Source organism: Dermochelys coriacea, chromosome 24 (assembly GCF_009764565.3).
Source record: "Dermochelys coriacea isolate rDerCor1 chromosome 24, rDerCor1.pri.v4, whole genome shotgun sequence".
NCBI lineage: Eukaryota > Metazoa > Chordata > Testudines > Dermochelyidae > Dermochelys > Dermochelys coriacea.
The window spans coordinates 8,321,086-8,566,580 of NC_050091.1; the positions used below are offsets into that span (position 1 = coordinate 8,321,086).

General features: G+C 49.0%; 5 protein-coding genes across 16 annotated transcripts; 4 read left to right on the forward strand and 1 right to left on the reverse strand.

The window, feature by feature from the left end:
- Positions 1–203: 203 nt before the first annotated feature.
- SELENBP1 (selenium binding protein 1) lies at positions 204–27,369 on the forward strand. Of its 4 annotated transcripts, none has more exons than XM_038383050.2 (12): positions 204–515; positions 9,674–9,727; positions 10,417–10,529; positions 13,505–13,690; positions 15,031–15,151; positions 16,482–16,664; positions 19,288–19,466; positions 21,094–21,172; positions 23,213–23,334; positions 24,793–24,885; positions 25,337–25,455; positions 26,255–27,369. In XM_038383050.2, the coding sequence occupies exons 1-12, from the start codon at positions 512–514 to the stop codon at positions 26,415–26,417; spliced, it is 1,416 nt and encodes a 471-aa protein (XP_038238978.1). In that variant the 5' UTR covers positions 204–511; the 3' UTR covers positions 26,418–27,369. The 4 variants fall into 4 exon arrangements, with proteins under 4 accessions (XP_038238978.1, XP_043358173.1, XP_043358171.1 ...); XM_043502236.1 differs by lacking the exon at positions 204–515 and adding an exon at positions 8,098–8,185; XM_043502238.1 differs by lacking the exon at positions 16,482–16,664 and having other exon boundaries at positions 362–515.
- A 13,402-nt stretch (positions 27,370–40,771) lies between these two features.
- On the forward strand, positions 40,772–58,240 carry RFX5 (regulatory factor X5). Of its 4 annotated transcripts, XM_038382922.2 has the most exons (11): positions 40,772–40,958; positions 42,588–42,637; positions 42,863–42,997; positions 45,883–45,916; positions 46,453–46,535; positions 47,028–47,150; positions 47,998–48,114; positions 49,798–49,879; positions 50,830–51,028; positions 56,050–56,147; positions 56,705–58,240. In XM_038382922.2, the coding sequence occupies exons 3-11, from the start codon at positions 42,879–42,881 to the stop codon at positions 57,998–58,000; spliced, it is 2,151 nt and encodes a 716-aa protein (XP_038238850.1). In that variant the 5' UTR covers positions 40,772–40,958; positions 42,588–42,637; positions 42,863–42,878; the 3' UTR covers positions 58,001–58,240. The 4 variants fall into 4 exon arrangements, with proteins under 4 accessions (XP_038238850.1, XP_038238849.1, XP_043357832.1 ...); XM_038382921.2 differs by lacking the exon at positions 42,588–42,637; XM_043501897.1 differs by lacking the exon at positions 42,588–42,637 and having other exon boundaries at positions 40,772–40,947.
- Positions 58,241–70,721: 12,481 nt separating this feature from the next.
- PI4KB (phosphatidylinositol 4-kinase beta) lies at positions 70,722–129,782 on the forward strand. 4 transcript variants are annotated; one of them, XM_038382777.2, is made up of 13 exons: positions 70,815–70,966; positions 72,593–72,715; positions 83,220–84,189; positions 108,281–108,325; positions 115,261–115,488; positions 117,104–117,331; positions 118,320–118,429; positions 119,463–119,567; positions 120,314–120,437; positions 120,528–120,793; positions 121,529–121,661; positions 122,214–122,334; positions 126,132–129,782. In XM_038382777.2, exons 3-13 carry the CDS (start codon positions 83,248–83,250, stop codon positions 126,311–126,313), a joined length of 2,484 nt encoding a protein of 827 aa, XP_038238705.1. In that variant the 5' UTR covers positions 70,815–70,966; positions 72,593–72,715; positions 83,220–83,247; the 3' UTR covers positions 126,314–129,782. The 4 variants fall into 4 exon arrangements, with proteins under 4 accessions (XP_038238707.1, XP_038238705.1, XP_038238709.1 ...); XM_038382779.2 differs by lacking the exon at positions 108,281–108,325 and having other exon boundaries at positions 70,722–70,966; XM_043501752.1 differs by lacking the exon at positions 108,281–108,325 and having other exon boundaries at positions 70,862–70,966; positions 72,564–72,715.
- A 5,230-nt stretch (positions 129,783–135,012) lies between these two features.
- On the forward strand, positions 135,013–169,976 carry LOC119847697 (unconventional myosin-Ie-like). The gene is made up of 29 exons (XM_043501811.1): positions 135,013–135,165; positions 135,202–135,282; positions 145,454–145,591; positions 147,327–147,416; positions 149,554–149,648; positions 150,462–150,549; positions 150,687–150,776; positions 151,601–151,732; positions 151,832–151,966; positions 152,950–153,082; positions 153,679–153,875; positions 157,374–157,454; positions 157,874–157,960; positions 158,551–158,637; positions 159,152–159,319; positions 160,203–160,288; positions 160,823–160,904; positions 161,526–161,632; positions 161,970–162,068; positions 162,630–162,774; positions 163,190–163,304; positions 164,678–164,847; positions 165,244–165,389; positions 165,615–165,761; positions 166,405–166,562; positions 166,815–166,895; positions 167,360–167,555; positions 168,074–168,255; positions 169,451–169,976. The coding sequence occupies exons 2-29, from the start codon at positions 135,280–135,282 to the stop codon at positions 169,525–169,527; spliced, it is 3,315 nt and encodes a 1,104-aa protein (XP_043357746.1). The 5' UTR covers positions 135,013–135,165; positions 135,202–135,279; the 3' UTR covers positions 169,528–169,976.
- A 1,628-nt stretch (positions 169,977–171,604) lies between these two features.
- On the reverse strand, positions 171,605–222,848 carry ZNF687 (zinc finger protein 687). Of its 3 annotated transcripts, none has more exons than XM_043501810.1 (10): positions 222,827–222,848; positions 191,431–193,691; positions 191,210–191,245; positions 182,835–183,013; positions 180,595–180,771; positions 178,219–178,381; positions 177,109–177,408; positions 176,638–176,750; positions 175,991–176,132; positions 171,605–175,292 (listed from the first exon to the last, which is right to left on the reverse strand). In XM_043501810.1, the coding sequence occupies exons 2-10, from the start codon at positions 193,669–193,671 to the stop codon at positions 174,819–174,821; spliced, it is 3,825 nt and encodes a 1,274-aa protein (XP_043357745.1). In that variant the 5' UTR covers positions 193,672–193,691; positions 222,827–222,848; the 3' UTR covers positions 171,605–174,818. The 3 variants fall into 3 exon arrangements, with proteins under 3 accessions (XP_043357745.1, XP_043357744.1, XP_038238602.1); XM_043501809.1 differs by lacking the exon at positions 222,827–222,848 and adding an exon at positions 211,646–211,751; XM_038382674.2 differs by lacking the exons at positions 191,210–191,245; positions 222,827–222,848 and adding an exon at positions 211,646–211,753.
- Positions 222,849–245,495: the final 22,647 nt, after the last annotated feature.

A 245,495-nucleotide genomic window follows, 5' to 3' on the forward strand; every position in this document is an offset into this window, starting at 1 on the left:
TGTAACTAGGTCATGCATTCACTGCCTGCTGGAGAACTTGAAATATTGCCCAGAAGCAAGAGTTTTATGAACAGAATTGTTTCCTCTCCCTTTCACTGTTAAAAGCCTCTTTTTTCTCTGTGTAAGAAAGCTATTGGTGTGCCGCAAACATACACACATCTCTAGTATATGGGTAGAAGCAGGTGGGAGCTCCACCAGAACCAGCTGCATTACTCAACTTTTGGGGAAGGGAGCAGTAGAATCCTTCAGAGCCTTAATAGCTTCCCTGTGTATTATTAGCAGGGAGAAAGAAGGAGGTGGTGTGCTATTCTGGAACCTCCTACATGCTTTCCACCATTAGACCTCCCCTTTGCAGCTACCTCTTTCAAACCCTCCTGCCCGCCCACTGGACTGCTATATATGATCCCTCAATACCAGCCTTTGCTCTGTGGAATCTTCTCCTGTCACACTGCAAACGCTGCTTATTCCAAGTCATAAGCAGCTGAGAAGATCTGACCAGAAGGCACTCAACATGGGTAAGAAACTGTCCCCAGTCTGCAAGTAGCATTAGGCATGAAGATCCACAGTTTTGGCTGGTGGTTACAACCTGTTATCTTGCCGCTGTTGGTATTTGCAGGCTGCAGCATTTATCCTTTGAAACCTCCTACTTTTTCCCTAAGCAGGGACTTGCAGATTTGCTACTGAATAACCAGTGCAGAGTACATGTAAGGAGCACTGTGGGCTAAAGTTTTGTTCGACTGATAAAAAGTTTTTCTTTAAGCTACTTAAACTAAAAATAACATTAAGTTTTAAAATCTTTAATTGCATCTCTTGGTATGTGAGCAACAGCTACATTTGTTTGTTTCAGAATTTGGAAGCTGCATGAAAGAGTAATAACAGTAATCTTGCTGAGTGACTAATTCTGAACCTCCCCTCTTTTAAGGGAGACTGTCAGGTAGCTAAGGACCAACATATAACACTGTATTTACTTGCTTTCTACAAATCCTACTACTAATATAAACTCCTTTTGGAAACATTTTTTGGGGAAACAATGAACACAAATAGAGGATTTTTTTCTTTAGATATAAATATTCCCATATATTATTTACAGCCTAACTAGTATATTGTGCTTGTCATGTTACATTAAAAGGTCTTTGGAGACCATGGTAAAAAACCCTTATCGAGGCAGAACGCTAAACTGACTAGACTGGTTTAACTGTCCAATCTGAATATTTCCTTTTTGCAGTTGTGACAGCATAAATGGTGAAAAGTAAACTAGAGTTTGTTTATTAGGAGGATTTGATTAGTAACACAGATAAGGCTTCTCTCATAATGACTGCAGTGTACATGCCTAAAGAGTGATCCGAATACCATACATATAGAGAAAACTACGTCTCTGTGCCAACGTGGAATTGAGATGCTTCATGGATTTCTGATTAACCCTAAATCAATCTCCGATGCGGGAGGAGGAAGCCCTCTTGTGCAGGCTTTTAGAGTTGAGACAGAATCCTCAATCTCCATGATCATGAGTGATCAGTTTGTTTGGGTGGGGTCTTGTTTCGCTTTTTCACATGAGTGTTACTTTTGGCCCTTTCATACTGTTAATGCTTAGTTTGTGACTGCTGAACAATGGCATAATTACTGCTATTGTCCTCCAGGTCTGCTGTATATGCTCATCAGTTTAATGTGGGCAAAGTTATGTCATAAAACTAACTTATTTGACTACCTCTTTTTTAATATGTTACTGGATAAGTTAAACATAATCTTGTAGCTTGATAAGAGAATTGCCTGTTTGTTCAAACTAACAAGCAGATGATGTGCAAAAGATATTCCACTGCACCAATCTAATGCTTCCAATTTGAAGAGGAAAACTAAAGACTTAATCCCATTTGATTTTCTGTAAATGGGTTTCCCCCATCTCAAAAAGAGTATAGCACAGACGTGCTTTAATGTAAGCTAATTTACAAAGCATACTGTAGTAGTGGTGGGCTGTGTTGATCAATGTGAAAGGTCTGTTAGGCTCGTTATACAAGTTTTTGTTTTATGGGAGGCAGTTATAACTTGGCTGTAAGAATTTAATGTTGCTGAATCATGGTACACAATGTCAAACTCAAATTGTGCAATCATATACATAAAAGTGTAGTAGTTTAGTAGTGCAGTTAAACATGCTGTAATCTTTCATACTCTTTAACCTCAAACATACTGCTTTAAACTAAATTATGTAGCAAAGTATCTTGATTGTGCAAACGGCTGTTACATTGAACTAACTGGCATGCAATTCTCTATCCAGAAGCTGAAACAGTTTTTGTGATCATATTGCATGTTGTAAGTCTATAAAATCTATAGTCTCTTTAGGCAGACTTCCAACAACTCCTGTTTTATCTGAACAGTCTGCAGATTTACTGTAGCTGCCTCAATAGGCTTTATAGCTCAGCCATAATAATGTAACAGGCAGGTTGCATAAGCATAAAGGGAATGACCTTTTTATTTTTAAAATACTGTTCTTCTCAGAAATTATTCTTAAAATAGGCTACCACGTCCCATTTTTATCGCTTGCATGGTATCTAGTGTCTTTGGGCTTCTTTGTATTCCCATGGCACCTTTGCTCAATAAATCTGAAAGCATTTTACTGCTATTTATTAAAAGTCTACAGCCCCCTGGGACTAACATGATCCAATCGCTGGAAGTTGAAGCTAGACAAATTCAGACTAGAAATAAGGCATATACTTTTAACAGTGAAAGTAATTAACCATCGAAACAATTTACCAAGGGTCATGGTGGATTCTCCATCAGTGACAATTTTAAAATCAAGACTGGATATTTTTCTAAAATATCTGCTCTAGGAATTACTTTGGGGAAGTTCTATGGTCTGTGTTATACAGAAGGTTAGACTGGATGGTTGCAATGGTCCCTTCTGGCATTAGAATCTATGAAAGTATTATTATTCCCAAACAGGCACAAAGAAATGAAGTGACTTGCCCTAGGATCACACAGTGAGTCAGCAATACATACAACTAGAACCTAGGTATCTTGAGCTTAGTCCCCTGTTCTGACCACTAGACTAGAGCAGGAGTTCTCATCCTTTTTCTGTCAGAGGTCCCCCCAACATGCTATAAAAATTCCACAGCCCACCTGCACCCCACAACTGTTTTTCTGCATATCCACTAGATTAAAAGCCAAGGCTGGCATTAGGGGTAGCAAGCAGGGCAATTGCCCAGGGTCCCATGAAGCTAAGTTACTTGGGCTTCAACTTCAGCCCTGGGTGGCAGGATGGTGGCAGAGCTCAAGCTTCAGCTTTCTGCCCTGGGCCCCACTGAGTCTAAGCCCTGCTCTCTGGTTTATTTTGGCAGACCTGCTGAGACCTGTTTGCAGCCCTCCAGGGGAGCCCAGACCTCTGGTTGAGAGCCCCTGGACTAGAGGATACAGTCTTCACTTTCTGACTTTGTACAGCAGGTTCTCTCATTTAGCAGAGCTTGGTGTGGTTAAAACACTAGGGTGGGGATGAACTGTAATTCTCAGGGATGACCTTTGGTTGTATGGGGGTTCTTGGAATCATCAGAAGAATGGCCCTTTACTATTTCCATGAGGTCATGAAAACTGCCTCCCTCAACTTTAAACTCTGCTGGGTGGCAGGAGAGGAAGCGCTGCACGTCCCTGAGGTCTGTTCTTTCACTGTTCTGTTGGGAATTATGGTTCATATCTTCAATATACAATATATAAATGTTGCAGTAGGCCATCCATATACCCTCTTGTTAACTAGAACAGAGGTTGCCAAGCTGTGGCCTATGGAGCACTTGCTGGTGGTTGATTGATTATGAGCTGGCTGCTCACATGCGGCTGCCTCACCTCTTGGTTTAAGCTGTGGGAAACAGGACAGATGGAAGCTGTAGCGAAGCGAGGACTCACCAGCACGGCTCCTCCTGCTGGTAGGCTGGGAATTAACTCTTTTCCAGCTTACAGAGCCCTAGCAGTACCCCACACTCTGGGTCTCCCTCCCAGGGGAACCCCCATCCTCTAAACTCAGGTTGCCTCAGGGGCTACTGCCAATCATAATCTATCCCCCGCTCACTGGGGCAGACTGCCGTCCGTAACGGCCACTCATCACTGGCAAGGTGCCTGCTGCCTTTGCCTATCCTCAGGCTGTCTCTCTGCAGCCCCAGTACCTTTTGGCCTTAAACAAGGCCTGCAGCCTGGGGGTTTACCAGGCTGGAGCTCCCCAGCTCCCTTTGCCCTTCCCCAGCACTGCTCCACTTAAGGTACTTTCCTCTCAGGCAGCTAGCCCTTCCCACTGCAGGGCTAGAGCAAGACTCCTTTGCTTCTGGCCCACAGCCCCCTTATAAGGGCCAGCTGGGCCCTGATTGAGCTGGCCACAGGTGTGGCCAACTACTCCAATCAGCCTAGCTTGGCTGTTTTAACTCCTTTTCCCCAGCTGCAGCCCTCTCCAGGGCTGCTTTAACCCCTTCAGGGCCAGAGCAGGGTGACCACCCCGCTACAGACGGAGGTTGGTCCTGGCAGAAACCACCAGAGTCGGAGACGTCCTGGACTACGATAGGGGGGATTGGGTGGAGCCCCGTGCGCTCAGACGACGCATGGGGCTTTCCACCCTTCCAACCCCCAGGTGCATACTCCAGGAGGTGAAGGCCACCTTGTCACCCGATTCTCTCGCTTTCCTGCGGCAAGCCCTGCGAGAGGGCATTCCCCGCCCACCCCTCACCCCTGGCCCTCTGGACATTCTTCTCGGGCCCCAGTTCTGCGAGCCCCCCTGGCCTCCACGCTTCCACACTACCGTGCAGCCAATCCGGTTTCGAACCACGCCCAGAAATCATCTGTACACGCTCGTGCTCCATACATTGCATTTCCTCACCCTCGTGTCCTGCCCCGACACCAAATGGCGGGACTATCTTCCACCTAGAGAGGGTGAGGAGCCCCGGTGGGCCAGCCTTTATTCCACCTTGGTCTCACGGCCCACTGGGGACATTAGTTGGCAACTCCTTCATGTAGCCATGAGCACAGGAGTGCACCTGGCATGGTTCACCCCTACACCTGAGGCCTGCCCCTTTTGCGGCATGAGGGAGTACCTGGCACACGCCTATCTTGAATGCGCCAGGTTGCAGTCCCTATTCTGGCTCCTCCAGAACCTCTTGTGGAGGTTCTGGCTGCACTTCTCCCCACACTTGTTCCTCTTTGCACACCCTATCCATGGCCCCATGATGTTGCGAGACCTCCTCGTCAACCTCCTCCTGGCTCTGGCCAAAGTCTCCATCTATAATACCAGGAGGATGATGTTGAATGAGGAAGTGCTCTGCAACTGCGGGGCCTATTTCTGTTCCTCCCTAGTTTCACGCATCCGGGCGGAGTTCCACTGGGCAGCGTCTGCTGGCTCCCTCGACAGCTTTGAGGAGCAGTGGGCTCTGTCCGAGGTTCTCTGCTTGGTGTCCCCAACCGGTATCCTCATTTTGAACCTCTGACCTTCACTCTGATCCCTGTTTTTCATTAGTTGTCCCCCGCAATCAGTTGGTCCCTGGGTCCAGTGGTTCCTGGGCCTTTAGCAGTGGGTGGGCTTGCACTGGCCCACCTCCCAGGCTTTTCCAATACAACCCCGCTACAGAGACAAAATAAAGAGCAAAAGGAGACAGTGGGACACTCTACTTTCCTGCACCTAGCACTGGTGTAAATGACTGCAGAAAGAGAATGTAAAATGCTGCCAACATCAGAATGGCAGTGTCTTACCCTCACTTTGCACGGGGGCAAATGGCTGTCCAAGATATAGGGAAATGAAGAATCAAGTCTAGTGTGACATCTTGGTGAAAAAGGACAAAATACTCTGCACTAAAAATATAGCTTCCACATGAGCAATTGCTGTAATTGCCACAAGGCTGTTATCTTTATGGTGACTGGGAGGGGAGGTGGATTGCATGGCAGAGGAGCTTTGTCAATAAAGATATCCTCCACATTTTGGGGAGGAAAAAACCTCAAGTATTCCTGATCTAGCAGTAAACTGGACTAGCTACTTATCCCAGTCACATTATGATAAATGATAATAGTTTGCAAAAGAATGTTGGCCTTTTGCTAGATTTCTATTACAAATACAGTCCAACTTCAAGGTATTCTAAACATTCAGTCAGGCGCCAAGATAGCAGGGAAGCTGCATTTAATGACGACTATTAGTGTGTGTAATGACACGTTAATATCTCTAATGTAAACATTTTTAGCAACATCTTGCTACAAATAGCAGATTCATGACTTGTGTGTTCATGAAGAGCCTGACACAAAGTACAGTGAAAGCTATATGTCAACTTCAAACAGATCCTCAACATTTTATTACAACAGATTATTTGAACAAGTAGGGAAGGAACAGAGAGAAAGTGGGAAGGAAGGAAGAGGAGTAAAGTGGGGGAGGGGAAGAAGAAAGGTGGGGAATGTCACCATCTTGCCCTAGGTTATCTTTAGCAAACATTTTAGTTTAAGTGGTCTCTTAATTTATTAATCTGCAAAAGAACAACCTATTTGTGCAATACTAATCTAGTACTGGTCTAATCCATGTTTTGTCCCTGCTAATGTAGGTGACTAGGAAAAATAGGACAGAGTTTAATTATATGTATCCATTTTTAATAAAGTTTAAATTGTGCCTTACAGAGCTTAGACATCCAATGGTGTGAAATACATCAGATCGTTTATCCTTTTGCCTATTTTCATACAGTCTTCTTAGACAGCCTATTTAGTACTAAAACGCCCTCACTTTTTGAGGAAATCATATTTTAAAGTAACAAACCTCAGAAGGTAGTGAGTGGATTCTACAAAGTAATTTGTCATCTTTGTTTCCTAAAGAATAGTAACCTGATTTAATGGGGAAATACAGCTGTCACATCCTATTGAGTTGAAGGTATCGGATTCTGTAGGGTTTGTTTTGAAGAACTTGTTTGTCACTATATAAGATTATAACACAGTGGTGAAAATTCACAAAATGTCAAGTCATTTATCAGACACATGCATCATGTTCTTTGGTCCTGCTCAGAATTATCTCAATTTATCACATTGCTGCTGGCTGCTCATTATTTGTATAAAATGGGGGTGGGGAGCGGCAGTTCGACTCTACCTCCGTGTTGGAATGGGTTCAGCAGGACTGGAGCATTGTGACTATAGCAGTGCAGAATTGTATAGTCTGATAAGGTGTATAAACTTGCCACGTGGTGTTAATATGCTTTTAAACAGCGTGTCAGGATAATATTTTCTTGATCCTAGATGTTATTTGTTAATGTAAACCTTAAACACGAATCCTGTGACTGTCTGGAATACTGACGGTTACAGTAGCAATTGCTATACAGTAGATTTTTTATTATTATTTTATTTAACTGTCAACCATAGTGCTCCTCAGTGGTTAAAATGAATATGCTCCCACATTCATACAAAGGGAGCCAAGAAACCTTTAGAAATAAGGCTAGTAACTGTCCACTGTCTGTCCAATGTCTGTTTGCTGAAGAATGCACCTCTACTACTCCTTCTACATGACCTGGATGTGGTGTTTGTCACAGTCCTGATTTGAAAGTGATCAACAGCTCCAAATTGTGAGGCTTTGTACCAAACGAATGTGTGTCGTCCATGGAGCTAGCTTTAGCATTTATTTTATTCAGGAGTAATGTAAGGAACCTTCAGGCCTGTATCCTGTAAGACATTGGCTTCAGCAGTTACCATAAGGCTCGAGGCCTATGGACTTTGGCACAGATAAATGGCCTAGTGGTCACCCCTACATTTTGGGGAACTGAGAATAGAATGGTTAAGGGGGAAGCTTGTCCATAATGATACCAGCCAACCACAGGAACATGAGCAATACCAGCTTTTGGATATCTTAGGATGGGAACATCTGCAGATGTCTAACCACAAGAGTGCCATGTCAATGAATTGACATATATGATAATAAGTTGAGATCTTTAATATGCTAATCTATAGGAAAAGGGCACCCCAACATTAGTAGGGCGAGGAAATACAAATAAGGAATGGGGAGAAACCTCTGCTGAAAATGCCTTAGATATAGTGACATCAGCATACCATATTATAAAAGTTGTATCCCCGCCTGTGGGCAGGAAAAGCGAGAGAGGTAGCCCTTGGGAGGTGCCAGAATGATGACCACTAGTGATGAGGAGGAAGTTTATGGTGATGAGGAAGACAATGGCTAACATTTCAGGTTGTTCTGCAAGGGATGGTGTGAGTATGTACATGTTCAGATGTACGTTCTGTAGTATCTCTGTCTTTCTGGGTTAGAGTGTTTGTGAATATGCTAAATGTATTGATAAACTATTGTAAATACAAAAGGATTCCTAAAGTGTGAGTGCCACAACTGTAAACACTGGGGTTCTCAACTGAACTAATTTTAATAATACTGGGCCTGATTTTGGGACAAGAACCTATCAAATCTCAAAGTGATAACTGAGAATTCTTAAGTATTCAGTATAGTTAATGACAGGTTTCAGAGTAGCAGCCATGTTAGTCTGTATTCACAAAAAGAAAAGGAGTACTTGTGGCACCTTAGAGACTAACAAATTTATTAGAGCATAAGCTTTCGTGAGCTACAGCTCACTTCATCGGATGCATTTGGTGGAAAAAACAGAGGGGAGATTGATATACACACACAGAGAACATGAAACAATGGGTTTATCATACACACTGTAAGGAGCGTGATCACTTAAGATAAGCCATCACCAGCAGCGGGGGGGGGGGGGGGGGAACCTTCCATGGTGACAAGCAAGGTAGGCTATTTCCAGCAGTTAATGATTCATAGATCAGGCTACACATGGAATGCACATTGAATCCATTAAATTCCGCTTGAACCCTTAAAGCACAGAGGAACACTTGTTTTCAGTTCCTCTAGTGTTTTAATGTACCTTGATCTCCCCTAATAAAGGAACAAGCTCTGAGTCTCCAGCCAAATTTGAACTTCCCCTGCTGCTAGCCAGATTCCTCCACCGCCACTCATCGTGTTCCCTCCCAGTCTCTGGGAACATGGACTCGCAACTGAGCTGCCCCCACCCCCCCTTCTGCTGGTTGAGACTAGTTGAGGAGTTCAGCTAGAGATCAATGAAGGTTTCAGTTAGCAGGAAGGTAGGATGGAGTGCTGAGGAGCAGAAGCTGGGTAACTGAGTTTCTAGCAGTGAGAAGGTGGTACAGGTGAGGATTCCCCACTAAGCAAAACACTCTGCACTATTGGCTCCTAACCGGTTTCTAAATCCCTAGAAACAGCCACTCCAAGGGGTAATACACAGAAGAGGCCTGCACAGTTTTCCTATAATAATAAAATGGGTTGGTCAAATTGAGCAATCTGTCTAGCTGAGCTCTTGACAGTGCTTCCCTACAATCCCTAAGACCTTTCACAAATCAAGTCTTTCTAAATCCCAGATGTTTAGCTGACTGCTTATGATTCAGTCATTTGGTGTTAAATTGCAGGGTGGGACTTTTTGAAAACTAAGACCCAAACTTTCCTCCATTTTTGGATCTTCAACTTGACATGCTGGGCCTCATTGTCAGAGGTCTGGAGTGCTCTCAGCTTTTATTGGTCCATGGGATTTGTGGGTGGCACTTCTGAAAACTGGGTCTAAGATCTCTTAAGCTGAGCACCCAAAGTCTGCGACCTCTTTGGAAAATGTGCAGGTAAATAACTTGGAGATATCTAACCTTTTTTTTTTCCCCCCTCTTTCATCAGCAAAATGTGGAGCATGTGGTCCTGGGTACAAGACTCCTTTAGATGCCATGAAAGGCAAGTCCTGTCAACTGTGTTCTGAAATCTAGGTTACCAAAACAAGAGCTTTATTGAAGTACCCTCAGATTCAGTGAACGAGGTGCCTTTTGTGTGTAGCATTAGCTAACTCTATTCTGCAGCTGGCATAATGGAAGGGGAGACGAGCCCTTGAAAGGGGTAGGGAGATTCCCTGGGATCTCCTTCTTAAGGATAATTTTTTGAAAGTGTGTGCACTTCACATTCAAAGGGCCCTTCAGAAATATCTCTGATCCAAGGATGAGTCTTCCTTGAGCAAAGATGGGCTAATAGAACCCCAAACTGTGAATGGGCCATGCCACAGACAGGGAAATCCCCTTCAGACTGACCCCTGCCTAGTGTGCTTCCCTGCATAATGAAGACTCTGATAATATCTACCCCACCCCACCCCTGAGGAAGACTAAGGAGAAAGGTTCCCAACCTCCATTTCAGGGAGGCTGGAACAATTTTTATAGTGGGGGTGCTGAGAGCCATTGAACGAAACTGTAAAGTCTGTGTATAATGGAAACCACTTCAAGTTGGGAGTGCAGCAGTATTCCCAGCAGCCCTAGTTCCAGCACCTATGCTTCAGTTGGGCAAATCCAACCCAGTGAGAGATTCCTTCCAGGCTTGCTTTGGGGATAGTGTGAAGCTGATTGCTGTTGATCTAAACAAGCTCTCTGCCTTGCAAGGTCCCAGAGAGGAGATTGTGTACCTGCCCTGTATCTACAGAAACACTGGGATAGAGAAACCTGACTATGTGGCCACAGTGGATGTTGACCCCAAATCTCCACACTACTGCCAGGTACCCCTGTCAAGATTCTGGCTCTAATCTTCTGTACTTAGCCTGGGCTGACCCCAAGCATCTTTAGTGCCGTTTAGTAACACTTTAGCTGCAGCTCCTTGAAACCCTTCTCCAAAGGGAAAATTTTTCTGTGCTTGCCATTGGTGGCTAAATGGGGACCTGATGCACGAAAATTTGGAGGACCCTGAACAATCTCTCTCTCTCTCTTTCTCTCATATCTATCTATCCGATGGATTCTTGTCTTGTGCCCACTCCTAAGCCATTAATTTTCCTGCCAAATGGGGGAGGTCAGCTTTATGTTGCCATTTCTCCTTCTGCTCCACTTCTTGCTATCCTATCTGGGACCTCCTGAAATTAAGAAGGTTAGATCCCAAGGGTCCTGCATTAATCTTTCTTTGTCTGCTGTCTTCTTGGTATTTGACTCTGGTAGATCTTTCTCCATCACCACTTTCAAATAGATGTCTCACTATTGACTATCAATCTAACTTCATGCTACATTTCTTAGAGATGTGCAGCCAGTTCACAATGAAACCTCAAACCATGGATAACTCAACTTGTTTCCTATTTCATTAGAAACTCTAAACTCAACCCTCCTCCAAAAGGTTCCTCTTCGATTTGCCCGGTTTATGATTTCACATAAAAGCTATATGAAACTTGGTGGCTTAGTGGTGTGTTTGCTTTGAGTTTTCAGCCTCTTTCTAAACTTGGTCTTGGGAATCTTCCAGGGATTGCCGAAGGCTAATATTTACCTGTTGTTCCATGTCTCTTTCAAAGCCTTTTTCTGCTTAGTAAGCATTTGAGTAGCTCCCTCTGAAACCCCATTGTCAGTAGGCATTGGGCAAGATTACTAATCACTGCAGGATCAAATTTGTTGGGGACATCCAACAGGTTTGTCAGTTACTTGTTTGTTTAAGCTGAGTAGGGTGATCCTGTTTTAGGAACTCTATAAAACAAATCTGTTCTGTCATAAAATGGGAAAGCACAATCTACCTGGCCAAGGCTACAGCTTTCAGTTAGCAGGTAAAACTGTATTTTAGAACCAATTAGTACATGGTTAAAAAAAGTGTAATCTTTCTACCTTCCAAATATTAGATACATTTAATAGTACACCCATTAAAAACAAATGTTAGGATGTCATGATGTCCAAATTCACCTGTGATGTTGTCACAGGGCTCTCTACTCACTGTTAGAGTGCCTCTTTCTGGCTACATCTAGGGATTATCTCTGCCAAGCCAACACTCCTTCCTGCAGTTGCACTCTGTCACTCTGTCTTGCTCTCTCAGGACTCCTCATAGAATAGAATATCAGGGTGGGAGGGACCTCAGGAGGTCATCTAGTCCAACCCCCTGCTCAAAGCAGGACCAATCCCCAACTAAATCATCCCAGCCAGGGCTTTGTCAAGCCTGACCTTAAAAACTTCAAAGGAAGGGGATTCCACCACCTCCCTAGGTAACCCATTCCAGTGCTTCACCACTCTCCTAGTGAAAAAGTTTTTCCTAATATCCAACCTAAACCTCCCCCACTGCAACTTGAGACCATTACTCTTCATTCTGTCATCTGCTACCACTGAGAACAGTCTAGATCCATCCTCTTTGGAACCCCCTTTCAGGTAGTTGAAAGCAGCTACCAAATCCCCCCTCATTCTGCTCTTCTGCAGACTAAACAATCCCAGTTCCCTCAGCCTCTCCTCATAAGTCATGTGTTCCAGTCCCCTAATCATTTTTGTTGCCCTCCGCTGGATGTTTTCCAATTTTTCCACATCCTTCTTGTAGTGTGGGGCCCAAAACTGGACACAGTACTCGAGATGAGGCCTCACCAATGTCGAATAGAGGGGAACGATCACGTCCCTCCATCTGCTGGCAATGCCCCTACTTATACAGTCCAAAATGCCATTGGCCTTCTTGGCAACAAGAGCACACTGTTGACTCTCATCCAGCTTCTCGTCCATTGTAACCCCTAGGTCCTTTTCTGCAGAACTGCTGCCGAGCCATTCGGTCCCTAGTCTGTAGCGGTGCATGGAATTCTTCTGTTCTAAGTGCAGGACTCTGCACTTGTCCTTGTTGAACCTCTTCAGATTTCTTTTGGCCCAGTCCTCTAATTTGTCTAGGTCCCTCTGTATCCTATCCCTACCCTCCAGCGTATCTACCTTTCCTCCAAATTTAGTGTCATCTGCAAACTTGCCGAGGGTGCAATCCACACCATCCTCCAGATCATTTATGACTCAACTGCTCTCTCTTCATTTTTCGGCCATCCAGCTAGGTCATTGTGGTTTTCCCCTTCTGGGGAAATCATGTGTCTCAGGAATCACTGCCCCTTAATGGTGCCACTTCCCAGTGCTTGTAGGGGATCCCAAGCCATTGGGAAACCAAGGCCTACCTTCTACACTGGGTTGCAGCCCTGGGACCCTACAACAAGCTGTCAAGGTCTGCATAGTCCTATCCCTTACTGCTTTATCCCTGGGTGACCTCACCTTCTCTCACCCTAACAGTGTATGCATGGCTGCCTACCACTCTCAGCCACAGGCCCCTCCTGTTCCTCTCCAGCTGAGCTTCATCTCTAATTAGTCCTACTTGTTCCCTGGCTCCTCCTCCAGGTGCAGCCTAAGTATTTAATTGGCCCACTTGGCCACCTTAACCTCTTCAAGCCTTATGTGGGATGGACACCCAGTCACAGATGCACAGAGAGTGATTTGCCCAATATCACACATGATGGTGGTAGAGAGCCAGGAATAGGACTCAGGAGTCCTGTCTCCTGTGCTAATGACCCAGAATAGGATTTTCTTTAAAACCACCTAAAGGATTGAGCATCAAGGGATTCTTAAACTACTCTGAAAATATTGACCTAGAACTACTGCCTGGATAACAGCAACAATTGCCCTTGTGTTTCCTATGCTATGTCTGTATTTCTAAAGAACTGTTTTTCTTAGGACTGCCTGTCTTACAGACTGAATCCGAACCATGCCTTTGACTTCATAGGTGATCCACCGCCTGCCCATGCCCAATCTCCGAGACGAGCTCCATCACTCTGGGTGGAACACCTGCAGCAGCTGCTTTGGGGATGTCACAAAGAAACGGAACCGGCTGATTCTTCCCAGTCTGATTTCTTCCCGCATTTATGTGGTGGATGTGGGCACAGACATGCGGGCTCCAAGAATACATAAAGTATGTCTGAGGTGACTCCAAGAGATGTATCTCACCCAGGAAATGGGAACTAAAATTTCCCACTTATGAATGTGGATGAGGAAATCCAGAACAGGTTTTTAGGGCTTTTGGGGAACCTTAAGAACTGGTCAGTCTCAAAAGTCTTAGAATTTGAAAGAAAATTATTCTTTTTCCACAGCCAAAGAAGATTAAGTTCTTTAAATTCTTGAGTTCTATATGTAGAGCAACACCCCCCTCCCTCAACCTGATGTAAATTGGTGCCCTCAACGTACAACTTGTAGTTTAGCGTAACTTTGCTTCTTTGGGTAACAAGTGTGACTAAACAGTACATACAAGGGGATGAGGGGGGGGAAACCCTTTTCTAGAGCAATGATGTCTGCTTTGAACTAGCTCACCTGATACGCTAAAATTACCGCCTTTTTCTAAGTACCTAATTAAGCTGGCACCTGAAAATCAGGCAGTGTTTTCTTTGCCTTTAATACAATCCCCAGTAATAAAGATGTTGGAGTCACAATTTAGCTAACCGGTCTTGCTGATTCAGACAGACTAAACTCCATCCAGTGTGTCACAGACAGCTCTGACTTTCAGACATACTGAGTAACTCTGGGCCACTGGTTTCACATAACTTGTCTTTCGACTAGAGACATGCTTTCAATGTAGCAGCAGGGTACACGTTCTTCAGGAGAACCACTTAGTGACAGTGGAATTGATTAAAATGTATACGAACTCGTACCTTTGAACTTCAGGCAAGCAAAGCACTGGGATTTTGTTTATTCTCTCTTCATAGTTCAAACTGGGCAAACAAAAGATTTTTCAGTCTACTTGCAATTAAAAAGGAAATTAGTTTTAGGCTGAACAAAATATTTTTTGTTTAACCCAAAATAATATGTTTTGTTTTCATTTCAAGCATGTTTTAACTTTTTTTTTAATTTTGAAACAAAAATTCATCAAATGGGAAAAATATAAATATCTAAATCTTTTTCGTGAATAGTTTCAATGTTTCTTCTCCTTTCCCCCCCTCCCCCAAAACAGTTTGGTGAAATTGACATAAATTCATGAAATGTTTCGATGTCACCAAATCTGCATTTTTTGCTGAAAATATGTTTCGGTTGAAAAATTTTGCCCAGCTTTAGTCATAATTTCCTTCTCTCTGTCTGGCCAAGCCCAGAACACAGGGGTTGAGTTTTCAAGTGGAAAAAAATCTAACAGCCTAGAACTTTGAAGAGTTTTAAGATGTCAGGAAACCCTCCTGGATGGGGATAGGGATTAACACTCTGATTTTTGACTGAGGGTGGCCTGACCAAGGAGGGATTGACTATGTGCATATAAACTCTCCTTAGATGATTGAACCAGTGAATGTATTCTGGAAGTGCGGCTTAGCCAATCCCCACACAACTCACTGCTTGGGCAATGGTGATATCATGATCAGCAGCATGGGAGACCCATCCGGCAATGGCAAAGGTATTTATCCCCTGTAGACATTCAAGAGAAGGAATCCTTGCTACAAAAATCCAAGCTACAAAACTGGAAGCCTTGTTGAGAACTTGCAATCCTTTTGAGCTGCTGGCCAGCTTAGCAGCCCTGGAGTCAGAAGTTCTCTACTTCACCACAGAATAGGTACTTCAGGAGGCGTGGCAGGGCAAATTTCACAAACACAGTTCCCTGTCAATGTGATTCAGTCCTGATTTGGAGTACCCACCTCTGTGTTTATAGAGAAGTTCAGTATCTAGGGCACATTCAGTCCTTGAGAGCTTTGAGCCTAAGAAGGGGACAATTGTGAATATTTGTAGTTTGGACACTTGCCAACAGGTGTACTACGCTGAGAGTAATAGGGCTTTCTTATTGCATAGTTGCTGTCAGTTGTTAACTAGGATAGGGCTGATCCCCCAGATGTGCTGGCATTGCTTTTCAGAACAAAGGGAACTGAAACATTTTGGTTTAGAAGAGAATTCTACATGTCAGGCGCTCTGTGGCCCTTCCTTCCCCTCTACTAGGGGCTCCATGCCCGCCATCCAGATTCCTGCTTCCCTCATCACCACTACTCTCCCCCAGTCCTCCTCAGGCCCTGCTTCTCCATTGCACCCCTATAAACCCTCCTTGTAAGGCTCTGATTTCTGTTAGCCCAGTCTACAGACAACTTCCTCATTAGGCAAGTTTACCAATTGTCCCTGATACATGTTGGCGGCAGCTGAGAAATTCATCTGCCTGCAGCACCAGGCAGTCTGGGGCCCCTGGTTTTCCTCTGAATCAGGCTTTTACCGTTTTCTGATTTGCACCCAAATCCATATCTTGTTCCCATCGATGCCTAGATCATTCCCTAAATTTTGGAATTGATCAGATGCTGTGTTCCAAAGTTATCGCATACAGGCTAACGGAAATGCTGTTGAGTTGTATCATAGAATATCAGGCTTGGAAGGGACCTCAGGAGGTCTATCTAGTCCAACCCCCTGCTCAAAGCAGGACTGTGCTAGGCCTTACTTTGCTTGGCCAGTTGGCATATATGTCTGGTTAGCAGGACACTTATGTTAAGATACTTCATTGTTAAATCTTTGGGAGGAAATTCTCTTTGAGTTAATTTGCTTACTGGTAGAAATATTAATGAAAGCCCTTGCAATGGAAAGCACAGAAAAAACATCTCCTTCCAGAAAGCTTTCTCCTCCCTCCCTCAGAGTACATGTAACATGCTATTGTCTGTTAGAAGAAGAGTTCACTATTGCAATGTGTCTTATCCTGCTTAAGTTCTTAAACTGGGTGATTAAAATCAAACAATTTGTTTTGTTTTTGGCATCAGGTGGCTTTATCTTGCTGGATGGAGAGACTTTTGAGGTGAAGGGGAACTGGGAGAAAGGATCCAACATCCCTGCACTTGGCTATGATTTCTGGTACCAGCCACGACATAATGTCTTGATGAGCACGGAATGGGGAATGCCAAAAGTCTTGGCAAATGGGTTAGACCCAGCAGACCTAAAGACTGGTGAGAGTGTGTTTGTTTAAAATTTGGTGACTTTCTGGTCCAGTGTTCAATAAAATGAGGACTGCATCCAGGGACTCTCCTATCACCAATGAAGGCTGGTGATTTCAGAGTACATAGGCAAAATTGTCATATAAAGATGTCTGCTGAGTTAGTTTACACCAGTCATTAAAGATCACAATGTATATGGCCCCAAACAAGGCAGGCAAATCCTACTCTGAGTGTTCTTTAATAGTTCCAGCTGGTGACATCAGAAGTTCAGCAAAACCTTGGGAACATATGAACTTGAATGGCCACAAGGGCTGCTATAGAGCTGTACTCAGTGTCAGGATTCAGCTGTGAGGAGGAAGGGGCATCTCAGTTTAGTCTGACCTCCTCTCAAAAGGTCATCTTGTTCTTCCCTATCAGCTCCATGGGAGACAGTCACATAGCCAAAATGTTGGAGGCAACTCATACTGCTTTTGAAAAGACCCGTATGTAGCTAACCTGGGGTGTTCAGACCTGAAGGATCAATGGATTGAGACCCTCTGGTCTCCCATTGAACTCGGTCTTTCTCTGTTTTCTACTGCACACAGGCTAAGGTGTTGTAGTGTAAAGAATCCCACAGTCTGATGCCTGACCCCTCACCTATGATGATTTTTAAATGGGTGAAGATTTTTGGCATGATTATATAGATAAGAGGAAAGATCCATTCACTGTGCTATTAAAACCCTTGAAACCTTTCATAGAATCGTAGGCTGGAAGGGACCTCAAGAGTTTTTTCTAGTCCAGTCCCCTGCACTCAAGGCAGGACTAAATATTATCTAGAGTAGACCATCCTTGACAGCTGTTTGTCTAACCTGCTCTTAAAAATCTCCAATGATGGAGATTCCACAGCCTCCCTAGGCAATTTATTCCAGTGCTTAACCACCCTGAGAGTTAGGAAGCTTTTCCTAATGTCCAACCTAAACTGCCCTTGCTGCAATTTAAGCCCATTGCTTCTTGTCCTATCCTCAGAGGTTAACAAGAACAATTTATCTCCCTTCTCATTGTAACAACCTTTTATGTACTTGAAAACTGTTATCATGTCCCCGCTCAATCTTCTCTTTTCCAGACTAAACAAGCCCAATTTTTTAAATCTTCCCTCACAGATCTTGCTTTCTAGACCTTTAATAATTTTTATTGCTTTTCTCTGAACTTGGTCCACATCTTTCCTGAAATGTGGTGCCCAAAATGGACACAGTAATTCAGCTGAAGCTTTATCAGCACAGAGTAGGGCGGAAGAATTACTTTTATTGTGTCTTGCTTACAACAGTCCTGCTAAGACATCCCAGAATGTTTGTTTGTTTTTTTTTTTTTGTTTTTTTTTGCAACAGTGTTACACTGTTGACTCATACAATATTTAGCTTGTGATCCACTATGACCCCCAGATCCCTTTCCACAGTACTCCTTCTTAGGCAGTCATGTATGTGTACAATTGATTGTTCCTCCCTAAGTGGAGTACTTTGCATTTGTCCGTATTGAATTTCATTCTATTTACTTCAGACCATTTCTCCAATTTGTCCAGATCATTTTGAATTTTAATCCTATCCTCCAAAGCATTTGCAACCTGTCCCAGCTTGGTATCGTTCTCAGACTTTATAATTGTACTTTCAATGCCATTATCTAAATCATTGATGAAGATATTGAACAGAACCAGACCCAGAACCCATCTCTGCAGGACCCTACTTGATATCCCTTCCAGCTTGACTGTGAACCACTGATAACTACTCTCTGGGAACGGTTTTCCAGCCAGTTATGCACCCACCTTATAGTAGCTTCATCTAAGTTGTATTTCCCTAGTTTGTTTATGAGACGTTAATGCAAGGCCATATCAAAAGCCTTACTAAAATCAAGATATAGCACATCTACTACTTCCCCCCATTCGCAAGGCTTGTTACCCTGTCACAGAAAGCTTTTAGGTTGGTTTGACATGATTTGTTCTTGACAAATCCATGCTGCTGTTACTTATCACCTTATTATCTTCTAGATATTTGCAAATTGATTGCTTTATTATTTGCTCCATTATGTTTCAGGTACTTAAGTTAAGCCGACTCCTGGGGTTGTCTTTATTCCCCTTTTTATAGATGGGCACTATATTTGCCTTTTTCCAATCCTCAGGAATCTCTTCTGTCTTTCATGACTTTTAGAAGATAATTGCTAATGTTTCATTTATCTCCTCAATCAGCTCCTTGAGTATTCTAGGATGTATTTCATCAGGCCTTGGTGACTTGAAGACATCTAACTTGTCTAAGTAATTTTAAATTTGTCCTTTCTCTATTTTACCCTCATTTTCACTAGTATTCAGTATGTTAGATGTCCAGTCGCTACTAAACTTTTTGGTAAAAACTGAAGCAAAAATGTAATTTAGCACTTCTGCCATTTCTACACTTTGTTATTGTTTTTTTCCCCCTCATTGAGTAATGGGCCTATCCTGTCCTGGATCTTCCTCTTGCTTCTAATGTATTCTTCTAGTATAGGCTGCAGCTGCAATAACTCTCCTTGCCATTTAATTGTTTAGCTGTCTGTCTGTGCTCTTGGAATTGGTTGTTCTCCAAGGCTAAAATCAACTCTCCTGACTTTATTTTTGTTTGACTTGATCTCTCAGGGAGCTATGGCCGTTACATTAACGTGTGGGACTGGACCACTCATGTCTTCACTCAGTCAGTTGACCTGGGGGAAGACTCCATCCCTCTGGAAATCAGATTCCTCCACAACCCTGATGCAGCAGAGGGATATGTTGGCTGTGCTCTGAGTAGTGCAATCCATCGCTTCTACAAGACAGAGGTAAGCACTCTAGCAGCTGCCATGTGACAGAAGGCAAGGTAAACATGAGCATGTTTCAGAAAGCCACTGGGTCACTTAGACAATGGAATTCAGTTAGGATAGATTTGGGCAGCATCTGTTTTTTGTGTTGCATCCAGGTTGACCAAGCTGTATGGCTCTATGAAATGGCACACCGCCCAGAAACATCATGGATAGGCGCCAAATCTTTGCTCTAGAAGGCCCAAGAAAATACTGCTTGTTTCCAAAGGAAATCAATAGGCCAATGTCAACTTATATTGGGAGCTCCCACAAGCTCCTAACGTTCTTTGTCTTTGGCTGAGTTTCACTTGCATTATAGAAATTCTCAGTGTCCACTGAGCCCTGCTAGTGCCTTTACAAGCCAGTGGGCATTTGGAAACTAAGAGATAGTTAATAAATACTAAAAAGAAAAGGAGTACTTGTGGCACCTTAGAGACTAACAAATTTATTAGAGCATAAGCTTTCGTGAGCTACAGCTCACTTCATCGGATGCATTTAATAAATACTAAAACTTGCTATATTGGGAACCCAACAAGAGCCAATATCCCTATGTGAAATAATGTGCCCTCAACCTCTAGCCACTTTAAAATTAACACTTTGGCTCTTGAGAACTGGGTGGCTTGGAGAGGTCTTGCCAAACAACCTGTTCTTACAATAGAATTCTTGTTCGTGGAGTGCATTTGAGATGACAAGCTGAGTGAGGTAATATCTTATATTGGAACAACTTCTGTTGGTGGAAGAGACAAGCTTTCAAGCTTACCCAGAACTCTTCTTCAGGTCTGGGAAAAGTACTGTGTCACAGCTAAATACGAGGTGGAGTTCATGTAAGGGACATTCATTTTACATCTTACGAGAACAGCTTAAATGGAATTAAACTAATTTTCCTATATGCATGTATAATTATCTAGACTCCTTGTAGTGAACTAACTGGCCCAATGGCTACTGTATTTTCCCTGCCATGTTCTTTATGGCCTGTGCTAAAGGTTTCTGCAAGGTGGTTATGTTGGCGAGATATAGCCCCAGTTCCATAGACTGCACAAAGCCTCCTAACCCATCCTGTATATATCCCCCGTCCCTGGCCTATACCTAACAGTTAGGTTGACTTAGCTACATCACATAGGATGTGAAACATTCATACCTCTGAGAGACTCAGTTAAATCGACCTAAGCCCTGGTGTAGACACTGCTAGGTCAACTGATTCTTCCGTCAGTCTAGCTACTGCCTCTCATTGATTAACTATAGTGATAGAAAAACCCCTTCTGTTGCGGTAGCAAATGTCTACACTGCAGCAGCACAGTTGCAGTGCCATAGCTGTACCACCGTAGCATCTGTAGTGCAGACATAACTCCATGGCTGTGCTCCAAAACCTAGGCTATTGTTGAGGTCCAATGAACAATGCTTCTATTTTTAGTATTGACAGATATATAATCATTAACTCTGTGTTTCTAGCTAGTCACCTATTTGCCATTCACATCAATTGTTAACATTTATTTGCAGTACCTTTGTATATGCTACGTACACACTATCACATGCTTATTCCGCATCTCCCATGTATAATTGGGTTCTTGCTGACTTACTGCAAGGGAATATTATGTTTACTCTTGTACAGAATGGAGATTGGGCAGCAGAGAAGGTGGTTCAGGTCCCCAGCAAAAAGGTGAATGGTTGGCTTTTTCCTGACATGCCAGGTTAGTGTAAGCACATTTCAAAATTTTCCTTCTCATGCTTTGCAGCTGTGCTGTATTTTGAATGACAAACACTTTTTGCATGAAGCATATGGAGGAGCTTATCAGTTATACAAGGACTTTGGCATACCTTCAAAGACATGCATGTGTCCCTCCAAAGAGGGAATGGCTTAGAATTGCCAATTGCATAACTATTTGTGTTTAAAATCTCCCAATGTGTATTATGAATGGGAATCTGGCTCATCTTGACTGACGCTCTAAGGAGATGGCCCATGTCTCTTCCTATGAGAGATTCTTTTGCAGTGCCCTTTGGAGTACCCATGGGGAAAACATGGTGGGTGCGGAGCACCCACCGGCCGTCCCCCTATCAGCACCTCCCTCTCCCTCCACGTGCCTCCACAGCATGCAGGAGGCTGTGAGGGGTAGGGAGAGGAGCAAAGACACAGTGTGCTCGAGGGAGGGGGCAGGAAGAGGCGGGGCTGAAGGGCTGGGGCAGGACCTTGGGGGAAGGGGTGGAATGGGGGTGGGACCTGGTGCAGAGCCAGGGGTTGAGCACCGCCTGGTGCTTTGGAAAGTCAGCGCCTGTGACACTATGTATCTGCCTGTTATCACCATCACACAATAGTTGTCACATTCTCCCTCAGTTAGCTGGTTCCCCTGGAGCAGATTTCTGGGAATGGGAATGCCAACTAGTCCCTGTATTTGGGAGACCCCTTTCTGTATCCAAAGAGACTTGAAGGCCTCTCAATTGAGATCCCAATCATTGGTTGGTCAGGGGAGAGCTCATTTTCCAATTGGACCCTTTCCTTTAAATCCATGCCTCCGGTTCCCCCACCTCTCCAATTTAATGACCATAACATCTCCTCTTGCTGTTTTCTCCCCCGTCCCTGCCTCCAATCGCGGAAATTGTAAAGCAGTAGCTGGAAGCTATATGCTACTGGCATGTGTCCCCAGCCCATGAAGGACTCACTGCCACATTGAGTCTTTTCCAGGCACAATTTTATTCTCCTTACATAAAACTTAAGCAATACCTCAAAACAAGGCCATCCTCAGGCCATCCTAGGCTACAGCTCCCAGGGGCTTTCCCCCTTTTTCTCTCTGTCCCTCCTGCTTCAGGATTGGAGGCCATCTCCCTCTTGTCCTTCTTTAGCCCTCCTCCAGGACATTTGTCTGGAAGTTACCTTTCTCCAGCACCTCCCAGAGCAGCTAAGAACCCTTCTGCAGCTTCTCTCACTAGCAGAGCTCTCACCCTTTTTAGGCATCCCAGGATCCCCTCCCAGCTGGGCATAATAATTAAATAGCCACATGATCTCTAGCTGTCCGGGATCAGATGGAAAGGGAGCCAATGAGTCACAGATGAGGCTGGGCCTGACTCTCACAGATGGCCGGCTGGCCAGCCTGTGACAAACTGGTTGCATTGTTTTTGTCTCGACCTGAAGTTTGATTCAGAGCAGCACAGGGCTTCCTATTCCTTCCCAAAGCAGCTTAAACACACTGATCCTGGAACAGGGTTGGGTTTGGATTCTCCAGCATAGTACCTCTGGTCTGGGCCCATATGCAGCTTGCTATATTCTGTCACCAGCTGACTGGGAATGTTCTAGGTTGAAGAGTGGCTTCTGCTCAGCCCTGCTTGTAAACTACCATGCAGGCAACGGGGTTTGGCTCCTCTTCCCAGGTTGGCTGCTTGAAGGTTGACAAACAGTGGTCTCTAGAAAGAATGTGGGAGTCCCTGTGTTTTTCAACAGGAACTCACAATAGTTGTGTTCTCCAGGGAGTGGGTTGATCCTGGCTGGAATCCTGGTAATTAATGAGGGCCGAAAAGAGACCTGGAGAGGAAACCGAATAAATACAATGATATGGCTGAGACCACTTTTTGCTTTGGGCTTGGATTTCGTATCTGAACTAGGTTTGTCTGATCTGGGTCTGCACTGATGCTCTGTGACTGGGGTTCTAACAAAGACAGATCTATGGCCATATGATCCTTGTCATTGTCTGCTGATCTCTGTGTGTTTCCTGACTCCACCTTTGACTGCTCTCTCCAAGGTCTCATTACTGACATCCTGATCTCACTGGATGACAGGTTCCTGTATTTCAGCAACTGGCTCCATGGAGACATTCGTCAGTATGATATCTCCGACACTCGGAAGCCCAAACTGGTGGGACAGGTAAGCCAGAATTATAAAAGTAGCAAAGAGTCCTGTGGCACCTTATAGACTAACAGACGTATTGGAGCATAAGCTTTGGTGGGTGAATACCCACTTCTTCAGATGCATGAAGAATCATAAAGGCTTCTATTACTAGGTTGCGAAGCTGGGAAACCCCATCTCTTTAGGAGAGAAAAAGACAGTTTTCTATTGCATAGGGGTTAGATGGTCAATTTCGTACCCTCATGGCCATGTTCCTTTCATACGTGTGTGATGGGTTGGGTCACAGAAACCCCTTTGGGATTGTCACCTGATATGCTGGGACTAACTCTGAGCCCATTTTCCCTGCCACCTTGTGACTTCAGTACCTTGCCTTGTTTGAGCCAGACACGCTTGCCTGCTGCAAACACAGATCCAAGTTTGAAACACGTCCCCAACAAGCTGCAGGCGTAACTGAAAACAGCTTAAGAAGTGCTCCTGTCTCCAGAACTCAGATACCCAGCTCCCAATGGGGTCCAAACCCCAAATAAATCCATTTTACCCTGTATAAAGCTTATACGGGTAAAATCATAAATTGTTCACCCTCTATAACACTGATAGAGAGATATGCAGAGCTGCTTAACCCCCCACCCCAGGTATTAATACATACTCTGGGTTAATTAATAAGTAAAAAGTAATTTTATTAAATATAAAAAGTAGGATTTAAGTGGTTCCAAGTAATAACAGACAGAACAAAGTAAATTACAAAACAAAATACAATAAAAAATGCAAGTCTAAGCTTAATACAGTAGGAAACTAAATTCAGTCAAATCTCACCATCAGAGATGTTCCAGTAAGCTTCTTTGACAGCCTCTTTCTAGTCTGGGCCCAATCCTTTCCCCTGGTACAGTTCTTGTTCCAGCTCAAGTGGTAGCTAGGGGATTTCTCATGATTGCAGCCCCCTTTGTTCTGTTCCACCCCTTATATATTTTTTGCACAAGGCAGAAATCCTTTGTCCCTCTCTGGGTTCCCACCCCTCCTTCTAAATGGAAAAGCCCCAGATTAAAGATGGATTCCAGTTCAGGTGACATGATCACATGTCACTGTAAGACTTCATTACCCACTTCCCAGCACACAGGTATAAAGGAAGACTTACAAATAAACAGAGCCATTTTCAACCAATTGTCCTGGTTAATGGGAGCCATCAAGATTCCAAGCCACCATTAATTGACCACACTTTGCATAATTACAATAGGACCTCAGAGTTATATTTCATATTTCTAGTTTCAGATACAAGAATGATACATTTATACAAATAGGATGAACACACTCAGTTGATTATAAGCTTTGTAACGATTTCTTAGAAGAGACCTTTTGCATGAAGCATATTCCAGTTACATTATATTCACACTCATTAGCATATTTTCATAAAATCATATGGAATGCACCGTCACAAGACAGACACCCTGAAGTCTTTGTGGCACATCCCCTTGCTTGCAGGTGTTCCTGGGAGGCAAGATTCCAAGAGGTGGGCCAATTGTTGTGGTGGAAGACCAAGAGCTGAACTCTCAGCCAGAGCCTTTTGTGATCAAGGTGAGCAATGCTGGTTGTTTTTCCCCACTGCTCCATTAATACTTCTCTACTGGCAGCTGTCTCTTGGTGCATGCCAGCTTCCTATATGAGTGCCAGCTTCCTATATGAGTGCCAGATTCTGCACATCTTACTGAGGCAAAACTCCCATCCAAGTACAATAGGACTTGCCTGAGTAGATGCTGTGGAATCAGGCCCTTTCTGGCATAACCCAGTCTGTGTATGCACAGGTTAGCCAGGAGCCTGTATCATGCAAGCAGTCAGTCTCGGTTAGAACTGCTCCTTGCCCAAATGCAGGGGTTCACCACCCCATGCAGTCAGGAATGCTGGTTGTCTGATGTTCTGCCAGGAGCAGAACCTGCCATGCTGCTGTACTCCCTCCTGTTGCATTCTTCTTTCCTTGTGATGCCACTAGCAGCTTATAAACCCAGGTCTTGTTTTCCTGTAACACCAGGGGAAGAGGGTGCAAGGTGGACCGCAGATGATCCAGCTGAGCTTGGATGGCAAGAGACTATATGTCTCCACTTCCCTCTACAGTGCATGGGACAAGCAATTTTACCCAGACCTTGTCAAGTAAGAAAACTTTCTTGGATGGAAAATCCCAGGGCCAGCCATAGGCAGTGGGTGATGTTTGCACCACCTCCAAGGGCACATGGATGTGTGCAGGAGGACTGGCTTTATTAGCTCATTGCACACTACTAACCCATATCAGGGTTTCACACACTAGTAAGAATCAGCCCACACTTAATAGGCACAACAGCCTCTGAGCATCTGCAAAATTTAACAATGTCTGATATTGAAATCATTCCTCTAATGGTGTGGAAGAATTCATTAGATACTAGTATTCTGAAGATGACCTAGCCTACAGGAAACCTGTATTGCTTCAAAGCACCCGCAAATACATTATTTTTATTACATAAAGCAGATGATTTTCCACATGACCACATGAGGGCGTGGTGTGGCTTCCCTATCACTTGCAGTTAATGTATAACTGCACATCTAGTTGTAGTCACTTCCCATTCATTGGCAGCTCTAAGTCAAGGTTTTCAGTGGAGCAGTGTAACTCTCCATCCGACGCTTCTGAGTGTAACTCCCAGGCCTCTGTTGGGCGGTTCAGTGTACCTGAAGCCTTTGCCTGTCACAATGGGCACTACAGTCTGAGTCCCGGACCGAAACGCCAGTGTTCTAAACACCCCTGAATAGTGGTGTGCCCAAAGGTTAAAGTGGGGGGCTCGTCTCCACTCTGTCTAAAAGACCTTTTGGTTAACTAGAAAATCTGGAAGAGAAGAACAAAGTGTAGCAATCTCTTAAACCAGGACACAGCCTCCTTTTCCCCCTCCCCCCAATGTCTGCTTTCTTGTCCCTTGTTCAGGGAAGGCTCTGTCATGCTGCAGATTGATGTGGACACTGAGAAAGGTGGACTGAAGGTGAATAAAAACTTCCTAGTGGATTTTGGGAAAGAACCAGATGGACCCGTCCTTGCTCATGAGATCCGCTACCCTGGTGGAGACTGCAGCTCTGATATCTGGATCTAATTATTGTGTGTGGGTGCCTCTTTATCTCTCTCTCTCATCCTAACTACACGTGTGAAAAAGGCATAGGTGGGTCTGATCTGCTGGGGTTCTATGCACGACAGATGTCTAGATTTCCATGGGTGCTGAGCCAGAGAAGCCATTCACCTGCTTGCACACTCCTGGCTGAGGCAGCCAAGTGAGTGTGTCTAGCCATGAAACATGATGTCTCGCTTACTTCTCTGCCCTCTCCTGTGGCCTGTCTATTCACTGATGGTCATAAACTTCAAGGTGTACAACTCCCTGTGTTGTGGGAGTCCTGATAATCATTTGTAAAGAGGGATTCTGGCAGCTGCCTTCATGCCAATGTCTCCTAATGATGCTACAGACCTTAACATCTGCTAGACTTCCTAAATTGGCAGAGTTAATGGAGGGTGCAGAGCTACAATTTTGAGTGTATACAATTAGGCTTAGAATTAAATTCTTCTCCACTCCAGTCTCTGGGTCTAATAATAAGGAACCTCTGCATGCCCAGAGCTGTAGTCAAGACTAAATACAACAAGCCCCTGAGCCATCACAAGTCTAACAGCTCTTTGAGATGACTAGAGTTACCCATTTTAATCCCATACAAGAAAGTGGTGGGAACATTGGTTTTTCTCTTTACTGTAAACTTTAATCATTCAAGCTTTAGGGCTTGTTTATGCTCAAACATTAAATGGATTAAGGTGGGGTACAAATTTTAAGCACAATAACTGAATAACTGCATGTAGGGACATCCTTATTCCAGAACAGAGAACTTGTTTCTGTTTAGCTTAAATCACTTAGTCAATGCCCTATTGCACAGCACTATGTAAACAGGATTTGATTGTAGTCTGCAAATTGGTGTCTGTTTCCTGAAGCTGGATTGTATTTCAGTTCTCGTGCCGCACTTAAAATGCTTTAACAAACAAATAATAAAATTGTTCTTTGCACCAGCTAAATCTTCATGTCATAATTTTTAATTCTTCCGCATCTTTCAGGGAGCAGAAAAATGTAAGATGGTGATTCGTGAATCATGTGTCTGAAAATCAAGAAGACCTGTGTGCCTAAAATCTCCTATGGGGGAGACTTTCCAAAATCACTTAAAAAAAAAAATCCAGAAAGCAGCTGGTACAAGGTCTTCCTGTTCCCAAAAAACAAAGTATATTTGTGTTACTGCAGTCAAAGTCACTGAAACATAGCATTTGTCTAGTAACTATATTCTCTGTTCCTGATCAGTAAAATGAGGATAATGGCATTTTGCCATACCACTGTGAGAGTAAGGGATGGGGGCATAGACAGTCTTGCCTAGCAGTCATGGCTGGGCTGAGGTCTGCCCACTGGGCACAGGAGTTGCCAGGCTGGAGTTGGAGGAATCGCAAGGCCACATCCCATAAACAAGAGTCAGGGTTGGTGGCTGGGGTCCAAGACCGGAGATCAGAGGTAGTACCAGGTTAGAATCGAGAGGCAGGAATCAGGGTCGAAGTCAGGCTGGAGTCAAGACCAGAGGATCAGGCAAAATCTGGCATTTCAGCAGGCCAAGGTCTGTGTGGCTGCCCAGGCAACTTCCTGGGGCAACCCCTGTGGTTAAGTAGGGGTAGTTGGCCAACCAGAGGGCCACAGTGTACTATCACTCTGGGTCTCATGGGCAGTACTTCCTGCAGCGCCTACTCTCCACAGCTCCCTGGCTGTACCTCTGCATGGCCTCCTAGTGGCACTGTGGGATTATCAGCCGCCCCCGGGTCCTTACACCAGGGCTGGGAGGATCAATACACTAATGATTGTGAAGTGCTCAGATAGTACAGTATTGGGGGCCATATAGGTCCCATAGACAGAGGATCTAGCACTATCTAGTTGTAACTGTTATCTGCATGATCCCTTCAGTTCTCACAGGGTTGATCTTGACTAGGGTAAAAGGTATGTGTTGCTCTAGCATGGCCTTTAACACTGGTTTGCTGGTCAAGTTAATGTTAAAAGGACATTTGGACTTCACCTTGATCAACTAGCGCATCAGTCTAGCATGGGCAGGGCAATGTAGTGTTCGAATGGGATAATTGAAACCTTCTAAATACACCTTTTAAATCCTGTTCAACATGATCCCGGTCCCAATAAGGTATTTAATATGCTCTCTGCAGTTGCTCTGGTTTACACTGGTATAAATTAGATTAAACCCTCCATCTAAACAGGATCTAGTTTCTACTCTTCCAGCCCTTTGCCATGGGCTTCCTAGACAGTGATACTGAGCTCCCCACAAACTCTTCCACATTCCCATCCTAGCACCCACAGGTGGAGCCACATGCATGCTTTGCAGCAAATGCTCTCTGTGTATCTTGGACTCCCCTAGCTTTGGTTACACTTGTTCCAAGCCTCTTGATGGGATGACGACTTCTGGATGATTTTTTAGTTACAGGGTTTTTTGTTTCTGAAGTAAGATCAACTTTGAATTAAAACCTAGAGCAAACGTCAGCTCTTGCCAGCCTTCTTCTGTGGGCTCCTGGATGTGATCTGCTTCCCTGGGCCGTGATTGAGCTAGTGACAGAAGGAAAACACTTCAAAGAACAAAAGATCTAAAGCATACTTCTCGTTTAGCAAGCTGCCAAGGTGAAACCTACAACTGAAGTAAATACGAAGTCCGGTGTTCTGATGTGGAAAGTGTTCAGGAATTTGGGGGTGGGCAGGGAACAAAGTCTTTCACATTGATCTTAACTCGGGACAAATAACTTACCTGCCATTTAATATGTCAGCATTTGCCACTTATTTCCACAGAGATCTGCCCTAATGGTAGAGCTCAGTGTCTCAGCACACCAGTGTAACTATTGCCGGACACAGAGTATTCTTTTTAAACAGCAACCTATGTCCGCATGTCACCTGCTGCGATCAGCTGCTTCCTAACATTGCTCTTCAGCATCCTCTGCCAGGCAAGGACAAGTCAGTGAGGGCTGGAAAGACTCTGCAGCAACCAGCGAGGGGGAAGAACCCCTTTGGAGTTGGAGGCGTTCCTCTGCAGAGAACAAACCTTCGGAACGCTGGCACGCCCAAGCCTGTTGACCCTGTTTTTGTTACAGAGATGTGGTGGCTGCACTCCATCACCGCTTTCAGTTCCCCAAATCATCGTCACCTTAACCTTCTTGCCGGAGCTCTGCCAGCTGCTTCTTTCTTGTCAATTACGCTAGCAGAACACACTGCAATCTCCACTCCCCCTGGAAGCCTGGCATGAGTCTCGCGCCCCCCCCACCCACCACCACTGTCAAAAGGGAACCACTTCCCTTCTGCCTGTGGGTGATACGTAGGGGGCAAGGAGGCAGTTAGTTATGAGCTGTGTTCTGACAGTGCTCAGGGAGCCTACTCACGCAGCACGGCCCTACGGTGCTGAGTGCTGTGTGGACACGTAACCGTGATGGTCTCTGCCCCGCACACCTGACAGTTGAAGTATAAGATGATACAGCGGGTGCACGGAATGGACAGGCAGTGCACACAGCACACCATTGCCAAGCTTTCTGTAAGCATCATGAGAGAGGAGAGATTTGAAGGAGGCCCACGAGATGGCCTCATAGATTTTCTTTGCAGGGGGAACTCCTCCCATGCGTGAGGGGCAGTGTGGGTGAAAGCGGGACAGCACTTGTTCCAGAATTTAGCAAATAGGTAATGAATACCGCCATCCCTGGCAGAGCTGTTGACCCGTCAGTAATAAAAGAGAGGAGAGGTAGGTGGGGCTAGGCTGTGAAAGTGAAGACAAGTCATTTGTGTTTGATGCGTGGAGAAGGGGAGCCAGTGCAGAGCTGCAGAAAGAGGGGTGATGCAGTCAAAGGGGACAGGGGAGCCAGAAAAGCCATCTTCGCTGCAGCATTTTGAATGGACGTGCGCAGGGAGCAAGAAGGGATTCATCCAGGCCAGAGAAGAGGAGGGTGCAGTGGCTGGTGTGGGCCTGCACGAGAGCTCCAGTGGGGCAGATGACAAGGAAAGGCCAAATCTTAAAGTTGTGATGCAGGAAGAACTGGCCAGATTTAGACGCGTCTTGAATGTAAGGATGTAGGGAGAGGGCCGAGTTGAAGGTAGGGTGCCCAGGTTATGGGTCTGAGTTAGGGTTGCCAACTTTCTAATCACATAAAACCAAACACCTCTGCCCATGCCCTGCCCCTTCTTCACCAGCCTCTGGGAATGCAAGCACTGCCTCTCAGGCATGCTCCCACCCCCGGCTTCTTCCCTCTCTCGGTACAGGTCAACAATAGGCCCACACCAACCCCCGCATCCTCTGGAGCACCCAGCCTGTTCCACTTTCACAGATCTCTTAGCGTCTCTCCTCCCAAAGGAACAGCACACACCCACTGACTCGATTCACGCTGCATAACACACAGCACTCACATCTATTTATAATGAAAACAAGAATAAGTTTATTAACAAAGAACAGATTCAAGTGATAGAAAGTAAAACTTTTGGAAACAAACCATAACACACTTTTTAGAGCCTAAACTTAACTCCCAAGGCATTCCCCTGTCCCTATAGGATAGCATACCCCAAGACCTGGTGTTTCCTGGTGTTTTCAACCAGTTTGGGTGAGCTCCCTTCTCATAAAGATCAAGCCTGCTGGCAGCTTGGTCTCCCAGATGGAAGGAATACCTGGGGGCTCACCTGCACAGCAGTTATAGTTTCAAAAGTTCATTCTTACTCCTAACCAGGATCACCCCGTTTGCTTTTTCCTGCAGCCCCCACAATCTATTGATTAACATTTTGCTCAGAATGTAAATGTGGGGCCCTTGTGAACCATTCAATACTTACTCAATTTGTATGTGACCAGCCAGAGTGAGATAAGCCCCTCTTCCACACTGCCTCAGAGGAGTGTGTGGATCACCTTTGGGTGACCTGTCTTAATTCAGAGACCCGTAGAGAATAATTTTTAGCATATAGACATTGCTAAAGCCCTACTTAATTTGCAATACTGCAGAAGTTGCAGATCCCGCAATATTAGGCTTCCATCGCAATTTTGATTTTAATTAGCTTACTTTGCACAGTCCACAATTTTGTACACATTTTGAGGTTTGCAACACACACCTTCCCCCCCCCCCCATTAGTACAGTAGAATGCCATTTACCTGAGCTGATAGCAGCTGGAACTCCGGCTGTCAGCCCTGCCCATTAATGACTGTAATGTAGTTGCAGCAAAATGTCTGATATCAAAAAGATTAGCAGGCATAACATAATAGTTGAGAGTTTATATTATTCCAGCAAATTTTTCTTAAACAAATAGGGCTTCTCTGCCTTTGTCCAAATTACTGCAATTAATACAGGTCCGTTATTTCTTTTCTACGATTTTCCATGTCTTGTCCACAACTCAGCTGCAATTATTTGAAAATCTTCCTGCGAGTCAAGTAGGGCCTTAGGTATTTCTCTTCACAGATGTTCCATACATACATCTCACAATGATTCTGCTGACCAGTGCATAGGCACTGACTCTGTGGGTGCTCTGGGGCTGGAGCACCCACAGAAAATAAATAGTGGGGTGCTCTGCACCCACCAGCCACAGCTGTTTGGCAGCACCCCCAATCCGTTGTTTGGTGGCACACCCCATTAGGTGATTGGAGGCACCATCAAACAACTGTTTGGCAGCAGAGGAAGAGGCTTGGGGGAGGGTGAAGAGCAGCAAGCAGAGGTGGTCTCGGGGAGGGGGCAGAGCAGGAATGGGAAGAGGTGGAGTGAGGATGGGGACTTGGGGGAGAGGGTGAAGTAGGGGCAGTGCCTCAGGCAGAGTGGGGGTGGAGCACCCTGGGGAAAAGAGAAACGCAGCACCTATGGACCAGTGAGACACATGCTTTCATCAGAAACTTAATATTACATTCTTTGGTAGACTAGTATGTAAAAATCAGACACAGAGGATCCCTGTAACCCTTATGTTCCCCTCTGCCAGTTGGCATTAAGGGGTCCTTGGGCCACAACGAGACCAGCCCAGAGTGGGTAGGCAGATCTGTGGGTTATCAGCCTCAGAGGGTAAATTAAGTTCTGCTTGCAAATGAGATCACCCAGTGACAAGGTGTAGAGCAATGGCTCTCAACGTTTGCAGATTACTGTATCCTTTTCAAGAGTCTGATTTGTCTTGCATACCCCAAGTTTCACCTTACGTAAAAACGTACAAAATCAGACATAAAAATACAAAAGTGTCCCAGTGCATCATTACTGATCAATTGCTTCCTTTCTCATTACCATCATAAAATAAATCAATTGGAATACAAATATTATACTTATATTTCAGTGTATAGTATATTCAGCAGTATAAACAAGTCATTGTCTATGAAATTTTGGTTTGTTCTGCCTTCACTAGTGCTTTTTAGGTAGCCTGTCAAACTAGGCAAATATCTAGATGAGTTGATGTTCCTCCGGGAAGACCCCTGAGTACTCCCAGGGGTACAGGGACCCCTGGTTGAGAACCATTGGTGTAGAGGAAGAAGAGAAGGGGGCCAAAGACAGAGCCCTGATGAACCCCCATAGGAAGCTGGAGGGATGATGAAGAGACTCCTCTGAATTAACCAACACTGAAGCAATGCTATTGTATTTGCCCTTCTAGCAATGAGCACAGGCCTGGCACACAGGAAAGTTACAATGACGTAAGGTAGAAAGGAGATTAGAACAGAACAAATATGTTTGCAGCTTGCTGGAGGGAGAAATGGCCTTAAGGCTTATGCTCTTGCTGTAAAAAAAAAGAAAGAGCCTGGAATTCAAGGCCTGAGGCCTGAACCAAAGTCAGCACTAGCTAGGCTATAAGCAAGTCAGGGCCTGTCATAAAGCAAATGCCTGTTTACACGTTCACTGTCCGGTACATAAACTTGGCAAACACATGCCTGGCATTGCAAAAAACACAGGCACTCGTAAGAAGTCCTAGGCACTAAGTATTAATATAAACACGTTCCACAAGACACCCAACATAAAGTTGTGGTGTGGACACATTCCTGGAAAATGATACAGAAACATACCAACCCCAAAGATGAGGATGGGAGGACAGAAGTATGAATGGGGATGTTTTGTTTGAGCCAGCAGGTACAAGGTGTACAGTTGGTAAGTAACCGTGTCAGAGGTGTCATATGTCACTTGTTTGTATCGACGTATAAAAGAGAAATCACAGGAGGGGCACCTTTGTTCGGCCTAGGGCGCAGCAGAAAGTCCAGTTGCTGACTGAGGTGGTCTATTGTGATGGGTAAAAAGAAAAGGAGTACTTGTGGCACCTTAGAGACTAACAAATTTATTAGAGCATAAGCTTTCGTGAGCTACAGCTCACTTCATCGGATGCACTTGGTGGAAAAAACAGAGGAGAGATTTATATACACACACAGAGAACATGAAACAATGGGTTTATCATACACACTGTAAGGAGAGTGATCACTTAAGATAAGCCATCACCAGCAGCAGGAGGGGGAAAGGAGGAAAACCTTTCATGGTGACAAGCAAGGTAGGCTAATTCCAGCAGTTAACAAGAATATCAGATTTCAGAGTAGCAGCCGTGTTAGTCTGTATTCGCAAAAAGAAAAGGAGTACTTGTGGCACCTTAAAGACTAACAAATGTATTAGAGCATAAGCTTTCGTGAGCTACAGCTCACTTCATCGAGTCTGGTCACTCGATTACAGACCTAAGAGTGGCTATCCTTCAACAAAAAAGCTTCAAAAACAGACTCCAACAAGAGACTGCTGAATCGGAATTAATTTGCAAACTGGATACAATTAATTTAGGCTTGAATAGAGACTGGGAATGGATGAGTCATTACACAAAGTAAAACTATTTCCCCATGGTATTTCTCCCCCCCACCCCCCACCCCACTCCCCACTGTTCCTCTGATATTCTTAAAAAGAAAAGGAGTACTTGTGGCACCTTAGAGACTAACAAATTTATTGGAGCATAAGCTTTCGTGAGCTACAGCTCACTTCATCGGATGCAAAAAAAAAAAAAAAATTTCCACCAAATGCGTCTGATGAAGTGAGCTGTAGCTCACGAAAGCTTATGCTCTAATAAATTTGTTAGTCTCTAAGGTGCCACAAGTACTCCTTTTCTTTTTGCGAATACAGACTAACACGGCTACTCTGAAATCTGATATTCTTGTTAACTGCTGGAATTAGCCTACCTTGCTTGTCACCATGAAAGGTTTTCCTCCTTTCCCCCTCCTGCTGCTGGTGATGGCTTATCTTAAGTGATCACTCTCCTTACAGTGTGTATGATAAACCCATTGTTTCATGTTCTCTGTGTGTGTATATAAATCTCTCGTCTGTTTTTTCCACCAAATGCATCCGATGAAGTGAGATGTAGCTCACGAAAGCTTATGCTCTAATAAATTTGTTAGTCTCTAAGGTGCCACAAGTACTCCTTTTCTTTTTGCGAATACAGACTAACACGGCTGCTACTCTGAAACCTTTTGATCTTAATCTTGATGTGCCTCAATTCCCCATCTGTAAAATGGGGGTACTCTGTCCCCCTCACTTCACAGGGTGTTGTGAAAATAATGTTTATGAGGCAATCAGCTACAGAGGAGTGCCATAAAAAGCCCACGAAGAAATTAACAATTCTGTCTTCACAGTAGGGTTTGAATAGTGTGTAGTAAATAAGTCATGGGCCCACGCACTGAACAATAAGAAAACAAACCATTGAATAGATTTTCATGAACTGAAAACAAGCTATTAAATAGACATTCATGAAGTGATCACTGAGCATACTGTATACTCAGTGAGGCGAGGTCCTGTGGAAAAGATTGAAATTTGTTAGTCTCTAAGGTGCCACAAGTACTCCTTTTCTTTTTGCGAATACAGACTAACACGGCTACTACTCTGAAACCTGTGTGAGTATGTAATCACTGTATCCTAATGCATATGAATAAAGGGAACATTTCCTAACATTTGAGTGTTTGACTTTGCAACATTAATGTTTTAAAACATAACTTTTGTGTGTAATTTCCTACATTTTTGAAAAGGTGAACTAACCTTCCCCCCACCCCATAACATAATTCTGTTATGTGGCATCATTTTGATACCTATTTGGTCATCATCAGTGTTGGAACCTCTGCCACTTGAGCTAACGGAGTAACTGATAGCAGGAGAAGGTTGTCATTTTCTTTATGGACCAGACTACTTCTTTATGGACTACAGGGGGATGAGATGAAACTCTGAAACCTGTTATTGTGATGGGTGTACATGTGTGAGCATATCTGTAACCATTGAGCCGGGGCACTACAACTACGCTTTGTTAACACCTTTCTGATCCCACACACCATGTCAAATCTCTACTCCTAGTCTGGTTTCATCAGCAAAATGCAAGGCTAAGTGCATTTCAGCCAGGAGACAGTCACCTGAGCATAAGCCAAGGAGACAGGAGCTATAGTTCTGGCAAAGCTCTGTCTCCAGCTTTATGTTTGTTTGTTTTTTAAATCCTGACCAGTCAGCAGTTTTCAGAACAAGTGCCAGCTAGTCATGGAGTGACCTCCAGGATGTCTGGCACTCAGATAGACACCTTGGTAGTTGGATGAAGACCCCTCGCCTCCGCAAAATAAGGTGCCCATTTTTAACAGCGAGGGTGATTAGCCTTTGGAGCAACTTACCTAGGGATATGGTGAATTCTCCGTCACTTAGTCTTTAAATCAAGACTGGATGTTTCCTAAAAGGTATGCTACAACTCAACCAGAAGTTATGGGCTTGATGCAGAAATTGGATGAGGTTCTTTGGCTTATGTTTTGCAGGAGCTCAGACTAGATGATCTTAATGATCTGGCCTGAAAGTCTATCTAAATGGGGCTTTGGAGGGCAAAACTAGGACCTCTGTTTCAGGGGGTTTCTGATGCTCATGCTGGAATGAAAGAAAACCTGCAGGACAGTTCAAACATTTTTCAAACAAGGTTGAGTGAGAGAGTTGGGAAGATTCTGATTTTATCCAGACTGTGTTCACCCTAGTGCCGTGGGACTATGAATTTACTAAGGGGAATTGGTCAGCTTTAAGGTTGGTATCCATGCCAAAGATTCTGGAACCCATGTTACTTATTCAAATAAATTATCATCAATAAGTCTGTCACCTTCCTTCAAATCGAGCAGTGTTCCTGTCTGGCCACTAGTTATGGGAGGACTACAGAAAGGTTGTGAGGACCACTAGGTGGGTCATGCAGTTGTCTTTTTGATCTGACCCAGGTCCAGCGGCCTGATGTCTGGGGAAGACAAAGCCAAACCACCCAGGTTTCCAATTTTATACATTTTATTAATTAAACCAAAGCATAAAATAAAGTCCATATAAACAAATCCAATTTAAAAAAGTGAATAAAATCAAATTAATCTAGTTTGCAGGTTGTGGGAAGAAACAGTTCCTTGTAAGATTTGTGTAATAATTTACCAAGAGGGAGTTTTCTTTAGCCATCAGCCTCAAAAGCAATAAGGTATTCACACTCTCAATGCCACTTGATAGATTTATAAAAAGAAAAGGAGTTCTTGTGGCACCTTAGAGACTAACAAATTTATTTGAGCATAAGCTTTCGTGAGCTACAGCTCACTTTATCAGATGCATCCGAGGAAGTGAGCTGTAGCTCACGAAAGCTTATGCTCAAATAAATTTGTTAGTCTCTAAGGTGCCACAAGTACTCCTTTTCTTTTTGCGAATACAGAGTAACACGGCTGCTACTCTGAAACTTGATAGATTTATGTTTCAGCCAAATAGCAGATACAGGGAGGGTCAAATTGCTCCTAACTTGAAGGCAATATGGAGACTACATCCCTGGCAAATCAGAATGAAGCACTCCCCATTTGAAGTCATGGGCATCTCCTAGAGGGGTTTGATGTCATGAACCTCCTTATTCCAATAAATTTGGGCCCGAAAAGTCCACATATCTATAACTATATATAGTCAGTCAGTAGGTCTATAGGTAATCTGAGCCATGTGAGGTCATGTGTCAACCCATGGACGTCATCTCTACCACCTTACAAAAGCCCTGACTCAAAAATTATCTAAAAACTGCAAAATTAGCAAAAAATTGGAACTGAAATTGTAGAAAAAACACTAATCATACATTCCTTCCACCCCTGCACTGAGAGAGAGTTCCTGTTTCAGACAGATGCTTATAACTTCCTCTTGCATCTTTGAGTACACAGTAGCTCAACTTTGAACAGCGTTTTTGGCACATGCAATGTGGGTGAAAAGTCAGACTTTTGCTTGGTCAGAGCCAAAAGACTTTAAAATCAAAATATTGGGGTTTGATTTTTTTTAAATATATTTTTGCTATATAAGGCCAGTCTGCCTCACAGCCAACACTAACCCTGGGCTTATGCCTTCTCAAATGTCCCAAGAATCAGCACTCTTGAGTTGGATTTGGTGTCCCTTCACCGTCACTTTGATAGTTAAAGGAACCACAGCATTTTGAATTTCCGGCATGAGTTGCTTATTCTGGGACTTTGTCACACCTCCATCCTGGATTAGGGCCCAGGCAGGCCTCGGCTCCTTAGACTGCCTGACCTTAGCTGAACGTGCGCATTCATGTCTAGCACATGAAAAGTGCCTACGTTTTAGTCTTATAAATCTCTGGTGTTTGCACTGGTGTAATGTCCCTAGCTGGGTTCTGGACACAGAGGCAGCTGATAGAAAGAGATGACCTAGGAGCTCTAAATTCAGAGCCTGATTCAGGTTCTGTGGATCTGATCCTGACGTTCTCACCTGAGCGCTGGGCCAAAGCACCTTCCACTCCTTGTGTGAGGCGCTCTACTTTGGCCTGCCTTCTCTAACGTGGACCTGGAGCCACGTGGACATTTCAGAACAAATAATAACAAAACCCAAACAAAACAAACCACTTCAATGCACAACCGGGAGAGGATGAGCGAGAGGGAGCCGTGCACGACGGGTTAGTCATATTGCTTAGCTGGAAGGTGCTTAGATATGACAGCAGTGAAGGTGGGGTAAGAACAGAATAGACTGTTGTGATGGAGGTGCCGGGATATTCCCCGCTGTGCGCAAGAGGCCTAATGGGTGCCGCTCCCGGCGGGGTAGGGGAACTCAGGTCCTCTCACTCTGCCAGGTTCCGACCCAGGGGGGCTGGTTTGGCTTTGTTCACCCTGGTGGTGCCTTGCGCCAGCCTCAAGTCAGCTTCCCTGGATCACGGCTTCCCTCCCACTGCATCCCAGCCAGCCACCATCCATCCCTGGAGAGCGTTTTTGGACTTCCAGCCCTGGTCCCATTCTCTGGGTACTGCAGCTCCCCCGTTCAGCCTTTTAAATGCCATCTCCAACCCCAGCATGCTCGGTGTGGACAGAAGGGTGGGGCCTCCTTAGCCAAGAGTTTCTCCTTATCCTCCTCCTGTCCAGTGCAGGGTTTATATACCCCATCACACACTCCACAGATGTAGGTGCCAGGTTATTTCCCTGCCCCCCTAGATCTTGCTGGCAGAGGAAGGGGAAAATGAGGTTAGCCTGAGGAGCCACTGTTGCAGAGGGAGATTGGCTGTGGTCAAATAGCTTCTTCCCGGTCCGGTACCCTCTGCATAAGATCTGGAGCTGGTTTAGATGCTGGGTGCCCTCCTGCTCTACCCTGCTGATAGAAGGGGGCGGAGATGAGGGGCAGGGCCCCACCTAGCTGCTTGCTGGGGTATATTGAAAACAGTGTAAAACATTACAAGCTGTCACCTTAAATCCTAAGGGTTTTCCTGGTCCTGCTTGCCGGCCAGGGGGCTCTGTAGGGAAGCATGTGATCAGAGTCAGTTCTGTAGACAGACAGCCTACAATAAAGTGGGGTGAGGTGTTTTTAGGGAGCAGCCTGCTTTGTCTCTTTCTGTTTTTGATTCTTGTCTGTCAGGGTTCTGAATACCAAGAAATAAAGTCGTGTTCAGTGCAACCTTCCGGCAAAGATATATGTATGTTTTTATCTAATCTTTCTGTTTGTAGTCCATGACCATACGACTGATCTTGCTTGGGCCTGCTGCCCTGCTACCACACCCCCTTGGGGAGCCAGTCACACCAGCAGAGGTGCCATCTTCCTGAGTTTGCAGGAGGTGCTTGACCCCCCACTCCTTCCCCCCAGCGCCAGCTGCATGCCGCTGAACAGCTGATCGTGGTGGGCAGGAGGTGCAGGGAGGGAGGGGGAAGAGCTGATTGGCAGGGCTGCCGGTGGATACTGAGCACCCACTTTTTTTTCTATGGGTGCTCCAGCCCCGAAGCACCCAAGGAGTCAGCACCCATGCACAGCACCACAAAAGTGGGTGTAAAGCGCTGGTCCTTGCAGCCTGGCAGCACTTGCTTTGCACAGGTGTCAGTGCTTGTGATCTGTGGTCTTTCTCCTGAAGCACCAGCTCCCAGAGTCACATGACTGTGGGAGGACTGGCACTTCCAGTGTTGAAACAAATCATGGCCCTTGTATTTTTAGAGAAACACTTGATCTCTAAAGGCCAGAAACAGACAGACATAACCCCATAAGGCAAACACAACCCCACCCACGCTTTATCTTAAAAATCATGATTAAAAATACTCTCATCATTTTGGGGGCAGGGTTCTGATGTGTTTTTTTGTACCACCGTGCATCCCAGGCCTTCAAAAATCCTGAGTCAGGCCTCCAAAAATAATGAGATTGGCGTAAAAACAATGAGTTTGTTTTTTAAAATAATAAATTTGGGCCTTGCATTATTCATCTGCTAGCTTTCTGAGCTTTTCGCGTGCACTGGGGACACGTTTGCATGCCTTCCTCTGCAACCAGGAGAGCTAGAGATGGAACGAAAGCTGAGCGGCTCCTCTAATCACATGCCTCCGGGAGCTGGGGCTTTAAAAACAACTCCAGATAACGCTGGTCTTGGACGCACGGTGCTGTCCGTGGCGGGTCAGGCGTTGCTGGCAGGATCAGAGAGACCTGCTTTATAGTGGGGGAGGGGGTGGTGTGTCAGTGCCTGGCTTTGCAGACAGGCTCAGGCTCTGCCAGGGGGCAGGGAGCAGCCCTTGCTGCTGTGACCCCCCTCGCTGCTGTGACCCCCCTCCTCAGCAGCCCTGTGAGCAAAATCTCCCCACCGGCCTGCATTGCCACTTTCCCTCCCAGCTTCCTCCTCCAGCTGCCCCGCCCTTTACCAATCCGCAGCTTGTTACTAGGCAGAGTTGAAATCCAGCCGGCCAATCAACAGACAAATCGGATTTGTATCCGGGTAGAACAGCCAGCCCCAGCCAATCAGATTAATGAGCGGCCAAAGTCTCCGGGCAGATCAAAGGCGTGTGAGCCAATCAGAAAAACACAGCGGCAATCGGGGGGGGGGGCTGCAAGGCGAGTTGGTGCCGAGGTACTTTCTTTTTCTGTTTTGCAATTGGGGCGGCACGTGCCTGTCCTGTGCGCCGGGCAAGGCCGGGCGGGGCAGCAGCCCGGAGGGGCTGGCGATTGAAGGGCGGGCGCCAGGGCTCGGCACATGTTGCTGGGGCCGCCTCGCCCAACGGGGCAGCAAATCTGGGAGCGAAAGGGGAGGCTGGCCGCGGACTGAGCGGCTGGGGGGGGTGTTGCTGCTTCTCCCTTCCCGCCCAACGCACCTTTGGCCCTTTGCCTCGCTCAGGAGGGGGGTTGCGTTGACCCTGAGATCTGAGAGTAGGTGAGTTTCCATTGTTTTGTTCCCAATCTCTTTCTTGCTTTGCAACATAGCCAAGGGGGGGGGGCGGGGTGTTGCAAAGGGCTGGTCGCTCCCGGAGAGAGGAAATCGGTCTTGCAAAATCATCATAGAGGGACGTACAAGAATCTGCTCCTTTTTTTTTGTTTTCCCCTTCCAAACCGAAAACCGTCGCCTTGGTTGGGCCAAGCTGGGTCTGGGGCATGGCTCTCTGGACCTTGCGGCTGCTGTCAGACCTGGAGGTGCGACATTTCGGGCCCCTCCGAAAATAAACGATGAGATCTGGAAACGCATGTTGCAAAATAAAACCCGAGAGGCTTTTAAAGCCAGGAGGAGGAAGGTTTGCCCCAGCCTGGGGAGAGCGCGATTTGGCAGGTCCGAAGCTGCGGCTCCCAGTTCAGCTGCAGCTATTTAAATCTCCCTCTTCGTGGGATTTCCCCCCCACCCCAACTTCCCCCTGGGGCATTCCAGCCATTCATTGATTTCCTCTCAGTGGTAGCACCTCGCCCTGAAGAAGGAACTATAGATACAAGATCTATAACTTAATAGGCTACTCCGGAGCTGAGGTTTGCAGAATTGTAGCATTGCATACAAATTTCTTGTACAAACTAATAATTAATTTGGCTCCGGTCTTCTGTTGGATGCAGGGTTATTAATGGAGCCTCCTTGAGCTCTGCTGAATCCTCACTTTTGCAATTAAACAGGGGGGAAAATTCAGCAAAAACTTTATGGTCTTGCTAATTTAATTTGATTTATTTTTTGGGGGGGGGGGAGGGGAAATAGGACAAGAAGAAGAACAGTGCTGTCTGGCAGAGGTAGTCAGAGCTGGGGCTGAGTGTCAGGACTCCTGGGTTCAACTCCTGGCCCTAGGAGGGAGTTTGGTCTAGTGGTCAGAACAGGGGACCAGGCAGTGGGACTGAAGTGTTCTGTTCCCAGCTCTGACACCCACCAACTTGCTGAAAATCACTTGACAGAAGACAGTGTTATTTCTTTAGTGCACTTAGCTTGAGTTCTATATCAGTATTATTGACATATTGATTATTTTAATATTGTGATAGTGTCCAGTGGCCTCAGTCAGCAGTTGTGTTAGGTGCTGTACAAACTCATGGGAATGGTTTAAAATCCAAGGCCCTGGTCCTGCAATGAGCTCTAAGCACACAGACCCCATTGCAGAGTCAGAGCCTACCAGGAAAAGTGGGTGGGTGGGGGGGGAGATCCTGACTGCTTGGGGTCTTTAATGATCACATGACACTTTTTGCAAGAATCTGGTCCCTGGTGTCAGATTCCAGCAGGGGTTATTGCATTCATCCTCTTTCATGTCTGTCTGTGCTACTCTCCTTTCAGAATTAGGACCCAAAATTCCCTTTCATGCTTCAATAGGATTCTCCTCCCCTCACGCTTTCTCTCCTTGGCTCTGATCCTGCACTGCGATCCTCTAACTGCTCTAAGTTGATGGGAGTTGAGGGTACTGAACGCCTTATTTAGGTGCTTAAATGCAGAGGTGGGGGCCCTTGAGTTAGGCCCTCCAGTTAGATGGCATCAGCCTTTGCTCCCAGCTCTCCTAATCAACCTTACAAGCGTGAATTGTATTTTCACGCATTTATTTCTTTGCAGAATGACTACCTGTATTGTGACAGCATCTATAAGCCCCAGTCGCAAACAAGGTATGAGGTGCTGCACAAACGCAGGACACTGCCACTCTGCTTTTGGACCTCTGCCTCGTCAGTGACACCTGACTCGCCCTAAGCTGTCAGGTTTCTCCCCAAGCATCAGGGAAAGGGGCCAAGCACTCGATTGTAATAACAAATGGCACTTCTGCACTGGTTGGGTGGCTGTCTGCCGCGGAGCAATCTGTTCTGGGCTGCTTTTTCACCGCTCTTGTCTTTTAGGCAATTGCCGAATGTCATGGCTGACGACAAAGCTGGTCTCAAGGTCTCTAAAAAGGGAAGCTCGCAGTCTGGGAACTCCAGAGGGGATGCCACAGAGCCCAGCACCCTGCTGCAGAAACTGAAGAGCACCATCTCGTAAGGGCAACATCTCCCTCTTGCTTTTGTATGGCCAGCTTCTTAGCTATTTTCTTAGTGGTAGTGAAAAGCGCTGGCTGTCCAGCCCCGGAGATGTTGCGTTGCGTTGCACTGTACCTTGGGTATTCTTATCTCTTTGAATTGTGGTAGTGTCAGAATTTCGTGGGGCTAGGGGCTGTGTGTGATTGATTAATACAGGCCAACTCCAGCACCCGCACACTAAACCCTACAACTGAAACGAGACCAAAGTATCATAGCCCACAGGAGACTAGATTGCCACGGGCAGCAGGCAGAGATGAGGAGGAACACTGAGGAATACCAGTGTGAGAGGCGCCCTGGGAAATGATGAAGTGAGATATAGCCAGATAATCCTGGCAAGTGACCCGAACCCACACACTGCAGAGGAAGGCGAAACGCACCCCCCCACCACCACTCCCGGTCCCTGCCAGTCTGGCCTGGGAGAAAATTCCTGCCTGATCCCACATCTGGTTGTCAGTTAGATGTAAATGATGCTCAAGGTCTATAAATATTAACAGGCAAAGTGTTTTGCTGTGAAGCAATCAGGGTTGCTACCCATATGCAACATATCTGACTGAAACCCACATGAGCAAGGAAATGAAAAAATTAAGCCACATGGCCCTACATACCGGTCTGCACCACTCACATACACACTATTTTTCCTGACTGCTACCCCAGCCCAAACACGGTAACCTTAACTCTGCCCTGATACAGCCTCCTCTCCTTCATGCTGGCCTCCTCTGTAAAGTGCTTGGAGATCTATGCATGAAAAGCGCTATATTAAAAACTGAGTGTTATTTGCTAGGTGAAAGCCCCCGTTGTCATATGGATGCAATTCATGAAGATACAAACAAACAAACAAACTGAAAGTGGCTGAGAAATTAAAACTAGGAAGGTAACAGGCCGTGAAACCTGGTGATGATTCAACCTGGTGATACACTGAACAAAAAGAGCTGTCAGCCATGCTTGTAGCTGTGCCGTTGCTTCTCACCGACTCAGTGGTCCTCAGTAGACCCCGAGCGTGTGATGACTTGGTGACACTGACATAGCCAACATTCTAGGCTTCAGAGTGATACAACAGACAGACACAGAGACCCTGGACTCTGATTACCTAACTATCCCCTCCTGACACTATTTGTCGTGAGTGTTTGGTGCAGAGGTGTGACAAAGTGGGTAGTTTCTATAATATTTTTATAAATCCTAGGCATGCCTCAGTTTCCCTCTTGTTACTCAGTGCGTGCAAAAGGTTTAACGCTGCTCCTGGAACAGGGCAGGAAGGGTGTGCGGGTCACCTCACTGTCTGGAGGGGAATGGGTAGAGTCACTAAAGAACTGGCTCAAACCAACCCGAATCAACAGAGGGTCTCCAGCAAGACAGAGAGATGCCCTCAGGATTGAACACCTAACAGCAGGAACCCCTCTGCCCCGCAGGCTGGACTGGGGACTGAGCTGGAGAACAAGGTGACTGGAGGAAGGTAACCCTTTTGGAGGGACTCAGGAGCCCGGAGCTGGGCAGATAAAGGTGGAACACGGGACCAGAGCCAGAGGTGGAGTCCATCACAGCTTGGCTATCTCATCAGGGCACTGGTTTAACCAGAGTGGACTGACATAACTTCTGCCTCTCTGTGCTACCCCAAGGATGTTCGGATTCTGTAGCCAGGTGACTCATCAATGGCTCCCTTGTTCTGAAAAAGGCTGCCTGTGTCACTGTAAATACTCCTGGCGAGCACGGTACAAGCCTGCTACAAGCCTCCCGCTGGAGTTTGGCTTGGCTGGATTCTCTCCAGGGAGCCATGGAGAGAGACGGGGAATGCTAGGGCCAGAGGCCTGCCCCTGTGGATCTGTGTGGGTCCTTGGGGCTCAGCACAGTAAAGGGGTTACTCCCAAGAGGCTACTTACAGGCTGGGACATAGCTCAGACCCTGTGACTCCGTGAGAGGTGGTATGTTGGGGGAGGGCAGTTTGTTAAAGGGGATGACAGAAGGCTCACCCCCCAGCCCTCGAGTGTGCAGGGCCTTCTTAATGACTTCAGAGACCCCTGGGCACAGGGTATCAGGTGAGGGGCGGCGGAGCCCTGCCACATTACAGTAGAAAATAGATAGTAATTCTTGCCTATAAAATGTTGTTGGGAACTAAAACACAATGTAGCAGTAACAGAAAAAGTGTGAAATGTATTCTGCTGATTTAAAAACATCTGCAGGCAGCGAAGTGACAACTGGCCTCTGAAAATCCAATTTCCTGAATCCAGACTCCGTATTCATCATTGACTCGATTAACATTTTTTTTGTTACACATCACTGCTGGGGCCACCTTTCCGCTGGGGGCTCTGGGCTCATGCCCAGTTTGCCCATTCCTTAAGCTGTCCCCGCTGGTGCCAGCGGGGCAGAGTTAAGGTGTGTGGGTTGTAGTAGATGGTAACTTACCTATGGGTGGCGGACTAGAGGGGATGTACTATTAGGTGGCTCAACATTTCATTGCTCCTGTGGGTTTGAGTCAGGCAAGCTGTGTGTGTGTGTGAAGCAAGCCTAAACATTTCCCAACAAAGTTTTTTGCCTATTAATTTCCTGGTTTTTTAATCCTTAAGCGACTGCGTCTTTGTTTGGGAAGTGGATCTGTGGGCTGGATGTAAAAGCAGCTGCTGACTGAGAAGACGTTCTGTTACAGCAGCTGCGCATATGAAAGCTTTCTCTGTTATGCACAAAAGCTGAGCTTTGGCTCCAACATACTGGAGGCAGCAGTGAGGTTTGGCTGGGAACCCATGAGGTGTTTTCCATCCCTGTGGTTCTGCTTTGCACAGGGAGTGCTGTATAGTCCACGCTCTGTGGCTTGATGACTGATGCTTTATTTTTTTTTCTCCTGTTTTAAACAGCAAATCCGTGCAGAACAAAGTGGACAGCATTCTGGTGAGTGTCTTGAGCAGCTCTTAGGTTGCTTAAAAGCCCTGTAGCGTAGAGACCACTGAAGTGAGTGTCAACCCTGGATCATCTTTCAATGGTAACATCCCATGCTGCTCTGCCTCTTATCATATTGGCTCAGTCCCTCAGTTCTACCTAATCCAGTAATCCTGCCATAATGGATCCATTCAGTGGTTCAGTCAGTCCAGGATCCGATCTCTAAGAGGAGCAGTGAGCAATGCATGATCTTTCAGAGCAAATCAGACCATCTGCCCTTGACCAATTATGTATTGCTAAATAGAGGGGGTGGGAGAGGGCGTGCTTCCTTCCTGACCCCTTTAGTGGTCAAGTCATGCCCTGATGCATAAGATTTTATTTACCTTGCCTTGCACAGCAGCAGACATAATTACTGGTCATAGAATGATCTCTGCTAAGAAGTCTTTTTAGTCATTGCAATTAGCAAAGTAATTTAACATCTATTAGCTCTTTTGCTGCCTCCGTTGAATCTCTAACCATTTTGTCCCTTCCGTCCCTGCCAACAATAGCAAGATGTGCAGAAATTTTCAGACAACGATAAACTCTACCTGTACCTACAGCTGCCATCCGGTCCGAGTTCTGGGGAAAAAAGGTAGGGAACAGACTGAGATACCATTGTGCCTTGTCTTTCACTATAGCGCGGTTCAGTGGTTAGCGCAGGAGGAGATTGGAGATCAGGATTCCTGGGGACTGTTGCCAGTTCTGGGAAGGGGGTGCAGGAGTTCTGGGCAGTTGGACCCTTGGGTTCTGTTGCCGGTTCTTGGAGGGATTGTGGCCCGGTAATTTAAGCAGCATGACTGGGTTCTCTTCAAGCTGATGCCAGTGATTCCCTGTAACTCAGTTTTCCCATGTATTACCCCCCACCCATTTTGTATTACTTCCCAGCCTCATGGGTATGGGAGGGAGGAAGTCTCCAAATAATGCCTATGATCCTCTGAAAGTTGCTACAGAGAAGAATGTAACCCTGGCCTGGCAACCTCTCTGTCTCCCCACTCAACCCCTCACTGACGCTATCTCTGTGCTAATTAATGTTGTCTCTAATTTGATCATGTCTGCTTACCATGACCTGCCTCTCTTGGAGCAGCAGCCTGGACCTGAGCTCCTTGAGCACTGCTGAGCACATGCATGCGTGCAACTGGATCCGGAATCACCTGGAGGAACACATGGACACCTGCCTGCCCAAGCAGGATGTCTACGACACATACAAGTGAGCATGTGCACAGGGCCCAGCGTGAGTCAGTGCAGCCAGCGGCCTTGCATTGCGAGCGCTCTGGATCTTGCAGGCTAAGCAGGGACTGGCTGCATCAGGGCTTGACTGGGAGGCCTCCAAGGAAGGCCTTTGATTTCCAGCCTCAGTTCATTCATAGTCAGTTTGTACCCATAACATCCTGGATTACCAGCTCCTTGGGGCAGGGACGGTCTCTTTAGTCTGTGAATATACAGTGTCTAGCGCTGGTCCGTGACTGGGGTTCATAAGTGCTACTGTAATATACCTAATACTATACAGCACCTGGCGCAATGGGGTCCTTCCTGTTCCATGACTGGGATGCCTACCCACTACCGTAATACGCCTAATAAATAATCCTGACCAAATGCCAACTGTGCTAGTGATGCTCAGTGTTACGAAATTCCCTGTGGTGTTTCAGATACACACCCAGATATCATTCTCCACGTCATTATAGGACCATACCCTACTGTTCTTACTTGGCAAAAAAAATCCAGTGCCTGAGTCATTACAGCACTGGGCTGTAATGTGTTGGGCAGCTGTTAAAATGCCGTTTCACCCAGAGGTGGTCGCATTTCAGTGGCGGAGAGTGATTTCCCTCTGTACAGGGAGTAGATCATGTTGAGTTTGCGGAGGCTGAGTTTACAAAGACCCTCTGTGATATGACTTTAACTAGAAGAGGTGCTGGCACCCAGCATTCAGTACTGCTGGTGATAATCCACGGGGAAGCAATCGAATGCACGGCCAAGACAGCAGTATCAAGTGCAGGACCTTGGCTTTGGGATGAAACTCTCTCTCCTCTGATCCCTCTCTCTGTCTCACCCGGCAGGCGATACTGTGATAACCTATGTTGTCACCCTCTGAGTGCCGCTAACTTTGGGAAGATCATCCGGGAGATCTTCCCGAACATCAAAGCCAGAAGACTGGGAGGACGAGGACAATCGAAATATCCTTGTATGCTAAATAACCTCTGTCTACATCTCCGAGAACTAGCCCAAGCAAAGGGATGATGTCAGCTTAGTTTTGTGTGGACAGGGTTGGTGTCTTTTAAAGTTTAAAGAACAAGAATGAATGGAAATGATTTCTTTTTAATTGATTAGTCATTACATTTAGAAGCACCACAGGGGAATGGAGCAGTTGGAGCAGGGCTCCTGGATTGTATTCCCAGCTCTGGCAGAGAAGTGGTGTCTAGTGGTTAGAGCAGGAGGCTGGGAGTCAGGAATCTAGGAGGTGGTGGTATCGAGTGACTGAAATAAGAAACTGCATGTCAGGACTCCTGGGTTCTGTTACTAGCTCTTTTTAACTAAGTGCTGTGGGATCCTCTAGCACAGAGGTTCTTAAACTTAATTGCACCGCGACCCACTTCTGACAACAAAAATTGTTTCACGACCCCAGAAGGGAGGATCAATGCCTGAGCCCTCCCGAGCCCCACTGCCCTGGGTGAGGGGGCCAAAGCCCGAGCCTCACCGCTCTGGGCAGTGGGGCCAAAACTGAAGCCCACGGGCTTCAGGCCCAGGTAGGGGACCTGCAAACTGAGCCCCGCCACCCAGGCTTCAGCACTGGGGCCCCAGTAAGTCTAAGCCAGCCCTGGTGACCCCATTCAGAGGGGGTCATGACCCACTTTGGGGTCCCAACCCACAGTTTGAGAACTGCTGCTCTAGCAAAACAAACAATGAGGAGTCCGATGGCACCTTAAAGACTAACTGATTTATTTGGGCATAAGCTTTTGTGGGTAAAAAACCCACTTCTTCAGATGCATGGAGTGAAAATTACAGATGCAGGCATAAATATACTGGCACATGAAGAGAAGGGAGAACCAGTGTTGACAAGGCCAATTCAGTTAGCGTGGATGTGGTCCACCCCCAATAATTGTTGAGGAGGTGTCAATACCAAGAGAGAGAAAATTGCTTTTGTAGTGAGCCAGCCAGTCCCTATTCAAGCCCAAATTAATGGTGTTAAATTTGTAAATGAATTGTAGCTCTGCAGTTTTTCTTTGTCTTTTTTTTTGTTGTTGTTGTTGAAGGACACCTACTTTTAAATCTGTTATTGAGTGTCCAAGGAGATTGAAGTGATTTGAACAAGAGCAGATCTTTTACCAGAACATCCAATCTTAAATTGAAGATTCCCAGTGATGGAGAATCCATCCGGCCCTTGATAAATTGTCCCAATGGCTAATTACCCTGACTGTTAAACATTGATACCCCATTTGCAATCTGAATTGTTAACCTGCTAATCCAGCTTTGGACAGAAGTAGCCTCTTCTGCAAGTCCAGAGAGAATATATCCTTCTTTTCAGCTTATTCAACTGTTTGGGTTCAGTCAAAGTTGAGATTGGGAGTTGAAAAAGCAGCAAAGTTTATTTTCCTCTTCCACTCGTGGTGGGGGTCGAGCAGATCTGGGCTAGCTCATGGGAACCGAAAAGTGGACCGAACTAGTCCGGAGCACAGTGAAGTATAAACTGCATCGGCAGTGAAAAGCAAGAGGATTTGTGATTCCCAGATCTCTAATTGGATGTGGAAGGAGTCACACTAAGGACATAAACAGCCTCTTTTCAAGCTTTAATGTCTCACTTTTGCAGCTTTATTTAGTTCCTTCCAACTTCCCACTGAAATTCCTTAATCTTGCCAAACATATTGCTACAGCGGGATCAGGAGGAAGACAGTGGTCAGCATGCCACCCCTGCCCAGCCTGGACCTCAAAGTTAGCGATACCGTAAGTTCCCCAGAAACACAGCCTCCTAGCGTGAAGGCTGCTTGAGCTTTAGTGGGCCATCCTGGTGCTCGTGGGCTCTAAAGCCCTCCATGGTTAGGGGGTGTTTCAGTAGATTTCTGCGGTGTAACTGCCCCAGCCTTAGGTACCTAACACACCTGCTCTGAATTTTAGATCTAGTGATGAGTCTGTTTTGCCTTCATGCCATTGGCCATGGGAAGGTCCTAGCTCAGCCCCATTGGCTATAGGAATGTTGTGGGGAGGTTGTATATTCCCCCTACAATGGGCACTGGGCCCCCTACCATGTCTGGTGCTGGCAGGGGTGTAGAGGGGTTTGTACGTAGAGCTGGGAAAAACTCTTCACCCAAAACATTTTTTGTTGTTGTAAAAAATGCAGATTTGGCAACACTGAACCATTGTGTGAATTCATCTCTGTTCCTCCAAATTGTTACAACTGGAAAAAAAACCTTAAAAAAAAAAAAAAAAAAAGGTTAAGGAAAAAGTTAAACGTTTGACCTTTCGGTGTTTTGGTTCAAAATGATGTCGTCTCAAAATATCGTGTCCTGAATCTTTTAAAAATGGTCAAAAATGAAACATTTCGTTCAACCCAAAATGGATTGATTTTGACTTTTTTGGAAATGCCAGCACATCCATTGCTGGGAAAATTGGTTCTTCCCCCCCCTCCCCCCAGTTCTTGTATGTTGGCATATAACGTGACCCATCCGTGGGAACTGTCCTCACCATGACCTCCTGTGAGTTCAGGCAGGAGCGCTGGGTGTACATCGGGAGCGCGCCTGGGAGTTTTGGGCACTCGATTACTGAGCACTGGGCATACCTCAAGAGCGCCCTGGGAATTTTGGGTGCTCACTGACTGTGCCCGGAGAGGGGAGCAGAAGCGCTCCAAGGCCTAGTTCCAGTCGCTGACCTCCTGCCCGTCCCCTCCCCTGACGCAGTCAGAGCTGACAGACCTGGTGCAGTCGTACCATGACGAGCTGGTGGACGCAGCCTGCGCTTTGACCTGCCACTGGGCTGAGAAGATCCTCAAACGCTCCTTCAACAACATTGTGGAGGTGGCTCAGTTCCTCATCCAGCAGCACCTCATCAGCTCGCGCTCCGACCGCGCTGACCTGGTCATGGCCATGGTGGTCTCAGGTGGGTCGGGTGCTCAGAAAGGGGATTCCTCTCACAGGACCTGCTCCTGCACTTGTGGGGGGGGCAGGTGGGAGCCCCATAGCTGAGCGTGGGGCTCGGTGGAGTACTGGGACCTCCCAACGCAGCACTCGTTGCAGGGTTGGGGTTATTGAGGGTGCTGCAGGCCTCTCTACCCAGGCTGGCTTCAGCCTAGCTGCTGCCTCCCCGGTAATGGACATAGGGCTTCATGTGTTGAGAAACACTCCTTTGTGGGGCTGGGTTTATTCAGATTCACAAGGAAACTCAAGAACTCCCCAGCCTCCCGGCTGCCTCCCACCTCTCAATGCAGGGCTCTTAGGCATAGAGATCATCGAGCCTGACCACCTGTATATTGCAGGCCACCAACCCCACCCAGCACCCGCACCCCAAAAGCAACCAGACTGAGACTAAAGTATCCCAGCTGGTGGGAGTCTAGACTGTTTTTTGTGCCGCAGGCAGAGAAGGGGAAGGACCCCGGTGCACCAATGCCCAAGGCCTCTCCAATGGCAGAGAATTAAGAGAGAGATTCCCGGTCATGCTGCAAAGGAAAGCAAAAACTCCTAGGGTCCTTGCCAGGCTGACGTGGGGGAAATTCCTGCCTGACCCCACATATGGCAGCGATTGATTAGACCCTGAGCATGTGAGCCAGAGCCAGGCAGCTGAGGGGGAGAATGCTCGGAGCACGGCCCTTCCCGACCAGTGTCCCAGCTCCAGCTGTCTTGTCCCCGCTGTGTCAGCAGCAGACTGCTCTCCGGTCTCCCTCGCAGGCTCCTGCTGCCTGCAAGCTGCACTCCTGGGCTCTCTGGCTGGGAGCTGAGGGGGATCGCTCTGTGCAGAGCAGCTCATGCAACCCCCCTCATCCTTGGAGTCCTCCTTCTCCTTCCTCTGAGTCTTCAGTGGCTTTCTGCCAAAACTCTGTCTACACTTAAACCACTGCAGCTGCGCCGCTGATGCTCCTCAGCATAGACCCTCGTGACAGCGACGGGAAGGGTTCTCTTGTCACTGACATTAATCCACCACCACAATAGGAAGAACTCTTCCACCGACCTACTGTTGTCTTTGCCAGGGGCTAGGTCTGCTTCCCGGTGTGGATTTTTCACATCCCTAAGCAACGTAGCTGGCTCGACAGAACTTTTTAGGGTACCCCTGGCCTATGATGGCCAAGCACTGGACACCAGAAATAATGCAATTCCCCTTCCCCAGTGTCCTTTAAGAATTGCAGTATTGCTTTTAATAGGTCTCCATTTTCCTGATGCTCTTACTAGGTGTTGCAGTGAAAATTTGGATATTTAAAGATATTTAAAAGTTTTCCATATATCCCCTTTCAATGGTACACTGTGCACTCCCAAAGGAGTTGATCAGCTCTTTCCTGGACCTTGCCTGTTCTGTCTTCATGTTTGTTTATTAGAAACAAATTTATTGTTTGAGCCACAATGACTAGTTAAAATTCTAAATAGAGCCACTTCACTCCGTCTCTCAGGGCCTTGGAGTATGAGTATTTTCGACTCTTGGGCACGTTTCATAGGATTGGACGGGACCTCGAGAGGTCATCTAGTCCAGTCCCCTGCACTCATGGCAGGACTAAGTATTATCTAGACCATCCCGGACAGGGGTTTGTCCAACCTGCTCTTAAAAATCTCCAATGATGAAGATTCCACAACCTCCCTAGGCAATTTATTCCAGTGCTTAACTACCCTGACAGGAAGTTTTTCCTAATGTCCAACTTAAACCACCCTTGCTGCAATTTAAGCCCATTGCTTCTTGTCCTGTCCTCCGAGGTGAAGAAGAACAATTTTTCTCCCTCCTTCTTGTAACAACTTTTTCACCCGATGAAGTGAGCTGTAGCTCACGAAAGCTTATGCTCAAATAAATTTGTTAGTCTCTAAGGTGCCACAAGTACTCCTTTTCTTTTTGCGAACCTTTTCACAGCATCTTTCCCTCTTCGTTTCTTTGGGCCCATATTTCCTGCTGTTAACTCATTTTCAATTAGATTTTTAACCTAGTTTACTTACAGGGGTGTCTAAATCAACTTGCTTGTGTTTAACAGCAATTTTTGCCACTTTGTCGTTGCCCACCACCTCTTTGTGTGCTAGGATCTATGCTATCACTGCGATTACACCCAGCTTCATCAGTTCTGTTGTTAATGGTAACGTTTCATTACATGGAGCATTTCCGCTTCCGAAGAGTGGTTTCTGATCTCCTGGAGTCCTGATAAGGAATCAGACAGGAGGACCACAGTGGCTGGGCGAACATCTATGACCCAATTTAACGCCAGCATTTTCACAGCCAGTTCAGTCGTTGAAACGGCCCCAAAGTTTGATAGCGGTACAGCTTTCTTGATCCCGCATATAGGAACGCAGAATGCTGCTCCCAATTTTCCTGTTGTCATATCTTTGGCGGGGATACTATACAGACTTATCACAGACATATTGATTTGCTATGTCTTATATGCTTAACATGCCTTTTCCTCTTTGTTTCACTATACAATTCTGTATCTACCTCCGAAGGTATAATTTTCCAGTGTTAATGCATTTTCCCAAAGCTATAGATTTTTATCCTCTTCTGGATCTTTCTCTACACTAAGATCCTTTGTCCATGTTTTAACCCTCCTTACATGAGGCATTTTGAGTTTTTGCCCTACACGTCATCCATTTAAAAAAAGAAAAGGAGTACTTGTGGCACCTTAGAGACTAACAAATTTATTAGAGCATAAGCTTCGATGAAGTGAGCTGTAGCTCACGAAAGCTTATGATCTAATAAATTTGTTAGTCTCTAAGGTGCCACAAGTACTCCTTTTCTTTTTGCGAATACAGACTAACACGGCTGCTACTCTGAAACCATCCATTTAAAAGTGTATCTATTCACTGTTTCCAATTATGTTAGCCCCAAAGGTTACATGTAAAAGCTTCATTCTTAAGGTAATGGGCATTTCACCTACAGCTATCCGCCCTTCACAGCAGCGTTGTGATGAAGGCACCACATGCAGTATGCTACAGTCTGCTGAGCTTGGATTGAGTCAAGGGTTCTCAAATTGGTTTTTGATGCTGAACTGAAATCCTGGCACCGTAATCAATAACTGGTCTTATATTAGTGTTCTGTGCAGTGTTACTGCTGCTTTTTGCTCTGCACCCTAGGAAGTTCCAGAAATACTTTTGAAGTAGGCTGTTCTGCCTTCTCTCTAATATTTTCAATATGATCCTTCCGTGTGAGCTTGTTGCTAAATATCACATCTAAAAATGTGAAGCTTTTAACTACGCTTATTTGCGGCCCATATAGATACAATTTATAATCTCATTCAATTTTCCTTTTAGTGACTGTTGTTCCCTTAGTTTTGTCAGTGAGAATGTAAAGCCCCATGTTTCCCTGTTCCGCCCCCTTGCCTCATCTCTACCCTGGAAGCCTGATTTAGCCACAAGACCTGACTGTCATGTGACTTTCTCATTCTCCCCACCTATGGAGGTGAGCTATTTATGTGACAGGTGGGGCTAGACCCAGCTCCCTTAAAGGGGCCAGCCACCCTGTGACAGAGGACTGGGTCCTGCTGCTCCTGGGGAAATTGCAGGTAAAGTTCCTTCTGCTCTTAGCAGGGGGCCCCCCCTGTCATCACCTGAGATTAACCCTTTCAGTTGTAACTCGCTGTAGAGCTCCATGGGACATTCCCTTAGCGAGAGAATTTGAAGTCAGTTGCCCAGTTTCCATTAGTGCCTCTGCAGACCGTTTGCACCATGGGGAGGAGCTGTACTGTTCTAACTGTGCATGGCTAAGATGGCACGGCTGTTGTGTGTAGACAAAGCCCACCTCAATTAGGCTAACCCATAGCGGTAGCACTCTAATCATATTGGCCTAGTTAAAGCAATACAAAGCCCTAATGTTGATGTGGTAATACTGGTGCGTCCCTATTTATTATGTCTTTTTTATATGATCTGTATTTAGACTATAAGGTCTTTGAGACAGGCACCATCTAGGATCATTTATTAGGTGTATTACAGTAGTCCCTGAGAACCCCAGTGATGGACCAGGGCCCTATTATGCTAGGTGCTGTGGGTACACAGAACGCCCCAGCTCATTTTGAGTTGTGATGGCAACTCCCTCCCTGGGTGGATGGAGCGGGGCTGGATGTGGGGTGTAAAGGGCGGAACAAGGCTAGACATGGGTGGAGTTCCAGTTTTCTTGTGCCTGCACCAAACCTGCAACCTTAATAAACTGGGCCCACAACTTTCTGACATAGCCTTGTATGCAGCCTCTTGGTGCTTTAATGTCCATTTAATGCCCAAGTTGTACTGGTGCAACGTTCGCATGGAGACAAGCCCTCAGGAACTGGTTTAAGCGGAACCAGAATAAACCCACTCTGAAACTGAAGTAGGGGATTGCACCAGTCTTACTAAGGCCATGTCCTCACTGAAAACGCTGCAGCTGCTCCCCTTTACCACTTCAGTGTGTAGACGCTACCGTGATGAGAGGGGTTCTACCATCACTGTAGTTCATCCACTCCCTCCCCCCCCCCCCGAAAGAAGCAGTACCTAGGTTGATGGAAAAATTCTTCCGTTGACTTAGCTAGTGCCTCTTGGGGAGGTGGATTGCTTACCACAGTGGGAGAACTCCTTCTGTTGACGTAGGTAGTGTTTACTCTGAAGAACTGCTGTTGTAGCATTTAAAGAGTAGACAAACCGTGAATTAAACCAGTGTAGCTCTCTTGTATAGACCTGTTAAGCAGACCAGAGTTGGGGCTTTCCTGGCCTGTGACTATAATAAATAACATCCAGGATAGAAAGTAAATGCATTTTTCCCAAATAAATAATAATTAATAATCCCCAATGCTTTTCATCTGTGCCTTTTAAAGCACTAATAATTTAAGGAAAGGGACTTTTTATTTTTTATTTTTATTTTTTTTTTAATGGAAGGATAACTTTTCTAGTGAGGGTGATCTTTTAAGAACAGTCAAGTCCATGTGTTTGTTTGTGGTGTTTTTTTTTTTTTTGGTTGGTTGGTTGGTTGGTTTCTAGAAAGTTCAGAAAATATCCACCGAGACACTCGACCGCCACAGACTGCCAAGAAGAATGGGTTGGAAACATCGGACAGCACTGTCAAAACCCAGCTGCAGGTGAGAAAGTGTTGGGTGCTGGGGAGAAACCTTCCCGCCATGACTAGGGCCCTCCTCCCCTAAGAGCTGAAAGGCTGGTATGGTCAGCCCCTGCTTGGAATTCGGCTTACTGTTAATCTAAGGAAGAGTGGAGTCTAGTAGTTAGAGCTGGGGGGCACTGGAAGCCAAGACTTCTAAGTTCTAGCCCCAGCTTTGGGAAGAGAGTGGGGTCTAGGTTTAGACCAGAGGGAGCTGGGAGCCAGGCCCCCTGGGTTCTAGCCTCAGCTCTGGGAAGAGAGTGGGGTCTAGTGGTTAGAGCAGGGGGGCTGGGAGCCAAACTCCTGAGTTCTTCTCACACCTCTGCCACTGAATTCATGCTGTTGGCAAGTCAATTTTCTGTGCCTCGGTCTCCCCTATAAAATGGGGGTGGCAGTAGCCTCGGGAGTAGGGTTGTGGGCCCTCATCGCTGAACCCTAGTTGGGTGTAGGTGTATGGCAGAGGCTCTGGAGATGGGCGCAGCATGGGTGTGTGGTGATGCCCCTTCTGCCAATGTCCATCCGTCTGTCTTTGCCTGTCAGAACAAAAAGGAGAATAACTCGAAACCCTCCGTCCCGCCCCGAGCTGAGAGGAAGAAAACCCCAGAGACCTCTAAGCCGGTGAGCAGCCCCCAAGTCAATGCCCTGATGGCTCGCCTGCCTTTCCTCCTGCCTCGCATCCAGGCCAGCGAGAGACTGATGCCGCCGGGTGCCCAGGCCGTGCGCTCCTCCCCTCCCATCCTGGCGCCCAAGATCACGGCCACACCTATTGGTGGCACAGTCAAGGTGGCTGCCCTGCCGCTGCCGGTGGGCACTGCCTCCTCCCTGCCCATCAATCTGGCACCGGGCGTGAATGGGGCGGCGGGTCTGGTCAGCCAGCAAGCGGCAGTGCCGGTGATCAACATGATCCTGCCCAACGTGCCAACCGGCATGGGCATCCCCGTGGCCGAAATTCCAGCCAACCCCAAGATTGCAGCCGGCGGCGGCAGCGAAGGGCACAGCCCCGCCAAGAGCAGTGAGGGGCCAGCTGGCAGCCAGCGGGAGGCACAGGGAGCCAAAGGGGCCAAACGCCCCCCGGAATTGCATGGCGAGGCTTCCAACGTCAAGAGAAAGCGCGGTCGGCCCCGGAAGAGGCTGGAGGAGGCGGAGGCCTGTTTGCTGGATAAATGCAGCAGCACGGAGGAGGCGGGTGCCCCTGAGACTGGAGGAGGGGGTGACGCCAGCCAAGAGGATAGCACATCACGGGGCTCATTCATTTCGGGCAGGAATGGAGGGTCACCCAGCCTGTGTCCCAGAGAACCAGGAGGACTCTGTGTGGGAGGCCCAGACAGCCGGGCTAAGGGAGCGTTGCTCGGTGCTGACCGAGTCACGGGTACCTCCCAGGTGAGCGTCATCCAGGATGGCCGGTTCAGTGATCAGAGTCAGGTGAAAGCTGGCGCCCAGGAGCTGGAGGATGATTTGCAGGTGCAGATGAACCTAGGCGAGGCTGGGCCAGCAGTGGCAGGGGGGGCTTTGGCTTCTGTACCACGATCCCTAGGCTCCCAGGAAGGGAGACCTCACTCCTGCTCTCCCTTGGGAGACACCAAACCGGAGAGCATGGAAAAAAGCCCAGCCTTGCTGCTGCTATCAGCGATTTCTGCCCCCAGTGACTGCGCTCGGCAGTCCGACTCCAGGAGCTCTCCCGATTTGCTTTGTGACGTGTCTGGCTCGGAGGAGTCGTCGCCGGTGGCATCGGGTTTGTGCTCTGCCGGCGCTAGAGAGGACAAAGCCCCTATGCGCCAGCGCAGCCCTGCTTCCCAAAGGCTCCCCAGCCCCCAGTCTGCAGCAGATCGCCCCTGAGCACGCCCTGTGCAGCGCCCCTGCCACAGCAAGCCGAACTCGTTGTCTGCCCACGTCCAGGTTCGCAGCCAGGAGTTGGCGCTCTGCCACAACCGGATGCCTCGTGGGGAAGATTTAAAAATGATATTCATTTGCTAACTGCCTCCATCCCTTCCCAAGGCTGCAGAGTAACACCCCTCCTCCTTATTCCCTCCCCCTCTCCCGCCGTTGCCATGCAATTAAATAAAGCCAATCATTGCCGCACACGGTTTGTTTGTGATTGGCAGCCGTCACCTTTTGTCTGGCCCAGCAATTCGGTTTTGCTGCATTGGGAGGCCAGGCCAATGCATCATCACTCCTGCCCTCTCCATGAGGAAAGGGCTGCTGCTCCCAGGTGTGGAAAAGATCTGGCTAGAGAGTAGGAAGCCCTCAGGTGAAGAAATGACTTGGGTGGCATCTCACCACCTCAGCTACCAAGGGCATCTACACTGTTCACTGTGCCCAGGCTCTGACTCGGGTTTGAGCCCCAGCCCCCTTCTGTCCACACCAAACCAGTGACTTGGGTCAGCGAGCACTCAGGACCCTGCTGGGAGGTGGGTCAGAGTCTAAGTCCTGCTGGGAGTTGGGTCCAAGCCCTGTCATTTTGCAGTGGGGCTGCAGCTTGAGTTGCAGACCTACGTCAGAAGATCAGTGCAGTGCAGTACAGACACGTTAGCATGGCTGAGAGCTGGGTCCAACCATTGTAAACCCTGCTGTGCAGTGTGGCGGCTCAAACGCAGCCTGAGTCCACAAGCCCAGGTCCCACAGACCCAGGTTAACCGTGCAGTGCAGAGATAACCCAAGAGATCATGTTCACGATGCCCTCTGCAGACCGCGCTACTCTTGGATACTGGACAGCACGGCTGGTTTCAGGCCACTGGTGTAACTGCCCCAAAGCAAACCACTGGAGTTAATGCCATTCACCCTGACGCAGCATCACTTGCACTGCTGCAGTTACACTAGGGCTGAAATCAGAGGCCTTTGGGGCACACCGCCAGTCTTGCATCTAGAGGGAGTTTTTGCTGCTGCTCCTCTCCTATGTAGGGCTGCTTGCCCTAGCTCGTAGGTGCTAAGCACCCTGCAAAATGGACGCTAGTGTTCTCGCTGATCCCAGATTTGATTTTAAAGCTAAAACTTTTGGTGACTTCTTGTTGTTGTGATGTGTGTCTCCTTTAATTTGTCTCTTTGGTCTGTGTTTTGATCTGCCCACGAGCATTGCTAACCTAACCGATGAGCTGGATGCATGAAATTTTCTGGCCTGTGCCCCTTCTTGCCCTGGAAACTGTGAATTTAAGCCACCATGGGACTAGGGATTAAAGGCCTCTGTTTGAGAGAGGTGGCCTTTACAAAACTGGGTTCTCGTGCTGCTATCAGGGGTATAAGGGATTCCAAAGTGAAGTCAGTGTGACCATCTAAACTGGATAACACAGGCCCCAAAATTAATTCCCAGAGAAGGTCTGCTCGACACACAGCCAATCTTGATTTAAAAGAAGTCAGTGATGGAGAATCCCCCACAACCCTTGGTTGTGCAGAACAAGAGCGTAGAGAAAGCATCTCTTGTTTTTTCAATCCTGGAAACAATCAGGAATGTCAAATCCAGTCTGCCCAGGTTTTGCTGGGTGTTTCCGAGGAGGTTTCAACCTTAAGTGAAAGACCTGGGATGTTGGCTCTTTAACAAAGATGTCGTGTTTCCAAACTATTAGTTAGTCAATGGAGTTAAATAGGCCTCACCCCTTAAAAAAAACTGATTATACCCCCATCCCCTCTCACTAGCTCAGTGTTCGCTCTCCTGATATCCCTGTTTCACTGACTTTTGTGCCCACCCAGGCCCTGTCTACATTAGCATTTTGTTGATCTCCTAGCGTTGCCCTCATACTGATGCAGCTTCCCCAGCTGCATAGAACAGGAAGCGCTAGTACAGATGAACAGCTGGCATTTCCACTACTAGCCGGCTCGGCCAGCGCTCATAGCTAACAGCGGGAATAAGGAGGAACCTCTTGGATTCTCTTTGTCTGATATACCCTCCCCAGGTGTCTCATTGCTCCACAGGAGATTTAAGTCAGGGGCTGGCTGAGCAGTCGCTCTCCAAATGCATTAGACAGCCTCTAGCATTGCCATGCAGGGGGGTGCTTGGTATATGGTGCCCCGGACTTGCCGCAAGCCCCAGTATGGGGGTTACACCAAACCAGTGCCAGGGACATTTAGTCTGCATCATGAATAAAGTCCTCCATACTGTCCTGCGTGGGGGGGACTGGAAACTGTTTTTCCAGCATTTGCCCAGGCAGGAGAGCGGAGTAGCGGTGAGTAGGCTCCCCCTGTGGATCTGAGAACCAATGCTTATGGACAGCAGGGAGCCCAGGATCTGGCAGATGGAGTGACTTTCTTCCTCTTGTATGGAGTTTTCCCCTCTGTCTCACCACTCATCTCTGGGTAGAGTCTCAGACTATTGATCGGAACAGAGGCTTCCTTACTAACTTCCTCTGGACACTAGCAAGCTAAAGAATCCAGTTAGTTATCACAGGGAGTAACCAGCACAACCTGCTGTTGTCTCAGAGTCTGGCTACACATGAAAGTGAATTAGGATTAAAGTAGGGTGTGACTTTAAAACGGATTAACTATTTCTGATTAATGCTCTGTGTGGACACTCTTATTCCAGAATAACTCCCCATGTAGACAAGCCCTCAGAAGTCAGTACTGCACTTTGCTTCCATTCTCCCTTCCTGCCAGCAAATGATAAAAGTCACAGCTGTAGTATGATTTATTAGGTGAATTATGGGAGCACCTGGTCCCCAGTCACCCGTGGTGCTAGATGCTGTACAAATACAGGCGAAAAAGACAGCCCCAAAGAGTTTATAAGCTTTTGCTCTTTAAGGGTTTATAATCTGCTTTCTCTGAGATGGATTTATAGGTGAATTGGAAAATTTCCTGCACATATGCCAGACCCTGGCTCAGTTTGTTTGGTTTTATTTGCATTTTAAAAAAAAAATTTTTTTAAACGTATCTTAGAAGCTCATTTTCTGTGGGGCCCAGGTGGGTCAGAGGCTTGGGAATCCTTACAGCAGCACCAGGTCCAGCCTGCATGGTGTGTTTATGTGGCCCACATGGCCACATTTGCAGCATCTCCACTTTTATTTTAAGGAGAAAAGGTGGGAGTGCACCCCTTGCGGAGTGTGTCAGTAACAATCCAGACTTGAAGCGAGTGTAGCTGATTCTGCCCGCCCTGCCCGTGGCTGCCTGAAGCTGCAGCCAGCCTGAGCTCGGAGAGGTGTGAACTTCCCCACCTGCCATGAATCCCCCTGGGGTTATTGATACTAAAGCCGAGGGACTCTTTAAATGTCAGCATTAACTATTTCATTGTCGCAGTGCGACAAGGACGGGACTGGATGTGAATCCCACAGGGAGGGGAAGATGATGGTGGGGCTTCAAGAGCACGTTTTCCGACTGATGCCGACTTCATTATAACAGCTCAAAGTTCTGGTCCTCCATGACAGACAGGTTCCAACCTCGATCTTAGGGCCCAGGCAGCAGCTGTGGGTGGAGGAGAGGATGTGCTCCTAAATTTATACCCCCCGGCCCATGGACTTTAATTAAACAGTGCAGTTCCTCTCTGTGCAGAATGAGCTTTGCAATGGAGCTGAAACACAGGGCTCAATACTGCCAGTCCCCAGCAGAGGGCCCCTGCATCTGCCAGGCTGGGGCACCCAGCGTGGGAACAGGAGCCACCCCGGCCCCTTAAGGGCTGGTGAGGCCGAAGCGTAGCTGCTTTGGGAGGGTGGGGAGCAAACTGACTCTTCCTCCCCGGGTGAAAACCGTAAGCCGTGTGAGCACCTGGTCTCTGGCTGTGTGACCGGGGGGAGGGAGTTTTCAGGGGGCTGATAGCCCAGGTTAGAGCAACATGTGGGGTAGGTGGGTGCTGTTTGAGCGCCCCCTCTCCACCCCCCCAAAAAAACCCTTGTGCACGGCTCGGTTAATGCAGCTTAGTCCTGACCTCCAAATCCCGTGCGCTTCCCGGCCAGTTCTCCCCACACAGCTTTGCTGGTGCCACACTATCCCAGCCTGCAGCCCCTGTTACCGCAGCCTTGGGCTACACACACACACACTCCCCTGTGTCTGCTGATGCCCCTCAGTCCTGATCCACAGCCCTTCCCCACCATTCCAGCCCTCGATTACCTGCCCCCAATCAACAGCCCTGGCAATGCCCCTCAGTCCCAAACCCAACTCCCTACTATTTCAGTCCTGTGCTACCCAGACACAGCCCTACCAATGCCTCTCAGGCCTGATCCACAGCTCTCCTCCTCACAGGGAATGAGTGGATCTAGGGGTTAGAGCTGGTGTCTGGCAGTCAGGATTTTGGGGCCCTGGTCCCAGGTCTAACACTGACCTGCTGGGTGACCTTGGCACCAGTCACTCAGCCTCCTCGTGCCTCAGTTTCTTCAAAGGCCCAACGTGGATGATCTTCCCCTGGACTTTGCAAACACTAATTACTCACGAGGAGGGTCAGGAGCCTTGTTGCTGAGCCAGGCAAAGGGAGGCCCAGAGCTGTATTGGCCCAAGCCAGCCCACACCCAGGTGGGCTGAGCCCTCGGCCAAAGCCAGCCCAGGTGGGCTGAGTGACTTGAAGAACCTGGCTGACTTTGCCATGTCCACACAGGCAGCTCGATCTGCTCTTTTGGTTCTTCCAGTCGGGTGTTGGATTGTGCCAAAGGAATTTGCTTGGCTCAGGTGCAGGGAGAGCGCTTGGGTTGAGGAGGGGAATGTTGGTCATTGACCAGAGAAGCCCCCAAACCAGCTCTGGGATGGATCCATCACCACAGCCAGGCCCCATGCTCTCCCTGGTGTTAGAACAGCAGATCTGAACAGGTGACTGGCTACGATACAACGGGCTCCTCTGACCCTCCTGCGAGGAACGAGGTGCTGGTGAATGTGCACACACACACGTTTCCTTATCAGGGTTTCACCCTTCATTCACAGACTGTAGCTCACACTTTTGCGTTCCCGCCTATTCACCCACCGAGATGCATCACGCCCACCCAGCCCCACACACCCACACCAACACAGAAGGTTTTGAATGAACAATTCTGAGCAGAGGAAACGGGCTCTGCCGGAGGCTGCATTGCTTCCAGTCCCCAGACTGTTCACGAGTGGAACATCAGGAAGATGCCAGGGAAGCACCAGCCGCCATCAGGGCTCCATTGCGCCAGGCGCTGCACAGCCACCGAGTGAGAGACAGCCCTGGCCTTGGCGAGCTCACAGTCTGTATAGAGACAGGATGGGAGGGGAAACTGAGGCACAGAGTGGGGAAAGGACTTGCCCAAGGTCACCCAGCAGGTCCATAGCAGAGCCAGGAATAGAACCCAGGTGTCCTGAGTCCAGTCCAAGGCCCATTCCATTCTATGTAGGGTCTTACTCTGCCCTCATCACCGTCCTGGCTGGGTACCATCCAGTCGTGTATTAAGTCAGGTGACCAAGAGCGGTCAGGCGTGATCCATTATTTTCGCTCATCCTCTCATAAGAACATAAGAATGGCCATAGTGGGTCAGACCAAAGGTCCATCTAGCCCAGTATCCTGTCTTCTGACAGTGGCCAGTGCGAGGTGCCCCTGAGGGAATGAATAAAACAGGCAATCCTCAAGTGATCCATCCCCTGTCGACCATTCCCAGCTCCTGGCAAACAGGATAAGGACACTATCCCTGCCCATCCTGGCTATGAACTTACCTAGTTCTTTTTTCAATCCTCTCCCAACTCCCCTGTCCTCCCTGCATCTCCTATCAGCTGATTTATCCCACTGGGTGTCCGAGATCCATTCTACCCATTCCCCCTTGCTCCCTTTAACCTGGACCATCCCCAAATAACCGCCCCCTCCTTGGTTTTCTCCCCTCTCCATCCTGATCCCTTTCTGCAGTCAGGACTGCCCAAGAGTGTGTGTGTGTGGGGGGGCAACATGGACAGTTTGCCCAAGTCCCCCGTTTGAGAGGGCCCCAAACCTGCAGAAATTGAGTGAGTGACACACAGTGAGCTGGTGCACGGTGTTGCAGTGCTGCTCAGGTTTGGTCTGGCTGCCCCTCTCTGGGGAGCTGGGCCCAGCCCTGTGGGACAGGAGTCCTTGCTGCCGGGTGCGTGTGGGACGAGTGCCTCAGTTTCAGGTTTTGCCCTGGGCCCCTAAAAACCCCTGTGTGCCCTGCCTGCAACTTAGCCCTGTGGCTTTCCCAAATGCCTGGGGGGAAGGGGAGGGCACAGATCCAGCCAAGGAGATGCTTCCCCAAAGCAGCTGAGTGTGTGTGTGGGGAAGGTTGATTTGCCTCCCTGGTGTTATTTACAGGCAGATTGGTGTGTAAAGGGGATGGGGGGGAAGGGGCCGCTGTGGGGCATGGGAGGTTGGTAATTGTAGGTGCTTTACTCTCCTGCCCCGCCCCGTGGGGGTGATCCACCGTGGGAGGTGAATCAGTGTTTCCCCAGTGAGTCAGGTAGATTAGCAAAGTCCTTGGAGAGACCCGCCTTCTCTGATGGAACTCTCCCGGGAAGGAAGGTGGCTCTCCGACACCAGAAACCCCTCCTAAGGGCAGCCCGGGAGGACTCTCTCCGGCTCAGAGGCTGATCCCCTGCATCAGGCTAGGGATGTGGAGGGAACCTGAGGGGCTGGAGTGAGATGCTGCTCCTGGGCTCCCAATTCTGCTGTGAATGGCACACATCAACCACTGCTCTGCTGCTGGACAGTCCAGGTAGACCCACCTGTCATCCTTCTGGATGGTCCGGTACGTCCAGGTAGAACCCACCTGTCGTGCTGCTGGATGGTCAGGCAACGGGGTTTAATTTGTAATAAAAGAGGTGCCGGGCCCCAAGCAATTTTTTTACTTTCATAACTTATGTGGCAGGCCCAGAGGTGCCAGGTCTCTGATCTGCCTGGCCCAGAGGCGCCGGGGCTCTGACCTGCCTGGCCCAGAGGTGTCAGGGCTCTGACCTGCCCGGCCCAGAGGTGCCGGGGCTCTGAACTGCCCGGCCCAGAGGTGCCGGGACTCTGAACTGCCAGGCCCAGAGGTGCCGGGGCTCTGAACTGCCAGGCCCAGAGGTGCCGGGGCTCTGACCCGCCCGGCCCAGAGGTGCCGGGGCTCTGAACTGCCCGGCCCAGAGGTGCCGGGGCTCTGACCTGCCCGGCCCAGAGGTGCCGGGACTCTGAACTGCCAGGCCCAGAGGTGCCGGGGCTCTGAACTGCCCGGCCCAGAGGTGCCGGGGCTCTGACCTGCCCGGCCCAGAGGTGCCGGGACTCTGAACTGCCAGGCCCAGAGGTGCCGGGGCTCTGAACTGCCCGGCCCAGAGGTGCCGGGGCTCTGAACTGCCAGGCCCAGAGGTGCCGGGACTCTGAACTGCCAGGCCCAGAGGTGCCGGGGCTCTGAACTGCCAGGCCCAGAGGTGCCGGGACTCTGACCCGCCAGGCCCAGAGGTGCCGGGACTCTGACCCGCCCGGCCCAGAGGTGCCGGGGCTCTGAACTGCCCGGCCCAGAGGTGCCGGGGCTCTGACCTGCCCGGCCCAGAGGTGCCGGGGCTCTGAACTGCCAGGCCCAGAGGTGCCGGGGCTCTGAACTGCCCAGCCCAGAGGTGCCGGGGCTCTGACCTGCCCGGCCCAGAGGTGCCGGGACTCTGACCTGCCCGGCCCAGAGGTGCCGGGGCTCTGAACTGCCCGGCCCAGAGGTGCCGGGCTCTGAACTGCCCGGCCCAGAGGTGCCGGGACTATGAACTGCCAGGCCCAGAGGTGCCGGGGCTCTGAACTGCCCGGCCCAGAGGTGCCGGACACTGAACTGCCAGGCCTGGAGGTGCCAGGGCTCAGCCCTGGCAAGCTCTGGCACAAATTAAGCACTGCCTGCCACCATGGTCCCTGATCTCAGTTGGGGCATCTGGGTGCTACCGTAATACATTTAATAACATTGCAAATGATTATTAACGACAGCACTGGGCCAGTCTGAGCACAGCTCACTATAGGCTGTGAAGTGCAATCTGCAGGGAGTCATAGCCGAGGAGCCAGAGAGCAGGTTAGGAGCAGCTTCCTCAGGTATTTGCTCCAAAGGGACCCAGCCCTTCTCCTTGGGGGTTGCTGCGCTTCTGTGGGAAACCCTGGGACATTCCAGTGAAACGCCTAGTGCAGGTTTCTTGGGTGGCGTGGAATTCCCCTCTGCTCTCCGATCCCTGCATGAGAACCAGCAGAACGAGTTTTGAATGTAGGTCAAACCTGACCTCTCGAGTGGGAGGATAGGTTTGTGGCTTAAAGCACAGGCTAGGACAGGATGCCAGGACTCCTGGGTTCTGTTTCAATTCTGGGAGGTGAGTGGGGTCTAGTGGTTAGAGCAGCGGCTGGGAGTCAGGATATCTGGGTTCTGGGAAAGGAGTGGGGAGCTAGTGGTTAGAATATGGGAGCTGGGGGTCAGGACTGGTGGGTTCTGTTCCATGCTCCGGGAGGGAAGAAGAGTCTAGTGGTTAGAGCAGGGGCTTGGGCAGCTGGATGCCTGGGTTCTGCCCCCACCTCTACAAGGGAGCATGGCATAATGGCCAGAGCAAGAGATGAGGCACCAGGATCCATGGGTTCTCATTTCAGCTCTGCCACTGATGTGCAGTGTGACCCTGGACCAGTCGCTTCCCATCTCTGTGCCCTTCTGTTAAGCAGGGACCCCGTTACCACGTCACACAGGCTTTTTCCACAAGCCGCAGGGCCTTTACCAATGCCGTGTGACAAGCCAGCAGCCTCGGACCAAAATAAGAACGACTCCCAAGTGACTCTGAATAGAATCACTGCAGCCATTCATAAACATTAGCTAATGAGTCCCCGAGGCTCAGTACGCACTCCGGGGCAACGCCAGCTGCTGGCGTTCTGCTGGGGGTAAGTGACTCGGGAGGGTAACTAAGGTGGCGTGGCCGTTACTGGAAAGCACTGCGATGGCTGGCAGCTGCCTCTGCTGTTTGTGCGGCTGCCGCTGCCCATCCTATGGGGTCAAGCCCTGTTCATTCATTTAACTTGCCATGGAAAAGTTGCTCTGGAAGCCAGAAATAGCTGGGCTGGTTTTAACCCCCAAGCTGCCGGGCAAGTTTAGGCCAGGCGTCATTGGGTTTTTTTGCACTCACGTCAGCTGAGCAAAGGGCCTGGTGGGGTAGAGGTGGGGAGGTCCCATTCGCTGGACTCTCCAATCTCCTTTCCAAGCTCCCACCATCAAGGTCAGATTTCCCAGAGCTCAGCTCCTGTTTAGAGACCCAGGCAAGGGCCAGGTTTTCAGGCAGCAGCTCCCAGCGTGGCTGGATGGTCCTGGCGTTCTGAGCTCATTGCAGAGTCTGGCCCAGCTGGCTGATTGCTGGGCTAGGAGGTGCCACTGTACACCGCCTACAGAGCAGGCAATGAGAGCACCAGTTTCCCCCCCTTCCCAGCTCATCCAGGAGTAACTCCTTGGGCGGAGAGGGAAGTTTGGCCTCCCACGTAATCCTTGGGAGTCCCTGCAGAGCCCCCAGACAACAGGAACCGCTTTTCACCATGAACTGGGCTAAGACTCGCAGAACTCATCTCGCCCACAGGCCAAATGGACACAGATTCGAGTCCTGCCCGGTTTGGTAGCAATCGGCATCCGGATCACCAGCACTAAGGGCACTAACTGCTCCCCCACTCGCTGTCCGCTTTAGCAAAGGGGCCAAGGACAGACTGAGCTCCTGTCTCCCCACTAGAGAGGATCGAGGATGGGAATCTTCTCCCACAGAAAGAAACAGACCCCCACATTTGTGCACTCCGGACAAGGGAGACATGGTTCAGTCTCACCTAGCAGCTAGAATACTGGACTGGGACTCAGGAGTCCTAGGGTCTAATGACTTTGGGCAAGTCACTGCTCTGTGCCTCAGTTTCCCCATATGTAACAAAGGGATGAAGATAATGACAGTGACCTCCTTTAAAGCACTGTGAGATCTACTGATGTCAAGTACTTAGATGGAAGCTAAGTATTATTAGGAAACTTTATTGTTATTATCAGGCTCTTGAGTGTGACTGAATGATTCATGCTTCAGAGGGTTCACAGACATCTGAGAGTGAGTTAGACTTCCGACCTAATCCTGCTGGTTGTCCTTACACCTTTTATAAGGGCAGAAGGTATGTGGTTTGTGCTCTTGGACAGTTTCCCATCTCTCCTCCCCACGTCAAGTAGTCATGTTTTCACCTACCCCAAAGGTGGCTGTATTTCCATGGCTATGGGATTTTTCAGAGGTTGCCATCCTAACAACATACACACAAGGGTCAGCTTCACATAGTGAAAGATGTTACAAAGCAACTGTGGTTTGGTGTGTTCCTAGGCTACAAGGTAGGAGACTGAATCACCATGGCCCCATGTGACCTAAACACACATTTAAATCTATTCCTATTCAGCAAAACATTTAAACATGTGCTTAAGTCCCACTGGGACTAGACTCGGCCCATGAAGTTAACTCTGTGCTTAAATCTTTGCACAATCAAGGCCTTAGCTCAGTATTCTTCAGCATCCAGCATTGAACAACAAATATATTGAAATACCATTTAATAAAGCAATTCAAAGACCTCGGAGACCCACCACTAGCCAAGCATCTTTATATTTGGCTACACATCTCCCTATTCAAAAATAAATCCTGAGTTTGAGAAGGAGCAGTAGAACAATCCATCTCATCTATGTCTCATCTCTACTTACTTTCCGTGTGCCCATCAACCTGGTATATGAACTCAATTATTACTGCAGATCTGCTGCCACATATAGCCTTGCACAGGAACAAGAGGGGGAATATATATTTTCATTTGCCTCTACTGTCTTATCTTTTAGATTGTAGACTCTTTGGGGTATGGGCTATTATTTAATATTAATTCAACCCTTATGCCCAGTGGAATCCAACCTTGTGGATCTTTAGGCACTACCTACTGCTAAGTAGATGTGAAATCATAATATTCTGGCACTTGCACATTTCCAGTTCACCTTGCAAAACTCTGACAAGCACGAGCTCCCAATGAAAACTGCAGCAACAAAAATTAGATGTGGGGACAACCCAGCCTTCAACATTGTGGGAACAAATTCCTATTAAAGGTAAAATTTTCAAAAGCACCTAAGTCACTTACTGCCACTTCATGCATACTGCTCTAGGTGTCATTTTCAAAAGAGACAGACTCCTGAGGTACCAATCCTCAAGGGTATTTAGGCACGTAAGTCCTCTGGGCCTCAGGCAGCTAAGTGTCATTGAAAGTCAATGGCACATAGGTGCCTAAATCACTTAGGCATTTTGAAAACTTCACCCTGAGCTGAGACAGAACTAGGGACTCAGGAAATGCCAATTTAGCGGCAATCCAAAATTGCAAAACTGTAGAAAGTAAAATACTGTGATCCAAAATACAAATGAAAATGCACACCAGAGCCTGCAATATTCATACCAACCTTCACCATTCAAATAATAACTCCAAAGTTGATGAATAATAATAGAATAATAAAATTACAAATAATAATGACCAGCCAAACATTGCTGCAACTGGAAGTCAAACCAGCAACTTAGATTCTGATCCTACAAACATTTACACGCATGCTTTAACTCTACTTCTATCTGCAGCTTCACTGAGTTCAATAGAGTTAATCATCCAGTGATTAATTTGTGCCAGGGCGAAGCCCTGGCACCTCTAGACTTAGCCGTTCATAGCCCTGGCACCTCTGTGCTTGCTGCATCAGTTACGAATGTAAAAAAATTGCTTGAGCCCTGATACCTTTTTCATTACAAATTAAGCATTACATTCATCATAGTAAAGTTAAGCATGCATGTATTTGGAGGATCTGGGCTCTGGTTAGTGTGCTTAACTTTACACACTGAGGGTTGTGCTATTGAGTATTACAGCACCAAGCAGTGTGGCCTAGTGGCTAGAGTGCTGAACTGGGGTTGGGAAATGTGGATTTTATTCTGGGGTGTGCCAGGTGGCCTGGGGCAAATCACTTCCCCTCATTTTCCTGCTCTTTAAAGTGGAGGAAATGATACAGCTCTCATCTGTACAACACATTTAGGTCTATTGATGAATAGTACTAGATAACAAGTATTATTATTATTATTACACACAATGCCTAGAGCGAAGTACTGCGCAAGTCTTTGCAGGATCAAGGCTTTAGCTACCAAAAATACATCCCAACAAAAAACCTGCAAAATGTACGGTTAATGAAAAACCAAAATTATGCCCCCTTGAAAAAAGATTACAAATACTAAAAAGTGTAGAGTTTCTAATCCCACAGTCACCCTCAGTTACAAAAGTGGAGCAAACAACAACAAAAATACAAGGGGTGGGAGGGGAACCTGTTCCATGTACCGTGACCAAACCCTTCTGAAAAACTGTGGGTAAACCCCCCCCCCCCAACTAACATTGCAAAGTTTCTGGCTGCTGAAGAAATGGATTTTTTTTTTAAGTGCAATATTGAAACGTGCCCAAACTTGCACAATTTTCTTTCTTTCTTTGGCCACAACTCCACTCTGAGTCCCTGCAAAGCCCAGGGAGACGGGGACGCATCTATGCTGCGTTTATGTCACATGCAGTTTGTTTCCCTTCTGCAACGCCCCCAGTCCCCCTCCTACTGCCCCAGCTGCAGCCTGCCTGAGCCATAGACTCGCCTGGGCCCCTTTCTGATCAGGCAATGAAGTAGCCACCCCTGCAGAGCGCATAGGTTTCTATGGGTGTCCGGGGTCCTTGCGTCCTAGCACCCCCCCCCGCGAGGAGGAGGGTAGGGGGGGTCCCTCGTGAGCGGGCGGGAAGGGGACTCTGGGGCTTGGTAATTTTTGGGGCGCCTCTGCCCGTCCCTGTGGGGGGGGGGTGTGTGTGTGAAGGCCCCTCAGGCGGCGCGGCGGGCAGCCCCGGAGCTGGGGCCTGCTGCTGTGCGGAGGCTGCGGCGGCTGCTGCCGGCGGGTCCCGGCCGGGGAGGGAGCCGCGTCCCCCGCCGGCAGGTGAGCGACAGGGCGGGCTCCGCGGCGGGGGGAGGAGAGTTCTTCCCCTCCCCCCCCCCGGGCTCCCCCACTGGGGACCCCTCGCGGCCCCCCCCCCGCGCTTCCCCCTCACCCCCCCGCACATCCTGAGGGGCCCCCCCCAGGGCTCCCCACTCCTCACAGCATTCCCCTGCCCCCCCCCACTTTCCCCTCCCCCCTCTCTGGGTCCCCTCCCCCTTTCTCCCTCCACTTCCCCCTTATCCCCTTTCCAGACTCCTCTCGCGTCCCCCCGTCCCCACCCGCCAGGGTCCCCCTTCATTCCCCAGCCTGCTCGCCCCTTCTCACTCGGTGTCCCCCCTCCAGTTCACCCTACAGCCCCCTCTTCAGCCCCCCCAACCCCCCCTTCGAGCCCCTCATCATCCCCTGGCCCCCTCTCTTTGAGTCCCCCGTATAGGTCCTCCATCTTCCCCCCTGCCCAGTGGGACCCATTCCATCGGGGTCACTAAAACGCCCCCCTTCCCCCCCCCATGTTCGTGTCTTCCCGCGGCCTTCCCTCCAAGGTTGTTGCCGCTCTTGAAGTCTCTGTGCTGCCCCCCTCCCCAGCTAGGACATCCTGAAGCCTTTCCCCCAGTTTGCTCCTAACAGAGCCCCCCTGCCTCCTCCTCCCGTAGTGAAATCTCTCCTATTCTCCCCATTGCTAGGGCTGCCATCCAGGCCCCTTATGTTTAGCTGTCCCTTGTTGGGATTTCCTCATAACTAGCCCCTCCTGTCCCCCCCCCACCACCCCATTTACTCCCCTTCCTGGGGTATTCTCCGGTTCCTGCACTGCCTCCTGTGGAGTTATAGTTTCCTCCCTCTATCTAGGCAGCCTCTCTGGGATTCTTTTCTAGTGATTGAATTTCTCTGCCCTTGTGTAACCACCTCTGTTTTCAAAGAATTTTATCCTTCTCTTTTCTGGGGTGGCCCCCACTTCGTGTGGTTACCCCCCTTCTTCCCACTCAGTGAACGGGCTTGTAATTCCTTGCGGTGGCATAGCTGGTGTTAAGTCTTTTCCGTCTCTCCCCCAGTAAATGCCACTGACAGTAACAGCCCAGGGCAAAAAGAAATTCCCCAAAGCTGGGACTGGAGACAGGAATTGTTCTGGTGTCTCTTTAATTTCCTTTCAGTTGCGGGGAGGGGGAGGCTGTGGTGATTCTTGTGTTGGCATTTCTAGCTATTGCTTTGAATAAATTCTGCCCCCTTGCCCCCAGACCTATGAACTCCAGAAGAGTTTGTTCTCTGTGATGTGGTTAGCCCTGCCTTTTTCTGATGTGATTTGTAACCAGTCTTTTGCTGCAGCAGCCAAATTTCACCTTCTTTTGAAAAAGAGAAAACTTAAAGGGTTGGATGGAGCCTTAATTGTCTTGTAAAGCTGGGGAGGAGGGATTCTGCCCTGGGAGTACTGGGGGATGGACGAAACTGGTTTTCCAGGGGCCGTGGTTTCAACTGGGCTGCAGACTTGCACGTGTTGGTATTTATTATTCAAACAGCTATGGATTATTATCGAATGCAGCCAAACAGCAACCAGGGCTTGTTTGGTCTATTTCAGTTACAAGGGAATCTTTTTATGCCTGAGTAGCATCATTTTTTCTCCCCTCCTTCAAACAGCTGATTAGAATCATCTCTGGGAATCCACTTGAGTCCGCATTGTCAAAGATGAATAGCTCGATCATATTTGTGTGCATGCATTCAAGGAGGGAGAAGCTGCCGTGTTGGATATGATTGCACCAGGTATGCCACAGATTGATGGGTTGTAGTTTCATAATTCGTTATCCCCAAGCAATCAGACCTTCTGTTTTAAACACTTCATAATCTCTGAGAAATATATTTTGTGTGTGTGTGTGTGTGTGAGAGAGAGAGAGAGAGAGAGAGAAACAGGGCTCAGTAGTTTGAGCATTGGCCTGCTAAACCCAGGGTTGTGAGTTCAATCCTTGAGGGGGCAATTTAGGGATCTGGGGCAAAAATTGAGGACTGGTCCTGCTTTGAGCAGGGGGTTGGACTACATGACCTCCTGAGGTCCCTTCAACCCTGATATTCTATGATTATGAGATGGTGGTGCTAGTGAAAGATGCTGGATTGATTTGGTGCACAGAGACCAAAGTCCTGTGAATATCCCTTTAACAGGTACAGTATGGACAGCAGCAATACAAGTATCTCCTATGCTTTGCTTTAATCCTGATCTCAACATTAACCATTATAATGACTTGTCAGCCCTGACAGTCCTGTATTCCTGTCAGTCATTGACTTATCTGCTGCAAATCCTTGTAGTGCTGGGTCTTCTGATATGATAATAGATTTTTAGGAACTGGACTGAGACCTCCTCTCCCCCCAGCTCATTCTGTCGGCCCTCAGATAACATCTCTCAATCATTAATGACCAGGGCTGAATTTGAACAGCTTAGATGTGGAGGGTTTTGTAGCCCATTACCAATCCATTGAGCCATCTTGTCCTCCCTGCGCTTTGTAAATGCCTGAAAGAACTACTTAAGGATTTTAAAAATTATTTGATATGCTAGGCAAGTGGCCTTCCCAGAGGCAATTTTTATTAACATTAGATTTTCATGGTAGACAATATATCAGCAGACCTGATATCACCTGATTACCTCTGTTCATTCCCTCTGGGGCACCTGACATTGGTCACTGTCAGAAGACAGGATACTGGGTTAGATGGACCTTTGGTCTGACCCAGTATGACTGTTCTTATGCTCTTCTGACCTGTTCCTACAGAAGATGCTCCAAGTTGATAGTTCTGTAGGCGTTACAGTCAAATGGTCAATATGTATTGCCCTATCCATTCATTCATCTTCTGGTATCTAGACATAGGTAATACTTTGCACTCTCATGGCAGCTTCGGTCTGAGGATCTCAAAAGCGTTCTACACACAGTAAAATTTGAGGAACAGCTGGGTGAAATAATTTGCCCAAAGTCACAGAGCAAGTCAGTTGCAGAACTGGGAACGGGACCTGGGAATTCTTACTCCCAACCCCTTCTCAGGTCATTCTGCTCTCTTGTCTTAATGGTTTTGTTAATGTTTAGGAAAGCTGAGAGATTTCACCTACTCTGTCTTTATGAGCTGGGCAATGTGCTATATTTATATTGCCCTCTGTGCTAACTGTGGTCCACATCTAGTAATGATGATTGAAGTCAGTGGTTCACGTGAGTGCAAGGGATCTACCGGTGTGGATCCAACTGCAGGGTCAGGGCCTAAGACTGCAGCTTCCACTTGGTGGAGATAGAAAACTCCAGTAATAAGACTGACTTCTCTTCTGGAAATCCGAAGTTTAGTAGAAACTCCAGTCCTGTGCTCCTTAGATTGCTACTAAATTTGGGTCTCTATGTTTGGAACAGCTAAAGATGAGCCATTCCTGTCAGAGGCATTATAACAGTCAGATCAGGGGACTGGGAGCTTGATCCACTGAGTTCTCTTCCCAGCTCTTGGACTAACTCTGGGCAAGTCACTTCACCTCTTAGTTCAAATATTGATAACTCAGGATATTCTTGTTAAAATAGTAAATATATATACACATGCAAGAGCTTTGGAAGGGATATAAACTTCAAGCTTCAGGGCAAAAACAATCTTCTAACTGTTGGGGGGCGAGGAGGAAACTCCCTTTGGGGCAGGCTGAATGTGCACCAATATGGAAATGATGTGTGACACATCACCTTCATATTGGTGCACATAGCAAAATTCATGTGGTGGGGGTGGGGCCGAGGGGTTCGGAGTGTGGGAGGGGGCTCAGGGCTGGGGCAGAGGTTTGGAGTGCAGGGGTGTGAGGGCTCTGGCTGGGGGTGCGAGCTCTGGGGTGGGACCGGGGATGAGGGGGTTGGGGTGCAGGAGGGTGCTCCAGGGCTATGGCGTGGAGAGAGGACTCCCCGCAGCAGCACCTGGGCTGGGGGAAGAGATGCCTTTCCCCACCGCAGCAGCTCTGGGGCTGGGGTCACAGGATAGGTGCCTCTCCCCTGGCAGGTCTGGGCTGTGGCTATGTTTGGGCTGGGGGAGGGGCGTGGTGGCAGTGCTGGGCCAGGGTCTCCTGGTTGCAGCTGAGTTGGGGCTGGGCGCACCCCGGCTGCAGCAAGTCCCCGGGCGGGTTCCCTAAGCACCTGTGTGGTGCTAAGAAGGCTGCCATGCAGCCGCACAGCTTACAGGAAATTTAGCCCATAACTGCCTGCTGCAGGGTTTCTTCCTCTGAAACGCTTGGTACTGATCATTGTTGGAGACAGGCTGCTGCTCTAGATGGGAATTGCCAGACCAGATTACACCACTGTACCTTAGGGCTTGTCTACACTTGAAAAGCTACAGCAGCACAGTTGCAGTGTAGACACTAGTTATGCCGACAGGAAGGGTTCTCCCGTCAGTGTAGGTAATCCACCTCCCCGAGAGGTGGTATTCTTCCATTGACGTAGCACAGTGTACCCTAGAGTTATTAGTGACAGTTGCTCAGGGCTGTGGATTTTTCATACCCCATAGCAATATAGCTGGGTCAACCTAACTTTGGGTAGACCAGGCTTTGATTTATCTCTGTTTAAAAAGAGGTTGGTGATTAATGTTTGCAAAGTACTTGGAGATGAAGGAGCTAGAGAAGAGCAAATTATTGTTGAAGTGTTTTTGAGAGTAGCAAGTTGATAGAGTTGCTGCTGCAGTTAAATATGTTTATGGTGGGTCTCAAACTCTGCCTTGTGAGATGATCTGACTTGTTCATAATTTTGCTTAGTCTGGACATTAAGGTCCCATTTCTAAAGGAGTTGAGCCCCTGCAGCTCTCGTTGACCACTGTGAGAGCTGGGGTAGTGCAGTACCTCTGAAAATCAGACCACAACATTTTTTTATTATGGAAAAATTAATTTTAAAAATAAGTCACTGGATTTAATTGTTTTCCATTGCAAGTTATAACTCATGGAGAGGGAATGAAGGAAGGATGGTTTTATGGTACAGATCTGTGAGTCACGAGATGTGGCTTCCTTTGTGATCTTGGCCAAGTTGCCTCTGTTTCTCCACTCCAGCATGGGATCTTTCCTTCAGAGTGGGGTAGGGAAGCTAAATGAATAAAGTGCCTCAGTCCTCTGAAAAGTGCTACAGAAGGACAAAGCATTAGTAGTTTGCTATTAACAGAGATTTTGGGTGCCGAGGTCCTTGTGCAAGGAGTTTACTGCTAGTAAACTCATGTGATTGTGGATCAGCAATTTCTTAGTCATTTCTATAAGTCTTTGAGATCATTTGTCATTATTCCTTGCGGCATACCCTGCAGAGTGGATCCGTTTTAATCCAAATTTAGGAGTAACACCTTGTCCTGGTTGCATGAGCCCCAGACTTGTTACTATTTAAGTAATGCAGAGTTGGCTGAATCAAATCCAGCATAAAATGAAACCTTGCAGAACCGTGAAGAGATGTCAAATGCTTCTAACCCGAGCATTTTTATGAGGTCAGACTGTAGCAGAAACTTCAGCCCACTTGTCAAACTATTTGGAGCTCTGTCCTGATCTGAGGTCCACGTAGTGCAATATTAGTGCCAACTTGCAAAACCAGCCACTGTGCTTGTGCTGAAATGAGGTACCTGATGCTGAGTATCTAAGTGGGATCAAGCCACTGGTGAGCAGTCTCTTTAGCCGATACTCTGTCTGGCTCCTACAATAGAACATAAAACCCGTGCGCAATTATTGATTGAGAAAAGCAGCTACTGGGCAGATGCATTAGAGTTTTGGTGTACTGCTTTGATGCATGTGTGTGGTGACCCTATTGATTCAGTGGGAAAATAGCTGGATTAATTTTACATGGTGTCCACAGATCTATCAACTATAGGTTTCCTTTGACCTTGATGTGGCAGACCACAAAGGCTCAGAAGGACACATCAACTACGATTCCTATATTAAGGAGTCCCTGAGTACTCATTGACAGTCCATCCTTTACTTTTCCTGTCATATGTTTTTATATCGTACTCCCTGGGGTGCAGGCTAGTAGTTAGAGCAGGAGACTGGGACTCAGGACTCTTGGGTGTCATTACTGGCTCTACCTCTCTCTCATGGGCACATCCCATGGTTCTTAGCACCACAGCAAACTGTGCTGCACTGGGTATTGTGGGAGAGTCTGTCCTTCTTTTCTGCGGATTTATAGAAGTAAGGAACAAACTTGGGAATTCACACAATGCAACTAGTTCCAGGTAGCCATGCTCCTCATTTCAGCGTCTAGCCTGGACCTTACACTGTCATAGCATGGGTCACGCTCTGGGTAGGACCCCATATTGTAACACCAGTTGGGATGTAGGTCAGATACAGAAACGAGGAGGTGGCTGCCTGGAACCTAGTGGCCAAAGAGTTTGATAAATTAAGCCTGTACTTAAGTGCTTTGCTGGTTCAGGGCCAGAGGCAGGATCAAGACTCTTAATACTAGCTTCCTCTGCCCATTCACACTACCACCTTTGGTGTGGAAAGCCTTTCCTCTGTGCGTCTCCTGGTCCCCAGAATAGCCTCCCTTCATCTCTCCGCCTCGCTGACTTCCCATCTCACACAAAATCTCAACTGAAAAACATCTCCTCTCCTCCTTGTGCCTCTTAATCTTGCTCTCCCTCTGCTATTTATTATTTAAATTTATTCTTAGGCTTAGAAGGTTAGATTTTTATTGGAACCCCAATTCAATAAGTGTTGATTTAATTGTACGCACTGAAACTGATGGAAAAAATATTTCCGTCGATGATGAGAGAGATTGACAGCTAGGCAGAGTAGGTAAAATGCTGCTTGAGAACTTTGAGAGTTTGATTTAAGGATATTTACTTTGTATTATTTGATATGTGATGTCATTTTATGCTTTAACAATTATAAAGCTGTGACTTTTTGAATCTCGGCATCTACTGTTATTAAGTAATTGTCTGACCACTCATAATTTCCCACAATTGTGAACATTTAAATAAATAAAAATTGGAGAAAAAAATGCTTAAAACTCACTTTTGTGAAATTTTAAATTGATAAAAGTAAGGAAAAAAATGCTTAAAAATAAACATCAATATTATCCTTTGAAATTATGAAAGGATAAAAATCGAATTCTGCCAAGTTACATTTTTTGTGAGTACAGTTTGTGGGGGGGAAAAAAGCACAGAAAATGTTTTTTTATAGAACAGGGTGCAGCCTTAAGGGCACAATTTGTCCCTTGAGCATGTCTGGCTTTTGAATGGATGAGACATGTATATCGTGTTCAGGTTTAATCCAGTTCAGCCAGGTGTGAAAATGGATGGCAATCCATCTGTGTTGATGCCGAGAGAAGAATTTTTCTCCTACTAAAGGAATTTTATCCTAGATGGAGGAGGATACATTCTCAGATGAGAATAATTTATCATGGTCTTTGTTTAAATGCTGTTTATAGCATTCTGCTACAGCCTCCCTATGTGATCTTGGTCTAGTCACTGTCCCTCTGTGCCTCAGTTTCCCACTTTTTAAAAGCAAGAATAGCCTCTTCAGGGGGAAAGTTGCAAGGGTTAATATTTGCAAAGCACTTCATGATCCACTGAAAAGTGCAGTGGCAATGCAGAGAGTCTGTATAGTGGAAGCGGAGTTGAAAATGAAGTCTTGATTCAGTATATATTGAAATTGCTTTATTCCTCCCCCCCGATCCTGATTAGTGTGTTCTGAAAAATATCTGGAGCTGGAATGAGATGCAGTAAATCATGAATGCTGAGGAAAACAAAAAGCAACATAGTGTAATAGAGACCAGATGTCTTATTGACTCGCCATCCAGTATTCCTGTTTGCTTGCCAGTTCTAATGCTACAGTGCTAATAGTCTTTATTCAAGGCAGGCAGGACTGGGACATTTTTTTAAAATGCCAACACTGTTCCATTAGGTCTCCCTAAGCGCTTACAAGGAGTCACAAAAAACAATGCACTTCAAGAGCTTTAACTCTTCACAGCTTCATGTATGAAATTCTATATTCATTGGGCACTTTCCTTTCTTTTGTGTTAAATCGCTGATTTCTGTGGAGTTCCACCCGGTCGAAATTGTGGATGAAGTAGGAACCACAAGAATTCAGCTCAGGCTGCTTTCTAGATTATATTGCTTCATTGTGTGTTATCGTAATGAGCACAGTGATTTAGAATGGAGGAGCTAAACTAAGGTCTCAGAGCTGCAAACAGAGGTAAATAGCACATTGTAATATGTTTAACCAACTGTTGAGAACCACAGAAAAATATAGAGGAGGAATGAAGGCAGACAATGCATTTCCTAGTTGGGATATTTTAGAGCTTTTAGAGAGGGAGATGTTTCTTTGGCTTTCTCCAAACTGACTCGAAAAATCACTGAATAAACCAGGTGAGGGATGGTTGATCTAGATTGTGTTAGGGAGATAGTGAAAGAAGTTAGACAATCCTGGCTTTAAACCATAGTTCTAAGAACTAAAGAAATGCCCTGCACTGGTTCCAGTGCTAGAACTGCCATGGGGAGCGGACCCAGTAGGCCCGTGTGTTGCATTTGGTTCTGATGGCTCTCTAATCCCAGCTGAATCCACCGAGCGATTGCAAGTCTCTCGCCATCTTTCTCCTTTTGTTGCTGATTTAGCACCACTTATAAGCAGTGCCTCTTGTTGCGTTGTTCCTGAGCAAGCATTGCTTCCCAAAGAGAAGGCTTTTGGGGTATGTGGGGGTGATAAAGGATTTGGGGAATTCTTCTGGGCTTTGCAGCTGCTGCATTTTGAGATTTACACAGTGGTGGAAACCCCCATGTGCCTTGATGGGAATCTAGACTGCATGTATAAAGCTGTTCTAGATGACAGAGGGGGTGCAGTAGCCCAAGTCATGGAAGCTTTAAGGGGGTTTTATAGCTCAGCATTTAAGTGTGATTGTTTTCTTGTCTCTAATGATTCTGGAACATGACACAGGTGTTCTGGGCAGTTTGAATAAATTGAAGAGAAAATCTTAAACATTTCTATTTCTAATAGGGCCCACTGAGAATGCACACCTCCCACTTTTATGACCCTTTAACCAGGGACCATCTTATGGTTTGGGGAAGGAGGCGCTGCTGAAAGGTTGTAGAAATCAGACCATGGAGTTGCTTTCTTATCTGAACCTGTTGCTAGATGGTGTATTTTACTCTAATAGACAAGACAGATTTTTGGGCATTGGGGGAGGGAGATGGAGGGGGACTGAAACACAGGGAATTGAAGTGATTTGCTCAGGTTCACACACAGCTGGGAACTAAACTCAGATCTTCAGTCTCCATCCATAGACTTAACCCCATGGCCATGCTTCCTTCCTAGCGTTCATGTACTTAAGTTTAAAATAAGCGAGTGAGAAAACAGTAGTTTAATTGGATCCCTATAATATTTTCCATCTGCAACCTAACAAGGAACTTGTCAAAAGCATTTCTCTGCATCAAACCCCCCCCCCCCCCCCGAGAGTCTGGGACTATAAAAGCCCTCTGTGATTGTATGTTAGATTGTTATATTAGTCAGGGATGACTGGTTAGCATAGTATAAAAGGTACTTTTGTGCTCGGCGTGTGACTGACGATCTAGGGTTGGGCTTTAACAAATGCCATAGTTAATTTTTTTTATTAGTCGGTGTTTGTCATTCCAGTTGGCTTGATGTTAACATTTTAAGGATTCCAGCTTGCAGAGATCCTCTGGAATGGCTTCCCCCAGTTGTAGGCAAATTGCAATACTCTGTACCTGCTTTTGTACTACAGTCATAGTCCTTTGTTGAAATATAGAGGAAGAACTCTCCCTTGTCCATGTATTGGTAGCGTTGAGTTTTCATGGGGCAAAGCAGAGCTAATTAAGGAGGGAAAATAACTTTCTCGTGTTTTTTCCGGTTGGTTAGGATCTAATTACCACAAATGTTCAAAGCATGTGGGGTTGGCACCAAAGGAAATGGGACACACAAAGGAAAAGTAACTTACAAATGCTATGTATGTTATTTCTGTGCAGAAGGGTGAAAGATGTAGTTGCATCTCTTCAAATGATAGAAAGATTGATAGGACCTTGCTGAGGTTTGGTCAGACTTCATTTACCCAGAAGTTAGAACTAAAGCAGTTCTTCGGTTAGAAGAGAAAATCTTCATTTTACAGAAATAGAGAAGTTAATGGCTAAGCATCCCTATATTACTCGTATTCAATTCCAGTATTTGAAAAGAAACTCTTGGATATTTTTGCTGATTAATTCATTCCTCCTCTCTCATCATGGCAAGCTGAGGACAATAAGATAGGAATGTAAATGAGACGAGGATGGTCCAGTGGTTAGGGTACTAGTCTAGGACTTGGAGACTTGCATTCAAGTCCCTGCTCTGCCCCAGACTTCCTCTGTGACTTTAAGGGGTCACTTAGCTTCTCTGTACCTCAGTTCCCTATCTGTAAAATGAGAAGACAAGTTCTTCTCTATCTTACGGGTGTTGAGGATAAATGCAGACTGTGAGACTGAACTCAGATACAAGGGGACCTAATAAGTACCTTAGATAGAAAATCTTCCCAACAGCCATGGGATGGGAATAGATATTCCCATTACACAGATGGAGAAATGGAGGTACAGAAAGTTGAAAGGATTCTCCTGATGCTAATGGCGCAGCACTGGATCTCTCTTTCATCCCTTATAATTGGGAAAATCCAGACCTCTATATCCTTTTGAACAGACCCCCAAAATCTTTTTATTTACGTACTATTATCATTATAGTTTTTTATTATTATTATTTTCTCTGGAATCTGGACCTTGACTATATCTTGACCAAGAAATTTGGGCCTTGACAAAAAATAGACTACCTCTGCCTTAGATGTTGAGCTTTGGTTGGACAGTTACAGTAAAGAATCTGCCTTATGAAAACTAACTTAAGGCGCTATCATTAATTTGTTTCAGGATTATTTTCTGACTCTACAAATAGCAATGGCTTTTTTCTTAAAGGTGGGTGGGGAAAAAGAAGAATAGATCTTCTGGCAGCATGTGGAAGTAACCATGTGATTGGTTGCCCGCAAGTGGTTTATGCCATGGATTAGCAGATAAACATGGTATTCACTCTTAGAAATAAATACATAAACCAAGTAATTAAATTAGCAGAGAAGTCTCTTGTCCTAGACCATGTGCCCTGCCAGTAAGGATTTTGTAGGCTGTAAATATGGAGTTGGGGTCAGATTGGGAATGGATAGGCTGAAAACTTCAGTGATCAGTTCAGTTCAGTGATCTCTGTCCACAGCAAATAATTCTACTGGGTTTGGAAGTGACTGTGAGAGGGCGGGAAATACGAATCCTACTGAAATACTTATGCATTTGAAAAAGGTGGTGGTGTTGTATGGTGATTGTGAGCTATCTTCTTGTACAGAAAATCAAGGAAAGAAAAGTGGTCAGAACTGCAATAACAAAGTTTTATTGAGAGGAATGTCAGTTTAAAAAAAGATATTTCCACTTGGCACTGGGTTTCCTTATTTCTGGTTGACCATAATAGGATATGTTGCAGTTACGATTGAGATGACAAAAGTAGGAAGTATTTCCAGCTGTTTGGTTTTAGCTTTATTTAAAAAAAAAAAAGAAGAAAAGGTAATATTAAAAATGAGTATGAATTGTAGGGGGCGGGGCATAGCCCAGACATCTGAGTATAGGGCTTAGAGCAGGAATTCTTGTTCTAATTGTAGTTCTTGCATGTCACGTAGTCTCTATTTCTCAATGTAATAAAGGGATAACACTTACCTACCTCCCAGGAGTGTCAAGCGACTTAACTTTCAAAGTGCTAGGTAAGCGCTACATATTAATCTGTCACAAGGGGAAATTAAAATGATAAAAGCCGAGACGGGAGGGATTTATTACATTCTAGTTATGAACAAAGCGCATTGGATACACCCAGCTGGGCGTATAAAGCCATAATCCCATTAATGGCTACATAACCTTGCAAAATTCCTTTAGTGGGAGGTATAAAGAGTTTCCTGGTTATTTTCTTTTGCTTTTTGCAAATCAGGGCTGAGTAGAAAGGGCCTTGAGAAGTAGTCTAAAGGCCAAATGTGATCTACTTCAAGATAAGCCTCATTGCTGTAAATTGTGCGTATACTAGAGGTTTTCCCTATTGTTGTTGCACCAATGTGCATGCCATTCCTATGCAGATAAGACCCTAGTCAAAAAATGTTCACACCAGATTGTCTCAACTTTAAATATCTTCTGAGGTACATCCCAAAAAGAGTGTATCACATGCACCTAGTAGGCTCTGCAGCAGGTTAATAGGCAGATGATCTCTCTCCCCTTCCCAAAATGGTGCTATTGACTATCTTTCACGTTGCTTTCATTTCAGCTTTGAAGCGTGCAGACCTGCCACTGCTATGGGTGACGCTATTGTAGACGCAGCCCCTGGGACAGCGTTGGATCAGTCATCCGGCCCAGTGCTTCAGGGAAATGGAGGGACTCCTCTCAGCGTCATCAGAGAAGGCGTTGGGGAGTTGGCGGTTATCGACCCTGAGGTGGCGAAGAAAGCCTGTGAAGAGGTCCTGGAGAAAGTCAAGCTGATGCATGGGGTCTCCTCAGACAGCGTGGCTAAATCAGATGATGGCAACGAAACGGAGAGTGCTCCACGGACCAACCTGGAACTAGCCAACGGAGACATCAGAGATGGCTGTGAAATCAAATGCTTGGACGACCCACCCAGCTCGCCTTCCAGGATCCAGGAGGAGGACGAGACCATGGCCAACACAGTGAAAAGTGCCCGGAGGCGGCAAAAGAACAACTCGGCTAAGCAGTCCTGGCTGCTCCGGCTCTTTGAATCCAAACTCTTTGATATCTCCATGGCCATTTCATACTTGTACAATTCAAAGGAGCCGGGGGTACAAGCTTATATTGGAAATAGGTTGTTTTGCTTTAGGAACGAGGATGTGGACTTCTACCTGCCACAGCTTCTAAACATGTACATCCATATGGATGAAGATGTTGGCGATGCTATCAAACCCTACATTGTGCACCGCTGTCGGCAAAGCATCAACTTTTCCCTCCAGTGTGCTCTGCTGCTGGGTGCCTACTCCTCGGACATGCACATCTCAACTCAGCGACACTCCCGTGGGACCAAGCTGCGGAAGCTCATCCTCTCTGATGAGTTGAAGCCAGCTCACAAAAAGAGGGAGCTGCCGTCTCTGAACCCAGTGCCTGACATGGGGTTGTCACCTTCCAAAAGGACTCACCAGCGGTCCAAATCGGACGCCACAGCTAGCATCAGCCTGAGCAGCAATTTGAAACGGACCGCCAGCAATCCCAAAGTCGAGAGCGAGGATGAGGTAATGTTGGAGTCTCTTTAAAATGCAACCTGAATGTGAAGCGTGTGTCCACACAGGATATGTGCCTTTGGGCCTCATCTCATAACTCTTTCTCTGCTAGAGATTTTTATATTAACCAGTGCAAATGATGTAAATTTCATTTATTTTTTTCCCCAAGAAAAGTGGCATTATGTGCTGTAGCCATGGCTGGAAAACGTAGAGCCCATTCTTGCAGGAATTCTCTACTGTAATAAAAGAAAATACTTTGCACTTCTCTAATGCCTTTTCTCTGAGGGTCCTACAGGTGCCTTTACAAAGATAGGTGAGTATTGTTCCCCCACTTTACTGATGGGGAAACTAGGAAAGGAAGGGCGACCTTATGGTTAAGGTAGTGGACTGGGATTCAAGAGCTCTGGGTTCAGTTTCTAAACCACAGATTTCCTATATCACCATTTAATCTTCATCTTCATCTTGCTGTCTGTACAAAGGGAGACTACTGTTTCCTACCTTACAAGATTCTTGGAAAGATAAACTTCTTATTGTTTGAGATGTTCCAATTCAACAAGAATGGGCACATCTAAGTAGGTAGCTAAGTTATATAGTGATTTAGTGCTAGAGTTAAGAATAGAACCCAGGCTCCTATTCCCCAGCTCTGAGCCCTAGCTGGGCATGCTCCTGTAAAGGAAGGAAGTCCCCTGTAAATTTAGCAAAAATATACAGAAATGCTTTGCGCCCATTAGTTATAGCCACTGTAGATGGTCTCATGACCATTGTTCATATGAATGAGTCTCTCAATGATCAGTCTTTTCTCTGATAAATTGGTTAATAAATATGATCAGCACATCTGTAAAATACAGCTGGAGTTTTTGTTTTGAACTGGTGCATTAGGGCTTGCTATTGGTTACCCTGGGAGCTCATCCTGGGAGGAACATTGGTGTGAAATTGCAGCCTTGATGCAAAGCACAGAATGAATATTTCAAGCCTCTGCTGAACTTTCGTTCCCTGTCTCTGTCATTTGCATCAAGGAAGGAGTTGCAGAGAGATTCAGAACAGAGGGTTGTTAATATCCAAGATTGGTGGGAATTCACCTGTAGCTGAATGCGTCAGGCAGGAGAAGGGAAGGCCCCCGATTTCAGCACAAAGTGGCTGCCCTTCATAGTCAACTCTGAGGACGATTCCATCGAGGTATTCAAAAATAATCCTGTGCAAAACAAAACTGCCTCTGTGCAGATAAGCCCAGACAACTCCACGAGGTCTAGTCCCCATTCACTGTCCAAAATGAATGTCTGATGCAAATGCCCTTGGTTTTGAGAAGAGAGCCATGGCATTTTTATATTGGCTGACTTTCTTCTTCCACAAATTGCCTGTTGTAATGAGACCTTTTAATCGGTCCTCCTTTTCCTCCCAGCCGTAAAGCAGAGGGAACCCAAACTGTGTTATGCTGGAAGGGTTAGGCTGTTTGTGAGGCAATGCCAATTTGCAGTGTCTAGTGTTAATGCAGTTTAATCCTAAGCAGCATTAAATAAGGACTAAATCAAACTTGCATGCACATGTACATTTTTCCATGTCATACTTCTTCCAGACCTGAATGGCTCTCACAGGCCTTATGACTAGCTGGATGACACTGGTTATTTTTAAGTGTAAAAAAGTTATACATGTAGACATGGATTTTGTATAGCCTTTGCAATCATATTGTTGCGTCTACAGAGTGCTTTATCTGTTTGCCATATACTGTGTTTATTTCTGATGCTTTAGCTTGAGCTATATTTCTTACAAAAGGAATCTAGACTCCCCTACATCCATTTCACAGGTCTGGCAGATAGTTTTTCAGAACAAAAGGATAAAGCTGTACCCTTGGTTTTTGAGGGAGGGAGGGAAAGAAAAGGAAAAATCTGGTAATCTGAGGTTTATTACATTGCTTTCAAATGACCTTGATGTTTTCTCCACATGTTCTTTCGGAAACCAAGGTAATGAGTAGTGCAAGTCTTATTTCCAGTGCTACAGTGTTAGAGGGCGAAGGGACAGGGAATTGAGGTGTTAAGAGTGCAGATCTGTGAGCTGTGTTCAACAAATTGGAGAGAAGCAATGCATCACTTCCTCTGTTTTAGCTCAAACAGTTGAAATACTCTCTTGGGGTAGTGAATCATCTAACCAAAAGGGATGGTTTAGCTGGCAGAGAATTAGGCTTGTTACACCTATACATTACTCCACAGGTTCAAATCACAGCAGGGCTGACTCAGCCCTTGGTCTTTCCAAGACAGATAAATTTAATTCCATGCAGCTTTCTCTGGGTGTATGCCTGTTTTTCAAGGTCTCCTCTGAATAACAGACAACCAAGTTGCTCTCTGCTCTGTCTAGACACTAAAGATTGTGTGGTTGTTTCTGTAACAGCAGGGAGTTTAGCCGACATCCTTTGCTAATTATCCCCATCCCCTCTGTTATGCAGTGCTATGTATAGAACTTGTGAAAGCTTTTTTGTGAGCCTTCTAGAAAGAGAAACGTGAAGTATTAATTGTCAGCTGAACACAGCCTGGCCGATTAGTAGTTAAAAATGTCCTGTTTTCCCAACCCTGCGAATTTGCATGTCATGAGCCAAGGGGAAGGCACCACGTGGGTAGAGTAAGTGAATGTTTCATGTCCCTGACAGTTCACTGTTTGGTAGAAAACAGCTGGCTGACAGAAAGCAGGACACGTGGAGGTCTCCTTAGCTCATACTGGCTGCAGCTGCTCACATAATGGAAACTGAAGCTTTTATCTATAATTTATGTAAAGCTGCACTGAGAAGAGTTTCTCTTGGCAATGTTTAAAACATATTTTGGACCAGAGGCCTCGCAAGCCTTTTAAATGGTATATGGCAGTGGAGGAGGCCTCAGCTATCCAGGCTCTTTTAAAAACTTTCCCAGCTTCAGAGCATTCAAGAGGCTGGTTAAGATCCTCTGTTTGCTGTTTAAATTCCTAGAAACATTGTCTTGTGTTAAAACAGCTAAACTCCTGTGAAAACAAACTCTTCTGCAGACTGTCAGATAGTCTTAAGAGGCAGCTATTTAATGCTAAGTAATTCTCAGTCACTCCATCTTTGCCCTTGGAACAGTGTGGCGTGTGGGGGCTAAGGTGTCTCTAAACCTTTTTTCATCATTCCGCCCCACCCCCACCCCGTATTCTGGGGCCATGCAGAGCCCTGCCCTGCGGGTGCAAGTATGCTCTAACTTATGCTGTGCGTTTCATGGCTCCTGGGAAGCTGAGAATAGCCGTAGTGCAGTGCACTCCAACTAGATTCTCAACGTATGCTAGGTGCAGGGTCCCTGTGCAGGGGGATCTCAGTGTTTTTTTTTCCCGTCTCTTTGTGCCACTAGAACAGCATATGGCATTAGCATCAATGAGTATTGGGCCCAGAGGCTCTAACTGCCCCAGTGAATTGCTGCTATTCTTAAGGTTTGGTTAGGATAATTTGATCAGTACTAAGTGCCTCCAATCACTGACCAGGTGGATGAGCAGCAGAGGCAGGCAGCAAAGTCTCCACCAATATCATGACACTCTCCACTTCAGACCTTGCTGACCTCATTTAACTTGGTTATGAACCATAAGAAATATACTTTAATCATGCCCCAGGAGAAAGTTTCTCTGCCTTTTTCTGACTCCTCAAAATTCTTTCTTTTTAGAGATTGCGGAATTTGATAATAAAATGAAAACTTGTTTTGGGATTAAGATTAAGAAAGTGGGTTACTGGCAAGGATCATGACTAAGCTTTCCTTCAACTCTGATCTTATTGATGATGCCCTCATCCAAACATCTGGTCCTACACTGGCATCATCCTGTCAGGGACATTTATTAAATATTCAGATTTGCCTCGTTTTTAAACCTGTAAAAACTTCAGATGTGACCAGGCCAGGGATAAAGTATTAAACTTTCACCAGTTGTCCTATACTATTATCAGAACACTTCTGTAGCGCTATAAACTTACATCTGACTTTACAAATATATCTGACATGCTTGCATTTAAGAAAGACAAATTCAGAACCGCAGTTCAGGAGATGCCAGGCATTGGGGGGATGGAGTGGAGCGCCAGATTTTTGAGAAAAGTAAATCATTCCATTAGCTCTAATCTGGTCTAGGAGAATATTTAAACTAAAAACAATGGGAACTAACTAACTTCAGCACTAGCAAAAAGCCTGTAGGAATCAGGAAGAACTGAAACATTGGGCTAATTAATGTTGTCTTGTGGTTTGAGTAAGGATGAATCTATAATTTAAAGATTATTATTGCCCCGCCATCCTTGTTTATGGACCCTTAAATGAGATGCATGTTCCTACTGCTTCTGGTTCACTCAAGCCTTTGTCAGTACCTTCAGTTCTGGATTAAGATAGTCCGGTTTAAAGCAGGCATTAATACTTTTTTATTTTAAATGCATTCCTTTTAGAACATAATCGGGTGGGATGTTAGTACAATCCGATCAGTTGCCAAGCAGTCTGGTGCCAGCATGGTTCAGTGGTCTGGCTAGTGCGGGTTGAATGAGATACTGGAGTAGAGAACACTTCTGGAGCTCGGAGGCATGGTGCTACAACCCGACTGGTAAACAAGCATGTAGGAGTTAGCACAGTAACACTAGAGATAAGTTTCAGAGTAGTAGCCATGTTAGTCTGTATTCGCAAAAAGAAAAGGAGTACTTGTGGCACCTTATAGACTAACATATATTTATTTGAGCATAACTTTTGTGAGCTATAGCTCACTTCATCAGATGCATTCAGTGGAAAATACAGTGGGGAGATTTATATACATAGAGAACATGCAACAATGGGTGTTACCATACACACTGTAAGGAGAGTGATCACTTAAGGTGAGCTATTACCAGCAGGAGAGCGCGGCGGGGGGACGGGGGGATCTTTTGTAGTGATGATCAAGGTGGGCCATTTCCAGCAGTTGACAAAAACGTCTGAGGAACAGTGTGGGGTGGGGAGGGAATAAACATGGGGCAATAGTTTTACTTTGTGTAATGACCCATCCTCTCCCAGTCTCTATTCAAGCCTAAGTTAATTGTATCCAGTTTACAAATTAATTCCAATTCAGCAGTCTCTCCTTGGAGTCTGTTTTTGAAGTTTTTTTTCTTGAAGAATTGCAACTTTTAGGTCTGTAATCGAGTGACCAAAGAGATTGAAGTGTTCTCCAATTGGTTTTTGAATGTTATAATTCTTGACATCTGATTTGTGTCCATTCATTCTTTTACGTAGAGACTGTCCAGTTTGACCAATGTACATGGCAGAGGGGCATTGCTGGCACATGATGGCATATATCACATTGGTAGATGCGCAGGTGAACGAGCCTCTGATAGCATGGCTGATGTGATTAGGCCCTATGATGGTGTCCCCTGAATAGATATGTGGACAGAGTTGGCAACGGGCTTTGTTGCAAGGAGAGGTTCCTGGGTTAGTGGTTCTGTTGTGTGGTGTGTGATTGCTGGTGAGTATTTGCTTCAGGTTGGGGGGCTGTCTGTAAGCAAGGACTGGCCTGTTTCCCAAGATCTGTGAGAGTGATGGGTCGTCCTTCAGGATAGGTTGTAGATCCTTGATGATGCGTTGGAGAGGTTTTAGTTGGGGGCTGAAGGTGATGGCTAGTGCCGTTCTGTTATTTTCTTTGTTTCTATGTTCTTTTTGTTTTTCTTTCTACCTCTCCTGTAGTAGGTAAGTTCTGGGTACTCTTCTGGCTCTGTCAATCTGTTTCTTCACTTCAGCAGGTGGGTCTTGTAGTTGTAAGAACGCTTGATAGAGATCTTGTAGGTGTTTGTCTCTGTCTGAGGAGTTGGAGCAAATGCGGTTGTATCATAGAGCTTGGCTATAGACAGTGGATCGTGTGGTGTGGTCTGGATGAAAGCTGGAGACATGTAGGTAGGCATAGCAGTCAGTAGGTTTCCGGTATAGGGTGGTGGTTATGTGAGATAAGGGTTACCTTGATTTTTATGGTGAGACAATTGGGTTTCTTTACAGCGCTGTAATAAATCACCATTTCTGTCTGTCTTGGGATACTAAAGCACTTCCTGTTCCTCATCTTAAGTGCAAGTCTCCGCCCCCTAATGTTCCTTATAGATGAATGCCATGGTATCTTGTGAGCATGTCAAATAGGGCTATGGAGCCATGATGGAAAGCAGATGGGTCCTTTTGCTCCCTGGAATATAAACCACATACCCTGTTAATCAAGTGTCAGAGTCATCAAGAAATCCTGTAACTAGATCTTTGTTCCCTCTGTCTTCCTCTGCACTTCATCCCCCCAAAAAAGATTTTAGGAGGTTTGGTTCTTTAAAATATTTGATATTATTAAAATATTCTTTCCAATGATGTTGAACAGTCATGCAAACGGTTTTGAGGTGCCTTCTAAACTAGAAGGTTGGGAATTTTCCAGCACTGTGACTTCCTCATGCCTCTTTGCTGTTTAATCAGAACTGGCTCTCCCTTGTGGGAAAGACTTGCTTTCAAGTGTTCATTTGAAGATGCCTGATTGTTTCACTTCGGGCAAGTTTGAGCTCTGATGTAGTACATGCAGCTCCTGTTGAAGGCAGTGGAATTATACCAGGGATGAATTTAGCCTTTCATGTGCTGCTATCTGAGACTGTAGCATTTTATTACCCGCATACAACTCTTTCAGTTAAGATCTTCTTGTTCAAGTTGTCACCTCATGCTGCATAACCTCAGTAATAACCATACATGAGGTGCATTATTTCAAGTGCTCTTGCTTGTGTTTCTTTTTAATTCTTACTAGGTTGTACAGTCAAAACTGAACCTCATGAAAAGTTTTAATGGTATATGTTTTATCCTGTATTAGTTTCCCTTCAACGAGTGCATGGACTTTTGTAGTAAAAAGCTGCAAGAGTGAAATGGATAGCATTGTCACTTTGAATCCTTCTGGCTCAGGGAACAGACTGAGTTGATGTCGTCTTTTCTGTTCCTGGACTTTTTTCCTCAGCTTTCGCTATCAAGGTATTTCTGATCCTTTCACCACCACGGGGACTCTAGGTTTGCCTGGTCACCAGCTCAAGTGAGCATCCAGTGCTGTCTATATGAGGACACTGGTTACAGTTACTTAGCAACCTTAATTTTCCACCTGAGGAACTTGAGACCTGGACACATGATAACTTGCTGTAACTTGATTCAGAAGCAGAAACAGAAGACAATGGAATATTGTCCAGTGCTCCATTCATAGAAAATAGTCTGAAATGCCATTGCTGGGCACATGCAACCTATGAGATGTCTGAGAACATCCTGTAACATGAAGGATTCCTACAGTCTTCCCATCGAAGAAGCCATACAATACAGATGCCCTACAATTTCAGAGGTGTTGCTGTTATCTACCTCTTCACAATGTATGTCTCTGTTGGAGTTTTCCATTGGGTACTGGCTACAAAAATTCTCTCGAACAGCGTTCCATGCACCAGAGATGGATTCTCTGCTCCTTTTGCTTGAGGGGACTCTTCTTTCCCCCACTCCTTTCCTTTGTCATGGTCATCACTGTCCTTCTGTCACTTGAGTTTGCATCTGTGTTGTCTCTTTTTCTTCCTTTATGTCATGTCCAGAATTCCCCCCTTCCCCTTTATCCCTGCTGGAAATGGAGGTGCCAAGGCGGGGCCAGGAAGCAATGTGATGCACCCTCTACAAACTCTGAACCTACTAACCAGTTCTCGGTGCCAAATGATGATTTACTGATGGGCAAATTGTCCAGGGTCTACAGCACCTATAAATCAGCCTTGTAAAATTCTACTTGCTGAGGATGAGAAACTGTCTTTGACAGAAAAATTATATATTGTCATAAAGAGTTGGCAAGTAAATTTTATGCCTGGGCTGGAAAATGATCCTGGCAGTTTTGTTAGCACCAGAGCGCATTGTTGATAATGGAAAGAAATCCGTTTCTTTTGCATCACCCTATTTGCTGACAAGATCATTTCAGTCTATATTGAACACCATTTGGAAACCATGCTTGCTTATTCAGCCATGGCAATGGTTCTCAGAAACTCCACATCACAATTTAGGTCTAATTTTTTTTAAGGACCCCCCTCTTTTTCTCAGTTGAAACTTAAGGGATGCGTGTCTTGCAGTCTTTTCTGGCTTTGCAACCTTTGTACAGGGAGATCTGCTTGTGCCATATCTGGGAGAAGAGTTGCTGTGCTGACAGCTATTGGAATGATGTCACCATTCTGGGGCAGGGTAAAGAGAGGCTGTTGCTTGCTGACTCAGTGAATGTGTTGAGTTAACTGAGGGAGTAAGATCACGTCACCAAACAGTTTTCCCTGAGTAGCAACAAGGTGGATTTGGGCAATTCTGTTGGTAAAACCGGTCTGCACAAAAGGTTCTGGCCAGAGCTGACTGGAATGAAAGTTATGACTCTGTTTCTTAGGAATTTCTAGCCTATTGTACAAGGGTTTAGTATTGTGTTGCAGACAGCAATTACTGTTTGCAAGCGGAAACCAGCACGTCTCATGTCAGTTGATTAAATTTCAATAAGAGTCAGGCCCCGAATGAGCCACGAGACAGGCAGCTAGCCTGTCTTGTGGCTCATTCGGGGCTTGTCTCTTATTGACCCCAGTTAAGGCTCTATATTTTTTTGGGAGGTGGGAAGTTTAAATTTAAAAGTGAAGGAAGTCGTCTCATCTGCTGATGAGTTTTATTTCTTGGCTTTGTTTAAATAAAGAAAACAAGTTTTGTTTTCTCAAATCCCCGCCATAAGTCTAATAGGATTTACTGTAAAGTTGCAGAACATTCTCCTGAGTGCCCTTAGAATGGGGTTTGTTGCTAAAGTAAAAAATGCTTCCCTGACAGTATGTAAACATACCTGCATCAGTTTCCTTGTGAACTTCCGTGTCGCTAGAGCTGGCGAATACTTTGTGAATAGTATCAATGCTAGTGCTACATTAACCAGTTCCATAGCTGATGTCCTGCAGGTCCAGCCTGCTACTCTACAATATTTTGGTATAGGAGGCAATGGTAGGGCTCAGCTTTTGGTGATCTGCGTTCTGTGCTCGAAGAGAGGGGGCTGACAATGCTGTGCAGACAGTCCTCATTTTCAGCACCTCCTGATATTTCTACTTATCATTTATATATCATCTTTGTACTTCGAAAACACTGTACATACATTAATCCATACAGCTCCCCTCTGAGCAGGTAAATAAATGGACTCCATCTCTCAACAGCTGTGCCAGTTCTCTTGATTTTGCCAGTCCAGGGTCCCAACACAGCTCAGCCAATGCTCTGCTGTTTTGAGTTTGCAGCATCCACTGGGATTAAAGTTCTGATCTTCCACGTTAGCTCTTCTGGTGTCCCACAATCCTGACCCTCTGCAACCCTCTTCCATTCCAGTCTGCTCTCTAAACTCCCAGCCCTTCCAGTGTACCTCACTCCTGATTTCCACTAAGCTCTCTGAGAGAAGGACTTTCTTTTTGTTCTGAGTTTGTACAGCGGCTAGTACGATGGGATCCTATGAATCCTGGGCCCCATTGTAATACAAGTAATAAATAATCCATCTATATCGCACAACTGAATTGTGATACTTCAAACTTAGCAGTGATTTTTTTTTTTAAGGGGAGAGATATGGACATAAATCACTAAGAACATAGCTACTTCTTTCAGAGATAAGTTCATACAGGGTCTTTTTTTTGGAACGACAGTATGTTTTAATAAAAGAATAACTTGGGCTTTGTCTAAAGTTACTAAGCAGTATTTTGTCTGCAGTATCATGTGACATAATGAGAGAGCTCTTGTGATGGACAGTGCTGCACTTTGTTAGGCTGTGTAAAAGAGAGATCCAACTGAAATTCCTCCTAGAATCTTTGTCATGGAGAATAGCAGCGAAGTAATCTTTTTGTATGGCTCATTTACTCCGTCGCGCCTGTCCCTCCTCCTCCTGCCACCCCCAAGATTTTAAAAGCCAGAGAGCAAAAGGATTCTGATTTTTCATTCTAGTTCAGTAAATTAAAACCATCTAATCTAAATGGAAATTTTTTGTTAACCACAGACCTGCCCAAGCTCTTATTATGAATTTATTATGAGTTGATGGTTCTTGGGTCCTCACAGACTCTGCTCCTAATTCTGTTTGCTGCACATAAACAGAATGATTATGCTGGTTCAACTAGTAAAGTAAACATTTTAAGTAGAAAACTGCTAATTGAATAATAGTTAAGAATCTAGGCTGGCTGCCAAGAATAAGTATTGAAAACAAGAGCTTTTAAATGCCAGTTTCTCTGCAGCTGGTTAGAAACATTTCAGCTTGGGATGGCAAAGTAGCTCAGAGCTTTGGAGTGATACCAGTTTGAAACTAAATATGTAGGCATTGATATCAGTGTCTTAAGCAGCATTAGCAATATTTTAAGAAGTGGTGCTAGAGAGTTGTGTAAATACAGATCTCTCTGCACTTTATATAAAAGCTGATCCTCTAGAACAGTGGTTCTTAACCTTTACTGCAGCCTGCATCCCTTTGGTTCTCAAAATATGTTCTTGCACCCCTTATGAAAAATCGTTGAAGTAGGTCAGTTCTTTAAACCTAGATATATTTTTTGTTTGTATATTACAATAATGGTTAAAAAATTTATAATGTTAATAAATACATAGGTTTGATGAAACAAAGTAGTTGTATTTACGTGCCTGTGCTTAATTTTGTGTTTGATTATTTGCCTTCTAAAAAAATCTGGCATGTCTCGCACCCCTGGGGGGTGCATGCACCCCAGGTTAAGAACCACTGTTCTAGAAGTATTCTGAATCTAAAACCTGCTTTTTTATCAGTTGTAAATATTCTCTCCCTTTTCCCCCACCTTGCTGTCCTAGCATCCATGATCTGGTTCCCTGTCCCCTTTAAAAAATAAAAGTACATTAGTTTTGCATTGCATCATAAACATAACATGGAGCTAGTACAACAATAAAGGTTATATGAACAGTAAGGAAAGGGAGGAAGTGTGCCTTGGTGTTATGGTCCAGGAGAGGGGCATGGCAGGAGAACTCCGTTTTGTTCTGCTAGTGTCCGTGTGACCCTGGGCAGGTCATTCAGCTGCTCTGTGCCTCTGTTCCCCATCTGTAAATTGGGGATTCCCTTGGGGCTATGCCATACACTTGGTTGGAGCCTCTAGGCCACTACCATAATACAAATAATAATGGTCAGATGGCCACTTCCCTGAAGAACAGTCTAATTGGGAAGAAGATGTTAGAAGTACCTCTAGGGGTATCAAGTAAGATGACTTGGATACCTCGATTAGGTAGAGCATAGTTCTAAATGTTGTGAGAGCCTTGCAGGAAGGATTCCTGAGAAGTGAAAGTGTCTTTTAAATGAAACCAGGCATGTCTAGCTTTATATGTTTTACAAAGATCACTTAAATTATTTTTCACGATCATGATGAGTTGTGTTCGTTGGGCAGAAAACTTGTGCTGAGCATTATTCTTAAGTTTTGCAAAGCTCTACAAGTGCGAGCCTGATGCTATAAAATCATAAGAAGTTGATTAAAAATAAACCTAGAATATGATTTTGAGTCTCTCCTTGGTGCAGAGAGAAATGTTGTGAAAATAAACAGGCAAAAGGCACTTGTAATGAATGGTCAAAGGCTGCAAGTGTCCATGAATGTGCTATGAACTTCAGATTTTTATGAGACAGTGTAGTGAATTTAATGTTCAAGGCTTCTTGTTGCCTTGGTTACAAATGTGGATATTTACTAATGGTTCACATGTGTCACATCTATATCTCTGAGTTGCTAGGGCGAGGAGTTGGCTTTTGGCCTACTTTGAACACACTCATTTTCCCACTGTTTTGTTTTCTAAAGTAATTTCCTTGCAGGCTACCTGAAGGTAGGCTGGCAGCACATTAGCACAAACAAAGTGAAACTGACCAATATCGAACTGAAACACCGAGTAATAACTCTTTCACTGGTGGCTGAGCTGGCCATCTGCGAAAGGCAGAGAATTTCCCCTGCCTTTCTAAAAACAACAAGGAGTCCTTGTGGCACCTTAGAGACTAACAAATTTATTTGAGCATAAGCTTTCATGAGCTACAGCTCACTTCATCGGATGCATTCAGTGGAAAATACAGTGGGGAGACTTATATACATAGAGAACATGAAACAATGGGTGTTACCATACACACTGTAACGAGAGTGATCACTTAAGATCATCACTGAATGGATCCGATGAAGTGAGCTGTAGCTCACGAAAGCTTATGCTCAAATACATTTGTTAGTCTCTAAGGTGCCACAAATACTCCTTTTCTTTTTGCAAAATTTATTTGGGCATAAGCTTTCATGGGCTATAACCCACTTCATCAAATGCATATTGTGGAAAATACAATAGGCAGGTATAAATACACAGCACATGAAAAGATGGAGTTGCCTTACTGAGTGGGGGATCAGTGCTAATGAGGCCAATTCAATTAGGGTGGATGTGGCCCATTTCCAACAGTTGACAAGAAGGGGTGAATATCAACAGAGGGAAATTTACTTTTTGTAGTGCTAATGAGGCCAGTTCAGTCATGGTGGATGTGGCCCTGTCTTTCTCTGATGCCCCAAATGTGCCTGCCCTGCTAGAACCCACCATCCAGGAATGAACACACAGCTGGGACGTCGGATACAACAGTCAGTTCTGGTTGGGGTGCTTGCAATCTCAGGGCTCCTTTGTGTCCAGCGGCTGCACCCAGGGAGAGATGAGAATGTTGTGAGCATGGGATGTTTTCCTGCTAAGGTGCTGCTGAGCTGCAGGTGCCTCTTGTGAGCTCGTTTCACCTATGCAATTAACCAGCGAGGTGAGAGTGAGATCACTGGGACGCGTCAGTGAAGGTTGTTCCTGGATTCCTCCTCTCATCTCCCAAGGTCCCCAGTGACTGTGATAGAGGAAATGCTGCTGATTTCCGCCAGGCATGTTGATTCGGTTTGTTTGCGTTCAGGCTTTGTGGCACTGTTCACACCGTTTTGTGGTTGGGTGTGGGTTAGTAAGAGGGTTTAGGCCTGTACCCCACTTTTACTTCCTTCCATCTCATGTTCAGCAGCCTTCTAGAACTGGAGAAGCAAATCGTACCATTTCCTCCCTGTTAAACACAGCTGAGAACATTAAAGTTGAACGAGGGTAGGTGCTAAGACATCCTGAGCTTCTCAGGGTCACGCCTAAAGTTTGTACGGTTAGCAAAAAGCTATACATTGATTCCCACAGCAGTTTTAGTTATCTGCCGTTCCTGTCCAAATGCACTAGATCCCCTGTACCTGTTGTGGTGCTTTGACTAAGATCACAGCTTTGTGTCTCATTTCTAATGACACAAGCTAAGCCTTCCATGATCTTTAGCCAGCCAAATGACCCATCAACCATACCTTGCTATAACCTTGGTTCATCAGTCTAGTCACTTTGTCCTTTACTTTCCATTTGATTGTTACACATTAACTCAACATCATGATAAATTTTTGCCATGTGTGACACCATCAACTGATACTTGTTCGTCTCCACAGATAATTAGTGCTACAGGAATCCCATACTGCTCTCATTTCCGTAACTGCCATTACACTGTGTCTTGGGGGTTTTCAGCCTCCATACTAGTTTGGGAAGCAGAACCAGATCTTACTGGTGGCCTTGAAAACATGTTTTCTAACCCCTTCTCTGGAGGGGAAGATGAATCTATTGGTTTGTGCGTTTGCATATTTGACACAGGCCATCCTGTGGTTTATGTCGTCTGCTTGTCATACCAACGTGAGCTGCAGAGATGTTCAGTGAAGGGCAATGGCTTAATTAAAAATAAAATGGAAACTGAACCATTGAGGAAGTTGACTTGCACTGTGCAGTAGCTGTTCCTTCCCTGAACTAGCATTTGCTCGTTTTTCTGTAAGATGTTGCAAACATCTGTTGCATCAGTAAATAAGTCAAATTACGGGACAGTGCAGGAGTGCTCAGACTGACTTTCTGCTCCATTCTGTACTGTGCTCAGGACTCCTTGCTTTAAGGTTCTGCACCATGGCATGGCCTTGTAAGAGCAGTGATTGAAGTCAATGAATTGTATGACCTTTGGTAATCCTGACTTGGGTCAAACAACCATGGCCAAGAAATAAGGTTCAGTTCTTACCCTCACTCCCTTTTTATTACCCCGCCCAAGTGTTGGCTCTTACTAACTTCCCACTCATGGACTGTGCTCTGCCAACTCTGCCTTACCAAACCTGTCCCCTCCCACTTGTGACTCTGTACCTTCTTTTGTCATGCTGCTCCCCAAAGTTGGGAAGAGAGCCCATTCTAGTACTCCAAGCAAGACTTGTTCTTCTCCTTCAAGCCTCTCCTAAATCTTCATCTCTTCTGGTAACCTTTCTATAGCTAACAGTTCAACCCTGCTCAGACCTCATATCATTTATCCATTCATTAAGCTCTCATTACACTTTCAAGTATTTTTTAAAAATCTTGCAGCTAACAGAACACAAGCCAAGCAAGGTGTGGCCACTCTGCTTGTATGTAGTGTCCATTCCCTTTCTGCTTTGTTTTTACTATGTCGACTGTAAGCTCTTCAAAGCAGGAAATTTGCTCTGTTGTTTGTAAAAACCATGAGGCCTATACTAGGAGAACATATAAATAAGATTTTAAAAGGACTTCATGACCCACAGGTTTATATTAACAGAGCCCACATTGATTTGAGTTTCTTTTTGTCTGTATATGCGTGTATGTTTAATAGAAGCTGAAAATTGGCTGATAGATAATCTACACACTGTGCTGACAGTACACATGGTAAACTGGCTTTGCCATAAAACCAAAGGGTGAAACGTCTATCTAGTTTGCTTTTTAGAAGCACCTATTTGCCTGGATAGTTTAAAGAAGGCAGCAGGTAGTAACTGACTTATTTAATTCTGCCAGTGTGAGGTGATACTTTTATTACGATCATAGTTCAGTCTAAGCTAATAGAACCTGCTGATTTGTAGAGCTCAGGAATTTTCTCATTTCTTCAAGTGAATTGACTCTTAATTGCTTTCCTAGATAAGCATTAAATGGAATTGCCCATTATTTCTATCCAATTCTTTCACCCTCTCCCAAGTTTATTAAATTAAATGAGTTGGATCAGATTCTCTGTGAATATGCCTGTTAGAATAAGTGTGCTTAGTTTAGTGTGTCCTGGAATCCTGGATGAGTCCCCAGATTTCTAATCCTGAATACCAAGAGAATTGAGTTCCCTTCCTCCTTATGCAATCTTGGGCATCCCTTTTTTTTAGTCAGACTGGTTGAGTTTCCCTTCAGAGTTAGGAGATGTCTACATGGGAAATGTTTCAGAGTAGCAGCCGTGTTAGTCTGTATTCGCAAAAAGAAAAGGAGGACTTGTGGCACCTTAGAGACTAACAAATTTATTTGAGCATAAGCTTTTGTGAGCTATAGCTCACTTCATCGGATGCATTCAGTGGAAAATACAATGGGGAGATTTATATACACAGAGAACATGAAACAATGGGTATTACCATACACACTGTAACCAGAGTGATAACTTAAGGTGAGCTATTACCAGCAGATTGTGGGGGAACCTTTTGTAGTGATAATCAAGGTGGGCCATTTCCAGCAGTTGACAAGAATGTCTGAGGAACAGAGTGGGTGGGGGGGGGATAAACATGGGGCAATAGTTTTACTTTGTGTAATGACCCATCCACTCCCAGTCTCTATTCAAGCCTAAGTTAATTGTATCCAGTTTGCAAATTAATTCCATTTCAGCAGTCTCTCCTTGGAGTCTGTTTTTGACATGGGAAAGTTATAATTGTATAAACGAAGGTGTCAATTTAAACAGATAGTTATACTGTTATAACTGCCCATATTCTTAATCCAGAATGAGAGTGGGTTTTTGTTTGTTTTTTATGCCTCTTTGGAAGGGGTTTAACATAAACCAAAACAAGCCACTTTTATTCTGGAATAAGTGCTATAACAGTTTATAATTAAACTGGTATAACTGGTAAAACGTTCCTGTGTAGATAAGCGCTACATTATGTCTGTCCATCAAAAGGAAGCTACCGGGATTTGATAGAATAGCTCTTAATGCTAGGTAGTTACTAAATAAGAGTATATGTGTATCCGATGAAGTGAGCTGTAGCTCACGAAAGCTTATGCTCAAATAAATTTGTTAGTCTCTAAGGTGCCACTAGTACTCCTTTTCTTTTTGTGTATATAAACTAATTGTTCAAAGAGAACCAAAGGGACCAGTATCTCCTTTCAGCCCACTGGATTGAGAGTTGATATAGAAGAGAGCCTGACTTGGGGCTGTGAGAATTCGGATGTGGTTTGTAATTATCCAGTTAAAGTAGAATTTGTATAAAAACACCTGTTAAGTTATATTAAAAATTTTTGGTTAAAGTATAGCTTTTGTTTGAGCTTTAAAAATCCAGCTATGGGATTTACCCACGTAACGCCCATTTGAAATTAGTGGGAGTTGTGTGTTTAAATCCTACTCAAAGGTTGAGGTTTCTAAAGCTGTCTTTAAAACAGCTTTGAAAAGCACTCATTTTAAATGGTTTCCAATGAGATCTAAATGTCTGGTCCTAGAATGTTGTGTGAGACTGTCAAGAGGAGGACTCCTGTTGGCTATTTTATTACATTTCAATGTACTTTAAAAACAATGGGACTGATGCTCACATACCCTAAAGCTCCTTGACACTGCCATGGTGGCATTAAAAGGGTTTTAGGATGGATGGGGAATCAGGCTCATTGGTTTTTAATGACTTACGGTAACATTTTCAAAAGCATCTAAATGACTTAGCAGCCTAAGTCCCATTTTCCAAAGTGACTTTTAGTCACTCTGAAAGTCAGTGAGACTTGCTCTTTGTAAACAGGTGTAGTTTCTAACAGCTTGTAAATTACACTGTAGTTTTCATTCTTTGAGTGAGGAAATGGGGTAGCTTGTAAACCGTGTAATGCAATCCCAGCTGCTGTTGGCATGGGACAGAAGAGGCTGGATGGGAATTGAGTTTGGGTCTCTGGAGTGCTGGCCTGCTTTTCTTTCCTCTGTCTTTTACCCAGAAGTTTCTGAAACTCCACCATTCACCCTCTGAATATGTCTGTAGTTGGCATATTTGCTTCAGTTTATATTTGGTTTTAAAAAAATCACTTCTATTTAATTTTGGCTGGGATTAAGCAAGTATCGCCTTTAATGAGAAAAATTCAAAGCATCCCATCCGCTGACTCAACCATATTATAATTTTCATTGTCTTTGTTGACTCATTCAGACTCTGTCTGTGTGTCTCAACCTGGGTCACAGTTGCTGGAGTTGGCCCATTGTGTGATAGAAGGAGTCCAGTGTTAAACTCTGCAACAAAGGTTATCACTGTAATGTGGAAGAAATGCACTTTATGGCCACAGCCCATGAACAGTCAGCTATTCATACTCCAGCCTGCTTGGTACAGCAGAAATATTTCATTAATATATAATCAGTCATTGTGCAGTTCAGTCACTACTGGTTTTCAAATTGGTAATGTATTTAAGGTGTGGATAACAAACATTAGGGCTGCTTCACTGCAAAGGAACTATGGACCTAATCCTATGAGGTATGGGTGCATCTCAATGCCCGTTGGTCCTAATAGGGATCGAAGGATGTTCAGCGCCTTGCAGAATTGGGCAAAGCACATTGCGGCTTTGCTTTAGAGTTGGAGATCCCATTTTTCTGCTCAAAAGGAGGAGCATGACAGAATGGCATTTGACAGCCAAGTGTAGTGTACTCCCTCCCCACCCCCCCTTTTCTCTTGCACTAGCAGTTCCTGGTTTTCTGCTTATAAATGGTTACGTGGAGACATTTTTCAGTAGGAGGCAAGGTATCTTGTTTTGTAATCCCGAATGCGTTCAGTCTAAAGCACTTCTGTTTCCACATAAAACACTATTTAAACTCCTTTTCTTTGCAGTGGGATTTTCTCTTTAACATGAGAGCCTATTAATTTACACACTGGTAATTCCAGTCTGATTTTCTAAATCTTAATTTAAGTTTCAGTTGCTTTACTTTTGAAAATGCTTTTACAAATAAATAAATAAATAAATAAATAAAGCAAGCACACGCATAACATCGTTTCAGTGAAATCTTTCAATCCTGCATTACAGATCTCAAAAGGTGAAATAGACCCCTCTGCAGAAAGCCTGTGCAAAAGCTAAAACCATACTCTTGTCCTGCTCAGGACTTCCGCCTGGCCGTAATTCCATCCTGACTACTTGTGAGAGAGTATATTTATTCTTACTGGAGAAAGGTTTTATTTAACTCTAAAAGATCAAAAATGATTTGGCTCTGTGCAGTGCAGGTTGCTAGTTTGCAGTAGCTTGGTGGTACTTGTGCTAAGAGCTGCTTTAAGCAAGTCATCACCCAGGCTAGTTCTTACATAGGCATATCCTGCTGTGCTTGTTTTGATTTCAAACACTGTGGATAGTCAAGCTAGCAGTTCACAGTGGTGTCAGGCACCAGGGTGCCTTTTATAAAAGTGGTAATGTGTGGTATTAGGAAGGAATCTACCCATTACAGTATTTAGCTGGTAAGGTAAAGAGATGCTGGCATCTCTGACATGAAATTTCTGAAATAACGAATGTTTCCTGCATCTGGTATCTGAACAGTTATAGGAACAAAGCCCAACTTAATAATTTACTAGATGGACTGTAGCTTCTAGATCTTGTGGCACAACAGAGCATTCATAGGGGGGAAAGTGATGTTTTGGCGATAGGATTTCTCCTGTTTTGGGAGGTGCAGGACAAGAATCCTTTCTTTAACCTCTCTTAGCCCAGACAGCCCCTTCCCCACAATTACTAGTTGCACTGAGTTAGTAGGGTTGCCAGCTTTCTAATTGCTGAAAACTGGACCCCTCCCCCAACTTGCTCCTCCCCTTCCCCATCGTGCTCGCTGCTGTCCCCACTCTCTCATACCTGGTCACTGGTTCCTCTCCATCTCCTCCCACTGAACCGCCAGCTGGCCTCCCTCTGCTCTGGGGCTGGGAGGGGAGCTGCAGCCGGATGCGGAGCCTGTTGTCTGCCTACCTGCCCTCAAGATGCAGGCAGGAGGTGGCCCCGGCTAGTTGTGGCTGGCATGGGTTGATGACCTGGCACATCCCTCCCCCCCGCCCTCAGTAACCAGGCTTTTGGTGTCCAGGCACCTGGCAACCCTATGAGTTGGGCAGTAGTCCATTTGAGAGAATCTCAAGCTCCTTGTTCATTAATCTGAAAAGACAGCACACAAGTGCCATGGTAGAGTTAGAGACCAAGGACATATTCCAGTTGAAGGCCTTATTGTGCAGAAATTAGCTGTGTCAGGAGTGTCATCGAAGCTAGTGAGACTACTTGCGTACAGATAGAATGTGTGATAAGGCCTCTGTAGCATGTTTTCCAAAGTCTCCAGTGACACACAGCAGGGATCAGGTCAGCTCAGTATCTCAAGGCGGGTCAACACACTCTGCTGCCGTAGTTACCTAGATCTGACTTGACTTTACGCTGGTGCAACTTTGTGTGAAGCTTTTGAATTGATTTAGACCTGGCTTATATCAGTTTTAGCTTGTCAGTAAATTTACCCGGGCATGATAAATAGAGATAACAACTTTCCACAGATACGAGTGTGACCATTCTGGTTCAACTAAACAGATTTTTAAACTGTTTTGTTTAAACGAGAACAGTTTTTGATGTGCTGACAAGCTCAAACCTTCCGTGGTAACTATCCCAAGGTCTGTATCAAGAAACAGAATGGTACCTCATACTTTTATTATTTTTTCTCTACTTCTTTATGCAATTAGGAAATCAGTGGTAGAAATATTGAGCCAAAAAAAAAAATTGTGGAGATATGCAAAACTGTTGTAAAACCTGCCTGGAATTGCAAATGAAGCGCAAGAAAGAGGGAGGAGTATGGAATGATTTTCTTTGCTGAGTTTTCTTGTGGGGGGCCGTGGTGTTGAGGAATGTTTTATTTCAAACAAATGCAATTTACCTGGTTCTCTTGCCAACTTTTTAAATTTGCATTTGTGACTTCAGGGCTCATGTAAGGTCTTGTGTTGACAGCCCTGGAGATTGAAATCTAATTACAGCATGGAAGTGTCAACTTCTTTTCTAGGACAAGAGGGCCAACTTTGAGAGGGGAGGGAGTTCATTCTGCATGGTCCATTTGGTTCTTAATCTCTCTGGGTATGTCTTCACGGCAGACTTAACCAGAGCTATAGCTCGGGTGTTGCCTCTAGCCCTCATTCCACCCACACAGAAACATCTCTCACATGGGCTCCAGGATGCTTTTTGGTGCTAGCAGGCATAGCTGAGGGGAGGTTTCCTGTAACCACAGGCTGGTATTCCACCTGCTTTGCCCTGAGAACACCCAGGTGCTGTTAGTCCTCCAATCTATCCTACAATTCCACCTGGGCTGCACTTTCTTGTCTAAGTCCTCCCTTCTTCTGCACTGCACTTCAGCCCCACATTTGCCTGCTTCATTCCTGCTGCACTTCTACAGCATTTGAACAGAGATGCTACTCAAGAAATCCTTCTCCTGTGCTGCCAGTTGGCCAGAAGTTGGCCCCAGCCTTCTGGTAAAGCTGTGGTGAGCTATCAGTAAGATCCATAAGAGCATTTCTGCACAGGAGCCAAGGAAGGACAGACAAGTTTTCATACAGTACACTGTGAATAACTTAATAGAGTGGCCCAGTATAATGCACTGCTAAGAACCATGAAATATCCTAGAAATCTATCCCAGCACATGGGCTACTACAGCACTGTTGTGGATGCAGCCACACAGGTGTGGCACAAGTAGGGCTTTGTAGTAGGGATGCTCCCAAGCCTTAGTTAATCTTGCAATGAAGACATAGCCTTTGAGACTAAGAGGGCCAGTGAGTGCCGCTTCTGGGTTTTTTTAATGTGGACATTCATCTCTTGGGAACTGGACAGAGACACATGGCACCAGAAACAGCCTCAGATGGTAACAACTTTTAGTCTGCACCTGAATTAGGTGAGGTAGAGGAGAAACATACCATTGAAACATTCCATCACCAATTCGTATCCGGTTCTTCCTTTTCAGTTGTCTGCTGCAAAACAGTTATCTGCTTAATGATCTCTACCTCCCAACTCACCTGTTCATTTAACTTCATCCTGCAGTGAAGTTTGTCATGCTGAATGCAGGTCCACAAAATTAATTAATTAACAAGCCACAAACTCAGGGCTCTGACTCCTCTGTGGAATCCAGTGCAGGGAAAACTGCGTGATGAAAGGAAAGGCTCTTCAAATACAGAACTTCAAGTAATGCATCCGATGAAGTGAGCTGTAGCTCACGAAAGCTTATGCTCTAATAAATTTGTTAGTCTCTAAGGTGCCACAAGTACTCCTTTTCTTTTTGAGAACTTCAATAATCAGCAAGTGCAAACCACAGCCTTATGAAGTTGATTGAGCTCGGCTCGTGTGCATGTTTATCTGTGTGAAAATCCCTTGTTAATATTCATATTTGGATTGTTTACCTATTTTGCGCTTTGTTTGCTGAGTTTGAAAGCAAATAGTTGCTTCCTGATGAGTCTTCCAAGGCTGTTGCTTAAAATACATGCGCATGCACCCACCCACCATTGTGGCCTAAGAATTGGGAGGGTTTTTTTTAATGTGCTCATGAGGAAGTTATTAATTTAAATGTGATTATTTCTCAAGTAAGATTAAGCCTTGTGGAATTAGCATGTCCCTGTAATTAACATGCTAAAAACAGGTCTGTTTGTCTGTCTTTGGGAAATGAATTAAATCAATTACACACCAGTCTCAAGGGTGTGAGGCTTCAATATTATCTTTCTTTTTGCATGAAAATAATAGATTGAAGGATTTTAAATGAGGCACTACAGAAATACTGGCATGTTTTATTCAAGAAATCAGAATATTGCTGCCTTTGAGCCAGATGAAAACCAAAGGGGGGGGGAGTTTTGCTGAAACATAAATATTTATTATTATTTATTCAGATTTATACCATAAATCCTAGCCAAAACTCTCGGCATGTCTGCCACAAATTACAAACAAAAAATTAAATTACTGCTGTCGGACCCGAATCCCTAACAAACACAGAACTCCCCTTCCCCACACAAATCTGCACCCCATACTCTGCAGCAGTCCTTGCAAATTACTACTTGTAGTGTGCACTGAAAGTCAGCAGACCCAGGTTTGTTTCCAGGGCATGTGGTATGGAGCTCATCTCATGAGCCCTTCATGGAAAGTGCTCTTCAGGTTCCCTCCTCCCCCCTTTTTTTTAAATTAAGGGGGAGCCGGCTTTGCCTGTGGCAATTTTGGCAGCGTGGCATGAGGAAAGAGGTTGTGTCACAATTAGAAAGATCTCAGGCCATTTATGGATTTACAGGCCAAAGCAAACACCTTAAACTCAGTCTGGAAACCATTCGGCAGCCAGTGCAGACCACAAAGCAGTGGTGTCACATAGTGCTGCCAAGAAGCACTGCTTTTAAATAGGTCACCATGTTCTGCACCATCTTACATTTCTGGATTGGGTTATGGTGTCAGTACATCTTGGTGTAAATCACTTCTATTCTACAGGAATCGGAGTAGAGGAGAGGTTGCCCTGGATTTGGCCTCATGAGGCCCATGTTGATAGCATTCCAGGAGACCATGGGCTGCACTGAGTTTGTATGAAATGGTGCCAATTGCAGCTGCTTCCATTTCAAGTGTAGACACATGGTCTGGACACTGCATAGCTTAGCCAGGTTTTTAACAAGCTTCTATTGCAGCTGTCAGACATGGTTTGGAAGCTGTCTGGATTTCTGTCAAGCATGGGGAAGTCTCTCCAGTGAATGGGGTAAACTCTGGAGTGCCGTGACCATCTGCTGGGTTGGGTTCCAAACATGAAATTGTGTTGGAATTTCTTCCTGCGGTGTGAAGTGGAGAGAAAAATGACTAGGAGTTCTGTTCAGTTACCAGAACTGCTTGGTGATCTGTCGCTACCAGTGCCCCTTTTGCCTTGAGCACCCTTGCTCTGCAAGAATGTGTAATCTAGGCTGTATTTGCACTTAGCTCTGTGGGTAGAATAGTTGTTGTTCATTTATATTAACAGTTCTCTTCTGTACCCCTACTGCTGCCTCTTGTTTTTCACTTTTGGATATTGGAAAATTATGGGGACCATAAAACGAGTAGGGACCATGGAAATGTAAACTACAAGATTATGTGCAGACTGTGTTATGAATCTAAGGAATCAAACAAGCAACATTAAATTGAGGTCATCTATCTATTCAGGAATGATTTGTGATGGAACCTAAAATAACTATTACAGCAACTACACAAAATTCGCCTTTCTCCGCTTGCAGAGAAGTCTGATTAATAGTTTGCGTTTGCGGCCCTGCTGATTCAAAGAAGGTTTGCTGATAGTATGGTGAATCTACTTCTTCAGTATACTTGTCTCCTGATTAGAGTTCCACCTTGCAAACGTCATTGAACAAATGGCTTAGTTGTTGAGTTTTTTAGTCTGGTTCTAGGATAAATTACCATGAGGATAATTTTCTAGTGAAAAAGCTGTTCAAATTAAAGTACGCAATGGAAAATTATAGATGGATGCAGTGGGGGAGGAAAACTTTTGTAGTTTCGATTGTGAATTGTTGGGCCATGCTTGTTTTACATGTAGCACCTAGCACAGGAGGGCCATGATCCTTAATTTGGGCCTCTAGGCACTGCTGCGTTTTAAATAATACAAACTGATTTGGACACTACAACAGATATTTGATAGCACTAATATGTTTTGGAGAATCTGGAGTACTTTTGACCTTCATTTTTGTGTGATGAAGTATTTTGGAAAGATTTTGACCAATGAAAATAGTCATTTGACAGTGTTTACAAGATTTCAACAATAACAGACCTAATCTAATCAGATCTAACTTAGATTGTAAGATTTTTGGAGCAGGGAACCCTGTCTGTGTTTGAAAAGCTTCATGGACATATGACATTATAATAGTAATAAATCTAGATTCATAAAGTTATTGCCAGATCCCTTAACCCCTGATCACTCTAGTATTATCCAATGACCATCGTAAAATAAGATTCTCTTTATCAGATTTTGCAATTTCTTATTAAAGGTTAGCAAGCCTGATATTTTTTTAAATAAATGAAAAATGGTCTTATAAAATTGGAGCTAAACTATTGCCTTTTCTCCCCCTTCTTTCTTTCCTTATTTTTCTTTAAAAAAAAAAATCCTTTCATCCTTTTCCCAGGAATTCTCATCGAGTACAGAAAGTGTTGATAAATCATTCTGTTCCGTAAGTTTGGCCAGTTTTGTTCTAGTGGCTGGGTTGCCTCGCTTCCTTATTTTACAGCAGCATTTCCTCTGTGTCCTGAAATACTAATCTCTGGTCACCTGGCAATGGCCCTTAGACAGCTCTGATATTAAGCCACTCCATGTAGAACACTGCATTGCAAGAGCATTTCTATGCCAGCATTTTATGCCCAGTGCATGCATTCTATTGGCTGAGTCCTCTTGAGCTGTAGCAAAGTTCTGCTATCCTGTCTTAAGCAGAGGCAAAACAGAGAAGTTGATATCCTTGTGTTCACATCAAAATGTTAACATTTTTCCAGTTTATGCTTTTCAGTAGCCTGCAGTGGAATACAAGTTAAACAGAGCTTTGGGAAATTTTGTTTGTACAATTTTGACTAAAGCAAACAAGAAGTCATGAGGGGGCCTGCAAGTTAGATATTGTAACTCGTCAATAAATACCCAGCTATGGAGATATAAAAAATTTCATTTAAAAAGAAATTACAAGCTTTAACGCAGGTGAATAACCTGGCTGATGATACAAATTCTGAATACTCATTCAAACCCGTCTGTGTGTGTTCTCCCCCTAGTTAGAGGAAATGCTGTTTCCTTAAATTTTCTTACAAGTTGTCTGCCAGATGGGATTTAATTTGCTTTTTCCACAAAAATCAGTTTTCTGTCTGATGAAATTACTTTAGATCAAAACTGATGTTCCCATATAACTCTTCTCTTATTATGAAACATTTTTCATATTTAATCAAAGGCATCTCTCCTTAATTTGTACCATTTTCCTAACAGTGCACGTTCTCATTTTGGGATTCCTAATTGGCTTCCCATGTATTGAATATGTAGTCCATGATCAAAAATCACTTATTGAGAGCTGTGGGGTTTCTTTTTAATATAATTATTTACAGTGTTTTGCATGCCATTTTGTTAGTCAAATAATTTGAATAATGTTGAATTCCTCCTGTGTAAATGAGGTCTTGGAAATGTGTACCTGACTCTGTCTTGCTCCTCTAATGAATAGATTTGAAGCCTTATCGTGTTCTAGGATTATTTCCACAGTTGCTGTATGTGAAATAGTAAGAAAAGGATGGTAAATGAAACCTTACAGTGAGCTCATAAAGTGACTCAGTGCTGTTCTCATACAACCAGTTTAGAAGCAACATACTGAAGTGGGTTGGCATTTATTGATATAGTCAGCCAACCTTAAAATATTTGCCAAGGAAGATAGGGTGTTCTCAAAGAGGCAGTGCAAGCTAGCGGTTAGAGAAGTGGTGACTGGGAGCCAGGACTCCTGGGTTCGGTTCCTAGATCTGCCACTGTATTGCTGCATGACCTTGGTTCGCTACATTTTTCTATTTCTTATTTTTTCATAAAAAGAGGATAATACTGTGACGGGTTCAGTCACAGAGATCCCCTTGGGACTGTGACCTGATATGCTGAAATTACCTCTGAGCCCATTTTCCCTGCCAGCTTGGGACTCCAGAACCCTGCTTTGTTGAACCAGAAACTCTTGGTTGCTGCAACACAGGCCCAGGGTCCGGGCCACGCCCCCAACGCTGCAGACCTTAACTAAAAACAACTCACCAGGTTACCTGTCTCCAGCACCCAGACACCCAGCGGAATCCAAACCTCAAATAAATCTGTTTTACTCTGTATAAAACTTATACAGGGTAAATTTGTAAATTGTTCGCCCTCTATATCACTGATAGAGAGATATGCACAGCTGTTTGCGACCCCAGGTATTAATCACTTACTCGGGTTTATTAAGTATAAAAAGCAGGATTTAAGTGGTTTCAAGTAATAACAGCCAGAACAAAGTAAATCACAAAGCAAAATAAAACAAAACACGCAAGTCTAAGCCTAATACATGAAGAAACTGATTACAGGTAATATCTCACTCTCAGAGATATTCCAATAAGCTTCTTTCACAGACTAGACTCCTTCCTAGTCTGGGCCCAATCCTTTCCCCTGGTCTTTGTTAGATCCAGCAAACATCTCAAGTGGTAAGCAGGGAATTTATCATGACTGGCTGCCACCTTTGTCCTTCTCCACCCCCTTTTATAGCTTTGGGACAAGGTGGGAATCTTTTGTCTCTCTGGGTCCCCACCCCTCCTTCTAAATGGAAAAGTACCAAATTTAAGATGGATTTCATTTACAGGTGACATGGTCTCCATTCCCCTTGGGCTAGCCCAACCGTATACAGGAAGGCTTTCAAGTAACTTAGGGCCATTTACAACTGATTGTTTCTGGAGCTCTCTTAATGGCCTCCACTTAATATATTTACATCAGTGACGCAAGTTTATATCTTATTCTCCTAACTCTAGATATAGAAATAGTACATGCAAACAACTGGGATGAGCACACTTAGTAGATTACAAGTTTCCTAATGACACCATACAAGGGTTATTTAGCTTAAAGCATATTCCAGTTATGTCATATTCATAGCATACTTCCTTAAAGCATATGGAGTGCAATGTCACAAATACTTAAATACCTCAAAAGGGTTGTTGGAAGGCTTAATGTTTGTAAAATGCCTTCAGACCCTTGGATAAAAGGGGTATAGAAGAGCAAAAAAATTTCTGTATTTTATAGTGATAGTTGTTACCCTCATATCAGTGATTTGAGTTTTATAGTTCTCACATCAATGTTGCCTGAAGCATGAGAGATCCACTTACAGTTTAAATGGCTGTTCTGTAATCTGAAGGGACTTTGTGTGGTGTTGGCTTCTGCCTTTCTCCCTCAGGAGAGAAATCTGTTCTTCAGTCTTCACTAACCATGGTTATTCATGTCATGCTTGAACATGGCAGACCTTTATTATAGCCAATCAGACTCTTTGCAAATATTTGTCCTATTTATAAATGAGCTGCAGACACCTGTGCCTAGCTAAATTGCCTAGGTTTTTATACACATGCACATGTATGAGATATGTGGTATTCCTCACAATTAACACTTTTAACCTTGAAACCTAGTGGCAGTGTACAGCTAGCTGGAAGAGTCCAGATGCCCTGTAGAACATCTGTTTTAGTCTATGCAGCATTGCTCTATTTCTGTAAAGGCCTACAGCCTGCTTCTTGTGCTACACACCATCTGTAACTATTGTCTAGCTTTCAGTGCATCAGGTAAGAGTCTCTACCAGTTTAGTAGTGGAAGTGAAAGAACATGTAAGAGATGCTGAGAAACCGGGATATAAATGAGATTTTTCTGTGTATCGCTCTGAGACAGCACCTGTGGTGTTGCTCATTTCTGGCACCAAAAAGATATAAACTGAAGGGAGCTCAGAAAAAAGCAAAGAAATGTGGTGAGGGAGACAGGAGGGGGATTGAACTGAGGAAAGACTAAGCGTGAAGTCCGTATAGCCTGACTAAGTGGAAGCATATCAATCTACAAATGTTTGAATACATACGCCAAGGACCGTGAGAGAAGAATTGCTTACAGTGGACAGGATGGGGATATGAGGATGATATTGGAGACTAGGAAAATATAGATTGAATGTCAGGAAATGCCTTTTGACAATAAGATCTCTTAGATTGTGGAACATAAGAACGGCCATACTGGGTCAGACCAAAGGTCCATCTAGCCCAGTAACCTGTCTTCCAACAGTGGCCAGTGCCAGGTGCCCCAAAGGGAAGTGGGGAGACCCCTACTGCTTGGGATACGAAAACTAAACTGGGCAAAAACCCTGGGGAAGGGGCAACCTTCTGTGCCGGCTGAGAGGCTGGAGTAGATGATACTTATGTGAAATTAAAGATGAAAATGACCTTTGATTCCATAGGGAAGGCACATGCTTATGAGAGGACAGTTGCTAGAGAAGGTGACCCAAGCACTGCTCCCCAAACCACTCATCCTAACTCCTGAGCAGACCACAGGGCTTGCTCCATATCAAACCAAAATCATCCCCCCCCCCTACACACACACCACCTGAGCGTAGCAAATGCCTGGTTCTGATCCCTGCAAGATGGTGTACTGAACAACCTGAGGATGCCAGTTATCTGGGCTGTGTTCATAATTGGAGTAAGGCCCATTGTGGTTATTCAGCAGCATCCAGACCTAAAATGTCATGGTTTAACTTAATTTTTTTTTTAGGGGACGGAGTGATTTTAAAACATTACCAGTTAAATGTGGTGCTGTAGTATCAAGTAAGTGTTTATATTGGCCCAGAGAGTGCTAGAGTGATACTTAACTATGCTGAGAACCTGAATGAAGGAATAAGGTTTCACTTCCACCTCTCTCCGCTTGACCTCAGAAGTTAGTTTAATGTCATGATCCCATGTAAGATAAGCTTACTGTTAATTTTCTAATGCTGGAATGCAGGTCTGCATCGGCTTAATTCAATCTGTCGGCCCTTTCTGGGGTTCAGTGTCTGTTATATAGGGACATAGCTTAAGGTTGCCGGTACCATTCAAGGTCAGTGACTATGGATCCAGCTGGGTGTTTAAAGTTTCCAAAATGGCCTCTGTAACAGGACTCAAGATGGAGATTAATTTTCCGTACTGTGTTGGCACCTCAGCAGAAGAACAAAGTATATCTCAATGAGCTGCTTGGCACGCAGGAACTTAGCAACAATAAACAATAGGGAGGCTATTTCTTGGCAGTTCACGACTGATTAGAGGAGTAGAAGGCCTGAGGTGCCTCTGGAGGTCCATAATCCAGACAAACTTCCAGGAAATGTCTATGCAGTGTTGTTGTAGCTGTGTTGGACCCAGGATATTAGAGAGACAAGGTGGGGGAGGTAATATCTTTTATTGGACCTACTTTTGTTGGCGAGAGAGACAAGCTTTCAGGCTTATGTGGAGCTCTTCTAGTGAGAGCTTAGAACTTCTGAGTTCTATTCCTGTATGACAGTAGCTTTGTGCAAGTCACTTCCCTTCTCTCATTCTGCTTCCCTCTTCCTAAAACAGGGATGATATGTAACTTTGTAAATGCTTTGGGCTATAGATAAAAAGTAATTTAAGTGCCAAGCATTAGCTCACTTGAGGGGCTGTGAAGCTTAATTGGTTAATGTTTACGAAGCATGTTGTCAAGGAGAAACGTATGAATGCGAAGTATTAAACCATTAAACGGTTAAAAACCAAGAGAATATAGGATGTTGAAGTGATGAGCTGAATTGTGCGTTGCCCTAGATGTATGTACCAGTGCTTTCTTCCTAGCAGATCAAGATTTGGATAGTTCCCTTGAGAAAAGCAGGGTTTCACTGTTAGCATGCTGTTATGTTTATGCCTCTGAGTTCCATTCATTAATTATCCTGTTGGACACAATCATAAATCACTGTTGCAGTAACTAGGCTTTATTGAATATCTCAGTAGTGTGTGCAATGCATGAAAGTTTCAATATGCATAAATTATGCTGCTTGATTTTTGTATGTGAAATTATCAGATGCACACACACCAAAGATGAAAATTGACTTGAGCCATGAGGCACAACAAACTTTAAAACAGGAGCAATAATCATAATAAGCTATTGCAGCATTTTGGGGTTTTGGTTGAAAGAGCCCAGAAGATTCTGTGAAAAAAGTGAATGGGTTCAGTGTCATAGATACTTCGGGAGGGTCAGAATATTTGTTTGACCAGTTTGTAGCTAGCCCTGCAGTGAGTATGTTAGCATCAGTGTGGTGGTCAGGAACAAGAAGGAACTGAGTTACCAGAAGTGTGGAGAGGTAATTTCTGTATAGTGGACAGTGAAATCAGGATGCCAGTCTGAAAGGTAGCATACAGACAGGGTGGTTCTACTTTGGATGGGGATTGTTAAAATAGAAGATGGGAGCTACATGATGTAGTTCAGATGTGTGTATGCTAAAGGACAGAACATCGGATGGCGCAGGATTTTTAAACATTCATTCTATGGCTGGTGGTTGCAATTGATCATGCTGCCGTGGATGCTATGCAAACTTTTCCTCCTATCGCAAGGACACCTATGCTTTGTTAGCCAGCGTAGCTTAGTGAGGGAAAGCTGCTGTCTTCAGGAGGGTGACTATTGACTGCTTTATAGAGTCAGGTGCTACACTTACATTGAAGCATGGAAGCTTTTTGATGTGGACTACAGACAAAAACTAAACCCATCTGCTCTTACAGAGGATGGAAAAGGACATTAATGTTAACTAGATGGTTACTTTTCTTTTTTACCAACTTCACTTAGTCTTTCATAGGTTCTCTGTTATAAATAATTTTTCCTTTGCTCTCTTTTCCCATGCTACATAGCATTTGCATGTGCATTTCTAGCATGATCGGTGATGGGGGCACTTTACAGCTTTTAATTCTTTGTCTTTAATGGCAAAATTCAACTATAAACTTCTACCATTTCAAGTTACAGTTCTGCTGCTCAAAATGAGTAGAACCCTGTTTAACCTGCAAAATACAGCAGCCACATTCACAAATATGTTAATGGTTAAAAGCTTTAATCTGCACTATAATCTTGAGGTTTAATCCCAGCATAAAAAGGTCAGAATTCTGAGAAATATTCCCCAGATTTTGACTTAAAAAAACAACCCAACCTTGACAAAATAACTGTGTGAGGCTGGTAGAATTAGGAAAAAAAGATCTGGGCTCCCTCTAATGGCTCTCTAGGAGTAGAGACTTTTCACACTGTTGCCAGATATGTGGTGTTGCACAGATAGATGAGTAAGTGAACAAAAATAATCATGTTAAGTTAGCACCACAATGGGATTGTGATGTGAAGATTTTTATCCCAGTGGAAATGGCCAGTTTCAAGGTGAGTGAAATGCTTTAGGGAGGTTCTTGTGTTCATGTACATTTTTAGTGTCCTGTTTTACACCTGCTCCTTATATTCACAAGAGCATCAGACAGGTAGTAGAAGCTTCTCTTCCACGTGCAGTTTATCCCAACAATTTCAGACTGACTCCTAATTATAGAACTGTGGGTATCTTACACACACAACTGTTGCCTTATAACTCTCTTCTCCCGCTTCCTTAAAACATTTTAGCCTGTCAGACTTGCCCCAGAGAGAGAATTCATCAAATCCCTGATGGCCATTGGAAAGAGACTAGCCACTTTGCCCACCAAAGAGCAGAAGACTCAGCGTCTTATCTCGGAGCTGTCTTTACTTAACCATAAGCTACCGGCACGCATCTGGCTTCCCACAGCTGGCTTTGACCATCATGTGGTGCGGGTGCCCCACACCCAGGCGGTGGTGCTCAACTCCAAGGACAAGGTAAGAGTGGCCGAGCAAGGAAGATTAATTGTCTTGAAGCATTGTAAGATTAGCACTTCCCTTAAAAGCTGACTTCAGAGAACCCAACATTAAGAACCTAGCTCACTGCATCTTCTGGATATTAAGCTAAATAAATAATAATTCACCTTCTCTTAACCAGTCATAAATAAGATTCACCTGGCAGGGTTTGTCATCACCATATGGTACAGAGATGTAGCAGGTAGAGCGCACATAGCAGGCTTCCCTGCTGTCATTGTCTGGGCTGCATCACTTGAGAAGGTCAAGGACTCAAGAGAGTTAGGAAGAGGAGTCTATGCAAGGGTAGCTGGGAGGGGAGAGTCCAGAGAAGGCTTGAGCGAGAGGAAGTTTCCCCAAAGCTTTCTAATGTTGGATTTCAAATGTTCCTGGATTCGTGTCCCTCTTGGCCACTCTCAAACCCTAGCATCAGCCCTTCAGAAAAAGGGCCAAGTTTAATGGTGGCGTGGTTTCAGTGCTGTGTGATAAGGACTGGATTTCAAAGGTGCTGAGCAGCATAACTCCTGCGGAAATAAATGGGACCTGGAGGCATTCATCACCTGAGAATCCAGCGCAATAATGTCAGAAAAATTGACCAAAGATATTAGGGTAACATTCTTAGCTGGGTTATATGTGAGCTATTGGCATCTGGGGCAGAATACAAGGCTACTCTTTTAAAGGGTTGTTTCTGCATGGCTTTGAGCTCTCTGGCCCTGATCTTAAGCACACAAGTGCTCCCATTAACTCCAGTGACAATACTCACATGCTTCAAGTTAAGCATGTACCGATGTGCTTTGCGAGATCAGTGCCAAAATGCTCAGTACCTTGCAGGATTGAGCCCTCCAAGCTCAACGTTTTTTCTTCTGGTGATTGTAAATTAGTTTTGCATTGATGTGAACGTTACTGATGTCTCTTAAACATCAGAGTAAAATACGCACTTTGGTGCTACTCAAGGTAATTAGCATCTGATCCTAAGCCGGTCTTGTTCCACTTACCTTACTCTGAGCACGTGTCCTTGTGCATTAAACAAGATGAGATGCTTCTGGCTTTAAGATATTGCAATATTATTTTTTAGATCCTCTGATTTTCAGTATCAATACAAATGACTATAAACCCCTTCCTTCCTTCATCTGGAATGTAAATTAAAGGTATATTTATTAGTTACATACTTTAATCGCCTACCAGTCATGGTACCCCTGAAAATTTTGGAGTGTGCAGCAGGATCTAAGACTCAGTCAGGAACTCCCAAATGTGGCACTAACTTGGTCTGTGACACACAAACCTCTGTTTTCCCATTTGTAAAAAGATTTAGCGGATCCCCAGTGTATTTGGAAGACAGCAGTTATTATTAGTCACGGGATTCTGGTATCAAGTATGAGCCCTAGTCCTAGATCAAGACCAAGGAGAAGGGACCAATCTAAGGAGCAGATGAGAGAGCAGGTAGATGGATGAATGTTCAGGGTGGTTTGATGATGGAACAACTAGATACTGGCCATGTTAAAAATGAACTGCAAAGCAAGAGAGAAATGAAGAACTCAAATCCTGGCTAGTGTAAGTTGTGTCACCCTGTGTCAGTGACATTTGTTTCCACTTCCCTCAGGCACCCTATTTAATTTACGTTGAAGTACTTGAATGTGAAAATTTTGACACCACTAACGTGCCAGCCCGGATCCCAGAGAACCGCATCCGGACCACGAGGTCTGCGGAGAACCTGCCAGAATGTGGGATCACTCATGAGCAGAGGGCCAGCAGCTTCACCACCGTTCCCAACTATGACAACGATGATGAAGCCTGGTCTGTGGATGATATTGGGGAACTGCAGGTGGAGGTGAGGCAGCCAAACTCCCCGTCACTAAGACTAGAAACCCAATGGTGAAAATGAGTCCCAGCCATAGAACTGTGTTCCCTGTTATAAGGGAGAGGGGACATATGGTGCAGTCTGTTCTCAGAGGAACCTCCCCATCTCAGCCGGCTCCTGTTTTGGTGATTCCTTGCAGCCAAGGAGGCCTGGATGTTGTTCTCTGTGGGATACGCTACCAACATTGAGAGCAGCCAGAGCGGAGTCGCTTGAGTGGAATGCACAAGGGTTTGCCTCTTTGCCATGCTCAGCATGATGCCTCTATAGCTTTGTCTGTAATGTCTTACTCCTTCCCTTTTGGCATGTCCCTCAGTGAGAGAGCACTGAGCTAGCTGCAGCTTGGCAGCATTCTAGAACTAGTTGGTGAACAAGGGGCTTCCCAACTGTGATTGAGGTAGGAGTAACTGCCTGGCTTGTAAAGGAAAGATGTGTGCAAGAGAATTTCTCGTGAGCAGCCTCTTGTGCACTGAAAGCGTTTGTACAATGTAGCACATCCCAGGCACGGAGCGTAAACCGCAATGTGAAATCTGCATCCTAACACATTAAAATGCCGTGGCTCAGAGATTGAAATAGCAAGTCTGCCTGGAGCCCCGGATTCAAATCTTGGCAGGAAAGACTCAGTCATTCATCCCGCCAAGGTAGATAATCGAGTGCTGTGCAGTTCACTCTGTGCCTGTTCTTCTCTTTTGGATTAGACCTTAAAAATTGGAACTGTCTGCTTTGCATGGCTATTAGGTCCCATGGGACACTTTTCTCATAGCCAGGGTTCACCCTGCTCTTGGACAGTGTGTAAGCTCACCTCCTTTATCCTAGAAGTGGCTGCATTTCAGTAGCTCTGAACGTGATTAATGGATCCTTTGGACTGAAAGGTTTATAAATGTTACATTTTATCATTTTTCACTAAGGAGACAGCTGAGACTTTCTGGTCTGTAACTCAGCCTTGCGTCTCTCTTTCCAGCTTCCAGAGATGCACACCAACAGCTGTGACAATATTTCCCAGTTCTCTGTGGACAGCATCACCAGCCAAGAGAGCAAAGAGCCTGTGTTCATAGCAGCTGGTGATATTAGGTAATGGTGAGCTTATGTTATGGGTGGGAGATTTCCCTTACTGTAGCAGGGATTCTTCAAGACCACAGAGCTGGAGATGGGTTTCACTGTCTTTATTTAAAACAAGCCTTTGTGTTGGGTGGGGAAGAGTAACATCAGGTATCTCCATTAAATCTCTGGAGAAAAAGCCCGTTAGTCAGTACTCCTCATCTTTTCTCATCAGGTGCCCTGTATGTTCCTGGACTGGAGGTAGGTGAGGGCTGAGTAGTGGCTATGTGTAATGGGATGTACAGTATGAATTAATTCCAAAGCCTCTTCTAAAGAGATGCACGTATTAGCTGGGTAGTGGATTCTCTTTCACTTAAGCAAAGCTCAGTGTCAGGTCTGAGTATATTTGAAAACTAGGAGCAAGACCAAAGTCAAAAGGTAAATTCTTCATCAGGGGAGTCAACTGACCAATTAGTAGTCATTTGGTGATGTATGTGTTGCGTGAGCATGCATGTTACCACAGATCTGAGATCTCAGAAGCTAAATAGGCTTAGGCCAGGTCAGTACTTGAACGCACGATCTCCAAGGGAAACATGAAGTACTACAAGAGCTGGAGTTGATGGAGTTCTTCTTCTGAGAGAGTACTGATGCAACCTCTTAGCTCGTTTTAGGAGGTGCAGTGTTGCTGAAAACTGACTCACTTGAATGAGACTGAAGACTGCGGTTCTGCCTATGGGTGGTCCCAAAGACATAGTGGTGTAAGCCCCATTTTCCTAATTTGAAGGAGTAAATTCAGCCCATGGAAAATCAACCTCTGCTGTTTCCATCAGATACAGCATTTTTCTTCATCTTCTACATTAAACTGTTTAACAGTGCAACAACCCTACACAGCTGTTACGTTCCACTCCAAAGTGGGGTCTGCACGTCAGTGATGGGTAATGTGATCCCTGACAATACAAGCTTTGTAAGTGCTTTGGGCTGACGTGTGTATGATGGTATTGGATTGTCACTGAAACCTCTCTTTTGGGAAAAGCAGACTTGTGTTTTTAATGACTTTGCTTTCTAGACGGCGCCTCTCGGAGCAGCTTGCACACACCCCAACAGCTTTCAGGAGAGACCCTGAGGATCCGTCAGCTGTTGCCCTGAAGGAGCCCTGGCAGGAGAAAGTCAGGTATGAGTGAAGGAGGTGGGGTACATGGAAAAGCTGCATTACCCCCATTCCTGTAATAGGTCCGTGTTGAAATCCCAGCTTCGTCTATGTGGAATAGCTTCCCTTGTGTCTGCCTGTGCTGATTTGCTCTGTAAGTAAACGTGGGGCCTCAGCTTTGGGCGCTGGCTGCCTATAGGGAGCAAATATTGACTCAGATTCAATATTTCCAAAACAAAAGGTCTCCATACACAGCAGTGATTGATTTAGGCTCTGTGTTCCAGGATGCTCTGAGTCCCGCAAGTTTGGTGCTTGGCTTATTCTTTTGGAGGGGGTACGATTGTGGATGGGAGGGGAAGTGATAGAAAAGGGCCTTATTCCCTTCCAGTGCTGCTTAATTCCTCTGCTGTACAGTTTGGCATCTTCTCTGCTTGTTTAACACTGATTTATGGCACTTCGTCAGGGTCCCGTTGTGTCAGCGCTGTATAAACATAATAAACGACTGTCCCGGCTCCAAGAACTGACAATCCTAAAGCCCCAAGTCAGCAAAACACTGAAGACTATCCCGGTTTAGCAAAGCATTTAAGCACATGCTATCAGTGAAAGAGAAACATCCCTAGTCTAGAAATTCTTGAATCAAAATCCACCTCTTGATACTGACTTACAGCTGCTGTCTTGTTACTATGCTGTTGTGCTAGGCTCTTTCCAGAGATGCCCTGAAGCAGGCAGAGGCTCTCCTCTCTCTTTAACTCTTTGTGATTTCCACACAGGCGGATCAGGGAAGGTTCCCCTTATGGCCATCTTCCAAACTGGCGCCTCCTCTCCGTGATTGTAAAATGCGGAGATGACCTCAGGCAAGAGTTGCTAGCGTTCCAGGTCCTTAAACAACTGCAGGTAGGAAAGAGCAAGACACCTCCCACTAGTGTTGTGGGTCCATAAACGCAGCCCATTGGTGCGTTTGACTCACAACTCTTTCTCTTTCAGTCTATTTGGGAGCAGGAACGCGTGCCCTTGTGGATCAAGCCATACAAAATCCTCGTCATCTCCGCAGACAGTGGCATGATCGAGCCGGTCGTCAACGCAGTGTCCATCCACCAAGTCAAGAAACAATCCCAGCTCTCGCTGCTGGACTACTTCCTCCAGGAGCATGGCAACTACACGACTGAAGCATTTCTGACTGCCCAGAGGAATTTTGTGCAGAGCTGTGCTGGCTACTGCCTGGTGTGCTACCTGCTACAGGTCAAAGACAGGTGGGCCTTGTGTGTTGGAGTGAAGAGGCTGCAGTCTGAGCGCAAAGAATTTCCTTGCCCACCGGGCCTTGGGACCAACCACTGGGGGGCGGCAATCAGGGAATTGAGTCTTGAGTCTTGCCCCTTAGAGAAGTGTATTAAACCCCCCAAAGGGGGTAGTAAGGTTTGAAGGACTTTCCAAAATTGCATCCATTACTCAAGATGCCACTTACCTCATTCCATGTCTTCCCCACCAGTAGGGAATCCCTGAGAGCAGTGGCATCCTCTCGTGGTGCTTGCTGGGGAATCGGAACAGTGGGAAGTGGCTGCCGTATGAGCATAGGGGAACCTGAAATTTGAGTAGTGGGAGTTCGTTTGTGTTGAAGCCATGCTGCTCGGAGCATTCGCTGTGTAATTGCAGGGCTGTTTTGTAAGCAATAAACCCCCATATATGTACCTAGTTAAAATGTTATTTTTGGTAGTGTTGTACAAGAGGCAGAGAAAAGAGGCAAGCAGAGAAAATTGCAGCCCCGTGTGCACTTGGCATTAACAGGAGATGCTGCTGGCTTAAACTGAATCCAGTACCTATTTGCTTTGTCAGTGCTCAAGCAGTTGCTCCTCCGCATTGGGTGAGGACCTTACAGCTCTTTACTCTGTGGGCGCGTGATTCTCCAGCTCCAAGTGACTGGCAGGGAGATGGCGTCTGAAATAGGAGCTTGTTGACAGTTTTCTCTCTCGTTCTCTTTCCCCTTCAAGGCACAATGGCAATATATTGCTGGATGCAGATGGACACATCATCCATATAGATTTTGGGTTCATTCTCTCCAGCTCCCCCAGGAACCTTGGCTTCGAGACATCTGCCTTCAAGCTCACGTCGGAGTTCGTTGATGTAAGTGAGCTATAGCTAAATTCTGCCTGGAAGGGAAAGGGTCTTGTGGTTTGAGGCACAAGATCAGGAGCCAGGAAACCTGAGTTCCGTTCCCAGATTTGGAAGGGTGTGTGGTCTAGTGGTTAGAGCAGGGGACTGGAACCCCAGACTCTTGGGTTCTCTTCCATACACACTTTCTCTGTGATCTTGGACAAACCCCTTCTTCTCTATGTATCAGTTTCCCCATCTGTACAAGAGGGATGATTCCTATTTCTTGTAGAAGAGTAGTTATGAGAATTGTAATTGATTTCTGCAAAGCATTCAAATGAAGGGCACTATAGAAGACTTAGTTCTGATTCCTAAAGAACTCTCAGATCCTAGGAAGAAAGTTGATATAGAAGTGCCAAGTCTTACCACAAAATTAGATCCTTCAAATAAATGTGCCTTTTAAATCATTCCTGATGTGCTTTCCCAGCTGTCTTTGCTAGCACGGCTGCTGTTGGAATTTCCTCTCTAAGGAACGCTTTTGGCATGTCACTAGAACCCGTGCTCACTGTCTGATCTGCTTTCCAGGTCATGGGTGGTCTGGATGGTGATATGTTTAACTACTACAAGATGCTGATGCTTCAAGGCCTCATCGCTGCCCGAAAGCACATGGATAAAGTCGTGCAGATTGTGGAGATAATGCAGCAAGGTATGACATTGCTTTCCAGCCTCATGGCTCCAACCTGCTCTTACACATGACAGGATACCTATGGGCATTTCACACACCTGTGCTGGGAAAGGGGCGACAGCTATGACTAGATGCAGAATTTTGCTCCCTGTCTCTGCCCTCCAGATGGTCTTTCTTTTTATTGCGCAGCAGTGGGCAAGTGTTCCCAAATAGAAGACGGACATGAAACACCACATGAAAATCTGGCAGTTCAGACGATATTAGTCTCTGGGATCTTTGTGCGAGATCCATGTCGGCTGCATGATGCATCCACATAAGACCATTTGAATTGCAGCGATTTGAATATAGAGGATGGATGGAGGAGGTCTTGTGTAATGGTGAGAGCAGGGGATTGCGACTCGGGTCACCTGGGTTCTATTCTCTGCTCTCCCACTCACTCTGCATGACTTTGGAAGAGTCATTTAGGGCTTGATTTTCAGAAGTGCTGAGCAGCACCTGTAATCCAGCTTAGGTCAATGGGAGCAGCAAGTGCTCTGACTTAAATTTTCCCTTAAATGGGGTCCCTCCTTCTCTGAAGGCGTTGTGAGGATTAGAGTATAGAAAGCTCTTTAAGCTCCTGTGAGGAAAAGAACTAGAGGAGAATTATCATGATGCTCCTGAAAGCATTGCGTAGAACTAAGCATTCAGTCAAATTGCTAATGCTGGGAAACTGTAGCATGCTTTGATCCTATCTTATTCTGTGTATGTCGTCTAACTCCTATTTAACTACTGTGTGTGTGGGTTCTATGGAAAGATAAATAGGTTTGGCAGGACCGAGCTTCTGAAGAGCAGTCATCTAGCTTGCTGATCTTGACTCCTTTATTTAAAATGTAATTTGCAACATTGCCTGCCGTGGGGAGAATTGTTTGCCAATCATAATGCTCCTGCGGACACTTGAAGTGTGGAGAGAAGCAAGCCAATAACTGAGTGTGTGTCAGTTTGTCCTCTAGATTGCCAGAGATGTTACGGAGAAAGTCAGCAGAGCCAGGTCCATACGGTAGCACAGGTCATCTGTGAGTGTCAGGAAGCAGAATAGAATATTCACAGATAAGTTTTCTATTGTATGAGATCTTAAAGGGGCTAGCAGCCCAGTGCTCCCCAACTAGTAGCGTATGTACTGGGACTGGCACTCTGAGCTCCCCCCCATGCAATCCTCATGAGGGGAACCTCTGTGCAAGGATGGGGGTGCCACTGCTGCCTGCCCTCAATCTAGCTGTGCATGTTCAAACCTGCCATGGAGCTTTGCTTTTTCTTGCATGCACCAGGCAAGGTCCGAGCACAGTGGCAGGTTAGAGCAGCCCCAGTTGAGTGGGACGGGGTAAGCAGGCTGGGACAGCTGAGATCTTAGTCTGATAAATGTTCCACTTTATCAACCTCATTGCAGCATAATTATATTCACTACATTCCCCTTACAGGACCAGAGAAACTGTCCCTAACGCAAGCATTCAGGGGTTGCATCACCAAGCTACAGCTTTGCAGCTGGGATCCTATGGTCAGGTTGTCTAATGGTTAGAGCAGAGAGTATTGGGAATGTGGGTTCTGTTGCCAGCCTGGTCATAAGAGCAGGGGGAAAAGGAAATCAAAAATGTTGTAGATATTATAACTTTATTTCACTATTATACTATAACACATTTAGCTTCCTAAGTTAGAGGAGTGGAAATAACCATCCAATTTTATACCATGGCAAAGTGTAAGGTCACACCTAGCTGTAAGTGAATTGGGTCTGTTCCCCTTTAAAATTACACAGAGGACAATAACCAGTCTTAATCTATTTACCGTATGTACTCATCCATTAGCTCGTTCATTTATAAGCCGACACCCCAAGATGGATAGGTTAAAAAATAGTAAAAACTGTATGACCTTTTCATAAGCTGACCCTATATTTCCGGGGTTGGCAAACTTCGGCTCCTGGCCGATCAGGGTAAGTCACTGGCGGGTCGGGACGCCACATCCCGCAGCTCCCATTGGCTGGGAACGCACATCCCGCAGCTCCCAATGGCTGGGAATGGCGAACCGCTGCCACAGGGAACTGAGGGGCTCCGTGCCTGCAGGTGCTCCAGGTAAACAAAACGACAATGTATTAGATATTCAATTCAATGATTTCATAGAGATTAAAATCATCACATTTTGGTGTAGACCCGTTTATAAACTGATCTCCGCTCTTTGATGCATCACTTTTTTACTAAAAATATTCAGCTTATGAACGAGTATATACGGTAATTGTTTTGCTGGATATTAACGTCAGTGTTTTAATGATGTCTACACAGTGCCCTCTCTCTGCATTATGTTGCAGTCTCTTACTCCTAGTTAAATCGCAGCTCTCCCTGCAGCGGGTAACCAGGCTTGAAGCAGTTCATAGATTCATAGAGGTCAAGGCCAGAAAGGATCGTTATGACTACATAGTCTGGCCCCCTGCAGTCCTCAAACATAGTTACCACCCCAGTACATTAAAAACACAGTTTACCTCCACACATGCCCAGTTACGGGGAGAGTTACAACCTCATTCATCAGCTCTTCTTGCACGTTGACCTCTGCACCCCTGTCTGGCCGCTCAGGCTAGAGCACAACTAGCAGCAGCCTTGTTGGACCATTTCCAAATGACTTGTTGCTAGTGTGGTTCAACACTTCCTTTGCAGTCCAATAGCCCAGACTGTAAAATCCTCCAGCACCACGCAAGGATGCTGCACACATACAGAATAACTAGTTGGTAACCCTCACACTGAATCAGCAGCTCTTCCTCCCTCCCTCCCCTCTCCTGCTGCATTTGGCTGAAGTTGCACGGCAGGGTGAGTTGGGAAGAACCCGTGTAAGGATATTGTAGTTCAAAGTCTGTGTGGTGCAGAGGGGGAAGGAAATGGGGAATAACTCGCATACCTCCACTGGGCACCTGTTTCAAGCATCCACCGAAGTATTCCTCACCTGGCAGAGACTGGCTTTCAACTACAGATCAAGCAGTATTGTGTTGGGATCCAGGGGGGACTTTAATGTGGTTGCTTAAGAAATAGGGGCGGTTCCTTCTTCTGGGCTTTGCCTACTTTCCTGTATTAGAAGCTTTTTAACTAAACTACCTTAAGCGCCACTCAGCACACAACCATAAACATTGTGTTAGCCAGTTTGTTAACCCTAGCCTGGACGAGTTAGCCACCCCCAGATGATGGGTGAACGGTGTGTCCTTGCTTATACTGAGGGCCAGCTCTCCAGCTGCTGTGAATGGCTGCAGCGCTGTTGGAACTAGTGGCGCCAGATTCCCGGCAGGCATATGTCTGTGCAACTCCATTGGAGTTGATGGCATGATTCCATTTTACACCAGCTGATAATGGGGCCCAGTGCTGTGGTTGTGAACGCATGTTCCTGTCGCTTCCCAGGGCAGACAAGACCTTAATGGGACCCTCTGTGCAGGTTTCCCTGTTATTACTAGATGGCAGTTGCAAAACGTGCCTCCAAACCAGGCTGTTCCGACTCTCAACTATTCTGTGTAAAAAGAAAAGGAGTACTTGTGGCACCTTAGAGACTAACAAATTTATTTGAGCATAAGCTTTTGTGAGCTACAGCTCACTTCATCGGATGCAGTGAGCTGTAGCTCACGAAAGCTTATGCTCAAATAAATTTGTTAGTCTCTAAGGTGCCAAAAGTACACCTTTTCTTTTTGCGAATACAGACTAACACGGCTGCTACTCTGAAATCTATTCTGTGTAAGTTCTTCCCACTGCTCCAGAATTTGCTGTTAACTCTGCTCCTCGTCTCCTCCTCTGTCCCCATCCCCACCCCCGATGTGTTAGGTTCTCAGCTGCCCTGTTTCCATGGCTCCAGTACCATCCGCAACCTGAAGGAGCGTTTCCACATGAACATGACAGAAGAGCAGCTGCAGATGCTCATTGAACAGATGGTGGACGGCAGCATGCGGTCAATCACCACCAAGCTCTATGATGGCTTCCAGTACCTCACCAATGGCATCATGTGACAGCTGCGCCCCTACCACCAACTCAGGATGGCTTTTGCCGCAGCCACAGTGCCCAGCTGGAGACCTGCCACCTGGCCGAGGGAAAAGGTCTTGCCCCCTGTGGTGAAAGGAGCCGAGCAGTAGCATCTCCCGGATGCTTGGTTTATCAGACTTGCAAGCCACCACCAACAAAAAAACAGTGTTCAGAGAAGCAAAATCCACGTGTGAAATTGACTAAAACAAAAAGGATCATGTGACAACCATTGCGATCACGTTTAATGTGACCGCGGGGTCCAGGCGTTTGTGAGACAAAGCCATCAGTGCTCTGTGGACAACAGAGAATTTGCTAGACACCAGAACCATGTGTACATCAGTTCCTCCCACCTTTATTTCAGTATTATGCCTGTTGATGTCCTGTGAACTCTTCCACGATCTCATAAACGTTTAGGGCCTGGGGTGGAGGGGGCCAAAACCATCCTTCTCCCTGAGTCTGGAATTTGCCGATATTTTGAGCCTTCTGCTAGCACCACTTGAATGCAGTTGAGGTGAATCCCCATCAGCCCCCAACTCTGCATGTTCTTGTACAGCATTCTCAGCATTATTTGACTCTCCTGATGTTGGTTTGGCTTTTTTCACCCTTTGCACATTTTAATGTAAGTTTAAGTTGCAAGTTAAACAACAAACGTGTCTTGAGATCATAGGTCACTAGACACAACCCATGTAGCACAGTCTTAACCTTCTGGAGCATAGGGTTATTAGGGCTTAGATCTTTTTGTTTCCTTTCATCCACGTCTCTCATAGTCTGGCCATGCAACGGCATGCCCGTCTGTCTGTCTTTGGGCACCTTTTTGACTTTGTTCCACAAATCTGGGGCTGTGAAGCTTTCCCCTGCAATAATATCAGACTTCATGCTTCATGGGTTTGTGTCACCCTGAATGTCTTGTCCTTGGCTGATGATCCCGGTGATGCAGTAGCCTGGCCCTGAACTTGCACCGCCTTGAACTCAGCAGCAGGGCTGCATGTTGCTTTGTGTGTGGTATCCGCACAGGGGTTATATTTCCGTGGATGATGATGTTTTTACATCTACCTGGATCGGACCTCTATATGCAGAATGTTCCCCTGGAGGTTATAACCTGTCCCATCCCCCCTCGGTGGTGTACTTTGGAGTGAGCCAAGTTTCATGGCTCCCAGGGAGCGAGGCAAAATGTGGACTGATGTTGCTAGTTCTCTCCCTAGGGTAACTGAAGGCTAGTCTAGGCTTATCCATCTTACCTTGCTTACATCTTACCTAGCTAGAGTTCAGGAGACGGGTTGATTTTTAGTTTTGCAGCAAGCAGGGCATAGCTAGTGCCTTTTTTCAGTTTTAAGTAAAGAAGTGATCGTGCTAATTTTTCATCCCCAGAAACAGGTCAAAAGCAGATGCTGACAAGCACAAAGTTGCAAAGAACCAGTAGAACGCAGCTGTAAGTGCAGGCTGTTTGGCATATAGATCCAGGGCACGGAAATAACTCTATGCTGGGCTGATTTCATTTTTAAAACTCCCTTTCCGCTACTGTCTGGCTGAGAACATCTGTACTTTATAAAGAGCAACAAAGTTTGATTTGTTGAAGTTTCTCCATTTCTGTACGTTAATATAACTCTATTCACACACAAGTCCTTTCCCTTTTCCTCTCTCCCCTCAGTGTATTCAGACTTCCTGCAGCTGCTGATCAGATGGTGGAATCCCCTACTACCTGAGTGTGTGTGATTTGTTACCTCAGTCCTGGTCTCCTCCAACCCCCATTGTCTCCTGTATGTGGACTCTCATGTTAATAGGTGTTTGTTTAGTGCTACTTTGCCATGTTGATTATTTAGCCTTTTTTTGAACTGTATTTTAACATTATGGGATAGAGGTTTCTGGCAGGAAGAGGCAATATTTCCAAGTTTTGCAACCAGAAGTTCAAACCACTGCGTATGCTCCTGCAGCCCAACCGATGAACAGCAACCTAGGCTTCACTGTCTCCCAATTGCAATTAAAACATACAGGTCGTGGGGGGCATAATCTTCTGTCACTTCCTGATCTCAAAACTGGTTATTCTTGTTACCAGTTTGGAAATGGATTGGCAAAATGTAAGGTATGGCTTTTTACTGTCCACTGAAGGAATTATGAAAGGTCTGAAACATTGACTTTGCAAGGAGTGGAGAAAGCTTGGGTAGCAATATGCTGATCCTTGCAGGTGGGAATAGAAAAGGACCTAGCACTAGTTTCATTACAAAAAAAACACTAACCTAGTTGCTTTTGTCTGTTCGTCTGTTCCATTTTTTAATTTTTCCCTTTAAGTTCCTCCTTGTAACTGCTCTTGTGACCCAGCTGTTCCCGGAGCAGCCAGCAGGGGCTCGGAAAAGGGGCCGCAGATTTTAAGGAACAATCTGAATTTCTGTGGGAAAGACCCAGCATTGCAGGGCCAGAGGGGTGGAGCTAGAAATGATAGAATTGTTTGGATGATCACTGTGTGGGGCGGAATGGTATCACTCTAATATAAGGACAAAAAGTAACTATGAATGTCGGAAAAATGAGTGATATTTGTCACATGTTGTAGCTTACAAGCAGATTTGCAGGCTGCTGTGTTGAATGTGGTTACACTTCTATAATCCACTTGGCAGTGGTAATTGTGAGGGTAGCAATTATTTGTAGGAGTAGCTCATGACGTGTTGGTCATTTTGGCTACTACTGAGTTTCAGAGCAGAGAAAGGATCATTTTAAAACTTTGCAATTGGCTTGTTTTTTTGGTGGGGATCACTGGGATTTAACTTTTGGGTCAAATTTAGGCTTAGTTTACTCATTTATATGTCACTTAGCAGCCTGTTGAATTGTCAGAAAACTGCTTTAGTTGCTAACTTCGTGTTTCAGCTCCTGCCGCGACTCAAGTTTGTTTGGCTGTAAAAAGCCCTGAGAAGACGCTTCAAATGACTCCATCTTGCTTTTTAGCTTCCCCCTCTGCATTTATCCTGACGTGGAAATGAACTGCAACCAAGTTCCGCTTTAATGTAGCAAATAGCATACGGATCCCCAGTGATCGGATATACTGAACCCATAGTAGCAGCATTGCTACAAGTGGCAAATTAGCAAGTGAAATAGTGTCCCTGTGTACAAGTTACCCAGCCAGTTGGGTGACTTCTGCAGATTGTTGCTACTTAATCTGGATGGGATCCTTTGGAATGTAGTTTTCATTTAAAATCCTCATGGAGAGTACATTTTAACAGCTAAAAGGGGATGGGCTGCATGACGGCAAGAGGAGAGGGACAAAAATAAGATCCTAATAGGCCATACTAATGGCCTCTCCTTGAGCAGAAGCGAACACCCTTTCTGATAGCTGCTGCTGGCTACACGGACTATGTGTGAACCTTTCAATGTGTGGGGATTTTTTATTTTCCTATTCAATAAGGATGGGCCAAACTCAGAAATAAAATATACAACCAGAACTTGATTTCTAATAAAATGTCCTTTTTTTAAAAAAACAGAAAAGCTGGTGCAGAAATTGTTGATTGCGTCTCGTTAAGCCGTCAGCAATTAAGAAAAAGCTTAAAGGGGAAAGCTCTGGTGGGAAAGATTGCTTTGCATTTCCTACGTATTCCAAGCCTGCCTCTTTCTATCACACCCCTAGGCTTGCATAAAACAGATTAAATGCATGTAGGTAGAGTTTGACCCCGAAGGATCACTGTGGGCAGATCTTGAACTTAACTGTGGGTTTCAGGACAGATCTAGTTTTTTTAACCTCCTTTGAATACTAATCCTCATTAGGGGATTTCCAAGCACTATACACAGGTGAGTAAGCATTATCCTCATTTTACACGTGGGGAAACTGAGGCACCCTGATATGACTTGATGAAGGTCATGCAGTGAGTCAGTGGCAGAGCAGAAGGATGGTCTTGTGCTTAAGGTTCTGGAATTAGACTCGGGGAATGGAAATGTCTAAATGTCCCAACCTTACATGGTAGATTTTCTCCTGGTGGGTATTGGAGTCAGATCAGCTAGTGATGGGAATGAGATTTTACTTGAGTTAGCAGCCCTACCAAGCTAGCTTAGCTATGGCGGAATGGGAGTTGGGTTCTGTTCCCCCTCATGCATCATTAACAGAATGGTTGACTGAGGTCGAATCACTAATGCCTGTGCCACACCACTGGCAGTCACAGGGTGAGACAGGTCTCACTGAGGGAGCTTCTAATAGTCATGAGGATGCACGAGTGTCCCTGAGCGCTGCCTGCAGAACTATCGTTACCAGGGATGATGCAGATGAAGGATTGAGCCCCGCTTCCCATTTGGATCTCAAGGTGGATTGTTGAGTATGTGGGCGATGGAGTCGGAGGCACTGAGCCGGGAGCCCAGCGAGGTCTTTCGGAGAAGAACCCCGCCTCAACGTTCTGAAACATGTTTGTCAGTCGCTGCATGGCAGTTCCGGTCGGGGTGTAGACAAGGAGGCCGCGTTGTGCCAGCATGTGTCCACGGAGCTCCCAAACACCTGTCTGATGGGACTGATGCAGTCACTAATAACCTCTGCCAGCTGGAGCTCTCTGCTTTCCCAAAGAGCACCCTCATCCGTACCTCCTTGACGAAGAGACAGAGGCTCCTGGAGAGGAGACTTCCTCAGTCAGGCATGTCAGTAGCAGAGTTGGGGATCTTTACTCCCATCCTCTGACTCCCCATGCTGGGCTGCATTTGACCCAACACCCTGAAGATGGGGAAGGCTCTGTATCCCATTCCCATGTGCCTGACCCCCAGGCCGAGAGCTGTGAAACTGGAGGGTTTGATTAGTAGTGTGTGGGGCTGCCGCCCAGTTACCTTCTGCCTCGGGCTGGGATCTCTGCCCTGGCAGTGGCATACTCTGCAGTTTTTAAACTGGCGTGAAGCCCAGCTCTCCAGTGGCTGAGCGGCTTCTGCTGGGTCTGCGCAGAATTGGATGTGGGGAGTGGAGCATCGTAAGAAAGGGGAAGTATTCTGGAAAGCCAGGCAGCGCACTCACTGTTCTGGACAAGCACCCCAGAGTCTGAGATCGAGGCCAGAAGGGACCTGTAATAGTATGGACATTCACCCCGAGAGCTCTCCCTGTTGCCCTGGTGCTGTGTCCCTGCCTCAGTTTCCCCAATGCACTTTCAGTAAGTTCAGTGAAGTTCTTATGTAGCGAATGGAGCCCTTTCGGGGCTCTGGTTTATTTAAACAAAGGCCAATTAGCTGTGCAGCAAGGGTGTGGGGAGGGAACTAATCTTAGTCTGTCAGCCCCACCCAAGTCCCTCTGTCCTGGCTCATCGCCAGGAAGGCCCCATTTGATCATCTATTAATATGGAAATTCTAATATAAATTTAATATTAGTACAATGTAATAATGCAATTATAAATTAGAGTATATACAATATATTGTATGTACTAGAATTATAATTTATGATCATGCCTATATATACCTATATTTACCTAGATTTCAGTAAGGCATTTGATACCGTGCCACATGGGGAATTATTAGTTAAATTGGAGAAGATGGGGATCAATATGAACATCAAAAGGTGGATAAGGAATTGGTTAAAGGGGAGACTGCAACGGGTCCTACTGAAAGGCGAACTGTCAGGTTGGAGGGAGATTACCAGTGGAGTTCCTCAGGGATTGGTTTTGGGACCAATCTTATTTAATCTTTTTATTACTGACCTTGGCACAAAAAGTGGGAGTGTGCTAATAAAGTTTGCAGATGATACAAAGCTGGGAGGTATTGCCAATTCGGAGAAGGATCGGGATATTATACAGGAGGATCTGGATTACCTTGTAAACTGGAGTAATAGTAATAGGATGAAATTTAATAGTGAGAAGTGTAAGATTATGCATTTAGGCATTAATAACAAGAATTTTAGCTATAAGTTGGGGACGCATCAATTAGAAGTAACGGAAGAGGAGAAGGACCTTGGAGTATTGGTTGATCATAGGATGACTATGAGCTGCCAATGTGATATGGCTGTGAAAAAAGCTAATGCAGTTTTGGGATGCATCAGGAGAGGCATTTCCAGTAGGGATAAGGAGGTTTTAGTACCGTTATACAAGGCACTGGTGAGACCTCACCTGGAATAGTGTGTGCAGTTCTGGTCTCCCATGTTTAAAAAGGACGAATTCAAACTGGAGCAGGTACAGAGAAGGGCTACTAGGATGATCCGAGGAATGGAAAACTTGTCTTATGAAAGGAGACTTAAGGAGCTTGGCTTGTTTAGCCTAACTAAAAGAAGGTTGAGGGGAGATATGATTGCTCTCTATAAATATATCAGAGGGATAAATACCGGAGAGGGAGAGGAATTATTTAAGCTCAGTACCAATGTGGACACAAGAACAAATGGGTATAAACTGGCCACCAGGAAGCTTAGACTTGAAATCAGACGAAGGTTTTTAACCATCAGAGGAGTGAAGTTTTGGAATAGCCTTCCAAGGGAAGCAGTGGGGGCAAAAGATCTATCTGATTTTAAGATTCTACTCGATAAGTTTATGGAGGAGATGGTATGATGGGATAATGGGATTTTGGTAAGTAATTGATCTTTAAATATTCAGGGTAAATAGGCCAAATCCCCTGAGATGGGATATTAGATGGATGGGATCTGAGTTACTATAGAAAATTCTTTCCTGGGTATCTGGCTGGTGAATCTTGCCCATATGCTCAGGGTTTAGCTGATCGCCATATTTGGGGTCGGGAAGGAATTTTCCTCCAGGGCAGATTGGAGAGGCCCTGGAGGTTTTTCGCCTTCCTCTGTAGCATGGGGCATGGTTGACTTGAGGGAGGCTTCTCTGCTTCTTGAAGTCTTTGAACTATGATTTAAGGACTTCAATAGCTCAGACATGGGTGAGGTTTTTCATAGGAGTGGGTGGGTGAGATTCTGTGGCCTGCGCTGTGCAGCAGGTCAGACTAGATGATCAGAATGGTCCCTTCTGACCTTAGTATCTATGAATCTATATAAGCATAATCATAGTCCATTTGCAATTCATATAGTTATAAATCAATACAATTATCATTAATATGCAAATTATGATTGCAGAATGCAAGATTCAGCTACCAACAGATCTTTGATCATAATCATTAACTTTCTGGTAAAATGGACAGCAGACACACGAGGCGAAACCTTTTAAAATGTCATTTATTAACAGAGGAATTTCCCCCATCTCTGGCTGTGGTGAGGGAGAAACTGACGCGTGTGGATATTTACCGTTGAAAATTGAAAACTTCCAAGCTTAACTTGGCCGTCCATTTAACTTTGCCAGTGGCTCAACCGGTGACTTCCACTGACTAGCAAAGCAAAATAAGAATACCTAACTCTTAGGTATTGTTCATAAGTACGTCTCAGAACACTTCAGTTTTTGAATGTACTCATCCTCGTGACGCCCCTGTGAGGCAGGGCAGTGCTATTATCTGCATTGTACAGATGGGTAACCGAGGCACCGAGGGGCTAAGTGATTTACCCGAGGTCACCTGGGAAGTCTGTGGCAAAGCAGGGATGTCTCCCAAGCCCTAGGGTGTGAAACTGCCTTAAAGGTTCCCCAGTTGGCAGGGAGATTTCTTCAAGCATAGATGTTTGTTTCATTTAGACATTGAAAAATCTAGACTGGAAAAGAAGACACCCTCCCCCCCCCGAGGCTGCCGAAGTTCTGAACTAGCTGATCCTGCAGCGGCAGACTCGTGAACACCAGCGCACACAAGGGGGGAAAAAAGGCCCCTTGCAGCACTGAACTAAGGGTATGCCTACACTGCAGTGTAAGCCTAGAGTTCACTCTCAGGCTCAAGCCTAACCCCCCCCTTTCTGTCTACACACAAATCACACTAAGCTAGGCCTCAGGCGCAAGGTCTCAGGACCCCATGGGGGATGAAGGGCCCTAGCCTGAGTCAAGCGCTCTTGTTTTGCAGTGGAGATGCAGCCTCAATGAACTCATGCTCTGGGAGGCTGCCGAAAGTATCCCAGGGACTGAATTCCTTTGTCCTTGGGAGAGTCAGGTTTTCCTGCAGTGTACCACGAACAATGCACTAGAGTGGCCACATTTTGGGAAGGAGCTAGGAGGTCTGGGATATGGGGGTTGGACTCAGGCCCACATCACACAGCATAGACGATGGAGCCCCCTCTTGGGGCCCCAGGGTTCAACGGTTCCGAAGCTGGGGTTCCAAATGAGTGTAGACCCTCAATTAACAAACCCAGGGTCTACCTCGAGTTCTACCTACGCCGGGCTGCATTGCAGAGGGGTTGAGACCTTCGCAAGGGTCCCAGCCCTTCACAGGGGTCCCAGCACAAGTCCCAACATATACTCTGCAGTTTTATAGCCCTGCAGCCTGTCACCCTGAGTCCGCTGACATGAGCCAGCTGGAGGTGTTTTATTGCAGCATCGATCTATCCTAAGGGATGGGGTCTTGAACCTTGGGCCTTGGAATGACTCTGGCTCGGACCTTCCCACCTCGTGGGGTCAGTGTGAAAATGGAAGGGGAGTTAGGCTCAAGCCTGAGTTGGCAGCTCGGGGCTCTCGTTGCTGTGTAGACAGCCTCCCGCCCACCTCTGATCTATTCCCCAAGTCCAATGTTTCCAAACCCTGCAGTTCCCCTTTCTCCCAGCAGGGGCCAGGAGCGACGAGGAGGGAGCCCTCAGCTGCGCGCAGCTGCCTTTCCGCTCCACCAGGGGGCGCCCGCGCGCGCTCCTCCCTTTCCCCCCCCCCCCCCCCCCCACGCCTTGCCCAGCCCGGGAGCGCTCCGTGCAGCCAGCCAGACGCCCGGCGTTCACCTGCCTGTACCTGCCCCAGCCCCCGCCTTCCATCTTTGCCCAGCCCGGCTCCTCTCCTGCTGCCTTCCCCCGGGAGAGGCTCTGCTCTGGGGCGCCCGCCGCCCCCGGGGACGTGCCGAGCTGCTGCAGGACAGGACAAGCCGCCCCAGAGCCGGCGCCAGCCATGGGTCCCTGCTGAGCCACCCAGGGCGGAGGTAGGAAGTGGGGAAGAGTCACCACGATCCAGCCATGGTGAGTTTCCTGCTCCCCCTGGAGACGCTTCAGTCCCTTTAAGATCCAAGCCCCCTGCTGCAAATCCCATGAAAGTCCCGTCCCCGGTGTTCCCCAGTTTAATTATTAGCTACTGGGACGTTTGGAGAGGGGGTGGGTGGGGTTTTTTTTTTTGCATCTTCAATCCCTCCCCCCCCCCCCCGTGAGCAGCAGCTGCCATGAATCACCTTGCAAATGGGATAGAAAGAAGCTGGGTCGGAAGTAGCCTCTGGGGCTGCAAAGGACCCTCCTTGGCCTGATTGAGATTCCCAAGAAACCTTCGATGAAGTGAGCTGTAGCCCACGAAAGCTTATGCTCAAATAAATGTGTTAGTCTCTAAGGTGCCACAAGTCCTCCTTTTCTTTTTGCGGATACAGACTAACACGGCTGCTACTCTGAAACCTTCCTTCTCGCCTCACTCTCATTTTCCTTTGGCTTATTCCCCTGGGCTGGGGCTCTGGCTTCTCTTCTCTGCAGGAACCTCTGCACCTTCTGGGAGGGTTGGTTTTGCTTTTCCGAGCTAGACTTCTTAAAAGGGCCAAATCCTTGTTGCATCGCTATAGAGCACAGGGAGAATATTGCCAGACCCTAGCCAGCTGCCTGTGTAGTCCCCACACATTCTCTGTCTAATCGGGGTGCTTATGGCCCTGTCTGAGTTCTGCCCTGAATATTTACGCCCTTCCCTTTGTGAAGGTTTGAGCCCTTGATCTTGCCCGTGAATGTCTGCACTGAGTGCCCCCCCCCACCCTCCCAGCCTGTGCAGATCCCTTTGCAGGATCGGGGCCTTACAATGGACATTTAAGCTGATGCTAGGTGTCCTGGAGGAGTTTAGACAGGAGATGGTGATGTTTTTAAGGGGTGTGTGTATATGTTAAGGGGCTTGAAAGATGGGGGTGTTATTCCTGGCCATGTCGCCCCCGGGAGCCCCTGAAAGGCACCTGTTTCCCCTGCTGCCTGATGGTGTAGCTAGAATTTCTGCCAGAGCGCAGGCTGGAAGGAGGAGCTCTGAGTGCCACTGACTTTACTGGAGCTCATAAAAAACACCTGGGAGCTTTCGTGAGAGGCACTTTAGAAATGTTAGTGCAGCACCCGGCACAGTGAGTTCCAGGGCCCCTGAGCTCCTGGGAAGTAGGACGGTGTTCAGATCCCAGCTCAAGTTTCCCTTAACAGGACTGTGCTAGGAGAAGTGGTTGTTTCGAACCTGATGCTTAAACGGCTTAGCCATTCCCTCCCCCCGACATGGGCTGGGCTTTGTTTTAATAGCTGCTTTGGTTTCTCAGGGCAGCGGTGAGAGAGTGAGTTACAGATGGGTTTGCAATGGGATTTGGGGGAGCTCTTTGCGTCGAATTGGGCCGGGGTTCCCGTTGCACTGGGCATCGACCTGAATTGCAGGCCCCGGTCTGCACTGTCAGTGTTGAATAGATTTATTTTGTTTTTAAAACACCAAAAGGTGCTGTTCTGATCATCTGATCTGGCCTCCTGCGTAACACAAGCCAAGGACTCTCCCTTCGTCCTTGTCTCCATGAGGAAATTGATGGGTGTAGCAATTCCACAAGAGTTTACATGTGAATGCTCTATTCCAGAATAATTACTCCACTCACAAAGTGGAGTAATTATTCCTGAGTACAATCACTTTTATTCTGAAATAGTTTGTCTACATGGGGGAGTTACTCTGGAATAGCTATGCCAGTCAAGCTCCCCCATGTAGACAAAAATACCCAAAGATCCCCACATTCAGCCCATATCTGATGGTTGAAGTACAGTCCATCTTTTGGAAAGAAATGTCCAGTCTCAATATCAGTGACTCTAAGTACTGGAGAATCCACCCTATCCCTTGGGAATCTGTTCGACAGATGAAATTAGCCTACCTGTTAAATGAAGTTTTACTGGGTTCTTGCCTGAGTAATTTTGTAGCAAACAGGAGGATCTAAAACACAGGAGGAGCTAATTCTGCTCCTCATCAACCACAAGTGCACGAAAATCCGGAGTAAAACAAACCGACTGGCCATATGTGGGTGTTGGTGGTTATAAAGTTTTTGAGGTTTTAGGGTTACACTCAGGCTGGGTTTTTAAGCTTTTCTCCTTGACCATGAGGGTGGGAAACATGGTCTTTCCTTTTAATTTTGAGCAGAGTCTCTCCTGTATTCACATGACTCCAGCAGCTGGGGGCTTGGCGAAGAGTACCAGCTTGTGAGAGGTGGCAACACTGCCCTTTCCCAGCTTGGATCCAGGAGTGTCCTGTTTTCTCAGGACACTGTCATGACAGGCCCTGCCTGCACTCCTGTGTAATGAGGTTTCTGTCAAGCAAGCCCATCCTTGGCCTGGCCTGCTGCTCATGGCCCTGGCTCCAGGAGCCAGATCCCTCGGAGCTGCATAGTTTTCAAACCTTCCCTTAAGGTGCTTGGACTTATTGCAGAGCCTGCGTAAACAGCGGCTCTTGTGTGGTTCGTGTGGGCAGAGGTTTGAATTTTTGGTGATGCTTAAAATGTTCTGTAGAGAGCATCCCTGCTGCCCGGGGGGTGTGGCTGTCCAGCCTGGGGGAAGGGGCACAGCCACCTCTCACCCCTGGGGCAGGGGGTGGGGTGGGGTTTGGCAGACCTGCCGAGGCCCTGAGGGAGGGGCATCATGGGCACAATGCCCAGACCAGCATGGCCGGTTTCCTCTGTGATGGGGTTTTAGATCCTGGCCGTTCCTCTCTGCTGCCCCCACTTCCCATCCCCCAAATGCTGACGGGGCTGCAGTCTCTGTGCCGGTAACTTCCCTCCCTGCCCCCCCACCCCAAAGAGACTCCCCACTCGGCAGGGGGAAGCTGCGGGTTGATGGGGTGCCCGGCGCTGGTTCTAGCCAGTGGCACGGAATTGGGGCAGCCACACCCCACCTTTCAGGGCCAGCAAGTGCTGGTCGGATGCGGGGGTCACTGGCTGGAGTTGGCACGGGGTCTCCATCTGCGGGCTGTGACTGGGGGGGAGCACAACCACCCTGCTCTTCCCAGGTGGTAGGGAGTCCCAGCTGGATCCTGGTTGTCAGGGCCGGTGGTCATGACTGAGACCCACTGGGATGGATGGTGAGCATGGACCCTGCTGGCTTCAATCCTGTGTGTGGAACAGGCTTCCCCTCCAAGCTGTCCGTGGGGCGGCTCTGCTCTGGTAGGCGGCTGCGCTCAGCGGGTCACTGGGAATCTATTAATAGAGTGTGATTAATGCACGTGTGCGACAGTCATCTCTGCTGATTAGAGCCCCGAGTGGGGTTGGAAGGAGAATGGGGATAGAGCAGGGGGCTGGGAGCCAGGACTCCTGGGTTCTTTTTCCCAATCTGTCACTGTGACCTGAGGGGTGGGCAGTCCCTGGGCCTCAGTTTCTCTACCTGGCGTGGTGAGGCAATTTGAGAGCCTCAGACCAAGCCCTGCCTGTCAGTGATGTTGCTGGTCCCGAGCTCCTCACAGAGGATCCTTTCTCCCTGGGGTGCCTTGGAGAAGGGGGTGGCATGGGGAAGGGGGTCACGGGTGGCATGGGGAGGGGGTAGGTGCTGTGTGGGGTGGCATGGGGAGGGGGTCGTGGGGTGCTGTGGTGTAAGGGGGCAGTGTGGGGAGGGGGTTATGGGGTGCTGTGGGGGAGGGGCATCTCTGCTATGATCAGGGAGGGGCGTTTCACAGCACGACAGGATCAGGCTCCTCGCCTCCAGCCTGACCATTAATTCCCGCCCCCACCCCCCAGGCTGGTTCATCCTTAACCCTGCTCCCTTCCCCGGTGTTTGTGCAGCCGGGGGAGCCCTGTAGGCCCCACCGGGCCGGGACCCCTGAGGCAGGATCAGGCCTGTGGAGCCATATGCCAGCAGCCTCCCATGCCGAAATGCCTGGCCCGGTGCCGTGATTCAGCCCAGTTCCTCCGGCCGGGGCTATTCTTAGCGCCAGCCTCCCGGGCCCTGATGGAGGGATCCCCCCTTCCTCCCGGCTGGGCCCTTTGGGGGCAGCTCCGGCCCCCTGTTAGCCGGAGGGTGGGGGTGGCAGAGCTGGCAGTGCTGGCTGGGTCTGGGGCTGTGTTTGTGGGGATGCCGTGCCCTGTGCTGGAGGAGCCGGGAGCAGCGTGTGGAGGTGGGGTGTGCGTGCGTGGGCACGCCCGTGCATTGGGAGGGGCAGGAGCATGTGTGTGCTGGGGGGGGCACTGGGGTTATGCCTGCTGGGAGTGGGGATGTGCATGTATATTGGGAGGATGGGCATGTGGGTGGGGGCACATAGGGGACCAGATCTTGCCCTAAACCCCTCCACCCCCACGCACAGCGAACTGATGGATCTGGGTGGGGCCATTATTACATACACGAGCTGGGGCAAACCTTGGCCTGGTAGCAAAGGCCTGGCTTTCAGACCCCCCCCCCCCCGCAGCCGAGATGATGTGCTGTACCCCAGAGCTGCCAAGATCCTGGCTCGGGCAGTGCCCAGCCATGCTGGGAGAACGCTGCCCATAGTGAACCCAGTGCCTCAAACAATGGATGCGTTTGTCCCGGCCCCCGGTTCCTTGCTCTCACGCTGCCCTTGCTGGCTAGCGGGGGCAGCTTCGTCTCCGTGAGCCGGGCATGAATTGCCATGGCTAGTCCTGTGCCAGTGAAATCCCAAAGCCTGCCTGGTTCCCCCTCCGACAGCCCACCACAGGGGCTCCCTTTGCACGTCCCTGCCTGCAGTGGGGCGAGCACGTCCCGTGACGTCTGAGCATGTTAGGTTTGGAAAGGGAGTGGGACGTGATTTTCACAAACGGCCACGTGGCTTGGGACGTGGATTATGGTAGCATGTGAATGTCCCAATTGAGATTGGGGGACTCTTCATCGGGCCGGGCCCTGTGCAGACCCCAACTGAGATCGGGGGCCCTCAGTTGGGCCAGGCCCTGTGCAGACCCCAACTGAGATTGGAGACCCCTGTTGGGCCAGGCCCTGCGCAGACCACAATTGAGATCGGCCCCCCCATGTCAGGCCATAACCTGTGCAGATCCTACCTGAGATCAGGGGCTCCCGTACTCCCCAGTCAGGCCAGGCCCTGTGTGGACCCCAACTGAAATTGGGGGCCTCCTGTCATGCCAGGGTCTGCACAGCCTCCCCTCCCGCAGCCAAGATCAGGGCCCTCATTATGTGGGACCCTGCAGCGACCCCTCCCCACACTTGAGATTGGGGCCCTGTGATGCTCATGCACAAACCCCAACCAAAATTCGGTCATCCACTCCCCCCCGCCCCCCATTGTGCCAGGTGCTGCACACCCCACTCCCAACTGAGATGGCACAGATGAGTTTAGGTTCTAAACCCTTTGGGACAGGGAAAGTCTGTACAGTCCCTGGCACCAGGGCTTCTAGGCGCTATGGCAGCAAGATAACAAATAGTTCCAGACAGACACAGGGTAGGCGCGGAAACTGAGGCACAGAGCGCAGGTGGGACTTGCCCAAAATCACCCAGCAGGCCAGAGTCAGGAACAGAACCCAGGTGTCCTGAGGCCCAGCCCTGTGCTCTACTCACTGGACCGTGCTGCCTTTTGTTAATCCTTGTAGCGGGATTGGCCCTGTTGTAGGACCTCCCTAGGGTGTGGGGTTTTGCTGGAGTTAAGAACCCGCAGAAGCTGAAGCGAGGTGCTATTGGGGCTGATCCCTTCTCGGCCTTGCATCCCCGGGTAGGCGGGCTTGCACTCGCGGCTGTGTGGACGTGAGCCGCTCTGCATTTCAGGGACGCTGTGTGACGTTCAGGTTGGCACGTGATGCATTTCTTGGAGTGCAGTGAAATGCTCCTGGGAGTTTTCCTGAGCCGGGCTGGGATCTTGCCCACACGCCCAGCTCGGGTTAATGAATAACGCCACCGGAGAAGGCAGTTTCACAACCATACGATACTGGGCCGGCTCTTGGCTGAGGGAGTAGAGATGCTGAAAAGGGTGAGGCAGTAGGAATGCAGCATTGTTTAGTGGTTAGATCAGGGAGGGATGGGGAGGCAGGACTCCTTGAGGTCTAGTCCCTGCTTTGAGGGTGGGGTTCTGGTGGTGGAGGCTGGGGGTCTGGAAATCAGGACTCCTGGGTTCATTTCCTGCCTGTGGGTAGGAAGTGTGGTTGAGTGATTAGAACGCAGAGCCGAGAGAAAGGGCCTGTAGTTCTATTCCTGGCTCTGCCACTGACTCACATTAGAAGCTTGTGCAAGTGAGTCACTTCCTTCCTGCGTGCCTCAGTTTCCCCCTTGGCAGCCTGGCAATAGCACTTCCCTTCTCCAGGCCTACTGAGGCTTAACATGGCCAGAGCTCCAGATTGCCCCAGGGGGTGGGCCCGGCCTGAGATGCCCTCCTCACTGGGGGAGGCTGATACGCTGTCACCTAAGCATCCTATACCCACCGGTGGCCAGGCCACAGGCTCATTACGTGGCAAAGGGGTGGCAGGGCTGACGTCACTAGGTGCAGTCGCTAGCCCTGGGGTCTCACCAGCTACCTGTCCCACTCCGTGGTGGCACGAAGGCCCTTCCACCAGCCCTGCTCACGTGCCAGGCATATGCTGCCGCTCGGGGAAGCCGGGGCGCTCTGGATTGAGGAGCAGAATCCGTCCTGGGGCAGCACGTGTTCTGAGCAGCTCTCTGAGCTCAGACCACCTGGGAGGGCCCTGCCTGCCCTGGCCTCATCCGGGCTGGAATCGGAACAGGGCTGCTCCCTGCCCCAACGAGCTGACCCACTAAATTTAGGACAAGAGCAGAGCAAACCCAGGCACTGTCAGCCCACAGCTCCACCCAGCCCAATCTCCCGCCGCTGGCACCAGCTGGCTCAGAGGAACCCTGCGGTGACAGGCTAGCCCACTCCAGGGTGACTTTTCCAACCCCCCCCCTTTAATTAGGGCAGGGGTCCACCAAGTCTGGAATGCTGAACGCTGTCCTCCCCGTGGGAGAGCGAAGCTAATCGCTTCCGCTCCCAGCCCTGCCGTGCGTTCAAGTCTTATCCGCGTTAGATGCTTTCTGTGCCCTGGCCCAGCTTGTCCTTGAGACCCGTCCCGGCCTTTGGGGCAGAGCGGAACTAGTGCTTGGCTAGTGCCCACAAGGGTTTATATCCCCTCCTCCTGACGAGCTCTCGGTTTTTAGTTTCTGCATAGATGCTAAGAACTCTGCAGCAGGGCCTCTTTGTCTGCTCCCTGTTTGGCCGGCGCCGAGCGCCATGGGGCCCATGGGCACTGCCACCATCCGAATAGGTCATATTTTTTCTCCCTATTTACTCCGCATGCTCTAGAGCTGGGGCAGCACATGGGGAGAACGAGGCAGGGGTCACTGCACGCAGGCGCCAGCCCCAAGCATTCATGCACCAGGAGTCGGTCCCCAGAAAGCACCAGATTGGCTGTAAAAGATCTGCAGATTTAAAAAAAAATAAAAATAAACGTTGGGTTTCTTTTTATTTGCCACCAGCTGTTTGAGTCTTCAGGCCTCGTGCCAAGCTTTTCACAGGGAGGTGGGAGGGCTCCGGGGTTAGGGTGCCAGCCTCGGCCTCAGGAGTCCTGGGTTCAATGCCTTGCTCTGTCACTGACTAACCTTGAAACAGACACTTTGTGCCACAGCTTTCCCCTCTGTACAATGGGGATAAACACGCTGCCCTGCCTCCTGGGGGGCTGGGAGGGTAGACATGCTGAAGAGTGTGAGGTGTTTAGAGACTACGGAGATGGGGGACAAATAAGTTAGAAGGATTAGAAACTTGGGTTTTCTTAAAGTAAACAATCTCACGTGACTCGGGGAGCTGGGGATTGAATTAACCCCCCCCCCATACTGCGGGAGGGCTGGCAGCACCACAGCTATGATCAGCGTAGCAAGCAGCGATCAGCTCTGCTGTCTGACCCTGCTCCATGCAGGCCGGGGTGGCCCGGTCAAACACCCGCAAGGAGAGCATCGTCCTAGCCTTGGCCAGAGCCTCTGCAGTGTTCCCCCCGCGCTGCCCCTCCTCTCGCTGCCATCCCTTCCCTCCGCGAGTGCCACCGGCGTCGGTCGCGTAGCAACTGACCGCTCGCATTGTCTGAGTGGGCCGGGGGACGGAGCGCTTGGCAACAGCCAGGAGCCTGTCTGAAGTTTCCTCGCTGGCTCAGAGCGGGGATGGGGGGTTTGATCGCAGTCACCCGGCCTGGGGAGGGGGCAGGGCAGAGCCACCCAGCTTCTGTGCTGATGCAGCGAGGGAGTGTGGGGGGGGGGGGGAGAAGTGGATTGTGGGTTGTCTGTTTGGGCAGGGGGCAGTCGTGTGCGCACACATAGCCCAAACAACACACCCACACACACTCGTGCTCGCTCTCTCTCTCTTCCCCCCTCCCTTGCATCTCATCCTGGGGTACTCTGGATCCTCCCAGCTGTTAACCCAGGGGGGCAAGAATCGCAGTTCCCTTTGCCACTATCCTACATCCCAGCCCTCCCCGCCCACTGGGCAGGACCACTAGATTGTGAGCAGTTTGCACTGCCGGGAGGATTCTGTTTCCATCCATTTGGGTCAGTTTCTCTCCCAGCTGAAATCAAGGGCAAAGCGTCTCTGTCAATTAATAATGGAGACTGGCAGAGAGGGGAAAGTCAAACCCTCATGCTGTGCTCGGGATGGTAACAACACCTGGCAGGGCTGCAGCAGCCTCTGCAAAGGAGGGTCAGTAGCACCGTTGCTATTGTATAGGTGGGGAAACTGAGGCACACCCATGGAGGGGGAGGGGTGTGACTTGCCCAGAGCCATGCACCAAGTTCGGGATACAGCAGTTGCAGTGTTGCCAACTTTTGCCATTTTACCACGCGTCTTGCAATATATGGTTAGTTTTTTCTTCAAGTTCCTGGAGTCATACGAGTGCTTGAGAATCTGAGCTTTAATTTATTTCTTTTCTAAAGGCAGGTTTCTGGCCCCAGTGCTTAGGCAGAAAAACTTGGAAGCAAAACTCTCTAAAGGCTTAGAAAACATGGCCCAGCATTTCTTTGTTTATTAAATCTCATTATTTTTAAGCCAATCTCACAATTTTTGTGGGCTCGACTTCTGGTTTCCCAGACAGTGGGAATTCCTGGCCAGAAGAAGGAAAAGAGAGAGCGGAGTTCTTTGTTGGTGCCGGATGGAGAACAAGACCCCAAAGTCTTGCTAAAACGAGATAAATTTGTGTGTGTGAGAGAGAGAGAGAGAGAGAGAGACACACACACACACACACATGCAAGTTGTGCCTTGATGCTGGGGCAGAGGCTGATCATAGCTTTACATCCTCTTGGTCTTTGTAACGTCGTCATCCTGCATTTCTCTCTACAAGCTACAGACACCCGGGCATCATGCAGCCTCTTCTAGGGTGGAGCACGGCCAGTCATGCAGGACGAGGCAGAGTAGTTTGGCCTAAGGGCACCAGGCAAGCGACAAAGGGCCAAGGGGTCTCAAGTACTTGTGGAGACCAGACAAGGCTTTGGCTTTCATGGTAGCATCAACACTGCACGCCCTTTGGGGCAGGGACATCAGGTCTGTGTTTGTACAGCGCCTAGCACTCTGTGGTCCTGGTCTGTGACTCAGCTCCTAGGTGCAACCGTAATACACCTAATAAATAACATAGAACGCCTAGTGCCATGCCTTCCTGGTTCATGACTGGGGCTCCTAAGTGTTACCATAATACACCTAATAAATAATGTACAGCACCTAGCACCATGGGGTCCTCGTCCATGATAGGCTCCTAGGGGCTACCGTAATACACCTAATAAGTAATGTACTGTGCCTAGCACAGTGGGTTTCTGGTCTGTGACTGGGGTGCCCTGGCGCTACCGTAATACAGATAATAGAAGTCCCAGATGAGATTGGGGCTCCACTGGGCCAGGCGCTGCACAGACACAGAGACCATCCCTGTCCCACAGAGCCCATGATTGAGACAGACAAAGTGGGGGAAGGGGATCCCTGTTTTATGGATGGGAAACCAAGGCCCAGAGAGATCATGTGACTCTCCCAGGCTGTCCATGGCAGGGAGCTGAACCTAGATCCCCTGATTGCCAGCCCGGTGCCGGACTCTCATGGCCCAAACCACCAACGTAGCAGCCCGAAGCCATCCCCTCTCTGTCTGGAGCGAAACCTGACGGAGGCAGCCGAGGGCACCGTGTTTGCTGAGCACTGGCTTCCCCCGGGACCCCCCACCCTGAGTTTTGCCAGTGCTCTGACCTGTCCCATTGTGTTCCCCTCCCCGTGCAGGGCAGCAAGGAGCGCTACCACTGGCAGGCGCAGAATGTCAAGCACAGCGGGGTGGACGACATGGTGCTGCTGGCCAAGATCAGCGAGGACGCCATCGTGGAGAACCTCAAGAAGCGCTTCCTGGATGACTACATTTTCGTATCCTTGACGGGCCGGGCCGGAAGCAGGGAGGGCGACGCCGGGAACTCAGGGTGGGGTGGGGGGAAACACCGATTGCTCCCTGGCCTAAAAGGACAGTAGTTTGCAAAACTGAATGGGGATAAATGGGAAACGGGTGGGGGTCAAGCCCCAGCTTCCCCAGGATTGGCTGGTTCTGGGTCAGCCCATTGCCAGGATAACACATGGAGCAATCTAGGGGTCTCAGGCATCAGTGAGATGCTTTTAATGATCATATCAGTATCATGACGGATTATTAGTATAATTTGTATCTTGGTAGCGGCTCCAGTGAGATCAGAGCCCTGTTGGGGTGGGCCCGGGCAGAGCCGCAGACTGAGAGACAGTCCCTGCCCAGGAGAGCTCATAGTCTGAATAGGCATGACAGACAAAAGGTGGGGAGGGGACACTGAGTCACAGAGCAGGAATGTAAATGCCCAAAGTCACCCAGTAGGGCTGTAGAGACAGAAATAGAACCCAGGCATCCTGAGTGCTAATCCAGAAACTATCCCTAATCCGTGCTGCCTTGATGGGTAGATGGGACCAAATTCAGTATTTTATTCAGAGAATCCCCTAATTAGACCTGGTTGGAAAACAGATTTTCTGTCTCATGAAAAAATTGGAGATTTCAGGGTTTTGTTTCATCCCAAATTACGATGAAAAACCAAAATTTCAAAAAAATTTGCAAACCGAAATTCTGAAGGAAAAAAATCATTTGCGGTCAATGAAAACGTTTCATGTCGGTTTTGATCCTTTTACTTTTTTAAGATAAAATAGAGAAAATTTCAAAATCAACCGTCATTCTGAAACGAAAAATCGGAACTTTTCTGAAAATGTCCAAACAGGATGGGTTTGAGATTTTTGAAACATTTTCCATTTTTTTTCATGAGACTTAATCGAAATTGAGACGATTGTGCAAAAAAAAAAAAAAACCCTTCAATTTTGAGTAGATGGTGTTTTCCGATGAAATCTGGTCGAAAACTTTCCATCCAGCTGTACCCCTAATCTCGGCCTGGATCCAGGTCTCTCCTTAGTCCCCTTCCTGCTGGACCTCTTAGTTTCCGCTGTGCCACAAACACACACTACAGCCTTGAGCCAGGGGACTGGATAATGAAACTGACTAGGAGCAAACGCAAACTGGGAGCCGATCTCACTGCTCCAAAGGAGGAAAGTGGAGTGGAAGGGGCGGGGGTGATCAATCTGCATTGATGGAGATGAGTAACAGAGATGCTGCAAATTTCTTCTGTATGTTGAATAATCCTGGGTGCTTTTATTAATGGCCAAGTAGGGAGTTTAATGGTAAATGCAGGGGCTCTTGCTCGTCAGGTACATCTGCCTGATGGGCGTTTATAATGCCCGGGTTGCTGTGAGGTTGTAATGACCCCTTGTATGGGACTGAACCCACCACAGTGTGTCCCTCCACCACTTGAGTGAAAGAGGGAATTCTGTTAGCTGGTAAGAGGTAGTAGGCTATTACCCTAGAAAGGGACATGGTGCACATTTTACCAGCAGGTAGCAATGTCTGTGCATCTGCTGTTGTGTGGATTCGGTGGGGGGGTGATTGTGATTGTATGTAGTAACCGTGTGTGCCCCTTTAAATATGGGGTGGGCTGTGTGGGACTGGTGGCTCTGGATCGGGTTCTGAGGAACCCTGGGTTCTTTTCCATTGCTTCTTCCACTTCCTATTGTCGCTGGTCGATCCTTATCTCGGAAACTCCAGACGTACATCGGGCCGGTCCTCATCTCCGTCAACCCTTTCAAACAGTTGCCCTACTTCACCGATCGCGAGATTGACATGTACCAGGGAGCTGTGAGTAATGGCGGGGCGGGACGGGAGGGGAGTAAGTGGGGAAACGGCCTCCAAAACATCCCACCGGGGGTTCCAATTTCACTGTGACCCCTTCCCTGCAGCAGGGGCTGTCGAGTGGGAGCAGGAGTACTTCTATGCAGGGTAATTATCAAATAGCAGGGTGTGGGGACATGGATTTGATTCAGATCATGGAGATGGCAGGAGCCATTCAGCATCAGGCTGGCCTCCCCCACAGCTCGGGATCTCTGCCCTGTTATCCAGACCTTCACATTGTCCGTATCCTGCCCTTGTCCTGCAGCGTGAGTGTATCTTGTATCTCATTCTGGGGGACAAGGAAGGGAGGGGGGTAATGTGGCAGTTCGGGTAAATGGGCGTATAGTGTATGTGGCATGTGGGAGACCATTACTGTGTCCAGTTCTGGGGTCCACACTTCCAACCGGCTGTTAGCAAATAGGAGAAAGTTCAGAAAACAGCTAGAAGAATTATTCGATATCTAGAAAACCTGCCTTCTAGGGAGGGAGTTAATCTATTTAGTTTACCAAAGAAAAGGCTAAGGGACGATATGATCACTGTCTGTGAGTACCTCCGGGGGGACGAGATTTCTGATAGGACACCACTCTTTCAGCAGCCAGCCCAGGGCCGCCCAGCTCTGGTGTCTTCTGGAGCAGGCTCCAGGCAGATCCCCGGGCGTAGGCTGAGTGAAAACATTGGTTAAGCCTGGCTTGGCTAAACGGGTTGGCTGTAGTTTGAAGAAGGGTTTCCCCATCAGTGCCTGGCCTGCGAGGGGGTGCATCCAGCGGGGTGACCCACAAGGAGCCCCGGGAGTGAACCCCGGCTGGGAAAGGCCCCTTCTGCCCTTGGGAGGGGAAGATAATTCCTGAAGCTGGTGAGTCACCCAGGCAGGAGTTCCCAGATGGGAGCCCCGCCCTGCTGCCGGGATGCCGAGGGGTCATGTGCGATCCACACCCGCTCCAGCAAGGTGAGATCAGCAACTGGATCAGCTGGTGCCTGTAGCACCCCATCACCCCTCCCCTGGGGAGCTGCCTTGCTCTCAGCCTGCCCCCTAGTGGCAGGTGCGGAGACCTTCCCTGCTTGGTGTCCTAGCTAGATCCCAAAGAGGCGTCCGGTGCTCCAATTTCTTTGCTGTTTCAGCGGCAGCCGCCCTATGTTCACTGCAGTTCCTGATTCCCCTCCTGAAAACCCTGCAGCCTTGTCACTGTCCTAAGAGGCGTTGCAGTCCGGGCCCCATCCCAGCGGCGTTCACAGCAGAGTGCTGAGCCCCTGCAAGGGGACTGTGCGCCCGCCACGCTCCTGCTCTGCTGGCCACTCCTCTCCTGGGGTGCAGCTCGGGGCTCGAGATCTGTGGACGGATCCGTGGCAGGCGCTATCCCCCGGCGTAGCTGTGGGGGCACTGAGACGGAGATCTTACCAATGGCTTTGCAAGAGGCCCGGGGAAAGCTGACTAGATCAGCCCACTAGTTCCCATCAAGGCTGTTTCCAGGGACGCAGGTGTCTAGGCTGGCCAAGGGATGTGTGGGGAGTCTGACACAGGACTCCTGGGTTCTCTTCCCAGCTCAGCCGCTGACCTTGCGCAAATCATTTCCCCGCTCCGAGCCTCAGTTTCCCCATCTGTGAAATAGGGGTGGCACTGATCTACCATCCCTGCGAGGGTTAATTAAGGTCTGTGAAATGCTTTGAGATCCTTGGGAAGAAGGCAAAGGGATAGCAGGATTTGGGAGATCTCGTCCTCTGCCCCCAAAGCCCTGTGTCATTTCAAGGTCACTGGGTCCCCTAAGCCCTTAGCAAGTCTCTTGCGTATTTTGTTTGCCAAGCGTTCACCAGAGCGGGTGGAACGAAGGGAACCAAAGGTCCCTGACACTCTGACATCGACTGTACGTTCTTTGGGGCAGGAACTGTGTTCACTGTGTTTTTACAGCCCCCCCAATGCAATGGGGGCCCCCCAGTGCCACCCGAGACAAATAACTAGAGAGCTGGGGTTGCCTCCTGGCTTGGCTCACCAGTGTGCTGAGTTGAAGGGGGTTTCAGCCTAGCCCTGTCTCCTCCCCTGCCACCTACCTGTGTACAATTGTCCCGCACGGTGGAATAACCGAGTCTCCTGCTGGTGTGTTGGTTGCAGGCCCAGTACGAGAACCCGCCCCACATCTATGCCCTGGCCGATAACATGTACCGCAACATGCTGATCGACGGGGAGAACCAGTGTGTCATCATCAGGTAGGGCGGAGCCGAGAAGAGGGGCAGAATCCACTGGGGCAAGAGGGAGGGAGGGGGCAGAAGCAGGGTCCACATCTGGAGCCCAGAAGGAGTGGGGAAGACGTAGGGTCAACATCTTGGCATGTTCCAAGCTTTAGCTCTAAGAGCTTTCCTGATGGCCAGGTCACACACTGGGGGTGCCAGCGTGGCGTGGCTCTGTGTCTGGCTGGCCGTAGCCCTCCAGCGCAATGGCAGAGACTGCTGGGAGAGCCCCCTTCTCCCCCCATGACAACCTAGTGTCGGTCTCTACATTTTACTGATGGGGAAATTGAGGCACGGTCCTGCAGTCCCTGCTGCCAGCACTGGCATGGTGGGTACGGACGCGGCGCAGGAGCTGGTGCCTGCTGGGGCGGGTCCCGACACCCACCCTCCTCGCCCACATTCGGGGAGGAGGCTCCGTCTCTGGCTTGTTACCAGAGTACCTGAGCACCTCCCAGTCGTTACCATATTTATCCTAGTAACCCCCCCTGTGGGGCAGGGCTGTTCCCCGCAGGCTAAAGACGGGCATCTGAGGAACTGAGAGAAGCTAAGAGACTGATGGAGCAGAGAGCTGAGCCCGGGTCTCCCGAGTTTGAGGCTGGTGCCCTGACCACTGGGCCATCCTGCCTCCTTTAAAGGAGAGTCGCTATCTGGCTTTGAGCAGGACAGCAAAGCATAGATGCAACCAACCAGCTTCTCCTCCCAGGTTCCCTGACCTCCAGAAGGGGCTGGGTTAGGGTGGGGTGTCCTCCCTGGCAGGGCTGAGAAGCCAGTGTTCACCCTTCTCTCTTGCAGCGGGGAGAGCGGTGCTGGCAAGACTGTGGCGGCCAAATACATCATGAGCTACATCTCCAAGGTGTCCGGCGGGGGCCCCAAAGTGCAGGTACCACAAGGCGTGACAGGGCGGGGGGAAGCAGTGGGGATCCAGGAGCCTGGGCTGGCTGGGAGCAGTTGGGCTGGGGGTTCCCGGAGGGCCGGAGCCGACGGCCTCATCTAACGAGCGCCCTGCTTCCCCACCAGCACGTCAAGGACATCATCCTGAAATCCAACCCACTCCTGGAGGCCTTTGGAAACGCCAAGACCGTACGCAACAACAACTCCAGCCGCTTCGTGAGTGCCTGGGCTTCCAGGGGCTTTGCCAGTCTCTCCTGATTGGGGCGTTCAGCAGCGCCTGCCGGGGCCTGGCAGACAGCCTGCCTTCTGCCCCCTGCAGCCGGCCATCGCTGAGCACTCCACAGCCATTACCCAATGCAGCCTCGCAACCCCTCCCTGCAGCTTGGTGCCTATAGCTGCACTTTACCGATGGGGGAACTGAGGCACAGAGAGGGAAAGGGACTTGTTGCAATGCGTCAGTGGCAGAGCTGGGAGTAGTACCCAGCGGGCTCCCAGTTTCCTCCTGCAAAAGCCGCTAGACCCTACTCTGCTACCAAAGCTGGGGAATAGAACCCAGGTCTCTGTTCTACCCACTAGACCCCACTCCCCTCTCTGAGCTGGGAACAGAACCCAGGAATCCTGACTCCCAGACCCCCCGCTCTAAACCACTGGCCCCCACTCCTCTTCTGGAACAGAACCCAGGAGTCCTGGCTCTCAGCCTCCTCCAACCCACTAGGTCCCACTGCCCTCCCAGAGCTGGGAATTGAACCCAGGAGTTCTGGCTATTCCCCTCCCCCCCCCACTCTAACCACTAGCCCCCACTCCCCTCCCAGAGCTGGGGACAGAACCCAGGAGTCCTGGCTCCCAGGAGTTGGCTTGACCACCGGATCTTGCTCAGCGAGGGAGGAGGCCAGATGAACTCTTTGCCGCATGGGGCATTGCTGTCGTTAGGCTCCAGGGTCTCGAGCGTGTCCCGGGTGGGGGGGTGCTCTGGGGTGGTGTCTCTGCTGTGGGGACCTAGCCAGGGGGTCCGGCTCACCTGGCCTCCCCTCCCGCCCCAGGGCAAGTACTTCGAGATCCAGTTCAGCCGTGGCGGGGAGCCCGACGGGGGCAAGATCTCCAACTTCCTGCTGGAGAAGTCGCGGGTGGTGAGCCAGAACCCCGGCGAGAGGAGCTTCCACGTCTACTACCAGGTGCGTGGGGGGGCAGGGTCTGTGCTGCGCCCGGCTCCCCCCCACCCGCCACCAACTAATGCGTGACCCCTCCGGCCTCTGTCCTCTCTCCCTGCCCAGCTGCTGGAGGGAGCCTCCCCGGAGCAGCGGGAGAACCTGGGCATCACCAGCCCGGATTATTATTACTACCTCAACCAGTCGGCGAGCTACAAGGTGGACGACATGAACGACCGGCAGGAGTTCCACGAGACGCTGGTACGGGGCGAGCCAGAGCGGTACAAGGAGCTTGCGTCCCCCCATGGTGTCCCCAGCCCCCCCCATCCTGGTGCCCCCCTCCCCCAACCCACTTCCTGCTGCCCCACCCCCATCACAGTGCCCCCAACCTCTTCCTGATGCCCCTCCATCTCAGTGCCTCAATCCCCCAACCCACTTCCTGGTGCCCCCCCCGCCACCCCCATCACAGTGCCCCCAACCTCATCCTGGTGCCCCTTCATCTCAGTGCCCCCATCCCCCAACCCACTTCCTGCTCCCCCCCCGCCACCCCCATCTCAGAGCCCCCAACCTCTTCCTGGTGCCCCTCCATCTCAGTGCCCCATCCCCCAACCCACTTCCTGGTGCGCCCCCCGCCACCCGCATCACAGTGCCCCCAATCTCTTCCTGGTGCCCCTCCATCTCAGTGCCCCCATCCCCCAACCCACTTCCTGCTCCCCCCCCGCCACCCCCATCTCAGAGCCCCCAACTTCTTCCTGGTACCTCTCCATCTCAGTGCCCCATCCCCCAACCCACTTCCTGGTGCCCCCCCCACCCCATTACAGTGCCCCCAACCTCTTCCTGGTGCCCCTCCATCTCAGTGCCCCCAACCCACTTCCTGCTCCCCCCCGCCACCCTCATCTCAGAGCCCCCAACCTCTTCCTGGTGCCCCCTCCATCTCAGTGCCCCCATCCCCCAACCCACTTCCTGCTCCCCCCCGCCACCCTCATCTCAGAGCCCCCAACCTCTTCCTGGTGCCCCCTCCATTTCAGTGCCCCCAACCCACATCTTGCTGCCCCCACTTCTGCACCATAGAGCCCCAAACCCCAGCTGTTCCCCAACCCTCATCTTGGTGCCCCCCTCCACACTGTGGTGCTCCCCATCCCTCCCAGTCATCCCCCCATCTTGATGCCTCCCTGAGCTCCCATCCCCCCGCTGCGCCCTGCCCCCATTCCCAGCCTGACACCGCCCCCGCTCCTTGTCCCCAGACGGCCATGGAGGTGGTGGGGCTCTCCGGGGAGGAGCAGGCCCTGGTGCTGCAGATCGTGGCCGGGATCCTTCACCTGGGCAACATCAGCTTCCGGGAGGAGGGCAACTACGCTGCCGTGGAGAGCGAGGACTGTGAGTGGGGGGCAGGGGACACTGGGGTGGGGGTCCCTATTGGGATCTGGCTCAGAGTGGATCTGGAATGGGGGGGTCCGTCAGGCCTGGCTCGAGGGGGGTGATGGGTGTAGGGGGGTCCCCATCAGGGCCTGCGTTGGGGTCTGGCGAGGTGTCACAGCCTGGCTCGGGGCCTGGGGGAGCCCCCTTCGGGTCCTGGCTTGGGGTTGGCGTGGCCCTGTCAGGGTCTGGCTCAGAGTGGATCTGGAGTCGGGGGGGGTCGGGCAGGCACCTGATGCTGGGGGGTGGGACCTGACTTGTTTGCCCCATGGATCTGCCTCCATCCTTTGGGGGGCCCCACCTTCTCCTGTTTCCTTCCCCGCTCCCATCCTCTCCCTCTGGGGAGGAGCGTCCCATGGGGATGTGGCTCCACCGGCCCCTCTGGATGTGCGGGGACCGGGGAGGCTGATACCCCACCCACCTTGAAGGCAGGCGGGGTGGGGGGAGGCGAATCCAGCAGCCGGGGTTGGGGAGAAAGGAGGGGAGCCATGCTGAGAGGCAGACAGGGTTGGGGTGTTGCCCCTGACACCCTCCCCCCTTATCCTTGCCCTCCCCAGTCCTGGCTTTCCCCTCCTACCTCCTGGGCATCGACCAGGGCCGGCTCAAGGAGAAGCTGACCAGCCGCAAGATGGACAGCCGGTGGGGCGGCAAGTCGGAGGTGATCGACGTGACGCTCAACGCCGAGCAGGCCAGCTTCACCCGGGACGCCCTCGCCAAGGCGCTCTACTCCCGGCTCTTCGATTACCTGGTGGACGTGAGTCACCTGCCCCGGGGGCTCCAGCCCTGGCCCCCCAGCTCCCTTCAGCCGGGAGCAGGGGGGCGCCTTGAATCATAGAATCATAGAATATCAGGGTTGGAAGGGACCCCAGAAGGTCATCTAGTCCAACCCCCTGCTCAAAGCAGGACCAAGTCCCAGTTAAATCATCCTAGCCAGGGCTTTGTCAAGCCTGACCTTAAAAACCTCCAAGGAAGGAGATTCTACCACCTCCCTAGGCAACGCATTCCAGTGTTTCACCACCCTCTTAGTGAAAAAGTTTTTCCTAATATCCAATCTAAACCTCCCCCATTGCAACTTGAGACCATTACTCCTCGTTCTGTCATCTGCTACCATTGAGAACAGTCTAGAGCCATCCTCTTTGAAACCCCCTTTCAGGTAGTTGAAAGCAGCTATCAAATCCCCCCTCATTCTTCTCTTCTGCAGACTAAACAATCCCAGCTCCCTCAGCCTCTCCTCGTAAGTCATGTGCTCTAGACCCCTAATCATTTTTGTTGCCCTTCGCTGTACTCTTTCCAATTTATCCACATCCTTCTTGTAGTGTGGGGCCCAAAACTGGACACAGTACTCCAGATGAGGCCTCACCAGTGTCGAATAGAGGGGAACGATCACGTCCCTCGATCTGCTCGCTATGCCCCTACTTATACATCCCAAAATGCCATTGGCCTTCTTGGCAACAAGGGCACACTGCTGACTCATATCCAGCTTCTCGTCAACTGTCACCCCTAGGTCCTTTTCCGCAGAACTGCTGCCGAGCCATTCGGTCCCTAGTCTGTAGCGGTGCATTGGATTCTTCCATCCTAAGTGCAGGACCCTGCACTTATCCTTATTGAACCTCATTAGATTTCTTTTGGCCCAATCTTCCAATTTGTCTAGGTCCTTCTGTATCCTATCCCTCCCCTCCAACGTATCTACCACTCCTCCCAGTTTAGTATCATCCGCAAATTTGCTGAGAGTGCAATCCACACCATCCTCCAGATCATTTATGAAGATATTGAACAAAACGGGCCCCAGGACCGACCCCTGGGGCACTCCACTTGACACCGGCTGCCAACTAGACATGGAGCCATTGATCACTACCCGTTGAGCCCGACAATCTAGCCAGCTTTCTACCCACCTTATAGTGCATTCATCCAGCCCATACTTCCTTAACTTGCTGACAAGAATGCTGTGGGAGACCGTGTCAAAAGCTTTGCTAAAGTCAAGAAACAATACATCCGCTGCTTTCCCTTCATCCACAGAACCAGTAATCTCATCATAAAAGGCGATTAGATTAGTCAGGCATGACCTTCCCTTGGTGAATCCATGCTGACTGTTCCTGATCACTTTCCTCTCCTCTAAGTGCTTCAGGATTGATTCTTTGAGGACCTGCTCCATGATTTTTCCAGGGACTGAGGTGAGGCTGACCGGCCTGTAGTTCCCAGGATCCTCCTTCTTCCCTTTTTTAAAGATGGGCACTACATTAGCCTTTTTCCAGTCATCCGGGACTTCCCCCGTTCGCCACGAGTTTTCAAAGATAATGGCCAAGGGCTCTGCAATCACAGCCGCCAATTCCCTCAGCACTCTCGGATGCAATTCGTCCGGCCCCATGGACTTGTGCACGTCCAGCTTTTCTAAATAGTCCCTAACCACCTCTATCTCTACAGAGGGCTGGCCATCTCTTCCCCATTTTGTGATGCCCAGCACAGCAGTCTGGGAGCTGACCTTGTTAGTGAAAACAGAGGCAAAAAAAGCATTGAGTACATTAGCTTTTTCCACATCCTCTGTCACTAGCTTGCCTCCCTCATTCAGTAAGGGGCCCACACTTTCCTTGGCTTTCTTCTTGTTGCCAACATACCTGAAGAAACCCTTCTTGTTACTCTTGACATCTCTTGCTAGCTGCAGCTCCAGGTGCGATTTGGCCCTCCTGATATCTTTCCTACATGCCCGAGCAATATTTTTATACTCTTCCCTGGTCATATGTCCAAGCTTCCACTTCTTGTAAGCTTCTTTTTTATGTTTAAGATCCGCTAAGATTTCACCATTAAGCCAAGCTGGTCGCCTGCCATATTTACTATTCTTTCGACTCATCGGGATGGTTTGTCCCTGTAACCTCAACAGGGATTCCTTGAAATACAGCCAGCTCTCCTGGACTCCCTTCCCTTTCATGTTAGTCCCCCAGGGGATCCTGGCCATCTGTTCCCTGAGGGAGTCAAAGTCTGCTTTCCTGAAGTCCAGGGTCCGTATCCTGCTGCTTACCTTTCTTCCCTGCGTCAGGATCCTGAACTCAACCAACTCATGGTCACTGCCTCCCAGATTCCCATCCACTTTTGCTTCCCCCACTAATTCTACCCGGTTTGTGAGCAGCAGGTCAAGAAAAGCGCTCCCCCTAGTTGGCTCCCCTAGCACTTGCACCAGGAAATTGTCCCCTACGCTTTCCAAAAACTTCCTGGATTGTCTATGCACCGCTGTATTGCTCTCCCAGCAGATATCAGGAAAATTAAAGTCACCCATGAGAATCAGGGCATGCGATCTAGTAGCTTCCGTGAGTTGCCGGAAGAAAGCCTCATCCACCTCATCCCCCTGGTCCGGTGGTCTATAGCAGACTCCCACCATGACATCACTCTTGTTGCACACACTTCTAAACTTAATCCAGAGACACTCAGGTTTTTCCACAGTTTCGTACCGGAGCTCTGAGCAGTCATACTGCTCCCTTACATACAGTGCTACTCCCCCACCTTTTCTGCCCTGCCTGTCCTTCCTGAACAGTTTATAACCATCCATGACTGTACTCCAGTCATGTGAGTTATCCCACCAAGTCTCTGTTATTCCAATCACGTCATAATTCCTTGACATCACCAGGACCTCCAGTTCTCCCTGCTTGTTTCCAAGGCTTTGTGCATTTGTATATAAGCACTTGAGATAACCTGTTGATCGCCCCTCATTCCCAGTATGAGGCAGGAGCCCTCCCCTCACAGACCTTCCTGCCTGTGCTTCCTCCCGGTATCCCGCTTTCCCACTTACCTCAGGGCTTTGGTCTCCTTCCCCCGGTGAACCTAGTTTAACTTGAATCCTCTAGACCCGGTGTTGAGCAGCTCAGCTCAGACACCGGGCCCCACCTGCTCTCTCTCTCTGGCATCTGATCCCCCTTAATCCCAAAAAGAAAAGGAGGACTTGTGGCATCTTAGAGACTAACAAATTTATTAGAGCATAAGCTTTCGTGAGCTACAGCTCACTTCATCGGATGTAGATCACAAAAGCTTATGCTCTAATAAATTTGTTAGTCTCTAAGGTGCCACAAGTCCTCCTTTTCTTTTTGCGAATACAGACCAACACGGCTGCTACTCTGAAACCCTTAATCCCACTTCATCCCCCCGACCAGTGACCCTTCCAGGTCTCTGTCACCCCACCACACACGGGGGCTGGAGTTTTGGCCTCTAATTTTCCAGGCAAGACCCTGAATTCCCCCCCCCCCCACTTTGTCTGCTCTGCCCCCAGGCCATCAACAAAGCGATGCAGAAGGACTACGAGGAGTATAACGTTGGGGTGCTGGACATATACGGCTTCGAGATCTTCCAGGTACCGTGGGGCAGGGGCGCAAGAGAGACCTTCCTGGGCTTTCGGGTTCCTAGGTCCCCTCCTGGCTCCCCAGCGTTAGGGGGCTAGGGCCGGCAGAAGAGGAGAAACACTTTGAGAAGATCTGCAATCCCCACTCCACCAGCCATTTGCAAACCCCTTCTCGGCTGGGGGCCATGGGGGGGATGACAAACAGCACGTGAGCTGGGTACCAAGGATGCCCTGTTGCTGCTCCAGGCCCTTGGCCTGTCTCAGCTCTCTGTGACACCCCCTTCCGCTGCTCTGAGCAAGCCAGAGCCCCCCTTTGGTGGCGCTCTGCCTCCCACAGGGGCTGGACCCTCCATGCCAGCACGGCCCTGCCCAGCGGGGACCCCAGGTGCCTGATGGATCTGTCTGTCTCTCTCCCCCTGCACCCCGCGCAGAAAAATGGCTTTGAGCAATTCTGCATCAACTTTGTGAACGAGAAGCTGCAACAGATTTTCATCGAGCTCACGCTTAAGGCAGAGCAGGTGAGGGGCAGAGGGTGAGGTGGGTAAAGGGAGGGGGCAGGGGAAGAAGCAGGTAATGGGGTCGGGGTGGGGGCAGATGAGAGTCAGGGGTTGCATAAGGGGAGGGATGGGGTGGGGATGGAGCAGGTGGTGGGAGAGGGGACAGATGAGGGGCAGGGGGAGGAGCTGATGTGGGGTGTGTGGGGGAGCTCAGCCAATGGGGTTGCGAGGCAGCATGGCCCAGTGGACGAGGCACTGGGCTGGGGCCCAGGGCCCTGGGTGCTGTTCCCAGCTCTGCCATTGACCCTGGGCAAGATCCTGCCCCTCTTTGTGCCTCAGTTTCCCTTCCCGCCTGTTGCCTACTGGGCCCTTCGGTGTCACAGCGCAGCCCCCACCCGAGTTGGAGCCTCCATGGGCTGTGCAGTCTAAGCGCTCGTGTCTGCCGGTGGTGGCCGGCACTTGCAAATACCACCACCTGCGGCTGACCTGCAGCTGGGCCCCCCCCCCCCGGAGTTCGGACACAGGCAGAGCCCAACCCGTGCTCCCACACAAGATCTGGGGCTGCCCCGATCCCAGCCCCCTCTCACAACAGTCCCCCCCCCCCCCGCCAGGAGGAGTACGTCCAGGAAGGGATTCGCTGGAGCCCCATCGATTATTTCAACAACAAAATCGTCTGTGACTTGATCGAGAACAAAGTGGTGAGCGAGCGGCCGGGCTCCCCCCTTCCAAACACCTCTGGTCTGGGGGGGAGACAACCTGTGTGACCCCCTCCCACAAGCCTGGGGCCTCTGCCGCCTTGAAACCTGGATCCCCATAACTGCCCCTGCCCCCACATCCATCTGAGCTTGGTGGGGGGCTCTGCCCCCCCAGATCTCCCTTTAATCAGGGTCTCCCTTGTGACCTAGGGTCTCCCTGGTGACCTCTCCTAGTCTCCTTCTTAATCAGGGGCTCCCAGCAATGTAGGGGACCCCCCCCCAGCTGCCTCTTAATTGGGATCTCTCCAGAGCCAAGGGTATCCCCAGTTCCTCTCCCTTAATCGGGGTCTGTTCAGTGCTGTGGGGGACCTCCCACCGGGCCCCAAACCCTGCCTCATTGCAGCGCCAGAGCTGCCCAGGAGGAGGCGCCGGCTCTCCCGCAGGCCAGCGTTGGGAGTGGGAGGGGCTAGGAAGCGGCGCCCCCTCCTGGCTGAGCGATCCGGTGTCGTCCCCCCAGAACCCCCCGGGGCTCCTGAGCATCCTGGACGATGTGTGCGCCACCATGCACGCCAAGGGCGAGGGCGCCGACCAGAGCCTGCTGCAGAAGCTGCAGACGGCCGTGGGCACCCACCAGCACTTCAACAGCTGGAACAAGGGCTTCATCATCCACCACTACGCCGGCAAGGTCAGCGCGGGGGGGGGGGGGTCCTGGGGAGGGCGATAGGGGTGAGGTGGGGGAGGGATACATTAGGGTAGGGGGAAAAGGAGAGGGAGGTGGTGCTGGGGACAGGGTAGAATTACTATAGTGGGGTCAGGGAGGGGGATGTGGGGGTGCTGGTAGGGTAAATTAAGGTGGAGGGGGAGGCTGGGGGCGTATGTGGGGATGCTGGGGAAGGGGTTGATTAGGGTGGAGGGGGAGGCTGGGGGAGAGGGATGTGGGGGTCCTGGGGGGAGGGATGTGGAGGAGTAAATTAGGGTAGAGGGGGGAGGTTGGGGGAGGGGTTGATTCGGGTGGAGGGGGAGGCTGGAGGAGGGGTATGTGGGGGTGCTGGGGGAGGGGTCGGCTGAGGGAGGGGTATGTGGGGGTGCTGGGGGAGGGGTCGATTAGGGTGGAGGGGGAGGCTGGGGGAGAGGGATGTGGGGGAGTAAATTAGGGTAGAGGGGGAGGTTGGGGGAGGGGTTGATTCGGGTGGAAGGGGAGGCTGGAGGTGGGGTAGGTGGGGGACGCTGGGCGGGTGGATTAGGGTGGAAGGGGACGCTGGGTTGGAGGGTAAAGGGGGTCAGGGTTGCGGGGGGCTGTCATAGTTGGGGAGTGGGATTGGATGGGGGGTGAGGACCTGGTGCTTGGCCCCCGTAGCTGCGTATTCTAGACCTTTGGCGCGTCCTGTCCCCCTGCCCCAGTCTGGCGCTCCCTGGCCGAGGCTGGCCTGGCTCCGAGCCGGGCCCCTCTGGGGGGGACGGTAGACATGGGCTCTGTGATGGGGAGGCTGTGAGGGAGCCCCCCCAGCCCACCGGCTCCAGGCTGTTCCCTGTAGCACTGCCTGAGACCCCGGCTCTCCGGCCCGCAGGTCTCCTACGACGTGGAGGGATTCTGTGAGCGAAACCGCGACGTGCTCTTCACTGACCTCATCGAGCTGATGCAGAGCAGTGAGCTGTGAGTGCCGCTTCCCCGGGCCGCGAGGGCAGTGCAGGGCAGTGGTTAGAGCGGGGGGGGGCCTGGGAGGCCGGACTCCTGGGTTCTGTTCCCAGCTCTGGGAGGGCAGTGGGGGCTAGTGGTTCGAGTGCGGGGGTTGGGAGCCAGGACGCCGGGGTTCTATCCCCGGCTCTGCTGCTTTAGGACGTGGCGCTGATACGAGCTGAATGTTTTCATTGCTTTGGGTTATGTATCCGTTACAATAACCCTGCCCTGGAGGCGGTCCTTGGTGGGGGCGGGGGGGGTGGCAGTCCCTGGCCCCTTTGCCTGGCTGCTGTGGAGGTGGCTGAACAGCACGGTGGGTTTTGTGCTGTGGACGATTATCCCCTGGGAGCTGAGCTGGGGCCCAACAAACTCGTCCCATGCTGGGTTGCTCCTGGGCTGGCCTCCAGCTGGTGACGGAGAGGGCAAAAGGCTCCATATCCCAGCCAGTCCCTCCCCAAACCTCCCCACCCCACAGGGCACTGACTTAATTTCCCTCTCTGCCCACCTTAGCCCCTTCATCCAAGACCTCTTTCCTGAGAACATCAACGCAGAGAAGAAAGGGCGCCCCACCACAGCTGGGAGCAAGATCAAGGTACCGGATGGGGATTTCGGGGGGGACCAGCCCCATCCCTTTCCTTTGTGGAAATCTCACTGCTTCATCTCCAGGCCTCTCTATAGCCGCTTGGAGCCATCGGGGGATTATTCTGGCTCCTGTTCTGGAGGGGCTGGGGCAGGTGCTGGTGAATCTGCTCTGGTCCAGCTCCACTCGGCAGATTCCCCCCACCGTTCGGCTGGATTTTGGCTAATGATGCTCAGCTGTCTTATCTCCCACTGTCCCCCACAACCCCCCGGCAGTTTCCATTGGACACAGGGTGCCTAGCACAGCCAGACTGTGGCCGTGCCCCACCCCAGAGCCAGCTGCATTTCAGCGATCCCTGGTGGGGCTGTTTAGTAAGGGGGCGGGGTTTGAGAGATTGGACAGCAGATCTGAGCTTTATTTTCGTCGCAGTGGGATGTCTGTCATCATAGGGGTAATACGGCCGCCCATCACCCTGGTATATGAGTGCCTAACTTGGCAGCCGTATTAGCTGTGACCCCATTTAAAGGATGAAGGCAGGTGGGGGGTGGATGAAGGTGGGGAGTGGGTGGGGGTGTCCAGTTATCATAGAGACCCTCCATCTTTTGGGGCTTAAGTTGATTTGTTCCTTTGAAGAAACAAGCCAATGACCTGGTGAGCACCCTGACGAAGTGTACCCCCCACTACATCCGCTGCATCAAACCCAACGAGACCAAGAGGCCCCACGACTGGGAGGAGAGCAGGTGGGGACCAGGGCCAGAGGCCGATCCACCCTTCCCCCTTGGGCAGCTGTTGTCCCTGCCCTCTGCCCCCCAGTCCCCTCACTCCTAGGCTTCGGCTGTTCCACCCTCAGCCCCTGAGGCGTTTCCCCTTCATTCCTTTCCAGACTGTTCCCTCCTCTGTAGGGCTGGTCGGCCTCTGCGAGTGCCTCCAGCCCCCGGCTCTGGGGGTGGCTGGATCCCCATCTCCCTACGTGGACGGGATCTGCTGCCCAGCCAGGAGCAGACGGGTCGGGGAGTGGGGTGTCAGGTAGGTCTGAGCAAGGGAGGGGTAACCAGTCTCCCCTCCGGCTTCCTCCAGGGTGAAGCACCAGGTGGAATACCTGGGCTTGCGGGAGAACATCCGGGTGCGCCGGGCCGGCTGTGCCTACCGACGGGTCTTCCAGAAATTCCTGCAGAGGTAGGAGCCGCCTTCCCTTGGGCAGGGGAGGAGACGGGGCACAAGCCTCGGCCTGTTGCCGCAGGCGCTAGGGGAAGGGGCACTGGGCGGAGGAGCCGGGGTCCCCCCTAGCAGGGACCCGGGAGGGAGGCAAGTATGAGCCATGCTGGCACAGGGGTCCCCCCACCTGTGGCTGCTTTAGTGGCCCTGGGTCACCTCTGCTTCCTGTGGCTGCTCCGTGTCAGTGGTGGCTGAGTCCGGGGCCCCTCAGCGCAGAGCCTCGTACTGTGGGCTCTGGAGGCCCCCGGTTCGATCCCAGCGCCGGGAGCCAGCCCACGAGGCCGGTGGCTGCTCTGGTGGTCTCTGTGGTGCTGTGTGGGCTCAGCAGGGAGGCTCTGGTCTAGGAAACATGCCGGGGGCAAGGCCAGGGTTTCCTTGCATCGCACCCCGTCTCGTTGGGTACCCGGGGGGCTGCCCCCAGAGGGCAGAATGCCAGCTGCTACCTCTGGGAGATGTCCCTCCGCAGCTCCTCCAGCCCGCTCTCTTACTGAGCCCCTAGGACAACCCTCCCCTCCCCCCCAGGTATGCCATCCTCACCCCCGAGACATGGCCGGCCTGGCGGGGGGATGAGAAGCAGGGCGTGGTGCACCTGCTGCGTGCCGTCAACATGGACCCAGACCAGTACCAGCTGGGCCAGAGCAAGGTCTTCATCAAGGCCCCAGAGTCGGTGAGTTGGGGGGGGGCAGTCCCTGGAGCTGGTGAGATGGGGGGGGGCTGACCCCCTGAGTGGGCAGGGTGGGGTGATGGAGGGGAGAGTCCCCAGGATTGGTGAGTGGAGGGACCAATGGGGGGGCCCAGTCCCTGGAGCTGGTGAGATGGGGAGGGGGGCTGACCTCCTGGGGATGGAGAGTCCCTGAAGTTGGTGAGTGGGGGGGAAGGGAGAGGCCGATGGGGGGTGGGAGCACTCCCTGGAGTTGCGGAGGGGACGGGCCCTGATGGTGAATGGGGGAGGGGGATTGTCACTCTGCAGAGAAGGGGGCTGGTTCCCAGTCGGGGATTAGGGAGGCTGGGCCTCGCATGCACGGGGGAGGAGGGGGGATCACCTGGTAGCCCCCCTAAGCCGGTGCTCCCTGCCCCCACAGCTGTTCCTGCTGGAGGAGATGCGGGAGCGGCGTTACGACGGATACGCCCGGGTCATCCAGAAGGCCTGGCGCAAGCACGTGGCCGTGCGCAAGTACATCCGCATGAGGGAGGAAGGTGGGTCCCGCACACACACACCCCCCGATTGCCGAGCCCTGGGGAAAGCAGAATGGGGCCCGGCCCCCTCCTGCTGTTGCGTAGTTATCAGGTGTATAACGGTAGTGCCTAGAGGCCTGAACAGAGAGCAGGGTCCAAAGGGGCCTGGCGCCGCACGGACACAGGGCAGGAGCCAGTTCCTGCAGCTTGGCGCTCACGCACTGAATAGACCCAGGCTGGGAGAAAGGACGGAGCATTGTCCTCACGTTCCGGTTGGGGAAACTGAGGCCTGGAGCTGCAGTGACCTGCCCAGAGTCATTCCCATAAGCCCGTCGTTCCTTCCTTCTGCTCCTGGGGGTGGCAGCGAGCCTGACGTTTCCCCACTGAGCGATGCAGCCATCCCCTCCCTTGATTGCTGTGCCTGGGGGTGCACACACACGAACACCGGCTTGGGTATGCCGGCATGACCCCCCTGCTCTGAGGCTGGGGTAGAGGTGGCTCCTGTTGGTAAGGGACAGGCTCCAGGCGAACGGTTGCCAGGTGTACTGAGAGGGCCCAAGCATGGGACAAAGGCAGAAGGGCTTGTCCATCCTGGAAAACTGCCCCCCTTCCCCCTGGTAACCTTTAGGGGTACGTGTGGCAGTGGGTGTAAATTGAAAGTGGCTCCACCAATGCTCCATCACCGCCCACCCCTGCTATTGCTGTCTAGATCAGTGATTGTGGAATAAAATTTGTCGCCTGCCCCGAGATACCAGCTGGACTGGGCAGGACTCCAGTTCAGAGTCCAGTTCTGGTGCCCACCCCTCGAGAAGGAGGTTAGTAAATTGGAGAGGGGCCAGAGAAGAGCGGTGAGGAGGATTCAAGGATTAGACTGAAAGACACAAGGAGCTCAATCGATTTAGCTTAACAGAGAGGGATAAGGGGCGACTGGATCCCAGTCACTAATTACCTACATGTCTTTAACAACGGGCTCTTCAGTCTAGCAGAGGAAGGTCGAACACGCTCCAGGGGCTGGAAGCTGAAACGAACGTGGGTTTTTTAGCAGTGAGAGGAATGAAGCCTGGGATCAGTTTCCTCAGGGTCCGGGGGATTCGGAGTCACTGACAGGTTTTCAATCCAGATTGGCCGTTGCTCTCTGAGCTCTGCTCTGGGAGTTAGCCGAGGGCAGGGCTCTGGCCGCTGGTCAGACTGGCTGGGCACCATGGTCCCGTCTGGGACCCGAGTCCAGCACTTGGAATCCAGGCCCAGCCTCGCTCCAGAATCCGTCCCCGTGTGGACAAGGCCTGAGTCAGAGGCAGGGCGGAGGGAAAGGCGGGGGGGAAATACACCCACGCCTCCCCCGCTCGTCAAGGTTTAACGAGGTCTGACTCCGAGTCGTCTTCCCCCTCCCAAAGCCTCCAACATCCTGCTGAACAAGAAGGAGCGCCGTCGCAACAGCCTCAACCGCAACTTTGTGGGCGACTACATCGGGCTGGAGAACCGGCCCGAGCTGCGGCGCTTCGTGGGCCGGCGCGACCGCGTGGACTTCGCCGACACCGTCACCAAGTACGACCGGCGCTTCAAGGTGAGCGCGGGGGCCCCCTCCCCCCCCCCCGGCTGCCCTCTCTGCTGCCCAGGGCAGGACCGGTCTCTGCTTCCCCCGTCCCCCTGCCCCAGGGCCAGGCTCGGCTACCTCCAGCCTCCCTCTTCCTGCCTGTGGGCTGGGCTCTGCTCCCCCATTTCCTCTCAGCCCTACCCCCTGCCTCTGGCCCCACGTACTTGTCTCCAACCTACTCCAGGCCACAAGCCAATGGGTGCTGCCTCCCCACTCCCTCATGGCCCCCCGGCTCTGCTAGGCTTGCCCCACCTTCCCCTCAGCCCCCCCACATGTTCCCTGCCCCACCTCCCTCCAGTGGCGCCCCCCACTCAGCCCCTGCCTCCCTCCAGTACCCCCCCGATCAGCCCCTCTCCCCCCACGCAGACGGTGAAGCGGGACCTGATCCTGACGCCCCGGTTCCTGTACCTCATCGGGCGGGAGAAGGTGAAGCAGGGCCCCGAGAAGGGGACGATCAAGGAGGTGTTGAAGCGGCAGGTGGAGCTGGAGAAGATCCAGGCGGTGTCATTGAGGTAGGAGCCCGTCGGCCGGCGCCCCTGGGGGCTGGTTCAGCCCGGCCCTCCCACAGCTGCAGCCGGGGCTGGAGTCCGCTCTGCTTTGCACATCTCCTCTGCCCCGGGCAGGGCCAGTGCCCTGAGCAGCCCCTGGGCACCGCCCGCAGCTGGCCCCGGCCTCGGAGAGAGCCTGGCGGGGGCACTCGCGGCTGACGCAGCCTCTGCTTCCCCCACCCCCGGCAGCACCTTGCAGGACGACTTCCTCATCGTCCATGAGCCGCAGTACGACAGCGTCCTGGAGTCCATCTTCAAGACGGAGCTGCTGAGCTTGCTCTGTAAGCGCTACGAGGAGAGGACCCGCCGGCAGCTGTCCGTGAAGTTCAGCAACCAGTGAGTCCACGCTGCCGCCAGCAGGGGGCCCCGCTGGGCAGAGCTGGCCCAGGCAGCGGTGTTTGGTTACTAGCAGGTTGGGAGGGGGGGCTGGGAGAACCCGGACTCCTGGGTTCCATTCCCAGCCCTAGGAAGGGAACAATTCCTATTAACCATAGACCCTTGCAGCCTTAGCCTTGGACCATGACCCCATGGTGCTAGGCGCTGTACAAATAGAGCAGAGAGACAACCTCTGCCCCAAGGAGCTTACAGTCTAAAAATGGGGTCTAATTAAAGGAGGGAAGATGGTGCGGGAGTGTCAGGACTCCTGGGTTCTATTGCCAGCTCTGGTAGGGGCATGTGGTGTCATGGGTTAAAGCAGGGGGTTGGAGTCAGGACTCCTGGGTTCTATTCCCACCCCTGGGTTGAGTGTGGGCTCCCGGTTTGAGTTGGGGACTGGGTCTCACATGATCTTCCAACTCACCTTTGTGATATGCTGCTGGTTGCTTGGTACCAGTACCAAGGGCTGCCTGGATCCAAAGCCACAAAACTTCCTCGAGCCGGTGCTTGGGCCCCTGTGGTGTCGTGCTGAGCCCAGTGCTTTCCCTCCTGCTTATCTCAAGCTCCGATTTCTCAGCTGATTTCTCTCTCCCTCCCTCCCCAGGCTGGAGTTCAAGGTCAAGAAGGATGGCTGGGGTCCCTGGGGGGCAGCGGGCTCCCGCCAGGTCCAGTTCCAGATTTGCCAGGGCAATGTGGCACTGCTTCGGAACAATGGGAAGGTGCTGATCGTCAGCATCGGGCCCGGGCTGCCCAGGAACGCCCGTGAGTGTCTGCGGGCAGCGGGGAACAGGCTGCAAGGAGCAAGCCCTAGCTGCTGCCTTTCTCCATTGGCCCTGGGGAAAACTGCCCGGAGGGGGCAGAGTCCCGCTGCGGATGGGACCTGATCTCGATCAGACAGAGCTCTGGGCAAGATGCTGCAGGGGACAGCCCTGCCCTGCCCTGTAGGAAGGGAGTTGAGGGAGGTCTAGGGGGAAAAGCACACGGGAGGTCTAATCACAGTCGTTCCCACTGCAGGGCCCACGCGGAGGGACACGAGGAAGAGCAGGTACCTAAATAGCAGCAGCATCCCCGACCGGAACTACCCGCCTGCAGCAGGTACAAGGCTCCTCTTGCAGCATGGGGGTGGGCTGGGGGGGGGGAAATCGCTGGGGCAGATGAGTCCAAAGCATCCCATCGCTCCACACATACCATCCATCACCCTACCGCAGGGGGAGGGGGGGAAGAGACGATATGGCCACAGGGTGCCTCTGTCAACTTGCCCACAGGGCCAGCTCAGCTGCTTTCCAAGGGGGCCTACAGACACACACACGCTGCCACCCCCAAGAGCTGGACTTTGGCCAGGGCCATGTATTCAAGGCTAGTGGGGCACATCCTTCCCTTGGTCAGCGATGCCTGCTTGTACGGCACAGGAAGCCCCAGGATGTGCCGGAAATGAAAGGGTTAATTCTCTCTCTCATACACACCCCCCCAGGCTGGCCTCTGTGTTCCAGATGCAGGATACCTGGGTTCCTTCAGCTCCAAGTGATTCTTCTCCCCCACCCCGCACCCTTCCTTTCCAGGCAGAGAGAGGAGCGACGCCAGTTGGCGCAGCTGCCCTGGGTCCCGGCCCCCTCTCCAGCACCGTCTTTCCATCGCCCGCCAGGGCAGCATGGAGCAGCCCACCCTCCCCAGGCATGGAGCCAGCCCCAGGGCCAAAGCCTTACCTGCCCAGCTCAACCTAGACTTCATGAACGTGCCGGACCAGGGCGCCGCCGGGTAAGTGCCCCAGGCTGCTGGGTCACCTTGCGGGGCTCTGGCCCTCTGAGGGTTAACCCCGGCTGCACCAGACAAGCAGTAGCCTACCCCACCCTGGCAGCGGAAGCCAGTGGCGCAGGGAGACTCCAGCCCCGAATGCCTCCCGCTCCCCTTTCCTCAGGCCAAACCAGGTGCCTGAGATCAGCAGCCCCCTGCCTGGCCCAGCTGTGGCCTTTTCCTGAGCTGTGTTTTTGGCTTCCCCCAGCACCTGCTAGATGGTAGCCTCACAGAGCTGGACTTGCTCCGGGCTGGGCTAGTCCAGAAGGGACGGGAGAGGCGCTGCCTTTCCCCTTGCTGGTGCCAAGCAGGGGTGCTCAGCCTGGGGCTGCCCTGTCCCCACTCCTGCCCCAGCGTGAGCCCTGGTTCCTAAGGGCTCTGCTGCAGGAATGCTCTGCTGGAGCACCTGTGGGTTTAAAGCACCAGCCCTCGAGTCTGGGACCCCGGGCCTGCAGGCTGATTGCCTTCTCCCTTCAACTTAGCTGGCAGCGGAGGCTCTCGAAAGAAGCCAAGCCTGTCCCCGGAGGCGGCCGGGCCAAACCCAAACCCAAGCCAAAGCCCCAGCCGCGCCTGCCCCAGTGCCGTGCCCTCTACGCCTACGATGCCCAGGACACAGACGAGCTCAGTTTCAACGCCGACGAATACATTGAAATCATTAGAGAAGGTAAGCGGCCTCCCTCCTCCAGCAACGAGGGGAGGAAGCACTGGGCTGTACTCCTCAAAGGGAATAAGGGTGGCGGAGGGGTGTGACTAGGCTGGCACAAAGGGGAGTGGGAGCCTGGCCTCCAGCCTCCAACTCCCAATGTCTCCCCACCCAGCTTAGGGCATTGATCTTGACCTACAGCCCCAGTGGTTGGGTTAACGGACATGCCTTCCCGGAAGGGGCAGCCTGGGCACAGGGCCTCCTCAACTTGTCAGTGCGAAGAGACGCTGCCCAAGGTTAAAACACACCCCAGTGAGAACTTCGCCCATCACGGGAGCACGTGTAGCTTAGAGCCCTCTGCCCTGCACCCTCTGAACCCTGCGCCCCCGCCACTGCATGGGGCAAGCTAAGGAAGCGATGGGCAGACGCCAGCCCCCAGCAATGCCGTGCTGAAGAGAGGGGTTTGCATGCCCAAGCAGCTGGCCTGGTGCTGTCTGACAGGCCCTAACTCAGGCACCCAGAAACTTCAGCTGCAAACCTTCTCCTGGAGTTTGGTGCCTAAGCCAGGTTAGCCCCATGCCAAGCAGCTGCCAGGCTCTCTGTTGTGCAGGCCCTGCTTGTGAGAGAGGCCTCCCCTGCTCCAGCTTGTTAGGGCTCAGGCCATTAAGCTGCAGCTTTGAAAAACATCAGGGGTACTGCAATGCCTACAGCTGGTGCCACTAAAGATCTGGGCCTGACCAGCTAGTACCCTGCCCTTGTGCACTAAGTGCTGGGTGTAGCTCTTAAAGCTACACTGGACCATTATGATAATCTAGGCCGAGTTCCTGGGTAACACAACTCACGTCATGTTAGGCCCAAATTCCTGTTTGAACTAGAGTATAGTTTTTAGATCCCTCACAGTTCAAAACATGCAGTTTATTTCCAATCAGATTTTATCTAGCTTCCAGCTACTAGCTCTCCTCCTGTCTTTCGCTACAGGGTTAGAGGTGCCTACTATCAGCAATCTCTCCCCAGGCTGTACCGCAGCCTGATCACTGTTGTGAGTGTAAATCACTCCCAGGCTGTCTGGGTAGCATTTTATCTGTACTTTGCATGGGGCCAAGCACCAGCTCTTGGTATAACATAACATGGCAGCAGCTGCTGCCCCATCATGTTTTTGAGACCAGCTATTGGTACAGCTGCCTGTGACTGCTGCCTGTCCTCTTTTCCTTTTCAGACCCCTCAGGCTGGTGGCAAGGCAGGATACGGGGGAAAGAAGGGCTGTTCCCAGGGAACTACGTGGAAAAACTCTGATGGCCGTGCCAACTTTATTGCTCCAATTCTGACCCGGGAACCTAGGAGGGAAGAGATGTCTGCAGGACCCAAAGGGGAACAGCATGAAGCAGCCTTGCTCCTGGATTATACATTGCTGAAGGGCTCGATTGAAGCCACTAATTTAAGGCAACTCAGTGGGAGGACAACGATTGGATCATGTTGAGAGCCCTCTTCCTCTGAGGTCTTAGCCCCCCCACCAGCGTTGTGTCTTCCTTCTGCTCTAGGGTGCACGGGGGAGGCGGCAGGTAAGCCGGCCTGTCCTCCTGACCGAGGAACAACTCGGCAGGCATTGGGCATCTCTTCTCAGAAACCAGCACCTACTGCTTGGACTCACCAGGACAAGACCAGCTTCTCGGTCTTGTTGTGCAGGGTAAAAAAAAAAATCTCCTTCAACTGTATAAAAAGAATAAATTGGTTTATTTTCTACACTAACCTCTGTACTGCTTTCAAAAACAGCTGCAGATTTTTAACATCAATGAGGCTTGCTCGCTGTGTCAGTATTCATTGGCTCCCATTTTGCACTGGAACTGTAGAGCCAAACCTTCTCAACCATTATTGGACAAGGCCAGCAGGCACTAGAAGGCTGCCTGGCTACCTTAAGGAGATTTCCTTGAAACCCTACAATTCTTCTTCTTTAATAGTTACTACTGAAGGAAAACTGCCATGTAATCAAGTGCACCATTTTGGCAGGCACAAGAGGACACAGGAAACTCATCAGTGGAATGATGGAAGAGCAGGTTAAGTTCAGCTGATGTGGTGTGGTTTTTACCTTAGCTACCTGGGAGTGGAGGGGACACCTCCGTGCTAGGTAAGTAATAGTTGGAAGACTCAGATGCTCCTAAAACCCTAGGTAAATAGTGGAATGAGTTTTCCCTTCAAACAAAGGCAACAGCAAGTGGATGGCAGAACTGGGCCGGTTTGGTAACGGAAGAGCTCCAAGTCCCCGACACTAAAAGTGCCTATGCTGAAGCCCGTGTCGGGGAAATGGACACTGCTGCCTTTTAAAACACAAATGGCTGTGGCTGGAGCATTGTTCTTATCTCATCATTTCCTCTTTGCTGAGACTGCAGGGAGCTTCTTCCCCAAGTGTTTGCTTTGAAGTATCTAGCCACCTGATTAGAATGAAAACCCATCTCCTTGAAAGAACAGTTCAAGTTTCCTATCCCGTTATGCGTCTGAAAGAGGGACTTTAACGAGCCTCTTTCTCAGCTCAGTCCTGGACAGCATAAATCCTCTAGTTTTGTCTATGCTGTAAAAACCAAAGACAGCAACTTGTATAGTTCTGACAACATCTCCCTCCGCCTCCCGGTAATAAAGTGCTGTCTAAAGGAACCTGCACCATCTTTTATCCAGCTTCATACACAACCTGTCCCGTCCCTCTGGGACCACATTTATGTACTACATTCGGACATGTAGACAGTGCAAATGCCACATACCTGGGTTAAAGGGGAAGTTTCAAAAAAAATCCTGTAAGCAGAGAGTCTTTAACAGCTCAGCTGAGCCTTGCTCTGGTGTCAAAAGTCAGCGTAATTGCTCTGCAGCTGGCGATGCACCAGTAGTTCAAATCCAATTTTAACAGTAGTAGCATAGAGGGAACGTTGGCCTTTGTAGCAAGCTGCTGTACTAGCCCTTAAAAAGCACGCCTACTTTTTTGCAGGCAAATTCATCCCTCCGTTTATCATACTGCTGCTCACTGGGAGATCCTGCAGCCTATACAAAAAGATGCAATTTTTAAACCCCGATTGCCAGGCAAATACAATCTTCGCAAGATTACCGTATTGCCATCAGATAACTCACTATGAAAGAACCTGGAGGGATGTTAAGGAGGTAAGACTGCTCCCCACTCTATGCCTTAATACAACACAAACCAAGCCACTTTGGCTGTGAGCCATTTGGTACTCAGGCCCTGTGACACACACCAGACAGGGGTATAACCACATTTCGACCCAGCCTAGAACCGGCTGCAGAACCAGGCCCCCAAACAAACTCCATTGAACATGACTGTCTCTAGTTAAACTGTGGCAACCATTTAATTAACACAAATGTACAGCAGAAGTTAAACCACTAAAAGTTTTAATTGCATTATTACTACAAGAATAAAGAATACCTGAGAGCCTTTTGCAGTGCCCATATTTTTAATGTAGCATAATCATCAGTTCACAAACCCCCTCTAAAAACAAAATGCCGTCTCACTTTTTTTTTTAAAACAGAAGTCAATCTAAAGGCACTGAAGTGCATGGGAAATAAAATCACCAAAGATTACAAAGCAATTTGTTCTTCTTCTTCTCTAAAACTGTAGAAACTTTAGGTTCGTCTATATTATTGAACAGCATTTACACTTTCACAGCTCCAAGCTAATACATTTTTTTTTAAAAGTGTAGGGTTTTTCGGGGGGGGGGGGGGAGAAGAAACAGTTAAGACAAAGCAAAAAACTGGGAGGAAATTTAAAATATGTAGTTACCTTCATTTCAGCTTGGTTACTCTTGCTAGTGGAACTTAATGGCTTAAAAATATAGTTACCACTCCACTGCAGACCATGATGGAAAGCAGGTTGTAACAACAAGCCTTGGGAATATTGGATTGCAGTTTTATACAGTAAAAGGTTCGAGGTTTTTAAAAAAAACCCACATGCTGCTGCATAAACATGCAATTGGATCCAAAAAAATTGTTTACTATGAATTAAAAAAAAACCACCACCGCATTTGTTCCTTTCAACCAAACCATCTTCGGAGGGGGAAGAAAGTTTATCCCACTGAACTTAAAAACAGCAAATCCTTTTTCCAAAACAAGAAAAAATAAATCACGACAGTAGTTTTTTTTTTTTTAGTGTATGTTACAGAACTTTTTACAGTTTAAGAGTTATTCACCATTAAAAAAAACCCCAAAGTTAAGTTACCAAAATAATTACTCACACAACACCTTAATTGAAGCACAGAAGCCAAAGCAACAAACGAAACAAGTCGAAATTGTTTTTCCAAACATGATTTAGGGATGCAGCCATTTGCACAAATTTTGAAAATTCTTGTGGATGCTGCTGCAATACTGACGGTCCAAAACTGCTATTACAATGCTTCCAAGCCCTTAACTTGGCTGTGATCTTGGTCATGTAGTATAGGAATGTGCTATCGGTGAGGTGGCAAGTGCTGCACTGGCAGATGAGGGACCCAGAACCTGAAGTGGAGCGGGGGGGGAGATGAAAGCTGAACCCAAAGGGTGAGTTTCAGGGCAGTGCTTGCTCTGATCAATGAACATGGCCTGGGGTGGGGTTTTTCCTGTGGATCTTGGATCACGGCCCTGCAGAGGTTGCAATGCCAGCTCCCATGATTTAAGTGTGTGCCAGAACAACAGGCAGAGCCCACTGCTGCAGCCAACGGGCCTGTGTGCGCGTATGGGTGGGAAATGAAAGCATCTAAGTTAGTCTAAGAACTGAATTCTGCATAATTTTTTTTTTTTTTTAAAAGGAGGGTTTGGTTTCCCCTTGTGCTTCTAACAAAGCATGATCTCTTACCCTCTAAATTACCCTGGTTATTTACAACCAGCTGGGACTTTAAGGATGTGGTAGGTTGGAAAACCCTGGCAGAGGTGCTTTGAACAGACTATTCTCAACTCCCTTGGATTCAAGATCCAAGCTCTCCTGACAGCCCCAAGCAAGGAAATGGGGTTGCTACCCTCTTCTGTTGCCAGATCCTTCTGCTTCTTCACTACTCAGCCTGGGCAAACAGCATTTCCAAGCAGCAGCAGAGATGAGGGGCCCATGGATTCCACCTCATCCCACAGATGAGATTAAAGCCCAGCTCTCAACCAATAGGACCTGGGGGAAAGGGGGTCCGGGTACATCCTTTTGGATGCTGATTCTCTCCCCCCGCCCCAAAGTAAAATCCCCACCTGCAACAAAAATCTCTGGTTTTGATCAACTGTTCTTTGACCCTCACGGCTGTAAAGAGATTTGCCGATAACTTGGTTCATTTTTTGGTAAAGAGAGAAGAGCTCACAAGCAGAGACCATTACAAACGCTAGCAAGGGGGTGGGGGAAAACTTAATCAGGACGAATCACCCCTCTGTGGTTTCGAGGGATGGCCTTGGGAGGTAGGCAAGGATCAAACTAAACTGTTTCTGGCTTCTCAGACACCCTTTATATAGTACATGCAGGGTTAACTGCACTGCCCTGGCTCTCGGTCCATTTCCCTGCCAGACCTCACTTCCTGAGGTTATTGCTTTCATTTTCAAGACACACACACACACACACACACACACACACACAGAGTTGTGCAGCTCTGCTTGTCACCTGCAGCTTAATAGCCAAATGTTTCTATTTAAATCCAGGCCACCTGCAGCCGTCAACCCTGCACAGATATTTCAGTTAGTACAAAACCCAGAATCGCATTATGTTAGTGCAAGTGAACCTGTGAAGAGGATTCATGACACATGCATTCAGTGGGTGAATATGGTTAGTGAACAAACCACGAAATCTCAGATCGATGCTGTCAGTTAAGATACCAGACAACTACCCGAGAGTCAGGTCAAGATTGCTTCCCGGAGCTCCAGATGAAAATACAAAATAAGCAACATTACCCCCACCCCCCCAAAAAAAAAAAAGAGTTGGATCCTGCTGTGAACATCCCAGCCAGTTCCCTATCCTGGGCAGCGGCTGGGGGCTTCCCCCACATCAGCTCTCCTGGAGAGAAAGGACTCCCTTCGGACAAGTCCAAATGCGGCAGAAGTATGCTCCCAGTAAGCAGGGGAAGCTCCCACCAGAAAGAACAGAAATGGGCCTCAGGAAAGGTGCGACATCCTGGCACCGGAGCCCTGCCCTTGAGCTGGGAGACAGCGCCCTGGGCTACAGAGCACGCTGGGTAGGGACGACTAACTTCCCTGTTCCAATGAGGGGAAGCCACCGCCCTTGACAATCTGAACACTTGCTCACGTACAGAGCGGGCCGCATCCCTTGTTATCATTCAGAGCAGCATACGAACCATTTGCTTGCCCACGAAGTCTCAGAGCTAGGCTAGACCTGTTGCTTCCCTACACTGTAAACCAGCCCAATTCCCCACCTCGCATTGGGCTCAGCCGGGCCACTAACCGAGAGAAGCCAGAGAGCAGATCTGTCTGACGTTCCTCTAGGTTTATAAATAAGGATCTCGTTTCTCTTCACAGCTTACATATCCAACCTACGTACTGAAACGGTGCACAGAGAGGGGAGGCCCAGCTGGGAGCCAGCCCTACGAGCTCTGTGCAGAGATTATATACACACACTGCCCACTCCATCGCGCCTAGTTCTCGGGGCTCACGTTCTGCCTGGCTCTGATGAAGGCCATGCCATGGGTGCGGAAGTGCGTCTTCAGGTTGAGCTGGGTGTCAAAGCACTTCCCGCACACCTTGCACACGAGTTTACCATCAGCTGAGCGCTGGGCCCCTCCCTCATGGCCGCTGCGGGGGCTGGGCTCCTCCACGTCCCCCGCCCCCTTCTTCTTCTTGTGGGTGATGAAGCGGTGGCGGTTGAGAGAGACCTGGGAGGTGAAGCAAAGGCCGCACTCCCGGCACTGGTGGGAGCTCTCGTCTGTCCTGTGCTGGGGGATGTGCTCCTGGAACTCGGCTGCGCTGCAGGCCACGTAGCCGCACTTGCGGCAGCGGAAGGGGGCTTTGCGGTCCACCTTGGGGTTCTTGGAAGGCGGCGTGGTGCTGTCCGGCTCCTCGCTACACGAATCGCCCTCGTCCGAGGAGAGTTTCCGCTTCCTGCTGGACACCTGGGGGGAGGAGTTTGGAGAGGCTTGACCCCCTAATGCTGGGCAGGGCCTGGGCCCTGTGTGCTTAAACTGGCTGTGCCAGACAAAGGCCTGCCCTACGCAATGAACACGGCCCTCCCATGCCACGCGGCGGGGGACAGAGCAGCTCCAAGGAGCTCAGACAAGATGATCCTTTGGCTCCCTTCTAACCGCAAGATCTCTGGCTGGATGAAAATCCCAACACAGGATCAGCCAGCCCTGGCAGCGGACTCAGCCCCGCCCGCATCCACTCCTTGGCCTAGATACACTCACTGCACAGCCTCCACTCTGAAACGCGGCTTCCCTGCTGCCGCCGGCCTTTCAAGCCGGCTAGTCAGACAGCAAACCACCAGCCAAAAGCCAGGGCGCCGCACAAAGCGGTGCTGGCAATTCAGCTGGGGCCGGGCCAGGATTCATGCACTAGTGGGAACGGTGCTGAGGGAGAAGTCCCATAGCTATCCCGCTAGTGCTCAGCGACCTTCTACCTCTGTAAAAACCCCCTGGAGACAAGTTTCTTTGCTTCCTGCCCTGACCTATTGCACTATGTTGCTGTGGGTTGTTCTAATGGCAGCCATGCTCCCCCCGAGAAGTGGCTGCATTGGTTGTAAGTTATTTTAACCCCTCTGCCCCCATTCTCTCATAGCTGCGAGCGTCCATCCTTGCAGTCATCAACCCTATACCTGCAAGCTTCCGGGTCCCATCCGGGCAATGACGACCTCTTGGCTCTTGGTCTGGTCGGTCACCTTTATCCCGTGCCGCACCTGAATGTGCTTCTCCAGGATCAGCCGGCTGCTGAAGGTGCGTTTGCCTTCGGTGCAGTACCTGGGAGGGACCAGAGCCAGAGAGGGAATGAGGCTCCCCCGGCACCTCACCCACTGGAGGTGGAGGTAAACAACAGACGATCCCTAGACCTGGTCTACTACTTCCATCTCAAAGCGCTCTGCAGGCATCAAGCCCACTTCCCACAGGGAAACTGGCTTGGAGAGCTGATGTTACCTACCCAGAGGTCACACAGTAAGGCAGTGCCAGAACCAGGCCTAGAACCCAGGAGTCCCGACTCCTAGTCCCCTGTTCTAACCACTACAGCACACTCTCTCCCCAACAGCAGGGCAGGAAACTCAGGAGTCTGACCCACCCAGTGCTCCCAATCCGATCCCTTCTGGAGCTGAGACTAGATCCCCAGGAGTCTGAGCTCCCCACCTCCCCCAGCTCTGAAAGTCTTGCAGATTGCATGAACACCTCCCACCCCGAGCTTCAGATGGAAGGGAGGGGTGAGCTAAATCGCTTTCACCCCTTGAAACCACAAGGCATGGAGGCTGCTCGGTACCGGCAGGGATAGACTCGCTTGATCCCCTCGTGATTCACTCGCACATGTCTCCGGAGGCTGGGGGCAGAGCAAAATGAACGCTCGCACAGACGACACGGGAACTTCTTCACTGACTGGAAGAAACAAGAGAACAGGTCATGCCACATGCCCTGCCATTGGGTCAACTCATTCTCAAGATGACCCCTTCTCTCATTGCATGGGGTTTTTATTGGGTGGGGAAACTGAGGCACAGAGACTGCTTGCCAAGGTGACACAGCAAGTCAGGAACAGAACCAGAAGACCCAACTCTCCTGCTGTAACCATTAGACAACACAGCCTGGAATCCCAGTCTGCAGGCCTCTGCTCTGTACAATATACAAAACACTACCTTCCCCACCACCTCAGTGTTTCAACAGGGCCAGGTTCCCAGAGGATAAACTCCACCAGCTCCCCTCCCGTTGGGCCAGCAATCGCCCTGGGATTCCTTCTCACCTTCCCGTGATCCTTCTTCATGTGCGACACATACTCGTCCCTCTCCGGGAACCAGGAGTGACACATCCCGCACGTCCAGCCGCTGCTTTTCGACTTGCTCGCATCCGTCTTGCGCTGAAAGCGGGTCCGCTTTGCCTTGCGCAGCTCTGGGGAGCTGGGCGGCTCGTCTTCCTCAGAGGACGAGGATGACGACTCGGATATCTTGGAGACCGGGGCTTCCACGGGCTCCTCCTTGGGGGTGAGCAAGGTGACTGGCTTCTTGGCGAGACCCTCCTTGGGTTTCTGTGGCTGGTGAGTATTCTGCAAGACACAGACAGGGCGTCAGCCTGACAAGGCTAGGATCCGGGTTCGAGCAGCAGCCCATGCCATGCAGTGATCCCGGGGGGGAAGGCAAGCCATCTTCCCCCAACTCTGCCATGCTGGAGGGGAAGGGGGAAAACCTGTCCGTCCTCTCCAAGGCCACCAGCTTGCATCTGGGAGACAGACTCCCATTAGCCCCACACAAGCCGGCAGAGATGTCGCTGGGCTCTGGGATGGGGAAAGGCAAGAGGTGGACAAGTCAGCGAGAGTGAGAGTGTTCCTAGCACCGCAGGAGATGGCAGTAGCACTCGGTGGCCCTGATCAGGGCACCCCTGTGCTAAACAGACATGTACAGACAATGAAGAGGCAGGTCCTTGTCCCAAAGAACTAATCATCTATGGACATACTGGAAAGGGCTAGCCTGACAAATACTAAAACCACTGACACAGGCCTCTAGGGACCAGCATATAGATACAGGCCTGAGCTGGTTCACAGGCCAATCCCAGTGCAGGTAGCGTCATGCTAAAGAGAGCTGAATACATCCGGGCACCAACACACTGCCCTGCCAGACTGCTGCCAGGTGGAGAACGTCCAGGCTAGGCCTGTGAAAAGCTGGGGTTTCAGTGAACAACAGCATTGTGACAGCTCCGCAACATGGTTAGGATCATCCCTGCTTTACAGGTGGGGAAACTGAGGCACAGGGAGGGAGTGACTTGCTCAAGGACACGGAGTCAGGGAATAGCGCTCGTGGGGTTCCTACTCAGATCTCACCCACCTCTCTAGTAAACAGGGCCCTAGTGCCTGACTCACCTTCAGATGTTCCAGCATGGTGCGTTTCTGGGCAAAGAGCAGCGGGCAGTCAGGACACTTAAAAACGCTGACCCTCTGGTTGAGCAGGTGTTGGTCAAAGTGAGAGGAGAGCAGGGGCTTGTGGGTAAAGACTGTGTCACACATTGCACATTTGTAAATCATCCTGAAAATCGGGGGGGTGGGGGGGCGGGAAGAAGAGGAGGGGCAGGTTAGAAATAATCAATGCAAGTTTCTCTGAATTTGGTTCAAATATGAAAGCCCCCCAAGGAATATTATTTACATACCAAGGGCCAGCTGAGATCAGGGCCCCATAATGCTAGGTGCTGTATAGACAGTGCCTGTCCCAAAGGGCCGACAATCTAAGACAGAGTCAGAGCGGAAGTGACTTGCCCAAGGTCACCCAGCTGCTCAGTGGCAGAGGTGGGGATAGAACTTGGGTCTCCAAGTCCTGGGCCAACATCCTGCCCACCAGGCCACGCTGCTCATTAAAGATAATTCAATCTCTTGAGTTGCTTCCCTAATCTCAGCAGCACACTGGAGGATACCGGACACTGTGTGCTTCCAAAGGGAAGCAGAGATCCAACTGAGCTACCCTGAGGAAAGTTTCCGATTATTTTTAGCTCCTCTGATGGAGGGCAGCAGAGTGCTGGGTAGGGAGAGAGACTCTCTAAAGAGCTCTTATCCAGCACCTTTCATCCAAGGATCTCAAAGCACTTTCCCCTCGTTACCACTCAACCCCCAAGCCCTGACGTATTTAGACCCATTTTACAGACAGAGCCACAAAAAAGATAAAGTTGAGTGGCTGCCTTGGGCCACCCGCAAGTGACTTGGGCTTGTCTACACTTGAAACAGTACAGCATCACCACAGTGTGTTAGGAGATAGATATTTAGGCCTGTCTGTAAAGGCCTATACTCTAATTTAGGTGTATTCTTATCACTTAGCTAGTTCTAGAGGTATAAAAGAAAATCAAAATCACTGTCTGCTGGTGTAAGGGCCTTGTCTCACTAGGACAGTCTGAGGCCTTGTTCTTAGGCTAAGGCCTTTGGCTAAGTAGCAGGGGCAGCCATAAGCTGGGAAGCGACCGGTCACCTCCTCACATGCCAAACTAGTCACATTGAAATAAGGTGCTATTGGGCTGTTCGGAATATAATCCTGTCCTGATAATGCCTGTCGCCTCCAGAGAAAGGGAAGTGCCCAGAAGATGTAAAAGGAAACTTAGTTTGATAGCATCCTGTCTGGCAAGAACTCATTTATCAACAGCTGGGATGTGAAATCCCCATTTCTTTGTTGTTCTAAAACTGTAGTCCCCATTTCCCCATTGTTTGTCTGTATAATCTGTCTGGTTCTGTGATTGTTTCTGTCTGCTGTATAATTAATTTTGCTGGGTGTAAACTAATTAAGGTGGTGGGATATAATTGGTTAAATAATCATGTTACAATATATTAGGATTGGTTAAGGTATAGCTAAGCAGAACTCAAGTTTTACTATATAGTCTGCTATAGTAGGAGAGGTGATGTCAGTCAGGAATCAGGAAGTGAGGGGGGAAATGGGAACAGGGAATGGGGGAAGAAACTGGAATCATGTTTTGCTAAGGGGGGGAAATGGGAACAGGGACACAGGTAAGGCTCTGTGGTGTCAGAGCTGGGAGGGGGGACACTAAGGAAGGAAACTGGAATCATGCTTGCTGGAAGTTAACACCAATAAACACTGAATTGTTTGCACCTTTGGACTTTGGGCATTGTTGCTCTCTGTTCATGTGAGAAGGACCAGGGAAGTAAGTGGGTGAAGGAATAAGCCCCCTAACACAGTGCTTCAGTGTAGACCCTCCCTACAGTGACGGGAGGACTTGCAGTTAATCTGCATCCCAGAGAGGTGGTAGCTAGGTAGACGGAAGAATTCTTCCATTGCTGTCGCACTGTCTACACTGGGGTCAGGTCAGCTTAACTATGTAGCTCAGTAATGTGGATTTTTCACACCCCTGAACACTGTAGCTGGGTTTATCTAACTTTTGAGTGTGGACCTGATCTTAGGGGTAGAAACAGAACCCAGGAGTCCTGGCTGTAAACTCAAGAGCCGCTGCTGCTCTCCAGATCAGGCTGAGCACCATCTAGTTTTGCAAAACACACCGTGGGCTCTTTAATGACAAATTGTCGGGGCCTCTGGTTTTCCCTCCCGTCTGGCAGATGGCGGCCTGAACAGCACAGTGCTCCTAGCAACTAGCTACCGTACTTATTGAGGAACGGTCTTTCCTCCACTCCCTCCCGGAGCACCAGAGTTTTCCTCAGACGTTTCCCCCTCCAGCTATTGACCAGGTGGGAGCCGGGGTTTGCTCCCCAGATCCCAGCTCGTGGTGGTACCCGGCTGAGGTTACTTACTTGGACTGCTGATTGCTGAACCCCGGGTGCTGCGTGTAGATATGAGCGTGGGCGCTGGGGGCCGACTTGAACGCCATGGGGCAGATCGGGCACTTGTGGAAAACCTCGCAGTGTGAGGTCTGGATGTGGGACTTAATGGAATTCACCCCTCCGAATACCACGGCGCAACTGGGGCACCTGGAGGCAAGAACACATGGTAAGGTGGTAGGATTAGGTCAGGGACTTCCCCCCACACCCTCTGGCACCAGTGAGCAAAGACGGCCCACGCTGGCTGTGTGCTGGCAGAGTTCAAAGCAGGCTTAGTGGAATGTGCCCAGGTAGAATTCGTTTGCCACTTTCTAGAGGCAAGTGCATCTGCTGCTCTTTGGTCCACCTCTCCCCCGGCCCTGGATTTTAGCCCTTCAGTGGGGGTCACTGTCTAATGGTTAACAGAGTAAGAGCATGGGGGACAGCTACACAGTATAGTCAGCTAATGCATTCCTATCTGATCACAGTGTTTAGAGAGGAACCCGAAGAGATACACAGGGGCGGAGGGGAGCGGGAATCAAAATCAGCCCTGCTGGGAATGAGACACGTGGCCCTATAGGCAGAGAGAGACTTTCAACTCAAAAGCAGTCAAACAGATTTCTATGTGGAAACGATTGGCCGAATACAGGGAGGTTCCCACAAGCTGCTTGTCTGCAGCCAGCTGCAGTTCTCCGCTGGGAGATCTCTGCCCCAGAGAGCCTGCGTTACTGCCCAGGAATGGGCTGACTCACTATAGCGTTTTGGATCCTTCCTGCAAGGTACAGGAAGCTGTTCAAAGAGGGAGAGAGCAGGAAACAGCACCAGTTCCGAGTTCTGCTGAAGATGACTAATGTGCATGGAATAAATATACCACCTATTTCTCAGATAGTGCTTTCCTCAAACCGCTTCACAATCTGAAATGTATTTTTAAGAACGGCCTGACTGGGTCAGATCAAGTGTCCATCTAGCCCAGCATCCCGTTTCCAACAGTGACCAGGACCAGATGCTTCGAAGTCAATGAACAGTACAGGGCAATTATCAAGTGATTCATCCCCTGTTGTCCAGTCCCAGCTTCTGGCAGTTGAAGGTTTAGGAACAGCCAGGGCAGGGGGTTGCATCCCTGACCACCTTGGCTAACAGCCGTTGATGGACTATCCTCCAGGAACTTATCTAGTTCTTTTTTGAACCCAGTCAGTCATATTTTTGCCTTCGTAACATCCCCCTGCAATGAGTTCCATAGGTTAACTATGCATTGTGTGAAGAAATTCTTCCTTATGTTTGTTTTAAACTTGCAGTCTACCCTCAGAACACCCCTGCAAGGCAAGGCAGGCCAGGGCTATTCACCATATTGTACAGATAGGCCACAGAGGCTGCCTTGGCCAAGGTCACACAAGGGTATTTGTGGCAGAACAGGGAACTGAACAGATCTCCCATGTGTAGGGCTAGAGTCCTAACTGCTGGAGCATCCTTCCTCTCCTAGCTGCTGGCAACAGGAGACCGGCTGGCAATCCTGGATCCAGAAGGCCTCTTTATTAACAGGCCAGATGCACCACGGGATGAGTCAGATTCCTGCCAACAGTCGGCCTGCCGTGGTGTCTCAGCCCTGACCCAGAAGGGCCAGGCTCCATCACCATTCACTCCTTGGCCTCTGAGATTGATAATCCCAGGGGCCAATTTGTGCCAGCTGTGATCGTGGGGCAGGCTGGGGACATCTGCCCAGAAAGAACTGGGATGAGCCTCACCCCATCACCCCAAGCCCCCTAATTTCACATGGCCACCAGCCATCACATGGCTCAGTTGCAGCCAACCAGGGATGGATTTGAACTGCTGACCTAGGAGCTCTTGCCCCTTCTTACAGCAACAGGAAAATTCTTCATCAGCAGTTGAACGGATGACAGCCAGAAGAAGGGAGCAAAGCTGACAGTTCATCCTCCACTTTGCACCAGTGACCTAGCCAAGCAGAAAGAATCTGCACGGAAACCTTTCCCTGCGGCATCTGCCACCCAAAGCCTGTGTCATCAAGCCCGGTGTTTCTCAACTTAACCTGACTGGGACCCCTCCAGGCTACTCCTACCTAGCTAGGACTGAGTCAGGACCCATCCCCAGCCCTGCGGGAAGGCCAGGGTGATCACAAGCCCCCCAATACCGGTTTATGCTGCCAAAGTTGAGACCCGCGTAGCTCCTAGTGTTGCGTAATAAGAAGCTGAAAGCACGGCAGAGCTGCAGCGTCGTACCTGTATCCCACCCTCCTGGAGAAATGCAGGCAGGCCTCCTTCAGGTGGGCCTCGAAGTTCGCCAAGAGGAAGTTCCCGCCGCACTCGGGGCACACGTGAGGGGGTCGGTTTTTGTGCATCCGTTGATGAGCGTTAAAGCTGCAGGGATTGGGCATCATCATGGGACAGGTCGTGCACACCTGGGGGGTGGGGGAGAAAAGCAAGTACAGGTCACGTGAGTGTCCATCGCGCGGCACCTCCTGCTGCCACCGACTTCACTAGGTTGTACAAGAGCAACACACTGGCCACATGTCCCCTTCCCTCCCGGCTCTATTCCTAGCCCTGGGAAAACCTGTGAACATCTAACCAAGCCCAACATACAGTATAAAGAAGCGGTGGGTGCGTGGTTGAATTAGGCCTGGCACAAGTTTTGATTTTACAAAGAGGGGGCTGTTTTTAAACTGTTTTCCAACCCAGCACAGGCAAGCAAAGGTTAGTATCCTGGTAGCGCCTAGAGCAGGGGTGGCCAACCTGAGACTGAGAAGGAGCCAGAATTTACCAATGTACATTGCCAAAGAGCCACAGTTATACATCAGCAGTCCCCCCAGTGCCTCCTGCCCACTGGTAGCCCTGCCAATCCGCGCCTCCCCCTTCCTCCCAATCACTCAGCTGTTTCGCAGCATGCAGGAGGCTCTGGAGGGGGGAGGAGTGAGGGCACGGGCAGGCTCAGGAGAGGGGGTGGGAAGGGGTGGAGTGGAGTGGGGCAGGGCTTGTGGCAAAGCCAGGGGTCGAGCAGTGAGCACCTCCCAGCACATTGGAAAGTTGGCGCCTGTAGCTCCAGTCCCAGAGTCGGTGCCTATACAAGGAGCCGCATGTTAACTTCTGAAGAGCCGCATGGGGCTCTGGAGCACAGGTTGGCCACCCCTGGCCTGAGGCCAGCTGAGATCAGGGCCCCATGGCACAAGATGTTGTATAAACTCATAAGGTTGGATTGAGAAAAGGCCCTGTTTGTTACTGCCACTAGGTGCCTCAATAGCTCTGTACCCAAACCATGGTAACAGAATTCATGCCCAAAGAGCGTATGAGCTAAATGGAAAAGACACACAGGGGTAAGAGGGGAAACTGAGGCACAGAGATTTGCCCAAGGTCACTCAACAGAGCCAGGAAAAGAACCCTAGCCTGCAATATACATTAATATGCAACAGTCAGTGTGAACCAGACCAGCCCAAATCCAGCCACCCAGCCAGGTTGCTTGGAGGGCAATGCTTAGCGAGGGCAGGGTATGTCGATTGCATCGGCACTGCAGCACTGGTTCAGTGACTTGTATCCCGTGGGCGGCTGCTGCTTGTACTGACTTGCTTTCCGATGGCTGCTAGGAGAACACAAAGCATGGAATAAAAGTGCCTTTTTCTGCTTCTCAAAAGCGTAAATAAAACAACAGATGGAAGAGCCCCGTTCAATGTAAGCCAGAGCGGTCTGTTAGGAATTTCACTCTGCAGTGCATCTTCAATCCAAACTGGTTCCAGAACCCACCCCCTCTTCTGCCATTGTACAAGACTAAATTAGAGGGGAGACAGACATTAAGAGGTACAGACAAGGGAGGGGAAGGGGCTCAGCTTCAGCTCAGATTAAGAGAGAGATTCAAGGAGGCAGTGAGATACCAAAAGCCTGTCCCAAATGGCAGGAGCTGAGGAGGAGCGGACTCGTGAAGCTGTAGCAGACGGCCAGAGAAGCTGAAGGTGAGAGAGTGAGACACCCCTACACTAGGTCTGTGTGAATCCATAAAAACAGAGGGCAGTTTGGAACTGGATCCTAGAACGAACCAGCAGGCTCGGCGGTAGAGCTGCAGGTCTTTGTACGTGCAAGAGCTGTGGTCGATCGGCATGTGCCGGGACTCCAGAAGACCACGCTTTGGGGAGCTGTGGTAGTTAAGAAGGAAGCAGAAGCCTGGATAAGGATTTCAGGAGGCAGGGGGGCCACAGGAAGGGTGATGCTGGGGAAGGAGCTGTGGGAGGAGAAGCCAAGGTCGACAGCTGGAGCCAGTGGATGGAAGGAGAAAGGAGGAGAGCGTGCAGGAGTCTGGGAAGGACAGAAACGCTTGAATTAACCCTTTCAACACTGATGGCTCCCCATGAATTTGTAATGTGATTTGGACGCATCTGGAATTTAAAGGGTGCTGCATAAATCCACAGCCTAGAGCCAGGTGCCATATACCTCCTTTCCGGGCCCCTGACATTGCTTCCCCCAGATACCTCGCCCTGTAATTACTCAGGCTTGGGTCCAACGTGCTAGGAGGAGTACAGTTTAGCAGCGAGAAAATAGCAGGGACCAATGGACTGGACAATAGAAAGCAGCGAAGACTAGTTCAAAACAGCCTAGGAATTACGGGCTTGGAGCGGTTTGTTGTATGCTGACTGGCGAGCCTCTCTCTCAACAATGGAGAAAAGGGACTGCAACTCCCTGTAGCTAGGGTAGACAATCAGAAATCAAGGGGGCCCAGATTGGCACTCCATCGCTGAGTCCAGGCTTGCACGCTTGGGAGAGCATTTTGCAGGACATGCCAGTCCTGGCTTTTCCTAAAAGAGACAGGGAAAAGGCACGTGTGTCTGAAGTGCACCCTTATTTAGATTTGGCAACCAAAGCTGCAATTAGATCAAGCTTCCAGAGCTATGTGTGTATTCACTCCAGCTCTGTCCGATCCTAGGAGTCACTGAAGCAGAGAAAACTCTGCTGACAAATTCAGGCAGCACAAGAGATTTAAACAACAAAGGAAAAGCAGACAGGAGGGGCTGGTTGGGGGACAGGCCAGTCATAACCAGATCTGGGCTTTTGAGATCAGACATCAAGGACATAACACAGGGAAAGAAGGACAATACAGTAGCCTTGCAGTTCTAATGGCCTCTTGTTAATTCACTTTGTCAATGCAGAGTTAAGGTCTCACCATATCTTGTGCCCTTCCAGAACATTTGAATTCAGCTAAACTTCTGAAAGCCAGGAAATAAAGAGGTAAGGTACATGCCATCTCCGCAACATGACCTTAACTCTGCCCCCTAGGGCCTGGCAAGTGCCCCTGGAAATCCTTTGGTAAGGGTGACAGTAATAAGGGGACATGAGGAAGTTGTATAGGTCATGTCAGTAGCACTACATGGCTCTTTCCTGCCATGACGATTGGCAGACGCAGTCTGTGGGGTTAAGGAGGGGTAAGTGGAAGTACAGTGCTAATTGGAATCCTAAGGTAAAGTTGAAGAGCGTGTAAGAGGGGGCTATGGCCTTGTACAGTTCAACCATTGAGGCCTTGCACCTGTGGAGCAGACTCGGTGCGAGTGCCAGGCACGCGTAGGTAGCTCCTGCTGAGAACGCTGGATCTAAACACATGTTTTGCATTAGGCCTGGTCTACGCTGAAGCATTATATAGTCACAGCTGTGCCAGCCAGGACTGAGAGAAAACCTTCCCTCCTGCCCAATGCCGCTACGCTGGCAAACAACCTCCCCCGCATATAGACGAAGAAGAGCGCTTCCGTCACCGCAGCGGGGAGGAGGGGTTCCCATGCTGTTGGAAAAACCCTGGCTTACGGGGCTATGCAAACAGTGTCCGTGGCCCAGACATGCCCATAGGTGTTAGAAGCCGCTCCCGTGCTCAAATGCCCTATTACCCAAGTGTTCTGTACTCTGCAAGGCACAGGACTAGGATGCATGTTGGCCATTGTGCAAAGATGACAGAGTTACGGTTGCGTTGTGCAGCTGGTGTCTCTCTTCATTCTAGTTCCTGCTTTTCAGAAGTTTGAGTTGAGCTGAACTCGATGTCCTGGAAAGGCACAAGGTACCTCTGGGCACCCTTAACTCTGTGGGACCAATGCTTCTTGGCAGCGAATTTTTTTTTTGGAACCAGAAAGAGCTGTTCTTTGCAGGAGACAGGGTTAGGGAAGGGAGGCATGATTATCAGGTGGGCTTGAAGGTAAGGTGCTCCTATGGCAAAGGACGTGGTGTGATTCTCAAAGGGTCCTTCCCCCTCCTGTGCATTTTATTGCAGTGCAGTGGTGAGGGTGGCCCTGCGGGGAAATGTCTGGAGGGCGCGGTTGCTAACAAGGCAGGGAGAGAAAGCACAGGCCTGGGTTATTTCACAAGGGGTTGAACGTTTCATTCCATGTGGGTTACCATAACTAAGCGTTCGTGAGAAGGCAGGTGTGCATCTCCCCTTCTCAGCCCCTCCCTCCCCAGAGCATATTTTCCCTCTCCTTTGCCCCTTTATCTACCCTTCCACCTTCAGCTTACAGCAGATCTGGTCGTAGGCTGTGCCCTGGCTGGCTAAGGAACATGACTGTCCAATCTGTGACATGCCCAGCGTCCACTCTCAGCAGCTATAGAAGCCAGGGGCATGCTCCATCCCTCCCATGTCTGGTAGCAGCACTCGCCTGTTCACCTTTTCTCAGATACTTTCAAAGGGTACCTCAGCCCAACAGTCCTGGAAGAGGAATCTGCTTGCTGCAACCCTGACAGACACCCTAAGAATGTGGCCCCACATCTTGGCAGGCACTGATGACAAACTGAGGGGCACGCTCTGGCAGACTGTTTGGGGGCGGGGGGAGGTGGGCAAGCGGTGACACCAGGCAGCCTGTGGCAGGGACCCTACAGAGGGCAGGGAAGGAGCGCCACCTCCACCCCGTCTCAGCTCAGTTGGCCACACAACCTAGAGGCAGTGTTAAAACATTGGGGGCCCTAAGCAACTAATTTCCCCTCCCCCCCAAAATAGATAACCCAAGCCCCCCCACTGGCTGAGGCTGACAGCCTGAGCTGGCTGAGGCGCAAAGATTACATAAAGTCATGAAATCAGTGACCAACTGGAGCCATAACAACAAAAAGTGACTAGGGGGCCCCCTTGGGCTGCTCAGACCCAATCAATTGCTTACTCTGCTTATGCCTATTGCTGGCACTGCCTTGCTTTTGCAGAAATGGGGGTGGGTGGGGCATGTGCAGATTCCGTTAATGAAAAGGGGTGTGTGTGCGACTGGAGAAGTTTGCACACCACTGCTCTAGGTCACTTTAGGTCTTTTCAAGGCTCACTCCCTCCTGGGGCAGACAGACACCAAGTCCTTCCATGGCTAGCCCCTCCTGCTGCTATTTAACATTAGCTTAATCACAGCTCGACCCAAGCTGGCAATTCCACCTCCGGCTGCAGTATCCACCACCCACCCCTCCCCAAGAGCCACCACCTCTCCTACAAAGGCTACTCCTCACTAACAGCCCTTGTGTCTCAAGGAGCTTTCCAGAGCCTTTGAGAATCTCTACATCAGACACCCACAGCCTTTGTAACCTAGCGAGGCCCCGAAAGGCCAGCCTTCCCCATGCTATCCGTAACTCTAGCTGTATGAGAGCGCTGCATCAGCAATTCAGGGCATACCCTGTTCTCCAGGTACACGATCACTTCCCCGCAGAATACTCTGCACAAGTCACATTAAGACACCGGGCTGGAAATTGTATCAGCTGAGAAAGCGGTGCCACCCGAGCTAAACCTAGCACCAGGGCCCAGCATTCGTTCTCAAAGGCCTGCTGAGGGCAGGACTCTACCTCACGGTCTAGGAGTTATGCCACCAGAGCACATCGCCCGGAGCAACTCCACGACTGACGTCAGATACACTTTCACGCATGCCTCCCCCAAGCCCATCCAGGTCCCTCTGGAGAGGAGTCAGGGTGGGTCGACCTTGGTTTGCAGAATTCCCTGCAGTACACTTTGCATGATCCAGGCACGGGCATCATACACGGCATTGCAATATTCAGAGCAGCAGTACATTCAAGACACTAACAGGGCCTTCTAACTTTGCTGGGATACTAGACGCTACTTTCCAAACAGTGTAAAGGCTTTTTTACAAGTCGGCTTCTTTCTAAAGGCAGAAATAGCCGACTGCCGGGCTCGAACCCCCGGTCTATGAGGATGGCAGGGGGTCATTGACTATAGCACATCCCCCTGGGCTACTCTGGGACTCTGAATAAGCAGAGCCGATGACACACTTAGGCACATTTCCACATCCTCCCCCTAATCCCCACGCACGCACACATCAGTTTGGATCTGTTCTCTAGGTCCAAGTTCTCAGGTCAATAACTTTTTCAATATTGTGTCCCAACAGGGTGATGGGTGCCGTGCACGAGGTAGAGTAAATGCCAAGTGACAGACACAGTAAGCGCCCCACACATGTGCAAACAAGTGTTACAAGAACCAACTGGATTTGTCCCATGCTGGTTTTTAAGAGGGCTGTATCTCAGGAACCCCTTACTCAAATAGCCCCAAATTTGGACTGCTATCCCCACTCTGCATCCTCATGAGGCACAGCAAGTTCCAAGCCAATTGCAGTGAGCAATAGGATTTTAGAATCAACCTTTAAACAAGGAGCAATGCTCAGCCTTAACTACAGCGTCGTAATACCTGAATTTAAACAATCAATCATCGGGCTGTAACAGTGCTCGGAAGTAAACAAACAGTGAAGGTGCAACAGTCAATCCCTTTCACAGGAAGGAAGCCAATGAGCCTAATAATTTAAAACAACAAAATTAAGGTGGACAGTATTTGTAGGTCCCCTATGGGACTCTGGATATCAAGGTATGAATAAACTGTATTCAAGCTCATTCTGCCTTTTAAAAAAAATCAATCTATACTCCACTTTAATACTGAGGCACTGCTGGATGCCATTATGCCGAGCGAACCAGGATGTGTTAGCAGCAAAGAGGAAGTGGATGGGATCTCAGGCCTACCTCTCAAGCAGGGAGCTAATACATCCAGGTTTCTCCACAGATTTAACTTGATGATTAGCGCCAACAAACCAGGAAGCAGCAACCGAATCAAGACTCTAGCAAGAATCCTAATCTTTTATTAGCATCTTTATTTAATTCTGCCCCGCCCCCAGATTTATATAATATACAGATGCCTATTACAAGGCCCTGGGTGCCTCCGCACATAATTAATGCTACAGGGGAATCCCACAGCGCCATTCATCGGTCTAAGGCCAGAAGGGACCACTCTAATCATCTCATTGGACCTCCTGTATAATGCAGGCCACCGAACTTCCCTGAATTAATTCCTCTTTGAACTAGAGATCTTTTTGATTAACCATCCAACCTTGATTTAAAAATTGCCAGTGACGGAAAAATCTACCCCACCTGGACCACCATAGAATTAAACCCTAGATCTGGTGCTTCCAAGAGATTTGCTACTTTCTGAGTGATAATACAAAGAAATGTGTTTTTTAAAAGTGCAACAGAGGATTAATTACTTGCTAATCGTTAACATTCCATGAAAGTGACAGAAACTGGGGAAATTGTCTGGTATCTCTGAAATATACATGAGTTGAAAGGGACCAGGTGTAAGTGGGTTACATAGAACTGAACGTGCAACTTTATGCTGTTCTCTAACCAGACAGATACTGGGAGCATGTAGGACACTAACTCTGAACTCTCTTGTGAGCTGCATATCTATGTAGCGTCATCAGACCCTGAACTGTAGTGACAGAGCAGAGACCCCCCCCCCCCAGTCAATTTAATATCATTCCTTTTCAAATGGTTTTTCAAGGTTTCTCCATTTCAGCTATAGGCTTCCCTACGAATTATCCCCCAGGCTAACTAACAGATCCGGTTGTCTGAGATTACGTTTCCTGCGCCACTCTCAGCAATCTTCCTCACCTTCTGCTCCTTCCAGTATTCAAACTTTGTACATGGTTACCTCCCCTATTTCACTAAGTGCAGCACATTTAGTCTCCCAGGTCAATTCCTTCTCCTTTACAAGAAAGTTTTTCAACCCGTGGTTTGCAACCCAAAATGGACTACCAGAACATGTCAACGAGCTGTATGGGAGTCAGCTCCCTTGGCTCCAATCCTATGGGGCTGGCCAGGCTCAGTTCCATGACGACAGGGGCAAGCCGGGCCAAATTTGAGTGGCACCGTGACTCCATTTATCAGGTTGCAACGCCACTCTCACAAATTTTGCCTGGTCGTCCAGCCAGGGGAGCTAGGCCAAACTAGTGCTGCAACCCTGCAGGTTGCGGGAAGCCGAGCCCAGCCAGACGCGCAGTACTAAACTGCTATGGTATAAACTGTGTACTTACTACCTTCACGTGTCTCGTATATTGTGGGTAAGATTTTTTTTTTTTTTTTTTGCACTGAAGCTATTTACTGGGTCGCAACAGGCCACCAAGCTTTACAAACGGGTCCTGAGCCCCCAAAGGTCAAGAGCCGCTGCTCTACAACGGACTGGTTTCCTGCAACAGAAGCTACCTCTGTGAATAGAAATTTTGCAAATAGCAGCTGCATGATACAGGAAGTAATCACGTACGAGGCAGTAGAGAGAGCTGCTAACACAACACAGTGCATATACCCAGCGCCTTTCATCTCAGGATCTCGAATGCCTCTACCTGTGGGCAAATTGCCTCATTCTGCAGATGGAGAATCTGACACAGAGGGGAAAGGACTTTCCTGAGTGAATCCGTAGCAAAGTCAGGAGTAGAATTCAGGTCTCCTGCCTGCTATGTTCCCTCTCTCACCATTAGGCCATGCTGCCTCCCTCAGGAAAGAGCTAGCAGCCCAGCAATAAAAGAGGGGGCCTCTGGCAGAAGGTTGGAGCTGTTCTACATACCGTGCTGGTGGTTGTTCCCGCGGTCAAAGCCTGCTGGAAGTGCGCTGCGAGCCCAGCTTTGTCCTTGCATTGCTCCTTGCACTCCAGACACCGGAAGCAGTTATAGCTGGTTTGCTCTGAGCTGCCGCTCAGGGGCAGGATGGGTTGGTCCTGAGTCCCATTCGCTGTCCCCGTGGCCTCCTGAGGCACTCCAGCCACTTTGCCAGCGGTGAGAGAGGTCACTGACACTATGGGGGTGATGTCCGGCTGGCCAATCATTTGATCCAGAGCAATAGGCCTCATGACCAAGTGAGAGCACTGCATCACCAGACCTTTGTCCTTGTGCTCCCGGGCATGCAGGAGCAAGCTGCACTTGTTGAAGAAGACAAGGCGCTTGGTGCAGTGGTTGCAGGTCACTTCGATGCGCATGCTGCGTCGGTCGTAGTGCCGAGCCAGGCTCTTCTCCAGGGCGAAGGAGTCCCCGCACTCCAAGCAGCGGTACCCGAAGGGCGGGAGAGCCAGGCTGGAGTCTGCCGGGGGATTCAGGTTGGGTTTGTAGGTTGGCAAGAGGTTTTTACTGTTCAGGATCTTGTTGAAAGCCTCCACCAGGCTGGACTGGCTCCTGGAAATGACCGTGCCGGCAATGGTGGGCGAAGGTTTCTGCGGCTGCACCATCACCACTGTGGTGCCATTGACCTTCTGGTTGGCCGTGGTGGTGACGGTGGTGGTCTGGGTCACTGTGCTGACGTTTGTTCTGGTGTCGGCTTTGGGGAGGGTCTGCGGCACCAGGTTGATGATATTCTTCGTCACAGCCTTGCCCGGCAGCACCACGGATTTCTGCTGGGCCACGCTGGCAGCGATCAGCATGGCGCTGCTGGCATTCTGGATAGTGGTGACCGGCAGGACAGTCCCTTTGATTTTGGTGCCATTGCCGAGTTGGACACTGACAATTTTGGGCCCTTCTATGACTTTCAGGGGGCTGGAGAGCTCCATTTTCTTTTTGGGCACCTCCAGCATGCTCTCCTCTTTCACCACTGCAGCCGTGAGCACGGTGCCCTCGGTGGCAGTCTCCTGAGAACCTGGCTCCGAAGGCAGCTTGGCAGCTCCCGGCTCCGAATCCGAGGAGACTCTGGTCACCGTCCGGGTGATGCTGCCGGAAGACGTCTTGATGGTTTTAATCCGCACCTTGAGGGGCCGCGAGGAACTGGAAGAGGGGGAGTCATTGCTGCCATCATCGTCGTCGTCCTCTTCCTCCTCGCCGCTCGACATGCTCCGTGGGTGTTTCTCTAGAGACTCCTGCTCTTCCTTGAGGGGGCTGCTCCCCAGCAGCTTGGGGGAGCCAAGGGGCCCGGGGCTTCCCTCTGCCAGCGGGGAAGGTTTGAAGAACGGCTCCTGAGGGCTGGTGGGCGAGTCTTTCACTTCAGGGAGGTTGCTGGTGCTGCTGTCAAGGTTTGGATCTGAGCTGGGCCAGGATGTGACGGAATCATCTGTGGAGTAGCGGACGGTGACTGATTTCAGGTGCCCCAAGGGACTGTCACGCAGGGCTGCAGCCAAACCCTTGGGGCTGGCCCCATGGTCTGGCTCCTCTGAGTCGGATTCCTCTTTCTTGATCAGGGGAATGGTGGCAGGGGAGCCATTCATGGTCCCCGCTTGACTGGTTTCAAAGGGCTGCGGGAAAGCTGGCGGGAGGCTCTCTGTGCTCTCTCCAGCTGACTCTTTGCAGTCTGGCGATGGGGCAGGAGACGGGGTGGGGGATGGGGAGAGAGAGGGCACAGAGAGGGCTTTCTCTTTCTGTTTGCCCTCCCGAGGCCCGTCTATCAGATCCGCAGAGTTCTCCTCGTGGGGATCGGGGCTGAAGTGGGAAAAGATGTCCAGGGGTTTTGCCCCTTTTTCCTTTGATGCCCAGCAATCTCCATTGGACGATGCCACCACTTCCCCCGGCCTGGAGGTGGGGGACCTGGGCAACTCAGGGGCACCAAAGCCATTCTGCAGCAGGCGGGGCCCGAGGCCGTGCCCATCTTTGCCGCGGCCATCCAAGGGGTCGAGCTGCTCGGGGCAGACTGTGTTCTTCACTATCACGCTGACGGCGGTGATGTCCGTGTGCGGGAGGACATGTTCAGGAACCACGGGCTCCCCAGGGACCTGCTTGATGTGAGCCTCAGCCTCCTCGTGGCCAGAATGGATGGCCTCATTGGTGTCGATGTCCGGAATATCGAAAGCTGCCAAGAGGTCATCGAAATCCGGGGTCTTCATGTCACCCATGGTGAAGAATGTGGAAGAGTCTAAGAAAAGGAAGACAGAGGATTTAATATCACAGTGCAGGAAACTTTCCTGGACTGACATGGACCCTGCTGGCATCACAGAGCAGCAGACCACGCACAGGACCAGAAGCTCAGACACTGTAACCCCAGCTGTCTGTGTCTCAGGTTCTGACCCCCGTCACCATACGGGCCTTAGTGTATTTATCCTCACAATCCCTGGGTGGCAGGATGTTATCCCCATTGTACAGAGGGGAATCTGAGGCACAGAGACACTTAAGGCATGTCTCCACTGCAGCCCCAGGGTGTGATTGCAGCTCACAGGACACATACATGCTAGCCTTAACCTAGCTAGCTTGGGTCGTGCAGTAGTGAAGCTGCGGGGGGGGGGGTTTGGTACAACCTTCGCCAGAGCCCACGCTTTCCGGGCTTTGCTACTCCGGGACCCGATCTAGCTTCCATCTAACCAGCTCGGGTATGTCTACACGAGCTGCAGTCACAGCCTAGGACTGCCGTAGAGGCATAACCTTTTTGACTCACCCAAGGTCATACCGGAGGCCTGTGGCAGGGCGGGGAATTGAACCTGGTTCTCCCAAGTCCCAGACCAGTGCTCTAACCACTAGGCCATCCTTGCTATCTAGTCCCAGCTCTGATCCCCTTGGGCATACATCACTTTAGCCCTCTCTGCTGCATCTTTTTCTGTAAAATGGGAATAAGCACCGCCCTCCCTCCCACAGGAGTCATGAGCGTTTGTTCGCTGTGTGAACAGGATTCATAGAGCTCAAAAAGCACACAGAGGCACCAACGATACGTCTCCAAAAACCACGTTAGCAAACCCTGAAATCCCATTCTTCACAACTCTAGTGTGAACAGAGCCAAAATTCTCTGTGGACAGCCGGGGAACACTTTGTTTAGTCAAAACCCCAATTTTTCTATCGAAAAGAACAAACAGTTTTGATGTAAAATTTTCAACCAGCCCAAAAGATGAGAACAAAACAAATCCACCCATCTCCATCATAAAGGAGCCGTACTGCCTCTGTGGGTGGAGTTCCACGGATGTGAATGGCATTGCACTGCTTACACCAGATCTGAATGCGACTTAGGATTCTGAAGCCTGCAGAAAGACTGCGAATAGAAAAGGATCCAATTTATGCCCCAAAGAGTGGATTATCTGAAACAGACACAGGACACCTTCTAGCAGTAACCTTCAGATAACCCATTGGAATATTGTGCTATAAAACCACATCTAACCCCTTCGCTCCGTAAGGCATTACAGAAATATACATGATGAAGTTTACTAGAAGAATTTTCCCTTTGATGTCATAGATTTGTATGACTAAGTGGCAAAATATCTGGCAAACCCCAAAACACTTAAGAAACCCAATTCTAAGACAGTGTATGAAAGATCTTCCATAATTTGGCCATATATTTCCCTGTCTCCTTAATGATTGTTTACAACCTTGTAAGAGTTCTACGAGTAGCTGGGCTTTTCACCCCTCATCTTAACTGTGACGCTTCCAGGAGTTGGTACTTTAACTAGCAGGCTTTTTTAGCTAGACGGAAATGTCAGGTCAACCCAGCTACCTCACTCAGGGGTGACACAAATCCACACACCTGACCGATGTAGTTAAGCTGACCTAAATCCCGCTGTAGCAGCACTAGGTCAATGGAAGACCACTGACCTACTGCCTCTCAGAGAGGTGGACTGCCTATGCCGATTGGAGCATCCCATCAACATAGATAATGTCTACGCTGCAGCACTACGGACAAGCCCTATGACTATCTGTCAGCAGCATGCTGTTCTGAGTCCCCACAAACACATACGTGAGCAAAACCATTCTGTCTTGCTAGGTTTATTTGGGGAAGGACAGGACAAGTTTCTCAGAAGAGCCCTTGTTAGTCTGAATACTGATGTTCTGTTTTAAAATTGGCGCACACATGCATGTGGTCTACACGACCAGTGGGAAGCAACAGCTATTCTGTGGCAGTGGGGATCAACGAGGGAGTGGTCTCTCAAAGCACACCAAGGAAAAGTGTCCTAAATAAGAAATGACAGCATGTTTTCACAGATGGCAAAGTCGCATCATACAAAGAACGCAGCTACAGTGCACGCACACCCTAGCCTGGTCTGGTCCTGTTATTGCAGCTCTGCACAAAACAGATTGTGGAACGATACTAACCTAGATTAAGGCTGCATCCGTTCCAAACTTTTGTAGAACAGTGATTCTCAACCAGGGGTATGTGGACTCTGGGGTTACTCAGAGGTCTTCCAGGGGGGACATTTACTCATCTTGCTATTTGCCTAGTTTTACAACAGGCTACCTAAAAAGCACTAGTGAAGTCAGTACAAACTACAATTTCATAAAATGACTTGTTCATACTACTCTATATACTATACACTGACATGCAAGTACAATATTTATATTGCAGTAGATTTATTTTACACTTCAATGGTAAAAATGAGAGTCAGCAATATTTCAGTAATAATGAGGCTGTGACACTTTTGTATTTTTATTTCTGATTTTGTAAGCAAGTCGTTTTTACGTGAGGTGAAACTTGGGGGTACGTGAGACAAATCAGACTCCTGAAAGGGGTACTGTCATCTGCAAAGGTTGAGAGCCACTGATGTAGAAAGCCATCACAAACACTCCTGTGTGATGGCACCAAACCAAAGGCTAGAGCCAAAGCTTGGTCTTTATGGTGAAGGCATGTGGCTAAGCGTAGCAGGTCACTATCTATACTAGCATAACGCATTTCCATGGTCCACTACCGGGAAGGCTACATTGATCTGCAGTGTTCTAAGAACATGGGAGTGGCTGGGTAATTACACAAATTGAATCTATTTCCCCCATGTTAAGTATCCTCACACCTTCTTGTCAACTGTCTGAAATGGGCCACTTGATTATCACTACAAAAGGCTTTTTTCCTCCTGCTGATAATAGCTCATCTTAATTAATTAGCCTCTTAGAGTTTGTATGGCCACTTCCACCTTTTCATGTTCTCTGTATGTATATATCTATCTTCTTACTATATGTTCCATTCTATGCATCTGATGAAGTGGGCTGTAGCTCTAATAAATGTGTTAGTCTCTAAGGTGCCACAAGTACTCTTGTTCTTTTTACGGATACAGACTAACCTGTCGCTACTCTGAAACCTGTGACTAAGAATGATGTAGACACCGCGGAAGCGAATGCTTTAACATGGTTCAGGTGGCCAGTACATATGGGGCCAAACCAGGCTAAGAAACCTAGTTCTGAGTCTCAGCTAGACCTGTTTTTATACATGGTTTGGTCTCATTCGTGTCAGCCAGACCTCATTAGAAACCTGTTACACTATGACTGAGCTTAAGCAGGGTTTTAAAAACCACTAGGAAAGCCACTGTAGACAGCTTAGTAAGTAGGTTTAGTCTAGTTATATTTTTAGCCCTCACAATAGGTCATTCCAAGGGGGATCTTTGTTCAGTCGATTGACAACCACCAGATACATCACCATACTGCACCAGTGACATCTATCGTACCATGCAGGTGAGCTTCTCAGTGGTACTCTTCCAATGCCCAACCAAATAGCTCTGACCTGCAAAACAGACCCTGAGAGTGTGTCTACACTGCAATTACACCCCCTGGAGGGTCTGTGCCAGCCCACACAGGCTCAGGCTAAGGGGTGGCGATGTAGTTGTAGACTCTGGGACACTCCTACCTCACATGGTCCCAGAGCCCGAGTCCAAATGGCTACAATTAAGCAGTTAATTGCTCCTTAGCCCGAGCCCGCTGGCACTGGTCAGTCATGTGTTTATAATTGCAGTGCAGATATAGGCTAGAAGGAGGCTAGTGAGGCAAACAGAGTTTGTTCAGAGTCCTCATTACACTTGGAGGAGAAAGTATGAAAAGCTGACTCTGCAGGGCTGGGAACGGGACTGTTGTCTACAAGATTGGGACGGGTTTCGATAGGAGGAAAGGAAACGGCTGGGAGGGCACAAAGGGATAAGTAATACAGAGAATGGGCTGAAATTACAAAAGGGAAAATTTAAGCAACACTGAGACCTATTAAGGCTCTGGCATCATTTCCCAAGGGAAGAGGAGCCCTGTCTCCTGAGACATCGAAAAGCAGATTTGATAGAAGATACTGGAGGGAACAATCCTGTGCTGGACACCTGAGTAGGAACAGAGGGGATTTTATTTGCAATAGAAGAGACCTCCTCTATGATTAAACCCCGTCCTACACAAACAAGTTTCAAGAGATCACATGATGTTCCCCCAGCCATGACTGGTGACAATGCAGAGATGTCATAAGTGATGTGGGAGGAGAGGCTCCATTAGACTTCTCGGCAGAAGGGCTATGATGAAAAGAAGTGGGATTTCAAAGAGTCGGGACAGAGGACCTCTGTACGTTATGCTCAGCTCCAGCATTTGCCATCTGTTTTCCCAGCACACTCGCCTGCTTAGCCTCACACACGATTCTGCAGGGAAGTTGTTTTTCAAATAATTATTTTTCCTCACCCCAGTTTGGCAGGGTATGACTATTTACAGTCAAGAGAGGAGACAAGCAGGTTGCTGCACACAAAGATGCCCCGGCAAAAACCAACAGTTTGCCAACAAAGCAAGGATTTGTTTAGGGAAATTCTCCCCCCGGAACAGATTCAACATGCTCCCTGAATTTCTAGTTTACCTGTGCACACTCCCTCCAGTACTAACATGGAGGTTATAGACAGTGCAAAGGATTTTCCCCTCTATGCACAGCTTCCTTCTCACTAGGAACAGATTCGTCTGCATGTGGGCATGGAGAAGAGACAACAAGGGGGGATTTTATGAATGCCAATTGACATTGGGGAAGCAGATCAACCTCAAACAATTTGAAAAGCAGCATTGGACACTGCTTCAGTAACAAAAATGACCTCATGTTTGAGCAGCAAAACTCGTCTTTGTCCAGACCGTCAAAGTGCTCAATGGCCCAGGCCCAGCAAATTTAAGACAACGTCTACACTGCGGCTGGGAGCATGCTTCCCAGCCTGGGTAGACAGACAGGTGGCAGCTCTGCTTGAGCTAGTATCACTGGGATTGCATGGGTGGCAGTTTGGACTAGCCATCGGAGGGCAAACACACCCAGGATACGAATTCAGGCAGCTAACCTGAGCCACCGCCAGTGTTATGCCAGCTACGTGGCTATTGTCAGGGTGCCATTAGCGCAAACAGAGCTAGTGTGTTGCTACCGACAGCGGGAAGCACTTTCCCAGCTACATAACCTAAGAGAGCCTCAAGTTCCAGGATGGGGAGCACAGTGGGCAGCTCTGTTCCTCAGGCCCAGAGGAACTTTCCACTCCCAGGGTACAGCTTGGCTGGTGTCAAACAGAGCTTCTTTTGGCTGTGGAACGATCTCCCGTGGGAGCAATCCCAGACCTCCCCACCTCCTGCTACAAGTGCCAGGTGCACTCCTTCAACCCGCCTTTCCTGACAAACACAATGCAGCATCTAACATTTGAAAACAAAACCCTATCAAAACAAAACACTCCACATAAAATTCTCCCTTGGGATGAGAGAGAGTGAACGAGCCACCCATGACAGCTGATGGGCACATCACAATCCACAACTGGAAGGTGCTCCGAAACTACGGTGACAAAGGCAGGATAAGAGCCCCGACAGAACAGAATCTTTCAGTGGCAGCCTCCGTAGAAATGCCCAAGATCTGGAGGAACCAGAGACTGAAACTAGCTTGGGAGCGAGCACTGCCCATGAAACACCAGTTCTGGTATACTGGACACACCAATCTCGAGGGCTATCATTTCTCACCTGCAGTGAATTCTCAATCAAATATGCATATTTTAAAGAATGCTTATGAAACACTGAATGTAGGTTTTTATGCTGTTGAGACAAGCCCCATCATTATGCAGCCTGGTGTCACATGCAACCTGCACGGTGCTTTTTATTTATGCATCAGACAAATTATTCAACATCTGCCTTAACATCCGGCGTTGCAGTTTACTCCCACTTATTCTACTATAAACAATTTGCATTTATGTCTTTGTACAAGCAGAGGCCTGTGATCTCCAGTGAGGGAAAAAAACAGACATTTCATTTCTCAAATATAGGGTTACATCAAATTCTGCCCCTTGTCATCCTGGTGTTTCCATAGATTAGTTGTTTTCTCCTCTGCCTCTTCTGATTAAGTTTCTTGACTTTTTTTTTTTTTTTTTAAATACACCCTGCCCACCACTGTAGGAGACCAGACCCCATTTTAACCTCCTTCTGTTGTCTTTGAAAACCTCACCGTTTTAAAAACAGAAAGTAAGAGGCATTTACAAACCGTTCATAGCTTCCAGAGACACTCTTCAACTGATCACTCCCTGAAGAAATTGCTTTTTAGGGAGGATCGTTGACTCTGCACAGGGCTGATTACATGAGCGTTTCCTCGTGGTTTCGTGTCAATGGCAAATTCTCCACCCCCACAGGGGGGTTTGTGTGTGTTCTTAGAAGTCACTATTCCACAGAGATCCCATCTGCACCACAGCAACCGTGCCTGGGTCTTCACTAGGAAAACAGGCGGTGTTCTTAACTTGAGCTCACACACGCATAGTAAAATCCTGGTGAAGATAAGGCAGTTTGTAGTTTCCACATGAGTTAGCAGGGCACGGCAAACTCAAACTGTCATGGGACAGCTACCGTGACCTGCTAACTCATGTGGACACTACAAACTGCCTTGTCTTCACTAGGACTGCAGCAGAGTTAGTTAAACATGAGACTAAAAAATACACTTTTAAAAAGGTTGATCATTTTGGGGGCACTCCACTGCCATACAGTTTGGTTACTGATGGAACTGAAAAGCATTCTACCTAGGCTAGAGTGTGACTCAGGAACCAGTACTTACTGTACTATTTAATCTGCAGATATCTAAGCACTCTATAAGGGGGGGGGAAGAAATCAATTATTTTTTCTCAAGGTATAGTCAAGGTCCAGACTTCAGAGAAAATCATACAAAAATTATAACAATGATAAGCAGCTTAGAATGATTATGACAAAAAGATTTTGCAGTCCATTCAAAAGTGTGTGGCAGTCCGGATTTGGCCAGCAGTCTGCCTATCGACTACTCTGGTATAGAGTCACTCTTATTTGACAGTAGGAAAACAGACACAGAGTGGGGAAGCTGTAGAGTGACCTAGAGGCAGAACCAGGATTAGAACCCAGATGTAGGCCACCCCAACCCTGCTCAACTACTATCCCAGTTTTAAAATTAACTAGAGATCAATGTAAGATTTCAAATCTAAAAGTTCATGGTTCTGTTATCAAACTACCACCCATCCACCAAAGAGCACAGGATACACAAACACCATAGACCAGTTTGTTCTGGCTATGTCTGGGACAAGATGTTGTGTTTTTAAATGGAGATGACCTCAGTGTAAAGATGCACCTCTTTTTCCAGTGAATACATAGCCTCTGTCCCCAGTGCCCATGCTTGGTTTGGATATTCTGGAACTCAAAAGCAACACAGCCATCAGGGTCTCGCAAAATGAGGAACCCTTAATGGTGAGCCATGCTCATAATCTAAGGGAACATTTGTGCTTTCAATTTCAAGCCAAAGGATATGGTTTCTGGTGAGCCCCCATGCACATTAACCGTGAACCCTTGCCATTACAGGTTTCAGAGTAGCAGCTATGTTAGTCTGTATTCGCAAAAAGAAAAGGAGTACTTGGGGCACCTTAGAGACTAACAAATTTATTTGAGCATAAGCTTTCGTGAGCTACAGCTCACTTCATCGGATGCATTCACTGGAAAATACAATGGGGAGATTTATATACATACACAGAGAACAGTTGACAAGAACGTCTGAGGAACAGTGGGGGGGAGGGAAGGGGGAAATAGTTTTAACTTTGTGTAATGACCCATCCACTCCCAGTCTCTACTCAAGCCTAAGTTAATTGTATCCAGTTTGCAAATTAATTCCAATTCAGCAGTAACCCTCAGTGGGATCAGAGTGTAATGGCTTCCATCCACAGCCTCAGAAACAACTCTGACATCATAATCAAAAAGGCTGACAAAGGAGGTGCTGTCGTCATCATGAATAGGTCAGAATATGAACAAGAGGCTACTAGGCAGCTCTCCAACACCACTTTCTACAAGCCATTGCCCTCTGATCCCACTGAGGGTTACCAAAAGAAACTACACCATTTGCTCAAGAAACTCCCTGAAAAAGCACGAGAACAAATCCGCACAGACACACCCCTGGAACCCCGACCTGGGGTATTCTATCTGCTTCCCAAGATCCATAAATCTGGAAATCCTGGATGCCCCATCATCTCAGACATTGGCACCCTGACAGCAGGATTGTCTGGCTATGTAAAAAGAAAAGGAGTACTTGTGGCACCTTAGAGACTAACACATTTATTTGAGCATAAGCTTTCGTGAACTACAGCTCACTTCATTGGATGCATCATGAGCTGTAGCTCACGAAAGCTTATGCTCAAATAAATGTTAGTCTCTAAGGTGCCACAAGTACTCCTTTTCTTTTTGCGAATACAGACTAACACGGCTGTTACTCTGAAATCTGGCTATGTAGACTCCCTCCTCAGGCCCTACGTTACCAGCACTCCCAGCTATCTTCGAGACACCACTGACTTCCTGAGGAAACTACAATCCATTGGTGATCTTCCTAAAAAACACCATCCTGGCCACTGTGGATATAGAAGCCTCTACACCAACATTCCACACAAACATGGACTACAATCTGTCAGGATCAGTATCCCTGATAATGTCATGGCTAACCTGGTGGCTGAACTTTGTGACTTTGTCCTCACCCATAAATATTTCACATTTGGGGACAATGTATACCTTCAAATCAGCGGCACTGCTATGGGTACCCGCATGGCCCCATAGTATGCCAACATTTTTATGGCTGACTTAGAACAACTCTTCCTCAGCTCTCGTCCCCCAATACCCCTACTCTACTTGCACTACTTTGATGACATCATCATCATCTGGACCTATGGAAAAGAAGCCCTTGAGGAATTCCACCATGATTTCAACAATTTCCATCCCACCATCAACCTCAGTCTGGACCAGTCCACACAAGAGATCCACTTCCTGGACACTACGGTGCTAATAAGCGATGGTCATATAAACACCACCCTATATCGGAAACCTACTGACCGCTATTCCTACCTACATGCCTCCAGCTTTCACCCAGATCACACCACATGATCCATTGTCTACAGCCAAGCTCTACGATACAACCGCATTTGCTCCAACCCCTCAGACAGAGACAAACACCTACAAGATCTCTATCAAGCATTCTTACAACTACAATACCCACCTGCTGAAGTGAAGATACAGATTGACAGAGCCAGAAGAGTACCCAGAAGTCACCTACTACAGGACAGGCCCAACAAAGAAAATAACAGAACGCCACTAGCCGTCACCTTCAGCCCCCAATTAAAACCTCTCCAATGCATCATCAAGGATCTACAACCTATCCTGAAGGACGACCCATCACTCTCACAGATCTTGGGAGACAGGCCAGTCCTTGCTTACAGACAGCCCCCCAACCTGAAGCAAATACTCACCAGCAACCACACACCACACAACAGAACCACTAACCCAGGAACCTATCCTTGCAACAAAGCCCGTTGCCAACTCTGTCCACATACCTGTTCAGGGGACATCATCATAGGGCCTAATCACATCAGCCACACTATCAGAGGCTCGTTCACCTGCGCATCTACCAATGTGATATATGCCATCATGTGCCAGCAATGCCCCTCTGCCATGTACATTGGTCAAACTGGACAGTCTCTAAGTAAAAGACTAAATGGACACAAATCAGATGTCAGGAATTATAACATTCAAAAACCAGTCGGACACTTCAATCTCTCTGGTCACTCGATTACAGACCTAAGAGTGGCAATTCTTCAACAAAAAACCTTCAAAAACAGACTCCAACGAGAGACTGCTGAATTGGAATTAATTTGCAAACTGGATACAATTAAACTTAGGCTTGAATAGAGACTGGGAATGGATGGATCATTACACAAAGTAAAACTATTTCCCCATGTTATTTCCCCCCCTCATCCCCTAGTGTTCCTCAGACATTCTTGTCAACTGTTGGAAATGGCCCACCTTGATTATCACCACAAAAGGTTTTCTCCCCCCCGCCACCTTCCTGCTGGTAATAGCTCATTTTAAGCAATCACTCTCGTTACAGTGTGTATGATAAAACCCATTGTTTCATGTTCTCTGTGTATGTATATAAATCTCCCCACTGTATTTTCCGCTGAATGCATCCGATGAAGTGAGCTGTAGCTCAGGAAAGCTTATGCTCTAATAAATTTGTTAGTCTCTAAGGTGCCACAAGTACTCCTTTTCTTCTTGCCATTACAGGGGCGTTTTCATGGCAACTCAACCATGTAAACTACTGCTCAATCCTACAGGGGGTATTAAATGGGATACAGGATTATTTAATTGCAATAATCAGTCCAACATGCTTATTAAAGGCAGAGCAGACTCTCAGTGGGGGTAGAACAGTCACTGACCGCGTTGCAAGTGGCCTCCTTGCAGAAGGAGGAAGCAGCCTTTGCAAGTTGCTCTGTAAGGAGAATCAAGTTTTATTCTCCCTCCCCCCAAAGCCCGTTGGCAAAATGAGTGGCTTGTCTAAAGATGGCCTGTGTGCAAAGGGCACAGTGCAACAGGGAGACAAACGAGCTCATGGGCTGCCGCTCTCTGCTAATTGCAGAGCTGGAAAAATTTGCCAGATTAGAGGCCAACCCAATGGCAGAGGGATGGGGGTGGGGCAAAAATAGATAGTAACTACCGTGGGATCTACACTGAAAAGTGAGGTGGACCCTGCCATGTCGCTCAGGGATGAGGTGAAAAAACCCCACTGCTGAGTGATGTAGTTAAGCTGACCTAAATCCTGGTGTAGATGGCGCTAGGTCAACTGAAGAATTCTTCCCTTGACCTAGTTACTGCCTCTCAGGGAGGTGGATTAACTACAGCCATGGGAGAACCTCTCTGGTTGCTTTAGTGAGCATCTACACTGATGCGCTGCAGTGTTTCTAGTCAAGCCGTAGCTTAAGTTCTCAAACCCAGACCATATGGAGATGCCCCTCTTCCTCCCCTGCTCAGTCAAAAGCACTTCCTATCTCGCAGTATCTCCTAACTCTAGGACATCTCTCTTCAGGCATGGGTGGGGTGTAATGGTGGTCACAGCCCAAAAGGGGTGGGGGTGGAGAGTGGGGTGGTTGGGGAAGTGAAAACTTCATGCCTGCCTTGGGGATGTCCTGGGATCCTGAGTCTTCTATGTCTATGTTTTTCAAACCGTGGGGCACGACCCAGTACTGGGTCATGGCTTGTAAGGCGTTGGGTCGCCTTGCTCTGGTCAGCACTGCCAACCGGGATGTTAAAAGTCCCATCAGCGGTGCTGCCCAGCTAAGACAGGCTAGTGCCTACTTGTTCTGACACCATGCTGCGCCCCAGAAGCGGCCAGCAGTAGGTCCAGCTTCTAGGCAGGGGGGCCACGGGACTCTACGCACTGCCCCCGCCCCGAGCACCATCTCCGCACTCTCACTGGCCGGAAACTGGCCAATGGGAGCTGGGGGGAGGGGCGGTGCCTGTGGGTGAGTCACACGCCTCCATCTAGGAGTCAGACCTACTGCTGGCCACTTCCGGGGCGGTCCATGGTGCCAGGACAGGTGGGAAGCCTGCCTTAGCACCTCGACTGCACCACTGACCAGGGGCTACCAGAGGTAACCCCAATTCTCTGCCCCAGCCCTGAGCCCCCCCCACAAACACTGACCCCTTTCTGTATCCCAAACCCCTCATCCCCAGCCCCACCCCAGAGCCTGCACCTAGAGCCTTGATCCTCTCCTGCACCCCAACCCCCTGCCCCAGCCCTGAGCTCCCCCCAAACCCAGAGCCCCTCCTGCTCTCCAAACCCCTCATCCCCAGCCCCACCCCAGAGCCTGCAACCCCACCCCAGAGACCTGACCCCCTTCCACACCCCAACCCTCCTCCCCATCCCACAGCCCCCTCCCACACCCTGACCCCCTCATTCCTGGCCCCACACTGAAGCCCTCACCCCCATACCCCAACCTCTGCTCCAGCCCTGAGCCCCTCCCCCACACCACAGCTTCATTGGGTCGCGGGCATCAACAATTTTCTTCAACTGGGTCCCAGAAAAAAGGTTTGAAAACACTGCTCTATGTTGTTAGGAGGCAAAAGTCCCCATGTCTCTGCAGAATGGTGTACACCCAACTGCCCCACAAGCTAAATGGAGTTTCAAAGATTTGAAGAACAGAACAGATCATCAGGATGGTCTTGTCTGAGCTCCGGCAGAACATGGGCCAGAGACTCTCACCCCAAAATTACTGCATCAAGCTGCTAACTTTTGGTTGAGCTACAGCAGATCTCTTAGAAGACAGTCTTGATTTAAAGAGTCCCAAAGCAATGAAAAATCCACCACTTCCCTGAGTAAATTGTTCCAATGGTTAATTATCCTCCCTGTTGAATTTATCTAGTTCAGCTTCTAGCCTCTGGATCTTGCTTTCCTTTTTCTACTAGATTAAAGAGGTCTCTCTCGGGAATCTTCCCACATAGGTACTTGTAGACCGTGAACAAGTCACCCTTTAAACTCCTCTTGGATAAACTGAAGAAGCGGAGGCCTGGTCTACACTAGAAAATGAAATCTGTTCCCTAGAAATGAACCTTGGATCGTTCTTGTAGCTCTTTTCTGAACTCTTCCCAACTTAACATCCTTATTTAAATGCGTAAGTGCAGGCACTAGAACCGGACACATTCTCACTAATGCAGGGGTGGGCAAACTGTTTGGGGTGTAGAAGGGTGTTCTGCGCTGGGACTGAGGGGTTTGGAGGGCGATCAGGGCTGTGGCAGGGTGCGGGAATGGGTGCAGGCTCCAGCTGGGGATGCGGGCTCTGGGGTGGGGATGAGGGGTTGGGAGTGCAGGAGGGTGCTCTTGGCTGGGATCGAGGGGTTAGGAGGGGGGATCAGGGTTGGGGCAGGGGAGAGGCTCAGGGGTGCAGACTCCAGGTGGTGCTTACCTCAAGAGGCTCCTGGAAGCAACGGCATGCCCCCACTCTGGCTCCTATGTGGAGCTGCAGCCAGGCAGCTCTGCGCACTGCTCTGTCTGCAGGCACTGGCGCTGCAGCTCTCATTGGCTGCAGTTCCTGGCCAATGAGAGCTGTGGGGGCAGCGTGCAGAGCGGAGACCCCTGGCTGCCCCTACACATAGGAGCAGGAAAGGGGCCATGCTGTTGCTTCCGGAAGCAGTGTGGAGCGGCCCCTGAGCCCGCTCCCTGGCTGGAGTGGGGCCATGCTGCGGTTTCTGGGAGCCGCATGGATCGGCCCCTGACCCTGCTCCCAGCTGGAGCGCCAGAGCGCGGGGGGGGAGGGGGGGGAAGCACCAGACCTTGCTCCCCAATGGGAGCTCAAGGACAAGCTTAACACAGCTATACGTTACATAAGAAGGTAACGCCACTTTCCTACTTCTACTTGATACTCCCCAGTTTATACAGCAAAGAATCAGATTTGCCCACTTAGCAACAATACTGCACTCTGAGCTCAGGTTATCTACCCCAACCCTCAAGTCCTTTTCAGTATCACTGCATTCCAGGAGACAGTCCCCCATCTTCCCCAGGTGGCCAACCCTTCTTCATTTCTAGATGCAGGACCTTGCCTTTGGCCACATTAAAACATGTTCAAATGAGCCCCCGCCCCAAGTGATCCAGATCTTTCCATAGAACTGACCTGTCCCAGTCAATATTTACCACTCCCTCAGTTTTTGTGCCACCTGTGAGTTTGTATCCTCATCGTACAGAGAAACTGAGGCACGATGAAGGAAGGAATTCGCCCAAAGTCACACAGCAAGTCAGTGGCAGGGCTGGGCATGGAACCCATCCTCTCTGCTCTAAGTACTACCACTTCCCGAAGCAAGGGCTAGAACCTTGGACTTCAGAGTCCCAGCCTTGGATCTAACCCCTAATCATCACCACTAATATTAGGCAGCTTTCTACGCAGATGCACTCTAAAGCTTCCAACATCCCTGCAGCTGCTCCGCCTAGGGGTTTAGTGCAGGTGCAAGTGGCTTTATGCTTAACTAGGAACCAGGACTACTGGCTGGAGGATACCACCCACTACCCCCACTCCCATTTAAAAAAATACCAATAGAGGAGAAAAGGAGTACTTGTGGTATCTTACAGACTAACACATTTATTTGAGCATAGGCTTTCGTGAGCTACAGCTCACTTCATCGGATGCATCCGATGAAGTGAGCTGTAGCTCACGAAAGCCTATGCTCAAATAAATGTGTTAGTCTGTAAGATACCACAAGTACTCCTTTTCTTTTTGCGAATACAGACTAACACGGCTGCTACTCTGAAACCTGTCAATAGAGGAGGAGTCCTTGGGTCTATCAACAGAAGCCATCTTTGTGCACTGATGCTCTGGAATTGCTGGGAGTATTAAGTCCCCACTCAGCACACTGAGAACACAGACCGCGCCGGAGAGTCGGTGCCAGGAACAGCCAGAAAGGCACACAAGGCTCAGACAAAAAGAGGGACTGAATAGTGGGACTATTTAAAGGGCCTGCTATTTCTAAAAGCTGCTTTTCCTGTTCCCCTTCCTGACCAGTGCAGGGTTCTGCCTCCCAGGAGCATTTAAAAACAAAAACAAAAACAAACAAACAAACAAAAAACCAACCCTCAGAAAAGATGACTTCTTAATGAAGTTGTTAAACGCCATTTGAAACGTTTCCCTCCCACCCCCAGGCCTTCAGTCCTGCCTGTCACTGCGTCCAAGGCCAACTGGAATGGCTGAGCTCCGAGGATCACATGACAAATGGATTAGCTTCCGAGGCACAGCTCTCCCTGGCCCACTGCTCCTTCTAGGCCTCAAGCGCCCACCCTGGGGAGGGGGTGGGGGGGGGAAGAGGAGGGAGGCAGTCCCAACGAAAATGATAGATTTACCTGGCAAGGAGACCCAGATTAGGAGCTGGGCAAAGCACTCCCTTCTCAATCATTCCTAATGCTGTTCTGAACTATTTTAAAACCATTCCCCTGCTTTAAAAAAAAAAACCTCCAGCCTTTGTGGGCCCTTCAAGAGCAACTGTTTTTAATGAGCAAAACTAGCGCCAGGTGTTCTATAATCTCTCTCCCCAGCTGAGACATCAAGCCAATGTTTTAGCAGACAGTCTGCAGAAGGCCTTGAACTGGGAGGGAGGGCAAGGGAGAAATCTCGGAGCAGCACAGACCCGGAGCACCTGGCCTTGCTATTCCATATTTCACTCCTCACCCCACACATGTACACGCAAACAAAATCCTGCACTGTTGGCAACCGGTTTAAAAAAAAAAAAGAAAAAAAAAATCAATGGCCCTACTTTTTTGTGCATTACTTATGCAACAGCTAGTGCTCATCTGTTCTAATTCCCTCTCTGGGGGTAGATTCCCCCCCCCCCCCCAAGCTGTGCTCACATGGAAGATCAATGCTAATTGTTGACATGATTCCCAGTTGGTGCTGACAAGGGAGTGGGGATTGAACCCTAGTATATGCAACAGGATCTACCAGCTTAGCCTTGTGTTTGGGGCACATCTGCCACCACAGCAAAGAGCTCCTCGCTTTGCCAAACATGCAATTGCAAATGGTCAGCAACAATGGGGCGCTGAACGCTTTACAGAGCAGATACCTGGATTCTGCGGTGAAGGCAGATCATTCAGATCCAAAGGAAGTGCTATGTTTATTTTAAAACCAAAGAAGTTTTAACAAGTTTTCACAAAAGCAAGCATGAAGAGATGCGGCTTTGGATTGAAACCTTCCCTCACAGCTTGCAAGAGTTGGGAAACTTTGACTGCTCTAACCATTCAACCTCTCTGCTCTCCAGAAACAGCAAGAGAACAGGAGTGAGATGCAAAAGGCCGTTTTAGTGGGTTTTCCCCCCCCCACAAAAAGGGAATCTATAGGATGCAGTAAGATCGGAGATTTTGAACACTCCAGCCTTGAGACACAGAGTATGAAACTGACAAAGAAAAAAATCAAGTGAAATTGAACAGTATAATTTTACAAAAAGAAAAGGAGTACCGGTGGCACCGGTACTCCTTTTCTTTTTGCGAATACAGACTAACACGGCTGCTACTCTGAAAAGTATAATTTTACTGCCCAAGTTGAGTGAAATCCAAGAATTAAACAAGATCTCCAGAAGAGAAGATTTATTAAAAGCTATTAACCTGACAGCACCCCAAAAATAAGAAAAAAAAAATCAGTTGTTCAATAAAGACAGGTTGCAGCTGTGAATTTATGAGAGAACTATAGTTTTATCCCACATCTGAGTGTGTGTATATTTTGTGGGCTTTCCTCCTCTCTAGAGGAACCGGCATTTCTAAATAGCATTTTCCTCTGAAACTAAGACTTTCCATGTACACAGGATTGTTAAGCTCTCAAGCACTTCACAAGGTTGGATATTATCTCCCATTTTATAGATGGGAAAATTGAGGCAATGGGAGGGAAAGTGATCAAACAGTGAGTCAATGGCTGCGTACAGAGTAGGATTTAAAAGGCATGGTATTATCTAAACCACATCTATGCTCAATTTTTTTTAGAACAAGACAGTGTATACTTTAAACTGCTCAAGTCAAAAGCCTGAGTTAATTTGATCAGTTTAGCATACATTAAAGTAAACGCTGTCTTGTCCATACTGGACTTTTACAACATGGTAGCTAATGGTAGGTACTACCACACCTGTAAAACCTAACATAGAAAGAGCCAGGAGCAGAACACAGATGTCCCAACACCTCGGCCTAGTATACTTTCAAAAGTTTTACCAGCATAGCTGTCGGAGGGGCAGGGGATGTGATTTTTTTTATTTTTATTTTTTTTAAACTGACACAGCTATTCGGAAGAGCCCTAGTGAAGACAAATGTTATATCACTTAAAAAAAAAAAGCGTTTATCAATATAGCTTATGCAGATGTAAGCACTTTTATACCTACAGAACTGTGTCCACAGTAGAGGCTATTGCCAGCATAGCTCAGTGTAGACAAAGCCCTCATCTCCAGCTCTGAGGACTAGACCATGTTGCTTCTATTTCATTACTCAATGACTCTCACTTCATTGGCAGGCACTGCAAATCTCATACCTGTTCCTGAGCCATATTTTCCTCTCTGCCAACTAAAGCATTCCAAGCTTTCTGCATTATGCCACACCTAGGTTGACTTCTCTGGGAACATAGCATTGACTTATGAGCCTATTTCTTCCTGCCGGACAACTTCTAAAGATCTCCAACTTCAAAGTTCTTCCCTCCCCACTTTGCTCCGTTTGGGCACTATAATTATTTTTGCTACGATAGAAAGCAGAAAGATTCAGCTGAGCTTTGGAGGACACACACCGTTTATAAACAACCTTGTGCATCTAGAGTGTCTTTAATTTGGGGATTTACAAACATTAAGTCTCACAAACCATGTAGGAGCAGAGAAATATTACACCCCATTTAAGGATTGGGAAACTGAGGCACTTGCCCAAGATCACAACAAGTCAGGGACAGAGTTGGGTACAAAACCCAAATCCCAGTTCCCCTGCTTTGACCAACAGAGAACAGTCTTAACTGAAATTTATCAGCGCACCTTCAATGCCATGCATGGAGTCGTGGTGAACCATTCTCACTTGCTGTTCAGCTAAGGGGGACCTGCGTCTTTGTTCTGTAGAGCACCGCGCACGCTTCAGATGGCATATATGCGATGCCACATCTACACAATGCTCCAAATTCACTCACAGCTTCCCCCAATGATACACCCCCGTTTGTTTGGCAACCTATTCCAAAACCACAGCACCTATGCCAAAAATCCCCGCAGCCGAGAGGTTTCCAAAACACTGCATTTCTTGCTTTCGGCCTTCCTGATCTCATCCGAGTTTGCTTATCTAGCAAATCTTCAGCAGTGTGATTTGCCAACTCAGTCACCCTTCAGTTTCCAGAGCCAGACACCCGGTGCAGTACTAACCTGCTAAAAGGGAGCTCCGTGGAGGAGTGCAGCAGGCCGGGGAGCAGGCTCCGGTTTCACATGGAGGAAAGGGATGATAGAAAGCCACACTGGTTAAACAAGCAGCAGCAACATGTTCTACGCCCAGCGTGACATCATGAGGTCAGGGCTCAGCAGGGACAGCTGCAGTGGGAGGGGAGGTTCAGCAAAACAAGCCCCGAACTCCTCGGCGGCCGCGCTGGCCTTTTGGGAGGATGGCTTTGGCTAGGAAGCGTGGTTTAAGGCAGCAGCTACCCATCTGATGCTTGGTGCAGAGGCGTAAATCCTAGGCCCCTCCACTGCCACCCTCTCTGCCTTGCCCCCAGCAACATTGACTAATTCGTGGGAGGAGCGCCACCTCCCTTGCCATCTGCCAGGGCTGGGATCAGGAGCTCACCGTGTCCATCCTGACGCAGCCTGGCAGGTTCAACACCACACTGAGGGGGAGGGGAACACAGGTATTCCAGTTCTCTTGGCTTCAGATTCTGTTCATCAAACCAGGGAGCCAGCACCAGGAAAAGGGGGGAGATGGGGGAGGAAAGGGAAGACTGGCAGCAATTACAGCAAACACCGCTGGACTCCTGGGTTCCATTCCCAGCTAGCAAGGATTTTATCCTGCCGCCCATCACCACAGCATCTGCGCGCCGCCCGCATCAGACCGCCAGCAGTAGTGAAGTCCCTAGTGGTCTTTATAGCGTTCCCCCAGCTCTTCTCCTTGTTCAGGGTGAAATCCCAGCTGGGTTTGGGGCAGGGGCTGTGCACGTGCTGGTTGCTTTGTTTGTGCCAGGTTTATTGAAGGCGGAGGTGGGGTGGGTAGATATGGGTGTTAGTGTTGAGATGGTCATTCTTGCCATAAGGAAAGGCTTTACTGAAGAGGAAGGTTTGGTAGCATTTCCTAAAAGATGGTCAGACTCTGGATTCGCTGTGGTAGGTTAGACAACAGTCAGAATGCCTGTATTCTGTTCCCCAGCTCCGCCCCACTTCGCTGGGCGACCCTGAGCCAATACCATCACCGCTGTGCCTCAGTTTCCCCACCTCTAAAATCAGAGCCTCACATGGAGGTCATGGGCTTTCAAATGCTTTGAGATCCCTAGATAAACAATGCTAGAGAAGGGCAAAGCAGTGTGTAACCCAGAGGAAAGAAACAGCTGGCAAACAAGATTAGCATGGGTAGAAATACAGGAGTGAGATTTTGGTATTAGAACCACAAACCCATGGCAATGTCTCATCAGCACAGTGCAAAACCCACACCGAAAGGGTGGGTGGGCAGAAGTGCTGCTAGACAGATATTGTGCTAAAAGATTCCTAGATGTCTTGCAGGAAAAACAAACGTTAGCAGCAACCCCAAAGGCATAAGCTGGCCCTTAGTCACCTTGATGGGCAGTATTAAGCCTCAAGAGGCTAGTTAAAATGCAAGCATTGTTAACTTAGTCTATGACAAAGCAACTCAGCAAGTGTCCAGGTGCTTTTATAAGCTGTGACCTTTATGCCAAGCCCCTGGCTCTTCCTGCGTTGATGGAAAACACAAACACACAAAAGACCTGGAGTTCCCCTACTTTTGGGGTTAACCTGCAATTTCCTTTTTCTTCAAACACTAAAGTTACTCTGAAGAAGAGCTCTGTAAGCTCAACAGCTGGGCCAGTCATCAAAGATATTCCCTCCCCCACGTTGTCTCTGCAATATCCTGGCATCAACACTGCAAACAGGGAAAGCTTTAACAGTGATACTGAGCTCAAACCCCTTATAGGCATTAAGGGATGAAAGCCTCAACCCTGAGAGATAGGGAAGAATCATTCCCATTTCATAGATGGGGAAACTGAGGCATAGTGACGTGACAAAGGACACATGGCAAGCAAATAGCAACACTCCGAACAGAACCCAGGAGTCCTGACTCCTTGGTCTGTTCCAATCAGTTTCTTGTACTCTCTGGCCCCAGCTACCCAATAAATCAAGCCCAAAAGATATAGTCAGGCCCTGTCCCCAACCATGACAAAGCAGAGGGTGTAGCTCTTGCTGCTAACTCAATACAAAATTCATAATCAATCGAATTGTCACCTTAAAAGACGCTGGTCACCTGCTCTGTGAGGCGTGACTTCCAGGTGCTAAGTATGACTATCAGCTGTTTCATGGGCTACTGCTGATCCACATGGTCATTTCCAGTGAGGTGCAGATGTCTCCCCCGCCATCTCCCAACAAATGAAATAGACCCAGAGAGAGACACTGAGCTTTCCACAAAAAAGCTCACCCCTGGGCTGAGACCAAACGAGGAAAGGATCAGCCCCAGAGGAGAAGGTGTCAGAACAGCATGAACTGATCAGAACTGAGCTCTCTCTGTATGCTGGAGGGGGGCTGTTTGGGGCAGGGCTAGGAGGGCTTCAAAGATGGTTTATCAAGTGGTGGAAAGTCTCCATCCCCAGCTGTTTCCAAAGCAAAGCTACAAAAATGGCCAGCAAGGGGGCCCAGTTGAGGAGCATTTGGGGGTACAGGATCCAAGTCAGTGGCAAGGACATTGCTACATTTGCCCTGAATCTCTGGGTGTTTGCAGCTTACAGAACATAAGTGTACATGGCTCCCAACAAAGTCTGTTATTGTTGAAACGGTTTCCTGACATGGAGATGATCAGATAAGCGACTGTCTTACAAGGGACTGTTTGTAAGGAATGCCTCAAGGCCGCACCTAATGTGCTGGTGCATCTCGCAGCAGATGGGCAAGTGACCGAGCGCTCCTCATCGTCCCAACTCTGCAGACCCCAGCACGTGCTGCTGCTGACCTCACCCAGCCATGGCAACAGGGGCACGTTCACTCCCTTCCTCTGGTATCTGGACCAGCTCCAGATTCGTTTCAGGAGCCTGTTGTGCCTCGGTTTCAAATCCCTCTGTGGATTAGCACCAGCTAACCACCCTGATCCACTCTCTCTATGCTCCTCCCTGTTTGTCTAGCCACAATCTACCCTTTGTTGGTGCAACAGCCTTCTCCTGTGCATCTCCTGCCATCTGAGACATGTTCCCTGAACACACAGCCCCCATGTTCCCTACCACAGCCTCTCCGTTTTCTCTGAATTTCTCCCCTGTTCTCCACCTACTGTGTAGCTAGCCAAAATTAACGTCTTTGTCCCTTCTGACGTTGAGCCTACTGTCACCCAGCACTTGTATGATTTTGGTGGGGTTACTCTTTTCCCTACTGTCCATGGAACACCCTGTCTCCACATCAGCAACCGAATCCTCTCTGGGCTGGAAGGAGGACAGGTAACCACAGCGCTCCCCAAGAATGGTCTGGTCAGCATTCCAACCTCCCACTGCACCAAACCCACCTGATTCATTCCGGATAGGGGTGTTTTACAGCACAGCCAAGAAGAAATAAAAGCAGCAACTAACATCTAAAACCCTGCTAGGTGTAGCTTGGCCACTCTACAGCGTCAGTTACAGAAAATTATTAATTTACCCTGGTGGAATTCATGGCTGGCCACTCTCTCAGTGAGGACAATCCGGTACTTCATAGGTTTCAGAGTAGCAGCCGTATTAGTCTGTATTCGCAAAAAGAAAAGGAGGACTTGTGGCACCTTAGAGACTAACAAATTTATTTGAGCATAAGCTTTCGTGAGCTACAGCTCACTTCATCCGATGAAGTGAGCTGTAGCTCACGAAAGCTTAGGCTCCGGTACTTCATAGAATCAGTTCCCTTGTGTCCATTTATCTTGGGAAATGGACCCCTATCTATTCCCTGCCCTCATGCCTTCCTGTCTCTGGAATGCTCAGTGATGGCTCCTTTCACCTCTCCAGGGGGCCAGGTAGGAAACAATACTCGGCCACACCTATCGATTGGATATTTGAAGCCATCCGGGGTTGTTTCCCCCTCCCTCCCCAGGCAGGGGTGAGTGATTGGAACTTGGCCATTATGCATGTTTCTTTGTGCAGCCCCCACCCCCAGCATAGACATGCACCCTACAGCAACGGAAGTCTACAGCCTACACCACCTCCCCGAGCGGTAGTAGCTAGGGCGACAGCAGCATTTTGTTGACCTCTCTGCATCTACCCCGGGGTTAGGCTGGCATAGCTTCCGCGCTCGGGGGTCTGGAATCTTCACACCCCGGAGCGCCGGAGCCTATGACAACCTAAGAGCAGCCCAGGGTTAAAACTTGTAAGGACTTTCAAACGCCACTCCCCCGTGAGGCAGAATCTGAACACAGTTGGCTGGCCTGCATGGAGATCAGACAGAGGGACTTGTGTACATGGAGAAGTTATTCTGGAGTAAGGGAGGTGTCAATTTAAAGCATGAAAGTTATTCTGAAATTAAAATGGCCATGTGTAGAGGTATTCTGGTCAATTTCCGGTATAGTAAATCCACCCACCACAAGGAAAACAAGCCATACCAGTAAGAGCATAGCTGTTTGCACACTAGGCCCTACGGGCTTCTGCTGGCACAGCCATGCTGGTCAGGGATCATACCTCTTCATAGCCCACATAGCTGGGCTGGCAGAAGTCTGTAGTATAGACACAGTTTAATGCAGTGATACTCACACCTCAGTGGTTCTCAAGCCAAATCCATATATAAATAAATAAAATTCGGACCAAGTATTATTTTATTTACTACAATTGGTTAACAACACAGTAAACGCATCCTGATTGGTTGGTAACTTAGATTGGTTGATAATTAAATCACACAGCCTTTTAATATCGTGTGCTGCAAAGAGCTGCAGGAGACCCATTAAAGAGCCACCTGAGGCTCAGTCTGAGTATCACTGGTCTACGGTCTGATTTACGCTTAAAACGTAGACCAGCATAGCTATGCCGATTAGGGGTGTGATTTTTTTTTTGCTAACGCAGCTATGCCCGTACAAGCCCTAGTGTAGACGCACTTATAGCAGCATAAACCTGCTTTTGCTGGTATAGTTTGTCTCTTGAGCCTAATTACACCACAACATTTTGCTGGCACAGCTGCATCAGGTAGGAGAGACTGGTCTACGCTACAGAGTTAGGTCGATGTAAAGCACTTTACGTCGGCCTAATTACATCAGTGTATATACAACAGCTTTGCTCCCGTCGATGTCATTGTGTAGGGCACTGACATCAACTCCGCCTCTACGAGGGGCGTAGGCCTTATGTCAGCATAGTTGGGGTGACACAGGGCCCATGTAGACACTGCAGGTTGAGCTCTTGGCTGTCACTCTCTCCCGGCTGCTCAGCAGCCTGCGTGGAATGCGTACGGCCAAATCGCAGCCCCGCTCCTAGTGAACAGGGATCCATGTCGCAAGCACTTCTGACGCTAACTGGCCCCCTTGTTGGCAGATTCAGCAGAGAGGGCGAGGACTGAACAGGCCAGAGGGGTTAGACTCTTTCTCGCATAGGGGTGGCCCCTTCAGATCGAGCAGAGGCAGACGGGTAGAGGATAAACAGAGGCATTCCATCTGCAAAGCTGACAATGATACAACACCTTCTGCTGGCCATGAACTCTCAGCCACGCTCAGGATTTCAAGGCAGAGCTAACGGTCAAGGCTAAATTACTTTACAGGGCCACGGGAGTGTTTTTGGAGGAGGGAGCCAGGGGGCTCGCTCATTATAACTACTGTTCTCCTGTGCTTCCAGGTCCTTTCATTCAATCCCGCAGCCCATCAGCATCTCTGCTGAGGAAATCGAGATCTGCAGCATCTAATGCTTTGCCCATCATCCAAGGAGCCCTGGAATTAAGTTTCACAAACCTCTGTACAGACAGAGGGATGGAGGCTGCAAGAGGCGGAAGTGACTTATGTAAGGTCACACAGCGAGTCAGTGCAGAGGCTAGGAAGAGAACCCAGGAACCCTAGTCCCTTCACTAGCAGACAGCTCTTTTAACATTGCCCATGACAGGCGGGAAGATTCCACCCTACTCAGTTACCCACCCGTGCAGGTGCCTCAACATGGGCCTTTCCTAACAGCCTCACTCATCAGAAAGATACAGCTAAACCAGCTTACAACGATCTCAGATCAAGTGGAGCGCCATTTATTCTGACAAAAGCTAAGCCACTTCCGCGCTCTGTGCCTTCATTTCCCCCACCTGTGAAATGGGAACAACAATACTCCTTGATCACTGTAAAGTGCTTTGAACTCTCTGGAGGAAAGGCAACTATATTACAGGCCTCTAGTTAGAGGGACACCTCTGCAAACACAAACAAACGGCTTCTTGACAGTGATAGGGAACGGAAAAGGACCTAAACAAATGCCTGCCTGAAGATTTTGTACCTGCTATTTTTTTTAAACAAGCCAGACTTAAGATCATGGTAAAAAACAAACAACAAAATCCCTCTGTTTTTCCAGGTGTTTCCTTTGTGCATTTAACAGCACTTGTTTGTGCTTTTCCCCCTGTGCCTTAATAAGCATTCTGATTACACAGGATTAACAGAAAAACTAGGCACAATTTCCCTTTTTGCTTGGGTAGGTGCTGCTGTGGGAAGGAGAACAATATTTAAAAATAAAGAAATAAGGAAGTGTGGCTGTAACAGCACTAACTGACAGGAGGACTGAGGGGCAGATATAATCACTGAAATCTTAGCTTATTTTTAAAAACTGACGAGAGCTCCCAATGGCAGCACACTTTAAAAAAAAAATCATTTCAACTTCTGAAACCAAATCTAGGAGTGGAACCCAGCGGTTCTGATGCCCAGTCCCCTTCGCCCATCAGTAGACAACACTGTTTTTCGTGAATCCACACCCAGTGTACATATTCCACCCCCACCCCAGGAAATTAACTACTGATGTAGCTGAGAATTCCAACATGAACCATTTTATAACACTTAGAACTGTTGTACGAAGCTTGGGCAAGTTCCATTCTCCCCATGGAGCAAGCAGGGAATCTAAGGAACAACGCAAGACAGCAATAAATTGAAATGAGAACCTGACTTGCAGTCCCGTACTCCATCTACTAGCAGATCACAGCTGCCCTTGCAGGGGAGAAGACATAAAACCTGACTAGAGGCTGGTTAGTGATTAAATTCCCATAGGTTTAACAGAATTAAGTCTCTACCATCTGCTAATTTCTGGAGACACCAAACAAACAAGTGGTGGCTGAGATCCAGGGCTGCTTAGAATTTGGCCAGCCTGGAAAATGAAGTTTTTAAACATTGGCAGGCTTTTGTTGAGGTTGTTTTTAACACAAACCAGTCCCAACATCAACATGAGGTAAAAGAAGTGATTCTGTTAAACAAAACAAAACCCTACAGAGTCTGAATAATGGCCAGTCTGAGGTGGAAAAAGAGATCCCATGGGGCAATACTTTGCAGCATATACTCTGCACTCAGGGCAGTGTCTACACTACAGGCTTCTGCCAGCATAGCTCTGTCAGACAGGGGTGTGAAGAGTGAGATATCTGACTGATAAAGCTATGCTGACAACCCAGCGCCAGTGGAGATACAGCTTTTTTGCCAGGGTAGCGTATTTCACTCTAGGGGCTGGAATAAGCTATAAGTGAGTGCAGTTTTGCTGGTATAAACTTCAAACACACTAGGAGCACTTTGCTGGTTTAGTACACTAGTATACCTACACTAGCAAAGCATTCCTGGCATAGACAAGGCCTACACGGTCTTCTCATTTGGATAATTCACTGAGATCTATGCGAGCACTAAGCATTACAACCCCTACCCCTGGTATTATTTCCATTTTACAGGTCGGGAACTAAGGCCTGGAATCTAGAACCGACTTACCCCAAGGTCACAGTGCCGGGACTTGTCTACTCTAGGAAAGTGCCCTGATTTCACACATCTGTGCAGTAGCAACAGTTCTAACCCCTGGTGTAGACAGGGGAAGCTGCATCAAGCTATAATTTGCATTTGCGCTCATTTAGCCAGCCGTCAAGTTGCACAGATGCAAGTCGCACTTCAGCCTGGCATTGCCAAATGCAGCAGGCATTGAGGCAATTCCCCAATGCAGCTAAGGCCTGATTTTCCCGGCAGAGCAAGGAAGAAAAGCTGCTGCTTCTAGTACCTCTAGACAATGCTGTTTAGTGAGTAAGGCAGTGCTAACGTAGCTACCGAACCAAGCCACCAGAATAGCACAAACAGGTTAAAATGAACATGTTGTTGTTTTATGAAGCAATGTGTTTTATTACATTCTTCTCCAGTAGTAGTTCCAGTAGTGGCCTAGAGACTTCAATCACCATTTTGCTAAGCGTTCTATATACACATAGTATGAGACAGAAGCTACCCCAAAGAGCCTGTAATCCAAGCAAGACAAAGGTGGGAGGAAAGGAAATATCCCCATTTTCCAGATGGGAAATTGAGGCACAAAGAGATGAAGCGACTCACCCAGAGGGTCAATGATAGTCAGCAATTGAACCCTCTTGTATTTCCTGAGACCTAGTTCAATGTTTTAACCACAGGGCAACGGAGACTTTCCAGACCTGGAAGTCTGCAAACCCCATTACCATCTACTGGTGCATTTCTAACATACCCTCACCAACTCATCTGGTGCCAAATACAGCACCTAAATTGAGGTTCTGAAGTTTCTAGAGGACCCTACTGTTATCTTTATGCCAACAGAATTTCATGCTATTTTCACCACGTTAAGTTTTACAATGTATGTTTCAAACTCAGCCAGGATCTCTCCTTTCATTCCAACGCTGGAAATAGATGATCTCACACATATATTGCAATGCCAAGGGGGAAAAGGAAGGAGATACATAGTTCTCTCACTCTAGACTCACACACCAGTGACCCTGTGCCATAAATGCACACAGCTTCTATTAGTACATTAATATTTTTACAGTATCCAGAAGTGTGTTTAGATGATTTCCGGTACAAATAAATTAAAGCCTGCAAAACATATTGTAAAGGATGATTTTACATTAGCAATAACAAAGATTAAAATAGATGACCTAGAAGAATTTCAGAAATCAGAGATGGAAGAGATCAAGGAAACTGTATAAGGTCCCCGTCCTTGCAAAATGCTGAGCGAACAATGCAAGACGTGCACCGCACAAAATTAGGCCCCTAAAAGGAACAAAAAACAACACATCAGCATGAGAATAACCTGCTATTTGTGTGATTTTCTGAAATGCTTCCACCATTGCTAACAAAGAACCTGATGTTACAATCAGCTGCAGGCAGACACCTGCATCTTTGCAGAGCCCTACAGGTTTCACTTGGTCTCCATACAAAAGTAAGGGCCCTCATACACAGCTGAGACTGCAGGATTAAGGCTAAAGGTGAAAGCACAGGTAGGTATAGCTCACTGGTGTTTATACCACTGTCCTCTACACCAGAATAGGAAGACAGTGGTAAAACCCCCTGCACATCTGATCTATGCTGGCAACGGTGGGACTGTATTATAGAACAGACAGGCAATTTTTCACACACCCAAAGAATAAAAAGAGCCAGCAGTCGCGGATGACACATGTTAAATCCTGGGACACTGCTTAGATCAGATACAACCTAAACATCAGAAGAAAGCAGATCTTACTTACACCCCACAGCTCACTACAGAGAGAATTAATTCTGTTTAAAAACCGGATCATCTTCCCACAAACAACTTGATTTTACAGAACCACAAAACTGCACTGCAAAATGATTCCACAGAGACATAGAGTAGCAAAGAAGAGGTTTTCTGGGGGAAGATGCCCAGCAGGCGGTAACTGGTCTGAAGCAAAACACCAAACGCCCAGGCTGTCTAACAACCCTTCCTCCACACAAACAAAAGCCAAGAGGCCACAAAAGGAAGTGACCGAAGCCCAGGATAGACTGTGGCAAAATGTGTACAGTATTAAAATGTAGCTGTTACAACTTCCTTGTAGAACCCATCCCCCTCCCCACAAGGTTCAACCCTTATCCTCCATTACCTTGTATTCATACACCCCACACACAGAGTTTAGGGAATAAAAGGGTCTTGGAGCAGGACCACCTACCCCACCCCTTGTTTCCACTTCAGGAGTTTGAGGGGCTTTGTAGGGAGACACCCACAAGAGCTCAGGGGGTGGCCACAGAGAGGGCAGTCCTTGAGTGCCAGAGAACTCCTAATTGCTTCCACTGAGCTGGGGGGTGGGGAAGGACACCCCCAATCCAGAATTCACTCTCCATAAATTGGGGACCCATAATGACATCACCCTTTAGTCACCTTCTCAATAGTCCAGGGTCCCAGAGAAATACCCCTCTATTCAAACAGCCCTCCCCAGGCACTGGGGAGCCCAGGGAGATCCCAGGAATTGGGGAGTCCCACAAAACTCCCATTATTCATTTCCCCATTTGGGAGCACCTAGAGATCCACCTTAGTCACTCAATCCTCCCCAAGATTTGGGGGGGAAACCCGTAAAACCCTCTTGTTCACCATCTCCATATTTAAGGAGGACCAGAGAGACACGCCACCTTATTCACACCCTCCTTCCCAGGAAATGAAGGGGCACCAGAGCCTCCTATTCACTCTCCATGTCTGGGGGTACCTAGAGAGACCCCTAAAAACCTGGGGGGGGGCTTGAGACCTCTTTTTTATTTTCCCCATTTGGGGGATTCTCTTATTCACACCTCTTCCCGGGGAATTAGGGGGCCCTTAGGAGACTCCTTTATTTCCCTTCCCCTTTTGGGGACAGAGAAACATCCCTCCCCCTTCCTCACTCCCCACGCGCTGGGGGGGCGGGGAGGACCCCCCCCAGGAATTGGGGGGGCCCATAATAAGATTCCCCCTTATTCACTGCGTGCATTTAACGGGGTCGCCCCCAGGAATTGGGGTGGGAGCCCCCCTGCTCCAGGGCCGGCGAGAATCGCGGGGGGGGGCCCCGCGGCCGGCGGAGGGGGGGCTGCGTGGCTCCGCAGCGTAGCGGGGGGCTCGGCAGGGGGTGGGGCCCCAGCGCAGGGGGAGGCGGGGGGGTATTTACCTGCTGGCCCCTGGGCTCAGGCGGCTGCTGCGGCTGCTCCGCCCCGGCCGGCCGGTCGCTGCGGGGGAGGGTCCCGGCCCCGGCCCAGGCTCCAGTAGAAACGGGCGGAGTGGGGCGGCTCCGATCCCAGCCCCAAGGCCCCTCTCCGGCTCCAGCTGCTTCCCAGCCACTTCCTGCTTCACCCTCCTCCCACCGCCCCCTGCCCGCTAGCGCTTGCTCCCGCCCCTTACACCGACACCATTGGCAGGCGGGCCTGGCACTCAGGGACTGTCCCCGCCCTCCTCCCTTTCCATTGGATGCATTGCCTATCACTCAAGGACTTTCCTCTCTTACCTCATTCCCCATTGGCTGGAAAACAAGCAACTCTGACGCTGACCCGCCTACCCTGCCCTCTTCCCATTGATAGCCGCTTCTGCCACTCAAAGGCGTACCCCCCCCGCCTACGTCATATCCCATTGGTCTGTGGCTCAGCGGCTGCAGCCACTATCTCGTTCTCCATTAGCTGGGAAACCTGTCAATTAGCTCTGCTCCGCCCACTCTGAGCCTCGTTGGCTGGCATGGCTGTCACACAAGGGTTGATCCTCGCCTCTATTGATCAGCAAAGCCTGACAATCAAGAGGACCCCCAACTGCATATCCTTATACTGGGGCGCCCCATACTCAACTGGATGACCCGCCTACTCCCTAGGCCGATAGGTTGAGGACAATCCCCGTTAGCTTGGGGGTCTGTCACCTCCCGACTCCAACCAAGGACTAGCGGAATGTAGCTCCGGTATGGCCTCCTTCCACGCCCAGGCCCATTGGCTGCCATGGAGATGGTTCCCTCACTCTCTGCCCTTCCAATTGGCTTGGTAGTCTGTCACTCAAAACACTCCTCCCAAACTCTCAGTCCAATTGGCAAAGAAAGCTGTCACTCAGATCAGTCCCTATCCACTGCCTTTTCTATTGGGTGACGGGTATGTCAATCAGGACTAACCCTTCACATTTTATTGGATGCCGTGGGCATTGCCTACCTTACCCCTTGCTCACTTCCTCATTGGCTACAGCCTCCACCGATTGCAGCTCCTCCCCACCTATGAGAAAGCCAGACGCAGCTGCTAGCACCGCTGATTGGCTGAAACCCAATGGCCTCGCAAACCCATCCCCTTGGGTCACACCCTTTTAATTGTAAACAGTCCTCCAGTGATTGCATTGGCTGCTGCCATCCGAGGAAGGGCAAGGGAGTCTGGGAGCAGAGAATTCTGGGAACTGGGGGCACAAAGGATTCGGGAGCAGGGGATTCTGGGAGCTGGGGCACAAAAGATTCTGGGAGCAGAGGAGCCAAGGATTCTGGGAGTTGAGGCCCAAAGGATTCTGGGAGCTGGAGAGCAGAGGATTCTGGGAGATGCTAGCTACAGGGAGCTGTGGTGACACATGGTCTGCAAGAGGCTAGGCTCAGTAGACTTTCAGTTGGCCCATACCTGCAAGGCCCCCAACTTCCTGTCTCAAACTCTCCTAGCCCTGCAGACAGGAAGTGAGTTCAGCAGCGACAGCCATAGAGCACTCAGCCAGGCTGGGGTGATGGTAGTCTCGGGGCCACGTTCACCTCAGATGTCAGTTCCTGCTCCCCACCTAAAGCAGAGTCGCCAGTCAAAAAGTTCAGCAATCAGGCAGACCCAGCCCCTAGAAACTATGAAACTGGCCCCCAAATGAGATTTTTAAAAAAGATTAAATGGTGGGTTGTGGGCTGTTTGCTGAACGGCCCCTGCACACCCCACTGCATGTATGACAAGTGCAACATGCACAAGACAAGGTGGGTGAGGTGATATCTCTGATTGGCCCAACTTCTGTTGGTGAAAGAGACAAGCTCTTGAGGGACCCAGAGCTCTTCTTCAGGGCCTTCCTCTGTAGCATGGGGCATGGTTGACTGGAGGGAGGCTTCTCTGCTCCTTGAAGTCTTTGAACCATGATTTAAGGACTTCATTAGCTCAGACATGGGTGAGGTTTTTCATAGGAGTGGGTGGGTGAGATTCTGTGGCCTGCGCTGTGCAGGAGGTCGGACTAGATGATCAGAATGGTCCCTTCTGACCTTAGTATCTATGAATCTATGGGAAACTTACTCAGGTTTCGTCTATGCCACAGACTTGCGTTGGTATAACTGTGTTGTTCATAAGGACATGTCTAGACTACAATCTTAAATTGACCTAGGTTAGGTCAATTTACAGCCACTGCAGTAAATTGCATCTGGAGATGGGACAGGAACTGAGAGCCTGGGGCAGGGCAGCCAGATTGGGACCCTGGGGAGCAGCAGGCCTCCCTAGGAAGGTCTGGGGGGGCAGCTGAAGCTGAGAGCCTGAGCGGCAGCCCAGCTTGGAAAGGAGACCAGGCAGCTGCCCAACTGGAGAGCCATGAAATTGACAAGACAGCCAACTACTGATGTAAGTAACTCTGTGTTGCCCTAAGTACACTGACATAAGCACTAATTCTCTCTTGGAGGTGGAGTTATGATGTCAGTATAGTATGGCACTTACATCAGCAGGCGCAAGGCTATAGTGTGTACACTGACATAGTTAGTTTGACATAAACTGCCTTATGTTGACCCAACTGTGTGATATAGACACAATCCACGCCCCTGAGCAATGTAGTTATACTGACCCAAACTCCTGGTGTAAACAGTACAGGAGGGCTTCTCCCATGGACACAGCTACTCTCTTCACTAAGCTCTGCAGTGCCATATATATAGACAAGCCCTTAGGGTGTCACAGCTAAATACAAGGTGGAACAGACTGTTTAGCATAAGTAGTTAACAGGTATTTCAAGGGATCATTCAAGGTGAAGTGGGCCATTAACGGTGAGGAGAGCAGCTGACACTCACCTGCTGTGTGACATAGAACCACAGAAGGGACTGCAAGGGTCATCTAGTCTAATCTAACCCCCTGCCAAGATGCAGAATTTGTTGTTTCTTGTGCAAACCACTTCATCTTTGTGCCTCTACTTCCCCTCCCAACTTTTGGCTGCCTTAGCTATTTAGACTGCAAGTCTTTGGGGCAAGGATTGCATTTTAGGATGTGTCTGTACTACACCCAGCAGTATGGGGCCCTGATCTCATTTGGGGCATCTACCTGATACCTATACTCAAATAAATTTGTTACAGGTTTCAGAGTAGCAGCCGTGTTAGTCTGTATTCGCAAAAAGAAAAGGAGTACTTGTGGCACCTTAGAGACTAACAAATTTATTAGAGCATAAGCTTTCGTGAGCTACAGCTCACTTCATCGGATGCATTTGGTGGAAAAAACAGAGGAGAGATTTATATACACACACACAGAGAACATGAAACAATGGGTTTATCATACACACTGTAAGGAGAGTGATCACTTAAGATAAGCCATCACCAACAGCAGGGGGGGGAAAGGAGGTGTTCCTCTGATATTCTTGTTAACTGCTGGAATTAGCCTACCTGCTTGTCACCATGAAAGGTTTTCCTCCTTCCCCCCCCTGCTGTTGGTGATGGCTTATCTTAAGTGATCACTCTCCTTACAGTGTGTATGATAAACCCATTGTTTCATGTTCTCTGTGTGTGTGTATATAAATCTCTCCTCTGTTTTTTCCACCAAATGCATCCGATGAAGTGAGCTGTAGCTCACGAAAGCTTATGCTCTAATAAATTTGTTAGTCTCTAAGGTGCCACAAGTACTCCTTTTCTTTTTTGCGAATACAGACTAACACGGCTGCTACTCTGAAACAAGCAAACAGTAATTTCAGATGTATAAAAAGGCCATTCAGGGCAACAAAATGGAAAAGCAAAAATGCTGCAGTACCTTGTTCTTGCCAGCAGCCAGGACTGGGGGGCTACACTAGTCCATGCACTTTGGAAGAAGGAGCAACAGTATAAGAAAGCTCTGAAGAAGCAAACAACCAGGAGCCTAATCCAAAACCCGTGTTTTGGTAAGTGGAAAACTCCCAACCCCTGTAATGGCCTTTGATTCGCATCCCAGGGAAAATAGGGATTATTCATCAAAACTTGGACACAAAATTTCATTGTCGGGGGAAACAAATAGAAATGTTGACGTGTCAACAGTGTTTGAATGGAAAGATTTGAGGAGAACTGCGTGCCCAGCAAAACTGTTCCTAATGGTCTGTTTTCTAGGTAAGGCTCTAGGAAGGAGAAGACATACTAAAGGAAACTCTCACAGACTTCACATTTAAAAGTAATTCTTGTGAAGTTGGATTATGAAGAGACTCTCTGCTTAAAGAGCTACCTTGAAATTCCAGTATGGACAGGCCAAACAGCAGCAACGCAAATCAAAATTCTCCTGTCTCAGGGTTTCAGCCAGACACCTGCCAGGGGCAGGAAAGGATTCCCCCCCCCCCCCACGATATACTCTGTGAGGATTTCTTTGTCATGTCCTTTCTCTGAAGCATTTGGAGATGGCAATGGCTGGAGATGGGACATTGTACGGTAAGGGCCAGGGCTCCAAGCGCTCTCTTGCCCTGGTGCTTGGCTGGCTGTTCTTGCCCACCCCACATGCCCAGAGTGATCACCAGATATGGGGTCAGCAAGGAATTTTCCCTCAAGTCAAATTGGCAGTGACCTGGGAAAGAGGTTTCACCTTCCTCTGCAGCATAGGGTGCAGGTCGCTTGCCAGGATTATCTGGGTATATCTCACTTCATTGTTTTCCTGCCATTGCAGAGGTCTCAGGCACTGGTGCACCTCGGTCCCTTCCATGCGCTCTGCCTGTGGCACATAATCCTCTCATCTCCTGTAGGCTGTGATACTTTGGTCTCATTTTGGTTGTTGGGTTCTTGTGTGGAGGCTGGTTGGGGTTGGTGGGCTCTGCTATGCAGGAGGTCAGACTGGATGAGCCGTGGTCCCTTCTGGCCTTAAACTTTATGACTATCACATGACTGGAAACACCAGATCACGTGTCTGCAAACAGCCTAGTTACAATGGTGAAGCAAATGAGTTCTAGCGCAGAAAAAAAGGCTCTCCAACAAGGAAAGGTGTTAACAGTGTTTTTGATAGAATTTGCAAAAAGAAAAGGAGTACTTGTGGCACCTTAGAGACTAACAAATTTATTTGAGCATAAGCTTTCGTGAGCTACAGCTCACTTCATCATGATAGGATTGTTATGGCAGATGATACTTAGGGTTGCCAGGAGTCCAGTTTTGACCAGAACACCTGGGACCCTGGCAGCTCCAGTCAGCACCCCTGACTGGGCCGTTTAATGTCTGGTTGGTGGGGTTGGCAGGCTCCCTACCCGACTTTGTGCGGCTCCTGGAAGTGGCCGGCATGTCCCTCCGGCTCCTAGGTGGAGGTGTGACCATGGGGACTCCATGCACTGCCCCCGCCCCAAGCGCCAGCTCCGCAGCTCCCATTGGCCAATGGGAGCTGCGGGGACAGCATGTGCAGGTGGGGGAAGCGCACAGACCCCCATGGCTGCACCTCCACCTAGAAGCTGGAGAGACATGCCAGCCGCCCCAACCCCCTGCCCCAGCTCTGAGCCCCCTCCCACACCCAAACTCCCTCCTGGAGCCCCCACCCCCTTATGCACCCCCACCTCCAGCTCTGAGCCCCCTCCTGTACCCCAAACTCCTCATCCCTAGCTGCACCCAAGACCCCGCACCCCCAGCTGGAACCCTCCTCCCCTCCCCCTCCTGTACCCCAACTCCCTGCCCCATCCCAGAGCCCCCTACCACACTCTGAATCCCTCACCCCCAGCCCAGAGGCCCCTCCTACACCCCAAGCCCCTTATCCCAGTCCCACCCCAGAGCCTGCACCCCCAGCTGGAGCCCTCCTCCCCTCCCGCACCCCAACCCCCTGCCCCAGTCCAGTGAAAATGAGCAAGTGAGTGAGAGTGGGGCAGAGTGAGCAGGGATGGAGTGAGCGGGGGCCAGGCCTCAGAGAAGGGGAGGGCAAGGGTGTTCGGTTTTCTGCAGTTAGAAAGTTGGCAACCCTAGTGACACTAGATGGGTCTGAGGAACTTATGGGTCTTCAACGCAGCTCTATAGGGCTCTTTGGAGCTAGCAGATTCCACTCTGTCACCCAGAGACCTGCCAACTGTTGTCAGAATAGGAGCTGAACTCAGACAGAGGACTCCAGTCCCTGCTGATTGGCAGAACACAGGGGGTCCTGATTGGTCCACAGCCCCTATTTAAATCCAGCACAACTGGGATTTGATCCACCACCTTGCTCTTGACTGTGTGCCTTGTGTTTCCTGCTTCCCTGGCTTGACTTCCTGGTATCTTGGCCTGGCCTAACTCTGGTTACTGATCTGTGTTTCTGCCCTCAAGTTTGTTTTCTGCTTCTGATCTCCTGGTAACCTGACCCTGTGTGCCTCCTGACACTCAACTCTCTGTGCTGTAGCCTATCCTAGACTCTGACTTCCTAGTGTCTGAGCTGGCCTGATTCCTGCTTTGACCAGACCACTCATGTCCTGCTCGTGACAGCGTCTTCCAAATGATTTTTCTTAGTATTCGAGCAAGCTTTGATTCCTGGGGGAAGACATAATTTATGCAAGATTCACTGTAGAGGCAGCTGTGTGAACAGCACAGGAGAGTATTCTGGAGTCAGAGTTGCTCCCTGGGACCCTGGCATTGGTGTTGGGCTGAGGGACCAGGCAGAAGTGCTGCCCTTCATGCTGTTTGAACATCTCTGTCCCAGGACTTGTGCATGTGCGTGATCAAATACACAAATTCTTCTAAGGCAATGGTTTTCAAACTCTTTTTCTGGGGACCCAGTTGAAGAAAATTGTTGCCCGTGACCCAGTGGAGCAGGAGATGAGGAGTTTGGGATATGGGAGGGGCTCAGTGCTGTGGCAGAGGGTTGGACTGTGGGGGTGAGTGCTGCGGGGTGGGGCTGGGAATGAGGGGTTCAGAGTGTGGGGGGGGCTCTGGAGGGGGGCAGGGGGTTGGCGTTCAGGAGGGGGTCAGGGCTCTGGGATGGGGTTGCAGGTTGTGGGGTGGGACCGGGAATGAGGGGTTTGGGGTGCAGGTAGGGGTTCTGGGTTTGGGGGGGGGCGCAGGGTTGGGGCATGGATTTACCTCCAGCAGCTCGGGGTGCAGAGGCAGGCTTCGTGCCTGTCCTGGCATTGCGGACCGCGCTGCGCCCTGGAAGCGGCCAGCAGCAGGCCTGGCTCCTAGGCAGAGGTGTGCAAGCGTCTCCGCGTGGCTCTCGCCCACAGCTTCCATTGCCCGGGAACCAGTGCGAAGCTGGTTCTTGGGACAGGGGCAGTGGGCAGAGCACCCGTGGCCCCCCTGCCGGTCGCTTCTGGGGCGCAGCGCAGTGTCAGAGCAGGTGGGCACTCGCCTGTCTTAACTGGGCAGCACCGCCGACGGGATTTTTAACGTCCCGGTCGGCGGTGCTGACCAGAGCCACTAGGGTCCCTGGGTGCTGAGCAAGACAACCCAAACGTTGCAAAACACTGTTCTAAGGAAACCTGTTACACAGAGACTGTGTCTCCACTACAGCCCATATAAGCGCCGGTGTGGACAGCGCTGTCTCGGCGGGAGAGCTTCTCCCGCTGACATAAGCTGACAGGAAAGCTCCCTCCCATCCGCTTACAGCAGCTACGTTAGAGATCTTACAGTGGCACAGCTGCATCAGTGCAGGCAGCTGTGGGGCTGTAATCTCTCTACCGTTGCTGTGCCACTCTAGACTGTGTGGCTGTATGTAAATAAAACACACAGAGAATATACCTAACTTCTTCCATAGGGACTTTGACCAGCTAGCCCCCAGATGCCCACTACTGCTCATCAGAGGGGTAATACTGGTGCCAGAATGGCATACAAGTATCAGAAGGGCAACAGCCCAGATATAGAATTGCCCAGGATTTGGGCAAACATGTAGGACCTGCACTAAGCCAAATCACTTTATAAACAGGTGCCTGCAAAGCAGGGAAACACATGGCTTGAGATGGCTTTTCCCAAAGGGGGCGTGCAGGGCTGGGTGGAAGTTTCTCCCATACCAGGCTAACAGCAGGGTTAACATGGGGTGAGGGTGATGGTTTTCATTTCCCCGCAGGAAGTGGGTCTCAGCTTGCTGAAGATTTTTAACCAGCTGTTGTCTGGGTTCAGTGAGAAGAGCTGATCAGAAAGAAGGTAAAGAAAGAAGCTACAACTGCAATAAATAGCTAATAAAATGATGCCCAGCTGAGCTGCAGGTCCCATACAGAACAGACCTCCGAGCACAAGCCAAACTGTAACAAGCGACTTGAAGTCAGGTGGCTCAGAAGAAGCAGAAGGCTTGGATGTGAGCTGCGATTGAAATCTTCTACTGAGGTGCAAATCCCAGGACTGGGGGAGGAAGCCACCACCAGGCCATGACGGCAAAACGAGAGTTTGCAGCAGTGCCCACAGAAAAGTCTTTGGCTGGCATATGTTCTGCGTGCACAGACTTCTCATGCCAAAGGGTTTGAATAGCAAATTCTGGTCATAAACCTGGCCCAGATGCAAAGGGTTTAAATCACGTCCTAGGGAGCTGCCTTTGCAGGAAAGGGACCTCACCCAGAACACTGAGATGGTGTCACATGAGCGCACGGGGTCTGTTACACACAGCCGGGTGGGTCCACACACATAGGAAGAGACTGGAGAAAGGGAGGGGCAGAAGATGGCAGTGGCGGATGTCATATGGGTGGGACTGGCCCATGCTGTAAGAACTGGGAGAAGCAAGACTCGGACTTTGCCTGGTCTCCTATGAGATGAACAAGAGACTTTTCCTACTGACTCACGGGGAATAAAAACATTGCGGGAAGCCATACCTACTCCACAGGGCACTGTGTCCTCTTGTAGGGCTGGCAGTGCCCCATATAGAGGTCACTGAGCCTGCTACAGCCTTGGCTATGAGAGGCTCTTGCTTTTAGATGCAGGGGGGCCAGGTTCAATTCCCCACCAAGAGGTTTGCCGAGGAGGCAAGAGCTAAAATCTTCAGCATCCGTCATTGGGGTTTGGCAGGTTCCGCAGGGTATAGGAAGCTGCAAGCTCAGCACTATTGGGCTGGTGCTGCCTTTTGGAGCGAGTCTGTAGCCCTCAGGGTTGCAGAGATAAACCTGAAGATGTGAGTGACACCCCGAAGACTCAAAACTCAAAGAAAAAGAGCTTTTCAGATCTCATGATTCTGGGGGGACCTAACTTGTGATTGAGTCGCCAGCGAGACGAGGGACCCTTAAACTTCTTGCGGTGACCTCACTCCTTGCCAATGTAACATCATGCTACATGAAAATACAGCCCCTACCTCTGAGTGGTGAAATCACACGATGAAATCATGCACCGTCACTCTCCCAGACATGGGGACATCACTGGTATGCAGCAAGGCAAGATGTAAGAGCCATCTCTTTGGGCCCTGCACAAGAGCGTGGGGGGACATACATCAATGTGCAAGAGCAGTCCGAGGGCAAAGTGGACACATACAGAAAGAGAACATGGGCCTGAAGGCAGTGTTGTCTAGTGGCTAGAGCACTGGACTGAGACGCAGGAGACATGAGTTCTATTCCCAGCTGCTACTAATCTGCTGGGTGACCTCAGGCAAGTTACTTCCCTGCTCTGTGCCTCAGTTTCCCCATCTGTAAAATGGGGATGATGGTACTGACCTGCTTTGTAAAGCACTATGAAAGCGAAGGATGAAAAGTGCTAGATAAGAGCTCAGGATGATTATCACCAGTGACTCAATAATGTTGCATCACAGCCCCTTTTAACCTCACCACCACCACATCCACATCACAATGATCTGCAGGCCCTGGGGACAGGGTGCATGCCAAGGTTGTCGGACTCTTAAATTCACAGTGAGCCCAGAAACAGCAGAACAAAGCACAGGTGCCAGCTCTGCAACACGCTGCTTCCCTGCCAGGGAAGACATTCCATTTGCAGATTTCAAGGTCAGACGGGACTATTGTGATCTTCCAATGTGACCTGCACAGAGCAGGGAAACCCATCAGTGATTCCTGCATCAAGCCAGAGGTGAAAGTAAGCCGGTCCGGTCTGGTCCGGCGTACTGGCAAGAACTGGTACACCACTGACTGTACCGTCTTCCCCAGGCCAGCAATTTAAAAGGCCTGGGGCTCCCAGCAGTGGCCGAAGCCCCGGGCCCTTTAAATTGCCACCAAGCCCCACTGCCAGAGCCCCAGGGTAGCAGCGGTGGCCGGGAGCCCCAGAGCTCGGGCAACGATTTAAAGGGCCTGGAGGAGGGAGCCCTGGGCCCTTTAAATCACCGTCAGAGCCCTGCTTCCAGAACCCTTTGGTAGCAGTAATGGCTAGAGCCCTGGGCCCTTTAAATTGCTGCCTGAGCCCCGTGGCTCCTGGCCGCCTCTGCAGCTAGTATCTCCGGCATTGATTTAAAGGGCCTGGGGCCTCCCAGCCACCACTACCGCAGCCGGAGCCCCAGGCCCTTTAAATCTCAATTTAAAGGGCTTGGGGATTTAAAGGCCCCACCCCCTTCCGATTGAGGCCCCGCCCCCTGCTCAGACTCCAGCGTACCAGTAAATCCTTTAAGTTACTTTCATCCCTGCATCGAGCCCGTATCTTGTGGCTGGGCTAGAGCAGAGCTTTCGGAAAGCCGGCCAGGCTCCCTTTAAAGACTCCAAGCAAAGCAGTTTCCCATGTGAGGCCGGAATCCGTTCCAGTGGTTAATTCAACTCATAGTTAAAAAGTCACAGCTTGTTTCTAGTTCAACCTTTGGATTTTTCATTAGGCTGTTCAAGCCCCTCTTTCTGCAAACATCTGCTTTGCCTCAGGCCATTGTGATGATTGTATAACATGAATGTTGCACACACAACCAAGATGGGCCCGGACTGGGAGCGCTTTGGGGTAGGAGACCACCTCTTTGTTCTGTGTCGGTGTAGTGCCTAGCACTGTGCCTCAAAGGACCCGAGCCAGGACTGGGGCACCTAGGGGCTATTGCAGTAGAGATAATAAATAAAAATAAAGGTGACTTCTCTCTTGACAAAGACAGTCTAGCAATTCGAGCAGAGGCCTGGAAGTTCTGGCCTTGGACCGGCTATACTAGTCCAGTATCCTGTTTTCCAACAGTGGCCAGTGCCAGGTGCTTCAGAGGGAATGGACAGAACAGGGCCATTATCAAGTGATCCATCCCATTGTCCAGGCTCAGCATCTGGCAGTCAGAGGCTAGGGACACCCAGAACATGGGGTTACTTCCATGATCATCTTGGCTAATCGCCATCGATGGACCTATCCTCCGTGAATATATCGAATTCTTTTTTGAACCCACTTATACTTTTGGCCTTCACAACATCCCCTGGCAACGAATTCCACAGGTTGATCTGTGTGTTCTGTGCAGAAGTTCTTCCTTTGGTTTGCTTTAAACCTGCTGCCTGTTAATTTCATCGGGTGACCCCGGCTCTTGTGTTATGCGAAGAGATAAATAACACTTCCCTGTTCACTTGCTCCGCGCTGGTCATGATTTTATAGACTGCTATCCCAGCCCCGCTTAGTTGTCTCTTTTCTCAGCTGATCACTCCCAATCATCGTAATTTCTCTTTTTATGGAAGATCTCAGAGTAGCAGCCAGGTTAGTCTGTATCCACAAAAAAGAACAGGAGGACTTCTGGCACCTTAGAGACTAACACATTTATTTGAGCATAAGCTTTTGTGAGCTACAGCTCACTTCATCGGATGCATCTGTACGAGTTTTTTCATGAAGTTGATTTCCACTCCATACGGCTAAATTCAGTGCCTTGCATAATGACAGGTTTCCTTTCCTTTTCTTTTTATGGAAGTTATTCCATCCCCTAATCATGTTATTGCCCTGCTCTGTCCCGTTTCTCTTTTTGGAGATGGGGCGACCAGCAGTGCCCCCAGTATACTAGGTTGGGGGGCGTACCATGGATTTATATGGTGGCATTGTCATAGCACGACCCTGCCCTTTCTATACACTGGGGAGAATGAGTCTTTCCTGCCTCTGCCTTGGGCAGAGGGATTTTCTGGTGGGACATAGGAGCTAGTTCCAGGATCCCCAGGCTGCTCGTAAATTTCTCCATCCCAACCAGCACGGCTGAGGGCTCCAGTTACCCCCTCCCCAGCTTTATTTTCCACCTGAGGGGCTGAGGCCAATTTTACCCCCCAGGGCAGTGCCCAGCCTTTAATTGCGACTCGCCTTCAGCTCAATATCACCAAACAATCTTCCCTTTATGCTGCCTCGAAACTGGCCGAGCATAGAGCCGGCCCCTTTTCTAAAGCCGAATGGGCTCTCACAGGAGCCCGGCGTGACACAGCACATCCGAGCACACAGGGCCCCGTTTGTGTCCCAGCCCTGCCTTTCGCCAGCAGGGGCCGAGCCAGCTTATCAGTGATCGGGTTTCCTTTGAAAGGCCCTTTTTCCAGGCGCTTGGAATGTGGAATCTGAGCAAGGTTGGCTGAAAGCAGAGCTGGACTGTGCTTGGGGTACTTGTCGGGAGGGGGGAGGCCCTGTATCAGTCTGCCCTGGCAAGGGGACTGCCCTCCCTCCATCGTTAACCTCCCTAGCTGAGAAAGCCTGTTTAGCGTAGGGACGGTGGGGAGTTCTGCCCCCTCTTTAAGTAAGGTGACCCCCTCACCTCGTGAAATAACAAGACATCTTCTCCCAGAATTTCAGGTCTTTCCAGGACCCAGTGAGCCTCCCAGACAGGGACAGAGCTAGAGTAAGAGCACAGCAATCCCTCCAGCCACCTCCCCCAGAAGAAATCACTTTAGCCAGTGCTCCAAATGCAGCATTGCCAAACCCCCACTGTTCAAAAATCCTGAGTCAGGCTCACCAAAAATCCCAAGATTATGTACAAATAATAGATTTGGGGTTCTTTTTATTAGCCTTCTGCTTTTGGGGCCTTTAGCGTGCCCTGGGATCACATGTTGAAGCTTTCTCCATAGCCCTGAGGGCCAGAAAGTGACTTTTTCTTTAAGAATGAAGGCTGAAATCATCACGTCTCCACCTGACTCCAGGAGCTGGGGCTTTAAGGAAAACAAGAATCACCATGAGACTCATGACAAAAATCAGGAGAATTGGCCACACTGCAAATGCAACAGTGGCACTAGAGTTGAGGGTAAGCAAGGAACCTGCGGGTTTTTTCCAGAGCACCTTCCAAGCCAGCTGCAGTGCCAGGACACTTCACGGAGTTGACAAGCAGCCGATGAAGAGGGAGCGAGGTGTCTGCAGCGAGAGCTGGACGATCCAGGAGTTTACTACCAGTGAAAGACTCTGCAACATCCCCTTGGCAGCCTGCAATTGTCCATTCGTAGCAGGGTGTTAGTCGCCATCAGAGACCTCCCAGTTCTGGTGGTAGGCAGGGTCAGCCTTGAGCCCAGCCATCAGAGAGAGGAGGGAGTTATTTGCTCCGATTCAGAAGCCAATTGTAGGATTCCAGATTTAGACCTGGTCTCAAAAGCTTTGTAGACGCAAGCTCCACTGAGCCGCAGCAAGCCCCGAGTTCTGGGCTGCTCCCCGTCACGCAGGGCTGAGTTCCATGGGAAAGACGCACTGGGCGAACATAAAACGTGAATTTCAACCTGTGCCAAAGATGGGGGGGGCGGAAGGGGCCTATTTCTGCATAAGAGGGGCTTTGTGTGGTTTAGGGGAATTCAGCTAGAAACTGGACTAGCTAAACTGATCTCACACTGAAATGACGTCCAGGCAGCCCCTCGCACCAGTTACTATATTGATTTGAAAGTATGTTCCCATTTATGCCATGCAGGTTCCTCTGACAGCCACGCCCTCAGTCGTGTTCGCAAAGCACAGGCTTGGTTGGAGGTAGAAAATCAACCATTGGGGTTGGTGGGTGTTTTATTTTAAAGCCACAGACATTGATGCTGGTTACGGGGTGGGCTGGGACGTTAGCTTGGGACGTGGGCGACCGGCGTTCAGTTCCCTGCTCCAGTCACATCTAAATTCCAATTTTAGGCATTTCTGTGAGTCACAAAGTCCCGCTCGCCCTAACCCTGTAGGCACCTCAGCTCCCTCAGCACCTACAGTTCTGCCATAAGTGTTTCCTTTGTGCCGGTGTTTCTGCCTCCACGTGTGCCCACAGCTGTCTCCCATCGGTGCCCTGGCACAATCTACGACTGACCCGGGGCAGACGGTTGTTCAGCTGCCTACCTTGCCTGCGGGGCCTGATCCAGCAGATGTGCTCAGAGGTTAACACCACACAAAATGGCAGAGGAGGGAGACCCCTGTTCCGATCCTCTCTCTTCTTCAGGCAGAGGGGGGAACTGAACTGGGCTCTGCCACATCCCAGGGGCTTGTCAGGGAGGCGCTCCTCTTGCTCCACAATGTGGAGTTAAGCAAGCACCTAACACACGCTCGCAGGAAACAGCTTGGAGCGTTTGCAAAATGTTCTAGAGTCAGAGCATTCAGGAGTCACTTCGGGAGGGGCAGTTCTAGACCGTTAGTGAACCCCCTCAGGTCTGGCAGATCACTCTGGGCACAGGGCCTGGCCTGGGGGGGGGGTTGTTTAAGGCACAAGCTGGGCCATTCTTTTCCCCTGGCCCAATGTTTTCCAGAAGCAGAACATGATCTAAGGGAGGGGGGAGGATTCCTGCAGTGCACCCCGCACCCGCTCATCCTGCCCTGCGAGGTTCTGATCATGGCTACAGACAGAAACCGCTTCGGGCTGCGCGCTCGGGGCTAGTGAGGGGGATGCAGGCAGAATAGCACAAAGAGGTAAGTCAGGCTGCAGGAGGGAAGCGGGGCAGGTGCAGGGCTGGGAGCCTCCCTATCGGCCTCAATCCCATTGGACAGGCACAGCCAAAGTAAGGCCACCCCCCCAGCTTCGCAGCCCCTATAAGATGCCCGGAGATCTGGCACCGCCGGCTGAGTGCGAGAAGGGGTCTAGATCGCCTAGTGCTCCTGGGGAATGTCTGCTGAAGAGAAGAGACCTGATTCCTGGCCAGCGGGACTGCAGCTGAAGAGCCCCCCATATGTAAGTGATGGATCAGGCGTTGGGGGTGGGGGCGGGTGACAGACTGATCCTTGGGGAGAGGCATTTGGGGAGCACGGGGGCTCAATCCAACTCCTAGGATATAGGCATCCAACTCACTAATGCACCCGTGTGTTGGTAGCTGCAGCTGGAAGGAGAGGGCAGGGACCAAGTGGGCCATGGAGCATGAGCGCCCCTGCCCCAGAGACGGTCTCTCCAGGGCAGGATCCAGCCACCAGGGCAGGAGAAGGCGCTTCTCCTCCTCCTCCTGCTGCTGCCAGATAGAGCCAGGCTGGGCTACCAGTGCAGCTGCATTTGGTCCTGGGAAGCCTGGTCCCTCCCATGCCCCAGCCCCAACGTGCCCTCAGCTGGGTGGGGAAGAGGAGCAGAAAACAACTGCCAGCCCCCTCTCAGGGGGCAGAGAAATTTGAGGGGGGATGGGGAGATGCCCAAGCACTGTAGGTGAGAATCAGCCAGGGGGAGAAGTCAGGACCAGGGAGGGTAAAAGGTTAACATGGCCGGAAAATCATGAGAGGCTTGAGAAGGGACACAGCCCAGTACAGGGGGAGAGGAGGGGGACGACCTATGAACCTCCCTCCACACACTAGAGCCCCCAGACTCTGAGCAAGAGGCAGGCTGGTCCCCCAGCCCCGCACGGAGGGGCTATGCTGGGTGCTCAGCTCCATCCACCCCAGGCTGCGGCTCCTTCGCCCCTTGGTTAGTGCAGAGAGGCGCCAAGCCAGCTTGCAGTTAAGGAAACCCCCATCGTGCTAATGGCAGAGACGCTGATCTCCGCTCGGGCATGCGCAGGTGCCACGAGTCAAGCCCGCCCAGAACAGCTTCCCTCTCTCCTTCCTTGGCCACAGCGGTCCCTGGGTTCCTTCAGCAGCATCCTCCCAACAAAGGCCTGTGCGTTAAGGTTGAGGTGGGTTACTCCGGATGGGGCTGCTGTCCAGCACTCAGAACAGGGTGCTAAGTCTCCTGGGTTCTATTCCTCGCCCGAGGGAAGGCGTATGGTCCAGGGGTTTGAGCAGAGAACTAGGCCTCAGGAAGCTTGGCTTCTGCTCCTGGCTTGAGGAGGAGATGGTGCTCCAGGGATGAGCACAGGAGCTTGGAGGCAGGACTCCCAGGTTCTCTTCGTAGCCTGAAGGGCACAAGATCTAGTGGTTAGAGCAGGGACCGGAGATCTTGGCTTCTGTACCTGGCTCTGCTGAAGTTTTGCTGAGAAGTGCTCTCAAAGTTCAGACCCCCTCTCTGTGGCTCAGTTTCCCCACCTCTTGGCAGCTAGTAGCCCAGCAGGACCACTCCAGCTCCAGAGGGAATCAGATTTGTCTCAAGTGCCACGTTTAGGTTCCTTTAAACATCCTACGAAGCTCAGCCGACGAGAGCGGGCTGCAAGGGAAACAGAAGTTGCGGCAGCATCAGGAGCCCAGATAGCGCTTCCATGGCCTGCTGCAGGAGAGAGAAATTGTCCGGAAACAAAGGGACTGTGAATTTCCACAGCAATTTCCATCCAGGCTGCTCCTGGCACTTTACCACCACCCCTTCTCTTAGCCTCATACCCTCCAACAGGCAGGATTATCAGCCCCCATTCATAGGCGCTGAAGTGTAGAGCAGAGTATGAATGGGGCAGAGACCATCTCTTTGTACAACACCGAGTGCAGCGGGGCCCGGTCCCCAGCTCTAGGCAGTGCCGTAATAACCTCACAACGGGCAGAAATAGGTTTGACCTTACAGACCCCAGGCCCCTTCCAATAGCCAGCTGGGAAGGGAGCTGTCATGGCCCCTCCAGTCCCCCGGCCCCTCTGCCAAGACGGGGCCATTGCCTGGGGTGGTTCTGCACTGGGCTGAGACTTGCCAAGTTCACTTCACACATGGGCCGCCAAGTGGCAGCAGTTTCCCAGGGCCACCACACTAGGCTGGATGTTGAACTGGTGCCATGGCAGCAATGGGCCCTAGAGCCTGGGAAAGAGCGAAGTCCGGCCCCTGCCGAGGTTGGCTAGCAGCAGCTGGGAATCCAGCCTGCTGCAGAGCGGGCCTGTTGGACCAGATAGCTCCGGCCATGGGATCCTTCTCAGCGCACCCCCTGTCTGCAGCATGCTGCCCAACACTCTCCCTCTTCCTCAGACCTTCAACTCCAGCCTGGAGATGCAGGGGCCTCCTCCCTCCAGCCACAAGCTGGTGATCCTGACCGTGGGGGCAGTCGCGGTCCTCACCGTCAGCATCGTTGGGGTCCTCGTGGCAACATATCTGGGGCGAGCTACCTGCATCCAGGTACAGTGAGGGGATTGCGGGGGGATGTGTTGGGCCTGGCTCCCTGTGCAGGAAGAAAGGGAAATCTGAAAGGAGAGGAGGGGGCAGGGGGTCCCTAGTGATCAGATCAGCTTGCTCCAGCAGGGGAGAACAAGGAGGGGAGGGCGACTGGGAGGAATGGTAGCTAACGGGGATTTCTCCTGGTGACCAGTCAGTGGGGGCTGGTGCATCCCCCTGTTCCCTCTAATCCAGTCTCCTTCCCTTTCCCTCCCTCTTCGCCCTGCTCAAGCGAGATGCCTACAGCTACCTGCCTACACAGGTGAACGTCCAGAACGAAGCGTCGCTGCTCCTGGCTCTCAGCGAGCTGGGAGAACAGGGGGTCGTGCCAGGGATAACCTGCGACCTGAGAAACGTGAGTACAGTGGGTTTGGGGTGCCAGGGAAGATGTGGGTGTCCATCATGCATTGCAGGGGCCCCTTCCACACCAAGGCCCCCTCTGCTTCGCCGACAACCTACACAGGACTACCACCGAGAGGCAGCCACCTCTGGGGTGGGATGCAGTGGAGGGTGAACAGCCCACAACAATGTGACCCGAGAGCTGAGAACCAGGTGTGAGAGAAAATCTCAGCTCTGATCAGGCTGCAGAATAGGATGATCTCAGCTAGGACTGGCTGCCTCCTACCCAGAATGCCGGGGGGGGGGGTGTAATGAACACAGTCCTTGCTCGGTGGGAAGTCTCCACAGCAGCCACAGACAATGGACACAGCGGAGGCCAGCTGGACAGGCTCCATTGCCATCTCCTCTGGCGTCTCTTCCCCAATGCTTACGCTTCCCAGCTGCAACGGGGCAGTGCCAGGGCCAGGCTAATGCCTGCCATGGGCACAGATCAGCAGGGAAAGTCCCATGTACTCTGGCCCAGGGAGGAAGCACACAGGATACCAGCCTGTCCCCAGCTCGATCCAGTGCTGTGGGATTAAACACTTCACCTCTCCCCCTAGGGCAGGAGCTCCCTTGCTGCACCACCCTAGCAGTGCCCCAGCCGCAAAGCCCTGCCCAGAGGCTACAACAGGCTTTCATGGTGGGTTGCTCTTGCTTTCCCCCCTCCCAGCACCTGATGGTGTATCACGGACAGCCAGAAGGGTGTGTGGCCCGGAAGATGGAACCCTCCGACCAGCTGCCATCCTGCCAGGAGCTGGAAAGCTACTTCCAGGCTGTATTGGTAAATAACCGCCCAAGAGATGCTGCAGCTGCCCCCATAACACCTTCCCCCCCGTCAGACAGGGCCCCTCAAATCCAGCCGGTCTCTGGGGGTGGGGTGACACTCCTGCTCAGCCTGGATCTGATAAGAGCAGAGGCCAAAGGTGGCCAGGCTGCAAGAGAAGCGTTTCCCCCTCCCCTCTGACTGACTATGGCACCAGAGATACTGACTTGTACACCAGAGGCCTACACTGAGCCCGGGCTGGAGTGCCGAGGTAGCCATCATTCCCCTTCTCCTCCCCAGTGAGGAGAACAGCCAGGCTAGATCAGACCCAAGGTCCATCTAGCCCCCTATCCTGCCTCGCTACAGGGACTCCAGAAGAAAAGCGAGACCCCTGCAGCAGGCAGCAGTGGTCCCTCCCCCTCTCCACATTAAGGGCTCACCCTGATCCCTACCAGAGCCTGACTTCAGTCCTGAAGCTTCAGGTTTTATCTACCACCCACCGTTTCAACTGTTCTAATGCTAACACCATCAGCCAGATCCTGCTCTCCAGCCAGCCGTGCAGGACAGTGCTGGAGTCCGGGAACTGGAACCTTCCCCCCAAGTAGGAACGAGAGCACATGGGCCCCTTGGTTCACCTTTGGCAGGGAAAGGAGCCCAGTGGCCCAAACCTGGGTAGCTCTGCCATTGCAATTCCACTTACATGTGGCGGGAGGCAGTGGAGCTGGAGCCACAGCCTCACCACTGCCTGCCAAAAAGGCACAAGAATTGCTCCACGGATCAGCCACAAGGCAGCCAGGCACCGAGACTGAGACATGCCAGCCCTGCAGCACAGACTAGAAAAAGATCCCGCTGGGTCAGAAGGGGCTGAACGGTGGCAATGCTGGGCCCAGGTAGCCCCACCCTTACACACCCGCTGAGCATGCTCTGGTGCAGGGTAAAGGAGCTCAGAAGCAAAGCAGGGTTGCGGGGGGGGGGCCACCAGCTGCAGGAAAGATGAATCCTTCTCTGGGCAGCAGGTTGAGCCTGAGAGGGAACCACAGCATGGATAAGGCCCACAGGCAGAGTCTTCCTCCCCTAAGAACCAGCAGGTCCTACTCGACCGGACTTTTATTAAGCAATTGAGTGTTGGGCCATGCCCCAAATTGAAGGCACCTCCGTAGGAAGTGGCCCGGGGCAGCAGACTTAGACACTGTTTGGCTGATGTATCAAAGCCTCCCACTCAACTGTCTATGATCCCACTGCAGAGAAATGCCACACTGGGGATTACCTTGGATGTTCAGAGCATGGGGACTGGCTCCCTGGGCAGCCTGACCACCCTGCTGTGCAGCAACAAACCCACGTATTTGATCACAGCCTTTGCCCGTAAGTAGCAAGATCCCAGGTACAAGGCTCTCCAGGGAAATCGCTGTGCATGTTAACCAGCTTGGGGCAGGTGGAAAAGCCAAGTCTGCAGCCATGACATAGACCCAGTTTTTCAAGACAGGGCTACACAAACCTGCATGAGCAGCCTCTGGAGACTGATGCTGGCCCTGCTAGCCACAGGCTCCATCTTCCCTAAAAGGGGAGTTGCCAGAGTTATTTGGTCGACTGGACCCAAAAAGTTAATGTAGGAGTCGCATCACACTGAGTTGCAGATTTGCCTGACCAAGTCCTGGGCCCTAGTTACATTGAAATGTCCTGTAAGGGGGATCCTGGACATAGATGTAAAATTAGGGGTGCAGAACTAGGTCTAGGCATAACAAGTTCTCATTACTGTGTTGACCACACGCTTCTACAATAGCTGATGTGACAGCAGCAAAAGAATGCCAACCAATGCAAGCTCTACTGGAATTAGCGAAAGGCTATTATTCCTTGGTCCAGCTGAGAGCTGCCCCATTTCATGCAGTGGTCTGCCTCTCTGGACAGTCCTACTCAGCAACTCAGGGTTAAGAGGGGATTCCCAGCTCAGTCACTTACTAGGACATAGGAAATAGGTAGTGGAACCCCAGTCCTTTGGGACAGTCTAAAACTAGGCTGGTCAGAGCAATAGGGGGGCGACCGTGCACCGGCTGTGTGCCATCTCTTGTTTCTTCACTAGTCTCTATGAAAACAACAAAACTCCTGTGACAGCAGCCTCTAAAAGAAACCAATCCATCACATTATGATGAGTGACACACCCTTTGGTGGCAGAACAATCTGGGACATGCCCACTGGCTAGTCGGGCATATCTAAGAGCAGAGGTAGCCAGAACTGATCAGCCATTTATGGCCCATCAGGGCAGAGGAGGGCTATTGCTTACTAACACTCTTGATTTTGTGTCCATGCAGCTTCCCCCAGGCATCACATAAGCATGGTTGCTTAGCAAGCCCAGAGCTCATGCAGGGAACACCAGACTGCAAATCCAGCTGTCCCGGCTTACTGTATTAATTCCAATTGCATCCACCCAGGATGGCCATGCACACGTCTAAGAGTTTCTAGCCTTTGGTTCTATATTTTGGCGGAGAACCAACAAATTACAAGCATGGGATTCTGTATCACTGCTTTCCACAAGATAATCAGTAGCAATAAAATACAGAGATGTGACAAGTTGCCAAGTTACCCCGTAGCATCAACATGTATCTAACTAATCAACTCAGAAGCAAAAGCTAGTCTGCAGAGATTCTTCATTACATTGTAATTCACATGGGTTTGGTGCTTCCTTAGCACCTTCTGTACTACAGTAAGCCCTCGGTGGGGATACGAGGAAGATATATTAATGACCGACACAGTGATCAATAAAGAGCACCACAAACAGCCTTTGTCTCAGTGTGGATAATTTCTGGTGCAGATGATATTTCCTAGCAAGCATTCTGCTGCGCAGGAGCAAAGGGTTCCTGAGCAGAGCCTTTGGCTTTTAAATCTTTGAGACAGGGAGAGTCATCACTTGGGTATGTTCTCAGCAGCGGCGGTAACGGGGGTTCTGTTGTAGCACACGGATTTTGGATGGGTGGGTTGATGAGATAAAGTGCACTGGGCCCTACAGCCCTTTAAAGACTACAAGCCAGGGCAACGCGAAAGGCCAGGGCGATGGTGTCCTCACTGCTCCACAGACACAGCGAGGGAATCTCCATGTGTTCTGCACTGCACATGTATTCACCCAGAGGCTGACTGGTCTGAAAGTAGAGCTCAGATAAGGCCATAGAAATATGATGGTGCCAGACTGCCTCTTGGAGCTGCTGAGAGCTTGAAAGTACAACCATCCATTCGCACTTCAGGGCTAGCGGGATGGGTTTAAAGTCCTGCTACATCACAGCTGGAGAGACAGTCCCTGCTGTTTAGGCCTGTATGTAACAATGAGTCTGGTACGGCTCAGCCAGAAGACATTTTTCGTGGTCAAGTTCACATGGCTGAATAAATCTGAACAAGGAATTTCCAACACAGCTCTCATCCTGACCTGCAGGGCCATCTGCTGGTCAAGCGTTAGGCTTCCTTTAACATACCTAACTCCCACCCTGCAGGATCCCTTGCTACTCCATGGGAGGGGATTCATGAGAAAGCTTGTAGAGTTCTTAGCAAATAGAACGTGCTGAGGTATTTCTGGGCCTTTACCAAATGGCTGAAAGCTAGGGAACTGCCTCCTGCTAGAACGGTGATGGCTTTTAATAAAGAGGCAATTAAAGTTAAAATAAGGCCTCTCCTTCTGCCCCTTCCCCAATGCCCAGACGAGAATGGCTCCAGGAGAAGCACACTAGCGTCACTCCTGCAAACAAACACTTACGTATATACAGCAGCACTCTGGTCATACAGTCTGAGCTCCTGCATAACACAGGGCAGAAAATTTAATCCAGTGATTCTTGCATGGAGCCCAATGACCTGGGCTGAGCTGGAGTACCTGCTCTAGAAAGACATCCCAGTCTTGATATAAGGACTCTGAGAATTTACCATCCTTGTGATTCCATTCTGTTGGTCAGTTTCTCACTAATAATAATTTGTGCCCTCTCTCTCCTCTGAACCTTGCCAACTTCCACTTCCCCCCCACTTGCTCTTGTTAAGCCTTTGCTAGATTTAGGAGCACCAAGGTATCAGATCAATGCATAACTCTTCCCTAGGCAGGTAATCCTGTTTGCCTCAATGGGGTTACTTCTGTGAGTAAAGTTACACAGCTGATTAAGTGTTTGCAGGATCTGGGCATAGTGGGGAAGGCTCTCAGGGGTTTATTTCCTTTACCACAAAGGTCCCCATGTACCACAAAGCTGAGAAGGGAATATATATAAGATCAGCAAGCCGGGGATGTTGGTTGAAAGGTTGGATTTGGATTCGGATTCAGTTCAGTTTAAGGCAGCTCAGGATACTGTGGAGTTAGGAGACCTGCACGCTAGAGGGGCTGCAGACTATGCAACACAGCTTTCCATGGCAGAAGCTCTGTCTACACACAGGCTGTACTGGTGTAGTTAAAGCAATTGACCCCGAGTACACTTATAGCTCTGTACAAAGGTGCTTCATACACATATAGCTATTCCTACACAGGAAGGAGATGCACTACCCCAGTATAAGGCTTCTCTATTCCAGTATAACCAAGTTCAGACTAGGGGCTGTTCTGGTAGATCAGTAAAAAGAGAAGCATTCCCCTAACCGATGGTTGTATCAGTACAAAAGCTCTTTCTAAACCAGACCTAAGAGATGCAAGGAATTCCACTTGGACTCAACTAATCTGGTTT

Excerpts from the sequence above, each read along its gene's own strand:
- PI4KB (XM_038382777.2), top strand. The coding sequence starts at position 83,248 with ATGGGTGACGCTATTGTAGACGCAGCCCCTGGGACAGCGTTGGATCAG. Across the intron at positions 108,326-115,260 it reads TTGATAAATCATTCTGTTCC|CCTGTCAGACTTGCCCCAGA; the intron begins GTAAGTTTGGCC and ends AAAACATTTTAG. Across the intron at positions 115,489-117,103 it reads TGCTCAACTCCAAGGACAAG|GCACCCTATTTAATTTACGT; the intron begins GTAAGAGTGGCC and ends CACTTCCCTCAG.
- RFX5 (XM_038382922.2), top strand. The coding sequence starts at position 42,879 with ATGGCTGACGACAAAGCTGGTCTCAAGGTCTCTAAAAAGGGAAGCTCG. Across the intron at positions 47,151-47,997 it reads GATGTCTACGACACATACAA|GCGATACTGTGATAACCTAT; the intron begins GTGAGCATGTGC and ends CTCACCCGGCAG. Across the intron at positions 49,880-50,829 it reads ACCTCAAAGTTAGCGATACC|TCAGAGCTGACAGACCTGGT; the intron begins GTAAGTTCCCCA and ends CCCCTGACGCAG.
- ZNF687 (XM_043501810.1), bottom strand. The coding sequence starts at position 193,671 with ATGGGTGACATGAAGACCCCGGATTTCGATGACCTCTTGGCAGCTTTC. Across the intron at positions 180,772-182,834 it reads TCCAGGAGGGTGGGATACAG|GTGCCCCAGTTGCGCCGTGG; the intron begins GTACGACGCTGC and ends TCTTGCCTCCAG. Across the intron at positions 175,293-175,990 it reads TGGGACCCGGAAGCTTGCAG|GTGTCCAGCAGGAAGCGGAA; the intron begins GTATAGGGTTGA and ends TCCTCCCCCCAG.
- SELENBP1 (XM_043502236.1), top strand. The coding sequence starts at position 8,113 with ATGAGGAGGAAGTTTATGGTGATGAGGAAGACAATGGCTAACATTTCA. Across the intron at positions 13,691-15,030 it reads GGGCTCCAAGAATACATAAA|ATGATTGAACCAGTGAATGT; the intron begins GTATGTCTGAGG and ends AACTCTCCTTAG. Across the intron at positions 15,152-16,481 it reads CCCATCCGGCAATGGCAAAG|GTGGCTTTATCTTGCTGGAT; the intron begins GTATTTATCCCC and ends TTTTGGCATCAG.
- LOC119847697 (XM_043501811.1), top strand. Across the intron at positions 145,592-147,326 it reads TCCTGGATGACTACATTTTC|ACGTACATCGGGCCGGTCCT; the intron begins GTATCCTTGACG and ends CGGAAACTCCAG. Across the intron at positions 153,083-153,678 it reads TGCCGTGGAGAGCGAGGACT|TCCTGGCTTTCCCCTCCTAC; the intron begins GTGAGTGGGGGG and ends TGCCCTCCCCAG.